This window comes from Falco peregrinus, chromosome Z (assembly GCF_023634155.1).
Source record: "Falco peregrinus isolate bFalPer1 chromosome Z, bFalPer1.pri, whole genome shotgun sequence".
Classification (NCBI taxonomy): Eukaryota; Metazoa; Chordata; class Aves; order Falconiformes; family Falconidae; genus Falco; species Falco peregrinus.
The window spans coordinates 74591959-74858631 of NC_073739.1; the positions used below are offsets into that span (position 1 = coordinate 74591959).

The window sequence follows — 266673 nt, forward strand, 5'->3', positions numbered from 1 at the left end:
GACAGACCTGTTTGGCTCTGGGAAACCCATGTGCATCTGAGACACAAAGCAGCAGTGAAGTGTGGTGGCTAAAGTATAGGATCAATGACCTGCATCCAGCTGTGTAGCCTGTAATTGTTCCTTTTCTCCATGGTGCCTAAGTCCCTCCATGGTCCCATGGGGGTCCCAATGCTGCTGTCCTCTGCAAGGTGTTGGGAGACAGCTGATGGGAAAGAGGCAACACTGGAGCTACGAGGGTCATGTGAGGTTTTGGAGAAAGTAAGCAGCCCAGCCCGACCCTACCACCAGTGCTTGTTAAAGACGTATGAGATCCATCTTTCCTTAGTAGTGCTCTCACCTCCCCCTTTCCCATCAGGGGTCTGAATCCCAGCAGATGCCCCCAGTTCGGCACGAGGCATCAGTGGGCAGCCAGGGCTCAGTCGGGATGCTGCAGTGACTTTCAGCTCCATTGTGACCCTGAGCCCTGCTCAGAGCCATGCAGGGAGGGACTCCTGCAGTGCCGGGAGGGAATGCCACCCCTACCCCCATAAGGCAAAGGACTCCTCCAGCAGGAAATTCTCCAAGCGTGATTCACATCTCCAGTTTTACAGCTGTTTCAGCCAAACAGGTAAACCAAGCACCTTGTGGAAACAGGTTCCAGTGGGGGAAAGGTTCTGCAGCACCAACTCACGTTACCTGAGGAACGTCCCATGGCTCCAGCGCAGCACCATGGGGCACTGGTGTGCATCGCCTCCTTGTGACAGCCGCAGGGAAAGAGAGGCAGGATTTGGCTACTCTCTCCTCTGGTGGCTAAACACGGGGAGGATGAGAAGCGTCAAAACCCCTGGAGGCAGTGCTGCAGGAGCCAAGGTCTCTCCACAGCATGTGGAGGGGTGTGGCTGCAAGAGATAAAAAAGCCAAAGCCTCTCTGTGGCAGCCTGACCAAGAGATGCTTGTGCGGCCCACCATTAAGAGGGGAATTGACACCCAACGCTTCTCTCACACACCTTCCCCTTGGGCTTTGTGCATCTCCTCTGCCAGCTGGGATGAGGCCATGAGTCACCATGGGGTGCCCAGTCTAGCCCTGCCACTGCTCTGCACCCCGCTGCCTGGCATGGCTTGCCAGGGGCCCCCAAGAAAAGTGACAGCTGATTCCCACCAGCTTCCTCCAAAGGCCTTTTAAAATTCCCCGCAATCTCTCCCTGGCAGTTCTCCAGGTCTTTCCGGGCTCGTTTCTGCACACGGGTCCTTTTATTGCTCTACCTACATGGACTTGGATCTGGTGTGCATGGTGTGGGCCAGCCTGCCAGCGTGGGCAGCATGCAGGTAGTGCAGGGGTGCATCACCCCTACAGAGGCGCATCTTGCCCCATCAGCTCTGGGAGATGATGGGTGTATTTTTTGAAGGCGCTTTTGCTATTGCAAAACCTGCTCACGCCAAGAAAATGAGCGTGTGTGTGTGAACGTCACCCTTCCATGATGAAAACGATTAAATTAAAACGGCAGCAGGAGCCTTGCTGGTGTCAGCTCAGCCTGCTGAAGCTCAGCACACAACAGCCTCTCTAGCAGGAGCAGCCAGCCTGGCAAACAGGCTGAGCAGCCCCAGCCCACAGCCGGCCGGTTGGGCAGCTCCGGGAGGGAGCTAACCCAGCGATGAACTCACCGGTACCCAGTCACCTCACCAGTGCACCCTTCAAAGGGAAGCCCCGCAGGCAGCAGAACTCATCACGGAAGGACGTCATTCCACCACGCACTGCCTGGGACACCTCATCTTCCTGGGGAAACACCCTCCCCCCAGATCCCCTGGCAGTCGAGCCTCTGGAAGGTGGCCAGCCATGGTGCAGAACCCTGCCTAACATATTTAAACCTCCCTGCTTGCCTTCACCAACACTTGCGAAGTCCTCTGCAGGTCCCCCAGGGTTTGCAGGGAGTGGATGAAGCTCACTCCTGGCAAGCCCTGGGTGGGCTGTCCCTCTGCAAGGCAGCAGTATGGCTCGTGCGGTAACTTTACCCCCATCCCCATCCCCTCCGAGCCTCTGGAGCTTTTCCAGATGCTCTCTGAAACACTGCTGTCTTCTGCCTGCATTACCAATCCCCATCAAATGGCCACAGCTGAGGTTCTGCCCCATGCCTGGGAGAAGCAGGAGCACCCTCACCCCACCCAGACTGCTAAAAGGAGCTTTTACATCCTGCTCCTTAATCCTGCTTCTGGAACAAGGATATGTTTTAAAAATCAGGGGAGGTTGCTAAGGGACAGTGTGCTCAGCAGGGACATTGCTCACAGACCCTCAGCACTCACAAGCAGGAGGTAAATAACTTGGGGTATTATTAATCCTTCGCTGCCCACACAATAAACAGAAATGTTATTATTCTTGTCAAGGACAAAGGAGCCCATATTCCCTGCAGCCGAGGAGCTGAACCAGCAAATCTTTTGGATTCAGCTCCACAGCGGGTTCAGCTGTGACTGAAGTTGTTCCAGTTCAGTTCCCGTTCAGGCCAATAATGGTTCATTAACCATTTGTTAACCCTGAACTCAATTCAGCCAGTTCAAGCTGGAAAACTCAGCCTGTGGAAGTGGCTGTGGGATGGGGACTGAGCCATTTCCAGCCCACCTCTGGTTTCCATGGCCTCTGCTCCCATCCCAGTTGGACACCAGAGCTTCTCACCAGCTTGGCAGAGCTGACACACAGGACCAAAGGGCAGAAAAGCTAAATATTTCCCTGGGAGCATGTAGGAAACCCCTGTGATAAGGGATGAGCAGGGGTGTGGGGGAACTGAGCTTCCTGGGCTCTTCCTCCCTGAAACCAGCACCTGCACACATGCTGTCCAAGGCAGTGGCTCCTAAACCACCAGGAGCACCCAAGGATCACATGTTGCTGTCATCACACTCAGAAATTAAAATGCTCTGTACTTTCAATACCCTCTAATGGCCCACTACCCAAATCTGGGAACAGTCAGGGGAGACTTGGCAAGAAATCTCCTACAACCACAGGCTGAGGCTGCGGCCTCAGGAGGCGATGAGGTCCCGTGTTGGCAGCTGCTCCATGGCCACATAGCACTGCATTGCACTGCCATTTATCCCTGCAGAAAAGCACTTGTAGGGCAGCAGCATGAAAGGACTGGCCATCCCGCTGTCCCCCAGCATGGCTATTCGCAGAGAGCACCCGGCGTGGCTTTGTCCATGACGGCACCTCCAAAAATAATGCCCTGGCACTGGCAGCAAGGCGAGGGGGGTGTCGGGGCTCCAGCAGCCGGTGTGCTGCCGGTTTGCATCCAGCTTGCTGCATGCTAGCACTGACAGAAGACGAGATCTCAGTTATATTTATCATTTGACGGTACCGGTCCTCGCTATTTTTAGGGCGGTGTTGCAGCTGCAGCTTGCTGCGGAGTGAGGTGATTTGGCCAGGGGTCTGGTTTTTACTGGGCTTCACACAAAATCGCTGAAGCCAAGGTGTCTCTGCCCTGACCAGACGGCCCACAGTCACACTGGCAAGCTCCAGGCTGCTGCCCCTCGGGGCGGTGGGTCCTGCCCAGGACCCCTCCAGCGCGTAGCAGAGCCCCGGTACCCAAGTATTTACGATCAGGCATTTTGCGGGGGCAGCTGCCCCCACGGGTCCTGTCTGCCCCCCGCCCCCCCCCCCGGATCCGGCACAGCCCAGCCCAGCTGCGTGGGTGGCTGGCAGGCTTGGCACGGGGGGGTCCCGGCATCACCCGGGGGGTGGAGGACACCTGGCTCGTTCCACTCAGGACATGTCCGTGGGGCCAGGGACACAGCGGGAGTCTCACCTGGGGAGGCCTTGCCCGTGGGGGGCAGGGGGCTGTGTGTGTCCCTGGGCGTGGGGCCGGGGGGAGGTGGTCTGTGGGGCTGGGTGGGTGGCAGGGGGTGCCCATGGGTCCGAGGTGTGCCGTGTCCACGGGGTGGGGAGGGCTGCGGCTGTGGGGGGGCACCCCGTGCCCGTGGGGCGGGACACGTCGCACCCGCGGGGCCGTGTATGGGCCCAGCGCCCCCCAGGGCGGGCCGGGGTCAGGTCAGAGATTAAAGGTCGGCCTGGCTGCGGGTCAGAAGCGGAGGGTCAGGGCGACGGCAGCCCCCACCCCAGCGCTGAGTCAGGCCCCGCCCCCTCCGCCGGCGGCCAATGAGGGGCCGCTTCGCTTGGGGCCGCCCCTTCCCCGCTGTCATCACACACCCGCACGTGGAGCGGGCGGAGCCAGGGCGGGATCTCGGCGCCGCGTGTCACCACCTCTTCTCCCGCCCATTGGCCGCGCCGCCACGCCGCGCGCCTCGCCCCGCGCCGTGCCCCGCCCAGCGCACCAATCAGCGCGAGGAAGGCGGGCGCGGGGGGCGTGTCCCCGCCGACACCCGGAAGGAGCTGAGGGAGCCGCGCAGCAGTCGGGGCCGAGGCGGCAGCAGTGGCGGAGGGGGCGCTGGTGGGTCTGGCGGGGCCGCGGCGGGCAGGGCCGAGGGGCACACGGAGCGGGACCGGGCACCGGCGGGAGACGGGCCGCCTGTCCGGCGTGGGAGGGGTTAATACGCCCCGTCCCCGCCGCCCCCTCCGGTTCCAGAAGGTTCGGGAGGGGGGGCGATGGGACTGGGGGCTCTGGCCGAGTAGGGCGAGCGGGAGCTGGGGGGGGGGGGTCCGCGGCGGGGAGGGACCGTGACCAGGTAGTACGTGAGGGGCTGCGACCAAGATGGGGGCTGTGAGCTGGTGGGGGGGCCGTGGCCGGGGCGGGGGGACCGTAGCCGGTTGTTCTGGGACGGGCGCGGGGGCTGTGCCCGGCGGCAGCCGTGGCAGGCGGTGCTGAGGTGGGGTAGCTCCCCGCCAGGGTCGCCGGTGCCCGGCGGGGGAGGGCTGCGCCATCGCGGGGGCTGAGCGCGAGTCTGGCAGGGGAGGGTCTGGCAGAGGCAGCTCTCGGGGGAGCGGGGCGGGGGGACACACGCAGCGGGGCTGTGAGCAGTCGCTGCCCGGGAGGGGCGCGCTGCGGCTGGTGCGGCGGGGCTCTGCCCCCACCCCCGCTCCTGGCCTGCCACCGCAGCCCCGCAGCCAGGAAGCCTGCGCTGCCCCCGGTCTCCCCCGCCGAGGCCACGTCCTCCCCGCCGTGACACGGGCAGGGACAGACTGCCCACGGCCCTGCCGACAGGACGGGGCCTCCACCTCCCCGCGGGCATCGGCTCAAACCCGGCCCCGGCTGGGACCGGCCACCAGCCCCGGCCCCCCGGGACGGCCCGTGCCCGAGGCACCATGGTGCTGGGGCCGCGTCGGAGGCCCGGGGCCGCCGCGCCGTCGCCCGGCCCGCAGCCCGCCCGGGCGGCCAGCGGCGGCTCGGCCCGTGCCTCCTGGGCCGGCACCTGCCCCGTGGGTACCCGGCGGCCGCCAGCGTGGGGCTGCGGGCGCCGCGCCGGGCGGATGTGGCCTGGTGGCCGGCCTGCTGCCCTCTGGTGACCGCCGCCGCCGGCGGAAGGGCCCGGCGGGGGGACATCTGCCCACCCCAGACCCGCCGCCACCGACCTCCCGGGGTTTTCAAGCGGTTCGCTGTGGCCATGGCGCCCGGTTCCAACAGGAATCACGCCGGCGGTGCTTGGCAGTGCCAGACGTGCTGTTTAGACGGCTGCTGTGTGTCAGGGAAGACAGAGGAGATGGCTGCATGACGGCAGCTGGGGTGGTGGGCTTGCCTGCAGCCCACCTGTAAATGTGATCCTTCGGGTGATGTGTACAAGGGGCATAGACTTAGCTCCCGGGTTTCCAGACTCCTTTTATCCTTTAAGGAAGGAGTGTGGAGTTTGCAGATGCTGTGGAAAGTGTGCGGGAGAGGAATGCCATGCTGTGTCTTGGGGTGTTTTGAAAGTTGCTTTCACTCAGTGCCTTTTAAAAAAGCATTGCACAAGCGAGAATCTGCTTACAGACCTGTCCTCTGCCCGGATTGTGTCGGTCAGTCCTAGCAAAGAGGGGAAGCTGAGACCTTGTGCAGAGTGTAGCAGGACTGAACCCTGACGCAAAGGAGTCTCAGCAAACCGGGTAACACATGTAGAAGGTGAACAAGGTCTGGCAGGTGAAACGTGAGTAACCTCCCAGTGTGATAATACTAGGCTTTTGGCTGGGCTTTAGGAAGGGGTTGAGGACCAGGAGAATTAAGTCATCCTTTAAAGTGTCGCCACTGCCTTGTTCCACAGCATCGATTCACATTGTGTGGGTCTCCGCGTGAGCGAGCGGTGGGGACCCTGGTAGGGACTACATGTCCCAGCATGCAGCTCCCTCCACGCAGCCCAGCCGCCCCTCTGGGCATCGCGGCAGGCTGGGATCTGCAGCCTCCTGTCAGCCCTGCCTGTGCTGAGGGCAGGGCAGTGGTGGGAGGAGGGTGGGCAGGGGGATTTATACAGGGTTTGAATCGCGGTGGGACGCTGCTGCCACGGTGCCTCTTGCAGAGGAGGCAGCACCTGCTTTTGCCTCATCTGCAGCAGCTGCTCCCGTAATGTTTTGCCAGGTTCCTGCTGACTCCCGTGGGACGTGCATGCCTCCCTTCCCATGGACCCTGGAGCGACCAGGATGTGTGAGGACAGCAGAGCCCTCCTGTCATCCCAGCTGTAGAGCTGTGGTCCTGGGCAAGCTGGGCATGTGGAACCACAGTCTAGCCAGCAAGCAGGGCAGGGCTGGGGCCGTTTCAGCTCTGCTACTCACCTGCCTTTTTTCTGTTCCCTGTGTGGAAGGTTTCCTACCTGCTGCCAGGAGGAAAGCTGCTGGGGTCACTGCACTGACTTTGGCAACCCTGTTATTTGGGACACAGCTCACTGAGGGTCTCACCTGCCTTTACAGCAAGCTGGGCAAAGCAGCTCTCGATGCTCTGTTCTCCAGAAACAGACATTAGGGAACAACAGATCATTTTAATTTTATGGGTAGGGATGCTGTTTAACTTCTGGTGGCTTCCTCCAAGGCAGGTGAAGCCCCTAGTCTGTACATCTCCCTCCACTATAGTACTGAGCTTTCCCATCCCCTGTGCCGTCAACAGTTCCAAGTCTTCTGAGCATGCGGAGAAGGAGGAAAGGAAGTTCCCTCCCTGAGGTGAAGGGACCTCTGAGGGCAGAGAATCTGCATTGCTGGTCTTCCTCCTCACTACTACCACTTCTTGCCTTGGTACATTTCTGCACAGCCGTGCTAAGTGGCAGACGCCAGAGACCACAGCATGGTCAGGGTTGGAGGGGACCTCTGGAGGTCGTCTAGTCCAGCCCCCTGCTAAAGCAAGCCACACAGAGTTGCGTCCAGGCAGGTTTTGAATGTCTCGGAGAAGGAGATGCCACAACCTCTCTGGGCAGCCTGTTCCAGGGCTCTGTCACCCTCAAGGTGAAGAAGTTCTTCCCCAGATTCAGATGGAGCTTCCTGTGCTGCAGTTTGTGCCCAGTGCCCCTTGTCCTGTCGCTGGGCACCACTGAGAAGAGCCTGGCCCCGTCCTCTGGACATTTGTCCTTAAGATACTTGTAGACATTGGTAAGATCCCCTCTCAGCCTTCCCAGGCTAAAGAGGCGCAGCTCCCTCAGCCTTTCCTCACCAGGCAGATGCTCCAGTCCCCTGATGGTCTTTGCAGCCCCCACCGGACCCTCCCCAGCAGTTCCCAGTCCCCCCTGAACTGGGGAGCCCAGCACTGGGCACAGCACTGCAGGTGGGACCTCACCAGGGCAGAGCAGAGGGGGAGGATCCCCCCTCGACCTGCTGGCCCCGCTCCTCCTCATGCCCCCCAGGGTCCCACTGGCCTGCTTGGCCACCGGGGCACACAGCTGGCCCACGGGCAACTGGCTGCCCACCGGGGCACACAGCTGGCCCACGGGCAACTGGCTGCCCAGCAGCACTCCCAGGTCCTTCTCCGCAGAGCTGCCCCCCAGCAGGTCACCCCAGCCTGTGCTGGTGCCTGGGGCTGTCCCTCCCCAGGGGCAGGACCTTCCTCACTGCTTCTGAGTCTCAGAGTGGTTCAAGGGGATAGTTATTGATTGGACTCTTCAAAATCAAAGACTCTTTACTCTTCCTGAGTCTTTTACCTGCCCTTACTGCTCCGGGCCTGCCCACACTTTCACCCTGCTAGATTTGGTAGGCACCGTGGTGTGCTGTTTGGAAATGCGCAGTGCCTGGGGGCCGGGATGCTGCCTGGATGCAGAACAAGAAAATGTGTTGTTCATAGATACATGACCACAGATGTGAAAGGAAAAAGTGAAGCTGTACTGGTTAGAGAAGTTGTGTCCTCAGCACACTGTCAATAGAACTGTAATCAAATTATCAGAGGCTCCATGGCTGGAGGAATTAATGAGTCAGGTTTGAAGCAGGACAGGTGTGAAGGGCAATACAGGAGAACACTCAAAGGGAGGCATTTGTACTTTTAACAGATGGCTTGTGGAGGGTGTTGTTGCAGGTTACTTGGCAGTGACAGTCTTCTGTGGGGAGGTTTTGTCTGGTGCCTCTCCACCTCTCATCACTCCCAGGAACTCCCTTCTTCCAGTGGGTTGTGTGGGTCCCTGTATCCCAGTAACACCACTGGGTGTTCCGCTCCTTCCTTCCATCTGCAGTGCCTGGCAACTGCTCTTTGGAGCCTGTTTTCTGACCAGCCCTCTTCCTTTGCTTTTCCAGTTTGCTTTTGCTTATGAGCAGGTGAGCCAGGTGATTATAACCTCTAGAAAACTTGCTCTCACAAAGGTTGAGGTTCGTTTTAAAAACCATTTTCTTTGACTGGGAAACGTCTCTGCAAATCCTTATTCTCTCTTGGCTTTGCCCCTCTCTTTCACAACCTCCCTTCCTCGGCCTCGTGAATGCCCAGCTGCCAATTAATATGTTTTCCCCCTGTTTCTGTCATTATCTTCAGCTGGTTGTGAATCCTGAATGAAGAGCAGCTGAGCTCACATACTCTGCATTTCAGAGAGCTTTTTCAGGACTGGCCAGTGGTTTGCAGTCATACTTGCCTGTGTTGTGGCCTGGAGAACCCCCCCAGCTAAGCAGCATGATGGTAGAACAATACTTGAATGGGAGGCCCTTAAAGGAGTCCTGTGTGTTGCAAAATGTGCAGTTAGTGATTCAGCTGGAAGTGCTTTTTAGTAACAAATCTGTGTCCCAGGCCAGGGCTGGTGTCAACCCTGTGATTCTTCTTGTTGGAAGTGAATAAAGATGCAAAGCCCTTTATGCAAGAGCTGAGGTGATAATCCAGATCTCCTGGCCTCAGTCCATTTGGGGTAATTGCATTCTTCCTGGGGAGTGTTTTCAACCCATCCCAGTCAGATACGTTGCCATTGCTTCCTGTGCTGCAGCGGTATGTGGGCGGCAGTAACTCAGCTGTGTCCAAAGCAATTCTTGTCACTGTTCAGGCTGAGAGCCTTTTGAACCTTCTGTGAAGGGTAGTGTAGTAGAGCAGGGAATTGGTGGACGGTTATAAGTGTATATATATTTACATATACACATGCTACACTTAACTGGGGCCTTTTCTGCTTATAAATTCCCCCAAAACTTAGCCCTAGTGACTAGCTGGTACAGCTCCCAGGTGGGACCTCTCCTGGGACACTGGTGCAGGCTGACCTCCTAACTGTGTAGATGCAGGTGACATTTAAGCACAAACACTCTGGGTGCCTTTGACGTGCGGAATTAGACTCTATAACCCGAAAGTTATAAAGTAGGTATGTTTATTGGGCGCAGATGCACGGGGGATCGCTCCTCCACAAGCGGGCATGCCCGAAGTGACGAACCATCTCACATTTATACAATAAAACAAATGAATATTCAATTAACACTTATACATATTTGTTACCTAAACCCGCTTACTCTCGCTTTGTATGTTAATTAGCTTATCAGTCCTTTGCCTGGAATGTGGTGGTCTTGCAGGTTTGTAGGTGTTTCATGTCTTTGTGACCATCTGAACTTCTCCAGCAAGAAGACTTAGCACTCCCTTCCTCTAGATAACATTGAAATGTCTTTCATCCTTTTCTCATCCTTTTTATAAATAGCCCCTCTGTTAGAGGAAGCAGGGTAGGTGTCTCCTCAAAGCTGTGTGGCTATGTGACCAGACACCACACTCATGACCGGTCACCATACCCACATTCCTTGAGCAGAGATACACAATCACAATCGATGTCCATTGTCCCTATTTCAAACTATTTCTCCATATCACCTTCATGACTGTTTTAAGGGCTGGTGCACCAATAAGCTAGTGTGATGGTGCTTCCCCAGATCATGATGTAAAGGCTGTGCTTCTGGGGGACCAGCAGTGTGGCTGCCCACAGTGCTGTGCTCACTGGTGCTGTGGTTGTGGTTGGAGCTGGGTTGTGCCGCCGGTGGTACCACAGGGTGGTTACCCATGCAGGAGGGTAGGCTGGGGATTGGGGACTGCCCCCAAGCAGCTTTTGCTCATCATGCTTTTGGGCAGCGCAAAACCTGGGTCTGGGGAGGCTGATACTGTCCTGGTTTTCAAGATCTGCTGGACACGAGGATCTAGCCCCCACACAGTGTGATCACCAGAAGTCTATAATTACAGCACTGGGAGGGGTCTTGAACAACCTCTTTGTGATGGTGTTGGCAGGCCCCTCAGATTTCTATTGAGCAGTTGTCGTTTTCCCCCTTTCGCTGTAGCCTGGGAAACACTGCAGCATTGGATTTGGCTTGGCCTGGAGTTGTTGGGAGCAGTATCTCTCCAGCAGTGGAGTTCAGCCCTCCCTGCCCTGGCTTCATGTCACTGCAGGGTGGTTTAGTGGGTGGCCCATGGGGACCGCAGCCAGAGTCTGTTCTTGCAGATAAACCATATGCCAGCACACGCACTTGAGTACTGGCAAAGCCTGTGTGGTGGAGCAATGCACAGCTGCGCAGGTGCAGAAGAACAAAGTCAAGGGCACAGAAAGGACTTTACTTCCCACTGAAATCTAGGGAAGGGGGACGGTGGCCACATCCTTAGCAGCCCTCTCTGGGGAACCACCCATGCACTCACGTGGAGTCCTGCAGGGAACTGGGGTGGTAACTGGAACCCCAGGAGGGAGTCAGGGCTGCAGCTGAAGGGGTATGGTGGGGTCTTTGAGGCGCTGGGGTGCTTGGGATCTCTCATTTCATGCATAGGCCACTAATGTGCTTGGCTTGGATGAGCAGTTACTGCCTGGCTAGTGTTTGGAAGGTTGTCTTGCATGGGCAAGGTGTTTTGAAGCTGAGCTGAATGTTTATTTGTCCATGTGTCTTTCCAGGTTACCCAAGACAGCCTGAACGAGCAACTCCAAGACTATGCTGCGGATGCGGAGACTGGCGTTTCCCATCTTCTTCAGCCCTACACCATAGTTAGTACCTGCACAATCGTCGTTGGTCTCTCTTCCTTCACCAGGGCTGCGTGAAGAAGCAGGGGAACCCCGTGCTCTCCTCTTGGCCCATAGGGACAGCTCTGTAGAGTAGGTGTCACCCAGGTGAGGCTCCCACAGCCCAGGCTTGTTGGGTGCTCCTGGCTCCCACCTGGTTGGCAGTGTGGCAAAGGCAGCCTGGTTGTGTGTGACCAATGCTGTTAAGACCACTGAGCCCTGCACACAATTTTCGGGAGCTCAAGTGCAGTGTGTTTTAAGCCCTCGAGAACCTGTAGTCTGTGCTACTTGCTGCACTTGTCCTTCTGCCTGCCAGCAATATGGAATGGGAACATTTCCCAGCTGCTGGTCTCTGCAGCTTGCTGTCCTTCACCTGAACAAATAGAGCTCACACAGAGCTCGTGGCAGATGTGATCCTGCTTTCTATCTGAACCAGTTGAGCTCTTCCTGCATTTTCCCAGGATTTTGTAGCTTGAGGAGGCCCTTGGCTGTGCTATATGAGGCTTAGAGTGACAGCAAAGTGTTTCAGGAGGACTGGTAGTCTTTGTATTGCCACTGTCAAGAAATGTGAAGAAGGTCAGGCCCTTGCTGCTCTGAGGTAAGCTGTCTGGAGCAGGCTGAGGCAGCTTTGGGCTTCCTGCCCCAGCCCTGTGCCTGAATGCTGGTGTGCATGCCTGGGCCCCAGCAGTGCCCGCCCCACCTGCACGGTGTGCTCTCACTGGGAAGGGAGCCCTCATCAACACTGTGCCTCCGAGGGAGACCTGTCAATCCAGAGCTCAGGTACGATTTAGCTCTTTGGAGAGGTTATATGAGGAAGCTGCTGTTTAGGATGCATGGTCACCCAGGGTCTGTGGCTCTTCCCTCCCCATGGAAGTTTGGGGCTAGTCCAGAGGCAGCTGGAGACAGGGACTCAGGCCATCTCATCCTTCAGCCCGATGCTGAAGTGGTAGCCACAACGAGTGAGGCAGGGGTAGATTTACCTGGGAAGTTAAAGGTAAGAAGTAGTCCTTTGCTGGTGTTGGTGTGTGCTGAGGACTCCAACCACCCAACATGGTTGCAGCAGAGCAGCGCCTTTATCCAGCTGAGTTGTGGCAATCACTAGTACCTGCTCCATGCTGGGATCTTATGTGTATCTTAGTGATGGAAAAGAGACATATTATGTGGCTAAGACCAGAGAAAAGGTTTGCCCTTGGTTCTGCTGGAGCTGCTTGCAGATTCCAGTCCACCAAGCTCACAGTATCCTCTCAAGGCTCCCCTGCCTTTTGACAAGAGGCATTTTAACACACGGTTTACTGTGTTAGATCCACTGTTCTTCCCCTCCCCTTGCTGACCAAATAGCTTAATATCTCCAGGGACAGTAAATCTCGCAAATATGTGTAATGCAGCAGCTTCTCCCATTACTTGATCATAGCATGAACCTCCTCTCTGGTTTGGATATCATCAAAGCCAGGTGGCATTGGTAAACTTATATTTGGGCTAAATTAATGATGTTAATTCAGTTTAGTGCAGTTGGCTGTAATCTGGAAGCTGGTACAGCTTGCAGGCCCTTGGAGAGACTTGCAGTGCCTCTGTTGAGAACAGGATGAAATGCTTTGCTGGCGAACTTGAAGACTGGGCAAAGTGGAGGTTATGTCTTAGACAAAAAGTGGTCAGCCTAATGTCCTTCAGTCCACTCTTTAGCGTGAGTGGGCTGCCATTGCTTCAGTCTGACCAGCTGATCTAGGAGTAGGTCTTTCCACTGGAAACCCCAAGAAAATGCTGCCCGCCGCTTTCTCCCTTCAAGAGATGGAGCTCTGGGTTCCTTGTGAGTATTGGCACTGGAGTTATGCGAGGAATCCCCTCTTTGCCCTACCATCTCTGCTGCGAGTCGGTCGGGCATTCAAAGATCCTGCTCATGGGAGTGTTGGGACAGCTGGATCCTTGTTCGGTCCTCACTGCTCCCAGGAATGGAGCAGAGGATCATCTGCTGAGGCTAATTTTAGGTCTCTGAACATTGCGGGTTGTCCCTCTGAGCTCCTATTTGTGTGTGATCCTGTGGCTCCCTGCTAAGAGCTATGTGAGAGTCCTGTATCCTCATGTGCAAAGGTTTTGCTGGGGCATAGCATCCCAGGGATTAGGAAGAACTTCGAATTACTCACTTACCTAAAACGTCTGAGCCATATCAGATGCATGTGTGACCCCTTTTTTTAGCCCTAGCTCCAAGCACCCTTCGGACTTTGCTTTGTGGGTGCCCATGCATTGCATGGTGGGAAACAGGCCACAGCCTTCCAGCCTTTTCCTGCCAAAAATGCAGCATCCTTCCTGTTCGTAGCAGTCAGTTCCTGTTGTTTCAGATGGGTGCCTGTGGTATAGAAAATGGTCTTCCACGAAACCTCTGGGTGTGGAAATACTCCAAAGTCCACAGCCAAGTGAGATGGGAGCCCAGCTCTGGGCCTGTCTGTATGGGTGAATGGCTGCTTGTTGTCTGCCACCACCATCCTACAGCACAGCACAGGGTGAGACCTTCTGGCCTCTCCTTTGTCTGTACGCCCAAGACTTGTGGCCTCTCTGCACTTGTTGGTTTCCACCTGCTCAGGTGATTTTTCAGCAGCACTGAACTTAGCACTGAGCTTAGCTAAGTTTCGTGTTGAGGCAAGATGTGGCTCTGCAGTTTTGGCACATCTTTATTTTTAGCCTGTGTAAGGCACGGTTGATGGTATCAGAAGGAAGTTGCGTGATCTCCTGAGCTCTGTGACTCATCCTGGATCAGGACCGAGGCTTTGCTAGCTTCTGCTGTAACCTTCAAGTGATGTAACTGGTTGTGGTGGGCCCTACTAGATCTGGGGAAGGGCAGAATGGGGAGGGAAGCAGAGCTTTTTAGAAGTTCTTTATCTATTCTGTTAAGTCGTTAAATTCATTAATTGAAAGATATTGGCAGGTATCCCACCTGAGTGTGGTTCAGCAGGGTCCTTTGTCTTCCCCTTGTATCTTGTGCCCCTGTGGGAGAGGTGAAGGGGAGAGGAGCTCTGCTTACATGACAGGTTGGGTAACTGCTTAGCAGCACAGTGATGGTAGACAGCAGTTTTTAGGACAGGAAGCAAAGCAGGATCTGCCTCTGGTTCAAGCCACAGTGAGGTTTGGTGCAGAGGAACAGACCTGCTTGAAGTGGAAGTGGCTGGGACTAGAAAGCAGAGACTTAAGAGGTGCCTGCCAGGCTGCAGCAAGTCAAATCTGGGACCCTCATTTCCATCAAACCTGGTACTGCCACAAGGTAGAAAGAGTTCATGGGGCTTTCTGACCTGCCGGCAGCCGTGTTGGGCTGGGCTGGGCTGGACAGGGGCTATGTGTCACCACCACGGAGCGGGCAGCACAGGGCAGGCGTCGATGTTGAAGCATCCCTGCCTGCCACATCATGACGTGGGATGCACCTAGAGGGGCCTCTATACCCCACATCTGGCTGCCTGGCTCTCCCGTGTTGTGCCTTGGCACTGGGCACGGTGGGGTATGGTGCACCAGGTCCAGAGTAGCCTGTGAAGCAGGTGAGGGTGATGGCTTGTGGGAGTGGACATCCACCTCTGTCCCCTTTCCTTCTTCGGGGTAATGAACAGCCCTTCAGGAGCATGTTGAGGCTTCTGGATGTTGTTCAACTGGTTTTGTGTGTGGGGCAGCAGGGAGGGAGCAGTGAGGCTTGGGGGAGCAGAGACAAAGGAGGGAGGTAGCGGGGCATGCTTGGGGGAATTGCTATGGCAACTCGCTGCTGGCTGCATGCTGCACTGTGCTTTCTGCAGTGCATGGTGGAGGAGCAGCCCTCGATGCAGCACCATCCTAGCCATGCCATGGGCTTGGCACTGCTGGGCTCCTACATGACAATCTGGCACCTGAAGCCATTTTCCTTGGGCAGCAGCTTCAGGGTAGGTGGCCGGGGATGTTTTGTCCATCTTCTCCCCTCTTTTGCCTCCCGCTGGGGAATGAGCAGTCAGCTTCTCTTTGCAGACCTGTTCTGTTTGAAGCCTCAAGTTGCAGAGCAGGCTCAGCCAGAAAGAAACCAGTCTCCTGAGCCCTCTCACTGTACGACAGAAGAAAGCAAGTCATTCTGCTGCCCTTGCTTATCCTCAGTTAATCGATGTGAGTGGCTCCAGCCGTGCCTGCATCTTCCCAGGATGCTTAGCCCTGTACTGTGCTTTCTACCTTGCACAGCCAGTTTGCCTTGCTCTGGGATATCTGTACTCTGATGGAGAGCAGATGCTTTAGTAAGCCCTCTGGTATGGTCTGAGACCACCCTCTGGAGCACACAAAAGAGTGGTTAAACATTTCTGAAGCTGTCTTTGGGCAGACCTCTTGCCAGGTGCTATCAGAGAGCTGGCCTCTGTTGCTGAAGGAAGTGGGGAACACCGTGCTCCTTGCTGCGCAGAGAGAATGGGTCAGGAAGCTGGCTGCAGCCATAATGTGAGCGTGACTGAGACCTGACCTGTCATCCATGATGTGCCTAAAGTCCTGGATGTGAGCCAGGGGGAAGGGACTGGCTGGCAGCAAGCACAGCTTGCCCATCTCAATGTGGATGGCTGTGTGAGCTGTAAACTTCTCTCATTACACCTCTCAAAGGTCAGTGCTCTGCTCGCAACAAGCTACAATGCCCTGCCCACATCTCTGCACCCAGCCCAGAATGAGAGGGGAAGGAGCCTGCCCCACCTTCAGAGGATGCTCTGAGGTCAGATGTGTGGGCTTGCCAGGGGGTGGCACGCACTGCTGTAGCACCTGTGACTGGATTTCATCTGGCACTAGGATGTTCAAGCAAAACTGGAGCAGCAAGGATGCATGTCTGTGAGCTGCCCAAATGGGTCTGCACTCATAAAAGTCATGATTCTTGCCTGACCTGTGACCCCTTCATCCAGCTCTGAACCAGGGTAAAAAGCCTCAGAAATTCCCCTGAAAATCGTTTCACTATTTCTGATCTGTCATAGTGTCCATTTCCTATTTAGGGTGATTATAAGATCAGTATAGACTGCCCAACACTGTCCAGCTACAGTTCCAGTCATCTTAAAATCCCAAGTAGGCTAGACTTGTTTGCAAAAAGTCCCCTGGACTCCAGACTCTAATGTTCCCAAGGGAGAGCAAGCCAGGAGGTGGAAGCTGGAATGTGGAGCCTTTGGGAAAGCCGCCTGCAGTAGACAGTTTCCCCTCTCCTGCTTCTGACAGGTTCCTTCCCTTTCCAGAGGCGAACAGCTTGCTCTGCACTGGCAGCTGAAGCTTCTTTCCCATGAAGGAAGCTGGGACACTGGTAACTGACACTGAAGGCAACTTCAGATCAGCAGCTCGAGCACTGCTCTTCATGTATGTGTCCTTCAGCACTGTGGTGTGAGAACTGGTGTTACAATATATTACAGGTGTGGGTGATGGCAGACCTTGGTCAGAATCCATTGAGCCAAACTGTAATTCCCTCTGACCCCCCTTTCACAGCCTGTTATTTCTGATTTTTTCCACTGGACTGAGGCCCCAGGATGTGCTATGGAATATCATGGAGTGGATGCAGAGCCCAGCAGGTAAGGCTCTGGGTTACGTATGGGTGTGTTGGGATGTGAGTTGCCAGGTTCTAGGGCAGAGGGTATTTTCACTTCTGCCATTTGTACAGCACCTTACATGCTGAGATCCTTGCCTAAGACTCAAGCTCCTGGGCGCTGTGACCTGATGAGTTATAACTGTGTCATCTTTGAAGTGCTGCTCCCTCTTTTTCTGTCTTGCCTCTTCATACTACACATTTTTAAGCACAGTGCAAAGGATCAGAAAAGCCCAAAGGCAGTGGGGTCACATATTCTACTCCCAGTTTGGGGAGGAGTTAAGACAGGCAGTGCTGGAATAAGCATTTAGGGAGAGGCAGCCAAGAGAGATTTCCTCCTGGCTGAGCTGTGGTGTTCGAGTTTGGAAAGTACTGTGTGGGTTACGTGCTGCTGGCTTCGCTGCTGCCATTGCCTTAGGCAAGTCTGGGACAAATGCATGCCTGCAAGTCAGATGGGCACACCATCCTGAGCAGTGTCACTGAAAAAAAGGCCAGTCTCCTTTCTGGACATCAGGAGCAATCTTAAAGCTGCTGCTGCTGTGGGAGGAGTGCTGGGGATTTCAGCAGAGAGATGATGGATCATTGGGACCAAGAGGAAACTTTGACTCGGTGGGTGTTTCTACCTGCATTCCCTAAATTGTGAGAAGATAGTGAAGCCCAGAAGTGCTGTACAGATTGCCCAGTGGAAGATGCATAAAGAATAGCCTGCAAGAGCCAACTTTTTGCTTCAACTCAGACCTGGAGAAAATGCCTGGACTCTGTGCACTGGGGTTTTCTTACTGCCAGTCAGCAGTCTGTGGCTGTGCAGAGAGAGCATAGCCTAGACGCGTTAGCACAGTCACTCAAGTCCTTTCTATACCAGTGTTTGCATTACTGATGAGGTTAGCATAGCTGGGCCGGGGTGGACAAAGAGGGTAATTCTCAAGGTGCTCTCTGCTGTGGCTGACAGCAAAAGAAAACAGTTATGGCATGAAGTAGCAGGTCAGAGCTTTGCTTTCAATTTATCTTCTAGGAGCGGCAACAGCTAAAGATAAGAGCTTTTTTTGAAGAACTAGAATATTGTCAGGCTTTTTTATCTGGGTTTGGTCTGCCGACCTCTCCCCTGGGCTGGCAGTCTGGGATCTTAAGGTGTTTGCAATGACTTGTCCTAGCCACATGATAAATCTGGCTAGAGAGAATGCAAAAACTGGTGGCATCAGTCTGCCACCATTCTTGCTGCTGTGCCTGTTTTCTGTAACCAAAGGGCTGTTATGTGGCTTAGATTTGTGAGGAAACAGACTTACATCTCCTCTCTTTCTTCTGTGCAGCTATCTCCCTGGCAGCACAGTTGGAATGATTTATTATAGATTACAGCTCTGTTTAATTCTGTTTCCCTACAAATATCATACTGTTAGAGTAACGGAGCAAAATGCAGTGGTGTTTCCGGAGGAAGGCTGCTATCAGAGGCCACCCCTGGAAGCAAGGAGGAACAGTTTATCAGGAAATGCCTGTGTTCATGTGCTGGTCGCTTTTGGGAAGGAAAAGGCATCTCACCCTTGAAAGCTTCCTCACTACATGACTCCAGACGTTGTTGATGGAGCTGCACCAGTGTGAGCAGTAGTGAGAATGCTGCCCTCCAGAGCCTAGGAAAGGTCTGACCGAAGTGGTGGCCTGGGAAGAAAAGTCAATTTCTGTCTATAAGTGAACGTCCAAATGTGTTTTTCAGAGTGTTTTGGTTTAGTTTGGGGGTTTTTTTTTTGGTGGTGGTGGTGGTTTAACTTGGGGTTTTTTTGCTACTGAAAATAAAAGGTGTGGCTTGTGCAAATCCTTGTAAGGAAAGAGCAGGGAATTTACTCTGGATTGAGCCTGCCTGAAACTCACTGTGTCTCAGATGTGTGTTAACAGAGAAATGAAAAGATTGTGCCATAAAGTGATAGGGGATAATGAATTTAATCCACTATTATGTTGTCCTGGGAGATAAAGCTAGGGCAAGGGTATTGGCAATAACATTATGCTTTGCATGACAACAACAGCAAATACCACCTGAACGTGCTTCCCCGGGGAGAGGTGGAAGGGTCTGTTTTCAGAGAATCATCAGGAAAGTGGAGTGAGGCAACCAAGAGACACAAGCCTGAGGAAAGATGCCAGGATATTTGCAGAGAAGAACAGCATAATGGCTGTGCATTTTCTGCAGCTTGAGGTCTGCTTTCCCATTCAGTGGCCCAGCTGAACTGGACAACGCTGAGCTCTTAACCTTGTTGTGATCTTGAGAAATGCACTAAAGAAACTGTAACTTCAATAACATTAGTGAGATGTCTGACCCAGAGCCTGAATGAACAAATCTTTATCTTTAGCTTCTCTGCCTACAAGGTAGTTAGTTGGATGGTGATTTGCTACTGCTTCAGACATAGGAATTTTAAAGGACGCTGGTGTCTCCACACTGCTGTGGACCTGGTCCTGGGAAGCTTCACTGGTAAGCAGGCTCAACACTCAAAAGGGTTTTTGGGGGAGTGTGATGAAAACAGAGAGGCAGAGGTCAATACCTGGAAACTTAATCAGCTCCTAGAGCTGAACCAGAGAATCCAAGTCTTTACTCAAACACATGAATCTTTTAAGGTGAAGGATGCAATGACCTGCTCTGAAGGAAGTGTCCGGTCCCCCACCAGCTGTTTGGGAGCCAGGGCACCCTTCTGGTTCGTAACGCTCAGTCTGGGCTCTGGGTCTGTAATGTTTTTTTCTTGTTTTGTTTCATTTCATTCCTACGTGGTATTACCTTTATTTTCTGGGCCATGCTGAGCTATGTGCATCTGATGCAGGGCCCTGCATGTCCCTGTCCCCTCTGGTGCCAGAGAGCACTTGGGTCAGTCCGTAGGGCCAGATGTAGCCCAGCAGAATGCGTGCAGTCCATATGGCCAGCAGCAGAGTGGGGCCAACTCCTGCTTCAAGGAAGGTGGAAAGAGAGGAGGCTGGTAATCCGGATAGCTGCTTGGCATAAGCCACGTGGGTATCTCTATCTTGCTCCATCGCTGGGGTTTTCAGAGGTGTCAGTACTGCTTTTGCCCTACTCCCCACACTGTGCCTGGTGCTGGGGGCTGCCCACCTGCTCTCCATCCTTGGGGCAGGGATGGCACGCTGTGACTCAGTTTCCCTGTGGCCTGGGGAGCAGGGAGGGGTGGAGTGGGAGCGGAAAGGGGCAGAGGGGAAGTTACAGCAGCTGGTAGGAAATCGCATTTTGGGGTGCTGCAAGGTGGCCCTACCCCATCCTGTCTGCAGAAGTGGTGTTTTGGTGTGCCAGTGGTACAAGCCTGCTATGTCATGGAGACATTTTGTGGTGCTGCCAGGAAGCTCTGTTCCCATCCCAGCTGCAAAGCTGGCATTTTTGAATGCCACAAAGCAGTCCTTGCTCCATGCTGCCTTCTGCTGTGCTGGGGATCATGCTAGGGCAGGGAGAGCTGGCAGCATCTTCCATCCTCTCTGCATTCCTGTGTGCAGGGTGTACAATTATGGACAGTCCCGTGGCTCTGCTTCCTCCAATGGGTGATTTATGGGCTGCTGCTTAGGATGTGGGTCTGATCTTACCTCAGACAAGGCAAGAATCAGGAGTGCTGTTAGCTGTGCACTCACCTAAATGCAGGCTGTGGAGGTAATGGCGTGGCATCCCTCGCTGTGTCTGCACCTGGGCATGGAGCAATGACTGCCTGGGGGCAGGAGCAGAGGAGTCCTTGTGGGAGTGACAAGGGAGTGCCTGGTCCCACCTGCTTCCTTCTTCACCCCTATTCCTTCCTCGCAGCTCCAAATCTGCCTGCATGGAGCACGTTTTGTAACAAACCTGCTGAACTGAGGGGAGGCAGAGCAAAACCAGGAGGCTAAACAGCTGCAAGCCCAACCCATTGCCTATGTTGCTGTAGCAGCGTGGGGCACAGGGTTCCCACATGCACGTCTTGGCAGTAGTTTGTATTGATGATGAGGGCAGTCAGAGACATCTCCCCCCACCCTGTCCCCCCACCCCGCTGGGTGTATCTGATGCGTCCTGCAAGCTACCAGCAGACTGTCAGCACAGCTCTTTTGTAGGTGAAGGGTAGGTCCAGCTTCCCATGGATGCTGCAGCCCGCTTTGCTTCTGTGAAGCACTCTTTATTTGAGGCAGTGCCCTAAGGGTTAAGCCACAGTAGTGGGATAGGGTTTGTATCAGGAACAAAGAGGGCTTTTAAGGTCTGTGTTGGGCTAGGAGTAGAGGGAATGGATTGAGCCTTTCCCAGTGTGTTGAATTACAAAGGTCATGGAGACCCTTTTTCTGGGAGGCAATGGTGGCTGAGGTCCCTGCTGGAAGTGGGGCAGAGAGAAAAGGAATTGTGAAAGTCAGTGTGAGCAACTTCATGGGAAGCTTTAAAACCAGAATGAAAACGGGAACTGTATGCTGAGATGAATGAGTGTTGAACACAAGGCTGGGAGCCAGGAGGCCAGGACTGTAGGCTTTGTGCAGGCCTCCTGCCCGGGGAGTTTTGGGTGGTTTGGTTTTGGTTTTCCCCCTCGTATTGCATTTGCATCTGCCCCCACACATGGCACCTGAATTTGCAGCGTCACTGCTGTAGCCAGCACTTGGGCCTCTCCAGCCTTCTGCGAGCCAGTGAAGGCTGTAGAGGGTGAAAGGCAATGCCCGCAAGGGAGGGTCTCTCCAGAATGCAGAAGAGGAGACAGTCCTGAGTGCCTGCAGGCACATTTTGCCTTGACAGAAGAGGGAAGTTGACTTTTCAATGCCTGCCCAAGCTAAAACTGGATTTTTTTTCATGTGTAGTTAAGCAGGAGAGCCTGATTCTAGCTGCTTTCCTAGCCCCTCTGCTTAACGTCGTCTGCTCAGGTTGCCCTGTGGGGCACAGGACCAGAGGGTCCAGCAAAAGAAGCTAGGGAGGGGGTGGATGGCAGAGACCTGTTTCCCTTCCCACAGCAAGGCTGAAAGAGGACACAGCTAGTTTCCATCTTGAGCTTTGGATGGCATGAGCCAGCTGGCCAGCCCACCCAGGACATGTACAGAGGGCTGCAGGATGTGCTGAGTCAACAAGAGCATCCCCTTGCTGAGGGGGGGGGCTGATCAGGGCTGCCAAGACAATAGGGGTTTCCAGCTTGCAGGAAGGGTGAGCGCCAGCTGCGAACCACACAGTGGGCTTTCCAATTTTAGCAAACATGGATTTGTGTTACCAACCAGAAAAGGCGGTTTAGTCCTTAAAACTTTCAGGCTGGGTTACGAGGCACTTGGCCATTCAGCTCCTTTCCCTGGCACAGGCATGCTCCCCCATTAAGCTTTCATTTAAAGAAATCCCACATCTGGTCTTTATGTTGGATCAGATGACCTTGGATGTGATTTTGGAGCAAAGGGCTGATGCTTCATTCGGCTCCATCTAGGAGATGAAAGCTGGTCCCAGTAAATATGACCGTGAAGGTCAGTGCAGCCACCACCTAAGTTAGAAGCCTGGTGGCTACTCTGCTTTTTCAAGCACCATGAAGGGAGAACTGTAGGGAGCGCAGAGCTGCTGTGAGAAGGAGAACACAGAAACGGAAGGCTTGGTTTGGGGCTCTTGGAAACCATAATGCCTTCTGTTCACAGGTAGATGGCCTGTTCTCAGAGTTGCTCTCTGCGCCTGTCCTTGTGAACCAGGAACTGTTTCAGTTGAAGTGTCAGCGTTGTTTACTTCTTGCTGCTTAACACTGACATTGAGAAAGCCTGAACCTCTCCATCTGTTGTTGTCCAGAATCTTATCTTCTCATCCTGTCCTCTGGCATCACCTGTGCTGCAGAAGCATGCCACTGACACAAAGGTGGGTGAATAAACTGCCTTCTCTCTGCTGACAGTTCCCGACTTGCTGACCTGAAATGTGCTATTTGGAGGCAGCAAGGTCTTGTCGCTGTACTTTGGAGGGATGCTCTGCCACTCTCCTTAGCCACCTGAGCTGCAGGAGGGGAACACAAGGCTGTTGCAAGGGATCCTCTTGGTGTGCAAGAGATGGCAGAAGCAAGGGCACCTTTGTTGTCTCTTCTTTGCTTTTCCCCCGAACCTGGATGGAGGCAGGTGTCGTAGGTGGGGTGTTACCCCTCTGTTAGTCACAAACAGGGAGCTGGCAGGAAATAGTCACAGTCTGGCTCAAATTGGAGCAGTGTCTGTCTGCCCTAACTGGGTGTAGGGCACATCTCTCAGCTTCTCCATTGCCTGGGGGTGATGGCAGGGAGCCGGCCTTGTGTAAGAGCTCACATAGGTTATTGTTGCTCTCTCAGGGTCTCCCAGAGCTTGTAGCGATGCCCGTCTTTTCAGTGATGACATGCTGATTTAAGGATGTGCATTTAAATTGCTGGGTCTGTCCTGCTGGTAGCTGCTGAGTTTCGTTAGGTGCTTGCCCACTACTGTGACCTTGGTGACACCATGACTGTAGTGTTGGTCAAGTGTTGGCCTTGCCAATGACACATGGTGAGAACTCTGGATCTCCCCCTCTGCCTCCCTAGGAGGGACCCCAGGGACTGGAGCATCCTGATGAGAGGAGGGGTGGTGTGCAGGGGAAGCTGCTGGAGCCCATGGGACCCTTGGTTTTCTTTGCCCTGAGAAGGGGAAAAAGGCTCTGTGTGTACATGGTGAGTATCAGGAATGTTAAAATACAGGGAGAACCATCAGTTCTGATATGCAGTCTTGTGCTTTGGCAGAAAATTGTTCTTTGTCTCTATTAATACATGACATCTGAGCCCAAAACATTGTCCCTCCCTCCCTCCCTGGCCAAAGGATGGTTTAGTCTGGCCTTAATTCCTGGGTGCCAGGGCCCCCTGACCCTGCTGGGGCTGCGTGACCCTGCTGGAGACTTGATGCTCAACTGACTTGCCCTATTGCAGCACCAGCAAGGGTTGTCCGAAGTACTCTGTGTGTGCCTGTGGGCAAAATGCTGCGGCTGGCCAAGCATTCCTGGGTGGAAGGGACGAGAGCCCCTTGTCAGAGTGGCTGTGACAAGTGGAAGGTGGAGAGGAAGGGGTGAGAGAAGGGCCTGTGACTGATACTCTTAATTTGCTCCTGTAGTCAATGGGAAATAGATGCTCCAGCTGCAACAGTCAGAGGTGCAGATCCATGACCGGGTGTGCTGCACAGACTGGTGTTTCATGTGCGCCGGCGCTCTCGTGTGCTCCTTGACACAGATGGATGTGCTTTGGTACACAGAGCCGCTTGCCGGCTGGGAGGTGTGTGCCGCAGCTCTCGCTGGGCTCAGCGCAGCTGCGGTGTGCGGTCTTCCACTTACCGCCTCCGTCTGCTCTGGTCCCTTTCAAGAAGGGGGCTGAGGTTAGCTGGAGAGCCTTCAGGATGAGTGATGCTGGGGGAAAGATGAAGGGAAGGGATTTGGGGCAAAGCTCATTTGAGCTTCAGCCCTGCCAGGGCATTAGGGGAATTGCTAGTTGGAGAAGCAGCCTGCAGAGAACATGTATATATAGCATAATGTGCGTGACTCGTACTGTCCAGATTCAGGAACTGACCAAGCCTGTGGGCCTTGCATGGGCAGTGGCACTAGCTGATGCCAAGTGACTGTAGCTGTGCTTAGAAGAAATCCCTTTCTGGATCCCAGGAGTCTCTCCACCCTGGACAGCCAAACTGGGAAGAGGCACAGGCTGGGAGGGGGCACATTTGGCTGTACCCAGACCCAGGTTTAGTTGGCAGATGGCTTGCCTGGGGGTCTGAGCTGCGGCAGTGCTGGGTAACCCTCCCACAGCCAGTGCTGGGAGTCAGGCTGCTGCAGGGCTGATAAAGCGAGTGTTTGCCTGGAAGGCAGCTTTGGAGCATGGAGGCAGCCCTCGCCCAGCATCACTCCTTATCTTGGCAGTGCTGGCACTTGTCATGGCAGCACTCCTGGCCTGCCTTTCTGCCCCATCTCCCTGCCACGGACTTGAGCCGGCGGCATCATCTCTGCCCCTTCTGCCGCTGGTTGCTGCGGGAGGTGAGGGCTTTGGCACAGCCTGCCCAGGCTCCCTGCCCAGTTCACTGCTGTGCGGAGTTTGTGGCATTGCCCTGACAGATGCGGCCAGGTTGCACACTCACACGTGTGTGTGTGTGTGTGTGTGTGCACACAGCTGTGGCAGAAATGGGTGAGTCAGGCAGGAGGAGAGGGTGAATCACAAGGGACGAGAGCCAGTGGGAAGCAGGAGGCAGGTGCTTGCCCAGGGCTGGGCTTTAAGGGAGCCCAAGGGCATGGCAGCCCATGCTGGGTCCCTGGGCGATGTGGTGAGGGTGCTGGAGGAAAGTTGGGAAAGCCACAAGGCTTAGCAGGTGGAGGCAGTGCCTGTGGCTTGGGAATGGGCCAGGATCCAGCTCAGCCACGTGTCAAACCCATTCTCTGCCTACGTCTCCTCCAGCCTTGGGTATGTTGCTGCCCTGGAGTGTCCTGGGGCATCCTCTGTACTGAGGTTTCCCAGGAGGGACCCAAGACAGGCACTGCAAGGGAGCAGTGTGGTGACCAGGTATGGGGTGGATCTTTGTCCTCACACAGACAGTGAGGTGTCCAGCCAGCTCTGGGCAGGCTGAGCAGGTCTCTTGTGGTCAAATCTTGCCCAGTAACCTTCCCATCTGCTCTGAAAGAGTGGTGAGAGGATGGAAAAATGAATGATCCCTGATGGGGCAGAGCGTGATAAACAGATAGCTCTGAATTAAGTGAATGCAGCCCAGGGAAAGAGCTGGGAGGGATGATGCACTGCAGATCTGGGGCCATGGTTGGTCATTCGCCCTGAAATCCCTTGTGTGGTGTGGATGCTGCTGCAGATCCTCTGTGTGTGTGTGAGTGCGTCACAATGGCTGCTTGCCTCATCCAGGGACCTGCCCTGGGCTGTTTGAGTTTCCATCTAGCCCAGCTGGTCGGTGCTGAGTCTGAGTCCTAATGGTCCTGCTCATCGCTCCTGAGGGCTGGTCCCTTGTGGGTGTGGTGGAGGTAGGCTTGGTGTCAGTGCCACAATGGTGAAGCCAAAGCTTTCTCTATTTAGGGCCAAACTTCTCAGAGCAGGTACTCGGGACTTGTAGCTCGGGGTAACCTAGGTGTGTTGCAGCAGGCACTGGTATTGCCACCAGCCACAGCAAGGAACAAATACTTGAACAAAACCAGCCCCACTGGTCTCAGTGTTGAGGTAAGTCTCTTTTTTTCAATATCCCCGAGGTGTGTAGGTGTCTGCTACTCAGTGCTGGCAGTAGGTACCTCCTGTCCTCCCTGTTGGCACCCTTGGCTGGGCAGGATGGAGACTAGCAGGCTCCAGCAGCCTCCACAGATGTGCTGGAGCTCTGGCCCTGCCGTGGGGCTTCTGGTGTGCTGCAGCAGAGAGAGGCTGGGGGCAGCGGGTTTGTGTAGCCTGGGAAAGGGAAGGCAGCGAAGGGAGTTCTCACTGCTGCTGGCAGCTGTGGGTTTGGAGAGGAGCCGGAGCTGGGCTCCCCTGGGAAGTGCCCAGGGACAGGATAAGAGGCAATGGCACACAAGGGAAATTCCAATTAGATATTAGGAAAAATATTTCCCCACAAGGGTGGTTAGACTCTGGAGCAGGGCCCAGAGAAGGGAGGCAGTTTCTGTGTTTGGAGACTTTCAGCCTTTGTCAGGGGCAAACCCTAAGCAACCTGCTCAGGCTTGGCCCTGCTGTTAGCAGAATTGGACTGACCACCACCCCCCCCCCCCCCCCCCCCCCCCGAGGTCCCTTCCCACTGTTGTTCCCCAGTTCTGCAGTTCTCAGGGCACTTGGCAATGGAGCATCTTACAGCCTGTTGGACTGACCAGCTTGGAGGCCAGCGGAGGGCTTAGGGGCGTTGTTCAGTCCCTCACCTTTTCCTGGCTTGGTCGTTTCATCTGTACAGTATTAGCGGTGCCAGGAGATGGAGGCGCTGCCTTAGAAGCATTTCCCATCTCATTGATTCACCCCAACCTATCTTAGCTGGACAGCGCATCTCTCCAGAGGTCTGTATTATTCCCTCCCTGCGCAAGCACAAAAAGCCTGTTGGCAGGGAAGCACGGGGTGTAAACCATCCGCCCTGCTCTGCTGGCAGTGCAGAGCCATGGTCTGTAGGGGGGTGCTGGCATTGTCGGGACGTTGGGGAGGATGCTGGCCCCCAGCCCTCCGGCTGGAAGGGCTCCAGGCTTATCTTCCCTGTGGTGCCTGTCCCAGAGACAGTGGCGACTGCAGGGGAAGTCACCAGTAGCCTTTTTAAAGGCTCCAGCTGCCTGACCATCCCAAGCAGATGGAGGCTGAGATGAGCCCAAAGGACTGTCTGGAAAGAATTACTTGCTCCCAGTATTTTCTGTTTCTTTGCCAGCCTTTTATTCTCATGGCTGCTCTTTTTCCTGATCCTGTCCTTCTGCAAGGCTGGCTGCTGGCAGCCTTATCAGCCTTGTCTTCAGAAACAACTTTACTCTGTTATTTATTGTATCTCTGAGCTCCGACCCTGGTGCCTGATGCTGCAGAAGCCCGTGTCCAGTGTGTAAATATTCAAAGGGTGTTCAGTGTTTGCCCCATCCCATCTGCAAGAGTAATGAACCAGAGCAAACAGGGCTGCGTGTAGCCATGATGCATGGGCAGAGCTGACCTGCAGTAGTAGCTACATCTGCCTCCTCGTCTGGCAGAGGCTGGGAGGATGTCCAGCTCCCAGGTGCTTTTTATGTGGGTTTTCAAGGTCTAGGACATTCCCATGAGCCTGTGTTAGTCCCCAGATCACTGCGCAAGTTGCTTCTTTCAGCCTCTCCCTTGGGCTTATTGATGCTGGGCTGCCATCTCGCTCAGAGCCCTGTGCGCTCTCCCTTGGCCATCTGCTCATGACTCAACACCGCTCTGGGCACTCTTGCATTACTTGGATGTCCCTATTACAACACCCGTGCGCACTGAGAGCGGCAGGGTCCAGTGGTCTGAGCCAAGAGGCCCCTGGGGTCCATTCCCAGCTGCATGGGTAAATCACTGCATGGCCGGGAATGAGCTTGTTCCTGGCAGTCCATGGAGAGCCCGTGGGTCCCTCATAGGCTCCATCTCCTTAGGAGGGTCAGGTCTTGCGGGACATCTGTGTCCCCGGTGGCACAGCTGCCACCCGGGCTGAAGGTCTTTTGGACCCAGCTGCCATAGTGAAGCTGGTTTCTGAGGTCTCTGAGCTTTGTGCGCTCCTGCAGAATCAGCGCAGCAATGTATGTGGCAGCAAGCAGAGTGTGCGTGGGGGCCTTCATGTCTTGCAAGGACTGACGTGGGGGCTCATGTCCTGTGCACAAGCGTTGTCTGGGGATGCAGCTGCGTCTCAAGCCAATCCTTGTTCACTGTCGCCTCTGTGAAAAGGGAAGATGCTGATGTGCCAGTGCCCCAGTGCCATGTAGTCCCTGCAGGCTGCACCTGCCAGATGCCCCTGAGGGCACGTCCTCTCTGGCCTCTTCCTGACCTGAAGCACCAGCCGAGCCTTGGTTTCCTCTGCCTCCGTGCAACATCTAGGTGCCAGGTGGATTCCCCCTTCCATCCCAAGGGCATTCCCCAGCCACGTGTGCTGCTGGGAGCCCTGCCAGCCCTGCAGGAGCCTGGTCCTTGTGAAGGGGGTGGCAGGTGCACCAGGCAGAGGGCCCTGCTGTTGGAGGGACCCTGCAGGTGACTCAGAGTGTGTGGACACGGAGGCTTGCCAGTTTCAGGGGATGAAATAGGAGCTAGGCTGTGTCTCCCACTGCCCTCTGTATGGATATACTTGCAGTCAGACATCCTGGTCCCTCGTGTCCCCTCATTTCAAAGGGAGTCGTGCGTGCGTGTGTTTGCCGCCATTACAGGCAACAGCGTGAGAGTTCAGGTGACAGCTGTGACACCCTTTTCCTGATGCCAGCAGGATGTTTCTCTCATCTTCAGTCCCATGAGAAGAGAGACTTTTCCGTGACAAGGCACAGGACATTGAATTCATGGTGGAAATCCCCTTTCCCTGAGTAGCCCTGGCTGTGTCCAGCTCTTGACAATCAAAGGTGGACAAAGACTCACCCTTATGGCCTGAATCCCTGCCCAGCCTGTGTTGCCGCTCTGGCCTGTGCTAGACTTGAGACTTTCTTAAATCGCTGCTGGAAGAGGGTGAGTTGGGTGGGTGTGCATGGCCATGTGTGTGTGTGTGTGTGTGGTATCTCCTCCCTCTGTGCCACACAGATGTCTAGCACAGGGAGTGGAAAAGCTGCTGAATGTCTGCACAGCTGCAGCAGCTTTATCTGCAGGCTGCAGCTTGGTAATGCTGAGCTGGAGGCAAGAGTGCCTGTGCCCGAGCACCTCCCTTGGAGGGCTCTTGCGGTAAGAGGAAGTGTATTGCAAGAGTTGCGGTGGAGACGGGCAGTTCCCATGGAGTAAGTGCAGCGTGCACAATCCTTGCTGCCCTCCCCAGCGCAGGCACTTCACCTGCTCCCTCTTCCCATGCGTAGCTTTGATGCCTGTGGTAGGGAAAGGTGACATTGCTGTGGCCCTCCCCAGATGGCTGTCAGGGACTCATCAGTGGAGTATGTGCGAGGAGGCTTGGGCTGACAGGGTTGTACGTGTGTGGCAGTCAGGGATGAGGGGAGACTGGGGTGAGTTATGGTATGAGCTGCAGCAATCGGGAGGCAACATAGCCCAGGTAAAGAGCTGGGGACACTGAGGACATGCAAGGCAGGATCTGGTGGTGGTGGTGGAGGATGGGGTTGGGGTGGGAGCCAACAGGAGCACACTTGTGGGGATGCAGAGGCCAGCTGCCATGTGAAGGTTGTGGGGAAGGTGAAGTATTGTGCATCTGCGATCAGGCGGTGTGGATGGCTACAAGGCATCAGGGTGCAGAAGGAACTGGCTTGGTAAGGAGGGAAGGTGGGGCTGTGGATGACTGTGGTTGTATGTGATGGTGACTGGAGGGAGAAGAGAGGAGACAACAGAGCAAAAGGGCTCCCGTCACCTCTTGGTTGCTGTGCTGTCTTCTCCGGGCTTGGAAAGCATCACCCCACTGCCAGAGCTCCCTGTCAGAGGCTCATGTTTCCATACCTGGCTCATAGTGATGGAGAGTGGGCTGGGCTGTTCACGCCGCATGGTTAGATCACACTTCCCATAGCACATAGCCTGGGACATGGAGCTGATGGAATGGGAGTTACCAGTAAGCTACTGCCTTTCCATTGGGGTTGAGTTAAATGGGTCAAGATAGGGTTTGCAGGGCTTCTGATGCAGACGCCAACCCCAGGGCATCATTCCTCTTCTTGGGACATCAGGTAAAAAGGACTGTTAATGCTAACATTGGTGCATCGCTTAGTACAGTAAGGGTCTAGTCCTGCTTGGACCTGGGGTATGCCTCCCTTGAATAAACGTCCTTCCTGAGCTTGAAACTTGGCACTGTGTTGGTGCCCTGGTCATGGCTGGAGACCCCAGGCGTCATGCAAGCACAGAGCAGAAGTGATCCCTGCCCCTCTGCCAGGACCCATTTGCCTTCTCGCGGCCACCCTGTGACTGGCTGCACAGGCACGTGACTTTGTAATCTTCAACGGTGGAAAATTTTCCATCAGTTGCAGTTGGCACCAAGGTCTGGAGTGAAGCAGCCGGTCTGCATGGTCGTCTGGTGGCTGAGGTCTCTGTCCCTCAGGCCACAGCCCCTGGAGAGGGTCAGGACTGAAAGGGAGCTGGCCAACATGTCCCTGTGCCTGGGTGGCCAGGGGCTTGCTTTCACTGCAGGCACTATCTTTGTCACCCCGGGGTGACTGCCCAGGCTGCCGTGCCGCTGCAAGGCCAGCACCAGTGGGCTCTGCGGATGGCCCTGGCAGTGGGGCTTGCGGGCGCCGAGCCGGCTGTGCCTTCCCCCCGGGAGCAGTGGTGCGCAGCAGCTACCCCGAGGTGAAGAGACACAGCTTTTTATGAAGTGGAGCCAGCCCGGAGGAATTTTCCACTTGCGGCCAGCTGTTGTCCTGGGCCTGGCTTGCGTCCTCCAGCACTTCTCACCCGGTGCTGCCTCGGGGAGGGAGGGCAGTGGGGCTGGCCCACCTTCCGAGTCCCTGTGCCGGGCAAGAGGGTGCCACCGGGGCTTGTGGGGCTGCATAGCTGCGGTGGAGCCCAGCAGCATCCTGATGCCTCTGCAGGGATCCTCTTGGGCAGCGGAGAGTTTTCCCCACCCCCAGCTCTGCCGCTGCCTCTTTGTTTTCTGGCAGAAGCCTCTGTGCCTTTTCATTGCCGTTGAGGCGCCGAGCAGGAGCCTACATGTGCCGTGTGTGCGTCTCACTGGGAATGTGATGTGGGCTGGCAAGCCTGCCGGGCCGGGCATCTCCCTCGCAAGGCTGCGGAGGCCAGCTAGCAGCTTCAGGGGTCTCCTTTCCGTGGGCTGTTCCTCCGGCTGAGCAAGGCTTGGAGGCCGCTGGTTTCCTCTGCAAAACCCTCTTTTGCACTGACAGCGTTTCTGCACCTTGCCACAAGTGGAGTAAGTTGGATGGGAAGGGGCCAGTCCTCAGCTCGGCTCCACTGGGGGCTTGGGCTCTCTGCCGTGGTCCTCCCTCGCCCTTGCTCCCGCTGAGAAGGCACCTGAGATTAGAGCAGCACCAGGGGCTGCAGAGCCGGATACGGCGGTGGCTGAGGATTGCTTGTGCTGCGCCTGCCTCTCCTTGTATTTGATCTCTCGACTTCCAGCGGGGATTGAATTCCTGTGCTGGATTCTGGGCTCGGCTCTTGTGAAAGGATCCAATTATTTCAGAGCTTTGAGCATCTCCATTTGCTGCCCATATTTGCGGCGCCCGGGTCTGTGCTGGCTGGAATTCCAAGTGATTAACGTGGCTGTGACATCCCTCCTAGGGGTGTTATCTTTGCTCGCTGTCCCCCACCGCCCCCCTTTTCTTCCTCCGGCAGCGAGCAAGCGAGACAGGCAGGCAGAGACAAAGGTCTGTCCTCAACCTGGGCTGTCCTCCCCGTGAGCGGCTGCTGCATGGGATTTCCCTGCCCTGCCTGCTGCAGGTTTCCTGGGCTCCCGGTCGAATGCTGGAGCTGGGCGGCCGTGGGCTGTGTCGCTGAGGTTTGAGCCTGCTGGTGCTGGGTGGGCAGGGGGTGCTGCTGGCTTTGGAGAGCTGCCTGATTGTCCTGCCGGATTTTAAGCTGCTTGTCATTCTTTGACTGCGCTTTCCTGGGGAGAGGGGCAGCCGTGCATGGAGGGGAGGCTGGTGGGGTGGGGGGGTGGGACTGGACGTGGGGGAAAGCTGTACACAGGTGGCCATTGCATAGCAGAATCTGCCTGCAGACCCTGAAAGCCCCCCTTCCCAGCTGCAGGCTATTGTCAGCGTCGCTGCCTGCACACAAGGCACCCGGACAAGGTGTGTGTGGAGGTGATCCACGCCAGGACACGGGGCGTCAGAAGAAGCAGGGGTAAGCCCCTGGGCTGGGAGCTCTGCTCTGGCTCCCTGAGCTCGTGGGAGAGGTTTCATTGTGTTATCCTGGCTTGGCTGAGCAGAAGGGCTCAGTCCCTGTGGCACCTGTGTGTGGGTCTGGGGAGGCACCACATGCTGCTGGGCAGACCATAGCTCCTCAGGCACCTGCTGCAGCCTGGAGCCCCGGCAGGGTGCTCTGCGGAGAGGGCTGGTCTGTCCCCAGGGGCTTCTGCATCCCATCAGTGCCCCCTCCCACGGGATGGGACAAGTGCAGCAGCGGCAGCAGTACCTCATGCACATGGGTTCTGGGGGCAGAGGGGGGTGTCGGGTCTGTCTCTGTCGAAGCTGTCTCTGGTGTTTCCTAGGAGCTTGTGCTCCTAACGTGGGCACTGCCTCTTGCCCCATCCTTCCCCTCTGGGCTGGGGCTTCCTCCTTGTTATCAGCACAGGGGCCGTCACATAGCAAGGCTCTGCGGCTGCATAAATCTGGCACAGTAGGAGGCCTCCTGAGCCCCGAGAGCAGCAATTGCCCTTGCAGTGGGGCAAGGATGTTTCCTCCCTCTGCACCCCGCGCCTCCCTCCCTCTCCCTTGTTTCCACCATGTGTAAGCTCCTTTCCCCCCAAGCCTAAATTGTAGGGGAGTACCAGAGCCACATCCACGCTGGTTGTCTTTCCCTGCAGGCAAAATTTTCTCCTCTAGCATCTCTTTAACCAGCTTCTCTCCAGGATTCCCACTTCTCCAGTGGATGGTGCTGGAGGAGATCCCCAGCCTCTCTCTCCTAGTGGTAATATGCCCTGTGGAGAAACCCTTGTCTGATGGCAGCATTGCTGCTAATGTTGCTGTCCTTCAGGGCTGTGATGGAAACTTACTGCCTGCTGGTGTTTCTCAAGCTCTGCTCTTAACCCAGAAGCTCCTTGGCACAGGCTTGCACTTGCACTGGTTAGATTTCCTTCCTTCTCCTTGGGTTCATATAGGACCAGTGGAACTGTGATTTATCCTCCAGGCAGTCTGTTTCCAGCAGTTTATGTTGCTGCTTCTCTTGCCTTGTGCTCTGGTCCTACCAAGGATGATTATTTGCCCTCTTGTAATGACGCCCCTTCTTCTTCCTAGCTATGTGGCTCCTGCTTCATCCCCAGTGAGGCTGTGAAGGTCTCTTTAGTACTTCCCAGGAGAGGGAGCAGGAGGGAAGAAGGCAGGCAGCAAAAGCCTCTTTGGGGTTGGATTGGGTTTTTTTTGTGGTTTAAAGGGTGCAAGGATGCATCTTGGCCCTGCCAGGCCCCAAGCATGGCATTGTGCCCTAGGCAGCGATGCCCAGACCAAAGCCTCTCGTGCACTGGCTGTGTGTCCCCTTGACCCAGTGGCAGTGCTGCTCTGCGGAGCCGCATGGATCCCCAGTGGGTAAGCATGGCCCCTTCAGGCACAGCTCTTGCTCTCTCCCTTGCACCAGCGCTGCACTGCCAGCCCTGCCAGACTCCCTTTTCCAAAGGCTCTGCTGATCCTGCCCTGCAACAGATGCCCCCGCCACCCCAGCTGGCAGAGCTGTCCCCCCACCTATCCCACTTTCTTTCTGACTACTACAGTGCAGTTAAAGCAGCAACAGTTCCTTCTGCAGGCTGCAGCCCGGCGTGCGGTGCAGCTGCTGCATTGCCCAGCCAGGCACCCTTCCTCACCCGCCACCCTGCTCTGTTGCCACTAGACTGAGATCATGGTTTGTTAATCCTGGGTTGCCCCTGGATGTGCTAATAGGAATGAAACCAGCAGGTAAGCCAAGTCCCCGACCTGCTACAGGCCTGGCTGTGTCATCCTGTATCAGGGTCTGGTGGCTCAGTGTCCCTGGGGAGTGCGGTGTCTTTGCCCCAGTGCTTGGGACACGGTCCCTCCCAGCAGGTCCTTTGGAGTTGGGTGTTCTTGGCTGTTGAAGCCAGACCATGATGGGCAGGGTGAAGAGAGGAAAGCTGTGCCTGGCATAGCTCTGCACTCAGGTGCTGGGAGATGCTGGCAAAAGCACAGCCCCCCCCCGTCCTCTGAGCATTGAGGGGGGAGGCTGGGAGCTTGGCAGGAGCAGGACAGAGAGCAGGAGGAGTTCTGGCTGGGCTTCCTCCAACCGGCAAGGCCCTTCGAGTCCTGTCTTAGGAGTCAGAGCAACAGCACAAGTGGAAACACTGGCAAAATCACCATCACTTGGGCTTAGGAGGGGCCAAACCCTCGGTCTGGGCACATGGAGCCCCCAACCCACTCCATGTGCTGCATCCAGGGGATGGTACCTCTGCTGCCCAGCTGAGCTGGTGAGGACCTGGACCCATCCAGGTGGCCAGAAGTAGGGCTCTGGGGATGCCTGGCTCAAGGGCAGGTGAAGGGAGAGGTGACCCCCTGCTGTTTCCCCATCCCTGCTTAGAGTGCAGGAGTCCCTTGTCCCTGTGTTGGTCTCTTGCTGCACAGGGTGGCAGTGGGCTCCCGCTGGGAGCTGTGAGAGGCTGAGCTCTCACAGGGAGGAACTGCCCTGGGAGGCAGAGCCAAACAGCCAAGAGATGCGTTTACAATGGGCTGTGGAATCCTGGCATTTCCTAGCACAATGCTTCAACTGACAGTGTTCGGTCTGGCAAAACGTGGTGCAGCCCCTTGTACTTAGGCGTGTGCAGTACTGGCTAGTGCTGGCATCACCTGGTGACTGGTGTTGAGGTCTCAGCTGGGATGGATTTGTAGCGTCAGCCTCTTGTGATGGACCCATTCCCCTGAAAGGCAGCTTCTGCTGGGGAGCAAAGGGCTGTGACTGCAGAGGGATGTGGAAAACAGAAAGAAAGGATGCAGGTGAGACTGCCTATTTGCCCTGGCATGGACACGCACAGGAGGGATGTGGCTTTCTCTCACCACACCACGCTGACTTTTGCTGCTGGTTGCTGACGTTGCTTCCTGGTGGTTGACTGTGCCACACAAGTTGTGGTACAAATCTCCTCCAGGGATGGAGGAGGGAAGCAGCAACCTTCCAGGCAGGGAGAGTGCAGTGTGTTACTACCTCAGCATCTGCCCACAGCTGTGGACATTCATTTGCTTTTCTACCTGCCTTGGTACAGGCCCCATGTGGGGTACCAGGCGGAGCTGATCTTTACAAAGAGCTTTTTTGAGGTTTTGGACCAGAGGTTTGTTATGCTGTGATATTGATTTGTCCTGCTGGAAGTGCTCCTTGGGTGTTGGTGTATTGTGTCTCTGTTCTGGCTGGTGGCTGGTCACTGGCAGTGGCCTTTCCCAGCACTGCTGGTGGTGGCTTCTGGGCTGGCTGAGTCTTGGTGACTGGCTGTGACTGCCTGTTTATTACAAGTCTTACTGGAAATGTGATGAAAGCACAACCTGTTTCCTGGGGCAGGCAAGGTCAGGCAGCAAGCACAGTGAGTGACCTGCTGAAGCTGGCTTCCCACCTGAAACACAATGGGATGCAGAACTTGCTGAACCAGGGTGCCAGAAAGGGGGTGCACTTGGGTGTTCAGTGCTTCTGCGCATCCCTGCAGGGATTTTGTTCATCTGCCTGGCCCTGTTGTTCCCAGCCTTCAGGGAAGTGCTTGCTGCTGGGTGGGGATGCCCAGCGGGACAGATGGTGGTTTCCTTCCAGACAGCTGCTGTAGTGAGCCCTTGGCTGAGGGCTGCACGGGGAGGTCATGGTCCCTAGTGATGGGTAGTGTTTCCTCCTTCACCTGGAGGTTCCTGGGCCAGTAAAGCTCATGGGCTGCCCCTGCCACAGGGGGGCTGAGGGTGTAGGCGCCCAAGGGCTCCTGCCCACTGTGAAGGTGTCGCACCACCAGCTGCTGCCTGAGCTGATGCCCCTCCTTGCCCTCTTCCAGACTTCGAGGCTGTGGTGCTGGTAGATTGTGACCACAGAAGAGCTGTGTTGCATCTGTAAATCTCTATTGTGCATCAAGGACATATCTGAGCAGGTGAGTGCTGTGCACACAAAAGGACTGCTGTCTTTGGGCTGGGGGAAGCTGGTAGGGGGGCCATTATGGCTCAGGGCTGTCAGGCTCCTGGTTTCTGTCTTCCCTGCCAGGCATCTCTTACTGGAAGAAAACAATTGCAAGCTCTTCTCCTTGGCATAGGGCTGGAAAGTGTCTTGTGCTGTGGGTGAAAGGGACAGGAGGTGGACATGAGACCAGCAGCTAACTGGAGGCTGCTGGTGATCTGCAGTGTCATGGAAAGCAAGGCATGAAATGGTCACCAGAAAGAAATGGGGTTCTGTTCATATGCAAGGGTTTCATACAGGAAGGCATGCAAAAAGGTTATAAAATACAAGCCAGGTATGAAAGTTCACAGCATAGCTTAAAGTGTTTGTGGTTTAAATGGAAATCAAGGTGATAGCATTGCCTGAGGTGGCCTTTGGGTTTGGGAGGTTGGGCGAGGTGGAGCCTCAATGCTGTCTGCTCTGCCTGTGTGACCCCACACAGGCAGTACCCTCCTGTCCTTCTTCTAGAAAGCATCTGAATCACTCCAGCCCTGCCTCTACTACTTTCCTTCCCCTCAGAGCCACTGAGGAAACCGAAGAGCTGTAGAGGACGGTGCAGAGGTTCGGGGGCACACCGTGATGGTTGGAGCCATTCCACGGCAGCCACGTCGCTTCTGGGGGGTGCCTGGCTGGCAGGTGTCTTCAGCTAGTTGTGCCAACGACCGCCTGCTGAGGGACAGGGAAGTTAATCCGGAGCAAAGTGGAGTTCTGCTGCAGAGGGGTGAGTGCAGAGGGCAGCCAGGACAGGCTGCGTTGTGGTAGATTATGCAGAGAGGTTGAGGTTGGAGGTCATCTGCGTCCAACCCCCTGCTCAAGCAGGGCCACCCAGAGCCATTGCCCAGGACCATGTCCAGACAGCTTTTGAATATCCCCAAGGATAAAGACAACCTCTTTAGGTAACCTGTTCCAGTGCTCAGTCACTCTCACGGTAAAAAAAAAAAGTTTCCTGATGTTCAGACAGAACCTCCTGTTTGTGCCCATTGCCTCTTGTCCTGTCACTAGACACCACTGGAAAGAGCCTGGCTCCATCTTCTTGGCACCCTCCTTTCTGGTATTTATGTACATTGATAAGATCCCCCTGAGCCTTCTTTTCTCCATACTGAACAGTTCCAGCTTTCCAGCCTTTTCTCTAGGAGAGATGCTCTGGTCCCTTAATTACCTTCGTGGCCCTCAGGTGTGGCCTCACCAGTGCTGAGCAGAGAGGAAGGATCACCTCCCTCAACCTGCTGCCAATACGGTGCCTAATGCAGCCCAGGACACTGTCATCCTTTGTGGCAAGGGCACATTTGCTGGCTTATGGTCAACTTGGTTTCCACCAGGACCTCCAGGGCCTTTTCTGAAAAGCTGATTTCCAGCTAACTGGTGCCCAGCATGTCCTGGTGCATGGTTAATACCTTTCATTGCTTCTTTTAAACAAAATCCCTGGGCTCAACCACCCAGTCCACCACTTTCCTGTCCTCATCATAGTGACGTCAAAATACCACATGCAGCCTCTCTGTCCGGATAGCCTTGACCCACTTGGAGAACCAATTCCCCTATTGCTCATCTGCCCCTAAGCCTTTTCTGTGCAAGAGCATGCAGAGCTGCAGGTACAGGCAAAGGGCAGAGCTGCCAAGCATGGGCACATTTGTCAGGCTCTGGAGCTTCTTGGTCTCTGGTGACTTCTCCTGCATCTTCTGAGCTCTTGCAGCCATTTCAGTATTTGTCATGCCAGAAAAATTCATGGTCAGGATTCCCACAGCTCTCAAACTGGGCTGAAAAATCCTAAGTGAGGTGCCGTGCAGCATGGACGTGATCAGGCCCTCAGGGCAGATGGTACAGGAGCCCATGGTGGGCTCTGCAGCCTCTGGTACCACCCAGGTGCTAACTGAGGTGGTGGAGGTCCATGGTCCAAGCTGGCAGAGATAGCTGTGGTGGTGGGTCAGGGTCCTGTCCCGGCCATGAGGCTGGCAGCACAGGGCACCAGCCCTGCCTTGTTCAGTGCATGTGGCTGGGACAGATCTTCTTGGCAACTGCTGGGAGATCTTGTTGCTGTTGCCTAAAGGGGTGATTACAGTCCTGAGCCCCTGTGACTGGTCTGACTTGCCTGACTCCTGTGCTCCAGAACAGCACAAGCACATCACGTCCCTGGCAGAGGGCAGGTCTCCTTTTCTGCACTTGTCCAGACTTGTCCCCAGTAGTCTCTGGCCCAGCTGGAGACTCCTCTCCGTGCCCAGGCTGGGAGGGAAGTGCTGATCCTGCATGTGGGTGTCACCACAGGGTTCCCCCGAGAGCCACACCAGCCTGGTTCCTCTTCCCGTGAGGGAGGTCTGAGTGGCACTGTACAGGCAGCTGCCTGCATCCTGGCAGGCCCCTTGCAGCCAAAAGCCTGGACAATTACGAGGATCCAGGGCTAATCTCCGTTCTCCTGCTTTTTCTTTCCAGATGCTGTGCTGCATTGCACCCTGTAGTGGAGAGCTCACCCAGACATCCTGAGTGAGGCCGGGTCCCACTCCCACCCCCTGTCCTCACACCCTGACCTGTGGCACTTTACAGTTTCCCTTGTCCACTGTTGCATGGGCTGTTCTGACTCAGGCTCTGCTTGGAGTCCAGGCAAGTAAGGCTCCATGAGGCACATCCACGCAGAGACATCCCTGCCCCCGGAGCGCAGCACGGACTCCAGCCTGTCCCAGCCCAGTGGAGAGGCACCCTTGGAGCCTTCCTCACAGCACTGCGCCCACCACAGCATCCTCATGGGCTACAAGACAGAGATCAAGCGCCAGAAGGTTTACCAGGTCTCCATCTTCTCCCATCTCTCCAGCTCCTCTGAAAGCATGGAGCAGCGGGCAGGCAGCCGGGCGGCAAAGAGGAGTTACCCTGAGCAGCGAACTCTGGAGAGGGGGAGAGATCCCAAACGAACTCACTGGGGTGGCAGGGGAGTGGATAGCAAGTGTGATGGAGGTCCTGGGCAGGCTTCCCTGGATGATGATGATACCTTCGAGGATGGTCTGCTGGTGGAGGAGCTATCCCTGTATGGCTCTGCCCAGCACTTCTCCCACAGTGGGCTGAGAGTGGTGGAGCACCGGTGTGAGGGCAGCCCTAGCCACAGCCCCAAAGCTAGCAGAGAAGACAAGTTGCAGGATGTCTCCTCCTCCTCCTGGCCTCAGCACATTGCTTGCAGTACTTTGCACATGAGAGACAGTTGCCCTGTCTCATTGGGGGATCAGCACCCAGACTATGGAGAAAATGGGGAGCAGGCAAGTGGCCGCAACTTACTTCATCTTGATTTGCACAGTATTGCACAAACAGCCCGGTTGGGCTCTGATGGGAAGGAGAAGCCGGGGAGCAGCCCAGCTCACAACAGCAGGGCTAGTGGAGAAGAGGAGCAGCCACTAGTGTCCAATGGGTGCAGGGAGCCTCCAGCTTCGCAGACAGCACTCAGCCCCAAGCCCGGCAACCTCAGCTCCCTGGAGAAGATGCCCTGTGGGAGCAGCCAGCTCAGCAGCAGCAGCAGCTGCAAGGCCAAAAGGAAGCTGCTGCCTGCTGGTGATGTTGTGACTGACTCTGAGGACGAGAGCCTGTCCCCATGGGCAAGAAAGAAGAGGGTTCTGCCATGCCACATGGCAGCCACGGCCTGCCGCAGCACTGATGCCAAGGGGGCCCCCTTCTGGAATCACCTGCTTCCCAAGGCCCAGGTGAGTGTTGCTTGCAGGTGGAGGCTGGGAATGGCCTGGGGACACCCAGAGGTTAGGGCTGTCCTCGTGGGCAATGTGGTCTGTCATGGCAGCATGCCCTGTCCGGTCTCTGTGCCACAGCACTGATGTGAACAGGGCAGCAGCTGACAGCCAGCCCTGGGACACATGGTCCGTAGGTTGTCACCAGCTCTTGACACCTTGTAGTCACTGGACCCTCTGCTTGCAACCGGCTCTTTAGCCTGGAGAGCCTTGCTCGGACAGGACACGACCTCCGCATGACAGCGAGAGCTGGACACATGGTGAGGGGCCACGCTCGGTGTCGTAACAGCTGCATGCTAAGTCAGACTTACCAGCAGGCTTGGGAAGAGCAGATGGCCTCTGCCTGCCTGGTGGGGAGGAAGGCAGAGGTGTGGAACGCTTGGGTCCCTGGCCGTGATATCCATCAGGGCAAGGGCTTGGTGGCAGGAAGCAGAACTGGCCATGCTCTGGCCAAGTAGTGGGAGCCCCAGTGCTCTGTGCAGAGATGTCACTGGCTTTTCTGCAGTTCTGAGGTGCCTGTGGCGTGACCCCAGGGTGCCACAGGCTCCCAGAAATGGGGTAGACTCTTGAGGTTTGCAACCACCCTGGCAGTTCAGGAGCTGCCTGTGATTCCTCCCTGCTTACTTGCCTCTCCTGACCAGCTCCCTGCCTTCACCATGCCTTGCCTGCTGAGGCTGCAGCAGGCTCATGCCAGAGCTGGCACACTCCTCTCTTTCCCTGGGGCATCCCATGGTGCAGGGACCAATGGCAGAGCTACCCTGGCTTCTTGCTGCTTGGAGCTGGGACACACCGGCCATGGAGCACAGCTCCATCCCTGCCTGTGTGCCCTTTTTGGTGACTGTCCCCCAGCCTGGCTACCCTAGCACTGCCCTTGCACAATGAAGCCTCCAGCAGCTTCCCTGGGTTTTCCCGCCCGGTCATGCCAGCCAGCTCCATCATCCCTTTGTGTTTTGCTGCCCTTTGTGTGGCTTCCAGAAGGGAAAACCCCTGAAAAGGGGACATCTTTTAAAGGAGGCTGCAGTGTGGCTCTGGCTTTACCCTCCCATTCAACAGCTGTAGGAGCCTGGCTGTGAGCAGGGGTGAGCAGCACACCCCTCTGCCTGGCAGCACTACCGAGGATCTTGCATGAATCACCAGGGGACGGGATTTTTCCTGGGCTGGTCAGGGAGCTCCATTGTATGTGTTACCACTCCCTGGGACGTGCAAGAGGATGTTGGTACATGGCCCTTTTAGGGGGTGTCTTGTCACTAGGGCTGGTCCCAAGACCTGCTTTGCAAGGTGGGAGGTTGATGCTGCACCCTCAGCTTGGATACCAACACCTTCATCTCCAGCAGAGACACTCTGGGGTTTGGGCAGCTCCATGTCCCCACCAGAGATCCCAGCCCTCATGCTGGCCGCCCCTGCAGAGGCTACTGATGCCTTTCCATGGGTGGGAGCCTGTCCAATCTGCTGGGACCTTCGTGGGTCTGTGGGGTAGAGCAAGGGGTGATGGTACTTTCCAGGGGTGCTCAGTCCCTAGTTGCTGCCCTAATATGGTTCTTGATTTCGTGTCCCCTCCAGAGCTTTGCGGATTGCAGTGCAGTTGAGAGGAGGCTGAAGAGTGGGCTGCATCTCAAATCGTGAGTGTCCTGGCAGCCCTGTGGGATGGGCATGGTGGCTCAGGGTGCCCAGCCAACACAGCACCCTGCAGCCCCACAGGAGGTTGGGTCTAATCCTTTTCACTGCCCTGCCCCAGCCGTCTCCCCTCCACCAAGACACCAGGCTGTGGGGCAGTGAGGGGGAAGTGTCTTCTGCACCTGGGGGTTAGTTAAGTGGGTTCAACCTCCACCAAATAAAGGGATGGGGGACCTGGAGAGGGATCCACCTCCCCAGGGATATGGGCAGCCCAGGGCTGTGTGCTGTCCAGTCTGACACCCAACATTCTCTCCTCTGTCAAAGGCGACATCTCCGGAGCAGGCTCTGGCGGGGCACCAGGTCCTCTGCAGCACCTTGGACCACTACCACTGTCAGCCATGCTCTGCTGGGCAACTTTGAGGTAATGGTGCCCACCTGCCAGGGCGGGAGGTGGGTTCTGGGGGCTGCAGGCTGGGCTAGTGATAGTCACGAGAAGCTGAACCTGACAGGAGCCCTGATGTGGGGCTGAGCTGATTGTCCCCAAGGGCCTGGCATGCAGTGGCTGTGTCACATAGCCACCATCCACCAGCAGGATGGCTCAGCCAGCAGATCCTTGGGTGATGCGCTGGGACCCTGGACCTTGCTGAGATGGCTGCTGTGGGGCTGAGCCAAGCCGCTCTCGCAGCTTCTCTGTGTTAGACGGCTGGTTTTAGCCCACCACTTCAGGATGGGTCTGTCTCAGAGTGAGCAGCCAGGGCCTGTCATGGGTGGTCTCTGGACATGTGAGGGCAAGCAGACGTGTGGTTGCAGTGGAGGTGGGAGTGATCTCACCTGCAGCTTCGAGGCAAGGGGTAGGACTGGTGGTTGAAGGTCCCTAACATTTTGCTCCTCTCTCAGGAGTCCATCTTGAAAGGGTGCTTTGCACCATCGGGGAGGATTGAGGGATTCACAGCAGAGATTGGTGCCAGTGGCTCCTACTGCCCCCAGCACGTCACCCTGCCTGTTGATGTCACCTACTTCGACATCTCCGAACACAGCATGCCCTCGCCTTTCCTGGTATGCAGACAAGGGAGGGCTGGGACCATGAGGGAGGCAAGTGAGGGCTGTACCCAGGCACCACGCATCCTGGGGGTCTTCTCCTCTCTGGAGAGTGTGGTTCAAGCACACCTACCTGAGGAGACCACTAGCTGTGCCAGGAACAGTATTTAACACAAAAGCGAAGAGGGAAAGAAGAGGAAACCCTTGCAGGCATATAAACGGGTGGTCTGCTGCTCAGCTAATTCATGGCTGTTGCTTTGCTTCACCTCTGTGTTGCTGCTTGTTCATCCCCTGCTCTGGAGATGGACTGAGCTGGGTGTCTTCCTGCCACCTTGTGCCAGGCGTTCTTAGCGAGGGGGGCTCTCAGCCCCGTGTTTGGTCCCAGCTGGGCTCTCCATGGGCTTTCTCCCTCTCTCACATGCTGTTTGTTTTGCCCCAGGGAGTGATTGACTTGGAGGCCTTGGGAAAGAAGGGTTACAGTGTCCCCAAAGCTGGAACCATCCAAGTGGTAAGTTGTTCCCTGGCATCCAGTAGTTCCATGGGGAGGGGGGCCAGGTGGGCTCCATTTACCCCTGTCATGGTTTAACCCCTGCCAGCAGCTAAGCCCCACGCAGCTATTTGCTCACTCCCCCCTCCCCAGTGGGAGCGGGGAGAGAATTGGAAGGGTAAAAGTGAGAAAACTCGTGGGCTGAGGTAAAGACAGTTTAATAGGTAAAGCAAGAGACGCGCATGCAAGCAAAGCAAACCAAGGAATTCATTCACCGCTTCCCATGGGCAGGCAGGTGTTCATCCATCTCCAGGGAAGCCGGGCTCCATCATGTGTAACAGTTACTTGGGAAGACAGATGCCGCAATTCTGAATGTTGTCCCCACCTTCTTCTTCCCCTGGCTTTAAATACTGAACATGATGTTCTATGGTATGGAATATCTGTTTGACTAGTTTGGATCTGCTGTCCTGGCTCTGCTCCCTCCCATCCTCTTGTGCACCTGTTCACTGGCAGAGCATGAGAAACTTGAAAAGCCCCTGATTTAGAGTAAGCGCCACTTAGCCACAACTAAAACATCAGTGTGTTACCAACATTGTCACACTAAATCCAAAACACAGCACTGTACCAGCTACTAAGAAAAAAATTAACTGTATCCCAATTGAAACCAGGACAACCCCCTGGGGTAGAAATGGTCCTATGTTGTTTGTCAGGGCAGCAGCCAGAAAGCTTGTGCAGAGACGGTACGTGGCCACCAAGGCAGCACAGTGGAGGGGAGCAGGGGGTCCCCAGTGTGCTGGCAGGGAGACAAGGTGATGGGAGATGCAAGGAATGGAGAGGTGGATGAGAAGGGATGGGGTCTCAGCAGGAGAATGAGGATGGGATACCATGGAGTGGGAGCACAGGAGTGGAGGTGGGTGGAAAGGAGTGACCTGTGGGCCTCAGGCTAAGCCCTTTGGGGTTGGTATGGGGCTTTCTGGGTCCTTGGGCCTGCTGCTGCTGCCCCCAGGTGCCCCAGACCTGCCCTATGGATCTGTTCCTGTGCCCTTCCCATTCTCACCTCCTAACCCTCTGCTCCCTAGACCTTATTTAACCCCAACAAGACTGTGGTGAAGATGTTCTTGGTGACGTATGACTTTGAGGACATGCCAGCCAACCACATAACCTTCCTACGCCATCGCATTTTCCTGGTGCCTGTTGGGGAGGAGGAACAGGCCGTCGTGGCCACCCACAACCCACCAGGTGCTGGCCCACCCCGCAAGGTCCTCTGCTATCTTATGCACCTAAGGTAAGGTGTGCGAGGAGGGATGGACACCTGCGCCAGCGTCACCCCTGGGCTCCTTTCCTGTGTGCCCCTGCCTTCCCCCAAGCCCAGAGGCCCGGGCGGGGGGATGTCAGCCTGACCCCCTCACCCTGGGGAGGAGCAGGGACCAGCTGCTCCTTCAGGGAGGTTGGAGCTGCCACCCTGCACAAGGGCAGTGGCTTCTGTCCCTCCGAAGGCAACTGGAGCAGAGCATGGCCACCTTGACCAGGGGCACACTAGGCAAGGGGATTATGCCACCTGCCGAGGCTGTCCTGCCCTTGTCTGGGAGCCTGACGTCCCTCCACCCTGCTCTTGTCTCCACTCAGGTTTCACAGCTCCAAGTCGGGGAAGATCTACCTTCACAATGACATCCGGATGCTTTTCTCCCGCAAGTCGATCGAGGTCGACTCGGGGATCCCGTATGAACTGAAATCCTTCACGGAGATGCCGAGGAACCCCTGCTACTCACCCCGGGCCTGACCTTCTCGCAGCCCCAGGTCCACCAGGGAGCCTCCAGCCCAGCACTTTGGAGAGAGTAAAAGGGCCAAAAACAAGCACTGCCTTGAAGTATCACCCTCTCCACATGCCCCGCTCCTCCTGAGCAGCACAGACACCGTGCCCGTGCCCTGCAGCAGGGCTGGGATCACTGAGGGGGCTTCACCTGGAGGGGCAGGGGCTGAGGAGCAGCCCTGGCACTCCAGGACATGCCCAAAGCTTCTGCCACTGCTGCTCCCAGCTGCACCAGCTTCTCTGCTGTAGCTGTGGGTGGGTGGCAGTGAAGAGTTGGGCCAGAGGCTCCAGGTGAGGCTACCCACACTGGTCCCAGGGCTGGGAGCAGGAAGTGCAGAAAAGTTTGTATTTATTAGTATTTATTGTTGCTAGGAGCACAGAGGAGGCTTGTGCAGAGGTTTGGAGGTGCTGTTCTGTTATTTTCAGTGCTGGATGAGGCCCCTGGTGGCGCTCGGATTGCCTGGGTTGGGGCAGGGCTATGGCTACTGTGAGAGACTGGAGTTATGGGGATATTTTGGCCCATGGAGGAGAGGGTAGGGCCAGGGTGCAGCTTGGCCAGGGCATAGCTCCCAGGCTGGGGCTGTGTTTAAAGCCCCAGGACAGGCTGAGGCTTGCTGCTTAGCAGCTCTGTGAGGCCAGCCCTCCTGCTTCAGGCAGGCTGGGGGAAGCCTGGACTTGTCCTGCAGCCCCAGGAAGCCTGTGGCTGGCAGGGAAGGGTCTCTCAGCCCCATGATCCACGGCAATAGTCATGGCTGGGGACCATGGTCATGGGGGGACTGAGGCTTTCTACAGCAGTATAGGGACAGCCCTCCTGGCAGGAACCTCTGGAGCCCACATGGACATTTCAAAAAATACAGGGCCTTTTTCTGTCTCCAGGAGCTGGTTTTGGGCAGGAGCCTGGCACAGTGACCAGGTGCCAGAGGATGGGCAGGAGCCTGAGCCCTAGCTTAGTCACGGGGAAGGGAGAAAGCAATGGAGGACATCAAGCGGGAGCTGTGTTAGGCCTTCGGGAGGAGGTTTGGGGATAAGCTGGAACAGGGCCTGTCCCTGCTGCTGCCTGGAGAGCTGCGGGCCGAGCTGTGGGCTGGCCAGAGAGGGGAGAAGGGCTGGGGGAACCAGGCCCATACGCGGCCTGCATCGCCCCCAACCCGTGCTCGCCGCTGGGCTGCGGGGACCCCAGCCCCTCTGCAACGGGGAGGAAGAGCGGGGCACTTCCTACACCTCCGTGTGCCAGCCTGTGTGGGGCTGGGACCCCCGCGGTGGGCAGCACCCCCAGGACTGGGGGCTCCCAGGGCTGTCCACCGTTGTAGGGGGATCGTACCGCGTATCCGCGGCCCTCCCCTCCGCACCCACGGCTGGGGGCCGGCCGGAGGCGAACTGCACCCCCTACCCCCAACACCCCGGGGCCTTCGGGGGGCTCCGGCCCCGCCGACACACACAGGACACCGGCTCCCGGGGTCTCCCTCGCCCCCCATCACCGGGGTCCTGCCCCGGGTCCTCCTCGCCGCGGCCCAGCGTGGGCAGACAGGTTGTACCGGTACTTTTCGTGCTTGTTTTTAATTTAATGACTTTAATAAAACCCGTTTACAAACGGAGGCCGGCCCCTGCCGTTGCGGGGGGCGGGCGGAACAAAGGGCAGCGGCCGCCGGGGCGGGACGGGCGGCTCTGAGCGGCGCCCCGGAAGGGGCGGGGGCCTCCCGCCACGTCTTCCGGGTCGGCGGGGCAGGAGTAGTAGCGGCGGCGGCACCGGCACCGGTCGGAGCGGGTGGCGGAGCGATGCTGGCGCGGGCGGGGCTCCGAGCCGGGCCCGGCCTCAGCCTCCTGCAGGTGGGGTCGGGGGAGGCTTTGGGGGGTGCCCGGTGCAGGCGGTGCTGCAAGAGGCTGGGGGGACCCGGGGGGATCCCGGGCTGAGGGGAGCGGGGCGGAGGTGGTGGGGCCGTGGGGGAGCTGGCTGAGGGGAGACGGGCGCCGGTGAGGGTAGGGGGGCGCGGGGAGGGCGCAGAGGAGGCCCGGGGATAAATGGGTGTCTGGGGGTGTTGGGGGACCGGGAGGAGCCGGGAGCGGTGGGGTGAGCTGATGGGGCGCGGGGGGAGGGTTGTTGGAGAGGTGGACGTGGAGGGCTGAGCAGTGGGTTGCGGTGTGCGGGGGGAGGTTAGGGAGGAGCTGGGGAGAGCTGGGCAGGGGGCGTGTTGAGGAGAGCTGTGGGACTGAAGGGCTGTGGGGAGGAGAGTGAGGGGGGTGCGGGAGGGAAACAGGTCCTTGGAGGGGGCCAGGAGGCGGCCAGAGCTGGGAAGGGACGGACTGTCGAAGTGGGGTGGTGTGAGGGGGAAGGGACGGGAAGAAGGTGTCTCACCGTGTTACGGGGGGCTGAGTGGGGCAGAAGGACCATGTGCAAACCTTCCTTTCCTTTATGGTGTCCAGGAGGCTATATTTCTACCTGCCCTAGTAGGGATGTGGGAGAAGGGGAGACATGGAGAAACCTTCAGCACAAGGACAGGCTCCCCTGCATCTGCAGGGAAGGCTCTGACACTCACACTGGTCCTGCCGTCCAGGTCACATCCCTGTGGGAATGGCCCATGTCCCTGCACAGCATGGGTTTTTTGGGGGCATCAGAGCTGGTTTGTGCCCAGGTTTATTGAGGCTGCAAGCAGTGATCCCAGGTGGGAGAGCAGAGATGGTGCCAGCAGCTGGGCTCACTCATGCTCCTTTTCCTTTCTCTAGCGCTCCCAGCAGCTGAAGCATTCAGCATGGCTGGCCTTGGCACCACGGCGCTTGAATTCTGGCCTACCTGTGAATATCGGGGTGCTCTTTGTGCCGCAGCAGGAGGCTTGGGTGGTGGAGAGGATGGGCAAGTTCCACCGAATCCTTGAGCCTGTAAGAAGCCACTTTTCTCCCCCTCTGGATTCAGCAGGTTCCTCAAGCTATAGCGAGGCGTGTCCTTTCCATGAGGATTTGGGGGTTCGCGTGCTTACTCTTCCAGACTGCAATCCTTTTGAATGCCTGTAGACTTCTTTCCTCAGTGGAGTGTTAAAAGCACAGGGAAACCTAAATTCCCCCAACGTGTAAAGCATGTTTGCTCTACCTGTGGCATTTGTAGCATGTAGCATACTTGGGCTTTGTTTAGACAGGTCCCTCTAGTCCGACTGAGGTCTCTGGGAGGAAAACCCTAGATCAGAGGGCTCAGGCATCTAATCCTGCCCTTTTCCCAGGGTTTGAACTTCCTCATCCCTCTCCTGGATCGTATTCGTTATGTGCAGAGTCTCAAAGAAATCGTCATTAATGTCCCAGAGCAGTCAGCTGTCACCCTCGGTAAGGAACAGCTTCTGCGTTCTGTCTCCCTTTCGTTCTGCTGTGGCTGGGATAAGCAATGGACAGCGTGAGGGTGAGTGGAAATGTCCCAGACCACTCAGCCCTGTCCATGGGGACCTGGGCTTTGCTGTGAGCAGGAGATCCCATTTCTCCTCTCAGGGCTGCGGCTGCCTCTTCTTGCTGGGACGAATGCACCTGGGCATGAGTCAATTTTTCAGATGTTTTCCTGTGTTGGGCCACAAAAAAACCTCTGTTCTGTAAAAAAGGTTTCAGATCAGGTTAATGGACAGCTCTGTTACAATTCTAGCACTAAGCTTTTGTTCTGCCACCCCCCACCCCCCCGGTCTCAATTTAGGAAGATAACTACAGTATGAAATGTTTTGGTCTAGAAATCTGAGACTTGCATATTAAAACACCAAAACACAGTGTTTTCTAGGGAATGTCAAGGTTGTGCTAACAAAGTCTTTTAGATGAGGAGATCCATTTCAGCCAATCCTTTTTCTGTACTACGCTGCTGCCAGTGGAAGGAAAGGGTCATGCCCTACTCTGTTGTGGGAGGGGAAGTTGCCATGTTTTGTCTTTGGTGCTTCAGTAACGACATGTTCTCTCCCTGCAGATAATGTTACCCTGCAGATTGATGGCGTGCTTTATCTGCGGGTTATGGACGCCTACAAGGTACTGTCCCTGCTGCGCTGACACTTGGCCCAAATTTGCAGCCTTCATGGCTGCACCCAGCATGGTCTGTGTGTGCTGCACTGCTCAGCTGGCAGCCTTCTGCTGACTCCCTTTGCCCGATGATACGTGATTCAGCCTCTGCCCAGCTTGCTATGCCCTGTGAGGTGGGTGGGCTGAGCACCCCAGCCCCTCACAAGGCTCTGGACTCTGCTGTTCTTCGGCAGGGGTATCTGTGGCAGGTTTCTCATCTTAGCACTATGTTTGCCCATCCTGCCTTGTTCAGGGTTCCTCCTGGCACTGCCACTGACTCTGTTTTTTATTTCTGCTCTCTAGGCCAGCTATGGGGTGGAAGATCCTGAGTATGCAGTGACCCAGCTGGCCCAGACCACCATGAGATCTGAACTTGGCAAACTCTCCCTCGACAGAGTGTTCCGGGTGAGCTGGGGAGGTGTATCACAGAGCTGCCAGTGTCTCTTGAAACCTTGGGGCAATCTGCACGGCCAGGCTGATACACTTAATACTAAAATGCCCTTTGGTTAGAGGGCTTCTGGCTTCTGTTACAGTTGACCTATTGGTGAATCCTTGGAGACTCTGCTGGTCCAGCTGTGTTTCTCTGGAGTTGGTGACTCTGCTCAGGCGCAGTGATGAATGTCCTGGCTGTCGCAGTTCGTGGGGGGCTGTAGCCCTCATGCTGTGTTTGCTGGGAGAAACAAGCAGTTGGCATTCCTGGACAATGTTTGTATCCAGATGTACACCAGATGTTTATATCCCAGCAATTTCAGTTTGGGGCACTGCTCCCTCTAGGAGACAGTAACCCCCTGAAGAGATGTGGAAAGCACTTGATCCTGCCTTAGTTCCTCTGGAGATGGGTTTTTCTGACTGGCCTTGGCCTGTGATTGGATGTGTCTGTTTCTCTCCTGACCTCTTTCTCACACTAAGCTATTCTTCTTTGCTTTTTGCCATTCCTTTTGTGCCTCCCAGGAGCGGGAGTCCCTCAATGCCAACATTGTGGATGCCATCAACCAGGCTTCAGACTGCTGGGGCATCCGATGCCTGCGCTATGAGATCAAGGACATCCATGTACCCCCACGTGTGAAGGAATCCATGCAGATGCAGGTTTGGTTCTCTGGGATGACAATCTGGAACAAGAGGGAAGTTGTCAACTGTCCAGAGCTGGCAGTGCTGACCCCTCCTGTGGTGAGGGAAGCCCACTGACACTTTGGCTGCAAACCTACAGCTATTGAATAAATAATTCCCATCCTTATTTCAGTGGTGGTGGCCACTGCCTGGTACACATGGGCCCTGCCAGCTCCCTTTAAAATTCACACTGGGCTCTGTAGGAAGCGAGACCCAGAGCTGAAGATCTCCCACTGAGAAAAGCCAGGTGCCAGATCTCAGGACTGGAAGGGGAGGAGGGGGAAGTGGCTGTCCTGTTAGGTGTGGACCAGGCTATGGAGGACTGTGCAGTGTGGGGAGCAGAACCAGCCCTCACTGGGGATCATGCTGTGTTCTCATACTTTGCTAAGCCATGCTTGCCAGAGCAGGATGTAGGAGCCTGTCCTTGCTGCGCTTTGCCCAACGGGTGGGATTTCCCCAGCACGGCTGTAGTAGACTGGTGTCTGACCTGTGTTGGCAGGTGGAGGCAGAGCGACGGAAGCGGGCGACAGTGCTGGAGTCAGAGGGAACACGGGAATCGGCTATCAATGTAGCTGAGGGGCAGAAGCAGGCCCAGATCCTGGCATCAGAAGCTGAGAAGGCCGAACAAATCAACAAAGCTGCTGGTAGTGCCCTGGGCTACAACATGTGGGGCCTGGGGAAATCCGTAGCTCTACATTGAGGGGTGATGCCCCCAGGGAGAGACCGCGTCGCTGTGGTCCAGGCTTCCTCAACTACACTGACCCTTCCTTGCTGGGGCCCTCGCGCTGAGCTCCAGCTCGCGTTGCTGCCCCACAGCCTGGTGCAGCAGGAGGTGTGTGGCAGGAGTATTGCCATGCAGGTGTTGAAGGAAAAGGAGGCTTTGCATGCATGAATTTGTCTTGATTTTCTCCTTGAAATTGTCTTGATTCGCTCCTTTTGAGTGCTTTGTCGAGGTTCTGATGTGCATTTTGCTGTGGTTCGTTGCAGGAGAAGCCAATGCGATGCTGGTCAGGGCCAGAGCCAAGGCGGAGGCTATTCAGCTCCTGGCAGCTGCTCTGGCACAGCAGGTGAGCGACATCCTGGGACACCACAGCTTCAGCGCTGGCACTGGGGGAGGTGAAACCATGGCTGGGGTGGCACCTGGCTTTCTCTTGGATGCTCCCTGGCATCTTCAGCAGTAGCAAGTGAAGAGTTTTGCTGTCCTGGGGGCCATGACCAGCCGGGGTGGTGTGGGGCTAGGGGCACGGGTGAGTTCTTGGGGGTGTCTGACTTGCTGCTGAACCTCGTCCCTCTCCCCCCAGCATGGCAGCGCTGCCGCCTCTCTCTCTGTGGCTGAGCAGTATGTGAGCGCCTTCTCCAAGCTTGCCAAAGACTCCAACACTGTCCTGCTGCCCGCCAACACCGGCGATGTCACCAACATGGTCGCGCAGGTTAGTGTGCTCACAGGGACCCTGTCTCTTGCCTGGGGGAGGTGAAGGTGGCAGCCCGGAGGGGCCTGGCCCTCTCCTCTCCTCCCGCATGCCTCTTGTTCCCTTCAGGCCCTGGGAATCTACACCACACTGACCAAGCCGCAAGCTGTGAAGACTCAGGATGAGATGCCCCCAGCCTGTGAGGACCCCCAGCCTCCCACCACGGACGTGCTTAAGAGAGAACAGGCCAGCCCCAGCTAATGGGGCCAGAAGGATCCTGCGCCCTTGACTGCTAGCAGCCCGGCAGGCCCTGGGCCTGTCCTGCCGCCCTCCCTGGTCAGACGCTCTTGTTCTGGTTCTTCTTCCCTCGGTCCTTATTTTTTATTTGGATTGTAACCGTAATAAAATGGTACAGGTGCAGCTGCAGCATGTCTGCTGGCACTTGGGAGCCTGACCCGTGACCCCACTGTACCCTCTAAACGGGCTCTTGCGGCTCCCAATGGCCTGCGGGAGGAACCGGGACCCCCGTCTCCTTGTGGGGACACCCCCCTCTCCAGGGGTGTGAGCTCCTGTCATCATCCCCTTGCCCTCCCAGTAGCTGCCGCCGTGGTGTGTGACGGCGGGGTCTCTATAGCGAGCGCCTCGTAGCTTACGCCGCACGGAGGAGAAACGCCTCTGGCGGTTAATTAATTAATTAAAGCAAAGCATGTGTCGAGGTGGGGGTCCTCCTAGAGAAGCGGGGGCGTGGTGCGACTCCCGGCCGCCAGGGGGCGCTACCCCCACCGGCCGCTGTCTGCGCCGCTGCGCGGCCACGCGCGGCACTTCCGGGGGGGCGGGGGCGGCCTGCGCTGGAGCTCGGCGGCCGCAGGTAGGCAGGGGAGGGGGCGGCACGGGGGGCCGAGGGGGCCCTGAGGGGTGGGGGGCCGGGGGTGCGGCACGGGGGTGCTAGGGGGGCCGAGAGACCTGTGGGGGCGGTGGGGGGGTGAGGGGCTGCGAGGGCAGCCGGGGGGGGAGGGGGGGCACGAGGGCGAGCCCGGGTGTGAGGTGGAGGCCGGGGGGGGGGGGGGGGGGGGGGAAGGGAGGGGGGGTCCGGCCGGGGGAGGGGTGCGGGCCGCGGCGGGGTGCGGAGTCGGGCCCAGCCCAGCGGCGGCGCGGCGGCCGAGCCTGCTGTCCCCCCGCCAGGATGCAGCGGTGGCCGGTGCTGCTGTTCCTGGCCTGGGTGTGCCTGCTGTTCTTCGCCGGCATCGGGCTCTTCATGAGCGGGTTCCTGCTCACCCGGATCGAGCTCGCCAGCAGCAGTTCCTGCTCGGACCCGCTGGTGCCACCGCCTTGGGAGAGGCAGAGCCTCCCGCTGGGCTCCTGTTGGGCACCCCAGCGCTTTTCCAAGGCCGTGCTTGTCATCATCGATGCCCTCAGTTTCGAGTTTGCACGTTTTAATCCAGCCAAGGCCAGCCCGCTGCCCTATGAGAACAAGCTGAGTTTTCTGCACCACCTTGCAACCTCCCAGCCGCGCCATGCCCGCCTGTACCGCTTCCGAGCCGACCCCCCCACTGCCACCATGCAGCGCATCAAGGGCCTCACCACGGGTTCGCTGCCCACTTTCATCGATGTGGGCAGCAACTTTGCCACCTACGCAATCCAGGAGGACAACCTGCTGGCGCAGCTGGTGCAGAACGGTAGGCGGGCAGGGGCAGTGTCCCACGGGGCCAAGCATGTGCAAGCTACTGATCAGTGCTCACATGGCACTCTCATTCCTCTTTCACTGGGAAGGGAACTGCTTACAACACATCCACCCTGTCAGACAATTCTTTTGCCCTACTCAGATGAAAATTACCTCAGGCAGAGCTGTCAGACAGGTAGGGTTTCTTCATCTCATACTGGGAGTAAGAAGTAGCTGGGACCATGGCTTCATCTTCAGTGTCTTCAAAGATGACGAGGAAGCAGATGAAAGTGATTGCACTGACGGTGATGTCACAAGGTCACCACCAGGAATGGCTTCCTGAAGCCAAGGGCAGTCAGTTGTGTCCATGTTTGCGCTCAGGTGAGACACATGACGAGGGAGGAGCTGGTGCCAGGTGTACTGCGGGGCTGTCACTCAGGCAGCAAGCCTGCCTGGCCAGCTGCCTGCAACTGTTTGGCAGAGACCTCGTCACATTTCCTCTGTGGTTTGGTGCTGCTGGGGTGTGCTTAGTGCTGCAGTAAAGGGCTTCTTTGGCTGGGACGAGGACAATGGAGTGAAGAGAAGGGGACAGGATGCAGTCTTGTGTTACCCAGAGGTGTTTCGTTCCAGGGCTTAGAGTGGCACACATACCAGTGCCTGGGATGAGTTAGTGTGATGGGGTTGTCTGCTCCACTGAGTGTGACAGGGTGGGCAAATGTGCTAAATCAACTGAGGTGCAAAACACTGGTACACCCTATGCCAGAGCAGCAGCCTCGGAAGAAACAGTTCCTGCTTGCAGGCTGGAGAGGCTTTGTGGAAACATGGAGAGCTGCCTGCCAGCAGGCAGGACAAGCAGAGTGAGGGTGGTGGGAAGTGTCAGTGCTTTTGCCTTCTCCTTTCTGCTTGTGAAGACCCACCATCGTGTTAAAAAAACAGAACCCAGGACTCACAGATTCTCCTCAGCTCCTGTCAGCAGCCAGTCTGCTGCCTTGTGTTTTACAGTGGGGTTGCAGGCCTTGGGTAAAGGTTCGTCTGCTTTGTGCTGCATCTTCCTAAGTGCTGTAGTGAAGTGGGTACCTGCCTGGTTCCTCGCCTGTTCAACTCACTGGTCTTTCTGCTGGGGTGACATGTCAGAGGTCAAAGATAAGTCGTGATGTTGTGCAGGTGGGTTCGGAGGGGGACAGGACCTGTGGGCTTAGAAACAGGGCTGGTCTTTCCCTGTATTCAAACTCATTTACAGCCACATGGTCATTTTAATTTTAGGTTGCTCTTGAGTGTGGGTTGGAAAGGAGCCAGAGTTCTAGACCCTGACCTGGACCTGCCCAGGCTCTTTGCTGTAGTGAGAGTAACAGCATGACTCATGTGGGCTCCCTGCTGTCATTAATTCCTTTCTTGCTGAATTAGGAAGAAGAGTGGTCTTCATGGGTGATGACACTTGGGAAGGACTCTTCCCCAAGAAGTTCTTCCGCTCGTATTTCTTCCCATCTTTTAATGTGAAGGATCTTCACACTGTGGATGATGGGATCCTGCAACATCTCTATCCAACTGGTAAGCAGCTCTTTCCCCAGGGCCTGAATAGCCCATATGTTTTGTGGGGGTCCTACTGCAAGTTTGGGGTAGGACCAAAGAGTTCTTTCTGTTATGAAGTTGCTCTGGGCAGTCACACACTGCTGCACAGGGATTACAGTGCTCTAGCTGCATTTCCACAGATAAGCCAGCTTTTGGAGCCTGTGAACTGTTTCTGTAAATGCCTTTCCTCTGTTTAGGAGAGAGTGCAACTTGATGGGACGAGGTTAGACTTCAATATCTGTCCTAGAAATACGCTGCCAGGATGGAGCCAGAGGAGCAGCTTAACTTTGACACGTGTCTGTGCAGGGGCACACAGTGCTCTGGGAAATACACAACAGCGCAGCTACCCGCTTGGGAGGCTGGGGCACAATGTTGCTCTCAGCAGAGCGTCATTGGCTCCCAGCTGTCAGAAGAAGGTGAATTGTGAGATTGGTTTCTGAGTTCTAGGTGATTTCAGATTGTTCTGCGGTCCTGGGACCAAGGGGAGTGCTCTTTGTTTTATCTGTGTGAATCAAAGTGAATCAAGAGCGCAGTGGCCCTTCAGGGGGAAGTCCCTATGCCCTGTGGGAGAGCTGCAGTTCATCGTTTTAACTCCAGATATGTCGATTTTTAGGTGTTGAGGCCCTGAAGCAGAGGGGAGAGGCCCAGGTAACTCCCTAGCTAGGGACAGCGTTGGTGTGCCAGGCACATGGCCTAGGTTGGATGCAGAGGGGCACATTGATGAGTCTGACATGGAATATCTCTAGAGGACTGTAGTTCTGGGTTCTCCTTTTCCTGAGCGTCCCCTTGGTTTAGCTCAGTGTCCTGATTTTGGCTAGGGTGGAGTTAACTTTCTTCTCAGTAGCTCATACAGTGCTGTGTTTTGGCTGATGTGAGAACAATGTTGATGGCACACTGATGTTTTTAGTTATTGCTGGGTGTATACTGAGTCAAGGACTTTTCAGTTTCTCGGGCCCTGCCAGCGAGAGGGCTGGAGGGGCACAGGGAACTGGGAGGGGACACAGCCAGGACAGCTGAGCTGAACCAGCCAAAGGGGTGTTCCATACCATGGGGCATCATGCTGGGTATATAAACCTGGGGGGTTGGCTGGGGCAATAATAGCATTATATACTTTATAAGTTTATATACTTATACACACTCAGTTTGTGGCAGTTTGAGTTAAGGGTATTTCAAAGTGACTTGGGTGACATTGAGCCATTCCCCTCCTGAGGAGTGGTGGACAAAAAACATGGATACTGGGGCACTTAGGGGCATTGAGCTTCCCATGGCATTGTACCCAGGCACCAGCAATCCAGGAGTGTGCTTCTTTTAAAACCTGCACTGTCCACTTGAGAGTTAGGAGCGACAATGGCAGGAGGGGGAGAAACAGCAGTTTCCAGAGGCAACCAGAAAGCTCTGGCAAGACGATCCAGATGTAGAGCCCATGCCTGAATCCCGGGTTAGTGTGTGTGTGATAAGGCTGCTCTTGTTCTGCAGTGGACAGTGGTGAATGGGACATGCTGATTGCTCACTTCCTCGGCGTGGACCACTGTGGGCACAAACATGGACCTGACCATCCTGAAATGGCTAAGAAGCTCACCCAGATGAATGAGATGCTCAGGTGATTAGTGCGGCAGTTGCGGGGTTGCCAGCTGGCCTCTTCCTTGACCCAGGCTGGTGGGGTCTTCCCAGGGAGTTTACAGATGCAGAGAGCAACGGGACTTTTACTGTGCCTGTTAAAATGGAGAATGGCTTTGGTCAGCAGCAGCTGAAGCCTCAGCTATGGGGTGGTCTCGGTTGAATAGACCCATGTTCACAAGAGGTTTGGTTTCAGAGGTAAGGCTGTCTTCAGGTCTTGGGGCCTTGTTTCTCAGCCAAACCATCAGGTGATGGTGCAGCTGGAGTACTGAGCCTCACTCTTTTCATCTTTAAAAGGGAGATTTTCACACTGAGGTCTGTTTGAGAAGCACTTGGAGGACCCTGGCTAGGGAATGATGCATTTACTGCACAGGCCCATGAGTTGCACCTTTGTGTCAGAGGGCAGAATGGGATCCAGAAATCCACACAGCTGTGCCTCAGCCCAAAATGCTGTGGCTTTTGACTCCTAATTAGGACTGCTTTAATTCTTGCTGCTAGAAGGAGTGGGTAACTTGCCCCTGCTGCACCTGAGAGTGCATGTTGTGTCATACCTAATGTGTTCTTCAGGGACAAGTCCCCTCTTTTTTTCCATAAAAGCCGGAGACAGCTCACACAACATGATGCAGTATACAAGACCCAAATAGTTGCAGCCTAAAATGCATTCCTGTTGGGAACTGTTCTTCTGAATTGCATTTTGTCAAGCTCCCTGGAGGCATAGAGGAACCAGCCACCATTCACTGGGGACCTAAGCAAGAGCAGTCCACTCTGTCTCAAGGCTTAGAATTTTCATTTTGGTTGTAAAGCATCCATTGCCTTAGTACCTGGCTCAGTTGTTACAGCTCTGTGTCAGCACTTGGTTTTGCTCAGATCCTTTTGTGGGCTTCACCTCTGTGGTGCAGGCAGGCTTGGTGGGGACATGCCCTCTCCCACCTGGGCTGTTTGGGCCTCTGCCCAGGTAGGAGTTGACCTTCCTTATCTCGGGTGACAGATCCTTGGTAGATCACCTGGGGAATGACACCCTTCTTCTGGTGGCTGGGGATCATGGTATGACAGACACTGGAGACCACGGCGGTGACAGCGAGAAGGAAGTGAACGCAGCGCTGTTTGTGTACAGCAGAACGCCCCTGTTTGGCACGGGCCCTCCAGAGGTGAGAAGGAGCTGATCCTTAGCTGTCACTGCTTGAGGTGGCATTCAGGGTGGAAAATGCATCCTGGGGTTAGAGAGTAACAGTTCCATTGGGGTCATTTAGACTGAGAGGAGGTGAGGAGTCTGTCACCTTTCTGGAGAGAACAATGGAAAAACTGACATGGGGTGCTGGTAACCAAAGTGTTTGGGACCCATGTTCAGGCCCCTCCAGCTGTGAAGGGTGTTTGAGTAGGGCCCGGTGAGCTGTTAAGCAGCCAGGGGCATACCTAAGGACCTGCAGCTCCCAGCAAGCATCCTCCCCTCCACAGGGCGCTTAGGGAGGGCAGAGCTGTGCCGCTGCCTTCCCCTGCATTTTCCCACTCCTGGCTCACCCATATTCTCCTCTGAAGAGGAAAGTCTTCCCCATCATCCTCTAGTCCCAGTGAAAAGCCATGTTGCTGTGTTCTTTCCAAATTTCCAATTTTTCCCTCTCCAGGAGCCCGAGGCTGTTGCCCAGGTGAACCTGGTGCCCACTGTGGCCCTGCTCCTGGGTGTGCCCATCCCCTACAGTAACATCGGGGAGGTGATGGCTGAGCTGTTCTCCGGGGATGGCGATGCTGTGTCTGCAGCCTTGCAGCAGCTCTCGGTCTATCACATCAACGCCAAGCAGGTAGGCCTCCCCATTGAACTGGAGAGGAGAAGGAATGGCATTTTAAGCACAAGCCTCTTCTGTTTGGTGGAGGTGACGTGGTGGCAAGGTGTTGTCTTCGTGGGGAACTTATTTTGAAGAGTTACCTCCTTTGCAGTGTTTACTCCAGTAAAAGGTTGCATCATTTTCTCAAAAGAGAAATGAGAGTTACCTGTTTAGTGCTAGATGTTGAGTGCTGCAGTGTGTAAAATACTGGCTGGGAAGGTGGTATTCACTTCAGGGTGAGGGTTGGTCCCAGACAGGTGGATTTGGTGACTGGAGAGTCTGGCAGGGAGGCTGGTTCCTCAAGGCTGAAGACGGCTAGGGGCAAGTCTTGTTAATGGAGATTCAGGAGTACAAATGGATGTTTCGATGCTGCTTCAGTTTTGAAAGAGAAAGCGTTAGCTAAAGAACTATTCTAGTTCTAGATCAGTGGCAGAAGGAAAACAGTAATGAATGACTGAGTAAAAGAATCACCATTTAACAGGTGCCAGTGAAGTGGAGTAGAGAAGGAACAGTTTATACCAAGTGCAACAAAATACAGAACCCTAATTTCTGAAGGACAAATCTTGAATGAGAGTGACTATACCAGGTATAAAAGAAGCCCAGGCAATGGAGCAGGCCATCTACCAGGGCGAGCCAGAGCCTCCATGGAGGGCATGAGGGCCATCTGTTATGGCTCGGTGGATCTCATGATCCAGAACCAGATTTGCCACATGCATTGCAACATGTGTCTCAGCTAAGTGCTGGTCTGCCTTTGAGGGACCCTTGGATTGCTAGGAGCACAACAATAACTCCTGCAGCCCCCAGCCAGTTCTTTGGTGACAGTTGGACACCACTGGTGCAAGGCAGTGAGGAGCTGGAGTGGATATGATCGCTGATGGGAGGGCGGAAGTGTTCAGCATCTCTGCTGTGTATTTATAGAGCAGCAGAGTGCTTTGTCATTTAAAGATGATAGTGTAGTGTACGTTACTGTCTTGTTAGTCACCAAGAATATCGATCATCTTCTGTTAGGAATTAGTGTTATCCAATCCTGCCTGTTTAAATATTTGCACTCATTTGTCTGAGGAGTTTTCTGGCTCGATCGTGTTGGTGGTGAAGAAGCTTTTGCACACCAGGAAAATTGTGCAGGCCTGTGGGAGAGCTGGTGCCTATGTTTGCCATTCATGGGTAGGGGCAGACTGATTCTGTCTGTGCTCTGAGGCAGCTGGAAAGTATGTGAAGGTGTTGGGATGTTTCAGTGTTTGAGCAGACCTACACTGCTGAGCGGCTGGATGTTTGTATGGGTGCCCTGCCCTGTTAATGCCCTGGTAAGACTTTTTTTACAACTTTTGGGATCATAGCTGCCTCTGTTCCTGTTCTCTTGAAGTGGAAAGCAGAGTGAGCTGTCCTTAGCTTATGGTACAGTGGGTTAATGTGCCTGTATTGAAGAAGGGGGAGCAATTTGATCTGATCAACTATAAGCTGTCTGTCCTCAGACAAACAATGTAAAAGTCAACTGGGGTGCAGATTAATAGGTAGTAATGACTCAGACTTCTGGGGGCTTGTTTGCCTTATTGTTACCAAAAACTCTGTATAGAAGTTCTTACTGATACACAACATTACCAGGCATACACCTGCAGGTGAAGAACTGAGAGGAGTCAGTGTGGCTGTCAGGATGGATACATCACTTGAGAGGGGTTTGGCAGAGGGATTGTGTTTCCTGCAAGTCACATCCTGGATTTAAGTGACCAGCCCTGGGTTATGTGGCTGGGGACAGGTCTGTCCTGGCAGGGGTTGGCAGACTGAGGCTGTTTCCATTCTGAAGGGGCTGTGCGAGGCAATGAATCCCGTTCCCAGTGGTCCCAGTGCCGCTGTCTGACCCAGTGTCCCCTCTCCCATAGGTGGACCGCTTCCTGCACTCCTACTCGCTGGTGGCTCAGGACCTGCCAGCAGAGCAGCTCCAGCACCTGCAGGAGCTCTTCTCCAGCGCTGTGGAGGAGCACAGTCAGCTCTTGGCCCAGGTGCAGGGGTCAACACTGGTGCCTCCGGAACTGGAGTCCAGGCTGGGAAGCCTCATCAGTCGCTTCCAGCTCTACCTGCGGGAGGCACGGGCTGTGTGCACCCAGTCTTGGGCCCGCTTCCATCCCCTGCGTATGGTGGGAGGCTGCACCCTTATTGCTGCTTCCTGCTTGCTCTGCTATGTGGCCTCAGAGCTGGCTGCATCATCGGACTGTTTCTATCGCAGCTGCCTCCTGTACCCGCTGCTTTGGGGCCTCGTGGTAACTGTTCTGCTTGGGCTGGCCCATGCCTTCACCCAGGAGGGGCTGGATCTCCTCCTGATGTCATCATGGGCAGCCGCTGCTTCTCAGCTGGGTTTTTTTTGGCACTGGTGGGGCCGGCATCCCAAGCGAGCCCGTTTGGCGGGCAGTCAGCCACCCTTGGCCAGCATTGGCCTGAGGCAGAGGCTGCGAGAGTGGCTGGGGCTGGCCTTCCCCATGGGCATTCTGCTCTTCCGCTGCGGAGCTATGTTCTCTGATAGCTTTGTCGTGGCTGAGGCCAGGGTGGCCCCATTCCTGCTGGCCTCGCTGGTGATGTTGCTAGTAGGGAAGCTCCACTGGGATGGTCGCCTGACTGTGCCAGAAGGCCCCAAGCAGCAGCTCCTTGGTTTTTCTTCTTATCGGAGAGAGATCTGGTACCTGCTGTGCCTCGTGGCCATGCTTCTGGTCTGTGTGCGCCTCTCTGGTTTCTTCCACCAGTGCCGCGAAGAAATCCTTCAGTGTCGGCCTTCTCTTTTCCTCTCCCCCCTTGCCAGCCTGAGAAACACGCGAGCCAAGAATCTCTTCTACCTCCTGTGTGTTGCCTTGCTGGCTGGGCTGGTCTATGCAGTGCGGAGCTGGCTGCGGCGCTACGGCAACCTGAACAGCTCGGACCCCCTTGTGCTCTTCGTGCGCTGGGGTTTCCCACTGGTGGTCCTCTGCATTGCCTGCTACTGGGCTGTTGCCTCCAGTGCTGATGACTCTCTTGGGAAGCTGCAGGAGCTGGTGCAGGTGGCAGTTGTTGCCTTTCCATGGGCTGTCTATGGACTAGCATCCGTGGGGCTGCTGCTCCTGCTGTGCAATCCCATGACAGTGTTCGCGAAGGACACACGGGAGTCAGCAGGATCCATCGTCACTCCCTACCTGGGGGTTCCCGGCTCTGAAGTCAACTTCCTCCACGTCATCCCTCAGATCTACAAGAGGATGCAGGAGTCTCAGAAGAGCTGCCTGGAGCGGGGCAACTGCAGGGCCACCATTGCAGCCTATGGGCTGGGCAGCGTCTACTCGGCAGCCCTGGTCATAGCGCTCACCCTGCTGGGCTTCCTCTTGATGCTTCTGCACAGTGAACGGCTGAGTCTCGCCTTCCTGCTCCTCTTCCTGGAGGCTTTTGTGCTGCTGCACATCCACACGCGTGCCAGAGGCCTTGCTGGAGATGCTGGTGAGTCAGGGCTCAGTAGAGCTTCCTCTGGATATGCAGTGTGGGCGTCATCTGCAGCAAGCTTGTTTTATGTCCAGTGGGAGAGGCAGGGTCCATGTGCTGCTTTTGGGGAATGGCAATGCACTGATCCTCAGGGGATCCTCCTAGCTTTATTTTAGAGTTGCTTAAATTCTCTAGTAGGAGACAGGTGTGTGCAGCAGGGATGTAAAGTGGGAGGAGGAAGAGGAGGAGGAGGTGGTGGGGGAGTCCCTTAGGGAAGGGGGCTCTATTATACCCATCCATTCTGCCTGGGCTGCTCACAGCCACCAGACCTCACTGCAGTTGACAGAGTCCAGTAGCAGGGCAGGCAGCAGACGGAATGCCTGGCCCCTCAGTCTGTCTGTGGTGGGACCCTGACTGGTTTCTGTCTCTCAAAAGACAGAGTGTGGAAAGGGAACCTGGAAGAGAAGTCAGTAGGCTCTTTTCGATTGTGGACCTGTCTTGTTCCCTGGTGCTGATACCTGTCTCTAATTTTTTTATCTCTCAGAGCCTTTTTCAGTGCCCTGGTATGCAGTCATCTCCTGGCTCCTTGCTGCTTCCCAGTTCTTCTATTCCACAGGCCACCAGCCCATCTTCCCTGCTATCCACTGGAATGCAGCATTTGTGGGTTTTCACCTTGACCACAGCACGAAACTCCTGCCTGCTGTCCTGGTGGGCGCCAACACCTTTGCCTCCCATATCCTCTTTGCAGGTAAATCGATTTCTTCCTGGGCTGTTGAGCCTGAGCAGACAGGGCTCACTGCTTTCTTTGCCTTGTCTGGAGGCCTGCAGGCCGAGCATGAGGCGATGAGCTCCGGCACCAGCTGAACAGCAGCATCCTTGCTGTCCCTTTCTGGGGCCACAGAGCTGCCCGTGGCCTGCAGCCTCCATGCAGTTGTGCCTGACCAGCAAACTGGAGCTGGGGTATATGCTTCCTGCATGTCCAGGGCATGATGGCAGAGCCTAGACTGCTCCTCACTTCCTGGGCTCCAGTAATTTCATGTGCCTTTGTCCTTGAGGTAGTTGGCTGCCCTCTGCTCCTGCTTTGGCCCTTTGTGTGTGAGATGCCCAACTCGCAGAGGAAGAAGCCCAAGAAGGAGTCCCGGGAGGAGCTGCAGGAGGTAGAGGAGCACATGATGGAGATGAGGCTGCGGGAGTCCCCAGAGAAGTTCTCCACTGCTCTGCTGCAGCTGGGGCTGAAGTACCTCTTTGTCCTTGGGACGCAGGTACGGACAGAGGCAGGATGGCTGTGGGAAGACTGTCTAGAGGAAGTAGGGGTGCTGTGAGAGCCGTAGGGCACTTTGATGAGAGAAGGGGGTCCACCAGGGCTCAGACAGGCCCTGGGGTAATATGTCTAGTTGCAGGTGGAAGAGCAGCTGCACAGGTCCTCTTCTCAGCCATGCCATTTGCTCTGTGCTTTGGGAGAGCTCCAGCATGGAAGCTGAAGTACAGATTAGACTGCTTTTCATACCCATCGATCCAGAGTAGGAACACCTCTTCAGAAACTGCATGGTTGTAATTCTGCTCCCCCTTTTCCCAACCATGCCTTCTATTTTGCACCAGCTGTGATTTCCATCTGATCCTGTGCTGTGGTGATACAGGGAGCGAAACATCAGAAATTTAATCCCGTGGAAGAAGCTAGTAACTTTCTGGGGTTTAGCCCTTGAAATCATTCTCCTGTGTGGTCAGACCACAGAGGGTGCAAGGGACGGGGCAGGCCCCGCAGCCGGAAGGCAGGAATGCTCCGCTCAGTGAAATATTGGGTCAGGTTAGCCACAGTGTGAGCCCTCCTCTGTGCTGTCCCAGCCTGACCCCAGGAAAGCCTGCATATATCCCAAGCTGCCTGTGTGTCCTGACTTTAGGACATGATGGAAAGGAATCCTGTTTGGGATGCTTATTTCTGGTGTGTGCTGTACCAGCATCTCAGGTGTGTGCAGTTTAGTACCACCTTCAGATGTGAACCTAGTGCCCAGGAGGTCTCTCCAGAGTCACTTGTAACTTGTTTTTTCCTGATCTCCTCCACAGCTTCTGGCCTGTGTTTGTGCAGCTATGATCCTCAGGAGGCACCTCATGGTCTGGAAGGTCTTTGCCCCAAAGTAAGTCCCAGGAGTTGCTCTGATGGTGGGTTAGGGTTCATACCACTGACATTTTGACTAGAGTTCATAGACAGTAATGTTGGAAGAGACACTGTGGTCGATCTTCAGACTTCTTATGTAGTAGAGGCTGTAGGAGTGTCGTTAACTAATTCCTGCTTCAAGTTCAGAAGCTGGACTTGAGCTAGAACCTGGAAGTTTCTCCTTATCTTGATTTCTAAGTACGTACAGAGCTCACCTGGAAGCTAGGAATGTTCAGGGCAGAGAGCCAAAGGTAGGGATACCAGACCAGAAACGATAAACGCAGAAATGCTAAACTAGCAAACGTCTGAGCTAGTAGGTGTGTAGGGTGGCCTCAGCCTCTGAGGGACTCAAAATCCTACCTGGATGTTGTCCTGAACAACCTCTGAAGCAGAGGTGTGCTTGGCTTCTACGTTGCAGGCAGCAGCTGCTGGCGAGTGACTGTAATTCAAGTTTTAGGATCTGGGATGCTACCAGCCTCTCACTGTCAGGAAGATCTGTCTGCTGGGTGTGAGGGTAGCAGCTTGCCTTCGCCAGGCCAGGGCATGCTGGCTGTGATATCCTTACTGCATCTGTTGTGCCTGCAGGTTCCTCTTTGAGTCGCTGGGCTTCATGGTGAGCAGCATCTGTCTCCTGCTGGGGATCTCTCTGGTGATGCGTGTGGACTGTGCTGTCAGCACCTGGTTCAGCCAGCTTCAGCTCAGGTAGCATTGGAGACATGGGGAACCTGACCTGCTTGTTGGCCAAGGCTGTGGTTGTTTCCTGGCTTCCCTCAGGCTGGGAGGGATACATCAGCCACCAGCAACGAGTGCCTGCCGACAGCAGTCAGGGATTATCCCCAGCTCCCTGCCTCAGCGCTGCACAAAAGGACTGGAGCCAACCGTTCCCCGCTTATTGCGGTGGTGTTTCTCAGAAGTGGAGGTCAGAGCTCTCACTGGGCGTTTGTGGCAGCAGGAGGACTCTGCTGCAGGAGCCCAAGAAGCGGGAGTCCTGAAGTGCTCCTCTGGAGAAACACCAAGCAGATGTCTTGCTGCTGCTTTCCTGACAACTGTCCCCACTGTGCAGTTGGTTGGCTTCAGTGGCTGGCAGGGCATCACCTTGCCTGTGCAGAGACAGTGACTGATGGGAAGGGGCCTGCTGAGGAGTGGAGATGAGGATGGGAGAAGAGCGAAGGTCCTGCAGCCACCACTTCTCTCCACGTGCTCAGTTTTCATGCTGGAATCAAAGTACACATGGTTATGCATGCAGATGGTTCCTGGGGTCTTGGTAGCAGCTGCTCCTCTGTAAAGTCAACTGGTTGCTCTGTAGTGAGGCCCCTCCTGCCTCACTCACGTTTTCCTGGTCTTCCTCAGCCCTGTGAAGGGCAGTAGGGAGCACTCTGGGCTGCCTTGTACAGCCTGAAGCAGGCGTATTTGTTGAGGGGGTGGTAGCAGGGAGAGCTGTGTCTATGGGCAAGAAATTCTCCACTCATGATCTCAGCCTGTCTGTCCCCGTGGACTGGGCTGTAGCAGCTGGGGCTCCCCATGTCTTTGTGTGCTGCTGGATTCTGGCTGTTGATTGTGAACAGCTGAGATGCAGCAGGATATAGTGACAGAACATCAGGTCATCCCCATTTTGAGTCTGGTCAGGACAAAAGGGGAGGCTGGAGCAGCTGTCCCAACTGCAGGAGTGGTGTGAGCTGCGGTGCCTGGGAGCTGCTGCTGGAAAGCCCTGAGTGGGCAACAACTCTTCTGGGAGGTGGCTTAGTTCACTGGTATCTGTGCACGTGCTGGGGGTTATGTCAGCTTGAAGGGACGTCAGGCACTGCAGCTGATGGCATTTGTGATCCCGTATATGGTGCTTGTCTCCCTTTTCACCTTGGTGTTCTGTGTGGGACTTCAAGCTGCAAGTGAGCTACGCCAAACCCACCCTTGGATGCTGACGGTCAGGAGACATCGTATTTCTTTCTTTAGGGGCAGGGGTAGAGGACATGACCATGGTGCCTGGCCATATCCCATCAAAGTTCCCTCTGCAGTTTTGATGGGATCTGGCATTCCTTACTGCCCTGAACCACTGTGTGGCATTACTTGGTGCTATGAAACCTTCTGTCTCTTTCCCCTCTGGAAAGAGCTGAGGACTGCTTGTCTATGATTCCTGCGTTGATTTTTGTTCTGATCCCATTTGTTTTTTAAGTTATGCACCATGATAGCTCCTGTTTGAGTTCCTCACTGCAGACTGCTGGCGTAACTCAAGCCTTTTCATCTCATCTGCCCTGGAGAGTCATGGGGAAAGTGTCTCGTCATCTCTCTCATCGCTTTCAGTTCTTGCTGTTACGCCCAATGCCCAGTCACTGTGGAAAACGGCCCTTGAAGGCAGGTTTAGTTTGGCATTTTACCCCTGCAAAATGCTTGCTCAGGTGATGGGGTGCAATTCCAGGGAGTCTTAAACTGCTCTAATTTTGCATTTCCTTTGTGGGACCTCCCCTGGCCTGCTGGCTGTGGTCTCCCACCTCAGCCTTTCATCTCCCCTGCCCTGGGGGCTTGTCCTGCTTAACTTCACCTGACACAACCACGGACTGGTTTGTAGATGGTATGACTCCCAGGGCTGCGTTGCCACGTAGATGCATGCACACCAGTGCTAGTGCAAGGCAAGGAGTAGCAGCATGCAGTGGGGGAAACTGAGGCGGAAGGAATGCATCAATCCAGAATTAGATGGGCTTAGGCAGTCCCACCCTTTAAAATGGGTTATTTGCTGACTCCTTGTGGCCATATGGTTCTCGGTGCTGAGGGGGCCGTGCTGATGGATGAGGGGTGCATTGGTGCAGAGAGGAGGAAGGGGATGGAGTTAGCTACCCACTGAATTTTCATTTAATGTGATGATAGTCTATATAGCACACATTGCTAAACCCCAAGGCCGGAGCCCAAGTAGGTCTTGTAACTTCAGAATCTGGTCAGGAGCTTGCTGCCTGAATATAGTTGTGCTGGCAGAAATCCTTATGGTCACTAAGGCTGTAGAGCTGGCCCCTGATGTCCTTGCAGCAGCCACCCAGGCCCTTGGGCTTCCTCCTCTCCCATCTCTGGGAGCAGTTGTTATTTCAGCAGCCACCATAATGCTGCTGAGCCTTCCCCTGCCTATTGTTCATGGTTGGACTGCTCAGCCAGCACTTGGGCATCCTCTCCTCATCCCTCCATATCACTCCTCTGCCTTCCTGCTAGGGCTGTAGGTTCACAGCCCTGAGAGGCCAGGGTGGAGCAGAGGGGACAGCAGAGCTGCAGCGCCATGAAAATATGCATGCTGTCCTTGCTGGAGGCTAAACAAAACCTGCAGTAACAAAGCTGCAGGTACATTCTTGTCACTGCAGAGATGCCAAGGAATGCTAGCTGCTCAGCCAAGGCAGACTGGCTACTACACCAAAGAATTTAAGTTCAAGATGAGTTTTCCAAGGACTGGAGATGCTCTTGCTTGCTTTCTTTGACTTTTTTAATCTTTGACAGTCTTCCCCAGCTGCCCTCAAGCTGATTGTTTGGCTCCTGTTCTCCCGCGTGTGCTGGGTGTGACAGTTAACGTTGGCCCAAGGCTTGGCAACCCTGGAAGCAGGATGTGCGGCTGATGCTAGAGCAGACATGGCTGTGGTTGCTGCTTTAAAGCCCCAGAGAGTGTCCAGAGGTGTCGCGACGGAGGGAAGACACAGTCACTCAATATGAGTGATCAGCAGACTTCGTTTATTGTCCCTTACAGTCACCTTTTATGCCTTGTTATAATTAGCTCATACATATTACAAAAGTTAAGCTCATTATTGGTTAGTTGCCCAAATACCAAGCCCGCCCCTAGTTTCTCTTCTGTAGTTATCTGTTCCCACCTGCAACATTCTTTTCCCACCGCGATCTTCCTGATACTGTGTAACAAGGACAGCCAAAGACAGTGTATTTTTGCTTTACTTCAGATAAGCTGAGAGCGATGTGCATTTTTGTCCAGCCAGCTGGACTATGTGACCCTTTTCAGCTAGCCAGTTATCCACACAGAGGAAGGTGCCTGCTGGTCCAAACCAAGGCTCTTTGGGAAACCTGGCATGCTGGTGAGCAGGCTCTGCCCTACATTCCCCTACTGAGGTTGTCACTGGAGCCTACTTGTCTCTCCTGGGGCAGTTATTCCAAGCAGTTTGTTTCTGGTCCCAGTGACCTTTGGCTGAGTGTGACAGGGGATGTGTCATGCTCAGCAGGGTGGTGTCCATGCTGCACTCCACAAACCTGCTGCACTTGGGCTTTTGCAAGCACGGTGTGTGTGCTCCTTGGCAGGGCTTCTGCCCAGTGCCCTGTCCCTCTGGCCAGGGGAGAGCTCTGCTGGGAAACACCTAGCTCAGACCAGTGGTGGGGCAATGTGTGCCGTGGCCTTGGCATGGGGCAGGGGTGGAATTGTCTTGTTTGTGCCACCTGGAAAACAGCGACTGAAAGCCACCACCACTGCGAAAGGTTGTGGCTGTTCCAGAGCATCTCCCTGCTCTGATCCATGTGGCTGGCATTGCCCGCACAGCCATCCTGAGGGATGGCATTGCTTCAGGGAGAGCACGGCTTGGTCTGTCTCCATTCCCACACCCAGTTCTCTGTCCTGTCTCTGTTCTTCCCTCAATGCTTCAGGCCGGTTATTTATGGCACAGCACAGTCACATTCTCAGTGCACACGTCTCGTCTTCCCCTTGGGAAGCAGCAGTGCCGAGGTGCAGGAGCTGGGCTGTGGAGCACTGCTGTCGTCTCTGAGCTCTAACTTGGCTCGCCACTTGGCTGGGAGCGAGATTGTTTTATTTTTTGTTATAAACCTCTCTGTGCCTCAATACCCTGTTTGGGAAAAAAAACAAATATTGGGGATGGACCCAGTTTGGGAAAGCAATTTGGGAGCTCTGCATTGCAGTCTGGTGCTACACTTCCCTGGGTGTCTCTACATCTCTGCCTGTTAACGCTTTTGTTCCCATTCAACAGCTATACCTGGAAGGTGGGAGTGATGCTGGAGTCTCTGCTAGGAAGTAGAGCCTTTTTTCCTTACAACCCCCAAACAGGGAAGTTGGCAGCACTCATTCACCCAACAGCTACGTTCCTGGGCTGCCACGGTGGCCCTTGGCACCTCCGCTTGCAGGGCTGGGCTGTGGCTGACCTGGCGCGACGGGGGCTGCGCCGTGCCCGGTGCGTCGGAGGCAGCCTGGGAGGGGTCACTTCGTTATGAAATTACTAATTAATGAATCCCGGGACAGGGTATATTTGCTGTCAGGGTAGCGCGGGGCTCCGGGTGGCTGCAAAAGAAATATCTGCAAATAAAACAGTGAGATCCAAAGTGGACGGTGGTCGTTTCCTCCTTCGCACCCTCGGTGCGGGCCGCGGGCAGGCGAGACACCCGCCCAGACGCGGCCCGGGTTACCCCCCACGGCAGCCGGCGGCTTCGCCTATCGCCGAAGTTTGGCCCTGCTCGGCCGCCACCTTTTTGGCGGGACAGCGGCTGGCCACGCCCTCTCCACGCTTGGCTGTTGCCTTGGCGACCGCCGTATCCGCTCCGTCCTGCTGGCCAATCGCGGCGGTGGGCGCCGGCCAATCGGCGGGCAGGCGGGAGGGACGGCGGGGCGGGCGGCGGGCGCCATGAAGCGGCGGCGCGGGCTGTCCCCGGAGCCGGGCTGCCTGCGGGCCTGGGCCGCCGAGAACCGGGCCCGGGCCGAGCGCTGGCGGGTGCGGCCCATCTCCCCTCCCTCGGCCCCGGGGCTGCCTCTGCGGGGCCGCGCCGCCTCCGCTGGCGGTAGCCGCGGGAACGCTGCCGCCTGGCGTTAGGCCGCGGCCTGCCCGTCGGCCGCGGCGCGGGGTGGGGGAGCGGTGTCGGGGCCCGGTGGTCAGGCCGGCGGGTGAATGTCTCCTTTGTAGGCGGCGTGGAGCGCGGGGCACGGCGAAACGGCGGCGCAGGAGGTGCGGCAGCAGCGGGCTGGCTTCGGGCAGCTGCTCCGGAGGATGCGGGGTGAGTGGCGGCGCCGTCGCCAGAGGCCGCCCTGCCCCGGGCCTTGCTGTCGTCTCTAAAATACCGGTCCGTTCCCAGTGTGCCGACAAGCCAGTCTTACATGCTGGGACGGGTGTGAGTTGTTCTTACAGAGTTGCGCAAGTCTGGGTGCTAGCAAACAGCGTAGGGCAATCAAAGTTACAAATATCGCTGCGAAATCCAATCGCGCTTTCCCTGCCCGGAGGGTGGGTCCAGAATGATGATTTGCTACACACTTACATAGCCATTACCTAACTTGCCTTACTACTACACATGCTCCCTGAGAAAGGGTCTCTTGGTGGGCCTAGATCTTTCCCTTAGAGCAGGGGTCCTCAAACTACGGCCCGCGGGCCGGATACGGACCCCCCAGGGTCCTCAATCCGCCCCCCCCCCCCCCCCCCCCCCCGCTGGGGCTTTGGGGGGGAAACCAAGCAGCCGCAGATGACTGCCTGCCACTTCATCCACGTGCCAGCCCCCTGTTTAAACAGTTTGAGGACCCCTGCCTTAGAGGGTGTGACTTTTAGTATCACTGTAAGGCTAGTTGATTTCTAGGGCAAGGCTAAAAACCGTAACAGCTGACTAATCAGAATGTAACACAAACTTAGTCTAAGCATGTGTGATTTGCGTCATGAAGATAGGATGTTCTTTGTTTTGTCTCTCCCAAAGCTGACTCCCTTGATTAGAAGTCCCTTTATTCGTCATTCTTGACGACTCTACAAGGTCAGCTTGACCTAAACTCTGTGCACATATGATTAAGCACTAAATCACAGTTCAAGAATTTGGGAGTTTTTAGTCAACTTTGCTATCACCCTCTGTCCCACTGCTGTCTTGGACCCAAAGCAGGTGGGCACAGAAGCACCATTTCCTGAGCACTGGTGTTTACCTGGCTGCAGCTCTGGTAGCACAGTGCTGGAAGCAAACTTTGGAACGGAGGAGGGTGAAATGTTCCCCGCTGCCCTAAACTGAACTGGGCTTCCAAAGGGATTATGACCCAGCCCCAACCTCTAGCTAATCTTGCTGGGCTATATGGGCAGAGCTGTGGGGTTTCTGGAAAAAGAGAGACAACCTTTGTCCTAGGAAACTGGAGAAGGGGCTCTCTGCCACAATTGTGGTATAAAGGAAGCCTGATGCAAGGGAGAGGAAGAGAGATGCAGTGTGGGACTTCTGTGCAAAAGGATGGATGTGTGTTGGAAGAGGGTAGGCTATTGATGCTCTTTTGGGAGAGCTGAAAAATCTCAGTCCTGGAGGACTGCAGCACCTGCATAGCTGGGGAATGGATGTCCAAAGCACCTGGAGAGGTGACACCTGCTGTCTCTCTTCATACTGCAGTCCCCAGGCTATTAAACCTCACCACAACAACAAAAGAAATTACTTGCCAGGGCACTTCTCTTGTCACAGAGGTGGGTCATGACACCTTAGCATGGATAGTTGCTGGTTTTTTCCTAGCCAGCTCAATTTCTTGTTTGGTTGGTTGTGATCACAGGGCTGCCGGCTGCCCTCCCCACCCTGCCTCTGGAGCTTACCGTCCTCTGCAACTCCCTGCTTTTTACTGTGGGAGCTTCTGAGTCTGCCATCAAAGGAGAAGCAGAAGGAATACGCCAGGGGCTCCTCAGGGGTAAGGAGGTCATTCTCTGTACAAGGCTCCTTGGGTCGATGGTAGCATTCTCTCCTCTTGGGAGGTGTGCTGGGGGTGGGGGTGTCTGTGAGCAGGGAAGCCTGGCTTTGTGGGAAGCGCAGGACATGGGGTAGCTTGTGGCCAGGGACAATGTGCAGCTGCCTGGCTGCCTACCTGCTGCTCCTTGCAGGGATGGGCCAGAGGTTTTAAGGAAAATGAGAGTTTTTGAGGCGTGAGGTGCCAAGTCTCTAGTAAAGTTTCAATGACAGTAGAAAACTGGTGTTTTCTGTAATTATGGTGTGCTGGCTTCAAAGAAAACACACCAAAACAGGCTGCAGGTCAGAGAGGGATCTGCAGTGTTGGCACATGCTTGCCCAGGGGCAGATGGCCTCAGGAGGACTGGCAGAGCTGGAGTAGTAGCTCTGAACTGCATGTTGTCTCCTGAGCGTGCTGCTGTTAACTCCACTGTCTGAGAGCTTGGTTTCCAGGCTACTGAGGCTGGGACAGCACTGTAACCCCCTTCCATCCCTTATTACAAGGAGCTCGTGCTTGCCTGAGACTTTCAATCTCCCTCTTGGGAGGGCGTCTGTTAGAGGGCACCAACTTGTTGTCTCATGGTTTTTTTGTTTTGTTTTTTCAGTTCTGGAGGCTTGTGGGGCCTGTGGCCAGGACCTTAGCACTGAGGAGCTGTGGCAGAAAGTGCTGCAGGAGGTAACCGTGAAGGAGCTGCAGGCACCTCTGCAACATCTGAGGGCCCTGCAAGCAGCATGGTGGCTGGCAGCCAGCCGCCTGGGAAGCGTTGCTGGCCTCTTCAGGCTCCTGAGCAACACTGAGGTAACTGGGCACAGGCGGATGCTGCAGAGCTCACAGATACCTGCACCGGAGTATGTGCAGATATAAATACCTACAGGTTTGGTAAAGGAGGCAGAACTGACATAAATACTGTGTTTGTCATAAACCCTACTCTTTAAAACATTGCTGTGACATTTGGAAACCTGAACCCATCAGTGCTGCCCAGACAGTGTAAGTAACCCTCTCTCTGGCATCCCAGCATAGCCTTGTGGCCCTGAGTGTGTTAATGAGTCCCAGGATATCTCCTGCCTGTCCAGGCCCTGGACCTCAAGGTGGGAGACAGGAGATTTGGGCAGGCTGGAAGGGGGCTGCAGGTAGACTTGCAGCCTCTGCAAGCAGTGCGATGCAGAGGAACCTTCTGTGCTGGTTGTGAGGCTGGTGAGGCATCACAGTTTTTCAAATGCCCTCCAACAGCACTTGGATCTGTCTTGCCAGGAGCCCCTCGAGGTGCATCTGGCTCTGAGGTGGGGAGGTGCTGCCCTGGGCTAGGCAGGAATCACTGTGGTGAGGGGATTGTAGTTGAAGTGAGGGGGTGGTAGGACATTGCTCCCCAGCATAGAGAGCACTGTCAAAGTGTTTGGTGGGAGCTCCGTTTCCTTATGCCCTGGGGTCAGTGTTTCCTGTTTCCTTTCAGCATTCCCTGCTCTCTCTGCTCTCTGTGTTTACAGGACCCAGGAAGAGCTCACTGCAGCAAGGACGAGAACAAACTCCTCTCTCTGCTTAAGGCATGGCAAGCACCTACTGAGAGGGCCTCCCTGCCCCTTGTACAGAGCACCAGGCACTTGAAAGAGATCCTCTGCACCGCAGTGGCCTTCTTGCAAGGTTTGTGTAGAGGAGGTGCTCATGCCAGGACAGCCTCCCACTGCGCTCCTGTCCTAGGACCCGCTCTCCCTGCGCTTAACCTGGTTTCTCTCCCCAAGCAAGCCATCCCTTGGGCTTTTCTGGGTTGTTCCTTTGGAAGAGAGTCTGGGCTGAGCTTCTGGGTGTCAGCTTTGCTGTTTAGTATTCAAAGAGCTTCTCTGCTTTTTCCTCAGCTAAGCCTTTCTTCACTGTCACAGGGTTCCTCTGCCTGCCTGTGGCTTTAGGTGGGTGTCTGGGCTCTGCAGTGATTTTGTATGAAGTGGAAGGCTGGCAGGGGACTTATGAGGATTTTCCTTTCTTCTTTCTGTCTTCTGGCACCTGCCTTGTTGCAAGCACATTGTTCCTGTCAAATGACAGAGCTGCAAGAGCCACCAAAGCTGTTACGCAGCTTTGTAACAGGTGATTGATCTTATCCAGCTCGTGCTTTTCCCTTGGTGACTGTCCTAACAACCCCAGCAGTGCTGGGTGAAGCCAGCACTGCCTCACTGTGCTCAGGCTGACACGGGGGCCTTCCTGCAAGGAGGGAGGGTGGGAGCTCCTGCCCACAGACCTTTCAAAAACCTTTAGGGTGGCAATAGTACTTCCAGCAGGGAGGTGGCAGATGTGAATGTGAAGTAGGCATGTGAGAGCAGCCTCAAACAGAAGCCTAAAAAAGCAAATACCATTCATAATAAATATTCGTGTATTAATATCCTAAAGCGTCCTGCTGGGAAATAGCCTAAAGGTGACGGAAAAAGTCTTTCTGAGAGTCTGTGTGTGTTTCCCCATCTGCACCATCACCACTGTAGATGAATGTGCAGGTGGACCTTCCCAGCACCTACCTCTGTCCTTGTTCTGGGCCAAGGCAGGCATTTTGGTATCTGGGTTTGGAAATTGCTGTTATTTCTGGTGGACGTTTCCATAGCGTGACTTGTTCTCTTGCAACACCATCAAACCAAAGATGGCAGCTTGGCACCGTCCTGCTCTGCATTGCTGGGTGTGAAAGGGATTGGATGGGTACCTATGACATTGGGAAGAAAAGGGCATGTATGCTTGCTTGGGGAAGGGTGGGAAGGGGAGCCACAGAGCTGAGATTTTGGGTCTGTCCTAGGGCTGCAGGAGCTGGAGGCTGGGAACTTCACCACTGCCCTCTCCCTCCTTCAGGAGGCTGCAGGAGGATTCTGCTCCAAGAGAGTCCTGGCCCAGATCTATACCTGTCTCGGCTGCTGTGCTCAACGAATGGTAACGGCTGTCAGCGGGGAGGGGGGAAACACAGCCTAGAGCAGGGTGGGGAGGCTCAGGCTGATGTCTACACTGCCTCTGTGTGGTCCTAGGGTGCTGCAGAAAGGTAAAGTCTTGAGAAGAAGTTGCCCTTGTGGCCCCAGCCTCCTTGGACAGCTGCAAAATCCAGGGAGGGATTTTGGCTGAGTGCAAATGGTTGCTGCAGAGAAGCTCTAAAGCAGCCTGAGGAGCGCTGCCTTTGGCTAAAGCGCTGCCCTTGCTTAGTGGGGATCACTGGGGAAGCAGAGCAGGGATCTGGATCCCACCAAACAGTAAAGAAGTCAGCAAGATGCCCTTGCAACATATACCTTTTCCCATCTAACTAGGGCAAGCCTCAAACAGCCCTTCAGCACCTGAAACGGGCCCTCCAGGTAGACTTCCAGTGCCTTCCCGCCCTGTCCCACGCGGCAGAGGTGTACCATGAGCTGGGGGAGACCGACGTGGAGCTGCAGGCCCTGGCTCTGCTCTATGAGGTTTGTCTGCTTCCTGTACTGGGTTATTTTTGCCCATAAGAGCCTGCACAAAGCTTTAAGCAGGCTCCTGCCTTCTGAGGGGCTGTTTGACCCTGGAGGGCTCCCCAGAATAGACCATAGCAATCCAGCCATGGTGGTGCCTTCAAGCAGTGGGCAGGAAGGAGCCCATAAAGATCTAGAATTCCTGCTCAGCACCTGGCAGTTGGATGTGGCAAGACCTTTGGGTCTGAGTTCATGTTTTTGGTGGCTTGGGAGAAGAGGTTATGCTCTCAGGTCAGAAGCTATCAGTCTTTCAATAAAGTATCTAACAGTAAAGAGGCCTTTAAAGGGCAGATTGTGGCTGTGAGGGGGTGTGCATTAGCCATAGCAACCTTAGTCTGCCTGGGATGAGCAGGTCACAGTGGTAGACACCAGGTTAGCTTGTCAGCTGTTTGAAATCTGTAAGACAAACTCAGCTGTGGAGAGGGGTCTGTAGTTACAAATGGCCTGAAATCTGGTCTAACTAGGTCTGTGGCTGCAATTGGAGATGGCACTCCAGGCAGCTCGGAGAACACTGAAATAAAAACCTCAAGTGATCTGGGTGATCTTGCAAATCTCCTGATGGTGGGTGGAGATCAAAAGTCTGCCTGTCCCTGTGTGGTCCCGGTTGCTTTTCCTGGAAGTGGCTGTGCTGTAGCAAGTGAGAACAGCATAGCTGTGCTTATGAAGTGCAGTGCCTTGTCTTGGCGCATCTCCAGGTGCCGGAAATGGCCAGTGGTTGCAGCTGCTTGGGACTTGGCCTGCGTTGTGTTGACCATATTTTCTGTTCCTGTTTCACAGGCTCTGGAAAAAAACCCTCCAGCAGCTGCTTCCTGTAGTCCGTATTTCCTAATCAGAATAGAGCTTCTGGTCCACACACCAATACTAGCTTCTCTCCTTTGCCATCGCCATCCCTCTGAAGTGAAGTACCTGCTGGCACAGCGGTGTCTCCAGGAAGGGAGGTAACAGTGCCTCTGGTCTGCTTGCAACATGCTGCTTGTTTGGGCTTTGCCATTTTCTCTGTGCTCCTGGAAATCGTGCAGTTCAGCTGCTGTTGTAGGTCTGCTCAAAGCAAGGGTATCATGATCAGAGCGAGTGTGTTGCAGGCAGAGTCTATAGGCTGGTGATCCAGGTTCTGCCTGGCTGCTGGAACTTCTTGGGGTCCCTCTGCTCCTTCCACCACATGTCCTGTCCCTGTTGCAGGGTGGCTGATGCAGTGGAACATTACCTGGATTTTTTGGCTCTGCTTCAGGAGGGGCTGCAGCAGCAGGTAGGTGTCCTGGTGGAGAGCTCCCTTGGTGACTTGGTAGACGAGGTTTGGATCCCCGTGCAAAGGCCTGGGCCCAGGTGTCACCCCTGGACTCTTAAGTTTCAGTGTCTAGTTTGAGATGTGAAGGACAGGAGGTGGGGGCTAGCACCTCTGACCTGTGGCATGGGTGCCCTTGGATTCACACCAGAGACCAAGTGGTGGAGAAACAGCTTCCCCTTCCCTGTGGGGAGCAGCTGTCGGCCTGGCTTTGGATGTCCTTCACTTCAAGAATAGGGATCTGCTGCCTTGATTATACTTCAGTGTCTGCCTCCTCTGACAGGCTCCAGTGTCTGTGGGAGTGGGTATGAGCTTTGCTGGGCAGCAGCTCCGGGTTCCCAGTAAGTGTGGAGTCATTCTGCTTGGCTGGGTGCTCTGCAGTTCTGTATCTGAGCACTGATATCACTTTTGTTCACCAGGTGCCCTTAAATAGTAGCTCAGCTCTGCCCAGGATCCCCGTGGTGTTCCTGGAAGCAGCATCTGCCTTGGAGCAGGCTGGGAGGCATGAGGACGCCATAACTGTGTGTGAGGAGGTCATCAGCCGGACAACTCGCCTCATCCTACGGGTGTTTCAAGTGGAGGAACCAGAGTGCCCATCGCCAGGGGCAGGGCTGACAGGTGGCCTCCTGTCCCAGAAGAAGGAGAGTCTCTGCTGCCTTGCCTGGAGAGCAGCTGGATACCTGCACCAGGGCTGGGCGTGGGCCAAAATGGGCAAGAGCAAGGAGGCAATAACGCAATTCAGCAGGTGACAGCGTCACTGGGAGAAGAGGCCTCCCCAGCAGGCAGCAACAGCTGGCAGGGTGCAGGCGCTGGCCTGACAACTTGCAGCTGGCTTCTCAGCCCAGTAGTGGTACCATGAAGCTCCTTTGTCCTCCCACCCACAGGTGCCTTGGCGATCTCTGTCGAGTCCAGCTTTGTGGGTTTGGTGTGGAACCAGCAGGTAGGACGCTGCACAGCTGGGAGCTGTGTGGGGCTTGGCTGGGTTGGGATCCATGAGCTTGGCAGGAGCAAGGTGCCAGGCCCAGTGTCACCTGTGGCAGGAGGCACTTGTCCCATGTGTGCTGAGCTCAGTGGCACACTGGAGCCTCTGAAGAGACTGGGTTGATTGGAGCAGGGTTTGACCTCGGCTCTGCCTCCTTCCCAGCCTTCTAGGTTACAGTTAAATGGGCTGTGAACTGGGAAGCTTCTCCAATCCAGATTTCAGAGAAGGGATCTGTACCAGCTGTGTAGGTGGGCAGCCAAAGGCCAGGCTGCTGCCCAGGTCACTGTTCACCACAGCTATGTAATGTACCAATGTAAGGGTCGTCTTCACGTGCCCCCAGCCACCTCCTGGCCTCTTCTGGCCTGGCGGAGAGGCTGAGCTCTGCCACTGGTGGTTTGTGGAGCTGGAAGATGAGCAGCCCAAGTAAATTGCCTGTCCTGACTGCTAACCTGGCTCAGCCTGCTGGAACAAGGGAGGGAATGTCTGGAGAATGCTGTCTCCAGGTGTGTGTGTCTTTCTGTGCCAGAGGATCCCCTGCCAGAAGTGGAGGTGCTCCAGAAGATCAGGTTTCTCTCTCTCACTGGGCGAGGTATGCAGTTCCTGGAGCTGGGGAGGCACAAGGAAGCCTTGTTGGATTTCCAGCACGGCTTGCAGATCTCACCAGGTAAGAGGGTCATTCTGGTGAGGAACAGAAGCGATTTTCCAGTAATTTGTCCTAGGCTGCTTTGCTGCCTTCAGCAGAAAGGCCTTATGCTTTAGACCACACTTACCTGTATGTCAGGGACTACAGTAAGGCTACTAGTGATATTACATACTTGAGATGCTTCTCTGGGGCCTGGTCAGCTCACTGCCCTGGAGAAGCAGACCAAAACTGTTGTCAGAGGAGTGTATCATAACCCTGCCCTGCTTGGAAATCTCTCTTCTTCCTGCCCAAACCCTAGCTTGGCACAGCCAGCTTTCTCCCAGACAGGGTCTGCTTTCCCAAAACAGAGGAGCTGGAGTCTGGCTTTATCCTAGGAAGCAGCACATCCATGCCTAGCAGTCTACAGGCCAAGTGCAGAGGCCTGTTGGGGAGAGGGGAGCAGAATGGGGAGCTGTACATGTTCTAAGCACAGCTGAGGCATGGTTAGTGCTGCTCCCAGGGGTGACCTGCCCTGTTTAGTGTTCCAGCTGTGCTGACATGCTGCAGGGCTGTGAGCTTCACCAGGATCTACCAAACCTGCCGGTCCCAGCCCTGACTGAGGCTCCACACCTTTCAGGGTGCAGACCTGCCTGCAAGGAAAACCCTAACCTGTGTCCAAACAGAGGTGTGGCTGGCTGTGCTGCAGGGCTAATGCCATCTGCCTTGGCTGCCAGCCCCAGAGTTAATTAGAGCCAGTGATGCAACCAGGATGGTCTCCTCCCCATTATGACACCTCTCCTCATGCTCACATCCCTCCTCTGGCTTCTAAGCTTCTTTTGCAACACCCTGCAAACCACAGCAGTGCTCAGGACCTGCTCCTCCTCTGCTAAGGGCTGAAATTCCCCTTTGTGTCTTGCAGGTGACCCAACTGCTGCCTCTTACCTGGTGCAGACCTTGTGGAAACTGAACCGAAAGCAGGAGGCGGCTGCTCGCTGGCAGAAGTCGTCCCACAGCCCCCCTGGGGAGGATGGGCAGCAGGAAGGGCAGAGAAGGTGTGTAGGAGGAAGGGGGGGGATCTCAACTGGCCACGTGAGAGCTCCAGCAGCACAGCCTGTTTAAAACTGCGTGGATGGTTTAGCGCAGCTCCTGCTAGCCTGCACCCACCACAGCTCAGATGCAGGGGGAAGTTTCTCAGACACATTGCTGTGGGAGAAACCATGGGCTGTGGCTCTGCGGGGACTCCCCAGAGCACAAAAGAGCTGACATGTGCCAAATGGGAGCGCAGAGGCTAGGGGCAGAGCTGGGGGGCTCTGCACAGCGCACAGGGAGCGAACTTCCTCGTCAGAGCATGGCAAGGGAATGCTGCAGTCCTTGCTGCAGCAACGCTGCCTTCTCTTTCAGACCCTTCCCTTTGTACCTGGTTTCGTGTCTGAAGCAGACGATGTTCCCACACAGTGAATCTCTTGCTAGAAGCATACAGGATTACCTGGAGACTACGAGCCAGGACCCCCTGAGCTAACCCAATCTCACGATCTTCACCTGCTGAAGTCTCCCTGCACAAGCTGGCCTGAAGCCTTTAAGGACTGCTCTAAGACTCACAATCACTCTTGAATAAAGCTTGATTTCCAAAGTACTGAAATGTAATATATCTTCTTTTCTAATAAAAGCCTCGGCTCTGTGCCCTTTTTTCAGGAGCAGACCTTTGAAGTCATGGCCTTGATGCTGCCTGGTGCTGCTGCGAGCCTGTGGGCTATGCTGTGGGAGATCACAGGCAGAGGCAGCCTCATCACCTGTGCAGCTGTGCGCAGTGGGGCTGGCTGTGCTCCGGGCTCCAGGGAGGTGGTGGCAGAGCAGACAGCCTCATGAAGGAAAGGGCTGTCAGATCATCTGTCCTACTTGTGCTCTGTATACTGGCTTCATACTCGGCATACTTTGGAGCCCAGAGACGTGGTTTGCGCTGAAGCGCGCAGCGCTGAGGACTGAATTCCAGTGTGCTGCATGAGCCAGGAATGGTGGCAGGGTCCAGGCTTGTGCCTGCCTGTCCTCGGCATCCCTGGGGGTCTGTGCCCACCGCACTGCATGGCTCTGGGTCCCTCTGTGACATGAGCAGGGGTGAAGGGGCACCTTCCTGCCCAACTTTTGCTGGAGCTAATTTTGGGTGCGGAAGGTCCCACGACTGCCTAAGATCAGCCTTGGGCGAGCCTTGCCTCGCAGGAGGGGGCAGGAACGGCTGGGAGCAGCATGGCAAGGGGCGAGCTGGGAGCGAGGGGAGCTGGCGGCAGGAGCTGCCCCGGCCGCCCGGCGCCGGCACGTGGGGAGCGGGGCCGGGGCTGCGTGTGCCGCTGGGCTCCGGCCGCGCTCAGGCTCCAGGCAAACGCCACCCAGGCGGGGGCGTGGGGACCGCGGCTCGGAGGGCAGCGGGCTGTGCGGCCGGGCCTGCCGGAAAAAAATCCACCAGTAAGAAAAGCCGCCAGGAATATAAACAAATAAATGGGGGAGCAGGGACGCGGCCGCCACACGCCACACAGCACGCGCCGCGACTCCGTGCCCGGGCAAGCCCGCCCCGCGCCTCAGCACCCGCTCTTCCGCCCGAGCACCCGCCCCCTGCCCCTCCCGATTGGCTGCAGCCCTGCTGCCCTCTCCCCCTTCCTCGAGCGCTAGCCAATCCGAGGGGAGACTAACCCAGGAGGGGCGGGACCTCCTGTTCGGATTTTCCTATTGGCGGATTTTTGCCATTTGCTGCCCGGCCCCTGTTGCCCGGTAGAACAGAGACGGTGGGGACGGCGCTGCGATTGGCTGACGGGTGCTGCGCTTAGCTCGTGACGATTGGCAAGGTAAAAAGAGAGGGGAGGGGCGGAGGAAGGAGCGCCCCCGGTCTTTTCCCCACACCCCACCCCCCGTTCCCCCCACTTCCGCCCTTCTCATTGGCTGAGACGCCGCCCGGGAGGAATTTCCGATTGGTCAGCGCACGCTGTTGCTAGGCAGGCCAGGCGGTGGGCGGCGGAGCTCCCCTTTCTGATGAGTCGGCTCTGAGGTTCACTCAGCACGAAGTGCCCGGATCCGCCGTCGTCCCCGCCAGCCTGCTCAGGACCCGCAGCCCGCCGCCGCCGCCCGCCCTGAGGAGTCGCCGCCTCCCGCTTCCCCTCGCCCCTTCCCCCCCAGCGCCATGGCCTCAGGATCAGAGTAAGCGCGGGGCGCCGGTCGGGAGGCTGCGGCCTAGGCCCCGCCGCAGCGGCGCTGGGCCCGGCCCGGCCTAGCCCGGCGAGGCGCGGCGAGGCGCGGCGCGGCCCGTCGGCGGGCCCGATCCGTCCCGCGTTCCTGCTGTGTCATGCAGGCCCAGAGGAGGCGGGGGTACTGCCGGGAGGGGGATGGGCACCTCCCTGCGTGCTGCTCCCCACGCCCCCCTGTCCCCCGGTCGGGCCTCCCCGGGAAGTGTCGAGTCATGGGGTGGGGGTGGGGGGGCGGAGGCGAGGCCTGGCCGAGCCTCCCGCTGGGCCCTGGGGCCGCTTGCCTGCCATGCCCCGGCGCGGCCCGGGCCGTCCCGCCAGGGCTAGGCCGTTAGCCGGAGCGGGCTTTGTCTTCCAGGCCTCGGAGTGGCTGGTGGGGCAGCGAGGGGCACGTCCCAGCCTCCTCCTCGCAGCGGCCCTCGGGCCGGGTCTGGCAAGTGACTTGGCATTAGCAGAGGCAGACATGTTGTGCCAGGTTGCCCTCTGTGCCAGCTGAGGCAATAGGCTATATTTTCATCTCTGGTGTCTTGCCTCGCTCGGTTTTCTGTTCCAGGCCGAGGATCGTCTTTCGTGCTCCTCAAAAATGAATTGAGTAATAGTGGTCTCTTGGCTCCTAGCCCATGTGTGTAAGCTACTTCATTGCACGTTGAGAGGAGTAAAAATAGCACCTAAAGAGAAACTGCCCAAATTCAGGACTACTTGAAGTGACATTTTGGGCTTGCCAGAGGTGCTTTTGGTCCTTCAGTGTCCTTCGTTGATGTTCTTCTTTTCTTTTGCAACTCCTGAAACTTAGATCTGCTTGGTCCTGTTGAGTGAGTTCCAGCAAGCTGTGCCAAGAATTTGGTGTCCATGGTAGAGCTTGTGGTGGAAGTGACAGTCTCAGAGGTGTGTCTTGCAGCTGAGTGGGGTGAACAGTGACTTCAAAAAGAAATTTCTACTTTAGCAAAGTTCTTCTCACCACATAGGAGTCAACAAAAGTTACTCTGCAACTGGAAAAGAGTTACTTCTTAGTTGCCTTTTTTGGGTCAGTGCTTCTGGCAGCCATCTTACGGAATTGAGCCTTACCACAGCGAGTAGCATTGCAAGAGCTAAGGCAGTGTGGTTTCTGAAGGGATTCTTGTTTTCATGTGCCTACCTGTCTGAAACAGTGTTTGAGAACTTGGCATCTTAAGCGTGAGTGTGAACTCACTGCTTGGTTGTCATGTGCTGTTCCAGTGAGTGGCTGCAGTCATCAGATACCTCACTCATTTACTTCAATGGATAAAATATTTAATGTGTTTGGAGCTTTTTTTGGTGGTGGTTTTTTGTTTTTTTTTTTAATACATACTTGGGGAAAGCAGTTCAGTCTGTAATGTGGATATTCAGGGTGGTAAGAAACCACTAACAGGTTTTATCTTGGAAGCAAGTTCCTGAGCATATAGCTAAAAAGGCACACCAGCATTCAGAGGGTGTGACCGTTTTCACTTTCGTTACTGCAGCAGGAATCATTTTGAGTCAGTGAATTTTTGCTATAGTTTTAGCACAGTCTTACAGGAAGAACTTGCTTCCTCAGTTTAAGTGGAGCCTTGGAGCTTGGTAGTCTTTCTCAGAAGAACTGCTAATTGGTAATTACTTTCTGGTCTTGTTCTTCATGCCATCCACCACAATGCATAACTTCTGGGCCTTATCACATGCTGAACAAGGAGAGCTGTGGCATAGAGAAAAATGACAAAGGATGTAAGTTGTAGCAAATTCGTCGTCCCCATGTTCTGTCCCCCCTACCATTCATTCCCTGTGTCAAATGGGGCTGTTGGACTGCTTTACTGAAAGAGAAGAGGGGGTTCAGGGTGGGAACGGGGAACCTGTTACTGTTGGTCTTTAGGGCTAGTATGTATCTGCTTCAATATTATTGATGTTTTGCACTTCATATACAAATTCGGCCATTAGTTGTGCCTAGGGGTTATGTCCTCGCTTCTGACCTTTCTCTAGGGGCAGGCTTGATGCAGGCTTTGAATTTCCTTTTAGTTCCAAAACAGCTCTAAAGCTATGTTGTGTTCAGTTTATCTCCTTGTTGAGTCAGTGAAAGAAAGGAGTGAGGGAGCTCACAAAAGGGGTGAGTAGAGATGATCTAGAGGATTTGCACCAGGCTTTCTCTGATGGGAAACTCATGGTGGAGCTTTAAAAATTACGTAGCTTAGCTGTCTGTCCTACCCTTCACTGAAGTCTTGCCAACACATATAGGAGAGTTGGCAGAAGAGAGCCCCAACCCATGCCTTAAGCTTTTCTGCTTAGTGTTTTCAGTTCACGCTCTCCTTCCCTGGTACCCAGATGTCAGGGATTGTCTGAGCGTGGTTGAGGTGCACAGATATATTTTGCTCTGTCATTTCAGTTACAGCACAAGGAACCCCCAGGAAAGATGCAAGGAGGGCAAATAGTGATGATAATAATATTCTGAATTGCTACTGGAAGATGCTTGTCTCTCAGAGTCCTTACCATTGTCTGTAGGAGAAATAACATCACTTTCCTGTGTAGCTGACATATAATTTCATAACACCTTTGTTTCTTTGCAGAAATGTCCAGTCAGATAACTGAAGCTGACCCTGCACATTGAGATGGCTGCATGCTGTTTCTGGGAGACCTTCATTCCATTTTTAATACCTCCAAGCTTTTTGATTGCTTTAAGTGCAGTAATGTACTAGCAACATTGATCCAGCCCTTGCTTCTTACTTAGGAAACTGTAGGTTCAGTTCTTCAGTACTAAAACTTTTTTTTTCCATTCAGCAGAACTAAGTGGACCTCTTGCTGTGCTCTTCAGCACTGCTGTGTGTCAGAGGTATCTAAACTTTTTTGCAGTTTTATACAGCTCTTGGTTTGTGGACAGTTCCAAAAGCTTCCACTTGCTGCCCAGTTCCTTTTCCATTTATTTTTATCTTGTGTCCCAAACTGATTTTTAGACTACACGGCAGTCTCTGCATCCCAAGGGATAGCCACTCAGTTTCAGTAATGGCTTTTGTAGTCAAAGTCTGGCAGCAGTTTCTTATCAAAAGGCCTTTGGATCCACATCTCATGTGTGGAGGAGTATGAGTTACATTCATACTTTGAACAGGCTAAATAGGAGTATTGTTTCTTTCTGGTGTCACTTAGCTCAAGTTTTAAACTCTTATCTGCTAAATTAATTTCCAGTGGCCAGGAGCTGATGCTGAGGCAGGGTCCTTACAAATAGGTTGTTGAGGTTTTTTTCTGTTTTAACCACATGATCCTGTCTGGCCTGACAGTGTATTTGTTTGGTTTTCTTACTGCTCTCTCAGTTTTCCTAGAAATACCACCCTTTTCAGGACTTCACCAAGACCACATTTTAGATTGCGGATGGAATTCATGAGCTTCTTCCAGGATGTGCCCAGCAGCCTTTCTTGTGTCTTTTTGGGTTTGGAGAATGGATCTGTAACATCTTACAGTGAAATGGATGGATGGCAATGTCTTACCACTTGCACTCTTTAATGAAGAGGGGAAAAAGGCGACTTTCCCAGTACCAGCAGTCCAGGAAAGACATATTTTACAGCAGCTCCTTTTGTTCACTTAAAATAATGTCTGTCATTTGCAACATGTTTCCTATGCTTCCAGGGCTTCTTTAAAACCTCTTGGAAACAAGCTGGCTGCCCTCAGAGGCTTGCGTGGTATTGTTCCCCCTTTTATGTGTCAGAGAAGGGAGCCAATACAGCATAGCCTGTCTTGGAGAAACCCTTATCTTGAGAGGTGGGCGGCCATTGGGTAGCATCACACTGTAGGTATGTCACCCCTCTCCTATGGACGTTGAAAAATGCAGTGAGTGTGCCACGTGACACACTGCTGCCACGGTCTGCCTTCATGCTGTGTAGCTGCTTGCTGTGCCACTTCCATTCAAGGTGTGATTTCTTCTGGTTATTTTGTCCCTAAAAGAGCGAAATGGAGCCAAAGTGTGCGGCCATCACCATTGTCCACAAAGTTTCCTACCCTTGCTGCTTGCTTAGGACAAATGTCTTATTTGTCAGAATTAAATGAACTGTTCTGACCTTAGCATTCCAGCACATCTGGAATACCTGGAGAAAGAGTCAGGTGCCTGTCAAGGAAAGTTACAGCAGTCAGCCACTGTTGTGGCTGGCAAATATACAACTTCCAAGAGCTCCTTGGGAATCAAAAGATTTGAATTCATATTTCTTTAATGGAGCGTATTAGATTTGAAGGAAAACATTTAATCTGCCTTTCTTCCATTTCCTTGCTGTTTGATTTGCTTCATTTTGTCAAGGCAAACAAATTATCCGTCATATTTCTTGTGGCATAGTGGGCTAGAGCTGCAGTGACTCCTGTGAAAGTATTACGGAAAGGTGCTTATATCCTAAAAAAAACCCAACCAACCAACCAAAAAACCCCAAATAAACACCCCCCCCCCCCCCCCCCCCCCCCCCCCATTTTTCATGAGCACTTGAATATTTCTACTGGCTTGCTGGGTTTAACTAATAGGCCTTGACAGGCTAAACTCTTACAACTCTTCCTGTCAGGGGGTCTGCAGCATTGTCCTTTAATTCCTCTATTTATTTGGGATTTGACACGAAATAGACTTGACCTTTTGTTGTGGTGGCAGTGGTTACATGTGATTTCAGATGAGTCTGACTAATTCTTTTAGGCAAAACATCTTAGAGTCAGCAACATCTCACTGACCACTTCTTTTCAAAGGTGGCTTCATAGCTATTTCCATTTGAGGCTAGTAAAGTAGTTATATTTACTGACAGAAAGCATTGTGCTTTGAACTCCTGCAGCTGGTGTCAGGCAAAAATGTTCTTTATTTTACAAACAAGCATATTTTTTAAAAGATAACAAAGAAAGTTGTAGAATGTGGAGATGAAAACAGGGTGGCTGGAAAGTGAGGAGCAGTATTGCTCAGACTCATAACTTCTGTTTTCTTTTCCAGTTCTAAAGTGGATGATTTATCGACTGCTATTCTGAAGCAGAAGAACAGGCCCAATCGGTTAATTGTTGATGAGGCCATCAACGAAGACAACAGTGTTGTGTCACTGTCCCAGGTGTGTCATCTATAAAATCAAAGCAGTTAATCTGGTAATTTGCAAGTTGTTACTGTGTATTAACTTGAAGTGTAACTTTGTAACATGAGCCTAAGTATTTGTGTCAGAAGCTGCTGCTGGTTGTTTGGTTTCCTAACACTCTTCCATGATAAAATGTATCTCCAATGATTCTCCATTTGTAGGGTTCAGTTGAGTTTGTGCCCTCAGTTTGGCTTCAGTATCAGCTCTTGAGCGGCGTAGTGGGAGCCTCTTGTCCTTGTGAATTTAGTGTTATCACTTCCAAGATGTAATTCTCCAAAGTCAAGTAACTCTCCTTCAAGTGCTTGAATTCTTGTTCGGTCAAAAGGTTTTTCTAATGCTGTTACTGTTCACAGGCAAAAATGGACGAGTTGCAGCTGTTCAGAGGGGACACTGTCCTGCTAAAAGGAAAGAAGAGGAGAGAAGCAGTCTGTATTGTTCTGTCAGATGACACCTGCTCAGATGAGAAGATCCGCATGAATAGGGTTGTTCGAAACAACCTGAGAGTGCGCCTGGGTGATGTAATCAGGTGAGGACTCATTTGCGAACTGTTGCATAGCCCTGGGTTACCTAAATAATTTGTGTGCTGCCCCTGAATTGATTGAGTCAGCAGCAGAAGCAGGGTCTGCAAGGAAATATTCTTACATCTTCCAGAGGAGATCACAGAAGCATTTTCAGGATCAGGGATCTCAATTTATTTTTGCTTGTGTTTCTGGCTATATGCATATTCAAATTAATACTAAAAATCTGTGCTAAAGATTCTCAAATCTCTTCAGCACCTTCAGGAGCCCATGTCCTGCTATTAAATTGAGTAGTTCATTCATCCCACTGTTGTCACAGTCATCTTCTCAAATTTATATTGTCATTTGTCTTGTCTAAATTTTTAAATGTCCACAGTGTAAACTGTGGAAGGTATTAAAGCAACATTGTAATCGATCTCGTAGTAGCTGAGCTTCCCTATGGCAAAAAGAAGTTAAAACTTGCTTGGAAATGAGTGACAGAAACATAAAGCAGTCACATAACAAGTTTACAACATCCCCAAAGGATGTTTATATTCCAGTCCTTGATATAAAAATGATTTTAAATTTAGAAATGCTTTAAAAAGCATTGCAGGAATTTTATTGCACAATACCTGCAGAAAGTAGTGAAGTATGTATTTCAGCTTATGGGACGCAGGTTCTGTTCTGTGGTGGGAGGGGTGGGGGAAAGCAGGTCAGCATTTCTTAAACATACAGATGCTGGTTTGCAGGCTTAAATATGGGAGTGCTAATAGCTACTCCTCCTGAGCATTGTCCTAATCTGGAATGTCCTGCATGTTCTGGGAGAATTGGTTTCTGACACTAAACTTTCTGAGGTGGTACTTGGAATGATCTCCAAAGTGCAAAATGTGTTTCATACAAACTTTGTAGAGGAGAGAAATGAGACTGTTCCACCCATACCCCTATGACTAGAAAATGCAAGTTCTAAACACCGCAGCAGTCAGAACAGAACAATGCTTTGTGTTGGTCTGTGGATCCATACTGGACTGGCTTGCGTATATGTGGTTAATAGAAGGTCAGTCTCTTATTTAACTTTAGACAAAATACGCAAGTATCTATAATGAAAAACAAGAAAGATTTTTGAAAAACAGGGGATGTTATAAACGGTCATGGTCATACGAGAAGGAATAGATGCCATAAAGTAAGTCAAGCTGAGACATAACAAGGTAGGCTTAAGGAGATAATGAGACCAAACATAAAATTACTTGAACTATGTGTGTATCCTAATTAGCATACTAAAAGATCCAGCCTGGAGCAAAGAAAGCCCCCTGCTGACAAAGCCCCCTCTGCACAGAACATGGGGTGAAAAAAAATAATGCTATGCCTTTAAAGGGAGACAAGTCTTATAAGAACCAGTGAGAATTGTGATTAAACCCAATTGTAAACAATTGTTCACGGTGTATCAAGTGTTTTATTGTGTATTACGAGGCTTGTGAGCTTTGTGGATTTACCATCTAACTGGAGTTTTCTTCTGTTGTAGCATCCAGCCTTGCCCTGATGTGAAATACGGTAAACGTATCCATGTGCTTCCAATTGATGACACGGTAGAAGGGATCACGGGGAATCTGTTTGAGGTCTATCTCAAGCCGTACTTCCTGGAAGCGTACAGGCCCATCAGGAAAGGTAATAGTGCCTGTTATTGAAGTCCTGATGGCAGCGAGTGCGAGCTAGTCCTGAGACTGTTCTGAATAAAGAGAATTTCTAGAAGCTTGCAAAGATCTCTGCGAAGCATTAGACTGACATCTGTAGAGTGAGATTTTGCTGTTGCTGATTTTTTTCCAGATCTTCAGAAGAAAGTATGATTGCTGCTGCTGGCTGGCAGAGCAGCTTGATTTTTTTTTTTTTTTTAATTATTTCTTTTTTTTTGCTACATGAGATGGGAGAGCATCAGAAAAGGCTCAGGGTAGAACTCAGGAGAAAATCTCATTAAACTAAGTTGCTACCACTTGATGGAATTGGGGAGTTGCCTGCATATTGAGCAATTGCTTGGGTATATCAGCTTGCTCTGATAAATTCACCTCTTCAAAATAACTGGGAGAATGTGTAGAAAAGTAAGTGCACTTTAGAAGTTGTGCTAGTAGCATTTCTGCTGGAACAAATAGGTCCTAATATACTACGCTGTGGCCTGGTTTAGCCAGGAGTCATAGTGCAGTATTATTCTGCTTCTGGAGACAACCCGTTATAACTAGTACCAACTAGTTATAATAACTTCAAAATAGATTTTCATTAAGCTAGTTCTTTTTGCCTGTTTCAGGAACGTTAAATTGAAACTGAATGGAAAAGAAATGTGATTCCTTGTCTTTGTGTTTTGTGTTTAGGCAGAGTATTCTTTTCTATTGTTTGCTGGTTTGGTTTGCTGCTTGTTACTGGATGAAATTTGAGAACTTTTTAACTGCTGCAAATCTAAATGGTGCCCGGGTAGTCACAGTACATGCAGCTCTGGAGTTTAAAATGCAGAGCAGTTTCAAATGACAGCAGTGTATGCCTGCATAGCCCACTTCCTCGTCCTCTGGGGCTGCTGGTAGTACAAGGGTCAACATTTTGCAGCTGTCAGTTGCAGCAGGCTACTGCAGTGTGGGGTTTTACAGGTGACATCTTCCTGGTGCGTGGAGGGATGCGTGCAGTGGAGTTCAAAGTGGTGGAGACAGATCCAAGTCCATACTGCATAGTGGCTCCGGACACAGTGATCCATTGTGAAGGAGAGCCGATCAAACGAGAGGTGAGCAGAATCCTGCTACATGGTTCTCCTGAATCTACTCTGTCCAAAGTCTGTTTCTGTCACAGGGGATGAGAGCAGCAGTGTTTGTGGTTCCTGTTTTTGGCATTTTGTGTATTGAATGTAATGGTTACAAACTCCAGTTTCAGGACATGAGCTGCTGCTGGAGGTCGTCAGAGAAATGTACTTCCAGTGTCCTTCCTCATATGCTGAGATAGCAACCAGTGCGTAGGTTTGCTGATGAGATGACATACTTTGGCAGCAGCTGGTTTTGCATCTGCTTCCAGATATCTCATGCTGGACTTGGGTGCGTCTTTTAATTCCAAAGTTGCCTTGTTCCATAGGAGGAAGAGCTTACAATGTCACTAAATTTCATGCCACGTGAAAAGAAAGCAATTAGTGCTTTTTCAGTGAGAAATCTGAAATCCAAAAATGGTTGACTTCTAAAAATAAAATAAATAAATAAATGAATCCCCAGTCCCATAAGGTGTCTAGCCTTGAATGTCCCAGGTTTGAGGCAGCCCAAGTGGCTTCTCTGTCAGATTTTGACCACCCTACTGTTACAGAGTAGGGAATCTCAGAGAAATGAGCTAAGGTGGTTGCATACTTCATGAAGTAAAAGCCTTTTTACTGCCTGCAGATCAGGGTGAGTGCTAGTTTGTAGTTAGCTGCCTTCTGAAAAATTCACCTCTGTGTGACACTTGTGAGACTGCATCTGGGCACCCCATGACTCCACTTTGGGCTCTTCAGGACACAGCAGAGACGGAAAGGAGAAGGTTCAGCCAAGGCCACCGAAATGATGAGGAGCTGGAGGTCAGAAGGTAGAGTGGGATGATGCAGTCTGGAGAGTCCTGGAAGGCAAAAGGGCAGGTGTACTCGCAATTGCCTGATGGGAATGGGGAGATGACCAAGCTCTTTCTCAGAGCTGTGCCCAGGGAGTGGGCCAGGGGCAGTGCCATAAGGTGGATCAAGGGAAATTCCCAGTAGATACTAGGAAAAATGTTCCCCCCAAACTTGCAGCAGGACCCAGAGAGGGTAGGAATCTCCAGATGTGGAGTCCTTCATTGCTTGGTAGGTCCAGACTGTGAGTGACCTGCTTGAGGTAGTAGTTCCTGTTTGTGGGGTTTGACTGAGCCCCTCTGAGATTCCAGGCTGTGTTATTTTACTGTTTTATTGTGGCCTACTGTTACAGATAACTAAGGCCAAGTAGAAATTTGGACAACCACATGAGTGGATGCTGTAGAGCTATACTGGAAGAGTTGGTTGCAGTTGATCTTATCCACATATCTTGATCTTAATATTCTTTGTTAATTTGGGTCAATCCTAAAAGACAGCAGTACATCTCAGAACTGTATGATAGCTAGAGTATGTCAAGTAGAGATACTGCTTAATAGTTTAAGGAATAAAGTGTATTTTATACTGAGCTTCATTGTCTATTACTATCTTTGTTAGCCATGTCAGAGTGTCCCAGAGCTTGTTTTGTGCTTGAGTCTGTAGGGAGCCTGGCAGCAGAGGCTGTCATTCAAGAGTCTGAGCTTTAGTAAGGTCTAGGTATGTGCAGGCAATTCCCTTTGTATGTCTGGGAAGACAGAGCTAAGAAACAATTGTAGAAGACACCAGGAAGACTTTAAAGTGAGAATATCAAGACAGCAAAGAAGTGGCTGGGAGCAAAAACCTGGATTCCTGGCTTCTGTAGACTAGGAGGGGTTATTGAACTGTTGTTTTCACTCAAATGTTTGATGCATTTCCTTCTGGATAGGATGAAGAGGAGTCACTGAATGAAGTGGGGTATGATGATATTGGTGGTTGCCGGAAGCAGCTGGCTCAAATCAAAGAGATGGTGGAACTTCCCCTCCGACACCCTGCCCTCTTCAAAGCCATAGGAGTGAAGGTAGGTCTCAGTGTGCACCAGGTGGATGAGTGAGCTTGCCCTTGCAGATGACTCTTGATGTCAGAGGTTTATGAGGCATTGGCAGGGCAAATAAGTGATTTGTGGTTGGTTGTTTTTTTTTTAATGATGGTGTTAGGAAAGTACTTGCTTACATGTTCTGGACACGTATTAAAGTACTGGCAACTTGTAAAGCAGAACGATGCCTTGAATCAGTGCTGTCAGTTGCTGGCAAGGTTTTTGTTCATGTGACATGCAAAGTAGTGAGGGTGTTGATAGCAATGCTGGGATGACAGCTGTTGCATGAGTTTGCATCAATTTCAATTTCAGACAAGCTTTATGAAGTGTGTACAATTTCACTGTGAAGCTACTTGGGCATTCAGATACTAGCTCACCAAAGTCCCTTGTCTTTGTCTTCAGCCTCCACGTGGGATCCTACTGTATGGTCCTCCTGGCACTGGTAAAACACTGATTGCCCGAGCAGTAGCCAATGAAACAGGGGCTTTCTTCTTCCTGATAAATGGTAAGGTTTGTGGTTGCTTTGGCCCCAGATCTGCTATGTGCTTATTCATCCATCTTATGGTAATGAACGGTGTTAATAGGGCTTGTAGAGCCACAGTGTCTGCCTGACATCCTGCCTTACCTCTTTCAAGCATGCCTCTGGGGACATTTGGAGGCCACTTGTGTGGAAGCATCTGTAGTGGCACTTCAGCTTGATTGTGTTGTAGTAGGGTGCTTGGAAGACAGCTTTGCGACACAGGGACTTGAAGTCTGTCTGTCTGTTCATTTATGTTGCTGAGGGCAGAGCTGGGAGCGAAGTGCTGAGATTATTCTAAGTATATGGGTGCAGGACACTTGCTTTTATTGCTGCACCATGTTCCATTTAGAAAAGAAGGTGGTCTGCTGTGGATTTCTCTTTCCTTTCAAGTAAAGCACAAGACCAGTTTTGTTTCACGTAACATCCATTGGGAGGAATTTTCCTGAAAGCTGTGAGTACCTTGGGACTTAGCTACAGGTGAGAGAACCTCCTATTGAGAACTCTCATATGTTGCAGTTGAGATTGTTACTGGTTTATGTCCGGTAAGGACCACATTCTGAATTTTCTGTCCCATTTTACAGTCAGTGCTGGAATAACTGAACATTTTTACTTAAGGAGTGCTGGCTTTCTTTTCTGTTTTCAATCACATAGACCCATGAAGGCAATAGTGAAGAACTGCATAGCACAGCATAGCAGTGACCAGCAGTAGGGATGTGACTTGCTTTGTGTCTCAAGATATCAGATGTAAATGGGCTCAGTTTAACCATATGTCACCCTTGTCATATACTTCCTAAAGTGTGTGGAAGCTGTCACTGAATGCTAATGAGCCAGCCGTTTCTTTATAGACACTTGTACTTCTGTTGCATAATAAAAATAACATTGTCAGGGTTAGTGATGCATTCGTCCCAAGCCTGGATCTGCAGGCAGTGTTGTAAGCAGAGCTGGCATGAACTGGTGAATTACTTGTATTGAAGCAGTCTTACTACCTGCCTGCACCAGTGGCTCTGCAGCTAGGGTGCTTCAGTCAGCCAGCAGCTTTGCACTCCTGAGGATCAGGTTTCTTTTTCTTGGATCTTTTAGAAGCATACTTTCTGTTCATTACCACTCCCATCAGCATGATGGAAAAATCTTTAAAAACAGAAAAAAATCTGTAAGCCTGCACTAGTTCTCAGCAATTGTAGGAGATCTCAGAGGAGTGCTGTCCTTTCTCTTGGGACTCATTTGCTTACACTTTTTTAATGTTTTTTAATGTGTCGTTTGAGAGGAGATGGAGTTTGGATTTTTGGTTTTGTTTTCTTGTTTTTTTTAAAAAAAAACCTCATTTGTAGGAATTTAGAGAGGTAAATGTATACCTGGTAATGTAAGCTAAAGGCAGCTTCAGTATCTTAGAGCTTTTTCCTTAATTACCCTGATAATTCATCACCATATAATTTGTTTGCTCTTCTTACAAGTTACAATTGCCATTAACAGTGTGTGGTAGCACATTACAGAGCAGCTTACCAAGTGTGAAATAAGGTAAGGAAAGAGGCAGCTAAAGGTAGCTTATTGACTAGTGCTGCATTTGCATCTGTTAGAGTAAACTGAAAACGCCAGAATAATGATACAAAGTAATTCTGCATGCCCTTCTTGCCTGTTCAGCTGCAAATTTAGTGAACTCTGTTGATAGTATTTCCTTTGGTTTAAAATACAAATTGTCCCGCAAGAGCATTGACCTAAAAGAATTCAGATTCAGCTGCATGTCTTGGGGCTAGTTGCCTCTCTGAGTGCCACAGTGCTGCTGCTTTTCAGGTCCTGAGATCATGAGCAAGCTGGCTGGTGAGTCTGAGAGCAATCTGAGGAAAGCCTTTGAAGAAGCAGAGAAGAATGCTCCTGCCATTATCTTCATTGATGAACTGGATGCCATTGCTCCTAAGAGAGAGAAGGTAAAGAAAGCATATAGAAGGTGAAGAAGTACAATCTTTTTGGTAGCAGCAGGCATGAATCTCTGCATTTGACTATAGGGTAAAGCAGTATTTAATGCTCGATTTCATTTGGACATGAGAAGAATTAGATGTAGTTCACAATGTTTCTTGACAGCTTTTGGCTGTTGAATCTGTCCACTCTGGTGCAGTACTAGCCCCTGTGCTGTGTTGTAGAGCTTTTGGTCTAACCACTGATATCTCTCTCCATAGACACATGGGGAGGTGGAACGTCGCATAGTGTCTCAGCTGTTGACTCTTATGGACGGACTGAAACAGAGAGCGCATGTGATCGTTATGGCAGCTACCAACAGACCTAATAGCATTGACCCAGCACTCAGGCGATTTGGTAACCATGATTGCAGTTTTTTCTTGTGTATCACATACTTTGTTACAGGCTATGCTTCAGGAGCCTTGGAAGAATTGAGCAGAAATTAATATTAAACATCTTCTGTGTGTTACATAAACTATCAACTTGTCTCCAGCTGCTTGTTTGAAATTCATCTCTAGGCTTCCACACTTTGGTATCATTTTCCATGCTGTGTTAGGTTAGAACTTGCAGAAATAAACAAAATAATTCAGAGTGGAAAAGTGTGCTAGCTTCTATTAAGTGAAGCTGGTTGAGGACACACTGAAGGAGTAAGTGCTTAAGGAGATGTTCATGCCTTAGGTTGCAGAAGGCTCTGAACTGTCTGATTTCTCTTCTATTGGTGAGAAGTCTGGTAGTTTCTGAGATCCAGGTTTTCTAAACTTTTCATTGTGAATGAATGTCTGGTGTGTGTCCAGTTGATGAAGTCTGTAATAGCAAACCAGTCACATGTGCAGGGGAAAACAGCCTCTTAAATGTGTAGCGAGCCATTTGAATGCCCGTCTATAGCCAGAGGAAAATTACAAGTGCATGTACCTTGGTTGATATTGCAGTAATACCTCTCTTCAGATGCTGGGGCAGTTTATATTTTTCACCACTTCAGTACTGCTGTGAAAGTTCTGAAAAATGAAGTCTGTCAGTATTTGCGGACTCTTGTGATGAGGACACAAAGGTAGAAATAAACAAAAATATCTCATGGTGTGTTGGTTCAGGGGAGCATATTTTCATAACAATGAGGCTTGGAAAGTTACTAAACCAACAATCCAGTGTGTCACATAATTTTGAACTCTAGTTAATGCAGTAGTCTCACTTTCCCTAAATGGCTAAAGCCTTTCCTCCTTTTCTGATCTGACTCTGCTGCTGTGCTGACAGATGCTGCAGAGAAACCCAAAGCTCTGGCATTTTCTGAAATTGTATGTGTTTGTGGCTTGTCATCATGTTCAGTCAGAGGAAGGCAGCAACCGCAGCTCTGCTAGTTTGCAGCATCAGCAGCTCAACGTATGTTTTGTGCTCCCCAGGTCGTTTTGACAGAGAGGTAGATATCGGTATCCCAGATGCCACCGGGCGCCTGGAGATCCTGCAGATCCACACAAAAAATATGAAACTGGCTGATGATGTGGATCTGGAACAGGTGAGTAGCGTGCTATTAGGAAAGCTTGTCTTTGCACACAGACATTCCCAGTGCTCTGTTTTGTAGTGGAAGAGTTGTTAAGCCTTGATCGCATAAATGCAGTTGCTCATTTAGGACAGCATGGAACTGTGAATGTGTGATCTCTGGGCTTCCTTCTAACTAGTTTACCAGTGAACAAAAATCCTTACTCACTAGTTAAGAATGCCATGGCTAAGAGAAACAAATGTGTATCATCAGTCCAGTCTGGAAATGCCTTGCCCCTGTTCTTCTGGGTTTGTTTGCTGGGCATTCTCTTTAACAGTAAAGCAAGCCTGAAACAGCTCTCTGAGAGCTGGGTGAGCATTGTGGTGATACTGGACATCCTGTGTAAACTGGATGGTTCCTGTAATCTCTGTCCTGAATGAAGAACTGCAGTCCTCAGGGTTATCTTTCTGTATACCATCTGAATTCCAGTTGCAGCTTGGATCTCAAGTAGGAGGTGGAACAGTGGTGTCTTTGCCTGTTACATATGTGGTAATGCTTGGCTTGAGTCTGCAGGAAAGCACTGATACTGCTGTCCTCCAGAGCTTTGTTGCCCTTCCCAGTGAGTGACCAGAGCATGCGCTGCCCTTGCAGAGCATTTGCGTGTATCCCTGTGAGTCATAGTCAGTGCTCTGCTTTCAGGTGGCAAACGAGACCCATGGCCATGTTGGTGCTGACTTGGCTGCTCTTTGCTCAGAAGCTGCCCTTCAGGCTATCCGAAAGAAGATGGATCTCATAGACCTAGAAGATGAAACCATCGATGCAGAAGTGATGAACTCACTGGCTGTGACAATGGATGACTTCAGGGTAATGCAGGAGTGCCCCTCTTTTTTGTTGCAATGTCTAATTTCTTATCTGAAGCAAGTGGAACATAATATGTTAGAATTCATATAATGCCGTTTCTTATAATGGTAGTGGGCTCTGAGCCAGAGCAACCCGTCTGCTCTTCGGGAGACTGTGGTGGAGGTGCCACAAGTTACCTGGGAAGATATTGGTGGTCTAGAGGACGTAAAGAGAGAACTCCAGGAGCTTGTACAAGTAAGGATTTTTCAACACATTTTTTTGCTTAGTCAGCTTGAAAAATGAATTATAATAATAAAATCCAGAACTTCTTCAGATTCCTGTTTGGGCTGTGAACTGGCTAAATGCAGAGGTTTTTATGGTATTTGCTTGTAATGGACTAAAAATACCATGCTGTTCCATCTTAGTGAACTTGGAAAGTGCTGGGATGCAGCATCAGGCTTTCCATAGCTGAGTCTACAGTGGCATCTTAGGTGGGTGTTGTGCTACGTGCTGAAACAGCAGCATTCTGGTTCTCTTAAGTGGAGACCAGCAGTGGGACCACTGTGAGAGTCGTGTTATGTGGTGGCTTTATATGCCAGAAAGTGGTTGAAGATTCTCACACAGAGAGCCTCTGAAGGGCTTCCTGTCAGCATTAGTACAGGGACAGGTGAGAAGTAACTGTGAAGGCTTCTGTGAGGGAAAGACTGGGACAAAAAGTCAAGAATGCTCTGTGGAAACTCCTGTTGACTGCATTGGGATGGTTAGGGTTTGATACGTTCCTGCTTTCAGCTGGCACTGTAGAAAAATCCTGTCTGTGAATAAAAGAATCTAATTTTCAGTCTTAATTTTCTGATGTTAAAATCATCACCTATCTCTGACCTCGTTGCTGAGGATAAATGCTCACATCACACATCTTGCCTGATTCTGGAGAGCAGAGGGAATAGGTTAGATAATGAGCTGTTCGTTTTTGCTTCTGCAGGGCAGAGTGAAGTTGGGGTTAAGTGTGCTGGAAAACTACCTGAACTGGTACTTAGATCTTAGAGGTAAATAGGTTGTTTAAGGCAGCTTTCCAATTTAGCCACTCTTTGAACCAGTGTCCATTTAAAAACTCCAGTGGCACTGAGCAGGCAGGATCTTTTGTGTTTAACCCATCAGAAATCGCACGTAGTGTTTCTGGTAGGAGGAGAAATAAAACTGATCTACAGAAAGATGTCCTTGCCCATGGCAGAAGGATTGCACTAGGTGATCTTTGAAGATCCCTTCCCACCCAAACCATTCTGTGATTCTAAGGTACAGGCTTGTCCTGGCTCATCACAGGAGATTTTTGTTTATTTGTTTTGTTCTCCCTTAGTATCCTGTGGAGCACCCAGACAAGTTCCTTAAATTTGGTATGACCCCATCAAAAGGGGTTCTGTTCTATGGGCCACCTGGTTGTGGTAAGACGCTGCTGGCCAAAGCCATTGCCAACGAATGCCAGGCAAACTTCATTTCCATCAAGGGGCCAGAATTGCTCACCATGTGGTTTGGCGAGTCTGAAGCCAACGTGCGTGAGATCTTTGACAAGGTAAGCATTTCTTCTGCTCCCTGTGCTGTGTCTGTGCTGAGGTACCCCCAGAACTTTGTCTCCACAGCATCTGCCTTACTGGCCTTGTTCTTGTCTGTGTCCTTTGTGTTTTGTCCACTTGCACTGAGAGCGGGAGCTGCCTTCCTGATGTTGGGGAATTAACCCTCTTCAGCAACGTAGCTATTTAAACCCTTTTCTCTGGCTACAGTTTACATCTGTTGTTACAGGGTGATAGATGCCCCAGTGCCTTAGCAGTGAGGCTAGCATTAGAATGGCGTAGATGTCATCCACGTCCCTGAAGACTTAACACCTCATTAGCCATCACCATCTACAGATTTTCAGAATATCTTGTCCTGCATAATATCTTGTCAAAAATCTGCAAAATATCTTCCCAGGTTCTTGTCCTGCAATTTACATGGCTTAGAAAGGAGCTCACTCCTCCTGCCCAGTTGCTCCATAGGTAGTGTTGCCTGCTGTTCCAGAACATATCTGTGTGGATTATCCTGGCAATCCTCACTTTTGTGGTCAGGGAAGGTGCTGATAAAAAAAAATTGGAAGGAGAGTGAGAGAGAAGAGCCTAGGTTGGGAGAGAACCTCAGAGGCCATCTAGCCCAGCTGTTTGTCCAGAGCAGGGAGATAACTTGGAAGTTTGATTAGGTTGCTCAGTGCCTCATGTTCTTAACACATGCTATGGGTGGAGAGTTCCTGACCTCTCTGGGCATGTGTGTTAGTATTTGAGCACTCTCACTGTGAAGAATTTATTTTTTCCTTATTTCTAACTGGAGTTTTCTTTGCAGCTGTTTGTGCCTGTGGTCTTTCCTCCTTTCACTGCACACCTCAAGGAAGGATCTGGCTCCTTTTGGATCCTTTCCAAAGAAGGATCTGTGACTACCCATTAGGTAGCTGAAGACAGCTATTGGATTTCCCCTTTCCATTGGATATATCTTGCCTACTGATACTTGAGGCCCTAAATAACCAGTTAATGTCCCCTGGCCTTGCAAGGAAAATTGCAAGGCAAACTGACTCCAGCTTTCCCTTTAGGCACTGGAGTTTCCACGCTTCTGCCTACTCCGGCAAGGCTCTTGAAATTCAGCTTGTTGTTCAGGAGGAGTTAATTGAAGGTTTGTGTGGCAGGAGACTGTTCTGGAGCAGCTCCTTCAAGCTCTTCTTGCAGCAGCAGTGCTTTGGTACTCCTCTGAGCTGCTGTAATAGTAGGGTAGGCTGAGTGTGAAGTCAGCATGCTCCTCACTGGGTGGTATTAACATGGACTAATTGTTCCCGTTTCCTTTTTGTAGGCCCGCCAAGCAGCCCCTTGTGTGCTCTTCTTTGATGAGCTGGACTCCATCGCAAAGGCTCGAGGTGGGAATATTGGTGATGGTGGTGGTGCTGCAGACCGTGTCATCAACCAGATCCTGACTGAGATGGATGGCATGTCCACCAAAAAGAATGTCTTCATCATTGGAGCCACCAACAGGCCAGACATCATTGACCCAGCCATCCTGCGCCCCGGCCGCCTGGATCAGCTCATCTACATCCCCCTGCCTGATGAGAAGTCTCGGGTTGCTATTCTTAAGGCCAACCTGAGGAAATCACCAGTTGCCAAGGTAGGATCTGTGACCTGAGCGTGCCTGACTTGGGTTTGCTGTGTGCTGCACGTGTTCCTCACAAGCAGTGGACAGAACAGAGGGCTTGTGGATGCTGGGGGCAGAGCTGGGAAACCTTCAGTCCCTGAAGGATGGAAATGAAGAGGTAGGGGGGAGTCTTTATCTTTGAGGTAGGTGTTAACAAAGCTAGGCGTCCGTCTGTAAGCACAGCAGGTCTTTGTCACATGGTGGAGTTCTGCCCGCAGCACGGGAACAGGGAAGCCTGCTATGGCAAGATGGAAAAGATCCTTGTACTCTGAAAGAAAAGTTAATGTAGGACACAGGGGTGGGAAGGGGAAAGAGGAACCATTGCAGTTAATTGTTGCTTAACTCTTATCGTACGCAAGAGCTATGTTCTTTGCCTGGGGAGTAGGCAATCATTCTACTGATAGTTAATCAGAGAAAAGCAGATGTCAAGTGAGAGCTCAAGCTTTTTTTATGCCAAGCTTACCTTTTAAAGTTCTGTTGGGAAGGAAAGCTTCAGAGGAGGTTGTGGTACTACCCCCTCAGCTGAGGGGAAGGAGAACTGTCAGTTGTTTTGGTCTGCCTGTGCCCCATTTCCAGTGTGACAGTGCTTTGTTTGACTCTTAATGCTGAGACCTGAGCAAATCATATCCTAAATCCACAAGTGCAGAGGCATTTAGAGCCACCTCGTGGATTCTTGGTGGGTGTGTGGGGAGTGTGGCCTGCCTTTGTGTGGTTAACTTCCAAAGACAGGAACCTTAAAAGCTGATCTTTCCAAAAGTGGCCAGAGTTAAGGCAGCACCTTGATACCATGGGATCTGAAAACACTTCTCTGTCACCTGAGGATGTAAGGTGTTAAGGAGAAGTTCTTGCTTGCCTTTTTTTTTTTTTTTTTTTTTTTTTTTTTTTTTTTTTTTTAAACTTGTCTTTTCCCACTAGGATGTTGACCTGGATTTCCTAGCTAAGATGACCAATGGCTTTTCGGGGGCTGACTTGACAGAAATTTGCCAGCGTGCCTGCAAACTGGCCATTCGTGAGTCCATTGAGAGTGAGATCAGGCGAGAACGCGAGAGGCAAACCAACCCTTCTGCCATGGTGAGTGGGGCACTGTGAGCTTTCCCTGCTCAGGTGTGTGAGTTGTCAAGTGTTCCTCCCTCTGATTGTCATATGGGGACAAGTGGACTTTTACACAGAGTGTGGAGCTGGAGCGCTCTGCTCTCATCTCGTGGGAGGTTGAGGCCCTCCTGGGGTGGCTCATGGTCAGTATTGCTCAGAAGGCCCCTGCTGCAGCCCTGACTCACACTCTGCTGCAGCATCTTTCTCCAGCCCCCTCGCTGGTGGGTGTTGGAGCATCCTGGCCTGGAGGGAGGCTGTGGGTGGCTGTTGGGCCGTGGAGCTCAGGCACACAGCTCACCTGGCCCCTCTGTCCTGCTGCAGGAAGTGGAGGAGGATGACCCGGTTCCTGAGATACGCAGGGATCACTTTGAGGAGGCCATGCGCTTTGCTCGCCGCTCTGTCAGTGACAACGACATCAGGAAATACGAGATGTTTGCACAGACTCTACAGCAGAGCCGTGGCTTTGGCAGCTTCAGGTAACCATGGGGAGGTGCAGGGAGGGCAGCATGGCTCAGCTGGCCCCAAAGCAGGGCACCAAGGCAGATTTCTGCTGGATTCTGGATAACAAACCCCTTTTCCACTATGCTTTCTGATTCTCCCCAGTGTGTACAACGGCCAGTACACATTGCAGGTGTAGGCTGTGCTGCAGGTGTTTTGTAGCTGCTCTGTTCGTGCTCCTGAGCTCCATCAACCCTTTTTCCTCTTAACACAAGCGGCAGCCCAGTGAGCTTTTTGTGTGACCTGTCCTAAGGCTTCATCCCATTTCTTCTGCCTGTCCTACTTGGCACCAGCGTGTTGGTGTGGAGGGAGGGGATGGTGCTGAGCTGTGCGGAGGCTTTTGAACAGCATCTCTTCTTCTGCGCTGCTGCACACAGGTTCCCGTCGGGCAGCCAGGGCGGTGCTGGTCCGAGCCAAGGCACAGGAGGTGGCAGCGGGGGCAACGTGTACAGTGAAGACAACGATGATGATCTCTACGGTTAACTTGCTGTCCTTGGTCGACCAACCTCCAAACTAGGCCACGTTGTACAGGGAAAAATCCAATGTTCAATGGACTCTTGGCTTCTTCATTCCTCAGTCAGAACAGTGTAGCTGCACGTCAGACTTTGTACAGGGAATGTTTTCTGCAGGCACAAATCCAGACCGTTGTTCAGTTGGGAGGCAGACAGTGAATTAACAAGGAGGGGAACTGACTTAATTTCTGAGAAATTTCTGTTCTAGTTTATGTGGCAGAAATCAGCTTTTAGCAAAGGGTACAACGCTAGCCTATATTAAAAAAAAAAAACAACAAACAAACAACAAAACCCCATAAAAATAATAAAAATCCCACAAAACTCTAGCCAGGCCCTGGCAGTTCCTTTGTGTGGTGCTGGTGCTGTCTGTAAACCGGTGTCTGGGATGCCGTGGGATGCTCCTCTGGTGGGGTCCATCTGTATGTGCACGTCCCTGCTGTGTACGGGATTGCGCTTCTTAACACTTCTTAGCTTGCGTTAACTGAAGAAGCGGGTTTGGCTGTGCCTCCCCACTGCCCTGGCTTGGCAAGAAAGCCTGGCAGCAGGTGTCTGGTGTTGCTGCTGCGATGCTTGCCGTGAGCTGTCAGCTCTCCTGCTGCTTTGGCTCCTCTGCAGCAAAGGACTTCTCCAATGAATCGTGTCTCATCTGTCCTGTCTGGTGGCACTTGGGCTGTCTCTGGGGCTGGGGTGACACCGCTGTGGTTGGGCAAGAGGGGAGCTTCAGCACAGTGCTTCGTGCATCCCCTTGGCTTTCTGATGACAGTCTTGGATCTCTGGTTGTGCCCTGAACACTAGTTGGATTCTGACCATGGTTCTCCTTCCCTTCCACTTCCGTCTTGCTGCCTTGCTCCTTGGTTTATTTTCCCTCTCTGAATTGAGGAAATTGCTGCTGTGTTACTTCTTGGTGGTTTATGTGAGAAGCCCTGGGTCTGGTCCCATCATGTACACAGGAGCAGGGTGGGAGGCTGGATTCGGAACCTCTTGGAGGCAGGAGCCGTAGGATACGTGTGCCGTCGGCCTTTGGGGGGTGCAGGAGCTGAGGGTTCCACAAAGAGTGTTAAATGCAGATGGTGCGGCAGAAGGTTGCCCTGGGCCCTTCTGACTTCCCTGCCTCCCCTCCCCTGCTGCAGGAGTTGTGTGGGGCCCATGTGGGGCCCCAAAGCCTGGCAGATCTTGGAGGGCTCCATCAAACCAGCTGGATTGAAGGGGAGAGGGGAGTGTCAAGATGGCAGAAGAAGGACGGGGCTGTCTGTGAGAGGGGGCTTGTGCATGGCAGCGGGGAGAAATGCGCTGGAGTCGGGAATGCTGCCTTTAAATAGGACAAGCTCCTGCTGGGGTAGGAGGCCACGCAGGTCCCTGGGGAGGGTGGGTGGCTCAGGTGCTCTGTCCTACTTCAGAGATGTCTACCCTGTCCTCATGCCACCTCTATTAGAGAAAACACTGCTGCTTGCTCCTGCCATTGCCAGCTCCGATGGCAGCAGGGCCTGGCGCTTCCCTGCCCCCCACCAGCTCTGGTTTTGGGTTAGGTGGCACCTGGAAACACTGACCCCAGGGCCACTTCCCTGCCTGCCCTTCTCCCCATGGTTCCCGCGGGACAGATGCTGGCTTTGCTTTCGTGTCCTACTGCTTCCCCACTGCGACCCCCGAGAGAGGCAGCTCCATCTGGGGTGGGGGCACCAGGAACCAGCTGCTTTCAGCCACCCGGGAAGGGGGAAGGGGCTGCTCTGCACCCTCCCAGGAGCTCTCCAGGACTCTTCCCAAAGCCTTCCTTGGTTCTGACAGGGGCTGGGTTTCTTCTTCCCTCTGTCTGAGCACATTACCACCCAGCAAGTGCTGGGCAGAGATCCCACCTGGCATCTCAGCCTGCTGGGGAGGCTGGGACAACCAGGCCATGGGACGGTGGTGAGCATGTCCCAGCTCCCAGCAGCCCGTCTTCCCTGCTGCCTCTCTTAACTCAGGATGCTATTTAAATCCAGCAGGAGTGCTGGAAAACCTTATCTTTCTTTCTTGCCACCTATGGTACATGGCTCTTTGTGGGGAGAGTGCCCGTGGGGGCTCTGAGGGCACCTGCCCATGCCTTGGAGTAGTGTATAGACCTGCTAGGGGGCTGAAGCTGTCCCCCACACCAGTACTTGCAGCAGCAAGGGACCTTGGCTGGCTTCCCCCCCCTCCCCAACCCCCCAGCAGTCCCAGGAGAGCAGCTGGCACTGGGGACTGGGTCGGCGCCAGCCCATGCCCCTTTCCAGGGGCCACGACCCCAGCAGAGACCCCTGGTAGCTGCAGCGGCAAGAGCCTTCCCATGGCACCCTCCTCCCCTGCACAGCACCCAAAGGTGCTGGGGGGGGAAGGTTCTGGTAGCTGGGGCTTGTTGTGGATGGCGTGAGACTAGTCAAGGTGGCAGCTGAGGGCAGCCCTTCCGTTGCCACTGTGGCTGGCATCTCCCTGCGCCACCCGGGGCTCCCCGTGCGGCTGCAGAGCCACATCCCACCCCACAGCTGGGCCACACAAGGACCATGGGAACCCATAGGAGCCGCAGCCCAGCCACGGTGGGTGCAGGATGGGAGACCCCCTCGCTGGACAAGGTGTTGCGGTTAGAGGTGGGTCCCTGACCCAAGGGCTGGGGCCTCCTGCAGCGCCCCGGAAGGCTCCGGGCCCTGCGCGTGCAGCTGCCAGCAGAGGGCAGCACCGGCCGCACGGCGGCGCCTGTCACTGCGGCCCGGGCGCAGATGCACCCTGCCCCCCCCTGCAGTGCGCCCCCTGCAGTGCCACCCCTGCAGTGCCCACCCTGCAGTGCCCACCCTGCAGTGCCCCCCCTGCAGTGCCCCCCCGATGCAGTGCCCCCTTGATGCAGTGCCTCCCCTGCTGCAGTGCCCCCCCCGATGCAGTGCCCCCCGATGCAGTGCCCCCTTGATGCAGTGCCTCTCCTGCTGCAGTGCCCCCCCCTGCAGTGCCCCCCCGATGCAGTGCCCCCTTTATGCAGTGCCTCCCCTGCTGCAGTGCCCCCCCGATGCAGTGCCCCCCTGATGCAGTGCCCCCCTGCTGCAGTGCCCACCCGATGCAGTGCCCCCCTGCTGCAGTGCCCCCCTGCTGCAGTGCCCACCCTGATGCAGTGCCCCCCCTGATGCAGTGCCCCCCTGATGCAGTACCCACCTTGCTGCAGTGCCCCCCCCGCTGCAGTGCCCCCCTGCTGCAGTGCCCCCCTGCTGCAGTGCCCCCCCTGCTGCAGTGCCCACCCTGCTGCAGTGCCCCCCCCGATGCAGTACCCACCTTGCTGCAGTGCCCCCCCGCTGCAGTGCCCCCCTGCTGCAGTGCCCACCCTGCTGCAGTGCCCCCCCGATGCAGTACCCACCTTGCTGCAGTGCCCACCCTGATGCATTGCCCACCCCTGATGCAGTGCCCACCCCACTGCAGTGCCCACCCTGCTGCAATGCCCACCGCTGGGCCCAAGGGTACCCCTCCACAGGGGCAGCCCTGGCTCTGTGAATCATGTCCCCATGGCTGCCCCTGCCCCAAGGGCATCCCCCTGCCACAGGCATTCCTCCTCCACAAGTAGCCCCTGCCCAATGGATGTTCCTTACTGACAGACATCTGTGGATAACTGGCTAGCTGAAAAGGGTCACACAGACATAGTCCAGCTGGCTGGACAAAAATGCACATCGCTCTCAGCTTATCTGAAGTAAAGCAAAATACACTGTCTTTGGCTGTTCTTGTTACACAATATCAGGAAGATCGCGGTGGGAAAAGAACGTTGCAGGTGGGAACAGATAACTACAGAAGAGAAACTAGGGGCGGGCTTGGTATTTGGGCAACTAACCAATAATGAGCTTAACTTTTGTAATATGTATGAGCTAATTATAACAAGGCATAAAAGGTGACTGTAAGGGACAATAAACGAAGTCTGCTGATCACTCATATTGAGTGACTGTGTCTTCCCTCCGTTGCGACAGACACCCAAGAAAACCCACAGACCACCCCAAGATTGGCGAGGGAGGGAGCTGCAGGCCAGCCAGGGACCCCCCTCCCCTCGCCTGCCTGCACCCTGGGCAGCCACAAGACCAGCAAGGAGGGAATTGAGGAAAAAGAAAGAATCTCCTGCTCCGGCCACAAAGTGTCCTGAACTGGTTCTCCCAGCGTTGCCCATTGCCCAGCCGAGCTCCAGAGAGTGGGGCTAAGGGCACCTTCGGGAAGCAGCCTCACCTCTCTGTTTCTGGCTGCAGGTGTGGGGTGAGGTCCCCACCAGGGCAGTCCCCAGTGCCCGGGCTCGGGGGCTGAGCCCCTTCCTTAGGGCAGCCCCAGGGAGGCCGCTAGGGCACTGGGACCCGCTCTGGAGTCCAGTCAGGTGCAGTCCAACACAGCACGCCGCAGCTCCTGGTGCTGCTGCTGCTCAGCACCTCACCTCTCATGCTGGCCCACCCCGAGCATCGTTCTTGCCCCAAAGCCCCTGTGCCCTGCAGCAGCGGCACTGCCAGTGCCTGCAGCTCTCGGGGGCCACAGAGAGTTCTGCTGGCAAGAGGGAGGCAAGCGCAAGAAAAGATGCAGCCCAGAACGCCAGCTGCAGGGCTGACCCAAAGTTTAAGCTTCACACCGAGCCCTGTCCCCGCTGGAGGGGACGCTGGTGGTGTTGGTGACGAAGGCCTTGCAGCCCTTGCTGTGGTGTGTGCGCGCCCCCTGCCCTGCCGCCCCCATGTCTGTCCCTGTCCCGGGGCTGCTCTGGCTCCAGTCCCCCCCTGCCACCCCTGTGCCGGCTGCCCGTGCCCTGTGCTTCCTGGGTGGCCACAGCAAGGGGCTCTTGCACTGTCTCTTGGGCTGCTGCTCTGGCATGGCAGGCTGGGGTGGTGGCAGCTCCATGCCCACATCCCCCCAACAGCTGTTGGGGCTCCATCCAGCTGATGTCGAATTCATCTGAGCTCAGGATGGTGTCAGAGATGTTGGGGACGCTGCAGTCACCATTGAGGAGCTCCTCGGGCAGCACAAGCAAGTCACAGTCCCAGTAGGGGATGGCTGGGCGGGGGTCCCCAGGGTCCTTGGGCATGGGGATGCTGCTGGGAGCCTCCTGGCTGCCCCCCAACGCCTCCAGGGCACTATCAAAGAACCTCAGTCCCTCTTCAAGAGACACCTTCCTGGGCAGATGGAGATCCCCTGGTGGGTCGCTGAGGGCTTCCTTGTGGGGGACAGCACAGGAGCTGGGGGGCATGTGGCTGTGACTGTCCTGGTTACCCCACACCGTGTCTGGGAAGCAAGGAAAGAGCCTTCCAATCTCTTCAAGAAAAGCCTCCTCAGAGGTGGTGAGAACTGGGGAGGCTGGGGCTCTTTCCTCTCTGCAGGTACCACCAGCATCCCCAGGCATGGAGATGCTGCTGGCACTGTTTGGACTGGATGTGTCCAGGGAGCAATGGAAGAAATCAAGGAAAAGGTCCTCATACACATCAAGGTCTGGGGCCAGGGCCACCGCTGTCCCCTCTCTCTCAGTGCCAGCAGGGTCCCCAGGCATGAGGACACTGCTGGCACTGTCACAGCTGACCCCCTCTGTGTCCAGGAAACAACCGAAGAGCCCTAGGGCCTCTTTGAGCAGGACCTCCTGAGATGCATCGTGGTCACCTTCTGCATCCCCAGTGCCTTGGTTGCGGGGGGCAGCACAGGGGCTGGGGGCGACATCACTGCCTGGGGGCATGTTGCTGCCCGGGGGTGCCCCCGCAGGGGTGGCCGTGCGGCAAATGTTGGTCCCTGCAGGCTGCCCCTGGATGTGCTGGTGGCTGTGGGTGGACGTTGGGGCAGCAGCGGGGTGCTGGGGCCAGGGCTCTCCACTGCTTTTTGGAGGGTGCGAGGTGTTGCAGTTGGCCCTGGGGGACCCCACAGCCACCATGGCCCCACAGGGCAGCACCCGGCAGAAAAGCCTTGCTGTGGTTGAGCGTGGCAGTGGCCGGCAGAGGCCGGGTGGTGGTGGCCCACTGGAGCTGGAAGATGTGGGGGTCGCAGCAGCAGCCTCCTGGAGCCCTCTGCAGCCCTGCGTGGGTGCGTGGGAGCCATGCTGAGCTGGGGGAGCCTCCAGGGGCACGCGCCGAGCCGGCCCCCATCACCAACTTGCCCCAGCTCTGCGCCAGGCACGTGGGGGGTGCCCCCACGGGCTGAGCTGCTGTGCCAGCGGGAGGGGGCTGCACCGTGGGGAGGAGCCTTGGGAAAATCTCTGGGAAGGGGCTTTTCTGGGCACGTGTCAGGCAGGTGAGGGCAGGGATGCTGGTCCGGCCTTGCTGCACCCCCCTCCCCCCTGTGAAGAGTGCTGGGGGAGCGGGTGTGATGGGGGCGCCGGGAGCGCTGAGGGGCCACCGGTGCTGTATGGGACACCGGGGTGCCAGAGCAGCCAGGGGTGCCATACCTGCCGGTGTGCCTGGGCGGTGTGGGGTGCCCAGGCTGCAGGGAACGGCGGCTCCTCCTGCCCGGCCAGTTGGCACAGGTTGGCTGAGGCTGAAAGAGAGACAGGAGCCATGGCCGGCGGTCACCTCTGCACTTGCCTCCCAGCGTGTCCCCAGGGCTGCAGGGGTCGGGTTGGTCCCTACCTTGGGGCAGAAGGTTTTGGGGATCAGAACTGGAAAGCAGCCAGGGCGATGGGGTGGCCAGCCGCAGTGGTGGCAGTCCTGCCCATTGGCTGCTAATGACTCTCTGGTGTCTCCCAGGATGGAATGTTGGGGCTGCCAGTGTTCCGCCCCGCCCCCCCCCCCCCCCCCAAGAACCTCCCCAGCTCCTCCTGGGAGGCAGAGGGCTCAGGGGGTCTGGGGTGTCCCGGAGTGCCTACAGGGCAACTCTCGGGGGCTGTGGGTGCAGGTGCCTCTGGCTGGAAGCCTTGGTCCATTGGCAGAGCTGGGACATCCTTGGGATGAGCAGCAACATCCTTGGTGGAACAGGTCCCCGCCTGCAGTGCTGGGCTGGAGAGTAGAGGCTGTTGTGGAGGGGTGGGCAGGGCAGGCGAGCTGGGGGTGTTGCACCTGCTGTAAGGCAGAGGTTTGAGGGTACAGCCCTTACGGTCACCCGTGCTGTGGCTGAGAGCCTCTGGGTGAGGATGAGGGCGATGGGAAACAAATCAGATGGGGCGGCAGTCGGTGCCTGCTCCCCGGGGCCCAGCGCCATGCCAGAGCAGAGGAGTTATTGCGAAGGCAACGAGGGGAAATCCCTGGATGGGTATCCCTTGTCCTTCTGGCAGCTTTCTACTTGCCAGGTACTGGCTGGCAATAGCCTGCTGCTGCTGTGCTGGGCAGGTCTGGAAAATTCCAGAAGTTTGTGGGAAGTGAGAACTTCTTGCCACAAGTCTTGGGGAGCCGCCTAAGAAAGGTTGCCCTCCCAGGCTTGCTCGTTGTGAATGGAGGAGGACTCATGGGAGGTGGGATGGTCTTGGCCACAGTGACCATGAGATGGTGGAGTTTAAAATGGTCAGTGCAATGAGCCAAAAGGGAGAGCAGAGCTGCTGCCCTGGGTTTGGAGAGAGCAAAAAAAGTGTCGCTGCTCAGGGAGGCACTTGGCAGTGTCCTGGGAATGTTGTGCTGAGGGCTCAGGATCTGGTAAGTGCTGCTGTGTTTCAGAGGAGCGCCTTGGAGAAGCTCAGGAGCGGGCAATTCCCGTGTCAGACATCAGGCGAGCAGGGCAGGCGGCTGGCCGGGCTGCATGGGGAGCTCCTGGCACAGCTCCAGAGGGAAAAGGAATTGGATGGTCTCTGGAAGCCCGGTGAGGCTTTGCCAGAAGATGACAGAGCCGTGGCTCGCATCGGCAGGGAGAAGACACGAAAGCTCACCAGGAGCTGAAACTGGCCAGGGATGTGTGTGACAGCAAGAAGGGCTTTTGAAGAATGTTCATCGCAAAAGGAAGTCTCTATGCAAACACCGGAGGGCTACTTCTTGGCAATGGACACGTGACATTAAGGATGAAGAAAAAGCAAGGGACTCAATGCTTTCTTGGACCTGTTTTTTAACGATATGGGTGGCAGGCTGTCCGGTGCCCTGAGCCAGAGGAGCATGGGCGCAGGAACGTGACTTTCTATTTGTGTGGACACAGAAATTGTCAGGGACCAGCTGCATCAGCTGCAGGTTCCCAAGTCCATGGGACCTGCTGGGATTCATCGCAGAGGAGTGACAGAGCTGGCAGATGTTACAGCAGGACCCCTCCCCACTGTGTACTGTTGGGTCTTGGGAGTCTGGGGCCACCGCTGTCATCCCTCCGTTGGTGCTACGTCTTGTTTTGACATCCCCACTTTGCCTTCCTTCCTCGTGGGTGCTCGTGTTTGCGAGGCCTCCCCTGCCCACGGCCGTTCCCTGCTCAGCGCCACCCAGCAGCACCTCCAGCCCCCGTGCCCAGGGCGGAGGGGTTGTGCTGGCTCTCCCACAGCCTGCCCAGGCTGTTACCTGCCCCCAGACCTGTCTGCTGCGTGGACTTGACAGTTAGGTCTTTGTGGGATGATTTCATGGCCCTGAGGTGTTGGCTAGGAGGGTTAGCGAGCCATGGCCCCCGTTCAGGATTTCATAGCCTCCGCACTGTCCCCTCCCAAGGCATAATGCCCATGGGTTTCGCTCTCACTGCCCATCCTGGTGTGCTGATCCTGCTCGGAGCTTAGGGGAAGCATCCTGGGGATTCAGAAGGTCTTACCCTGGGTGCCACTGGTGCCACTGTCTCTCGCCCTGCCCTAGGGCCCCTCTGAAGAAGAGCCAGGCACTGGCGTCTCTCCAGCCCCATCCCCAGCAGCCAGCAAGCAGTTGGCTTTACCAACCCGTCCCCAGTGGCAGCACCCCACCACCTGTGTCAGCCGTGCCCTGGGAACCCCAAGGGGACACAGAGCTCCTGACTGGTTCCCCCTGCTCTGGGTCCCTGGCAATGTAGTTAGCACAATTAAGCCATCTTCTGTGGCCGAGCAGGTCAGGTATTCCTTCCCTTCATTATCAGCCCCTGAAGGTCCTGTGCACCACGCAGACAAACAGAACTCTTCTTCCCCTCCCTACCAGCCTCAAGCTCCCTGGGCACCAGGCTGGCTAACTCCCTTCCTCACCGGCCTTAAAGGTCCCAGGCACCCTGCTAAGCCCACCGGTGGGGGTGACCCCAGCATACAGCCCCATCCCTGCTGCCTGCGTGAACACAGCCCAGCATCTCCCATCACTATAGATCCTGAAGAAGTATATTTTTAAAATACTTTATTTCTCTCAATACTGACATTACAAAAAAAAAAAAAAAAAAGAAAAAGAAAAAAAAAAAAGAATAAAATTACAAAAAGCCCTACTATAAAACATTCAGGTCTCATTGAAACCGAGAAAAACAAAGCAGCTTGCATCTGCGCGCTAGCCTGTCTTCTCGCTTGCGGTGTCCACCGGGTTTCTCTACGTTGAACTCCACAGGGATCAGTGGAGGGAACTGGCAGTGTTCCCTTACCAGCCAAACCAGGCGATGAATTAAGCAGCACCTAATGGGTCTCCTCGCCCTGTATGATACACTGTACAGCTATACACCCAGCCCCTATGGACACCATGCACTCAGCCCCCCACCCCAAAGGATCCCCATTTCAAGTCAGTGACTTTTCTTTAAAAAAACTAATTCCTCGGGGTGGTGGTGGAATATTTTGGCATGGTTTCTCTTGGCAGTACTGTGGTGGAAGAGGAGCCGTACACAACCAGGTCAAACGCCTCCTGCTCCGTAGGAGCCCCTTCCCAGGGAAAAAAATTGACACGGCGCAGAGTGGGCTGAGAAAGCTAAGAAATATAAAAATTCTCCTGATGGAAATCCAAGTTTTAAAAAAATACAGCATTTGAAAATAAAGCCACCAAGCAGATTGCCTCATGCGCCTCCCGTCTCTACTCTGAAACCCAGAAAAACTCTTGAATGAATCGTCCCTGTAGAAAAATATATACATGAGCCTTTCTCTTAATAAAATGCCTAAGGTTGACCTCAAACGCTACTGAAAACCACAGCTCTGCTCACACTTGGCTCTGCTTTTTCACCCAGACTACACCACCCCTCCCGGCGGTCTGAAGTTCATACTGCTGAACCACCCCCTCCCACAAAGTCAGAGCGCACCACATCAGGAACCCCAAAACAGGCAGAGAAAAACCCTTATGGAGTTTATCTAATGAGCTCTATATATATGTACTTAAAAAAAAAGCAGCAATGCAAACTCAACACATCTGAACAAGAAAGCTCTACCCCGGGCTTTCCCCCCCTCCTCCTGCTAGCCGGGGCTCTGTGGGCAGCGGGTACAGGCATGTGCTGCCCACAGGCACCAGGGGCAGCCCCAGGCAGGGGCAGGAGGCTGGACAGGATCATCCCCATGTGCTCCATAATTTGGCACAGCCGAGGCTCGGTTGTAGGCTTGGCACAGGAGAGCAGACCACGGTCGGACTCAGTGCCATGGTCTTAGGTGAGAAACAGTCCAGCTACAGGGGGGGCGGTCACCGCAGGCAGGAGCAATTGGCACCGCGGTGCAGCCGGGACCCCCGAACAGCAGCAAGTATCAAAGAGGGGAAGAGAAAAAACTAACAGTGGGGACGCCAGATCCTGCAGAGTCCTATTTACACTGCGCCAGACCCTGACAAGTCCGGCCTCTCGTGGGAAAAGTGGCCTGAAAAGCAGGTGACGTAAAAAAACCACAACGTGACATACCTCCCTGGGCAAAGGGCCCATGCCACTCGCTTGTGGGAGGTTGGAAAGCTGGACCTCTGGGGAAAAAAGAAAAAGTCTGGCAGCTAGGAGAACCATGACAGACAGGAGCCTCCCTGCTGCTGGAGTAGAAAACAGGCCAAAAGGGATGGATGGGGAGGGATGGATGGGGGTTGGGTGGGTTTTTGGGGGAAGGGAAGCATTGTGAGGGTGTGTTGTTTTGTTTTGTTGTTTTTTTTTTTTTTTTTTGCATTTGAAAGTGCTGTGGCACCTCTGTCCTGTGTGGGCTAGGTGCTACAGCACGTGCGTTTGGAGTATTGCTGCTTGGAGGAGAGTCCCTGGGCTCTAAGAGCACGGGAGGTGCTGCTTGAGGATCTGTCTCGTCTGGGGAGCTATTCTGTCTGGGAAGCGGATTTTGAACTCCACAATCAAGTCTCCTCGCTGGCTGGGGGCCTTGGGGAAGGGCAGCCCCTCCCCGCGCAGTCTCTTCACTGTCCCCGGCTTGATGATGTCGTTGCAGGGAAGCGGGATCACCCTCCCATCGATGGTGGGAATGTTCACGGTGCAGCCGCACAAAGCCTGGGGGGAGAAGAGGGGACACAGCCTCAGACAGAGCTACTCTGAATCACCCCAACAGCCACATCCCATCCCACCACTGGCTGCTCCTCCTATCAAACCGCCCAGCTCCATCTGGATGAAGCCCAGCCCTCGTCTGGTACCAGCCCAGTCTAACCACCAAGAACTGGGGCTGCTTGCGCAGTGCAGGAGAGGGGTACCCCAGCCGCATGGGAGGAAGGACCCCCCCTCCCCACCTCCTGGCCCCCAGGAGGCACCACCAGCAAGTGCCCAGCCACTCACAGCAACAGGACAGACTAAATTTAGGCCCTTCTCATCCTCACCGCCTAGCCTTGGGCAGCCGAAAACCAAGCTGAGATCATTGGATGCCACCACAATTCATCAGCTGTTCCCCTCTGGAGCCCAGCAGCTCTGCCCAGCGCTGGGGGTTATCTATAGCACAGCCTGCATCCTGTCCCCCCCAACAGCCCCCAAAAGGTTATGCTGGTGTGGGACTGCAGCATGGCCTCAGCACAGCATCAAGTTTTCCTAGAAGCTGGGGTCCCAGAGGGGCTAGTCGCTGTTGCCAGCCCCCGCTGCAAAGCCAAGAGCCAGTTTTGTGGGTGCCTTGTTGTACCCCAGCCCCCAGGAGCAGCCAGGGTGGTGGGTGCCGCGGCAGCCACAAGCCAGCCTGCATTAGTGAGCCATGTGACGTGGGAATGCAGCAAGAAAATCCTTGTGTCCTTAAATAACTCAGACAGTTCTGGTGTACATGTGGGCAGGATTGTCTCCAGGCTTTCGGCAAGGGCTGAGGGAGAGGACTGTGGAGCAATGCTTCTGGAAGAGGTGGGGGGGATTGCTGGGGGCACAGCCTTGAGCTTCCAGGTGGGAGGCTGGAGCAAGCTCACCCCTCCAAGCTCCGATCGGGTTGAGGGGGTCCCAGCAGTCCCAAAACACCCTGCAAAGGGAGGGGAGGAGGATGCAATTGCTGCTTCTGGGGTAGGTGGGGGGATGATCTGCATCCAGTGGCAGAGCAGCAACGGGCCCCAGGAGAAACATCTCTTCTTGTGTTGGCCACTGGCCCAGGGCCACTGGCTGCGGCTTCTGCGGCTGAGCCAGGGCTTTGCACCAGGGCGATTGCAGAGGGATGGACCTGTGCCAGAGCCAGCCAGAGGGGTCTCTGGTGAGTGGAGAACAGGAGAGATGGGGCCATCTCCTTGTGTAACTCATCTGCATGGAGTGTCCTGGAAAGGGTGCCCTCCAGGGATGAGGTTTCCTGGCTGCAGGACAATGTCCATTGCCAGCTCCGTGTAAGCAGCAGGTGCTTGGCTGAATCTCCAGCAGGTTGCAGGGGGAATCAAAGGACCATCTCCCCCACCAATGCCTTTCTGTCCCACGCTCACCCAAGGAGACCAGAGCACTCCTGCTCACTGGTGTCCATTGCCAGGCACTGTGGAGGGCTGCACAGGTCCATGTGTGCCACGGAAAGGACATCTACAGCCACAAAATGGGAAGGAGAACACGAACTCCCTGTGGGAACATGTGAACGGGACAAGCGGAGCGATGCGAGCAGGAGCGGGTGGTAACAGCAAAGGCAGATGGGATCTTAATGTTTCCTTCCTAGAGCCAAGATCTAAGAATTCAAAGCGATCACTCCTCCACCGTATGTCCCTGTTTTTCATTCTTCTTGATCAATTTCACTGGCATTTGGGAAACTGGTGCTGAAGAAACACCAGTAACCACGGGAGCTGCCCTGCATCCTAGAAAGAGGCTTGGTTTATCCCTAGGGATGAAATCACCCTGCGTTTGAGAGCTGAGCACCTGTGCTGCGAGAGCAGAGCTTTATCTAGGTCAGCATCAGGTCCTCCTCTGCTTGCAGCAAAGCTGCTGGGAGGGACATCGCCACCAGTCACACCTCAGCCAGGCACTGACACAAATGCTTGGAGGAAGGTGACACCAGGTAAAGGATGCAAAGCAGGTGACAGGCGGTAGGCAGGCAGCCAGGCAGGCACAAGCCCTTGTCGGCAGTGCTGCCTCAAGATCTGCCTCCCAGGAGAGGCAGCTGCCTGCAGAGTGGTGTCGCTCCTCCCTGCTTCAGCCTCCCACTGCCACATGTGCCTGTAGTTTTAGGAAGGGACACTTCCCCGCAGCCCACGAGTCCCTGGTGAAGCCTACATACGCCTCTGGCTTCTGCAGCAGCCAAGAGGCAACCAACCCGCACGGCTCCAGCGTGGGGTATGTGGCACCCAGCAGGGCTGGGAATTGAGGGCTGGGAGGGCATTGTCTCCCTGCGTTGCTCTCCAGAGGGCTCTGTGGGAAGGAGGAGGAGGAGGATGCTCTCCTGAGTGCCCCCAGCCTGAGCAACAGGAGGTTTGCTCCTCACGGCAGGCTGCTGGTGAGGGGTCTCCAACGTGGCCATAAGTGGGGTCACAGCACTGCCTGCCTGCCAGCTCTGCCTGCTGGCACTGTGCTGTGCTGCTGCCACGGCAGTGGAAGAGACTAAAGATCAGGCTCAAAAAGGCAGACTTACAAGGAGGAAGGATGCAAGAAGAGTGCCCGAGGCTATGGCCATAATCTCAAGTGATGAAGAGGCTGTACTCCACCCCATACTGCGGTGGTGGCACATGGAACTGGGGAGCTCCCAGCATCTGTTCATGCTCCGGAGTGCTTAAGGTACTTCTCATGGAAGTTAAAAGCAGCGGAGTATCACCCTGCCCTAGCAAGCAGCAGACTGGGGACGGCAGCCAGGCCAGCAGCTCCCTGAGGATGCCCAGCACACTGGGTTTGCAGTGGGGAAGGACAGAGCCCAGAAATTCCAGCTCAAAGAGACAAGGAGTTTGCTCAGACTAGCAATTTTCCACTTTGTGACTGCATCGCGCAAACCAAACACCAGCATGCACACATTGGTCATGGAGATCACAGATGCCCAGCACCAGCACCAGCACCACCGGTGCAACAGCACGTGGAATGGGAGCAGGTTCCTGCATTTGCTACTCAAAAGGCAATTCCAAGCAAGAGTCCCTGCAGCCTCAGCAGTGCATGAACCTGGGCTAACATGGTCTGGACATCAGTACAACCAGCTTGGGGTTAATTTTACAGATAGGGGAATGCACAGAAGGAAACATCTGAGATATGGCATGCATGGCTCCATAAATAAGGCAGTCTCTCCCAAGTATTTCTGGAGATGCCGGGGGAGCTAGCCACCGAAGGAATAAACCTCTGCACTGCACTTTGCACTACAAAGGGAATTCGAGTCCTGACTCTGCAGGTTAACTGGAGCAGAGTTTGCTCCAGGAGCACCCAGACCCATCAGACCCACATGGCTGCTTCTTGCCCCCAGTACACCTGGACACAGCCCCGGCTGGGATGCAGAGCCATCGTAAAGTTCTCCCAACTTGCTGGCACACTGTTGAGCTCACGTTTCCCTACCTCAGGTCTGGCCCATTGATCTTATTTCTATTATATGCATCTGGGAACATAAATCCATCTTCAGGAAGAAAAAAAAATACCAACAGCTCATTAAGAAGACAGACAGCATCTACAGTCTGAAAGGAACAGTAAATGGCAGCTGCCAAAAAAGTCAATGTTAAATGCAGTTGCCAGCTGGGATTTATTAAAAGGTAGTTATCTAGCAGCAGCAGTGAATGGCAGATCTTGTACTAGGTTAATCTGCCCTTCCTCTCCCACCTCAATGCAGCTTGCTAGCTCTGAGGCACCCAGACCCACTGAGACCCCCATGACTGGCAGCCTGGATGCGCTGGGTTTTGCTCACTACCTGAGTATTTCATTTATTTGGTTCTTCATCTAGGAAAGGCTGAACTGGGGAAAAGAGCTAAAGCATTGCTCAGGGAGGGCAAAGTACCACCTTCCTCTGTGTGACCCTTCCCTCTGTCCATGGGGAGAGGCACTCAGTGCTATCACGGACAGCAACTAAGCCACAGCGGGCTCAGCTACAAGAACAATCAGGGACCAGACTTATGCCAGCCAGCTTGGGTTTTCCTTTGTTCTTACAGAGGATCTGGGCTCTCCTCCACGTGTGAATACCCTATGCTGAAATAGAAGGACAAGACATATGGGGAAAGGGGAAAAGCAATAGATACCACCTGTATTGGCTCAAGAAGCAAGGTGCATTCAGCAGGGACCGCAGCACCTGTGTCCTACACCCAGCATAGAGGTTGAGCCCCTCCAAAACCAAGCATGAGTTGGCCTCTACAGCTCCTCTCTGCAGAATTCTTTGCTCGTGTCTCTCACAACCTACCTGGTCCTTCCTCATTGACACAGGAGAAGACTGACTCCCATCTTGGCCCCATGTGCCACGACCCAGCGCCACCTCTCACCCTGTGGGACTTCCCAGCCATACCCACCTCTTTAAGACTGATGTTTGCTGCATAGACCACGTTTGTTCCATCCCTCTTGAAATGTGCGTGAGGCTTGTCCTTGAGGATGAAGACGATGTCAGCAGGGATGTTATCTGGGGTGGCATCTCCTTCTTTGGGGAATGTGATTTTAGTTCCCTCCTTCCAACCCCGTTTGATGACAATATTTAGGATCTTGTCCTCAGTCCGCATGGTCCGGCCATCAGCGTTGAGCCTTCTGCGTGTGATCTTCATCCTCTTGGTGGAGCCATGGTAGATCTCTTCCAGGGACACCTTGAGCTCGTGGATGACAGGTGGGTCTTGGACCTTCCTCCGCGTGTGCAGGGACTCTTGGTGCCGCCGGTGAACCCCGTTAATGCCGTTGAAGCCAAAACGGCTGAAGGCACTGAAAGGGTCATCATCATCATCGATATCCATGTCTTCCTGGTCAAAGCCATTGAACATCCGAGAGCGGCTGCTAGCAAAGAAGACGTCAAAAGGGTTGGAGCCCCCGAAGAAGGATGCGAAGGTGGCATGGGGGTCTCCATGGTAGGTGTAGTGGAAAGTGTTCCCTGAGCCACCTGAAGAGCCACCTCCAGTTTTGAGACCTGTAACAGAAGGGGGAAGATGAGACATGAATGTTCCCTGCCAGCAGATGCCGTGCTAGGATTGCGTTTCTCAGGTGGGAGTGTGGTCTCTGCTGGCTCCAGGCAGCACTTCCAGCATCTCCTAGGGGTGCAGGTCATTCCCTCCAGCCCAGTCACCTGCGAAAAGCTTGGGCCAGGAAGGCATCACCTCAAGCCACGACATACAGTTCTGCCCCTACACCCAGCAAGCTAAAGATCCTGTCGGGTTTTGTCCCTGCTATCCCTACTGAAGTGCTTCCTTGGTTCTCTCCACCCAATTCATGGCCTTTTAATTTAAAACGCTTCCTGACCAGCCCATCTCTATTTTCGCTCGTGGGCAGGCTCCCTTCTGCCAAAATAGCCATCTCTTGGGCTGTACCGACGGCTGTAGTCCAGGAGCATCCTGTCCTGCAGGTGAGAACAGGCTTTGAGCTCAGCGACTGACGGTGGCTTTGGGTGGCAGAGCAGGTGGAATTCAGCAGAACTCCAGGTCAGCACACAGCTCCCTGCATACAGACTGTATGAAATGCCAGGTAAGCTCAAGGTTTGGATCTTTTGGCAACCATTCCCCTGGGAAGCTCCCCTGCCAGGTCCCAGGCTGAGCCTTACATCACTGCAACTCCCCCAAAGTCCCAAGCAGCCAAGGCACATGACAAGTGCCCCCCCAGAGAGGTCACACATGCTCTGCAAGGCTATTTCTGACCAGGAGGGGCAGAAAGGGTTAAGTGCAGCCTAGCTCAAGGGCTATTTTCAGGGCATGTGGTGACAGTGGAGGGCTATTTCTGACACTTTACTCCTGCCAGCCCCACCCCCACCCCGCCCACCCCACCCCCAGCAGCAGGGCAAGTTTGGGGGTCTTTTCTGATTAAGTGAATATTCTGGGTGGGCTGGGGGCAGCTTGCCCACTGCAGCACGTGGGACCCAGAAGCTCCTCAAAATGCTGATCCCCAAGTCACGTTGCTCCAAAAAATGGCATCAGAAGGGAAACGAAAGGTGTGCGGGGCCATGGACCATGACTGCTCTGAAGTCGATGAAGCAAGGAGAAGGATGCTCTTCCCTCCCTCCTCAATTTGCTCGTACTTCAGATGCTTTCATGCTGCCCTGTAAGCAGTATGCGGGTCCCTAGCCGGTGTGCAGCATCAACTCACACAACAGGCTGAGCTGTTTCTCTCTTTTTACTCTAGTTTGTGCAAAGTGGGGAGCTAGGTGGAAATCCACAAGAACTAGCTCTCCTCTTAATGCATAGTAAAACACTTTATACACTTTGAACAATTGTTTACAATTAGGTTTAGTCACACTCAAGGGTTCTTATGAGCCTTGTCTCCACTTAAAGGTACAGTGTTCTTTTTTCCTCCCTGCATGTTCTGTGAGGAGCAGGCTTTGGCAGTAAGGGCTTTCTGTGCTCGAGGGTGGATCTTTTAGCTCCTTACTCAGGAAAGTCCACACATAGTTCAAGTAATTTTCTGTGTGGTCTCGTTAACCGTTTGGTTCTCTTACATCTTATCTTGTTATGTCCCGGCTAGACATATTTTGGCATCTATGCCTTCTCCTAGTTGTGACGTCCTCTCTTTTCCACATTCTTTCTTGGTTTTCATTCTCGATATTTACATATTTTATTTACATTTCAAGTTAAATAACAAACTGGCCTTCTATTAATCACATATCTGCAAGCCAGTTGACTACACTCAGGCGATGGGGACTTTGCCAGATCCCTGGAGAGCCCCCATCACTAACAGGCTGTACAGCCAGGAGGTTTCACCTTTAATCCCATAGCGCCAGCCAAGCGGGTCCGATTTCGGCACTGCCTTGGAGAAAGGCTGGTTTCCCACTTGAGGCAGTCTCTTCTCATTTTACAGGGTGGCAAATCACTGTGGCCGGTGTATCCATCACAGCCCTGACATAACTAGTGGGTCATGAATTAACCCACCCACCGCTGGTTAATGCTGCTGGTGGCTCGTTAGGGGATGCACCTGCCTGCTGGCCCCGTGAGAGGGGCTGCCTCTGCCACCCTGCTCCTGCCAGACCTCCTGCTCTTTTAAGCACCCAGGTCCTGGGCTGATTAATGCAGATGCTATTCGGTGCTCTCCTCAAATGGGGTTGCGCTCTTCCATCTTCGACTAATAAGGCTGCCTGCGGTGCAGAGCTCTCCTCCTCCTCCGTGCCAACCACCAGACAACAGCAGCCGCTTGGTTTCAAAACAAAGACCTATTACTTAAATTGGGAAAAGCTTTGAATCCTGCAGGTCAGCCTGTACTGGGGAGGACAGTGGGACCAGTGCCCAAATGCAGGGGGAATGTGGGCAAAAGCAGTACTACTCTGCTGGGATGTTTAGGTCAATTAAATTAATTACCCCAGCTACGACCCGGGAGGTGAGCTCCTTCTATTTCCATCATCTCAGCTGGCTTGCTGGGGTTTTGGGGCAGAGGGCACAGAGAGCCCAGCCATCCCAGGAAGCAGGGTGGCAGGTTAGAAAAGTGGAACAGCCTGGGGTAAAGCAGGATGAGAGGTGATTTCTGGCACCTGCGGAGACTTCGCTCTCCCCAATTCTGTGGCCACCAGCCCTGTTTTAGGGGCAGTCATGAACCACAGGGACATCGCTGTGTGAAAACGCTCCCTCGCCTACAAAACCTGATCTGGACCCGGCACCCCTGCCTCTGAGTGGGCAGTGCACATGCCCTTACCTTCCTCCCCATACTGGTCATAAACAGCTCGTTTCTTGGGGTCGCTCAGGATGTCGTAAGCCTCTGCGATCTCCTTGAACTTCTCCTCGGCGTTGGGGTCTTTATTCTTATCAGGGTGATATTTCAGGGCCATTTTCCGATAGGCTTTCTTGATTTCATCCTCGTTGGCACCGGTCTGGATACCCAGAATCTTGTAATAGTCCTTTCCCATGACGGCGATGCTGCCGGGAGCCGAGTACTTATTCCTGAAAGCAGAAAGACAGCTCTTCGTAAGGTGAATACTGTACTGGGGCAGCTGGGGACAGGACCAGCACACACTTATCACGGAGCTGCTGCTCCCTGTGTCCCACAGGCCAGCAGCACCAGAGATGGCTCAAGTCCACACTTCCCACCGGAGGTCAGAGCCCCGGTGCCAGGATGTGGCCTGGCTCCCGTTTTACCCCGCCGAGCCCCACAGCGGGGACGGGGAGATGCATCTCTGAGCCTGACGGCGAGAGCGAAAGCCTGAGCCAGGGCACAGCGTTATTATAGGGGCCACGCCACTGCTAACGTCAGGCCAGGACCGTGTCCCCGTTCCATCCCCCCGGCTGCTGAGCCAGGAGGGCTGAGCTATGTCTAAATGTAGCCACCGGCATCTCTGTGTGTGTGTGTGTCCCTGTGCTCTCCCAGCTGGGAACCTGGGACCCCAGTCGGGGGCCGTGACAGCAGGTTTTTGGAGGCTGAAAGCGGCAGCAGGGACCTTGCTGCTGCCTTCACCTTAAAGGAACTTCAAACGTTTTGTTCCTAAAAGCAATTGGCATTCAGCTGGAGATAAGCGCCTCCGGCTGTCAGAGCCATAATTTGTATTTAGCGAAGAGAGAACGAAGCCGTTAGACAGAAACATCTTGTGATGGTGGGAGGGCTTTTTTATTTTTTTGTTTTAAAAAAAACCCCACCGCTTTCTAGCCTGACTTGCACTCCCCGAGAGCCTTCAGCTGCAGCGTGCAGTAAGCCAGCAGCCCAGGGCTCACGCCCTCCATGGCGCAGGGGCCAAGGCCAGGGCCATGCCTATACTAAGGCATGGAAAACCCGGCAGCTGCAGATCATCCCCCCTCCCGACATGCCGCTGGAGTCACAGAGACCCAGGGAGCTGCACAGGACGGCAGTTCCTCCAGGCAGAGGCTGAGCAAGTCCCACACTTCCAGGAATGCTTCCCGCTGCTTCCCAACCTTTTGTTATCCTACAGCAAAGCCCCCACCCCCCCAGCCTGGCCTGCCGTCCCCCCGCCTCACACAGTGCAGCTCTGTGCTTGCTGCTCTCCCTGCCCTCCTCCTGGCATTGCCCCAGCAGACCCACTGCTGCCTGGTAAGTGCTCCTGCTCACGTCCTGCTCCCTGCTAGGGTCCATCTTTCACCCCATCCTTGCTCCACACACCCCTAGGCAGCCCCAGCCCATCGTGCAGCTCCAGCAAACAGATTTCTGCCCAGGGTGTGAGCCTTGGCCCTTGCCTTCACCATCATACAAGTTACCAGATGTCCTCCCCCACCCTCACTCTATCCATAAGCTCCCAGTGGAGATCCCAGAACCACCACCCAGCCACAGCAGCTCAGATGAGGGTGGCTGCTCTGCCCTGAGGTACATGCCCGCGGCACTGCGCTGAGCCCCCCGAATCCACCCCAAGCATCCAAGGCTTGTCTTGGGTCATGCCTGGGGCGATAACCCCTCTATAGCTGTGTAGCTGCTACAGGGGCTTGGAAATTGGCCCCATACTTGGCCACCTCGATCCAGACCACCACCTTCTGCTCTTTTTTGCCCCAGCCATGGAGCAGGTACTCTGCTGTAGGTGGGGAGCAGGGCTAAGGCACCGGGGTACAGGCCTCCAAAGGACACAGCAAGGGGAGACAGAGGCACTTGCGGATGCATGTGGCAGCCTGGGGTGGCACAAAAGAGATGGGAGAAGGTCTCTGGGGGCATAAAGAGCATCCGACAGCATTTCCCACGGCAGCTCCTGGATGCCAGCATTGTTTCCGTGCCAGCTCCAGCACCCGCACGCTGAGCCACTGGCAGCACCCAGCCCACGCAAGGCGCTGGGGGATGCTCTGACCCCTGCCCACTTCTGCCTCCCCATCTGCCCTCCCTGTGGGGCTCGAGAGCTGCAGGAGACCCTGGGGTGAGCAACAGGTGTGGGGGAGTGAGAGGTAACCTGCCAACTGCCCCTGCTGTCACCCCAACGCCTCCCCTCCCCACAGCAGCCTCTGATGCTGGGCAGGGGCTCCCTGTGACCAGCATCAGGACCTGGACCAGGATTTGGCCCCTGTCTGGAAAATGTCAACCCTCCTGCAGCGAGGGCAAGCCAGGCAGCACTCAAGAAAACCCCACCACACCCAGGCTCGAAAGATGTGGAGGTGGTAAACCTTCAGTCATCACCCCCTAAAGACCCCAGCCCCCGGCTCCAACCCTGCACAGCCCAATCTGACAGCACCACTGGACCCCCCTGCCAAGCTGAAACCCCACAGTGCTTCCCACAAAAACACATCCTGTACCCAGCAAAACACTGTTGCCCCCCACAAGATATCTGGCCGTGCCCACCGAGGGGTCTTTGGCTGGGGTGAGGATGCCCACTGGGGATGCTCTCCCGGCAGGGGATCCCTTTGCCCAGCTGAGCTCAAGGAGGGGGGAAGAGCTGCACCGAAACGCATCCCTGCACCGCAGTTTACCGTGCAGGTGAGGACCAGCTGCTGGCGGGTGACCTGGTGGGTTAAGGCACGCTCCGGAGGCGACACTCACATGTGCGATGATGGTAAAACACGACTCTGTCCCCGCAAAGCCTCCCTTCTTCCCTCCCACCTCCCGGGGATCAGCTGTGCCTTGCCACCGCTCTCCCCCTTCTGCTCAGTCATCCTCTCCTGCCTTCCTATTTAACCCCCTCGGGAGTCGATGGGGGGGGGAAGGCACCGCAGGTTGGGTTTCAGGCAGGCAAAGCCATTCCTGTATCACCCTCCCAAATCAGATGCCTTTGGACAAGCCACGGCCACCTGGCCTTGGAGAAAACCACAAGCATCCCGTGGCACCGCCAAGCCAGCCCAGCCTCCATCCTGTTCTCGCAACCACATCAAAAAAAAAAATAAAAAATAATTAAATCTTTGTTCTAGCCCCGCACATGACATCAGCCCGTGCAACCGCTGGATGAGAGCACCAGCTGAATAGCAATCATTTGACATAATCCCTCTGCTCGGCAGTCATCTAAGGGAACAAACCGACCCCAGAAGCGGCACCGAGATTTTTTTTCCATCTCAGGGTTCAAGGTCACCGCAGGACACTGGGGATGGGCAGTGACGGTTTAATGAGGACACGAGGTCGAGAGGCGGAAACCCACTTACCGAAACTTTACGAACACATTCAGAGTCCATGCCGTCATTTTTAAAGGCTCTAGTTTTACTTTAAACATCACGGTTGTCCTCAGGCGCTGGCAGGTGCCCTGTGCTCGGCTGGGAGTCACTGGAGGGTGGCGGGAGGACGGCAGAGAGGAAGGTGCCGGCTCGTGCCGGGGATGCTGCCTCCGCCAAGGGATGCTTCGGTGGCAAGCCTTCCCCTCCAGCTCCTCCACTGCACCGAAAAGGGAGCTCCTCGCCAGCCTGATGCCCACGGTTGGCTCTGACCCCTGCTCCCAGGACGGCTCCAAAACGGTGTCAGTGACAGGTGAGGAGGTGTCCACGCGGCACTGGCAGGGAGCTGCCGGGGAGCTGCCGTCCTTTGTGCGCTTCCCAGCCGCGCACAGGGGGACCCTTCAATGGAGTTGCTCGCCACGCCGTAATTTTCCTTTTAATTGGTTTCTTGACGCTTTCTCACTAAGCCGCCCGATTAAGACACTCCTGCCGTCAGCTCCGGCATCCTCCCTCCCCGCTGCCGCAAGGCGCCCAGCCGCCCCGCTACCGTCACGTCCCCCGCGCAGCCCCCACCGAGGAGCAGGGAGCGCAGCCAGGAGCCCCCGGTGTCCCCAGAAACGACTCTGCTGACGCCCAGGGCTGTGCACCCGCCAGGCGAATCGGGGAGGGAGAAAAGTAGGGCAGCGGTGATGTGGAGCAAAAAAGTCACATTTAACCAATTTGCACCTCCCCAGCAAATTCCCTTCAGATGCATGGGGGTCCCTGTATCCCACCACCGGGCACGGGTCCCGGTCCCCCTAGCGGAAAGGGTCCGACGGCCACGGTCCCACCCAGCGACTGGAAGTCCCCCTGTCGCAGCGGGGCACTGGGATGGGTGCCTTCTCCGAGCCCGTCGGCACAAAACCTACTTCTGAGAAGTCACCTTCAGGTGCACCAAGCAAATCCAATGCCACCACGTCCCCCCGGTCCGTCACCGTCACTCACGGGCCACAGCGAGCATCCCCTCTGGATGCTGCACACCGAAATTAGTCAGCCGTACCGGGACATCACCCGGCAGCTCCTGCATCCCACCCTTGGCGAGCGAAATGCCGGGCAGGCGACAGCCCGCAGCATCCCCAGGGGCTGGGGGTCCCGTGGCTTTGCCAGGCACCAAGCGCAGTGAGCCGGGGATGCCAGGGTGGGTGCGTACCTCTCGGCGCGGCTCCAGAAGAGCAGGATGGCCGGCATGGCAGCGTGTCCCGGGTTTGCTCAGGGAGCCGGAGGGGATCTCAGTACGACGGGGCAGGCAGAGCCACCCGTGCTCGTGCTGGCTGGCAGCCGCAGGCAACCAGGCAGCAATGTCATGACTACCCGCAATGAATCATCCCCTCCCTGAGCCCCCACACGCACCGCCCGCCTCCCCCTCCCCACCGACAGCCCCACTGGGGTGCCGGCACCTGCGTGGGGACAGGGTTAACCCTCCCCTTGCTGCCTCTGCCAGCACAGCCCCCACTGCCAGCACCGGTGGCTGCTGCCTCCTGCGTGGGGACAGGTCAAGAACCCCTCAATGTCTCCCCATATCGGGTCCCCCGTTTCTGTGCCCACGCTGGGCTGCCTCCTGCATGGGGACGGGGTCAAGCCCCACTGTCATCCCCCCAGACAGGGTCCCCCGTTTCCAGCCCCATCAGGTGCTGGCCCCGGGGTGCAGACAGGGTCAAGCCCCCCTCGCTGCCTCCCCGTGTAGGGTCCCCTCTTTCCAGCCCCACTAGGGCACTCACAGCGGTGTGGGGACAGGGTCAAGACCCCCTTGCTGCCTGCCCATATAGGGGTCCCCTAGGTAAAACACCCTCACTGCAACCCCTCTGTGCTCCCTGCCCAGCCCCGACGGGGGGCTAGGACCTGTGTGGGGACAGAGTTAAGACCCCCGCAGGCAGTGCCCCATTTAGGGGTGCCCCATTTAGTGGCTCTGTGTGGAGCTGTCACCTCCATGTGAAGGGGTTCATCCCTCCAGTGCAGGGACCCGGGGAGATGCTGGCCTCTGCTGCAGCCTCACTGGGTCCCACTGTCTGCCCCAAGCGGGTTAACCCTTTCCTCCCCACCTCCAGCTCTCCTGAGGGACACTGTCACCTCGACAGGGAACACGGGTTAACCCCTTCTTTGCTGGCCCCTCCGACCCCTTTCCTGTAACCTGGAGGGGGGAGGTTACCCACTTCCTCAGCAGCCCCACTGGGATATACAGGTGCCCCCAACCGGGGTGGGGTGGGGGGGTGTTAATCCCTTCCCGGCCACGCCACACAGCTCCAGTGGGGCACATTATTCCCTCCAATGCCAGAGGGGAGAGAGGGGTTAACCCTCACCTTACCACCCTCTGCAGCCCCACAGGGCTGCACAGCAGCCCTGTGGGGGGCGTGTGTGTGCGCTCATGGGTTTAACCCCTTCCTCCCACCCCCTTCAGACCCACCGTGACAGCTGTTACTAGGGAAGGCAGAGCAGTTAACCCTGACCCACATTCCCACCAGGAAACCTTGTCACCCCGTGGGGGCAGAGGCGCCAACCCCTTCCTCCCCTGCCTTCAGCCCCAGAGACACCCTGCCACCCCCTGGGGGCAATGGGGCTACAGGCCAGCCTCTGCTCCCCACCCATGAAGGGGGAGAGGGGCTGAGGCCCCCTTCCCAGCCCCACAGGGGCACCCTGTCACCCCACAGCCAGAGGGGCTGATCCTGCCAGCCCCAAAGGGGCGCCCTGTCACCCCATGGGGCGGGGCCACTGACACCCCCCGCAACACCCTGTCACCCCACGGGATGGGGGCATTGACACTCCCAGCCCCACAGGGCCACCCTGTCACCTCATGGGGCAGGGGGACTGACCCCTCCCCAGCAACACCCTGTCAGCCCACGGGACGGGGGGACTGACCCCCCCCAGCCCCACCCTGTCACCCCACGGGGCGGGGGCACTGACCCACCCCAGCGACACCCTGTACCCCCACGGGGCGGGGGGACTCACACCCCTAGCCCCGTCGGGACTCGCTGTCACCGCAGGGGGCGGAGAAGCCGCGTCCCCGGCCCCACCGGGACGCCGGTGCCGGCACCGCGGGGGTCTGTGGGGCGGCGCGGTGGGGCGGCTCGGTGGGGCAGGGCCGCCACCGCCCCCGGCACTCACCGCTCGCGCTGTCCCGGGACGCCGCGCGCTCGCTGAGCCGCCCCCGCCCCCCGGCCGCCACGTCAGGGGAGTCCCGCCCGCGCGCGCCCCGCCCCGTTGGGCCGGGAGGTTGTCCGTCGCCGCGCTGCACCGAGCTCATTGGCTGTTCTTGAGGGAGAGGCGGGGCGAGGCCGGTGAGCCGTGGCGAAGCCTCGCCACCACCCGCCCGCCTCGCCCCTCCTCCATGCAACCGCCTCCCATTGGTCAGTTCAAGTCGGCACCGCCCCCTCGAGGCGCTCTCATTGGTCAGGCGCGCGTTTGTAGTGGCGGGATCCCTAGGGGAATCTTCTAGAAGGCTCTGATGTCACCGGCGCGCCCCGCGTCAAACCGTTCGCCCTCGGCCGCGGGGCCTCAGGGGGGCGGCGGCCGTGCGAGGGCCGGAGGCCTCTACAGCCGGGGTGCGCTGGCCCCGGGGCCCGCAGGGCGAGGCCTGCGCAGGCCTGGGCTGCTTCCTGGCGTAGCGCTGGCCAGCCCGGGGCTGGACTTGTGTGGCAGGAGGCCCCGGGGCCGGGGCTGCCTGGTCGGTGGCGGGAGGAGGAGGAGGTTGCTGGAAGCAGCTGCGCAGGGGGGTGAAGCTCTGCCGGGGAGGGAGGCACTGGGCTTGTCCCCAGCCGTGGTGCAGGGTGAGCTCCTGCAGCTGGGCAGTGCTCAGGGGGCTGCTGGACAGTGGAGGCCTCCTCAGAGCCTTGTTGGTGCTGTGGTGGCGGCCTGCTTTGCCTGGGGCTGGCTGGGGCAGGAGGGAGAGCGAGTCCCTGATGTTGCTTTGTGGGGTGGCCTGCGGGTGTCTGGTGGGGGTGATGGGTGAGCATCAGCACCCAAGGGACAGTGCTGGTCCCCTATCAGATGCCCAACATAGTGGGACCTGTGGCCCTTCTGCAGCAGCGGCTTCCCTGTCTGAGGGTTGGCCGAGGTGCTTTTAGCCTGGGGGGATGTGAAGTCTTGTGTTTTTTCATCAGGAACAAGCCATCCAACACCAGAGCCCAGGCCCTGCATAAAGCTTAGGGGCTGTGTTTAAAAAAGCTCCTGATTTGCCTGGCTCTGTGCATCCCAACTCTGTGGCAGCTCTGGCCAGCCAGCAGGGTAGCGGGGTAGCTGAGCTAAACATACTCCCAGCATTGTCCCCATGCAAAGCCCTGACACGCGTCCCCTTATGAGGGGTGTGTATGTGTTCTGGCTTTAGCAGTTGAGTCTCCCCTTTGATCTTTCGAGCATCCCAGCTAGGGTTAGACCTGGAGTGAGGTGGCTTCTGGTTGGTGGAGCTGTGTTGACCCAGCATCCTGGATATTGTCCTAGGAAACATGCCTGTCTTGAGAAATTAGCCTCTCACCCACACTGAGGTACCATGCTGACGCAGAGCGATGATCCATCTTTTGATGGTGTCCTACCTTCAGACCTGTCGTGAGACAGGCAGGGAAAGCAACTGGTCCTGCAGGTGCTGCAGCTCATGGGTGAAGCCAAGCAGTGATGTGAACAGTTGAGGCCGTTACTGTCATGTTTGTAATGATTAGAGGGTGCTCTTATAACCTCTGTATGCTTCCTGTTATAGAGGAGGTGTTCGAATGGGATGTTTTCGAGTAATTCCTGGGTTCACAGCTTGTCCGTCTCCTGGGTTTTGGTCACAACATTGGTTTCCCTGTCTTTTCGTGGGGTCTCTGACTTGAGTCCCCAGGCAGGGTGCAGGGAGCCACCTGGGCTCCTTCTTTACCCGCCACAAACTGAATGTGGAGCCCTTCTGAGCTGGGAGAGTCTGAGTTCTCACTGTACTCCCCGCACAGTGGCTGAGTCATCGTGATATTAAACCAGCACTTACTGTTACCCTTCTATTTTGCTGTCTATTTGTTCAGCCAGCCATGTACCCTCAGTGAGGTGGGCTCACGCTGCTTGTCCTGCACCATGCCAATGCCCTGGCCTTGCAAATGCTTTGTGTTTTGGTCTTTCATCACCAGCGGCACTGGAGGCCCCAGAGTGGGGGAGCTGGTGCTGGCTGTCCCTGTGCTCACAAATGATCTGCTTGTTGTGCAGCCTGCCTGGGGACAAACAAAGTGCTTTGGTCCAAGCGCTGGGTGCGGCCCCTGTGCTGCTGAAAGCTGGGCAGGAGCAGGGTCGGGGCAGACCACAACCTCCCTCCCTGGGTGCAGCAGGTGTCTTAACCAAAACTGCTCCTCCTTCACAGCCTGTCTGCCTGCCAGCACATCCGCACCCTTCTAAAGACACGCCGGGAAAGTGCAGGGAGGGGTGGCAGGAATAATTAAAGGTACGAAACTGTTTCCATAGAAGGAACAATTACATAAACTGGCTCTCTTCCGTCTGGGGGAAGAGATGACTGAGGGAGGCATGATGGGGAATAATAAAATCCTGTGAAGCACGGGAAAGGTGAGCAGGAAAGGGCTGCTCAGGCTCCCTCCCTGTAACAGGGCATCTTGCGCAGGAAGCAGTGGTGGCCTCTCAGGGCATAGATGTGTGTTGTGTAGCAGTTTGGGATTAGTCTGTGGACATGGTGGCCTTAGGTGGAGGGAGGATGTGAGAAACTTGTCTGAGGTCAAAAGGCAATTAAACAAATTCCTGAAAAGAGAAATCCAGGTCTGGCTGAGTCCAGTGATGGTGCTTCTGGAGTGGGAAATCCCCAGGCTGCAGGGTTGAGCAGCACAGTGTGTACCCCTGGAGCTTCAGCTCCTTCTAAGGGTTTGGCTGTGGGTCTCTGTCCGAGAGAAGACGGGCAGCTGGGGAACCACGGCCTATTTTTTTCTGTTCATCTGTCATTACTTGGTGTCTGAAAGTCAGAGCAGTGGATGAGGCCGCCAAGCTCTGTAGCCTCCTACCCAAGTGCCAGCTATGAACCATGTTCCTGGCAGGTGCTGTACGACTGCAAGGGAGACCTTTCCCCTCTCACTGCCACCTCCTCTGAGTTGGATCTGTATCTCCCCGTGGCCTAGCTGGTGGAGCAGGAGTGAGGGCATGACGCCCCATGCAGGAGAGCGCTGGCTCCTTGCTGTGCTGCTCCCTGTGACCCACTCAGACTCCCCTGCTCAGTGTGGCTTGGGGGAGTCTTCAGCAACTGTGGCTGGGGAGATGCATCTGAGGACACTGGGCTTGGCAGCAGTGGGGTTTGTACTCTGTTCTCCACGGCGAGAGCAGTGCCCACGCATTCGGTGCTGTCTCTCCTTCCTGCCTGTTCCCATCCTTGGAGATGCTGCCCGCCTTTTCTAGCACCCTGAGCTGCAGGATGAGGAAAGGGCTGCAAGGAAAAATCCATACCCAGGGTTTTTTGGTTTGGGTTTGGTTGGTTTTTTTGTTGGTTTTTGGGTTTGTTTTTTTTTATTAATGTCCTGTTCCCTGTCTGCGGCTGTCCTGGCTGTGGTCTGAGCTTGATGCATCTCCTAGGAGATGCTGGTGGGTCACCTTCCAGGTCAGGCCTGGGTCTTAGTTCCTGCTGAAACTGCTGTGTGTGCTTGCAAGCTCTGTCCTGAGGACATGGGGACCTTCTTCCTTGGGGCCCTTTCCAGCCTCTGGCGTGTCCCCCAAGGAAACCATCAAACTCAGGTGGCTGGCTCTCACCAGCTCCCAGTCGTGTTGACTCATGTCGGTAGCCCCAGCATGTGGTGGATTTGTGCCTGCCCACCTCTGAGCATGGGATAGTCCCAACGGGAGTGGTCCTCAGGCAGTCTCATGCTCCGAGCAGGGTCAGCCCCAAGATCAGGGACTGACCTTGAAAACACCCAAGGATGGTCATAGCACTTGCAAGAGCTTATTCCAGCAGCATCTCCGTGTCCTTGTGGGGCTGTGTTTCATCAGAGCCTGCCTGACTTCTGAGGGCATGTGGGTTGGAGAGGGTGGAAGCCACTCTTGGCTATAATGATGGTGTTCGGTTTGTCCTCCCCAGCTGGGGCTGAGGATGCCGATTGCTGCCTCCCCCCTGCCAGCACACTGCCGGTGGCAGCCGAGCCGGCCGCACCTGCGGGGGTGGCATAATGAGCCGTGTCCTTGTCTCAACCTGCCGCTTCCTCTCCCGGCAGTGTCTGTGCTGCCAGCTGGGTTATTTTTTCTTTCCCCCTTTTATTTTTTCTTCTTCCCTTCCTGCCTCTATTCTCAAGTGGTTCCCAGCCGGTGCTGGCACGTGGCCCTTGCTGGAGACCTCCTCCCAGGCTGACCTTTGCAAACCCCCTCGGATGAGCACACTGGGGCTCTCCTGCCACTCGTCGTGGGTGTGGAGGGGAGATTGCAAGCGGCTCTGCATGGCAGTGGGCTGCAGTGCGTGGGAGAACTCGGTCCTTTCCATTCCCCTGCTGCCTCCACCTGTTCTCAGGCTCTGCTGGAGTGGCCAAAACCTGAGGGCAGGAGTGAGTGGGAGAAAAGGGCAGTGTGGGGGATGCTGCAGTGCTTTTCTGGGTCAGAGACTGGGGAAAAGCAAGGCTGCACCAGACAGATCCTGACTCCGGACACCTTGGTTTGGCCTGACCTGCCCCGCTGACTCCTGCTCTGAAACACCAATGCACAGGTCTGAACTGGGCACGCAGAGTGCGTGGGCTGGGAAAGCCTCTCGTGGGAGCTGTGTCTGCAGACCCCCTGACCAAGCAGGTGAAAGAGGAAAGGCAGTGTCCCCACCGTGATTTGCGGATGCTGGAACATGGTGAGTTGTCCCTGGTTGTGGTGGGAATCAGCAGCACGCATAGGTCTCAAATCTGGGGCATCTGGACTCTGATTGAGAGAGATCTCCAGCAAGGCAGGGTGATGGTAGCTGAGGGCTGGCAACAGCCCTGCAGCCCCTGGAGGCCTCCTTGCTACCCACCTGTGACCTCACATGTCCTCTTGGAAGGGAGCCAGCTGTACTGGGGAGCCTGAATAGCACTGGTCACCCCTGGGGACCCATCTGCACGTGGAGGACACGTGCTGGAGGGCACGCACTGAAGTTTGGCTTTGCTCCATTTCAGCTTCCAGCCTTTGCTCTGCTTTCCTCAGCAAAGGCATTCTAGCACTCCATAGTTTCTCTTGGGAATGGCGCTCTCCAAGTTACATTTTAACCAAGTTATTTCTAGCCTGCATTTGGGTGCCAAGCACACTGAGCTTTTCTAGCCTCTCCAGACACCCCATCATTTGGGGAATTTTGGCCTTGAAATACATCCTGAGTCCCTGCTTTCCAGGGCAGGGACATCCATGGATGTTCCCAGCAGTGATGCTGGCCCTCTGAAGGTCACAGCTGGAGGTGGGTAGTGTCTGGGCTGGAGACAAACCCTGCTGCATCTATTAGGAGGGTGTCCATATGCTTTTCCTTTTGCAGATCTGCCTAGCATCTAATCCTTAATTTTCCAAATGAGCTGAAGGTGGCAAGTTGCAATGGCTTCATCAGGACAAAAAGTGGTACCCAGCTGACTGCTGTAGGAAGCTTGATAGCTCCATGGTGCTACCAAATCTGTGACTTCTAAAAAAATAATAATAATAAAAAAAACCCTGGGGTTTTTTTGCAAGTTTTCTGAAAGAGCAGACTAGCTTATATTTATTCTGCTCTTGCTTTTCTCTGTTGCCTTCCAAACCTCTTTCCCTGTGACTGCCCTGGTCTGATGGCAGGTGGTCCTCAGAGGGGTGCAGGTGATGTTATGCTGGGGGCATAAGACTCCAGTGGTGCCGTAGCAGTGCTGGGTTGCTCCCCTCCTTACCCGTAGCCCCTAACTACTAACCCTTCTGATTTTGCTGCTTCCTGAGCATCCCATCTCCTTGGTCCGCTGGGATTGTGGATGGTGGGTGCATAAAGCCATAGAGATCCCTGTACAGAAGGAGAAGAAGTAGGAGGAAGATTTCCAAGCACACTCTCTGAAGTGCTGGAGGATGCTGAGGTGCCCCTGTCTCGTCTTTGCGAGCAAATGGGGACACATGGGGCTACCTGGCCCTGGGCATTTTAGCTCGGGCTCATGCCTGCCCTTGGCCCTGCCATATGTCACTGAGCCAGTCCTGTGGTGGTTTTGTGGATCTCCAAGTCACTCACCTGCTGCTGGCAGGGAACAACTTTGCCTGGAGTTTTTCGTCAGGAACCTGAAACACTAACTATTCCACCAGGTTGAAGGATGGTGGAACGGTGGAAGGGGACGTGGTAGTGAGCTGGGGATGCTGGCAGGGACTGGTTGAACATCTGGTGCCCTGGGTGGAGGCTGGAGCAAGGATACTTTTTCTCTCTGACTGTTTCTTGCTCAGAGGCAGAGTACGGGGAGATGGGGCAGGGTTTGGTGGTGTATGAAGTGGCTTGACAGTGTATTATGGATCACCATCTGCAAAACAAGCAGCTTTTTCATGTGTCTCTGTCCCAGAGGGCAGACCTTGCAGATTTCTGTTTAATGTGGTCTCCCTGGGTGCCTGTCACTGTGGTATTTGGGCACACTCGTACTACCCTGCCTGGCAGAGGATATCTGCAGCGGCTGCTCTGTGCATGGGTTTTTTTTCTGGATCCATTGCCCTACTCCTTGGGGATAGGAGAATGGTCTTGCCAAGGCAACCTTGAAGACGTTTGCTGATCTGCTGTCCGGCTCCTCCCATGCTTGCTCAGGATGAAATGGGGCTCCTACTCACCACCTGCATCGCTTGGGTCTGGTGGCAGTGCTTGGGCTGGGGGCCATGCTTGCAACATTCCCCTCTGTAACACTGGCTTGAGAGGACAGCCCAAGAGCAGAGCGAGCCTCATGCTTTCCTCTCAACTCAGACCAATAGACAGGGCAGGAGGTTTGGCTGTTCCCCAGCACCCACCAATGCTTTCCAGCAGCCCCGTGAGCCACCAGGGCTCCAAAGAGGCCAGATCCCTGGGGATGTGGAAGTGTCTGGAAGCACTGCACAGCTGGCCAGCTGCGGGGCCACTTCTGGACCATTGGGACTCTAATTCCCAAAGCCATGTCGCATTGCTTGCAGTAGGGCTTGCAGAGAGGATTCACTTGGCACGCAGTGCGTAGAGTTGCTGCAGGGCACCAAGATAAAGCTGGTTGCCGTTGTCTCTGGCAGGACCATTGCAAAGCAAATACATCTGAGCCTGGTAAGGGGTGGTGGTGGGTTAAGGTGAAAGCAATGCTTTACAACCCCCACCCTCCAATGTGCTGTAAGAGAGCAAGTGAAGAGGGACAACTTACAGCGCTGCGTAATCAGGGAGCAAATAAGGAAAGCAGCAGTGTCTCCACATGAGAAGGGACTGGAAGAATTGACACTGAAGAAAATACAGCCCCCATCTAATTGCATGCTTTACTTCAGCCTTCAGTAAGGGCAGAAGCAGTGAATGTACAACCCAAAGGAGGGTGAGGAGTGGGAGGGAGGCGGGGAGGAGAAATTGCTGCTGCTGGAGGAACAGAAACAGAGCATTCAGCATGCCAGGCTTGGGGAGAGGGGCTGGGCAGCACTGTGGGCCCCTGGATTGACCCAGGGTAGGTGACACACACTGTGGTGGTGGCAGGGCTCCTCTTTGGCAGCCCACTGTCTTTACAAAGTGTTGTTCAGGCTGGAGCAGTCTTGAATGACCTGTGTTTGTGAAGGAACAATCTGGGCAGGTACAAGCCCTTGTGTCTGGTCTCAAATTCTAGATAAGATTGAGGAAAAATAAGAATATTCAAAGTCAAATGGGAAGAGCAGCCATTGAGGGGATGGGTAGGGACACGGCACAGACTCTAGGCTGCAGGTGCTGATGCTTTTGCTTCCTCAAGGCATGTGCTCTGGAGCCTGCATCCCTGGGTCATGCCAATGTGGGCAGCAGTCCTCACTGCAAGAAACCCTTGCTGTCCAACACTGATGTTGGCACATGTCTGCAGCAGCAATTAGAGAGGGGAGCTGAGCTTGGCACGCATCCTGCAGGTCCTGGGGTATGTGTGGATGCATCAGTATGGCCCTTCTGTACAAGAGGAGGGAGAATAGTACTGATATCATGACAGCTGACCATCCTGGATGCCAGGACCTGTTATCTGCCCAGCAGGTCAAGAAAGGGTCCCTGGCCAGGGCATGATGCTGCACTTGTGGGTGCTGCACACATGGTGCCGGGTGCTGCCGCTGCACTGAAGCTTGGTGCTGCTGGGAGGCTGGCGGGTGAGGGGGTGGGGGGTGGAGATGGGATGTTTTCTCGGGCACCTCGTGGGCTTAAAAAAAGAAGTTATTCCAGGAAAAGAAATGAGCTGAAACCACTCCATATCCCTGCTTGGTGTGGTGGCTTGTCCCACACTTGGCTGGAGTTACATAAGGACGCGCCGGCACAGCGGGGTCACGCCGGGGCGCAGGCTGCAGCCATCGCTCTGCCCCACTGCTGCCTGGCTCTACTTGTGTGCACCCTGTGTGCGCTGAGCCCCCAAACGGGGTCTGCAGAGCTGTGTGTTGTGGAGTGTGCCGGGTGTGTGCACACATGTGCAGACACATGTTGCATCTGCCTGTGGTTGCATGCAGGTGTGTGCCGTGAGCCTGTGTATCCCGGGACACTATTTTCCAGGTGTCAATGCCACGCCAGACCTTCTGGCTTAGAAGTGGAGGTTTCTGTCTGTACACCCCACCTGTATGTGTCGCTGGGCATTCACACATTGCATGCCATGCACATACATGTCCTGCATGCCATGCATGTGCTGTGCCCTGTGAGCTCCTTCTCAAGCTTTTGGGGATAGAGTGACCTGCCTGGCCATGGTGAGGGGGTTTTGCTGCAGCAGCATCCCTTGCAGAAGGTGGGGCAAATGCAGCTGGGAGTGCTTATGTGTGTGCTAAGGGGGCATCTCCTACATGAGAGTCTCTAGATTTGGAACCAAAAAGTGGCAAGGGGGGCTCTCCACCCCCCTATGAATGTGGGTCCCTACCTGTAGGGAACCAGGGTTCCCTACTTGCAGAGCTGGGGGTCATGTGGAGGGACACACACAGGGTGCGGACTGTGCTTGCATTTTGGAGCAGGTGGTGAAGAAGGTGGCTGGGGGTGGGGGGGGATTCCTGGAGGGTGCAGGGGTCGGCGAAAGTCTGCCGCACGTGCCTCCCCGCGTGTGTGTTTGCATGTACGGGCAGAGCTTCCGGAGAGGGTGAATGAATGAGGCAATTCACTATTTCAGCACTGGCTCTGCTAAGGCTTTTCCTTTAGAGGCAGGCGTGCGCCGGTGTGTGGGCTCCTGCCTGCGTATGCGTGTGGGCTCCTGCCTGCGTGTGCAGGTGGGCGTCAAGGGGGCTTTGGGAGATGTTTGCCACGTCAGGGAATTCACTCCGGGGGCTGGTGCGCGCCCCCGCTGCACTCGCTGCCTTGTCTGCTTGGCGCAGCGTTGTGTAACTTCCGATGCCCCCACCGGATCTCCTTCTCCAGCAAAGCGGGATGCTCGGGCTGCCCTCCCTGCTCGCTGCCGGGGAGACATCCTCCCAGCCAAACAGGGTGAGGAGGGCAGCCCCAATGTCCCCCCTTTCCAGGGAAGCCAGTGCCTTTCCTCCCCGCTGCAGGGAGGGCTGGCCCTGAGCGGCAGACCTGCTCCAGCAGGCAGAGGGACTGGCTGCAGCAAAGAGCCCTTGGCAGCCAAAACTCAGAGAAACCATTTTCCTGGGTCTTACGAATTCATGCCTCTGAAACCAGGGGTTTGCACTGGGAGAGGTAAAGGAGGGGCGTGGTTCTCCCACCGCAGGGGACCCACGAGGGACATCAGCATGCTGCCATGGCTCCCTGGATGCCAGGACCTACGAGAGACCTGGGCTGAGACCCAGCAACTCATCTCATGCAGTGCCAGGCAATGGGGAGAGGAGGTGGTGAGGCTCATGGGGCCCATTGTGCCTAGTGCCCCACAGCCCGTTGGAGGTACCCAGAGGAGATGGGGCAGCTTTGCTGCTCTGGGAAGCAGAGGGACAGCCAGAGCAAGGGGGGATCTGCCTGACATTTTTGTCTCTCCACCAGCAACTGCGTTGCCATGCTGGTACTGCGTTTCCATGCCAGTACAGCTGTTTCCATGCTGGTACTGCCGTTGCCAGGCTACGCCGAGGGTGTTGGGAGAGGATGTCAGGTTGCTTTAAGGATGAGAAGATGGGAGATGAAGCTGGGGTGATGCTGTGGCCTCTGAATGCCACCTCACTGCCAGCCCAGGGACTTGCTAGACACGGGCCAGCTCTGAGGGGGCTAGGTGACGATGAAGGTGTCACTGACCATGGGAGCCGGTGTGATGGGTAGAGCTCCCCAGAGCTGGGTCCTGGCAGGTCACTGGCCTTGCAGTACTCCCCTGACATTGCCTGGTGCTCCCCCAGCATTGCTTGGTGCTCAGGGTGCTGGAGGGATGACCTGAAAGCAGCCTGGTATGTGCATGGTGGTGTTTTAGCAAATGGATTTATAAGGTCATCAAATAAAGAAGGCAGGGTTATTTGACAAGCACTGTTGAGTGTATGGGCATGAAATGATGCTGGGTTATAGCCCCTTCCTTGATTTCATTTCCTGTACCATCCTGGACTGTGATCCTGCTCTTGTAGCTAATAGCAGTTCAGCTGGTGAGGCTCATCCCAGCCTCATCCCCAATCCCTGACTGTAACACACAATTCTGCACTGTTAAGTGAGCCAGAGACCCTTGAGGCCCTCCTGGCTACAAGTTTCAGGGCCTTTCTGAGTTAGAAATGATGCTTCCCTTGCAAACACCCTCCTGGGCTAGAAGGTCTGGAGGGCATGCAGGTTCCTTGGCTCCACTCCCCATGCATGGAGCAGCCTGCAGGCTCCCACAAATCTACATGCCAGCTGGGTTGGGATGTTTGTGCCCCAGTTACACTGCAAGAATCTTTGCAGAGTGGGGAGAAGAGTTGCAGCATGCAGGTCAATGAAGCAGGGTGGCCCAACTGAGGTATCAGCAGGAGCTGCCGCTCCACTGCTTGAATTGCTCTTCTTCATCCTGCTGCCAGCTCCTAAAGCACAGGGTAACGCCAGATGTTAAGTTTGGTGGGAATGGCTTATGTTTTGGTTTTCCTTCCTTCAAGGGGGAAGGAATTGGTCCCAGAGGATGCTGAGCCCCTGGGTCTTGGCATCCCCTCCTCCTGCCTTTGATTTTTGTTGTGTGCTGGGTGCGTATGTGAGAGCACAGCTGTGCCAGGCTGGGGCTCAGGAGAGATGCCACATAGTGGGGTCATTTTTCTACCTCCTTCTTCCTGCCATTGAAAGTTCACTTTCTGGTCACCAAGGCAAATTTTTGCAAGGCCTGTGCCTGTCTGTCCCCCAGCAGCCAGCGCGGGGTAGTGAGGTGCAGGCTGTCCACAGGCATGGGGTGGCCCCAGTGTGGGAGCGGCATGGCGCTGAGACTAGCAGAAATAACACTTGGACGTAGCCCGCTGGCTGTCGGCATATCTCGGGAGGGCAGGGACGGGGCTGTGCATGCCCCTGCCCTGCGCAGGCAGCTGCTGGGTGTTTTCCTGTGCATGGGAGATGCTGGCTGTCCTGCAGTGCTAATGGCATGTCTCCCAGCCAGTGCCTGGCTGTGGGGCTGGGGCCAGGGCAGCACACCACCTTGGCTGAAAGTATTTTCTCCCCAAAAGTGAGATGGCAGCTCACAGTGCCCCTGCCCTTGTGCTGTTTCTCCCCATCCCGGTACCCAGTGTCCCTTCGGTGAGGAGGGGAAGTGCTGCCAGAGCATCCCACCCAGCCTCCACCTTCCCTCTGCCCAGCCCCCCCTCCCTCCACCCCCACGCTCCAGCCTAAATAATTCTTCTTCTGCCTGGCTGTGTGCAGACTGCTCTCTGTCCTTCCCTTAGTCATCGCTCAGCCGAGCGAGACAGATATAGTTGTGTGCGGCTCCCCACGGATCAGTCACTCCAGCCCCCGGATTGTTTCGCTGCCGGGATGCCCCGTGCCGACCACGAGGTGCCTCCCCCTTTATCACCCTCATTGCTGCTGCCAGAGTCCCTTATCCCCTGCCTGGCCTGCCGGTGGCCCAGTTGATGCTGCATGGGTTGGCTCCACGTCCCCTCCAGTGGCTGCAGGCTGGGTACCTTGGCCTGTGCCGAGCATGGTGCTGGCTTTCTGGGGTGGCTCAGATCCAAATCCCTGCTTTCCAGGTACCCTGGCTGCCTGCCTTCTTCCCTGGCCAGCCAGGGTATGCTTTGGCCCCACGGGTCTCCCAGATGAGTCCTGGATGGATGCCTTGTTACCGGTGTCCCCATTGCATGCCTTGACATGGGGCTGGGGGGCACAGAGGGGACTGCCTGTGCTGGCTTTCAGGTACAGGGGCGCATCCCAGACGGAGAGGGGATGTTGGGGTGCACAAGCATAATGCATGGTGTGAGAAGGGTTGCTGGGGCATGCAGGGACATGCATGGCACTGCACAGCTGCCCACTGTGGTACCAGAGGGACTGTCAGCACCTGCTCCGATGCTAGCCACGGGGCTTGGATCTGTGCAGCCAAAATGGGAAGGCAGGTCAGGCCCTTTGCCATACGTCAAACCGTTTCCCTCCCTGACTCACTCAGCAGCTGATGCCCCTGCCCCCTGCAAGCCCTGATGCTCTGCAGCAGCTGCTTAGGGGCCAGTGGGGTGCAGGCTGCTGTGGAGAGGGGAACAGTGGGACATGGGAGCCTAGGGCTGGGCCACCGACCCCAGTGCCACCTCCCAGTCCCACTGCAAGGCCAAGGGCAATAGGTGCAGGGAGGAATGGAGGACTTGTGATGTTCATGTGTTGCTCCTGCATGGCCTTGCACTGAGGCAGGAGAGGACTTGGACACCCTGCCCGGGTGCTGTGTGGGTTGCCAGGATGAGTCACAACAAAGCTGCTGCCTGGAGCAAGATCCTCACTGTGCCCAGCACATACTCCCCCTCCCCCCACCCTGGGGATGCCTCTGCACCGCTTTCACCATGCAGGCACCCCAGGTCCCTGCGCATAGCCGTGCTGCGGGGAGACAAGCTGGGGCAAGCATGCTGTGAACAGGAGGCAGCGTCTGGCAGCCCTGCGCCCTGTCAGGGCCACTGAGCCAGCGGTGTGGGGGTGGTGGGAGCTGGCAGCACGGCGTGCTGGTGGGAACCTGTGCACAGCCCCCTGCGTGGGCTCCCGTGGGTGGCTCAGGCCATGTGCATCCTCCTAGGAGAGGTACACATCATCTCCATGCTTAAGTGCCCACAGGGTTGTGTCCTGTTAAGGCAGCTTGTTCTGCTGCTCCTGGCAGTGTGCTAGGGGAGGTGCTGGGGAGGGCACCCCATTTCCCTGCTCAGGTCCCATATAACTCTTTTCAGGCTGCCCTGTGGACCCAAACAGCATGTGGCTGGTCCCAGCAGGTGCTGGTGGGCATCACAGTTGCTACCCCTGTCACCACACCCAGTACCTGGCTGCATTTCCATTGCTTGAGCATCCTTCCCAGCCCTGTGGCAGTGCTGGGTATGGATGGACCCTGTGGCTCTTATGGGATGCAGTGGCTCTGTGCAGAGGAGGGGGTTCCCAGGGTACCTGCCAGGGGACATGGAGAGGAGGGGGCTCTGGCTCCCTGTGTGTCTCGTGGGGAAGGAGTGCTAGAGCTAAGGAAGCCCCGGGCCAGTCCTTCTTCTCAAAGGCCCAGTGTCTCCCAGCTCCTGGGTGCTGCAGAGGATGGAGCCCACCCCAGACTGCAGGAGCCTGGGGCTGCCTGGGCTGAGTCCCAGCTCCTTATGCAGGGTCTGTGGCCCACCACTCACCTGTCTTGGGCACATGACCATGGAGGAGGAGGGTGCTATGGGGCAGAGATTGGAGTCAGAGCTGGGTTTGGGGCTGGAGGAGAAGGGGGTCACAAACCACCCTACAAAATTATTTCTGGGGACTGAAATCGGTCCCTGCATCCCTCCCCACCGCGTGCTGTGACGGCTGTAGGACCAGGAGCTGGGCGTGTGGATGAAGGCACGGCCAGTGCGGTGTTGCTAGCCCCTCCACTCCACCGGGATGGTCTGGCAGCATGCTCTTGTCCTCCACTGGCTGTGCTGTGCCGTGTCCCCGTCCCGGTGCAGCAGCGCGGTACGGCTGTGCAGTGTGCCGGTCCCAGCGCGGCGCTGCCCGCTCCTGGCGCGGTGCAGGGCGACACCCCGTGGCCGCCTCTGCTGGGGAGGGGAGGGGGAACACACACACGCTTCTTACAGCCCCGCCCCCACACCCCCCGGTCCACCCGGAGGTTTCCCCAAAGGGGTCTGGTCCCTCTAGAGACCCTGGCTCCGGTGGGGATGTCACTTCGGGCTGGTCCAGCCTCCTCATCCCAGCTCTGTGCGCCAGGATCCCCTCAGCTTCCCTGCTCCCTTACCCTGCTCGCATCTGGGTTGCTGCTCAGTGGGGACACATCTCTTCGTGGTCACTCCTGCCCTGGCCTAGGAGGGGAAGGATGGTTGGGGCCACCAGGGTGGCACTGCCTCCAGGGGTTCTGGCTGCCGATGTAACTGTCACATGCTGTCCAGAGAACCCCCTTTTCCTGCCAGTGGTCCCTGCTGGTCCTGTGGCGGCGATGGGATGTGGCTCTGACATCCTGCCCCAGCGATGGCTAGCTGCCATGGCTTATGGTGACAGTGTCTCAGCCCATCGGGTCACCCCTATCCCCTCTGTGTCAGCAAAGCCCCCTGCACGCATCCCTGAGGGTAGGCTGGCTCTGATGTTGGGCACGCTGTGGTCACTTTCCCTTTGGGATGCACCAGACCTGATGGCAGTTGGCCAAGCCCAGTGGAACCCAGGGGACATGCAGAAGTGCCCAGGCTTGGAGGAGGGTGCTATCCTGCACCTTGGGGTGCAAAGCCAAGCCGTTTTGGGGGTGAGTGGCAGCCCTGTGCAATGGCCACGCATCCCAGCAGAGGGTGCAACCTCCCCGGCAGAGTGGGGCACTGCTGGTCCCATGGGACAGGGGGACACCCTGGGCCGGGCAGGACAGGCAGCACAAGGTGCTCCAGTCCTCTTGCAGGTGGCAGGGCCACCTGGGTCAAGGGTGGCTGACGCTCTGACCACTGCCTGCTGCAAACCGAGCTGCCCCCCAGGACTCCATGACGCTACCCCTGGCCCCAGGCTGGGTAATGCTGGGCTGTAGCCCTGGGGCTGGGGACACCCACTGGGGAACAGACCCACAGGGACCACAGCACGCACTGTGTGGCACCCAGGGGTGGGTGATGGACCGGGGACAACAGATGTGTGGGTTACACAAACACCTCCTACATCAGCATCCTGACCTTTTGGTCTGGGGCCTCTGGGACTTTTGGTGGGGAGATTTGCACCTCTGTTCAGGGAAAGGTTTGCACCAGCATGCAGTGGTAGGTTTGCATTGGGATTCAGGGAGACGTTTGCACCAGCATTTAGTGAAAAGATTGCACAAGGATTCGGGGGGAGATCTGCACCAGCATTCAGGTGGTGAGGAGGTTTGCTCATATGTGCAGGGGAAAGTTTGCACCAGCATCCAGGGAGGTTTGCACCAGCATTTGGCAGGGCAGTTGGCAGGCCATGGAGGCTTTCTGGGGACAGTATCTCTGAGGTCATCAGTCTTGAAGGAGCAGGTGGCAGCTAAGAGATGCCATGGCACCACCTTGCCCATTCACGACCAGCCTCCTGCTTCTTCCCAGACATTGAGGCTGCTGTGTGGAGACACAGCTGGCTGGGGCACGCTCTGCCCCATGGCGGGCACTCACCAAGACCTTGCAGCTGTGGCAGCAGCGCCTGCGTGCTGGGCATCTGGTGCCACGGTTGTGACAGCACAGCCCTGCAGGATGCAGGCCAGTCTGGCCACCTGCAGCCCTTGTTAGCCTTGGGGACACTAGCCAAACGCATGCCCTGGCAGGGCTGCCAGGCTGCTTCAGGGGGTGGCAGGGTAGCTGGGTCTGGGAAAGCTGTCTGTGCCTTGTCTTCAGGGGATGGGCTGGATGCAGAGTGGGGCTGGATCAGGGTCTGGAAGGGTTCTGCCTTCCCAGCTTGGATCCTGTGGAGTACTCAGAGTGTGGGTTTGGGGTGCTGGCAGCAGGTGCTTCACCTCCAGGGTCCCCAGGATCTGTGCTCTGCCCCATCTTGCTCTTAAGCTCCAGCAGCTGGAGCAATAATGCAGCAATTATCACTGCCTCCCCAGGCAATGGCTTCCCTGGGGCTTCCCTCCATAGGCCGAGCCCAATGACATTGCCTACCGGTGGCGTCCCAGCTTCAGGCACACAAACCACAGCCATCTCCATCTTCCTCTGCATGCCCATCCTCTTCCTTAAGGCGACAGGTGCCTCTCCTGGGAGCTTTTACAGCTAATCTGTCTTCCAGGGCCTGAAACACTCACTGGATTTTCTTGGGGCGCTGACTGGATGCCACCACTGTGGTCTGGATGCGATGGCAGCCCACTGCAACCATAGGAATGGGCTGAAATATCGAAGTCCAACTTTCAGCAACAAGCTCTGTGTCACTGGTGGTCCTACGGATGCTGCTGGGGCAGCATTGCCCTCCTAATTCTCCCCTGGGTCCACTTCTCAGGTCTTGTTCCCCTCCCAGCTGCAGCACAGGCACTGTGCAAGGGAAGCCCCCTCCGGGCAGGTGAGCCCCCTTTGCTGGCAGCCTGGTTCCCACAGACCATATGCCACCAACAACAGCTGCAGCTTTCCCTGGGAGCTCCGTGGACGTGGCTAGAACTGCAGGAGGCTCCAGCCATGGGGATCACTCTCTAGACACTGCCTTCTAGGGACCCTTGGTGTCTCTGTGGGGTTATTTTGCATTTCCCAGCACTGCTGCAAACAGCCGGTTCCCCAGCATCCAGCTGCCCCCCGTGCCCAGTGTTCTTTTTGCAGCCTCCAGTGCCTCTGCAGGCAAGGAGCACACTCGTCCCAGTGGATGGGCATCCCTCCTGCTGCGGGGGCTGGGTAAGTTGTGGGGCCAGCTGGGCACAATTCCCACTGTCTGCTCTCCTGGCAAGACATGTGGCATCCCAAATTTGCAGGGTCCTGGGTGCAACCCCTGGCTTCCCCCCATTGCTGCTGTGGGACACCTTTGGGATATGAGGCCAAGCCCATCTTGTGGGACAGGAACCTGTGGCTGGGGCAGGGTGTTAAACACAACAGGAAGCTGTGGGTCCCCAGAAGTCCCCAAGGAGAAGCCAGAGGTCCCGTAAGTACACTGGCTGGAGGCTAGTTGGACACAGCTTTTTAATGGATGCTTCTCAGTACAGTACAAAGTGGTGGGTGTTGTGACCCACACACCCACGGCCACCTCCTTGCCATGGCCATGGCTGTGGCCCCATCTCAGACCTAGCATCCAAAATATCCCCATTGGTCTGGAATGACGGAATGATAGAGGAAGATGTCATGTCACCGGCGTGGTGACATGTGGGGAGAGTCCCTAGAAAGGTGACCTGTGCCCTGGCTGGGGAAGGGGGGACGAGCAGGACAGTGCCCCATCGCATCAGGGGTGGAGGTGAGGGAGTGACCAGGCTGTTGCAGGTGCACCCCTGGTCTGTGCATACCCCGGGGCACCCCGGCTGAGCCAGGGCACACCAGGTGGGGAGAGGCTGAGGGCACTGTGGGGAAGTGGCTGAAGGGGCATGGGGCAGCTGCCGGGGCTGCCATGGGACCTGGGCATCCTGACCCCTGGCATGTGCAGGGCAAGGTTTCCAGGGGTCTCTGCTCCTTTGCCTGCATGCTGAGCACATCCATCCACCACAGGGCCCTTGGGCATCAACCCCACCCAGCGAAGTACCTCATCCCTGCAGCATCCCATGGGACCAGGGGGACAGGAGGGGGTGAGGGACACAGGGGAGTGCTCCTCTGCACCCAGCCTTGCCCTCCCATGCCCCTGGTGTTTTCTGTTCCCAATGTTCCTTCCTACACCGTTGCTGTTGGCATTAAACAGTTGGTCCCCGGCAGGGCAGGGTTGAGCCATACCGGGAAGCACTCTCTCCGACACAGCCACGAGCTGTGGGTGCAAGGATGGACCCACAGGACTCCAGCTCCTGTTGGAGCCTGGCAGGGCTGTGAAAGAGGCCAAGCGGTGGTCAGCCACGTCCTCCCCCTCAGGACTCCCCATGCCAATGAGCTGAGCTGGTGCTTGCTGCAGACCCCCGGGTGCTGCTGCCGGCAGCGTGCAGGGGCCCACGCTGCCCGGCCGTGCTGCCCTGTGGTGGCTGGGCCGCATGGCTGCTCTGGGCTCTGCTGTCACCCTGTGACTACCCAGACCTGGCTCCGGGACCACAGCAAGTCCCACTGCTCCTCCGGGACCAGCCCCGCTCTGCCTGCGGGTCCCTGGGGGCAGGTGCTGGGTGGCGGCCGGCACTGGCGGGCAGGGGGCGCCGTGGGGGGGGCACTGTGGGGGCAACAGGCCGTGCTGCCCCCTCCCCGCATCCTTCCCACCAATCAGAGACACCCCTTCCCTCAGCCAATCAGAGCTTGGCACCCATGCTCTTCACAACCAACCCACAGTGGAGGCAGGGGGAGGGAGCAGCACGGCCACTTCCCCACCAGCCAATCGGTGGCCGGCTCCGCCCACAGGGGAGGGCGGGGCAGGTCTCCGTGGCGGGAGAGGCCTCGCTGCCCAAGATGGCGCTGCCGGGGGCTAGGCCGGGGGCTGCAGGTGGAGGGCGGAGCTGTTGGGGCGGGCGGCCAGGATGTAGGCGACGTTCTCCTGCAGGAAGCTGGGCCAGTCGACGCGCCTGCAGGCAGAGACGGGCTCACCATCTGCCATGACATCGCTGCTCCCCCAGTGTCTCCTCCAAAATGGCGGTGTCCCCCACCCCCCTAGACCTCCCCTGCCTCACCTGCCTTCCTCCTGCTCCGTGGCTGGCGGGGTCTTCTGGCTCTTGCTGCTGCCGCTGCTGGCAGGGCTGCTCTCCGACATGGGCCCTACATGGCTGATGCTGTTGGGGGGAGGAGGGAACCCTTTGCTCCTTGCACCCGGTGGTGGTGGCTGGGGGGAAGAGGGTGTGCAGGCCCAGGGCAGGGCTGCGGGCCCATGGAGGGGGACGTGGCAGGAAGGGCCGGGGGGGGGGGGGGCACCCATTTGTGTGCAGAGCCCCTTAGGTGGGTGGTGGGACTGCAGCTGGAGCCCCAGCAGGGATGTCACCCCCACCGGAGGGCGGGAGTCCCCATACCTGACATTGCAGGATGGTGTCTCCTTTTGATGCTTTCGGAACCAGGTGTGCCGGGCCCGGCGGCACTCTCCTTCCCTGATGAAGCCATCGCTGTCCTGGTCCAGGGCCAAGAAGGCTGCTCGTGCCCTCTCCCGCTCCTTGACTGTCAGCAGCCGCAGCAGGGCATTCTGGGGGGGCAGAGAGGGTAAGGGGGAGTGCTTGCCCCATGGGAACCCCCACCTCGCCCAATGCTGTGGGGTCTCCTGCCCTGGTGCCACAGCCATGGGGTGCTGGCCATGGGAGCCAGCTGCAGGTGTCAAAGCCGTGGGTGCTAGGAGCCAGCCCGGTGCGCTGCAGCCATGGGTGCTGGTCACAGGAGCTGGCTCTGGGTGCCATGGTTGTGGGTGCTGGCTGTCGGAGCCAGCCCGGGGTGCCATGGCCATGGGTGCTGGCCATGGCAGTGGGACCTAGGTGCCACAGCCATGGGTGCTAGCTGTAGGAGCCAGCCCTGGGTGCCGCAGTCGTACCTGTGGCCGTAGTTTCTGCAGCAACTGGATGGACTCATGGGAGAGGAAGTCGTGCCACTCGATGTGCCCCTTCTTGTCAGGGTCCAGGGCAGAGAACTGCAGGGCCGCCTGCTCCTCCTGTGCCTCGGCCATGGGCTGCTCAAACTGCTGCTTGTGCACGAGGTGTTTGTAGTGCAGAAAGTCGTCCAGGGTCAGGCAGGTCTCTGTGGGGGGTAGATCGGCGGTAGGGCACCTGGGGAGAGGGGACCTGCCACCCCAACAACTTCCCCTAACCATCTGGACCTGCTGTGGGGAGGTTACACACCTGGAATGATCTTGCAGTGCTGCAGGGTCTCCATGAGGCTGTACATCTCTTCCTCTGTCAGCAGGAGATTGAGGTTGTCCTGGTGTGGGGGGAAGAGAAGAGCCATGGGGCAAAAGCTGCGGGGTGGGGGGAACAGCTGGCCATGCCAGAACACCAGGGCCCCTTGAAGGTATGTGGGTGTGGGCACACAAAGAGGGACAGTGCACTGTGTCACCCAGGGGTGCGGCAGTGGGATGGCTCCATGCCCTTGCACTTTGGCCATTCCAGCTCTGCCATAGCCCCTCCTGTACCCAGCAGCACATCCTGTGGTCTCACGTCCCCCGCCAGGGTGAGGTGCTGGGGGACTGGCTGCAGGGGTGGGGGGGTGGCAAAGGGCCGCTGTCCCCTCTTGTCTGGTGGCTCCTCATGAGGCCAAGGTGGGCGGCAGGAGCTGGAGAGCAGCAGGTCTCCCATCGCCCTGGACCAGGCTGTGAGGTGGGACTCGCTCATGTCCACGCAGGGGCATGGCTCCCCAGGGAGCACCCGCCACCCAGCAGAAGCCTGGTGTCCCCCATCCCAGGCACTCACGCAGTAGTAGCAGCTCCATCCTGTCTCGGTGTGTGCCGTCTCCGTCATTTCCACAGCACTGTCGTTCTGCAGGTAGCCCATGCGGCGCAGGCAGCCGTCGTGGTACACCCGGCTGCAGATGCGGCAGGGGAAGAGGCTCTCAGCCGTCCACACCTCACAGATCTCACACATCTCGTCATTGAGGACCTGGGGAGAGATGGGCAGATGCTTAGACAGGCAACCGTGGGCAGGGGGCTGGCTTCTCAGGGTGGGTGTCAGGGTGATGCATTGCAGGTGGGGATGCATTTTGGGGGGCAGAAGGGACAGGAGGGTGGGATTGCATGGGGCTGGCATAGGTTATAGGTGGTGGGGATGTAGAGGACCTGGCTGATCCAGCTAGAGGAGGGTGGATGGGTTTGTGGGGATAAATAGAGGGTGGATAGGTCCAGCTGTGGGGTTGGTGGGGCTGTGGCATCGTAGGTTCTCCGGGTTGCAGTGTGGTAGGTGTGGATGGCCAGGCTGTGGGTTTGGCTGGTCTTTAGGGTTGCAGTGTGGACAGGTGGAAGTGCTGATCTGTGGGTTGGCTGGTTGTAGGTGTGGACTGCTAAGCTTTAAAGCTGTAGGTGGGCTGGGGTGTAGGCTTGTTGGGGTTGGTGGATGGTTGGGTAGGGTCATGGATGTGAATGGGTGGGCTGCAGTATTGTGATGGGTGGGTAAGCTGTTGGGTTGTAGGTGGGCTGGGTTGTAAGGGTTGCGGATACAGATGGATGGCTTGAATTACAGGCTGGCTGGCTGTAGGCTGAAAAAAACCATAGATTGAACTGTCCTTCTCTCTTCCCCAAAGCTGGAGCTGTCTGTGTCCAGCACTGACCTCTCCTCTCCAAGACATCACCAGGTCCCTCCAAGGCACATCCAACCAGTCACACCCTCCTCCTCGTCCAGCTGCCCAGCCGTCAGCCCCCGCTCCACTGAGCCACCTCCATGGTGTTTTGCCATGCCTGGGGAGGCTGTCACTGCCTGGTGGGCACTGGGGATGCTTGCATATCCCTGGGCTCTCCCCTGCGCATCTCCAGCCCTGTGGTCATCCCTCCCTCCACACCCCTGTGCTCTGTCTGCTCACCTGCTCCCTTTGCTCCAGGCTGATGTGTGGGAGCTCATCATCGTGCAGCTCCCGCTTGGGCCGGATGAAGGCGGGTGGCGTGAACCTGTTGGCCCGGTCAAACTCCTCTGGCTCCACGCCCCGACCATCCCGCAGCCGTTCCCAGGCCGCCTTGCTGGTGCTGCTCTCCTCCAGCTGGGAAGGTCCTGCCAGTGCCTCCTCCTCTCCCTCCTGCACTGCTTGCTCCAGTGTCCCTCGGCTTGTGGCCCCTGCCTCTGTCCGCTGCCGTGTTGATGGCTGCTCCCGCAGCCCGTCTTTAAAGGCTGACACGGCCAAGCTGACCTTCTGCACCTTCTCCACCGTCTGCCGCCTGGACATCAGCACCCCCATGGCTCTGTGGGGGGAAGGGAGGTGCTCAGTACTAAGGCCTCAGGGTGCAATGCTGGTCCAACCCCTGCACCATGTCCCTGGTCCCAAAATGGTGTCCCAGTGGCTTTTCCCTGGCTATGTGGGGAGCAGCTCAGGGCTGGGAGAAATGGGGGTTCCTTGGCAAGCTGGCACTGGGATCATCCATGGTGGCCATGGGGAGGTGGACCTGAAGCCATGTGGAAATCTGGCCATGGAGGGTTTGTGTTGGTGGGGGAGCAGGACAGCAAGCAGGGAGCTGGTTTGGGTTCACCCTGCTCCCTCATCCTTGCTCTGTAGACTCCAGCTTAACAAGAAACACATCCAAGCCCTTCCCACACCAGACCGGTAAATCCCAGAGGGACTGGAACCAGCTGTAACCTAGCCCCTTGTGTGCATCTCCTTTCTGCCTCGGAGAAAGCCTCTTTGGCCATCCAAGTGTGAGAAGTGTCCTCCCAGCAGCTCTGCCCAGGGCTAGGGCATATCAGAGCTGGTGCTGGGTCTTTGACTTTCGCAAAATTCGTCTTCACCCCCCAGCCTCTCCTGGGCTCACATGCTTGTGTGCATGTGTGTGTTTGCTGCTGCCTGACCGCTAGGCATTCTGCATCCTGGAGGGAGCCGTGAGGTGAGGCTGGGCCAACCGTAGGAGGGTTGTGAGGAAGCAGGAGGGAAGGGGAGCAGTTCATGGATATAGGGCACATGGGTCCTGAGAAGGGGGTTTGGCTGCAGAATTAAGGGAAGATCATCTTAGGGTAAAACAAGGAGGGTAACAGCACCAGCATAGCAGGTCAGGCCCTGTCTCAGTTGGGGGTGGGCTGAAGCTGGGGAGAAGGAGGATTTGGTCTCCAGTGACGTGGGGCACAGTATCACCCTGTGTGGGTCCCAGCAGTGTGCCTGTGCCCTGCTGGGGTTGCATTATGAATATGCTGCAGCAAAGAGGTGTTCCCAGATCATGCTCAGGGACCAGGAGGGAGCACTCACTGCCTTTGCAAGCAGGGAGACATCGGAGCAGCCATCTCCTGCTCCATCAGCCTCAGCAGGGAAGTCCCCAGGTAGCGGGATAATTAGCAGCACGTGAGCACACACTGGGACCTCACAGCTGTGGGAGGACACAGCACTGTGGGCGCTGCTGTGGCAGGGATCCTGGGCAGGGTAGTTACAGCTGTATCACATCAGCAGTGCTGAGCAGTGCATGCTGGCAGGCAGCACCCAAACACCACCACGCACACACGCATGTGATTTCCCAGCCTCCCCACCAACACCATGGGACCATCTGCGTGCAGATTCCCACGCACAGAGCTGGGTGTGCAACACATGTGAGCCCTGTCCCCTGTGTGTGGGTCCCATCAGTGTGCACATGTGTGGGTATTTACAGCTGTTGGTCCCCGTGCCTGGTTTGGGGCTGGTGCCTGGCATGCTGCAGCTCCTGGGGGTTTGCAAAGGTGGGAGTGGGGAAAAGCTGGAGGCAAGTGCCCAAGCCACAGCAACAGCATCCCTGCAGCTGTGCCAGTGGGAGGGAAGACACCTGAGGGTCTCTGCCTCCTTGCTGTGCTGCTACACCCTGCCCGCACGTCTCAGGATCACACCAGCCATGGGCAGGATCAGTTCTGCTGCTGGGCAGCATTGCGGCTGTGCCTGCAAGCCAGAGAGCTGGGGGCACCGCAGGGAAATTCCCTCCAGGGGCTGCCTTTGCAGGTTCCTGCATCACCAACCATTGGCCAGATCCTGGCCTCATCCTGTGCAAGGATGAGAGGGTGCAGAGAGGCTGGGCTCAAAGAGAAGAGTGAAAAAGAGGGGTGTGGGCTCCAGCTCTCAACACACTAGTGCTCCCAGTAGCTGCTCTGGTCCTCCTGATCCCCAGTGTGCTGGCAGCATCTCCTGCAGTGCTGTTGGGGCTCTGGGTGGCCCTGGGTGGCCCATCCCCAGCCATCCTGCAGTGTGGCCCGGCAGCCTGGGCAGCAGTGGGGTGACTGGTGTATGGGGCTGCTGTAATCCCCCAGAAATGAGGTTGCCCTGTGTGTTCATGGTGTGGTCATCCCCCTGTCCTGTGCTGCTGCTGGGAGATTCTAGCCCATCTCTGTGTTTCCTGTCCTCTCCCAAGGCCACCCCACTGTCTCCTGCCACAGTCAGTGCCACTGGCTGCTGCATGCCTGGAGTCTGGAGGGCATCACTCCTGTCACAACTTGTGTCTGTTCTCAGCCCTGTTGGCCTCCCTGTCCCAGCTAAGGCTGCACAGCTGGACCTGCCTGCATGTCCAGGGGCTGAATGGCTTCACCCCAAGCCCCATCTCTAGACCCTGCTGCCTTTCCACAGGCCTCAGTGCTCCCCAGACACCCCAGACCGGCTCTGCAATCTCTTTCCGCCATGCCCTGCCTGACCCATTGGCTGTGTGGGGTGGGACATCACCTCCACACAGCCTTGCCTGGATCAGGGTCCTGCCAGGTTTGGTCCTGCCTGGATTTGGGGAGGGGGGACCACAGACACCCTCACCCCATAGCAGTCCAGCTACCTGAGCAGCCGCTGCTTCCTCCATATGTCTCTGAGGGAAGGTGTCTTTGCTGGTATTTGTGCCCAGCCCTTGAGGCACCTGGAGCTGGGGATCTTGTGCCACCGACCAGCTCACTTTGCTGGCGGGGTCTATTTTTAGGTCACCCCCATAGAGGAGATAAATCTGGGCATGGGCTGGAGCTGCCTGCAAACACCCGGCTCCACTGAGCCCTGCTGGCACCAGGGGCTGTTGCTGCAGGTGCTGGGCATGTTCCCACCCCCTTCACTTCCCTTGCTCCCAGCTCCCTGCACCCCTGCCCTGTCCCTGTGGCTCTTCTGGTGGGGATTTATGCCTTGCTACTTCATCCCTGCAGCAAAATGCTGAGCCAGAAAGCACTTCATCTCCTAGCACCCATCTTTCCCAGCCCCACACAGCTCTGTGTGTGGGGAAACTGAGGCACAGAGGCAAGGCTGGTTCAGCTGGAGTGAGGATCAGCCCATTTTAGCTGAGGACAGGGCACTGGTGAGACAGGGCTGACGGCCAGCACAGAGGCACTCCGGGAGAAGGAAGCAGGTCAGAGCATCCTGATGCAAACAGACCCAGTGGTCCTTTCATGTCTCCAAACTCTCCTCCCTCCCATGGCAGCAGGAGCAGGGAGCACCCATTACTTGTGCTGGGGTTATGGGGTGCCAGGTTTAGCTATGAGGGCAGTGGTGGGTGTGGGGTGGCAGGTGATGTGTGGGTGGGTGCATCACAGCACAGTGGGGGCATTGTGGTGGCTGGGAGCACAGGATGGATGCAGCAGGGAGCAGTGCGGGGTGGGTGTGTTATGGGGTGGATGTGCTATGGTATGGCTGGCAGCGTGGGGCAGGAGTTATGGCCTCGTGGGGAGTGTGCAGGTTGGGGGTGTTGCAGCAGCTGTGGGCACAGCGTGGGTGGTGGCTTTGGGTGCAGGGATGTTGCAGCAGCTGTGAGAGTGGGTGATGTCTGTGGCAGCTGGGCATTTGGGATGGGTGTGTTTCAGTGGCCATGGCTGCAGGGTGGCCTGTTGCAGTACCTAGTGGTGGCATGAGGAGCTGGGTCTGTGGAGCCACAGGGTCCATAAGGCTGGCCATTGCCTCTCTGCCTGCCTCGTGCTCAGCCCCCCTGCCCCATGGTGCATCCCCAGTGCAAAGCTCTGCCAGCAAACCAAGGGCCAGCGGGCGCTTGGGCTTGTGTGTGCCATGAGCAGTGTCCGTGGCACCCCTTGCACACACCTTCAAGGGGATGCAGCAGGGGTGTGCCAGGGGCAGGACCCCCTCCCAAGCTCCCCACTGATGGGGAAGGACATGCCTGGTCCCCACAGGCTCCTCGTGGGCCAGGACTCCTCCCTGCCCTTGCCAGGCTCCTCGTGTTTTTACCCACCAGTGCTGTGCCTTCCTGGGAGCAGCATTATGGACCTGAGGGCAGAGAGATGGGGTATCGATGGGGAGAACACCCTGGGGCCCCTGGCAACCTGGGCCCATGGCTTGGTCTGAAGGGCACTGAGCAGGGCTGGGAGGAGCTGCCATGGCTCTGGCACAGCCCTGCACACACTGCCAGCTGCTGCCTGCCTGGGGTGAGGGGGACCGGGCAGCGCAGGCAGCAGGCTGTGCTTGGGGGATGCCACATCCCACCTCTTTGAGCTGGCCGAGGGTATCCAGAGGGGTCTGGCAGTACCACCTTGTCCCCTTTCCCTGGCAAATGTCACATGCTGGGACTGTGGCACTGCTAGGGCTGCTGCTGTGAGGTGACCCGGTTGCCATGGGGCAAGGGGATCTGCAGATGATGGTACCCTCCCCACGCTCTGCAGGGCTGCAAGAGCGTGGTGGGGAGGTCTGCAGGGGTGGCTGGAACCCCAGCTCTGCTGTGTTCCCCTCCTGGGGATGCCAAATTGGTGGCTGCATTCCGTGCTGGATCAGGCTGCCAGTCCTGTCATGCCATGGCAGATTTTATAGGTGTGTCGCACGTTTCAGTCTCCCAAAGGGGGATGAAAATGCTGTGACAGCAGAGTCCCTACCCCTGCAGCAGACACGGCTCCTGCCCAGCTTCCCACTTGTCCTCCTCGTCTCTGTCCCCAGCCCCTCTCCCCAGCACCCACATAAGGATCCTGACACCTGGCCAGGATCCTCCCACCCCATCCACACCCCCACTTCCCAGGCACCCCATCCCAGGAGCCCTGGTCACCTTCTCTGGCACCAGGACCTCGGGGGCAGCAGAGGGACACACCCATGGGGTGTCTCGACATGTGTCCAGCCCGTGCCATGCTCTGGGCAAAGAGCCAACGGCGGCAAAAAAGCCACTTACCAGGGTCAGGGTCCGTCCGGGGCGCACGAGCCCTAGAGAGCAGTCCACACGATGTCCATTGCCACCGCCTCTGGCCGCGACCCCCCCTCTCCAGCTGTGGGTGCTCACCGCATCCCGTGCCCTGCGTGCAAATCCCGGCCAGGGGACGGAGCGGTGAGGCTGGCACCCGGGGAGCCAGAGCCCCTGCACTTGCTACCGAAGGATGCAGGAGACAGCGAGATGCTGGGAGCGGATGCCTGTGCGCGCGCACACACACAGACACACACAGACACACAGACACACAGACACACACACACACACACACACACACAGACACACACAGACAGACAGGCGCACGCGCACGCGCGCACACGGGAGGCGCAGGGAGCTTCTGACAGGGGCTGAGCAGATGCAGCCCGGTTTGCTGTCCCTGTACCAATTGCTGCCTGGGCTGTGTTCAACAGCTCTCTGAGACACGAAGCATTTTTTTTTAACCACGCTGACGTTGGCCGGGAGATACCAACAACAGCTTTTCCCTGCGTCTCCCCTGGTCCCTGGGGCTGAACTGCCTTTCTTTGAGACAACCTGAAGGACTAGGAGACGAGTGAAGGTGTTCCCTGCCCTGCCGCGGGGTCTTCCCTGGACCCGGCGCCCCCACCACAGGCTACCTGCAACTGCTTTAACCTCATACATGCCGGTCAGTGTTGCAGGCAGGCTGTCCTTCCCGCACCGCGGTTCGACTCCCCGGTGCAATGCAGCACCAGGGGTTTCGGTTCCCCCGGTCCCCAGGACTGGACATCACCTGGGTGCACACCACAGCTCTGCAGTGGAGCCAGCGGTTCACAGAGGGTGCAAGGGAATTGGTGCTGGGCTGGAGAGGTGGGTGCAGCCCTGATGCAGTGCTTCTGAAGGTGGCATATCTTCTCCATGTGCATCCACAGCTGCCTCACATTGGCCTAGTGGAGATGGTCAATCAGCCCCCTGACACCCGCCTAGGATGGGGTACAGCTGGCTGAGGGCATTGTGCTTTCCCGTTCAAGAGCTGCCAGCCGTACCTGGGAATGATTTAGGGTGCAAGAGGCTCTGAGACCTCCTAGGACCAGCTTCCAGCCAGGCCTGGGATTAGTGCTGAAGGTCACAGCAAAGGGGCCTGGGCAGTGGGGATGGCTGCCAGGATGCCTTGCCCCTTGGCCAGGCTGGATACAGCAAGCCCTCTTCTAGCTAGGAGACAGGGATGCTCTGCTCAAAGCCCCACTGCACTGCTGTCCTCAGGATGCTGCTGAGGTGGGAATCCCACATCCCAGCCTGACATCCTGGCCCTCCGTGGAGCAGGGCCTGGCTGGCTCCATGCAGACCTGCCAGCCCCATGGAGGAGTGGACATGTTTGCATGTGTGCAATGATGCATGTGTCTGCAGAGGCGATCAGGATGCCTTGGTAGATCAGTGAGCGGCAACCGTGCGGGGATCTCACCTTTCCCATGCAGAGAGTGGGATCGGGACCGTGGGGTGGAAGCCATGGGATGAAGGACTGTTGGATGGCTGAAGCTTGTTGGCACCTGGGAGCTCAGAAGCACCATCTCTGAGGTCTTCTCCACCTCTGAAAAAGCCTGTGCTGGACCCTGCATCCAATGCCTCTGCAATGCCCTGCCCTCCAAGGAGCAAGCAGCTGGGGCAGGGCAGTCTCAGAGCGCTGCTACCAGTGCTGTATTTGGGGCAGTTTTTCTCCAGCTGGTGCCACACACTGGTACCAGGCTGGTCCCTGAGCTCTGACTGCTGCTCCTTGCCTTGTGCCAGCCCTCCCTAGACCTGCAGGCACTGACACTGGTCCCACAGTACTTCCATTACCCTTCCTACTCCCACACATTTTTAGCCAGGAGTGAGCTGAGACTGTTGGCAGCTCATGTCACCTGCAAGCAAAGCCAGGGGCTGGGAAAGGCAGCATCTGGGTGCAGCGCTGGGACATGAGCTGGTCCGTGGTTCCCTTCCGCGCCAGCTGGAGATGTGCAAAGCCAGGCTGCAGACAGGATTTATCTGCTTTCTGCTTGTGGCTGTCAGGTCCTGTCTTACTTCACTCCATTGGCTTCAGGAGCCTTGCATGGAGCCTCCAGTCACCCTGCCCTAGCCTGGGCTGCCTCTCTGTGCTTTGTCTTCCCCCCAGGGGTGCTTCCTTTTAGGATGAATTACATTTTGCATTATTTGTCCAGGGAGCATGGTCAAAAGGTGCTTGGATGCATATGGGGTGGAGAAAGAGGAGGCCAGCTGTAAATAATGACAGAGGAAAACATCTCTACAGACAAACCCTGGCCCCAGAGGACTGGGGAAAGGGGGAAGCGGTGAAGAAGGAGTGTGCTAGCAATCCGTGAAAGCTTTAAGTGCCTCTGTGGGGAGAGCCCTGCCCCAATGGGCCAGTGGCAGAATGCAGCATCTCCTGGAAAAGTAAAGGCGAGGAGAAGGCCTAGCTCTTCTCCTGCTCAAGCTGTGGAGGGGCCTGGGGCTCCTGCTGCTGTCTGCCCCTGTGGTCTGTAGTTCCTTCTGTATCACGGCCAGGCTGTACCCCTGCAGCAAGGCTCAGTGGACAGGGCTGGCTGAGCCTGGGGAATGGCATCTCCTTGTCAGCCCTTGGATGCACCAGGGCACAGCCGGTGGGTGCAGTGTCCCACCAATGGAGAGCTACAGTCCAGATTCACTTCTGCAAGGGGCATCCAGCAAGCCTCCCCGCCATGCAAGATGTAGGATTCTCTCACACCTCCTGGGGAGAAGGAAGATTTGGTCTCTTGCCCTCTCTAAAAAGCCATAGCGTGGCTTGGGTGCCTGTTGGTGTGGCCAGACAGCAATGGGCTGAGAAAGCTCTTGGCAGAGCCAGCAGCACTGGGCTGCTGGAGGAGGGCTGCAGGGGCGGAGGTGAGAGCTGAGCTGCAGCAGGAATGAACATTTTCGTCAGCTCCCCCCACCCCCCCTCCCCGACTTCAAAATCTCGCATGACGCCCGCGTGTAGGTAACTGGCTGCTGCAACGACACGGCGTGTGGGCTCACCATCTGGAGCCTGCCGCCTGGGAACACCACCTTGTGCCGCCCCGGCTCATCCCCGCTCCTGCCTGGCCCCCAGTCCTGAAGCTGCCAGCACCCGGGGGGGGGGGGGGGCACAGGGTGGAGGGTTTGCTCTTTGATTGGGGTGACCCAAACTTTTGGCTCCTGCCAAGAAGTAGGAGCAGCAGCAGCAGGGCGCCTGCATAAGCCAGCATTCGTGCCAGCCAGCGGGGGGTGATGGAGAAGAGAACTTGTCAAAATAGCGAGGTATCTTTTTTCAGTAGATTACAAGTTTGGCTGATGGAGATAATAGTGTTGATGCGCTGTGGGGAGGGTTCAGAGAGGCATCAGCACACCTCGCGGCAGCTGGTTCAGGAGGGGAGGGTGATGTCAAAATCAGCATGAAATGGGATAAAAACTGGCTGCCTGATGGGCTGCCATGTAAGACTGCAGGCAGGGAATGGCACAGCATCTCCTGTCATAGGGAACAAGTAGTGCAAGAACAAGCCTGTGAATGAGGGGAACGATGCCTTGTTCCTTCCAGCTGTCCCAGGCCATGCCCTCCACCTGTGTGCGCTCTACATAAGGGAAGGGGCTCAGGATCTCACCCACAGACCTGATCCAAGCTGCAGACATGATCCTGTCTCCACTGGCATCCAAGCGGGACATATCCTGATGCTGAGTGCAGACAGCACCTCCCAAGGCCACCTGCTGATGGCTGTCCTTCATGTCCACCGACAGCTGTCCATCATGCCCACCGATGGCTCTCCATCACTGCCCCTGGGCATTTACACTGGCTCATCAGTGGCTGTCCATCACACCCCTGGTCATCAACACAGATACTGTGCATGATGCTGATGGCTGTCTGTCACGGTCCCACTACTGAGGTCAGATCACTGACACCGCCTGTCACACCCCTGGCCATCGATGCAGCTGTCCTCTGGTGATGCCGCACCCCAGCAGCTCAGCCATCGGTCCCCATAGCTGCTGGCTCCCTGCAGCCAGAGCCTGCTGGTGGAGTGGGGCTGCAACCCTGTGCCCCCCATCCCAAAGGGTTCAACTAGCTGCCTTTGGTGGGGCTGTTTTCCTGGAGCAGCCCCTCACCCTAGGCTGCTCTGACACTTTCCCACTCCCATTCGTGTCCCCCACCAATGGTCCCCTGCCAGGTGGGAGCAGGGGGCTGCAGTGCCAATGCCATTGCAAACTGCTGAAGGGGTGGTGGCTGCTCTGTGGCTCCTGCTTCTCACATTCACCCTGCCATGATATCTTGGCAACTGTGATAGTGACAGGGATGGGAATGGCAGGTCCTGGCTTTCCCCCTGCCCTCAGTGGCCAGGGTGCCCTGAGTAGGAGCTGCCAGATGGTGCCCAGCATGGATGCAGCCCCTCCTTTGGGCCCCATCAGCAGCCACGTGGTAACAAAACTGAAGTAGGTTAAGATGCTGTGGATGCTGGCTGTGTGCCTTGCGGCTGTGGCACTCTGCTTGCTTTGAGTGTTTCCCTCCCATCCCAGGGCCTGAGTACAGAGCTCTTGCAGGGCATAATTACTGAGCAGCTTTGTGTGCACCATCAGGTTGCAACGGCTGGCTTTGCTCTCCCTAGCAGCTTTTGTGGCACCCAAAAATCCCCCAGTACAAGAGCCTGGAGCAGGATTTACCTAATGAATTTAACTTCAGCTCTGCTGCTCCACAGGACCTGGGAGTCTGAAGTCGAGGTGTGTCTGGATGCACTTGGTAGACAAAATCCCAGCTGGGGCAGGGCCAGGCACTGGTCTGTGTGGGTAGGAGGCACCTCTCCTTTGCCCAGCTGCAAATACAGACTGACCTCCCACTCCAGCCTGACCAGGCATCCCCTCCTGGGGCATGAGCACATTCTGCTGCTCAGGGTGGTTTTAGCTCCATCCAGGGCCCTGGCCTGGTGCAGAGCTCAGGGCTGCTTCCTCCTCATCCTCATCTGTGTCTGACGCAGCCCTGCCTCACTGCCATGTCCCAGCATCTGCTAGGCTGAGCCATAGCAGCCCCAGGTATGTTGGACATACAGTCCTGAGTGAACAATACACCCCACCAGCTTTTCCAGCTGCTGGAAAGAGGAGATCCAGTCTGCACCCAGCCCATCTGTCCTCTTGCTTGTCCACTTCCAGATGAGCCCCTGTCTGTGTGCTGCTGTCTGCTCCCTGCTACTGTCCTGTAGTCACAGTTTGGCTGTTCCCTTTTCCCTCTACAAGACTGGACTCTGGGGAGCCTCGGAGAGAACATGAGGTGCTCAGCATCGTGCTGCCTCATGCATCTATTTACCCACATTGCTTCTCCATGAGCCACCTTCATCCCCATGGTTAAGGGGGAAAAGCTGGTGGGGATCAATGTTAGGACCTGGGGAGGCGATACACAGAAAGAATGTGGTCTGATGGTGTGGATGGATGCCAAAATACCCCAGGATGAGCTGGGGGGAAGATGCAGGGGTGAGGGAAGCAGGTGGGAGATGAAGCAGACAGGAGGAAGCCAACAACCTGTCCTGCCCCAGGGGGCATGACCTGGGGTCTTGGGTCTGCTGGAAGGTGTTCCCCAAGGGTGGCTGCCTGGGCTTACCCTGGGCTGCCCTTCCTGGGTGTGGCATGTCCCTTTGGAGCAGCCGAGGCATGGCACCAAGCCACCAGTCTCTTGACCCTGTCCCTGCAGCTGGCGGCTTGCCAAGCCTGGCCCTGATGAGAAGAGGATGCTCCCTCTGGACAGATAATAGCTGAGCACTTTAGAGCTCTCTAATCTAGGAGCACTCTTGCAGGCATTAGCTAAATTACCCTCTTCACAGGGCCACTCCAAGCAAGTGACCAGCAAGAAGCTGTCGCCCCCCCTGAGACCATCCTCTCCCCTCCACCTGGAAGTCCTCGGAAAGGGTCAAGGCCAGACCCCATGGCTCTCCAGGGACTGGTACCCCCTTGCCCTAAGTGGGGACACAGGTGTACCCAAATAGCAGGGACTTGTCCCCCAGCACATGCAGGGCTCTGGAGAGCAGGAGAGAGAGGAGGAGGGTCAAGGCTGGGATGAGAAGGGGAGTGCCAGGGCTGGGCTGTGGATAGGTGCAGGGTCTGGGTTTGCAGCTGCAGGGTCCCAGTGCCAGCCCCACAGCACCTTGCAAGGGACGCATTTGTCCCCATAGGAAGGCAGAGGCAGGAATGCCAGCCCTCCCTGCTGCCCACCCTGGTCGCCTGGCTGCTCCCCTGCAGTGTCACCCAGCTCCACATCTGTCCTTGGCGGTGCCATTTCTGCCGCAGCCCGGTCGAGCATCCTCACAGAGGAGCTTTTCAAGTGGAACGGAAACGCCTAATGAAGGCCAACTTCATTAACTGAGGTTGTCACGGGTATGATTGCTGCCTTCCTGAGCTGCTTTATAAGCAATAAAGCTGTGGGAGAGGGAAGGAGGGGAGAGGAGTGGAGAGGAGAGGAGAGGAGAGGAGAGGAGAGGAGAGGAGAGGCTGTCCAAATACCTCTGCCCTGCCAGCAAGGACACTACCATGGCCTGTTTTGGGTGGTGGGGGCAAGCAGGCAGCCCTTGGGGCTGGAGGAAGATGCAAAGCCCTGCTGGGTCTAGGGCAGCATGGCTCAGCAGAGCTGAGAGCTGGGAGTGCTGCATTTGACCATCGAATCCCCTGGGGCGCAGCTGGGTCCTGTCCCACCATGGAGGTGGGATGTGGTATGACTTGTACCAAGCTGGGGGCTACACAGGGGTCCTGCGTGCTGCTATTTGAACAGGGATATAGTGCTTGCAAGCAGGTCCAGCAGCCTCCACATTGCTTTTACTGTCTCCTTCAGCTCCATTCCCATGTCACAGCATGCTTTGTGCAAAGGCTTGTCCTCAGCCTCTCCAAACCTGGAAACCTGGTCCTTTACACACATGAGGGGCTGTGCATGCTCCCTGGGATGCACCTCAGCCCCTGATGCCTCTCATCGCTCCTGGAGACCCCTGAGTACCTCTAGTGGGTACAGTGAGTGGGGACAGCTCCACGGAGCAGCTGAGCCCCAGCACGCTGCCACTTAGCCTCTTAATGTGGGTGGGGACAGCCCCATGGAGTACCAGAGCCCCAGCACGCTGCCGCCTCGCCTTTTAATCAGCTAATTGTGTGTTTGGGGTTTCAGGCGAGGGCCCCAGCCTGGTGTTGCCATACCAACCACATCAGCATCACTTTCAAACGTTTACCAAGCAGGCTTGTAATGCAGGGAGAGGGGAGAATTAAAAAAGGAGAGGAGGCCAAACAGGGTTGATGGGAGGGAAGAATAAAAGGGCTGTCTGCACCTCTTTCATTACACTGCGATGAGTCCTGCAGGGCAGAAAGCTCTGATTAAAACAGCTCTTGCTGGGATTCAGAGGCTTTTTGGGGAAAAAGAAAATGCCCCTGCTTGTTGGCATCTGTCTGAGGCACTTTTGGTGGTAGAGCCATCTCAGTTTCTTCAGCAGCATGAAGGAAGGGCTGTGAGACAAAGGTGTCAAGGTCCCTGGGCAGGCAGTGTGGGGATGGGTGGTGGGTGCTGTCCTCGGGGATCCACCATCTCCAAAGCTGGCTGGGCTGGTGGTGCAGCCACCTGGTGCAGTGGCTCAGTGGAGGAGGGAGTGGCTGGGGGGTAATGGGGGGCAGATCTTACAGCTCAGATAGTCTGGCCCCTGTTTGTCCTCGACTTGGTGTCATCCCAGGGTATGGGGCAGAACCCCTGCCCCCAGCAGCACTGGCCCCACTGGTGTGTGCCTGCCCTGTTTTCTGCAGCTGTGTTGCATGTCTCCCCTGCACCCTGGCTGTGCTCCGGTCCCTTCTCTGTCCCACTTCCAAACCCACCTCTGCCACCCTTGGCCTTTCTGTGAGCTGGATCAGGCCCCTCAAGCATCTCCTGCCCAGTTAGGCAGGCTCTGGGCTACCTCTCCTTGCCATCACTGGCATGGCACGAGCCCTCCCTTGCCTCTCAGCCCCCCTCCATCCTCTCTGGCAGTGACCAGTGTGGTGCAGGCAAGGGAGCTGCTGGGGCGGGTGGGGGCATGGAGGCGGGTGTGTTTTCCCCCTCCTGTTAACCCAGCTTCCTCTGCAAACCCATTTAACAGATCAAAATTTTATATCTTGAGCCATGCTAGAGCCCAGAGCACAACACGGTTTTGCAGATTTTAGTTAAAGGAGGGCCACATCACAGGCAGGAGGCACTGGCTGCTGCAGGGACACAGGGGAGACAGGGAGAGGGGAGGGCAGGTCAGGGAAAAGATGGCATGCAAAGAAGCCCAGTTATTGAGGGTGACATGGCTTTTTCGGCATTTTGTCTCATGGGATGGCCCTTGCTGTGGCATCTGAGTGCCTCCACCCAGGTCCTCTCCATCCCAGCATCCACTGGCTGGGCTCTGACACCCACCTGAGCAGCGTGTGAGCACAGGGCCATCACCCTAGCTTTGTAGGGGAAGCAGCCTTCTGCCTGCTCATTGCTGAGGTTTCAAAATGTTTGGCTGCTTCCTTTCGAACCCCTGCTCCTCCTCCTCTGCATTGAACAAATTGCTTCATCCCTTGCACACTGGCCATGTGGCTCAGCCATGAATCACCATGGGCAACACTGCTCCTCAGCCTTTTCTTGGTCTCTGGAGAAGACAGCATGCACCACAATCTCTCCTGGCCATGCACCTCCTCCCTGGCTGTGCTCTGCTCCTCAGGTCCCCAGCTGTCCAGAGACAAGGCCTTGCCAAGGGAAAGGGCTGGAGGGAGGCAGAGGGCTGTTTCTCTTGCACGAGGACTCTACCTCCCCTCCCAGGTGTCTAAATCAGCTCCACATGCCCCGATTTCCCATCACGGCCAATGAGCATTAACCAGCACCACAAAAGAGGCTGTCTGCTTACCCTCATCAGGGGGGGTTGCAGAGGGACACATGCCATGCACCTGGGGGATCATGCCCACCCACAGCTCCTTCCAGCAGCATGTGGGTCCCCTGGTAGTTCCCTGTCCCACCTGTTATTTCTACAGTGCTGAGACCTGCTGGAAGTGACAGTGGACAGTGGGGTGGCTGCTCCGAGCTTCAGGCTTGGAGCAGAAGCAGAGGTCAGTGGCAAGGGTGTAGCTCAGGCTTTGCTGGGGAAGCATCAGGCTCACCTGCTCAGCCTGGGGCTTTGCAAGCAGCCGTGAGACAGCTCGGCGGGTGCAGTTAGTGTGGTGCCAGGCCTTGGCTTATCAGCCTGGCTGAGTATCTCTGAGTGGTCCAGGTGGCTTTCTGCTGGCAAAGCACGGTCCTGACAGCTCACATCAGCTGCAGACAGGGTGCAGACAGACCCCTTGCCTGCTCCTGTGCATGCCAGGGGCTGGTGCATTCTGTGTCCGGTACTGGGACTCACCCACAGTTTGCCATGGTGCAGATCAGGGCATCAACAGGGCAGAAAGGCAAATCCTCTCCCCCCAGGCTGTGTGCACGCTTCTAGCTGCTTCCAGCCTTGCTCTGATGTAGCAATTTGGCAAGTCTTAGTGGGATGTCCTGTGCCATAGGGTGTGCTTGCTAGGAGCACCCTGGAGTATCCCTCCTGGATCCTACAGCCTCCCTGTAGCTTCCCAGTTATGGACCAGGAGCTGGGACATGTAAGGGCATCCCCTGTCATAGCCACCAGGACAGGCTGTGTCCTCCTGGCTGCTGCCTGCTTTGCCTTGCTCTGCCATGAACTTCACGGTTTGTTCTCCATCCTAATGCTTTTGACAGGGAGAAACCTTCAAGCTGTTACCCCTGGGCTCTTTCTTCCCTGCAGCTTCAGGAGATGAGCAGTGTGACCTCCTTGCAGGTGGCTGCAAGAGGAGAATTTTTTTTCCAGGACCCTGCATCCCACCCCAGGAGGGCTCAAATTCCTGTGCAGGACTGTCCAGGGCCTCTGACAGCTGGGTGTGAAGCTCCTTTCCAGGCAGCTCTGTCCATGAGTTTTACAGCTGCCTGGAACATCTCCAAAGGGTTGATTTACTGTAATTCCTCTGGAAAGCAACTTTTGTGATTGCTAGTCTGGAGATCTCAAGCTGGACTTAAACAACAGGATCCTAAAGAGGCCATGAATAATTGAGCCTAATAAATATTAATCACTCGCCTGCATGGTGGCAGGGCATGTAATTGCAAGGAGAGTTCTGGAAACACAGCTCTGCAGGCAAGTGTTTGCTCCTGGCAGGGCTGGGGCAGAGCCCAGTTAACACTAATGCTGCCGGGCCATGCAGAGCAGTGCATGGCCACCAGCCCCTGCACCACTGTCCCCTGGGGCTAGTGGTGGCAGGGACAGGGGTTGCTGGCCACCATGTGAGTATTTAGCTGTCCTCAGGGGGCCTTTCTGCCATGAGCTGGTCTCCTGTTGAAACTGAGTAGACCTGCAGCATTCATTGCATCTTTTGGCAGGGGTGTTCTCTGTTTCTAAGACATCTTCATTCCTCAGGTACCCTGGAGGACCTGGGACATCCACTTCAGAAAGTCCTGCCTGTTCTTATGTACCAACCAGATGGAAGTATGTCCCAAATTGGATTCAGTCTATGGATGCTGCCTGCTCCTTGTTTCCAAGGACCAGGTTGCCTGTCTGTGGCCAGACTTCATGCAGGACTGTCCCATGCATCACAAAAACTGATGCATGGCAAAATCCAGCTCCCAGGGCCAAGTGATACAAGAAGGCACAGTCTAAGCTTTGTGCAACCTAACAGGTCCACCAAAGTTTGGGTGCAGGTGGGTTTGGATAAGTGGAGACATGAATGGGGTATATGCATGGATTTTCTATTTGTGACAAGACAGTATAGGGAGTGCATATAGCCATCTCTCTTGGCTGAGGGATGTCCTGCAGGGAAAGGCTGGACCTGTCACATGAACCCTTGCTGAGCAGCACTGAGCTGTTGATCAGACCTTGTGCAGGTGTAGGATCCTGCCCAGAGTACCTGAGCTTTTTCTGGATTAAATATAACCATAAAGCTCAAGACAAAAATCCAGCCATCCTCCTGGGGTGCTCTAGTTCCTCCCTGAATCATATGCCTGAAGTAGCGGTCACACTCGTGGCTTTGCCAATGCCTGATCAAACCCAGCATTTTCCAGACCTCTGCTTTTCAAGGTGGGTGAGGAAGAGGAGTCTAGAAGGGATCGTAAGTGCTTGCACGGAAGGGCACATACTGCAAAATCTCAGCACAGCTGTGAGCAGAGTAGAAACATGTATGTGGAAGCTTTGCCAGAGCTTTCTGGATGTTGCAGTTCAGGGTGGGGAGCTTGAAGACATGCTTTGCAAGCCACTGTTGGCTTTGCCACCTGATGCTGATGGTGTGACAAAGGATTCTGCATGACATACAGAGGAATGGGACAGAAAACCCCTGAGTTTATGGCAAGGACTAGGGGGATTCAGGTAGGATGTTGCCGTCAAGTTTCTGCTTGAAAACTATAGTCTTTGGGCAGCTGAGAAGACCCGTGAATGTCTGGCTGGGGTATTGCGAGGCTGTATCCCCTGCAGGAGCTTCTCCCATACTCAGCAAGTGTTTCTTTTCCCTGAACTGCCTGCCTGTTGAGATTGCATCTTGCAAACGCAGTTTCAGACAACAGCTTGCAATTATGCAGTTCTTTCAAAACCAAGATATCCTGAATTTCGTTAGTGTCTTTGTGTAAAAGTAGCTGAGGCTGCTGCTGGGATGCAAAGCTGCAGCCTGTGCGGAAATGTCTCAGCTGGGATCACCCAAAACTTTCCTTTGTGCTGGTGATGGTTCATCCTGAAGGAGATTTTAGGGCATTGTTGGCTGGTTGGGACGCAGTGCCTGGGCTGGCAAGCCAGAGCAAAGGGGGCAAAGACACATCTCATGGTCTCTGACCCCTGCTTTCTATGTTTTCTATTGCTGTGCTTGCAGAAGGAGGACTGACTGGTGGTGGGGATTATCCATCCAGGAGTCAAAAGGCTCCACGCTTTCTGTGGGAAGGGGAGACGTGACTTGGAGAGGATCAATAAAGGGAGCAGTAATTGCTGTATGATCCATTATGGAGCACAGTGTCTCAAAGCCATTTCTGAGCATGTAAAGGGCAAGCAGGGATTTCCCAAGGGAAAACTCTGCTGGACTCCGAGGGAGGCCACCAACAGCCCAACAGCTGGCGGGTGGCCAGTAATGACTGAAGCACCTGGGGGCTTACACAGGGCTTGCCATCAGCAACAGGGGCCCTGACATAGGATGAACCTTCAGCAAAACCTCAAGTGTCACTAGACAAGGGTAGCTGAACACCTAACACAGCCTTAGTCAGGGTGGAATTCAATAAATGTGAGCATTGATACCCTGGAATTCAGCAAAAGGAGATGCAGAGTGCAGCACCAAGATGCAATGAGCCCAGTCTGGGAGCTGAGCACCAAGTGGCAGCACTGATGGGAAGAACTCAGGTGTCATTGTGGGCACTGGGCTGAATACAAGCCAAGAGAGCACTCTCATCACGAAAAAGGCAAACCGCATCCTGGGCTACATTAGGAGGATCGTGGCTGGCAGACAGGGAGGTTATTATCCCTTCCCCTTAGCACTGGTGAGGATGCACAGATCACTGAAGCCATTCTCAAATAGTTCCTAATAGCAGCTCTCCCCCACCTTCCTCTGTTGATAAATAGATGTGAAAATACAGATGACGATGCAGGGTTTGCTGCAGAAGAAATAAGGGAACTGTAGTGTTATCCCAAGGCACTTGGAACAATTGCTTGGGAAATAGATGGTCTTTCTTGAGAGTCCCATATAGTTCAAATAAGACATTTGGGGAAGCAAGGACCTTTACACTTAGATATTAGGTTCTCTGTTGACTGAAAAAATAATGAAAGGCTTGGCTGAAGAGAACCTGTTTTTTTCTGTTATGACAGATACCCCAAATATGAGAATATCAAAATGCTTCCAGTCACTCTGTGCTGCTGTGCAGTCGCTCCTCAACTGAAAGGCAGTAATACTTCATCTGCTGGGCTGTTTGCAGACTAACCAGTCTGCTCCAGCAGTAGCTGAATGTGTGAAAAAGCAAGTGGTCAGTAGCTTGGCCAACCATTGCTGTGTGCAAGGGAGCAGACAGCAGAAATGAGTATTTGCCCAGGGCTGACTGCCCAGCCTCTGTGTTGCACAGAGCCTGCTCACGCTGGTGTTTTTTCAGGCCTTTTTCCTTTCCAGCTATGGCCAATTCAGAATTTCAGATGAGACCCACCTGTCATGGATGGGTAGAAGCACTGCAGCACATTTTCCTTCCTGGATTAACTTCATAGCCTGTGATTGAGAGGAACTCAAATCATTTGGGGGGCTCTTACAGCTATGCGTGAGATAAGTTTTCACCTATCACTGGGTGAAAGCCACTGACTTGTATTTTGAGAGGTCTCTGCTGGTGACACCTGGGTGCTGTCTCATGGCTGGGTGAAGTGATTGCCATGCCATCAACATTTCAGAGGGATCCAGCATCACACGGTGAGGCTGGCAAGGAGGCACACACTGGAGAGCTGGTGGCATGGCCAGACTGGTGACAACCATCTGGGGAGAGCATCTTTGAGCAGGGAAACTGGGGTAGGATTTTGCTCCCAGCTCCTGGCTTCATGGGTGATTGCAGAGCATGGATCCCTAAATCCTTTCCACTTCTCAAAGATTTTAGGCTCCCTGTGCTTTACTATGCTTAAAGACAGTGGCAGGAAAGAATAGTTTCCCTTTGTAAACAGATACAGCGACCTGCTTAGTATCAATCCTTTGAGGCTGGTCTTCAAATTCAATTTGTTTTCATCATACCTGTGAAGATTTTGGTAAATTGATTTCTAAGAACAAAAATGTATTGAAAGTGTTTGCAGCTGATAAATATAATTTTAAATAATAAGTTGAGGCTTATGATCATTGAATTGTTCACCTGAGGGGTGCAAAAATGTACAGTAAAGAAAACAGCATATTTCTAAGACATCATTTAGAGCACTGACCTTGATTTTTCATGAGATGACTCAAATTTTCATCTCTTTGTCAGGGAAGTAAGCCCTGGGAAAGTCATGGAGTGCAGCTGATGATCCCTAAACCTGCAATTTATGCAGCTGTTGTAATCTCCGCACAACTGTAGCTGATGAATATGCATCATATCATTTCTATGCATGGCAGAAAGTAACCTAGTTCTGGCCCCCAGCAAGCTGTGTTAGGTCTGGCTGCATCTTCCTGCAGCTCACTGCTGTGGTGGGGCTGTGGGATTTTGGGCAAGGTGGTGACACTGAGGGAAAACCCTGAGTCCAGACCTGGTCTGGGGATTAGGACCAGATCCACGTGTCCATCCATCCATCTGTCTGTCCATCTGTCCACCCATCCATCCATCCATCCATCCCATGGGTGCCGTGTTGCTCTGTGTCTGCCTCCTCTGAAGACCCATTTCATGCAGGATTTGGGGACAGCGAGGTGGAAGCCTTCTGGCTGGTGTGGGAGAGGATGACAGCCATGCCAGAGGCAGTCCTGAATTAACATCTTGAAGCAAAAGTGGCAGAGATGTGATAGATGAAGAAGAATGTCCAAGTGACACTCTAATGAGTGTTAATGGGAGGCAGGAATTAAATCCTGCCGGCTCATTAGCATGGGAAGAGATGCCATCTGCCATGGCTGGCAGGTTCCCTGCCACCATTTAGGGGAGGCTGCTTCTGCAGGGATGTAGGGAGACAAGGCTTGTGCCCAGAAGGGTCCATGCTTCTTTGCCTGTGGCAGCCAGGATCCAGTCCTGGGGAGCATCATGTGCAAAAGCCTCCTTTGCCGAGATGGGGGGCTGTCTTGGAGGGAGGAGGATTCCCTGTGCACTCTCATTTTGTCCATAGATCCCCCCAGCCATTTCTAGCCTGGCCAACAAGGCAGCAGGACGTAGCAGAACTGGCAGGAGGACGACGTTATCCTGCCAAAGGAAGATGATGGCCTTTCTGTAAGTGACCACTACCTGGACTGCTCCCTCCCAACCTGGTGACAGCAGCACAGGGATACCCATTGGGGTCCCCAGGCACAGCCAGAGCCTGCAGGTCCTGATTGTCCCTGAGCCTCCCAGGACTGAGAGGCTTAGGGCTGCAAGATAGAAGTGGAGCTGAAGAGCTGTCCACTGGGGTCTGCTCCCCCATCCACCCACCATCACTGGGGAACATCATGTGCAAGATACTCCATCTCCTAGACTGAAGAGGAGTTCTTATAGTCTCCTGGTTTGTCCATGGTCCCTCCAGCCCTTCCCAATGCAGCCTGCAAGGCAGCAGGACCTGCAGCAGGACCAGCCTTGATCCTGCCAAAGAAAGATGATGGCCATTGGACCAACTTTGCCACCCCATGCTTGTGCATGGTTGAGGTGAGGGCCAGCCTCAAGCTGCAGTGCCTGTTGTGGTCTCAAGCCTCAAGCTGAGGCAGGAGACATGCAGCAGATTGGTTGCACACAGCGAGAAAACAGCTGGAGATAAAGCTGTGAAGTTTCCCCCAGGCAGTGCAGTGTTCCATGGAAAGGCTATATTAGCCACTGCCCAAATTCCTGCAGGTGGTGGCTGACCCATGGTGGCCAGACTGGGCCTGTATCACCTTGCTGAAGCCAACATGCCTCATTAAGCAAGAGCAGGTCACACATCAGCAGCCTGGGGCATTCCTGTGGGGCCAACACCTACCCTGCCCTGTGCTGCATCCCTTGCCCAGCCAGTGCCCAATGACCACCATCACAGCACTTCCTCCAGCTGCAGCAGGGCTGCATCCTCAGTCCAGGAGAACAGGCACTTCTGCACCTACTGCTCCATACTTGCTCCCCCTCCAACCCTCAGCCTGGCCACCTCTGTGGGGTAGAACTGAACCTCAGTCCCGCTGAGAGCCTGAGCAACATGGACCTGACCCAGAGGAAGAAGCCTCTGCAGAGTTGGGGTCTGCCTGCTCCCTTGGACCTCTGCATAGCTGCAAAGCCCCTTGAGCCCTGGCAATGTACATGGCACAGAGGGACTGGAAATGTGGCTAGGGGCCATGCCTGTGCTGGTGCAGGGTCCTGGCAGCAAGTGGTGCTGTGGCAAGGCTGCCCCATGTTGCCAAAGCTCATCCATCAGGGAAGACCCAGCCCTACGCATGGTACAGGCTGTGCCCCTTGTTGCATCCACCATGGCCTCCCTGGTCCTCATCTGTGCGATCCTTGCTGTGAATCCAAGGCTGGGGCCATGGCGAGGAGTGGATGTGATGGGCGCCCCATGGATGCTTTGGAGAACCAACCTCAGGAGCACCCCTAGGAACAGAGACTTGCAAGGGAGACAGGCAGGTGGTGGCCTCCCACAGGGAATGCCACACCAGGCAGCTGTGCCACTCCCCAGCTTAACATCCTCCAGCCCAGAAGAGACCCTCAGCCAGTAGAGCTCACCTTTGTAGAATCAATGCAAGCAAACCATAAGAGCAAACAGGAGCAGTGCCCCTGCTACCAGTGTGCTCATGCTACCTGTGCCAAGCTAACAGTGTCCAGGGTACTGCGGTGGTGCTGGCCAGCCATAATCCCTGCTTGGTCTGAGAAAAGCAATGGATAAAGGGTGGGGAGGATGGTTGCATCCAAAGAGTTACAGTCAGTGTCTCAGTGTCCAAGTGGAAACCAGTAATGAGTGGTGTCCCTCAAGGGTCTGTACTGGGACCAGTACTATTTAATATCTACATCAATGACATAGATAGTAGAATTGAGTGTACCCTGGGCAAATTTTGCAGCAAGCAAAGTGGTGGGGGCTGGGAAGAAAAAAAAACCACTGAAAAGGCATGTCCTTTAGAAGGCATTATTAGAGGTTGAAGCCCAGACTGTGCGGCGAGGAAGGGGATTTCATGGGTAGGCTCAGCAGAGAAGAGGGAGCAGCTGTCTGAAATGAGCTGGGTGGGCACCAGCAGATGCAAGCAGGAAGCTGGGGAACGTATAAAACTGTGAAGGCTCCTGGGAGACATGCATGGCTGACCACAGTGATGAGGAGGAGCAAGACAGTTTTCGCTACTAAAACACATCTTCAACTTTTAAATCTTTCCAAAAAAGAATTAAAATGCTGTTACACAAGAAGCAGAAAGGAAGGCAGTATCTGTATTCAGGGTTTGAGAAGAAGGAAGGCTGTGAAATACTTTCCACTTTGTTGGGTGCTAGAGGAGATGCTAGAAGACATACACCGAGGGCAAATATTTCAAAAATGGCTGCCCAGATGAATTGCACCCAAAAGCCCCAAAAGAATGGGCTGAGGGATCTTAGTTGCAACAGTATTTTTTTTCTTATACAGCCGGAATTTCCCTGGTTCTCCCAGGAGAAGCAGGGGCAGGCAGGCATCTGCTGGATATCTTCCTGCTCAGGCATCCACGTTCCTTGGAGCAGAGAGCATCCTTCATGTGAGTCAGGCGCACAGGGGACAGCGTGGCTGTTACTACAAGTAACTTGAAAGAATGACTGTGTACTCTTTCTGGGAAAAGCCCAAGCCGAGTCAAGCAAAAGCCAATGCAATTCCCACATGAGGTTTTAAAGGGGAATGGGAGCACACTTCCAAGGGAAGGAGGCCCTTTTGCCCAGCTCTCCACCTCTACTTCCTCCATCCCTGGGAAGGTGAGTAAATGTGAGCAGCTTGTGGAGAGAGGTCACTTCCCCCTAGACACAGAGGGACCCTGCAAGCTTGGTGCTGGAAGAGAGCAGCTCTGTGCTGTGTGCACGGACTTGGTATTAATTGTTCTCTTCTTGCCTGCAGCCCTTCAGGGGTTCAATCACGAGTGTGCTGAACTGCCCTTGATAAAGAAAACACTCTAACATCACTTAGTCACTGCTTCCTGCCAACCTATCTCACAAAACAAACTCTCCGGAATAGCTTCCAACTTACTTTGTCCATTCTGCAGCTTTTTGCAGATTCTGTGATGTTTGCACAGTTTAAGCTTGGAGATCTTGTGTAACCTTGTTTGTAAGCTGTGCGGCCATTTCTTGTCATTCCCTGTACTGTGAAGGATGCTACCTGTACCCTAGTGAAGGTGGGAGCCCCTGTGACAGTTTGGGGACTCCAGGTTGCCCTGAGCTGAGGACGGGCCAGAGGTGATTCAGGACAGCATGTGTGACTTGGCACCGTTAGCCATCTGCAGGGAAGTGGCACCTTCTGCCTGACTCCTCCAGGACCTATTCTGGACCTGAAGACATTCAACACGATGGGAAATGAATATTAAACGCTTGTAGATGAAATCTGCAAGCGCGAGGAGACAAGCAAGGAACTAAAACATTGCAAGGATGGGGCAGCTATGCAGCCACCACCAAGGCTCCGGGCTGTGTGAAGTTGATCTGATGGCTCCCTCTGGCCGTAGGCTTTGGGAGTCCGTGGGAAACGCATCCTGCAGCTGCTCCTTTCCGACAGACATCCAAAGAGCTGGGGAACCTGTTTCTTTTCCAGATCTGTTGTCTGCAAAAGACCTCCTCTACTGCCTTGCCCTGTGAGATTTTAGGCGATGCAGAAACTTGGGGCTGGTGCTAAGCTGGGCATCGCCCACAGGTTCTTCGGGAATGTGAACCTTCATCATTTCAAGGCAGCCAGAGCAATAGTTTTGGCAATGCCCTTGAGTTGCTAAAAGGCAGAAGGGCTCAGCCCTTTTCTGCTGACCTCGAGAAGTAATTATCCTCCTCTGCTGAGCACTCATTACACCACGTCTGGGTACTGCGTCCAGGTTTTGCTACCCTCAATACAATTTGCTGAACTCAGTGCTCTGAGTTCAGCAGGGGCTGGAGGCTGGCTGGAGCTCGTGCCCTGCAGGGAGAGGCTGGAGGAGAAGGGAAGGCTTTGGGGAGACCTAAGAGCAGTCCCCCAACATATACAGGGAGATTGAGGAGCTAGAGCCAGGCTTTTAATGGAGGTGCATAACAGGAGCATAAGAGAGAGTGATCGAGCTTTTGGCATGGGGAAATTATCTCCATGGGGATAGCCATGTGTTTGAAGAGGGGTCTGGAGAGGTGGTAGGATCTCCAGCCTTGGAGGTTTTCAAGATGCAGATAGGCAAAGTCCTGTGCAATCTGGTCCAACCTAAATGGTTCTATGATTCTATGATCCTACTGCTGTCCCTATTTTGGATGGGAGGTTGGACTTCAGACCTAGTTTTGTTTCTGAGTCCATGAGATGGATTTGTGAATTGGTGAAGGCAGTGGAAGGAGAGTGGGGAGATCAGTAGCTGAAAATGGTCTTGGGCAGAGGGAGCCTGAAGGAGGGATGGGAGAAGGACTACCTGATGCTTGGTAGGAGGAAAGCCTGCTCTACCCTGGGCAGTCCCTGGTGCCTGGTCTGAGCCTGGTGAGGAGCTGGCCTTGACAAGGACCTGCTTGGAGCACAAGGCTTTTGGAGCTGGTGGAGAAGAGCGGGACCAAATAGCCTGAGGAGTCAGACAAACTTGGACAAGAAATGAAGCCAATTTCTAACATTTCCTTCTGGATTCACACTCACCCCAGCGTACTCTTCTGCCAGCTCTAAAGGAGGTGGGAGAGGGGAAATTAATGGGGCTGCTTGGAAAGTGTTTGTAAACGCATTGGCCTCACACAGAGGGCTGCGGGGCAAGGGGCCAAGAGCGGCATGGATCAGGGGGTCCTATGCAGGGCATGTCCTGGAACTGAGGGATGAGCTACTTGGGTGACAGTGGGCCAGAGCTGCCTTCTGGGAGAAAAGGAATGGGCCGCTGACGCCTGCATCAGGAATGGAGCAGGGCATGAGGTTACGCCTACATTTCAAAGGCGCGAGTGTGTAAATCAGGGAATGTGTGGGGTGCACAGGGGAAGGAAGCTGGCTGGGCTGTCTCAGCCTCTGGTGGGACCCGTGCCTGTTGGTGATTAATGAGGGAACTGCTGGGTCTAGATGAGCTGATTAAGTGTGCGCGGGAAGGCCACCAGGCACCTCAGCCAGCTGGCAGGGAGCAGCCTGGGGCCAAACTCTCTCATCCCTGGACAGAGCGGCTGCATCCCCCATCCTTTGAGGATGGTCCCTGACCCTGCTCACCCCCATACACTTAGCTTGGCGCTAGCTGGCCTGGCTCAAAAGCACGCAAGGGAGTGTGCACACAATTTATCAGCACATGTGGTGATGTTCCAGCAGTGTCACTGCAGCCCAAGTATTGCTTCAAAGGGATGTGGTCTCTCCAGGACTGCTGCAGTAATAAATCAGGAGGTACCAATGAAAACAGACTTTTCTGAAGATATAGACAATCCCTGGTTTCACAGTGGAGGTGCTGAAAGACTGGTGACTGCAGCTATGGAGAAACCATCAGGGAAATAGATGAACTGTAGGGACAATGCAGTTGGTGGCCATCTCTTCCCAAGAGCTGCTGCCACTATGTCATGAAGTTGAGAAATCAGGCATGTATGCTCTCCTCTTGCTCCTTTTAGAGCCTTCTTCACCCCTCATCCATGGACAGGTAGTCACCCCAAAAGCTCCTCTGTGTGGTCATGCCCTTGTGATTTCTGGGATGCTTTTGTCCTCCTGACTAATGAGAAACAGTTGCCTCTCTCACCACAGTTCACAGCAAGGACATTTGTCAGTGCTGCGAGTTCCCAGGGAACCCTGGTCAGTGTGGGGTCCCCAGTGCTCCTCTGGCAGCTCCCCTAGCTGGAAAACCCATGCACCTCCCCCATATGTCTTTCAGGAACATGCTTATTTAAAAGAAAAAAAAGAGAGAGGAGAATCAAAAGTACTTTTCCCGTTTCTTCCTCCAGTTATGCTCCTCATTTAAATTAATTAAACTGTTTGTCTCAAAATCTCCCCACCATAAATCTGAGCAAAGTTTCTGGTTTAAATGACCAGGTTTTGGGTCCAAGTTGTCCTGTTTGTATTATCAGCAAAAACTTTGGGCTGTCACGCCTGGAAGACAGCACACTGGGAACGGCCAGCCATGCTATGACGAAAAAGGGATGTGATGTTCTCTAGCCAGGACGCTGCAGATGGAACACCAGTTGGGGTCCCTGCACAGGTCATGCAGATCCCTGTTCACCTTCTGACCTGCCAAAATCCATCCATGCTTAGCCTGAGCATTGTCCTTTGCAGCCGTGCAAGCACTGCCTGTTGCCTGCCTTCAAAACTACTCGCTGGCAGGCAGAGTACATCCTGATGTGGCTGCAAGTACGGCCAAATGTCTGCAGCCATTTGAGCCTGAGCTGTAACTCCCTCCAACCTCGTGTTGTGCCAGCCCTGGGGAGGATGAGTGGGCTGGTGTCAGGGAGGGGAAGGAGAGGAGGACAGGCCTCCCTATTCAACATGCCTGGAGCTGGACAGGTTTGCTTGGATCCCTGTATTACCAGGGACATGAGCTATGTGCTCTGCTCCTGCCAACGGTGTTGGCACATCAGCCACCGTGTGTCCACAAAGCACATGGGCGTCAGGGCAATGCATTTTAGCCCACTGTCATGCTCTTGAAGGCAAAATGGCCAGGGAAATATCTCCTTCACCTCCAAAGCAGCAATACTGGGGGATCTTCTCCACCATGCTGGGAGAAAAGAGCATGTTTCAACCACAAGCCACTTTTATGGGAGTATCTAGTTTCTTTCTTTTCCCCAGCTCACCCTTACACCCATCCCTTGGGACTCAGTGCTGAACGGCTTGGTAGGGTCATGTTTTCCAACAATCCATCATATACTGCAGCCCACCAGGACCCCCAGATGGCTGCATCCCATTCTTCACATGCAGTCACAGTGAGGCCATCTGCAAGCTGCTTGCTTCATACAGTGGCAAACATGGGGCTACAGATGGGCTGGGAGTTCAAAGTGATCCCTTGAGCTTGTTAGTAGAGGGGAGACAACCTGTTTACTTTGACAGGGACAGCAGCTTGCTTGGTGGGTGGCTGCAGAAACCTCAGTTCACAGCTGGACAGATACAGGATGGCTCTGTCATGTTGGCTTGGAGTCTCCTGGCCACAAGAGTTTGAAGGCTGAAAAATTGAGTCAGTTTAGTAATGAACAGCTCCGTTCATCAGCTACGGCCTGCAGCCATGGGGCAGCACAAGGACAGGAGACCGGCTGGGAGGACTGGGATGGAGGTTCCCCTCTGCCCTGGCCTGGCTGCTTAGCTCCTTGGCACCCTGCTGGGACCGGTGGGCTCTCCCCTCCCCGAGGGGGGGAGTCTGTTAGTGTGCTCAGGGGGATGGAGGTGGCAGCCTGCTTCTGGGGGCGACAGGGAACACTGGAACTCAGGCTCTGTGGTGAGATGGCCAGGAGTCCTTCCTGACAGCTCTTAGGCACCTTTTCTCCAGCCTTGCTGCCTCTCTTAGCTTCCCCTTTGAAGGACTTGTGCCTGGTGTCCCCATGGTTTGTAATGTCCCTAAGCTGGTGGCTGGCTTCTAGCTGGACTGAGTTAGCACTGAGCCGTTCTTGGGAATTCTCTGCACAGATGCCACGGGGTTTATTAGCCTGCGTGCTTTTGTGCAGGAGCGCAACTGCAAAAACTGTTTGCAGAAACAGGCAGGAGCTGTTTGCAAACCTTCCATGCTGGGTCTTTGCCTTAATCTCTGTGATTATCTCAAACGGAAAGGAACAGCTGGGCAGCTGGGGAGCCTGGGAAGGGGGACAAACACGTGTGCGACAGAGCTTCCCAGAAATTACACTGTGTTGATTTTAGTGCCAAGGGACTGGAAGGACAGCTTTCTATAGGGGCATCCTCAGAGTGAGAGAAGGGAGCAGGCAGCGTGTGGTGCACTGGTGGCATTAGCCAGCATGTGGTCTGGCAGCCAGGGATAGGCAGGAGAGCCCTGGGAGTGCAGTGAGGACAGAGGAATATGTGGGTGCCGCATCCCCCTTTGTTTCTTACTCCTCTGGGCTTCTGCTTACATGGTTTGGTGTATAAAGCTGGAAGACACCACTTGGGTTGCCCAGTCTTAGCGTTGCGCAGTGCAGACCACAGACAACCACGAGATTGCTCTGGGGCAAGGAGGCATTGCTGCTTGCATGGAGACCCATGAGGGATGCTGTCACTGCCCCGGTGCATTTGGTGGGGTGCCCACGCTGCAGGTCCCCCAGCTGTAGCTTTCTGCATTCAGCTCTTCCTGGGTAGCTTGGGGCCAGCATGCTGAGGTCTTTCACAGTCAAGGGACTGCAGCGGAGGTGGACGGATCCAGCATGTTGTTTCAGGGAGGTCCTCAAAGGGAGGTTTGATAGTACAACGTAAGATGGGCTGCGCCCACCCCAGAAGAGCTCTTCTAACATTCTGCGTCATTCACTTTATCATATATAAAATGTCTATTCCAGCAAAGCATGCTGAGCACAGGCACTGGCCAAGTCTTGGGACAGTGGGGATTTCCAGAAGATTTAGAAGAAAATGTTGTGCCAGTATTTGACAAGGGTACAGGGGTGACCAGAAAGATGGTGCACATGTCTGGAGAGACACTTAGGCCCTAGCACATACCCAAGCTGAAGGATGTTTCTGGCAATCAAAAGTTTTTAAATAAGACAGGACTTTTTCCTGAAGTCTGTGTGTGACAGAGGAGATCCCAAGGCAGATAACATCAAGTGGGAAGGGAGAGCAGCTTGACCTCCAAGAGCTGCTTGCTTGGATGTTTGGAGTGTTATCATTATCTTTGCAGCCTTGTAGCCAAATTGTCTGTGTGCGATCTCGGCTGGACACTCGGCTCAGGCTCAGCAGCCCGGGGAGACACTTCATCTCTTAATTCCCTGTGATACATGAGCAATTGCAGATTTCAGCAGGTTCCAGGAAGATTTGTTGTGCTGGGCAGAGAAACTAATACCACGGAGGATGGGAGATGAAAAGGCACTCAATGAGAGGCTGGAAGGAGACAGGGTTAGCGTGATGGGCCTGATGATGGGCAATGGGGGAACCCTGAGCGGAGGATACTTGCATGAGAAGCTGGATCCTGGCAGAGGTGCAAGGTCAGCCATCCACCCTGGCTATTCCAGCCTCCAGTTTTGGAGAGCAGAGTGTTTTGTGTGCTTTCAGTTGTAAACCTGCCACCCGACCTTTGTGTTTATGCTCCAAAGCCTCTCCCCAAACATGCTTACATCAATCTGTATGTGTCAATCATGTGGCTGGCACAGGGTGAGCCAGCCAGAAGGGGACACACAACCTTCCCGGAGCAGCAGGGCCTTTGCAGATGGAAGCAGAAGAAGACGGGGGTCCTGCACTCCGGGGGGTGTGGTGTGTGTGTGCGGTTCAGAGCATCCTGCCAGGCTGTGGTGGGGCTGTGCTGAGGCTTATGCCCTCATTCCCTGCTCCTGACTGCCATCACCCCTCTGGTGGGGGGAGCTGTGGGGCTGGCAGTGTCTTACTATTTGGAAGACAAAACAGAGATGGTGCTTCAAAGGAGATCCTGCTTTGTCAAAAAAGCACATGGTGCCCCCTTCCATGATACCAGAGGCACCAGACAAATAGAGGGTCATGTCAAATAGAGGAGGTGTCTGTGTGGGATCTGAAGCCGCTTATCTGCAGCTCTAAATCTCGCAGCACTGCCAGCATTACAGGTAACCATGCCCTCTGTCCGTGTACACCTGGGAAGCAGCAGGAGACGCTCTGAATTCTGCTTGCTCCTCACCTCTCCTGCTCTGGATTTTACCTCCAACATTGAGTTTCCATCTCTGGCCATGAAACTTTTGGCTGTTGGACCATAAAGGAATGCTATGGTGTGTGGTGACGAGGGGAGATACTTTAGCCTTTGGTTTTCTGGGCTTAGTGCAAAACCTTTAAACAGTTGGCACACAGCTCATGGGGGCAGCTGGGCTTTGGGCTTGGAGACCCCTGGTGGTCCTGCTCCCAGAGGTGGGAGCACAAGGTGAATACAAAGAGAGCAGGAACATTCCCAGAGCTTTCAGCATTGAAATGGCACACAGTCCTCTGCTGCTGCTTTGTACATCTTCCCGCTCTCTTCCAGCGAGGCTGTTGTTTTGCAATGCTGGCAGCTCACAGAGACCTTCAGTACTGGAGCAGAGCCCTGCACAGATGGGAATTAAGGCCATGGCCCTTGTGGTCTTCCTGGGGGTGCAAAATCCCCTTCCTGACTGCAATCACAGCCAATTACTGTTGGGACGCATGGGGCATGATCTGATCTGAATCTCATCTTGGCAGCCTTGAGCTTCAAACCTCAGGAACATTTAGGGTCTGCTCTGCTGCCAAGGTGTCAGGATGGGATGGGGACTTCTGGTCCTAAAATGGGGAGTTGGACTTTCAGAGCACACACAGTGCAGGACCCCGCGGGTGTGTGCAGAGCCACCCAACAGCTGGGACACCAGAGGTGTATCTGCTTTGGGTGCACAGGGATGTCCCTCTGTCCAGTGTCTACATGCCACAACAGCCCTGACTGTTAAGTCCGTCTTGCTGTCTCCATTGCCCTCTGCAAAGGGGAAGGGGCCTTGTGTCATACTGAACTGGTCTCTAACAGGAGGTAGAAGAGAAGAGGCACCCACCAGAGCCCAGGGAAAATGGCGTTTGGAGCCGAGACTGCTGGAGATGCCGCAGCCGGCCGGTGAACAGCTGAGCTCTTTGGTTCGGCGGGTGGCTGTGGGCGGTGTGCGATGGGCTGGGAGAAGCGTGAGGGGCTGGAAATTCCCTCTGGGGATGGGGATCAGGCAAGACAGCTGTTTACAGCAAGGGAAGAGCTGCAGGGCCAGAAGCCGGGAGACCTCCTGGCAGCATCCTCCTGCCAAGGCTATGGAGACACACCACAAGGATGGAGACAGGACACACCATGCCACAGAGACAGAGTATCTCTGGGCTGTGGGAAGTACCAGATGGGCCAAGGCAGGTTGTTCATTCATCTCCACAGGTCAGAGAGGAAGGGTTTGGGGTCTTCTCCAGAAAAGACACCAGCTTCCTCATTGTTTTCCAGCCATGATCCTTTTTCCAGGGCAACTCAGTCTTGTGGAGTAAGAAGCAGCCCATATTTGCGAGTGCAGGTGGACCATGGACATTTGGTTCAGGTTCATCCTGCACTCTGACCCGATGCATCCCCAGAGCAGCCTGGGACTCTCTGCGGCTTTGGAAATGCTCCACAGTCTCCAGAAGTGCCACCAGCTCTTCATCCCTGCGAAGGCCCAGGGTCCCTCCTGCCCATTGTAAGATTTCCTTGTGATATATTGGGTGGAGGGTATATTTGACGTTTCTTGTCTTGTGGAGCGTTCCTCATGGAAACTGGATGTTGCAGCCATGGAAAGCTCATCATCACAGTTACTGTGGGGAACAAACTGTTGGCCATGACCAAACAGAGTGACAGAGAACTGCTTACTGCTCTCTGGTCTGGCCCTGCAGCTTTGAGTCAGTAAATGTGCCCAATGAATATTATTGTGGGGCAAATCTGGTGGCACACTATGTGTTTGGGTGCCTGTGAAGGCTGCACACCAGTTTCCTGCCCCATTAGAGACAGCTATTAAAAATTCCCCAGTGCCATAAAGGGAGGTTCTGGCCTGGGTATGAGCCATATCCCTCCTCATCCTTTTTTCAAAGCCTTATCCTTTTTTTTTTTCTGAAAAGCTGACTCCATAACTGAATGGTGTCAGCAGCAGTCTGCTGATGTTCGCGTGCACAAGGGTACATTAACTTCAATTCCCTGTTTGTGATGCCCTGGCTGCAGTTGGGTGGGATGAACATAACCATTGATTATGTCTTTCATGTCTATCAAAATACAGCTCCTTGACTATTATAACTTTGGCCTCAGTGGCAGAAGGAGGTTGGCTCTTGTAGTCTGTGCTTGCAGTGGCCCTACCTGGGGCTTCCACAGCATCATGGACAGACATGTTGCAGCAGGTACACATTGAAGCATTTGTGGCCATGGATAAGGCCGTGCTGGAACACCACAGAGCATCTGTGGCCATGGATAAGTCCACACCACAGCAGGAATACCCCTGAAGAGGCTGTGGCCCATGGATAAAGCCACAATGAAGCAAGAACACGGCTAACAGATAAGGCCATGCCAGAGCAGGTTCTGCCCTGAAGGGACTGTAGCTCATGGATAAGTCTACAGTGGAGAAGGGGCAAGGGGAGGAGTTCACTGCCATGTTAAACCCTGTGGTCTGGTCCATAGGAACTAGGGGTGGAGGTTGTAATGGATATATATTTAAATTGTTTTAAACCTTGATTTGAATTGCATCTTATAGGTATTACTATAGTAGGAACCACCTGAACCAGTGGAGGACAAGCCTTGCAAGAAGCAGTGCAAGTGCAACACTGACTTGACCCATGCTGGCTTTGATGCCAAATAACTCCATGCGACACACCACCTCTCCTGTCCTGTGTGACCACCATAACAGATGGACCCCAAAGTCATGGACTAAATGAACTCAATGGCGTCCACAGTTTTGTGGACATTTTACAGGGGTGGGCAGTAGACTGACAGATATACATTTATAAATTAAAGGGTGGGAAGGGGCCAGGGAAATAGTTAATGAGGATATATTGGATGGTGTGGGATCTGAGCATGACAGAAATGTTATCAAATAAGGGGTAGAGATTGTACTGATTTTGTCTGCGATAGGGTTAATTTTCTTCATAGTAGCTCATATGGTGCTTGGGATTTGTGATCAAAACAGTGTTGATAACATAGGGATGACTTGGTTATTGCTGAACAGTGTTTGCACCATCTCAAGACCTTTTCTGTAAGCTGAGGGTGCAGAAGAAGTTAGGAGTGGGCACATGTCGGACAGCTGACCCCAATGGATCAAAGGGACATTCTATACCATAGGGTGTTGTGCTCAGCAATAAAAGCTGGGGGAAAGGAGGAAGAAGGGGAGACATTTGGAGTTATGGCATTTGTCTTCCCAAGTAACAACTACACGTGATTAAAGTATTGACTTCATCAGCATGATGAAGGCTTTCCTGGAAGTGGTAAATGCTTGCTGATGGGAAGTAGTGAATTAATTCCTTATTTTGCTTTGCTCATGCATGCATCTTTTGCTTTACCTATTAAATGGTCTTTCATCTCAAGCCATGAGTTTTCTCACTTTTTTCCGATTATCTCCCCTATCCCACTTGCAGGGAGAGCGAGTGAGCTGTAGGTTTAGATGCTTACTGAGGTTAACCCACAACGGCAGATCAGCCTATTTTTAAGTTAAAGCTGTGCTACCCCTGGGCTGTGATGGGAAGGTGGAGCCACTGCTGTGAGTTGTTGAGACACATGCTGCCCAATTCAGCATTGATCCTGAGTCTAATAAGACTCTGGAAAGAGTGAGAAGAGATGGGAATAGGCAGAGAATGATTTGTATCTGGAAACCCATGAGAAGATTTGGATCTGGCTTTGTCTCCTTGCTGAGTGGAGAAAGCAACCCAAGGTACATGAGATAGACCACATCTGCCAGAGCTGTGTCCTGAACGGCTTCAGGGACTGTGGTATTTGTCTAAGTGGTCTGCTGTCCAGTGGGAGGTAGCTGTAGGCCATGGAGACAGCAGCACACTCTGGGGATGCTCTCCCAGCCCAGTAAGTAATGTCAACCATATTAAATGGTCTTGCAAACCTCTTCTTTCCCTCTGTAACCTTGCCTTGGTGCAGCCATGGAGGAAGTAGGAAAAGATGGAAACGGGCAGAGAGTTATTTGTATCTGGAAACCCATGGGAAGATTTGGATCTGGCAATGCTGGTAACTGTCACAGGGACCTTCAGGCTTGGAGCACAGCCCTGCACAGAGGGAAATTGGGGCTGCAGCCCTCATGGTATTCTTGTGGGGGGAAATTCCCCTTCACAGCTGCAACCAGTCAGTCACTTCTGGGGGAGACAGCGCAGGGCCTGGGCTCAGGCTCATCTTGGCAGCCCTGAGCTCCTCCAGATCTCTGTAACATGCATGGTTTGCTCTGCTGCTGAAGCATTGGGATGGGACCCACTGGTGGGTATGATGCTGCATGTCTCCCCTTCCTCCTGATGCCTGAACTAAGCACCCTTCAGGAGTCTCTTGCAGACTGTCAACATTGCTTTCCCAGAGCTGCTATGGCAGGGTCTGTGGGGCTTTGCCAGGCAGGAGGATGCTGCCAGGAGGTCTCCCGGCTTCTGGCCCTGCAGCAATTCCCTTGCTGTAAACAGCTGTCTTGCCTGATCCCCATCCCCAGAGGGAATTTCCAGCCCCTCACGCTGCTCCTACCCCATCGCACACCGCCCACAGCCACCCGCCGAACCAAAGAGCTCAGCTGTTCACCGGCCGGCTGCGGCATCTCCAGCAGAGTCTCGGCTCCAAACACGGTTTTCCCCACGTTCAGGTGTGTGCCCCTTGCCTCCTCTTGGAGTCACCAATTTGATGGCCAGGTCAAATGGCCAGTCTTGACTCCCCAAGTCTTTGGTGCGCCCGGGTTAGTCCCTGCTGTGTGTGTGTCTGGGAGAAGGCTGCTTTTCACAGCACAGGTCTCCTTGTGGTGCAGGGTGTCCCCTTTGCATGACTCCTGTTTGCCTGGGTGCCAAAATGAGCCTCAGGTCACTCCTCATATCTTCAGATGCTGGCCCCATGGTGGAGTCAGCTAGTGCCAGGTTTTGACAGCTCCAGTGCTCTGCCTTCCTGCTCTGAATTACTGTTAACGACCAGTTATATTTAGGTATGGAGTATATAACTTTTTCCTACCTTTTAATTATATTTGAGCAGGATGTGTCCTGCCCATTGCAGAGCTGTGCTCCCAGAGCCCCCTAGCCATTTCCATCCATTCCAGAAGCTGTTTCTTTTCCATGCAGTCTGCCAGGAAGGGTTTGGCCAGATGTGATTTGGGTGCCCTCCTGGCACTGGTGCTCCCTCTGATACCAAGTCCAGGTCCTTGCAGCCCATGATGCTTGCAGGCAACACAGCGGGTCTCTGCCTGGTGTTGGTGCCTGGCAGCTCATGGCCCTGCGAGGCTTTATCTCCTTCCTCTTTGTTTTCTTTATGGCTTTTGCATTTTCTACCACTACTTGGGCATTGGGAGGCTGTTTCCCTGTTGAGGTGGCTGGTTGAGCCTTCACCAGGAGCAGAGAGCTTCTCTGGTGCTTTCCAGTCGTGGCTGAAGTATGTCCCGTTCCTAGTTTACATGTTGCTCTGATGTCTTCCGCAAACTCTCCAGAGTGTTCTTTATGTTTTGCTCCATTTCCCCTTGGCTGTCTTTAATTTGCCCTTCTCTGTTTGCCCCCTTCTGATGAAATTGCCACATGTGCCAGTTGCTGCTTGCTCTAGAGGCTGGTCTGGCTCTCCAGCCTGTGGAACTGAGCTCATGTCAGAAGCGCAGGGCAGAGTGGGCTGCTGGATGGATGCCGGGTGTCTGCAGCACAGATCTGCCTGGTGTTAAGTACAAAGTCCAATGTCCCGAGAGGGAGAAGAAGCAGTTTCCTCTCCAACAACACAGACAGCTTTTTTGCCAGCAGCTTCTCGGGTCTCTCTGAATTCACACGCCAGGACGATGCCTTTGCACAAAACATACGTGTGTGCGCATCCCCGCCCAAATGTTGCCTGGCCAACCCACCCTTCTCAAACGGTGAAGGGCTCCTGGCTTGGCTAGCATGCACACTGTGCCTTGCTCTGGGGGCTGCTGCTTGCTTTGCCATGAGAGGATTTATGACTTGTTACATGTCTGCTTTCAATGAAGGCTGCATTGGTGCCAGCAGCTTCCACCGAGTTTTATGCTCCAGAAGAGGACCTATGGGATTTCTGGATGGAGAATTGATGTGCTTCTCACAGGCTGTGCCTGTGGTTGGTGGAAAAGCTAAGAACTGGCTGAGTGGGGCACAGCTTTTGGAGGGTCAGGCAAACACCAGCTGAACCCCTCTTCCCTGCAGCATCTCCCACTCTCTGGATGAGCATCTCTACCAAAAGCAGGAACATCTCGTTATGTCCTCTTTTCACCATGAACCTTGGCCACCCCATGGAAGTCTCTGCTGTGTCACGGAGGGACAAGCTCTGAGCCATCACAGCCATCACCTCTCTCAGCACTGAATATATTGCCTGGTGACATGGTGACAAATGTGCATACTCACAACAGTCAGAGCCCAAAGGATCCGATGTGTTGGGTAATGCCTGCATCAGGAGGGTTGAGAGTTGAGCAGCCCTGACTGATCCTGCCCAGTCCCTTGATTTTGGATCTGGGAAGCACTATGGGCATCACTGCATACCATGCAGAGGACACTGTAGGAAGAAGGTATCTTTCCATGGCACAGGACCCATTTGGGTCCCTCTCAGCCTGCTCACTACGCCCCTGCACATTTTCCAGCAGCAAGCCTGTCCTGCCCCAAAGCACCTGAGTCCCTCTGCAGGCACATTAGCAACCAAAGAGTTAACTCCTTGCACCCACACCTAGCTGGGAAGCCAAATTTCTACCTGACCTGGGGTGGAGGCAAACTTCTGGCAGAAGACCCTGTCTAAGCTCAGCCGGGTCCAGCATCCATGTGCAGGGAGTCCCAGGGCTTCCCTGCCCTTCCCAGCATGTTGTGCTCATCCTGTTCTTCCCATCAGCCTTGCTGAATGTCAGGGAATGGTGAGGCAGCCAGCAGGGAGCCTGCCTGGCTCGTGTGCTGCCAGCTTCCAGCAATTCTTTCCTGCTTCCCGAGCATCGTTTCACTATATGGCATTTCTATACGGTGTGCCTGGCAGGCAGCCCACTCCCCTTCCCAGCCACGGGGGTTTTCCATGCTGGGCTTTGCAAACTACCTCTGCGCTGTGTCCTGGGAATCGAGGCCTCTGCAGGAAGGAATTTGCTGGTCAGCGCGGAGCTGAGCTGTGCGACCCTGTTCCTGTTAGCAGTGAGTTTAACTTGGAGGCAGCATCCAAAAGGATTTGGAAATTCCCAGTCCCCCTTTTTGGCTCCCCTTGATGCCTTTGGTCCATGCATGTACCTGAGAAGCCTCTTCTCCCAGGCCTGAGCCACCTGGGGAGCAGACCCTGCTGCCTGGTTAAGCAGGATGGAACTGGGGGGATTTTGCAGGGCTGAAGGGCAGCTCATGGCTGGGTGAGCAGAGGACTGAGCAGTCAGGAAAGAGGATCTCCTGGCATTACATGGGGTGAGGTGCCAGGATGCTGTGATGCTGGAAGCCAGGGAACTAATTCGCAGGTGAACTCCACGTTCTGGTGCTGAGGTGCAGGGTGCAAACATGGGATGGAGGCTTGAATGAGTCCTGACAAACTGGCACGGTGCTTTCACTGCCTGGGAAAGGCTTACAAGCAAGGCAGTTTGGTGACCTTTGCTGTGTCCCCACTGTTTTCTCAAACTCAGTGTGTGTGGACACCATAGTTTCTGCCTAGAACACCCTGTCCTCTTCCGGCAGTCTGGAGGTCCCTCCCCCACAGGGATGCACGAAGGGCTGCCCGAGCATGGAGGCACCATTTCATGAAGCCCTGTTGCAAAGGCTCTGTACGGTGCCTGACACAGATCTTGAGGCCAGAAAGGCATTCCCTGTAGCTGAGACACTGCAAAGGGGCATCCTGCCTGGTTATGTCCCCTTCCCAGTGTCTGCCTCGATCCTGCACCTCTGAGTTCTGGGAAAAAGCTGATGCCTGCAGGAGCCCAAGCTGGGTTTATGTGAGTGTGTGCAAGAAATTGTGCCTGACCAGAGCAGCCTCTGGAGGCAGCTGGTGTTGGAGCACCCTACAAAACCTTGCCTCTACCCACCACCTCCAGCAGCTCCTCTGTATCCCAGAAGTTCAGTTGCTTTGTGACCCCCCTGCAAAGAGGGATGCTTAACCCTCTCTCGCTGCCAGAAGCTCCCTGCTTTCTCCTTGAGCTGGGGGGACAGGTGATAGAGCAAGGCACTTGGAGAGGAAGGAGTAAACAGGGGGTGTGAGACAGAAGGGAGGCAGGAGGTGAGGTGGGGCACAGACCCTCAGGCCTGTTTCCATGGGGCCCTGCTACTCAGACATGCAGGTGTGTCTGCATTGCTCAGCCAGGGCAATGGCTGAGTACTCCTGCTCTAAGTTTGTTCCCCCCTGCATGTTCTTCAAACCACCTTTCCTAGAAGGACTGGATTGAGGTTCTGCTCAGCCAGCTGTTTTCTTCGGGGTGCAAATCACAGCAACTAGAGAATTGCCAAAGACTGATGGCTGTGAAAGAAATGTGTGTCCTGAATGTACTCAGCAGCTCAGACCATGTTTGGGGCTGGCCTCTGGCCAGAGGATGCTGTTGCGGTGTCTTGAAAACACACAGAGAGCCAGGGACTTTCCAGGATCCTGATGCCATGGCCGGGGCTGGGACTGGGCAAGGAAAGGATCTGAGCTCTGTGCTGGGACCACAGAGCTCTTCAGGAGCTCACGGAGTCCTGGACTGGACTGTTCTGTGCTGAGGGTAGCCTGTGACATGTCTCTCCTCCCTCCACATCACTTGTCCTCGTACCACATAGGCTCTGCAGAGACCTGACCAGGGTGGATGACTGTAGAATCAGTGCTCCCTCAGCTTCTCCAGCACAGGGACAGTGTTCAGCCCATGCCAAGAGTGGGAGTTCATCCAGGTGCTCAGCACCCAGGCACTGCTACCTGGAGGGGTTGCACAGGTAAGGGCTGGAAAGGCAGTAAGTGCCAGCATGGATTTCCTTTTCCTGCCCTGTCCTGATGCCACTGGTGCTTTGGGGTTGGAGGGATGGGTGACAGCACATAGGATGCCTTCAGGGATCAGTTCCCCAGGTTGCCAGGCACCCTGGGGAGTAGCATCCCACTGGCAACCCGCTGCGGCCCATGGCCTGTGCCTGCCACATGCCCCAGGAGCTGCTGTCTGAGGCCACACTGACCTTGGTGCTGCACGGCTGTGTGGGGAGCTGCGGTATCCCCATCCAAGCACGGGGTACATGGGCACCTTCAGCATGGGAGCTCCCTTTCTCTTCTGCATGGGTGAAGGAGGAAGCCCCAGGAGTGCAGCCCTGGATCCCACACTGCCCCAGGCACCCAGCTTTCCCCCGAGGAAGGCAGCAAGCTGCTGCAGCTTGCTGGTCTCCTGGCCCAAGAGAGGGCTGCAGGGCAGTTGTTGGTAAGCCCCCCGACCATGACTCCAGTGTCTCCCCCTCCCTGATGAGGGGGGAAAGCGTGTGGGCATCTTATCGCAGCTCTGCTTTCTACAGCAGCCAGGACTTTGGTCTCCCCCTAGGTTACTCATTGCTTTTAATAACTGTTTATGTGGGTCCTTATCAGGGACTGGTGAAAAGTCCCGGGGCTGCACTCCAGGTCACTGGCAGGGGCCTGGTAGGAGGCTTGGACCCCACTGGCATCGAATAGACCCCATCTAGGCTCTGCATCCCACTTGGGTTCCCAGGACACGGCTGACATGGGCAGTGAGACTGGGGCTGGCCGAGGAGCTGAAAGCCAGGATGGGTGAAGGGGGGCTGTTAGCAGTGGAGTGGTGAAGCTGGGGGTGGCATGGCAAAGGAGGTTCCTTGTTAGTGGGGGCTGTGCAGGGGAGCTGGAGACATGCTGGGGCCTGGCTCTTCTCAGAGGGTAGGGTGAGAGGTAGTGGCACCGGATGCATCAAGGGAAATTCCAATTAAATAGTGGGGAAAACATTTTCAACATGAGAACATTCCAAGCACTGGAACAGGTTGCCCAAAGTGGTTGTGGAACCTCCATCCTTGGTCTGTTCTAGACCATGTTGTGGTGACTGCATGAAAATGTGGAGGTGTCTGGCCATCCCCTCCTCAGAGCAGGACCAATGTTACAGCGGGCTGCTCAAGGTTTGGTCCAGCTACATGGCCACCTCTTTGGGTGGCCATTGCCACCACAGGGGTGCCCTGAGAGCTCCTGTCCAGCTCCTGCAGTCCACTTCTGCACAGCCCCCATCTTACCAGGCATGCCCAACCTTTCCCACTGCACAAGGTCACACCGTTGTGACCATGGGACTTTGTATCTTGCCTGTGTTAAACCTCAGGAGGTTTCTACCAGCCCATTCCTCCAGCTGGTGGAGGTTCCCACTCATCCTCAGCTTCCCACAATTTGGCACCAGCACCAATGTATGGTGGGCTGTGCTATCTCCCCCAGTGCCATTCACAGTCTAGCCCTTGTGCCTCCCAGCCCTACAGATGTGTTCAGCTGTTCAGGGAGGTCCCCAAGGCAGCCAGACAGGGATGGAGGTCTGGGGGCTGGGATCTGGGGTCACCCTGAGCCCCTTCTCTCACCTGTGTGGGTGTGTGGCTTGGCCTGGGGGCAAAGCACAAGGTGGGAAAGCAGAACATATCAACTCCTTGGTTTCCCTAATGGCTTGGCCACCTGCCAGAGTCCCTGCCCTGGGAACAAACAGGCAAGCAGCAACATCCGACCCTCTGAGAGCAGGTAGTGGCAGGTTGTGAGACTGAGTAGGAAACAGGAGCCCACAAACTCATTTATCCGTGATGGGGGCCATGTCTCCGCCATGCCCCCCACCTGGCACCCTGTGCCATGATGGGCAGCTGGGAACAAGACAGGACGTGTCTGTAAAGGGGGGCTTGCAGCTTACAGGAATCCCCCACCCTCCTGCTTCTGCATCACCCAGCCCTTGGCTGACTGGTGGGCTGCCTGCCAGGCTGGCCGAAAATGAAAGCAAAGCGTCCAGGGATAAATAGGAGCAGCCTCAGCACAAGGCAGCAGTGCATGTCCTGCTCCCCAGCCTTGCCCAGCTTGTCACCCCTGGCACCCACCATGGCGCTGCGCCTCCTGCTGCTGCTGCTCCTGCTGGCTGCTATCCTCGCCATTACCGAGGCTCAAGGTGAGGGGTGAGACGCCCTCCTGCCCACCTGTGGGGTGGGATGGGGCAAGGGATATGGGTGTTTGACAGGGTCTGCACAGGGTGCTGGGTGGTGCGGTCGCAGTGTGTGGTGGGTGTTTGTGGGGTGTTTGGGTGTGCGGATGGCTGCGGGTGTGGGGTTTGCAGTGCAGTTGTGTGTTGGTGTGTGTGTTTGTGCACCTGATAGGTGTGTGGCCTTGGCTTGCAGGGCTTGCTTGGCTTGGGAGCGTGTCTGTGTGCATGTGGCTGGTGGGGCAGCAGCACCCCGAGCTGAAACACGCAGGCAGGAGAACGAGGTTCAGTCTCTTTGCAAGGAGCTTGTCTCTGCCTGTTTCCCCTCTGTTGGCGGTGAAATTGGAGCCACATATCCCTGGGGAAGGGTCTGACCGGCAGCTGGGCACTGACACTGAGAGCTCCTACACTCACGTGCTGCTCCAGCATCTCTCCCACAAATGACACCAAACGAGCCCTGTGCCATCGGCCAGCTGTGCTGTGCTGCCCTGGGGCTGGGAAGGTGCCCTGGCTCTGTGAGGGTCTGAAATCCCACATCCTGCCCTTTCCCCCAGGCATTGGCAGCTCACCCTCTGACTGCTGCCTGAAGTACAGCCGGAAAGCCATCCCCAGCAGCTGGGTGAAGTCCTACAGCCTCCAGGGACCTGAGTCGGGATGTCTGCTGCGTGCTGTTGTGTAAGTACCTTGCTATGGTTGAGACCACTGCGATCGGTTTGGCTCCAGCCGAACACTCCTTCTCCATGTCCTCCTCCTGCCCAGCCCTAGGGAAACTTTCTGCCTGCACCCCCAGGTTTACCACCAAGAGGAACAAGAAGATCTGTGCCTCTCCCACTGACTCTGCTGTCCAGAAGCTGATGGAGAACCTGGACAAGAAGGTCAAAAATAAGAAGAAGAAGGGACAGCCCCCACGTCCCAGGGGCAAACCCAAGCAGCAGAAGCAGCAGCGGGTCTAAGTCAGGCCTGAAGAGGTAGGCAAGGGGGAGGGGGGAGCAGCAGGGTGATGGGGTGAGGGTGCTGCCCCCCTTCCGAGATCCATCTTCATAAGATGCCAGGCATCCAGCTCGTGGAGCTGAGCCTAGTAGGGCTGCCAGAGCCTTGACTGAAGCACAGAAGCATTTAGGGCATGGCTCCCTCCTGGTCTGTGCTTGCCTTAAAATCAGATTTGTTTCTGGAGCTGCTGGGACAAGGCAATGCTTTGGGGACACGCAAGATGTGCCATGCAAGGCAATGGTATCCCAGCTGGGGTGGGTGATCTCACTGAGACCCTCTCCACCTCACTGCCCCCTCCTTGCCCTCCTTAGGACGGACGCCTTCCCCACTGACGACCGACCCACTGCCTGGCAATGGACATCCACAGACCACCCGCACACCCACTGGCCCCAGGGCGAGGACAGGGCTGGCGGAGAGGCTGCCCTTGGCTCTGAGCCGCCTCAGCGCTGCTGTGCCTGCCGCAGAGATTCACCCAGCCGGGACCCCTGCACCGGCTGGGTGCTCTCGGCAGTCAGGGGCACCTAGGTCCTCACTCGCCGCACAGCCGTGCCAGCGGGGACCTGGACCCACATGGGAGCTGGGCTGTGGCCTCGAGCGGGATGTGGGCAGCCTTCCCACCAGAGGGGATTTCTGTAGCCTGGCAGGATGGCAGCTTTTCCTATGACTTTTTTTTGGGTTTTTTATACATTTGTATTTATATTTAAAGACTATGCTTTCATTCAATCTTCCTGGAAGGCTTTACTTCTGGCTCCTTGTGCTTCACAGAGTACCCTTTATGCTTACAGGCTGGCTTTTCTGGAAGATTGCTCTTATTTTTCTACCAAATAAACGACGGCTGTGTTTCATTTCTCTCTCACCTGTTTCCTCCTTTTTGGCTTGCAGGGCTGTGGGGTGCCAGGCCGGTCCCACATTCCCGTGGCCCTGCCCAGGCTGCTTGCTGGGCGCTTCCTTGCAGAGCAATTAATAGCAGCTGGGATGGAGAGTTTGAGGACAGCAGAGGTGACAGTGTGGCTATGTGTCTGGGCTGTTCTAGGCTTTCTCTTTGGCTTTTATAACATGCTTTTGCAGTGTAGTGTGGAAGAAGATAGTCAGGATTTATCCTTTTCATTTATTTTTTTTTTTAGATATAAAATTGCAATGAAATCAGAACAAATTGTTAATTTTAGTGGAATTTTACCCTTTTATCTCCCTTGGTTTTGCTGTGATTTGCAGTGATCCAGACATTATTAGGCCAAGTATTCTGTTTTCTGGGAGGAAAAAAAAGAAAGGAAAAAAAAAAAAAGGAAAAAAAAAAGAAAGAAGCTAAAGAAAGTCTTATATACTTTCTTCCCAAATCTGAAAAGCCCACTTGGTGAAAACTGCGTGTGCGGCTGTGCACATAGGGGAATAGAAGACTTCGAAAAATTCATCGCAGACACGCTGCAGCTGTTTGAGAGCAGCTCTATCCCAAACCTTCAGTAAAATAAGAACTCACTAACCTGAGGACACCAAAAGGTGAGACTGCAAGTAGAGGGGGGACAGATGCCCAGGACAGGGCTGGTGGGGAAGTAGATTCTCCCTGTGCTTGCAAACCCCCTCCAGCATGCTGAGAAGAGGCAAGTCGAGCAGCTACACTGCAGCTGCAAGTGCTATCTGCTCGCAGAGACTTCAGGCACGGACTTTGGTCAGTAAAGGTCTATTAAGTCATATAATTGCAATAATAGGATTTGCAGAGCTTGATAGTATCAGCAAAGGCTGTGTGTTGGCTGGAGTAAAGCTTGTAGCTGAATGTTTCTATCAAGCACGTTTATCTGGCTTGATTGCTTTATTAGGCAGGCATTTAGGTCTATTATTTTAAGGCTGTGTAAAGAAACTGTGAAGTCCAAGATACCGCTGTGAGTATGGGACGGGTGCTGAGCTGGCTCTGTGCTGCCCTCACCTCCACGTGGGAGTATGCAGCCATCTGCCAGACCAGCTTTTGGACAGGATGTGAGGCAATAAAATATATCCTTTACAACCAAACGCACTCATTCTGGCTGTTGTGACGGGCTTTGATGGGGTGGGAAGGGCTGTGCGAGGGGCTGCTCTCCTGCCCTGTACACATCATCCCATGGGTCCTGGCTTTTGTAGCACTGCCGGGTGCTGCATCCCTGGAATGCAGGGGCTGGCAGCTGCTGGTATGGGGAAACAGGACCACATAAATTCCCTCCCGCGCAGCTGTGTTGCCCAGCAAGATGAAGTTGCCTTGTTTGCTCAGCCGTCCCCACCAAGGGGTCCTGAGGTGCCAGCAAACATAAGGGCACAAAATGGTTTTGTACGTGATGTCCTTTGTTCACGGCTGAGCCCGTCCCTCCAACTCTGACGCCCCCAGACAATCAGCGCTTGCTCAAAGCAGGGGCTGTGTGCTTCCAGCCACTTTGGGAAAACACCACTAAAACAAGTTATTAACGAGGCTGTGCTCTGGCCTGGGCTTTGCTGGGAGCCTGGGAACTGACACCCACGCACGGAGTCAGCTGAGGCTACCATGGGAGGGCTGGAGGCGGCCCTGTGTTTGCTGGGGATGCGCTGCATCCAGCCCTGTGAGACTGACCCTTCCTTCTGTAAGACTCCTTGTTGTGCTGGTGGTGGTGTCAGGGGATTGTGAAACGATTGCAAAAAAACCCTGGAAATGAGGCCCAGCTGAATATGTCTGCAACCACGATCAGCAAAGCACAAGCAGATGGCAGGAGTGAGCCAGCATGTGACATGTGTCCTGGTGGCTCTGTGATTGCATATGTAAACACCACAGGGGTGTTTTTTTTTCTCTTCAGATGATAGGTGGGCATTGGGCTAAAACAGGTTATAAAGATGTGCCCATGGGGGTGCTCTAATTTACCCTAAAATTTACCCTGAAAGCAGGGCTTGTGGAAGAGCACTGGCATTTGTCCCATGCTCAGGCACAGATAGCTACTCAGGAAGGCACACATGAGCATGGACACAGATGACAAATGCAGTCCCAAGTGTGCCTGTGCCTGCACACACACGGACATTTGCACACCACTTCCAGCTTTACTGCAGAATGCTGCTTTTAAGGAAAATAATGTGTCAGTGTTAGTGAGAGCTATTTGCTGGTGAGGCAGGTGGCCACAGTGCTGCCATGGTGAGATGGCACCACCAAAACACCTCTGAGGAGGTTCCCTGCGAGAGGCTGAGGGGAGCGGCAATGGGGTAGGATCTTCAGTGTGCAGCAGAGGCCAAAACCCTTTCCGCACAGAGAAGCTGAATCCACAGGCCCCAGCGGATACAACCGATGTAAAGAAGATGCTCTAAGATGATGCCGCAGTGAAGCAGCAGGGGAGGATTCACACAGTCATACCCCTGCGCAGGGCAAACCTGCTGCTTTGCCTCACGTGCAAAGACAAGGCAGCATCAATGCGGTGTGTGCCGGGGCAGCAGGCGTGCAAGGGCTGTACGAGCCTGCCTAGGCGTTCGGCAGGGAAAGCGAGAAAGTTACAACCATGTCAAGCAGAGCAAAAAGTTAGGAGAGCTTGGCCACCCTGGAGCAGAAAGGTTTCAATGACAGCAGAAAGTAGCCAGGCAAGACAGAAACCACGGAGTGTAGCCAAGAAAAGTGAGGACTTGAACACAGGCCAAATGATTAGCTCAATTTTTTAGTTGGCGCAGACAGTGCTCTGGGCTTGTGCCCAGAGTGTGCCGGACTGTGACGCCAGGCTGAGCTCCAGCACGGCTCACCTGGAGACACACACACTGGCTCCATCCCCCTGCCCCACGCCATTCCCAAGAAGCAGGATCTGGCTATGCTGCAGCGGCCCGACAGGTGCCAAAGGCTGTTTCTGGGGCTGCATGGGTGCTAGAGGGGCTATGGTTTCTAGCTGAGCCTTCAAGGTCTGTTTTGGTGCTCTCTCCACCAACACTGCCTTCTGGGGTCTGCCATGGTCTTGATTGCAAAGAGGAGGTGGGAAAGTGGCTGGTGGGCAATAGGGACTCCTAGCCTCCCTGCCTCAAGGTATTTCCTAGTCCTGGCCGTCTCTTGGCACCCATCTTGTCCTAGAGGTCCCCAGCCCAGAGCATCCTCTCAACCCTTTCTTTGCCTACATGTAGCTCCCAACCACTCTCCCTCCCCCTGTCCTCTGTTTTTCTGGCTGGAGACCCTTGGTTGTGGGGTGTCCTCATGCTGCCGGTCCTCCTTCTACTCCCCCAGACCTCCAGGTCCTTCTGCTTCCCTCCCATCCTGCTGGAGATTGCAGACCTGCTCCTGGGCTGCAGCTCTCCAAGGCATGGTGGTAGAGCATCTGCTATCCTCTGAGGATGTCCTGTGGTGGGGCCAATGTGAACTGTGTCACAGAGCTGCATCAGACCAAAAACCTTACAGCCTCCTCTGTCCAGTGTCAGTCTAAAAGCCAACAGAACAGTGAAAGGGAGCAGCCCCCAAGGGTTTGGTCCATCCCATGTGCTTTTAGATCTGTCCACAGGTGAGTTTGTTGTGCAGCCTCACCAGGAATCCTTCCTGTCAAGCCACATGGGAGATGGCAAGGAAATTGCTGATGGGCTGCTTTTCGCACAGGTCTCCAAGCTGTTCCCCAGCCACCTTCTTGTGAAAACCCAGGAGAGGCTGCAAAGAGGTGAGGACAAGGCAGCATGATGGCAGGGAGCCAGGGCTGGGGGCATCCCACTTAGCTGCTGACATCTTGGTGATGTCATAGCACATCTAACGACATTTGCAGGAAGCACCTGGCTGGGAAACTACGCAGCCCAAGGATGATGCTGAGGGACACGTGTGTTGCAGGGACCCTGGGAGATGGGTGCTCACCCAGGGGATGTTGAGCCGGACCCAGGTGAAAGGTCTTGGCTCTGCTGCCCATCACCTGTGGTGACCTCAGCATCAACGACGCTGAAGCCAATGAGTGTTAGGGATAGACGGATTCTAACAGAGCAGGAATTGGCACCTTCTGCATCACACTTAGCCAGATCCTTAGGACCATCTCTGATCCCTCTGGACAAAGGCGTGACTTGCTCTTTTTTGACCCTTAACTCCATTTAAATTGGTTTGACTGGGTTCTCTCAGCTAGAGGAGATCCAGTGGGGCTCCAAGCCCCATGGGCTGGCAGTGGTCCCAGTCCTCATGCTGCACTAGAACCGGGACTGCAATGGGAGCTATGCGGGAGGCTCCCTTGTGCTGGGAGTTGCAAGGGAAATTGAAACAGCTGCAACGCCTGCCCAGTATTTCCCAATGAGGTGAATGCAGCCAGGCCAGATCCTGCCCTAGGGACTGACTATGCCTGGAATTTGCTGAAATTCCCCCTTTGCCTTTCCAGCTCTGTAGCTCAGAGGTGCAAAGCAGAGCACCACAAGGTACCCCAGGAACATGCCAGAATCCACACACTGGTGGGGAGCAGCTGCCCTGGGGGGTCCCACAGCCAGCAGATCTCTGAGAGGGTGGCGGCATGGCTGCTGCTCCCCAAGGAAAGCCAGGGGATGGAGGGGATGCTCACATGGCCCATTTACATTTTGATGGGTTGGATTCCCATGGGGATCCCCTCATATGCGTGGTTTCCACTTTAATTAACAACTGTGTTATCAAGGCTTCTGCAGGGGTGAACACTCAGGGATGCTTTGTACTGCCTGTGGTGTCCTCGGGGATGGAGCTCCAGCACTCCCAAATTGCTCTGGATGAGGCTTAAATGGGTCAGCACACACAATGCTCTCCCCTCTTCCCAAATTCCCCTGACCCTTCCCTGCCTGCATGTGCCTCTGAAGTGCCTGGACCCCGAAACATCCTCTCTTCTCCATCTGCACCATCTCTTCAGCTCTGTGAGGGGGATGGGGTGACCTCCCTGCATGCCACAGGGATGCACTTCAGAGATGACCATTCTCTTCTTAGAAATCCCACTGACCCCACTGAAGGTGGGGGGAAACCCATCACATCCCCCTTTCGCAATGTAAGTGGAAAGCCCCCTTCTTTACCCTCCGGTGTCCCTCATGGGGAGCAGAGGTGACTGGAGCAGCCATGCTTTCACCCACTTGGCACCCAGACAGCTGCCAGGAGGAGGCAGAGGCTCTCTTTCCTGCCCATGGGTCAGCAGGCACTGTAAGCAGCTGAAAGGCAGGGACTCCCCTGCAGCCAGAGGCCGTTAAGGGGTTCACCCCGAGAAGGACTGTATTCCCAACACTGAACACGCTTCTTCTGGTGTGTGGCCAGCTGGGAGCCAGCAGCAGACGGTAGTCACAGGGAAGTGGCTGGGGACACCTCCCACTTGCCAAGGGGACCGGGACCCCAGCAGTGCCTGGAGGGGTGTCCCACAGGATGGGAACCCCAGCACCCCTTGGCAGCCCTTGGGCATGCTCCAGTAGTTGCCAAACCCACCGAACAGGCAAGGAGGTGAGGGCATGCTGTCAGGCAGCACCCCTAGCACCCCTTGTCAGTGGGTCGGGGCTCTGCTCTTGGGACCCCCTTTTTGCAGGGGGCTCTGAGTTTGCAGAGGGAGGAGCCAGCTCTGGGTTAGAAGCAGTTGCTCATGTAGGTCTGACCACCAGCACCCAGGAACTGTCACCTTCCCTGCTGTGGCATCTCTTTGGTGCACCCTGGGGAAATCAAGCGGAGACCAGGTCCCAGAGCCAGCCTGAACCCCCAAACCCACAGGCAGGCTGGGGCTGATGACTGACACTAACCCTCCACCACCTAAATTCCCCTTCTGCCAGCCAAGATTTCTCTCCAATAGTTTGTGAGTGCTAGAAGAAGGCAGGTGCTGACTGAAGTTAAGCTGGCACATCCTGTTTGTGCCACTCATCCAGCCTACCAGCCCCTGCGTACCCCTTTGGCACAGTGCCAGCTTGCTGGAGCACAGGAGCACAGGAACGGCTGGAGGCCATGCTCTCCTGACAGGGGACACCACCTCATGCAGGAGGCTTGTGCCAGTGCCAGTGCAGGGATGGAGAGCCTTGGCTGGTGGTATGGCTGGAATCTCCTCTTGCTTCTTACCATGGAGCAGGCAAGGAGCAGAGCTCACTATCTCCTACTGCTGAGAGGAGCAGAGGGACCCACTGAGGTCCCTGGGTCCCATCTGTGTGTCTTGTCCTCTGGTAGATATTTGTCCCTGTGGAAGGGCTGTGCACTGCTCTCTGTCAAGGTGCTAGGGCAGGCTGGAGCTGGAGCAAGGGAGAGGGGGTAAGGACAGAGATTCTGCTCCAGGATTTGTTCACCCTGTGCGGAAATATTTTTCCTACCATCAACAGGAATTTCCCTGGGTGCAGCTGGTGCATTGCCTTTCATCCTGCCCTGGGCCCCTCCAAGAAAAGCCTGACTCTGGCATCTCTCCAAATCCCTACAAGGCAGCTGCTGGCGGCAGTGAGACCCCCTTCACCATTCCCTCCCTGGGCTGCACAGCCCTACTGCTCTCAGAATCCTGCATGCTATGTATCAGGGGTGAAGCAGGGTGGTGAGGGCACATCACTGCAGGTGGCACTGACACTGTGGTGAGTCACCATCCCAAGGAGAAACAGCTCCCATCCCTGCTCTCCTGTGAGGGTTTTGAGCTGGAGTGCTGGTCTTCACTCCCTGCAGTGCCCACGCAGCTGGTGAGCTGCTGGCACCCAGCGCCATGCACACAACTTCTGTGGGGGATTTCTTCTCTTGTGCTGAGAAAGCCTGTTTCCAGGAAGATCTGTAGCTGCCTTTGGCTATCAGCCCACTGAGACACCTGGAAACCAGGTTGTTTTTTGGTACATGAGATTGCAGACCTGGAGCAGAGCATGCTGGTTGAGATCTCCTCCATCCACTAGCTTTGGATGTGCCTGCCAGGCAGGCACTGGGGAGGGCAGGGGGAGCAAGCCAGTCTCCCCTGACCAGATGGGGAAGATCAGGGGGAGCCAGGCATTACCCCAGCACCAATACGTACACAAAAAGTGGGGCTGCGGCAAGTTGTCCCCCCAGCATCAGTGTGTTGAGCCTATGCAATATCTAATGAGAATGTTCCAGAGATGTCCTGAAGAAGTGACTGGGAAATGTATGGGGTGAGACCACCTATGTGCTTGCCCAGGGCCCTGGGGCACTTTTGCAGGGTAAAGGGACCCTGGAGCTGCTCTGGCCCTGACCAGCAACCCCTGTGGCTCAGGTGCTGGCAGTGGAGGACAGAAGCTGTTTGGCTCTGACCAGCTGGTTGCAGGGAAAGCAGTCAGGATATTCGGGAACTGCTCAAAGATTAAAATCAGCCTGTGGCAAGACTTGTTGCAACTTCCCACCCCTCTTCCCCAAAAGAAAGTGAAAGCCACAAACTGGAAGGATAAATAGGCAGCAGGAAGCACCAGCAGCAGAGCGCAGGGAAGCTGTGCGGAACTCATCTCTCCTGCCTGGAGCACCATCACCTTCCAGCCCACTCTCTGCCAGCCTCAGCAGCAAAATGCAGCGGTTGTATCTTCTCTGCTTCTGTCTCCTGGTGCTGGGACGTATCCTGGATGGTAAGAGGGAACCTCTCAGGCTGACTTTCTTGTGGAAGGGAGAGGATCCAGTTTCTTGCTCTCTTTTGTATTTCCAGCAGACTTTTAGAGGGACCCATGGCTGGGGGTCTCTTGCAGTCCTCCTCCATCTTCTGCTTGTAACCTGTCCCAGAGGGACTCCGTCCTACCCAAAGTCCAGGCAGGAGCCTGCAGAGCACTGGCGCTGGAAAGCTGCACTTGGGAAAAGCCATGGAGCAATCGTGCCTCCCAGTGCCCTAGTCCAGCTTGTGCACACTGGGCTGGGATCACCTTGGTCCCAGTCTCCCCAGCACAGTGGGGGAGCAGCCCTAGCACTCTTTGGCCAGTGGCAGGGCTGGGGTTGGGAGGGGAGGTGTGTGTTAGGGCAGAATCCATGCCTGAGGGGCTGCTGGTGTTGGACACCGGGGCTGCACACATTACAGCTGTCTGGGTATGTGACACCAGGCACTCTGCTCTGCTGCAGGCAGCTGGGGCAACCTACACCTTGTGATGTTGCACCACACCTTGCTGCCTGGGATTACAGGCATCCCTGGGCACTGCCAGCCTTGATGGGCATTAACAGTGAATACAGCATTTGCTTGGAGGATGGCTGAGGTCCCCTACCCCACAATGAAGTGCTGACAGCTGTGTCCATCAGATGTCACAGGATTAATCGGCGTGGGATGGGCTGGTGATGGAGTAGCTGCAAGATCTGTGGCTTCTTCAGCAAGTAAAGCTGAAGTCATTTCCAGCCTCTTGGGAATGGGTGTCTGTCTGTATTGCAGCATACTGAAGCTATGTGAAGACCCCTGTCCTATCTTGCTTGCTGCTGGTCTGGCCCTGGGGGTGCGGGAGGGAGCCAGGCATGCAGAAGGGTTGCCGTCTGCCAATTTGCTCTTTCTCAACTCCTTTGCTTTCTGTCAAAAGGATGCAAAGGGTTCCTGGTGCTGGGGCATGGGAGCAATAAAGTTTGTGCCTGCATGTGCAGCCAGGGCAGTGTGTGAGGGCATTGCTGGTAGGCACTGTTCTGCCCCACTCCGCTGGGGTGGTCCTGCAGTCCCTTCACTCTCTGGGAAGGCTGGGTGAAGAAGCAGCCAAACCAGGGAGAGCAACCTCAGCATCCACTGTGTGTTTCTCCTCCAGTCCACGGTGGGAACAATGTCCTTGACTGTTGCCTGCGGACAAGCGAGAAGCCCATCCCACGCCGGATAGTGCAGGATTACCGTCTCCAGCTGGTGCAGGATGGCTGCAACATCCCAGCTGCTGTGTAAGAACCCCAGGGTGTTGATGGTTGAGACACAAGAACCCCAGACTGGTGATGGCCAAGAGATGGACCCTGTGGGGAGGCAGGAAGGGAGGCAGAGCAGGGTGGAGGAGGGATTTCAAGCTGGGTTTGGGGGAGAGGGATAAGGAGTGTTGTGGAAAAGACCCTGGAGATCAGAAGTTCAATCAGAGCAGGACTTTCTGGGAGGGTAAAACCTGGGACAAAAATCAGGGAAGAGTCATCTCAAGGTAGAGATGGAGGAGGGCAGTAAGGGAGGCAGTGGATAAGAGCTTGAGATGTGCTTGAGCATCCCTGGGGTCTCTGCTCAGCTCATCTTGGGTTTTATTCCCCATGGGCCTGGCAGGTTCATCACCACAAAGGGCAAGCGCCTCTGTGCTCCCCTTGAAGCCCTGTGGGTGGTTCGCCTCCAAGAGAAGCTGGATGCCAGCTCTGCCAGGAAGGTAAGAGCCGTCCCTATTCTCAGATGGGACTGGGGGAAGACTGGGGGTGGGTTTACCCAAATAAATGCAGCCCTGGGGCTGTTGCCCACCCAGTGCCACCCTGGGATGAGCCCAGTGGGTGCCACAGGAAAAGGCACTGGGAGCAAACCCCTCCCCAGTTCTGCCCTGCAAGCTTGGACTTCGTAATTTGTGCACTTTCACAGGGAGGGCTTGTAATGAGTTCTGTGGGTGCTTTGCAAGGCCTGCCAGGTCCCCACTTCACTACTATGGCATGGCTGGGGGAGGTCACCCCTTGTTGACCACCCTGACTGCAAGGAAGGGACTCTGAGAAGGCTCCTACACTGAGGATCACAGCCATAACAGCTGGTTTTTTCACTTCCCCAGGCCAAACCCAAGGGCAAGTAGCCTCCGAAGAAGCCTGTGGCTGTCCCCAGCACCTGGAGTGGGGCTGTCTCCCAGCTGTGAATCTGAAGCTAACGGAGCCAACCTGCTTCCACCTCCAGCCACAGGGCCAACCCTCCTCGGGATTCGTGTCAGTGCACTGGGCTGGGCAGAACCCTGCCTGCTCTCTCTTTTTCCCTCTGTCTCCACTGTGACCCAGTAACCTGTGTCAGGCTGAGCTGGAGGCTGCTGGACCAGACACTCTGCCACCTTTGCAGCCTGGAAGATGGTTGATGGACTATTCTGCAAGATAGGTTTGGGGGGATCTCAGCCTTCCCTTCAGTGCATCAGCTGTGACCTCCAGGGCTAGTTCTGATCCCTTTAGTTTCTATTGCCAGCTCCATGCCCAAGTCCTTCTGCATCCCTGGGAAGGGCTGACAGGACAGGACAGTGTGGGCATGGATAGGAGGGATGGAAATGTTCATCACTGGCCATGCACTGTGCTGATCCCTTGCTGAGCACAACCTAAATGCCCTTGGGCAGATCGTGGCCCATGTGGTTACCCTCTCACACCCTGACTTTCCCTCCACCATTTCCCCTCCTGCCCTTCCTTGCATGGGTAAGGTAGAGCCAGTAATGCAGTGGTGACAGAGTGGGCAGTGATGTTGCCCTCAGTCCCTGCTGTCCTCAGGGAGTTGGCACCCTGCTTGGTCCCCCAGCCTGCCATCATGTTCAAACCCTGCCCCACACCCCTGCCTTGGCAGGGATGCATGAGCAGCGTTCAGACTGCTCTCAGGTATTTGCTGCTAGATCTGTTTGATGTGACAATTACGGGTGTAAATTGCTTCTTTTCTCTCTTCTTTATTGTGCTGTGAATTTGTTAAATAAAAAGAAAAGCCAGTGTGTGGTCAGCTTGCCTCATGTTTGAGCCTGAAGGGCAGCATGGAGTGTGCAACATGCAGCCAGCACTGCCGGTGGTGCCTCAGTGGCAAAGGGGCTGCTTGGGTGCGAGGTGGGGGAAAGGGGCTTTCATAAGGGTAAAGGATGCTTTCTACAGCAGCTGGGCTGCAAGTCTCTCCTGGGAGTCTCTCAGCACCACGGTGAGGTGAGCACCCTGCTCTGCATTGCTTGGCCAGGCCGTGGGAGCAAGGCCCCCGCTGGTTGTATTGCAGAGATGGGGTGGGAGGGAGCATGGCAGTATTGCACCATCCAGCCCAAACCACTTCAGTCCCACCAGCGCTGCAGCTGGGCTGCAGCTTCCCAGCTCCCACGGGAGCATGGGACACAGATGAAGAGCTGCAGGAACAGGAGCTTTGTCCTTGCAGTGAAAGGAAACTGAGGCACAGCATGGCCGATCAGTTTGGTGCTTGCTAGCAGGTGAGGTGCAGGCAAGGAGAAGGAGTTTTTGGGGAAAGGGAGGCAGGTGAAGACACCTGCTTCTGGGCACATCAATAGATAAGTCATGGAGGGCAGCAAACCAGGTCCTGCCCTGCATCAGTGATAAGCCAGGAGTCCCTGGTCATTTTCCCCCCCGAGCCTTGGGTCTCCTGTGGCTGTGCACTGGGACTACGGTCTTGCTGACCCAAAGTGGTCTTACGTCCCCTTGGAAACTACCCTTTTGCCTGGGCCATGCAATGTCTAACAAAGCTGCTCCATTCAATTGAAGCATGGGCCGAACATGCACGAGTGGGATTTGCATGGCCAGCAGCCAGGCACCGTGCTCTCCTTCCAAAGACCACAATGTCAAACATGACTGGCCACAGTGTTAAATTATTTACACTGTCCCTGGCCCAGTTTTGGTGCCAGCCAGCAAGCCTGGGCAAAGGCTGGGAGTGAGACAGCCCAGGGTCTGTTCCTGAAGGCAGGGTTTCGTGGCCACCAGACCCTCCAGGGTATGGCATCCACAGTGGCACAGCAGCTGGGCTGTCCAAGCCAGGGAATGTCCAAGCACCTGATGGCTTTTGCTGAGACCTGTTGAGCACAAGCTTAGCCCTGGCCCTTTTCCTCCCCTGCTTGGCTGGCTCCCTTGGTTGGTGACTGGGTTTCTTTTTCAGGTGTTTCTCTTGCTGCAGTCTTCTGCCCTGGTATCTGTGCACACACAATGCCCGGGGCTCAGCTGTCTCTTGGTGTGACTTTCCCAGAGCACCAGTTCTGTCCCAGCTCATTAACTACAGTGACAGCCCCAGCAATACAATCCTGAGGGGGTGGAGGAGGAGGAGGAAGGATAGTATGGGAAGAGAGGCCAAGACAAACAGTGTGAGTGGGAAAGGAGGATAACTGGTGCTTGCTTGGGCAGGAACCTTCCTGCTGCTCGCCCAGTGACCCCTGAGGGGGGTGGCTGGGGGCAGGGGGAGCGTGCTGGTATGGATCTGCACTGGGGCTGAGCCGCTGCAGCTGATGTGGGTCCCTGTGCAGGGCAGGGGCTGAAGGAGGGCTTAGCCTGGGGCAGATCAGGTTCATCCTTGGCTGGAGGCTACCCTGACAAGGAGCACAGTGTCCTGGCCCAGTTCCTTGGGAAGCTGAGGGAGAAGGGACTTGCATCAATCTCAGTGATGCTGGAAGCAGGTTTATCTATTTCCATCAGTCTGAGGGATGGCTTGGCCAACCTGCCTGTAAGAGCATGGCTGCAAAGCCCGTGGCTCCCATCTCTTCTGGAAGCAGTAAACATGCCCTCTTCAGAGCAATGCAGTCATTCATCACAGATGCCTGTCAGGTCCTTGTCTGCTGTGGCTCCCAAGCGGACGGTGAACCAGGTCCCAGCTCTGGCAGCAGGCTGCCCTTACTCCCCAGAGAAGGACAGGAGGAGATGCTGTCCTGGGCCAGGCACATGGTCCTGCCTATCTGTCCCTCCTCCAGCCATGCAGCAGCTCTCCCTACCACAGAGCGCAGCTCTTGGAAATCTGTCAAAAAAACAGCAGGGCTCAGTACTTTGTAGACTATGGAGTGAGTTTTTCAGATACAAAATGTCAACAATGTCTTTAGAGGGAAGTACACTTTCCTTTCCATGGCAGCTAGTGACTACCATGTCAAAAACCTCAAGCTTCAGCCAAGAGCAAATTTCAGTAAAAAATATTCCAAGTCCTCCTGTATCTCTCTCCCCAGCCACGTTTTTCCTGCTCTTTGCCTACCTTCACTGCATCCTCAGGGGTTGTTGGGGCAGGATCAGGATCCACTGCAGTATGAAGCAGACATGCCCTCAGTAGGTCTGGGGCTTAGTGCAAGGATCACTTTGATGCGAGGGGTTCTGGAACATCAGCTGAATCACCTGCAGTTTTTATCCATGCCTGTGACCAGTATTTCACATGTTGTGGAATGATAGGACTCATATATACATATATATATACATATATATATATATATAACTCAAAAGCTTTCCTAGGGAACTGACAAAACAGCTGCTGTCTTGGTGGCTGCACACAAGGCCAGGAAAGAAAGACAAGGCTGCATCTGTGCAAGCAAATTAAGCACACTTTGGGTTCTTCTCTGGGTGCCTGGTCTCATAGCTGGGATCATAAGAGCATTTCTGTCCATCCCAGGCATGGTTAAAACCATCTCAGGTGCTTCCCAGGCTGAATTCAAGGGGAACAAGACACAGAAGGCACAATCTTCTGTGGTCTCAGGGTCTGGCCTGGCATGGGCATTGCCAGACAGGAGGTAGGATTGCATGTCCACAGCAGAAGCAAGAGTGGCACTAAAGGGAAATGCTACGCTGGTCTCACTTTCTGCCATAATATCCCTTTCAGTGGCTTTACTGGAACTGGTTTTGTCCCTTGCCTCCAAAGAGATGGTGTACGTGGGCTTTTTCTGTCACTAGCATCCCCCATGTGTCACATATGTTGTTTCTGGAGGTAAGGACCTGGCTGCACCTTCCCCACGTGTACCCTCAGGCAAGGTGAGCAGCACCACAGGGGCCAAAAGCTGTTCCCCCTCCCGCAGCCCTCCCGGTGGTGCAGAGAAGTCCACGGGAGCTGTGAACATGCCCTGGGCATGTTTGCTAGTACAAGGGCTGGTTGTCCTTTGTGCTGGTGGTCTCCTCTGCTTGGTGCCTAGGCAAGGGGCTTCTCTCCAGGGGCATGGCTCGCTTGGCACTAGTGCCAGACCCGGCTGGCAGGGATTCAGGGACCTGGCTGGGTTTCTGTGAGGAGATGGGACATGTGGATCGTTGGGAAGGGTGAGAAGCCTGGTGAAGAAAAGCCCCTTTAGTCTCGTCCCACTGCACTGTTTGTTCTTGCCTCAAGAATAATGCATGTGGGTGATGGAAATGCTGCTTGTCCAGACACTTTCTGCTGAGATTTGTCCTGTGGGAAGCTGCCAGCACCCTTGGCCAGGCTGTGGGGCTCCAAGAGGGAGCTGGTGTCATCCCCACTCGCCCTCTTCCTGCAGCCGAACTCTCCCTGGTGGTATGGCCCAACCTACACCTCCGTGGTCTGGCTTCTTGGATCTGATCCCCAGGGCTGGAGCATGCGACCAGGGTGCTTTTCCTGGCCTGGGGTCCTGGGGTCAAACAGAGCCCAGAAGTTGTCTGATGTTGGGACCCTTGTGCTCACGCAGGACTCGGCTCTGTGAGAGGTAATACAGCTCATTGTAGTGTATAGGCTCAGCCATGAGCCAGGTGCACCTTTGCCCAGGATCTAGGGCTCAGAGCACCCTTTTGAAAGGGAGGGGGGACCATCCTCTCTGCTCTTAGATGCACCCATCCTCTCTTGGTGCACAGTAGCTGTAAAAACTGGAGATTAAAGAGAAAATCAGGAGGACAAACAAATAGACCTGTCCTACTGCCAGAAGTCTCTGGAAAGTACCTTCCCCATCACCCATCCCTCCCAATGAACTGGTAGGCAGTAATGGGAGGCTTAGTGCCATTTCTGCGGCACTCCCCACCTCTCCCTCCTGTTTTCCTGCTTAGCTGTGCCTCAGGGTAAGGTCTTCTCTGCTCCAGTCGTGTGCCCCCTGGCCAGGAGGCTGGGGGTGAGCCTGCCCTCCCTCCTTTTCTCAGTTGCTCTGCCACCAGAGCAAAATGGCATGGCTGCATGGCAAGACAGAGCTGGGGCTGTAGGAGACTGAGGTGCGGTGGCACCACCTGGCTCACACTGCAGGGATGGGGCTTGGAGGGGGACTAGTGAAGATCTGGGAGCTCACTTAGCTCTGCTTGGGAGCAGATGGGAGGGACAACCACAGGGCAAGAGCCAGGCAAGGACAGCAGCAAAGAAGAGAAGGTTTTGGAGCTTCTCATGTATTTGTGAAATTGATGTGCAGCCCAAGCCTGGCTGGGGTGCATTAAACCCATAAGTGCGAGAAGCCTTTCCTTGTCTGGGGTGGAAAGGGAGAGCCAGAAGCTTGTTAGCAGTAAGGCAGACTCAGAAGCTCTTCTTGTGATCCTTGTTGAGCTCCATCAAGTGCAAACCTCTAACCCTCGGGTCTCCTTTTCCCTCTGTCTGCTTGGCCCTGTGCTGCCCCATTCCTGCCCAGTTTCCTTGGACCCCTCTGACCAGGCTTTACCTGAGCGATTACTCTTCTGTACCTGTCCAGAGGGCTTTGGCAGCTGTGTTGTGTCACTGCACACAGATGTGCCAAGTGTCGTATGGCTACTTTGCTTGGGAGGTTCAACCTCTGCAACCTTCATTCTGCCTCCTCCACAAACAAATCTCACTCTTCTCCACTTTCCCACAGAAAGTAAGATTTTCTTTCTTGCAGATGTTTTGGCTGGAAAAGCCCCTCCTCTGCTGGTCTGTACACTGATTGTCCCCACACTGCAAGAACACAACTGTGTTTACATGCACATTCCTTAATCTTGTTTAAATATCAAGCCATGAATTTCTACTGACTCTGGGGGGACGATGCTCCAGAAAAGCAGCATTTATGTCAGGAGTCTTGTGAGCTGCTGAGGTAGCCTTTGGAGAAGAAAAGTGCTTTTCTTGAAAGACCCTGCAACTTGTAGTTTCCCACCTTTGTTTAGTTGACATGGCTTTTGGAAAAGCACCAGTCAGCACTTACAGTGATGGATGACAGCAACTATATTGCAAAGAACAAAAGCAGAAGTGTCCCGGATATGCTACAGCTACAGATTTGCCGCCTTCCCACAGTGCTTGGTTTCATTTCCCAGCTACTGCGCAATGCTCCAGCATCCTCCTTTGTTCCTGCCAAGATCAGATACTCCAGGGAATTCCCAGTGTCAGAGCATGCAGGGCTATGGGTTTCATTGCCTGCCTGGGGTGAAAACAGGGCTAAAGTCCGCTGGGTCGATCTCTGCTGTTTCCAAAGTCTGTGTCCATGCTGTGCAATGGCTTTGCTGAGCCTGTGGGGTTTGGTTGGCCTGGGCAGGGAAGCAGGTCCTGGAGATGCTGGCACTCAGCTCTGCACTTCTCACTGAGGGTAGGGAGGCTTTGCCCTGTTTGTGTTGCATCGCCCCATATCTCAGCACAGACACTAGGAGCAGATCTTTTGCAGCATGACAGGGGATGGTAGGAGGGAAGCTCTCTCTACCTTGGCCTGCTTTCAAGCTAAGCTGCTCACCAGCCCTGCTGCTAGCAAATCCAGCGCAGGTGGCTGGTTGCAAAAATTAGCATCTCCTGGCATGCTCATGTGCTGTGGAAGTGGCGTTTAAAACTGTTACTGCAGACTAAAGCAAAAACTCACCACAAAGAGCCATTTTTGAGACAGCCTTATACCAAGAGATGCTCCAATCTTCAGTCCAATTTGGCAGGCACTGGAGCTGTCCTGGTTTCAGCTGAGATGGAGTTAACTTTCTCCTCAGTAGCTCGTACAGCACTGTGTTTTGGCTGAGGTAAGAACAATGCTGATGGCACACCTATACTTTTAGTTGTTGCTGGATAATGTTTCTACTAAGTCAAGGACTTTTCAGTTTCTCGGGCCCTGCCAGCGAGAGGGCTGGAGGGGCACAGGGAACTGGGAGGGGACACAGCCAGGACAGCTGAGCTGAACCAGCCAAAGGGGTGTTCCATACCATGGGGCGTCATGCTGGGTATATAAACCTGGGGGGTTGGCTGGGGCCTGGGGATCGTTGCTCGGGCACTGGCCGGGCATCAGTCAGTGGGTGCTGAGCAGCTGTACTGTGCATCACTTGTTCTCCTTTCTCCCTTTTCCTCTGGATTTTATCCTTTCCCCCACCTTTCCAGTAAAACTGTTACTATTATCATTATTGTTATTATTGTTATTGTTGTTGTTCTTACCTTTTTATACTGCTTAAATTACTAAATTGTTCTTATCTCAGCCCTTGAGTTTTACATTCCTTCCCGATTCTTCTCCCCAGCTCTGCGGGTGTGGGGAGCGGCTGCGTGATGCTTGGTTGCCGGCTGGGGTTAAATCACAACAGCAGTGGTAATGGCAGAAGTGCACGCTGCGTTCAGTTGTTGGGGTGAGGACAAGGGGGTACACATCCTGCAACCTGCTACCACTGCATCCAGGCACTATTCCCTTCCCCCCCTGGCAGGGACAACTGTTGTAACCTATCTCTGAGCTTTTGTTTTGAGCAAGGATTTTGGGCATCACTCATGAGTGATCCTGTAGTGCATGAGTTATTTAAGTCAGCCTTGGTGGGAAAGGTGGTCCCAGGTGGGACAACTGGGCTCTGGAAAGCTGTGCACCCACTTGGGAGGGTTGTGGAGGACAGCAGTGAGCTTGGTCAGAGGGCTGGATGACTTGGCCTCCAAGCACAGGCTGAAGGAGCCTGGGTTTACCCTGCTTCCAGGAATTGCTAAAATGGTCTTCAAGTGCACAGAGGGATGCTGCGAAAAGAAAGTGAAAAAAGTACTCTCTGAGTTTACTTCTGACAGGTCAAGAAACCACAGGGGTCCCTGGGGTCAGACTTTAGGGGGAAATTCCATTTAGCAGGAAGAAGCACTGAAGAAATGCTACAGCTCCACTTCTGAAAACTTTCACAGTCCTACCAGTGCCTGTCAGAAAGCTGTAAGTAGTGCTGGCCCTGGCTCAGCACAAGATGGATTAGATGACCTGGGGCAGTCCTTCTGAATCCTTTTTTTCCCCTGTTATTCTAGCCTACCACGTTCCCAGTGGGTGAGGTGGGCTTCCTCTGCCTTGTGCTATTCCTCTGAGAGCTGCATGAAGTCACAGGGCCCCTGGGACTTCTCTAGAAGGTGGAGGTGGGAGGATGGAGTCACACTCTGAAGTCCCCACTCATTTGCTGGGTGCTTGATGTGAGGCTGCCCGTGACCACAAGAAACACATGTCCCAGGGTGCAAATCCAGGAACTGACCTAGTGCCCATGTGATGAAGATGCCTTGGGAGCATGGGGAGAGCTTGGAAAGCTGGGCCGAAGGAAGCAGGTCATGTGCCATCCATGAGGCCCCTCTGAAGTGGAGCAGGCTGTGCAGACACTAACAGTAGAGTATGAACCATCAGTCGTCAAAACCAACCTCCTTGCTGTTACTACCTGGGCCACATGCTAGTGTGCTCCTGACTAGGGCCTTGGCAAGCTTGTCTCTGCTTTGTCAGCATAATTTGAGTGTGGGTTTAAGAAGAAAAGAAAGCAACCAAAAGAGAGAAAAGAAGAGTTCTTCAGGGCAAATGTGAAGCTGAAGAGTTTAGCATCAAATGCCTATTGAAAGCAGCTGTGAAGCCTTGCTCCAAGATAAATGAAGGCTGGTTTGAAGCTCGAGAGCTAGCTGGCAGGACATACTGTTCCAATCTTGTCAAATGCTTCCTGGACCACCTGTTCTTGCAGAGCTGGGTTCACCACAGAGCTGCCAAGGTGCTGTGTGCTCCAGTGGAGTGGCTGGGTGTATCATCAGGACCATGATGCTCAGCCCAGGCTTGGAGCAAGGGCAGGGCTCAGGGTGTCCTTTCTCCCTCTGCAGAGTTCAGAGAGCTAGAGACGTTTCCACCTGGTGGTTTATCCACATCTTTTCGAGATTTTGAGGTTTTTTGAGTGGAGGCAGTCATGAAAGTTTGGCTGGCAGGAGATGTGCACTGCCTGGCCCCCTGGGTAGTACCAAATGGAGGCTGTAGTTTTGGGTTGGTGCAAGGTCTGAAGCACATGAGTCAAGGGATTTTTAACCAAAACGGGTCCAAGAGTGTCTATGCTCAGTGCTTTAACAGAATGAGGAAGGGCTTGAGCAGCTAACATCTGGAATAAGATCAGAAGCCAGACACGCTCCTAACCAAAGGAGATACATGGCCTTGGAGGAGAAAACAGACATGTAAATGGAGATGGAGGGGGCCAACAGCAGGTTGGATTTCTCTGGACTTGTTTTCCATGTACTGCAACTGTCTAAAATAAATGCTGGGGGGCTATGGTGTGCCAGAACATGCTGAGGCCATTCATCACAGGCTGTGCTGGCAGCTGGGACAAGTCCATGACAAGCCGAAGCTTCCTGCTATCCAGAGGGGCTCTGCCTCATTTGCATCATCAGTCTTGAGGCTGCAGCCTTTCCCGTACTGCATGCAGGCAAATGCAGGGAAAGACCAACTTCTTTCAGCAGGGCATTAACCCCTGCAAATGTGACCCTGCGGTGCTTTTCTACAAGGGCTCTGGCTGGGCTTCAGGGGGGTCATTGCTCTCTCTGCTCCCAGAACCCCTCCAGCGCTGTCCGGGAAGTAATTTCTCCTGGATCTTGCCCCTTGTAGGGTATTTCTGGTTGCACTCACAGAGTAGTTCTGGGTCAGCACTTTCCAGCTAAATAGTCCCAATCTGTTCAGCATTGCTTCTTCCAGAAGCTGCTTTCCTGTTCCAGACAGCATGTGTGAAGATGGAGGGCAGGTAGTTCTGCAATGATTTGGTATGGCTCTGCTATGAAGGGCTTTTTCGGAAAGCCAGGAGATTGAGTCTGGCTATAGTGCTGGCATGAAGACAGTCTGCAGCTCCGTGCCATACTTGTGTGGGCCATCGGGGACAGTACAGGCACAGTTGAACACAGACATTCCCAAGTGAGCCTTTTTCTTAGGTGCTTGCAAAGGGATCTTGGAGGAGGCCACCGTGGCTGGGTCTCTGGGGGCCTCCCCCTGGAGCAGAGGTCTCTATACTGCTCCAGAGGCAGCATCTTCCTTCCCAGCCTTCCTGTGGGATACTTCTGTCCAAGGATTTCCAGGCAGAGGATGGCCAGGGCCAGGAAAAAGCCATCAAGATAGTAAAGCTGGAGTTTGTAGGGGCAGAGCTGCCAAGGCTGCAAAGGCAGCGCCGGGCAGGGGAGCCGGGGAAGTCTCTGAAGCAAATAAGATGTACCAGTCTGGTATTCCTACCAGGGCACAGCAGCAAAGAGTGGAAAGTCCCTGGCTGGCTCTTCTGTGTCTGATAAGGCAGGATGGTTTGCCAAGGAAGGACTTGCTTGTGGATCCTTTCTTACAGGAAACAGAGAGGAGAGTCATCAGGACAGCAGTTAGAAGGCTCGGAAAAGAAAAGTCAGCCAGATCCTTACTTCAGGCAGCTCCAAGCACAGCCGTGGTGTTAGCTGGGCCCCTACACTGCACGGAGAAGCTGTTGGGAGGTCCTGGGCAGCAGGTCCAGGACTTCCCATCTGCAGGCTGGGAGTGTAACACTGAAGCCTGCTAAGCTCCTGAGCTCTCCTCCCCTCTCCTAATGCTACACGCTCCCCTTAGAAGTGCACTGCTCCCCGCAGAAACCCTGAAGGTCTTTTAAAGCTTCCTTCTGCTTCAGGGAGGCTGACCCTCCTTCAGTTTTGGTTGGAAACATCCTCCTTGCAGCCCACTGCAGCCCTGCCAGGCCAGCCCAGCCGCTCCTGTGCTAATGTTGTCCCCAGGCCTGGCACAACCTGTGTCCATCCCTAAAATGATCAGGTTGCAAGTTTAAAGCAAATGTGAGTGTCTTTTTCACACCCTCTGTAGATAAGTCATGGAAACCTGCAGTGCAGAGCACTGGGGAGGCACAGTCAGGGACTGGACAAACCCATCACAGGTGGGTCCCATGCAAACTCCACCTGGGGAAACTCCTATGCTAATGACTCCTAGGTGCTGGGAGAGGGTGGCAGGGGGGGATGGCTCTGGTTTGCTCTGCTTCGTGTGCTTTTTCTTATGCATCTAGCAGTGGTCTCAGCTGGAGAGAGAGACAGAGTGATACACCCTCTGTCCTGACCCAGCACTGCCATTCTTGGGACTGTTTCCTCTGCCCGTTGCACTGCTGAATTTCACCCAGTATCTATTACACCTACTTATTCTTGTAAAATACATTGCCATGCCCCTGAATCATCAGAGAACATCATTAACCTGTTCCCACCTTTTGTGCTGGTGTCCCATGACCAGCCCCACAGGGTCCTGCGACAGCTCGCAGATGGACCGAGCCCCATAGCTGCTGCCCTTTCCCAACACCCTGCTTGCTGTAGCCACTCCTCACCCCTCAGCAAGGCTGGGATGTGGGGCACCAGCAGAGGCTCTTCCCTGCCCTTCATCCCTAGATCTTCACCTACCCAGCATTTCACACATCCTGAGGAAGCAACTGCAGATGGAGGAGCCGTGGGTGCTGTCTGGAAGGGAGTGTGCTGGTCCTTTGACCTCCTGTCCTGCAGGAACAAGAGGACTCCTGGCTCCTTGCCCTGATCTAGCAACATTTAATCAAATGTGCCTGCATCCCTGAAAAATCCCGGCCAGCAGAGAAAGGCAGCCACCCGGCAGGAAGGAGAAGGAAGCCACCACGGAGCCTTTTCTTGTCTTTGTTCAGGCAGGCAAAGTCCAAGGCTAGCTGTCACATGGAGCCTATCCCGGCTATGGTTGTGTGCCAGCACATCCCGGAGACCTACAGGAATTGGCAGCAGAGAAAAACAATCTGGAAAGCACTTTGACTGAGGATATCCAGGGGGACCCAGGGCTCAGGACACAATCCATGAGGTTGGGCAGTCTTTTTGCGTGCTCCTGTGCCATTCTCTGCTCACCGTGATGGGCCTCTCTAGCTCCTGATAGGAGAGAAGCAGTTCAGTCCTGGCTGCCCAGGGAGGTTGGTGAGGGACAGGTCTGGTAGGCATTTGTGAGCATCCCAGACCATATCTGGTGCTGACATGTAGAGTGAAAAACTGCTGGTGGGTCACTCCAGCACATTTTAAGTATTTTGTGGTTTGGGTGTTGTTTGTGGTTTTGTTTTTTAAATTTAGAAAGAGAGTGATTTCTGGGGACAGGGATGTTCAGGGCAAACGTGGCAAGCCTCAGAGATGGGCACAAAGTAAGGGGCTGCCCTGAGAGATGCCTGCCCTCCATCTAAATCTCTTGTGGCCACTGTTGCTTCATCCCAAATGCCATTTCTGGAGGGGCAAGAGGGTTTGTGGTCATCTTGTGGGAACACCCCTCACCACCAGCTCATCATGCTGGAAGAACAGCCCCAGCAGAGCAGATTGCCACCTGCCTGTGTCAGAGAGTTTATCAGGTAGATGTGGTTGCAGCTCTGAGCCCCAGGAGAAACTGGCTTGTGGGGGAATGACCCTGCAGAGCTCTGCTCCACAGTGACAGTGGCCTCATCATTCTGCTGTGGCCCTGCTATGATCTGTGTGCACCACTCATTGTCCCTCTCCCCCTTCCCTGGGTAATGGAGTGGCAGATCAGCTCTTCCACTCATTGCCTGCCTGGTCTATTTAGATGAGATTGTAAAGTCTTCAGGGTCCAGTGTAGATCTGATCTCTGGACAGCACCCATAAGAGTCATGGTTCCTGTGTGGCTTGGACAGGTGCACATGGCTGGCACATCCCTGTAGTCTGAGTGCTGATGCTCCTTGCAGTGTCCAGGAAACCCAAGCCACGTGTGCTGACTGCTGGCACTGGCCACAGCAAATGCTTCAGCGCTCTCCTTCCCTCTCTACTGTCCCAAAATCCCAGGAGAAGACTGCCATACTTCTCCAGGCCAGGGGAGCCCTGCTTGTGCTTGCTGGAGACACTGTCTCAAGGACACTGTGATGTGCTGGGATGGGTCCACAAGCCTTGCTCCCCTCAGCTCCTTTCTCAGACAAAGAGAGAGCAAGGAGAAAGGATCTCCCAAACCTCCATTAGCACCAGCAGTGCTTGCAGGGAGGTAGAGAGACCTGAGCATAGAAGAAGTCTACTTGTGCCCTGCTGATGGTGGTAAATGAGCTTGTACAGCACACAGCATACATCAGAGGAAGCCAAAATCTCCATCCTGGTGGGTCTGCTACTTTTTTTTAACCTCCTATGCTGGTACATGTAGGCTTGTATCAGTTCAGAGCTGACATCACATCAGTGCTCCAGACACATTCCCTAGTGCTGTTCCCTGGGCTTGTCTTTGGTGACACTGTAAAAATCCACCTCACTCTGCTAGCATGCCTGGCTGGTTGTCACTAGCTTGTGCATAGCCATTGTACCTGTGCGAGGACACTGAAAGCCACTTGGTTTACAGCCAGGGATGGGACAAGGCTAGCCTGCCCAGCCTGCAGCAAGTGCGTGCCAGGAATACTTCCCAGGTCATGAAGGGTGTTTCCCAGTGAGCTCCCAGCCCTGCACAGCTACTGTCTTACACCAGTGCTGTTTAGTGCCATTTACCTCCACAGGGAAATCAGCTGTTGATTATGCAGCAGTAGGTTAAAGGGCTTTTAATATCTTTATTGGTTACAAGATACACAAACTTAGCCTGGTAACAGACATCAAGGAAAAAAAAAGTGAAGGTAAATCTAAATGATCACAGGACAACTCAGCGCTTTATCCCCTTTTTAAACAATGTGCTCAGGTTTGCAGATTATGCAGCCCTGGGTGCATTCGCGTAAATATTCACAGTGATACGATGTAGGTTCATATCCTTGAAGGGACACCTGCAAGCCCCATGTCTTGGACTTCCCCTCTCCTTGCATTGCTGATGCTAATTTGTCCTGCTGATGGATTGTGCGGCTGGAGAGCACTTTGTCACTCTGTCCTGCCTCCCAGCACGAGCAGTGAGCAGATAGGCAATAGGGGTTGCATCATCTCCTTGCTGCCCTCAGCAAAGCTGAGGAACACAGGAGAAATGTGTGATATTTAACGTCCAGATCCTAGAGACACTGAGAAGCTGGACTTCCCTTGGTGTGACAGAAGTGAAACCCAACAGCCATCTGGGCAGCACCCCTTCCTTAATACTTCATGGAGGTTCTGCTATTGCGCATCATCCCAATACCCAGCCTCCTTGTATGCAATTGTCTTTTTTGTCTTTTCTTACTTTCTGGATCCCAGCTGTGTTTTTAGGAAGGATATGGAGATTATTATACTGGAGGAATCACAGCAGCAGGTGCTGTGGGCTTTGCTGGAGCCTGTGCAAAGGGAACTTGCACTTCTCTTTGCAGTCAGTGCCCCAGGAAAGGCAGCAGATACTTTCTGGGTATTTTCGTTCAAAGTGGCTGCCTTCAGGAGGAAATGAAAGCATGGCCCTTCAACCACAAGTACCTTTCCTCTGGGCTGCAGACCCTGGTTAGCTCTTACATGTTTTATGAGTTTCCAGTCTTGCAGAGCAGGGAGCACTACAGAGGTGAAGCAGGTTTGTAGAGCACCTGTCAGGTCTTCACCATGGATCCTCAGGGCACAACTTAGGAACCGCTGTATTTTAAGGGTTGTCATGCAAAGGGGTAGAGAAAGAGGTTATCAACTGCAGAATTTGGCCCTGGAGCAAAGCCGGTGTGTTTATGCAACAGGAATAAGCAAACAGCTAAAATCTGCAGGAAGCAGAGCCCAATAATCCACTGCAGGATCTAAGCCACCAACAAAGCACGGCTCCTTCACCTTTCCTCCACTCTGAGGCTTCAGTCTCTGCTGGGTTCCCCTCCTGTTAGGCTGCAGCATGGCCAGCATGGCCATGGTGGCACACAAATGGTACTGCATTTTTTTCCATTTATCCTCCCAATGGGCCCCTTAACTCAGCAGTTCTCTTTAGCCATGCTACAGGCAGGAGTCCAAAGTACCCAACTGCCCCAGTGCCCCCTGAAGACACAGCAGTGCCCATTACAGGGCATCAGGGCTCTGTGGGTGACAGTAACTGAAGCAAATGTCCCCTTGTGCTGGAACATATTCAACGTTGCTCCTGGCAGGTTTTGGCCCAGGTCAACTAGCCTAGGCAGCTGACCCCAAAGGTGGGCATCATTCCAAACAGGCAGTTTGGGTGAAGCCAAGGAGGGTGAAGAGAGTTCAGTAGGGTGGAGGTTGGCTGTCACATGCCTGTTGGCCCAGGGACAGAAAGTGGTCCCCAGCAAAGCTGGTTTCCTAGTGCAGATGTAGCTGGAGAGTCCCTGCCCTTCTTTGTGCAGTCCTGGGTGTTGGCTTCTGCATGACACTTCTGCTGGGGCTGTCAGTGTGTCATGGGGGGTTATCGCCTTTACCCCTCTGGAAAGCAAGGTCAGCTGGGTCTCAAAAGGCTCATCCCTCAGCTCTGCACATAGCAAAAACATTTCCCCAGCCCCCTCAGCTACCTTGCTTGCTAATGCCTCTCATTCACCACCTGCCACGCAAGGTGCTTAGATGGTCTTGCCTGGCAGCACCAGGTGAGGGATGTGGATGGTGTCACCCTGCTGCAGGCAGGAGAGGACATGGCTCCCAGTTTGCTCCAGAGCCTCTGGCTTGGTGGTCAGCTTGGGACCACTTGGCACCAAGATGGAAGCAGGCTCCAGCCTCTAGGGACCCAAGACAGGGGGAAAAGCAAGGCCAGGGGGTGAGAAGGTGCCTGCTGCCCATGACATCCTGCCACCATTTAGAGATGCCGTGCAGAGGCAGGAAGTGTTTTCTTGGTGAAAAACACCCAGGATGAAACCCTGATAACTTTCAGCCTACAGGGAAGGGCCAGAAACACTCCCAGGACCTGGAATGGAAAGCTGAAATCACTCATGCTTCAAGGTAAAGATGTGACATCCTCAGGCAAAGGGTCTTGTCCATCCCTCAGGTCAGGAGTGATGGTCAAACCCTCCTGGATCTGTAAATCCCACCTTCAAGAGTGATGCAACTACATCTGTGTTGCTCTGCTGCCTTTGGAGGCTGAGTCTGGCAAAGGGATGGGGAATCCTCAAGACACAGGGATGCATCAGCCTATGCCACCTCTGTTGTCACTCCTTCTGCCCTGATCCCATGTCCCCAGGCATCAGCACATGACAACACAGAGGCTGGCAGGGAGCCCAACTATGCTGCAGAGGGCCAGAAGGGCTTTCTACCTGCTCTGTTTGTGGTTCAGTGGTGCTCACAAAGGGTCAGTGTCTTGCTGCCTTGAGCCACATGAGTCCCTTGGTTTCTGTTCCCCAGTCACTCTCTTCCTTTCATTTTTCACATTTTTCTCTTTGACTGTAAATGGCCACGAAAGGGATTTCCCAGCCCTCACGGAGGAAGAGGCAACAATCCCTTCCTGAAGGAAGTGGCCAGGATGCCTGAAGGACCCTTCTCACCCAAGGGTAAATGATACTGATGTCCCCAGGCAGGAAAAGTTGGAGGCAGCAAGGGCAGAGGATGCTGCCATGGGTAGGTCTCTGTAGCACTTTGTGGAGGAAATACTGCTGCTGCCATTACCTCGTTAATGCTGGGGTGGGGGGGGCTGCCATTGGGAACCCAGCTGCTGGGGTCACCTGGTGCTCTAGTCCAAGCACCGCTGAGCTCTGGAGCCCCAGGTTTGCCACAAAAGCATGCTGTTGAATAGCCGAGTCCCGCTGGGGAACTCCAAGGAGTGCTTTGAGCAGGATGATTTACTTCTCATTCTGCAGCTCTACACCAGAGACAGCTGTCATCCCATTTATCCACCTGGAAGTCTGTCTTTCAGAAACAAAATCTTCCTCTTCAGCGACTGTCTTCTTCCCCCATGTGGAGCTACCTACATGGTGATCTTGGGGTCTGCACGAAGATCTGCATTCAGGGTCTTTACCCTTGAGTGCTGCTGGGAGCTGCTGATGCTGTAGCAGCTGGTGTTGTACTCTTTCCACAGACCTTCTCCTCCACACAGGATGGCCACAGCTGAGATGACACACTTCTCTCTCAAGACTGTCTAATTGGCTTGATTTGTCCGTATTAAACATTTACCATCTACAGTTAGCTCCTTCATTAGCAATGACACATCATGTTTAACCACACAGCAATACTACAGCAGTACCAAAGCCAGCAGCAACCATTCAGCAAACTTCTGCACAAGGTTTAACACAAAGACCACGAGAAAATCTGGGGCTGAATTCAAACAAATGTACACAAGCCTGGAAATACATCTGAGCTGGCAGAAGATCTTAGACCAATATGCACATCCACCTGCACAGCCTTCACCCTTGCCTTCTTTATTTATACCCAGCATTATGGCTTGCCTGTGGACCTGGTGGTTTGCAAGGAGGAATGAACACACTTTTGGCTTGCAAACCACAGTGTAATTAATTCCCAACAAAGCTGGGTTTGACTTTGTGGCTGTGGAAAGTGCTACCCAGGCTTAACCAGATGTCTCTCCTGCATGCCTGAGGCGTTCATGCCAGGGGTCCCTGTTGCCCCAGCCCCACTCCCTCACAGCATCAGACCCCTAGCCCCCAGGGATTTGCCCCAAGGAAGGATTTTCACAGCCTCCTCTCCCAGGGAAGACATGTAATTCCTCGAAAGGCTGTTTTGAAAGCAGTGTTTGCCATCTAGTGGGAAAATCGGGTCTGGGCATTCCTCTTGCCTGCAGAAGGATGGGGCTTGGGGTTGTTTCACCAGGAGCACTGTTGGGGGCCACACTCCCCCTTGCCTATAAGTGGGCAGCAGCTCCCAGCTCCAGTGGGGAGCTCCGGGGAAGAAAGAAACTGAGAGAAGTGATGCTGGCTTAGCTTCCTGCAGGCAGCTCAACAGGCTCTTTCCAGCTAGTCATGGATGGCTGTCTGAGTGTGGATCCTCAGCCCAAGCCCTTGCAGTGGTCCCTGGCTGAGCTGGTGCCCAGCATAAGTGGGGAGCTGAAAGAAATGCTCTGGAGTAGGGGAGAAAGCACCATGTCCTGGATAAATGGTGCCTTCCAGGTCAGCATTCCCCTGGGGATCAGTGCCTTCCAGGTTGGCATCCCCAGCATTCTTCTGGCAATCAGCACGCTTCCAGGTCAGCATCACCACTGGCATCAGTGCCTTCCAGGTGAGTATTTTCCTGAGTATTGATGTCTTCCACACCAGCATCCTCCTGGTCATTGGTACTTTCCAGGTCAGCATTTCCCTGGGGATCAGATCAGTGCCTTTCAGGTCAGCAAATCCTCTTGGGGATCATTCAGCATCCTCCTGGATATCCCAGGAGTAGATATTGACCTGGCACTTTTAGCACCTTACCACCTCCGTATCCATCAGCACAGAGGTGACTAGGCTAGTGCCCAGCAGGTATGCGGCACTCAGCTGTTGCTGTGTCTGGTGGATCTCCCAATGTGGAGCAAAGGCTGGGAGTTACCTGTATGCTGGGAGGGCCCCACATGTAACCCTACAAAGCCACATGCAATTCCCAGAGTCACATTTAACTCTGGCCCATCATTTTCGGGATGCAGAGAAAGGCCCTGCTGTACAGGGCTGGCTGTCTGCCCAGTGCCTGCTCTGTGCAATCCTGCAAACTCATGGAGCACTGGAGTCCCCAGCTGGTGGAAGAGCTCCTGTGTCAGGCTGGGCCATGCTGCCCATAACCTCTCTTTTCTTGGTCTGCCCCTGCAGATGAAGCAGCTGACGTGGCAATGGATGCAGAGGACCATAAGGTGCAGCTGGTGGGAGAAGAGCAGGCAGGGAAGCTCTCTCTCCCTCCATGGGGAAGCTCCCAAAGTGTGTCCTGCTCTGTTTTAGTCCCTGCAGCTCTGAAGACAGCTGGAGGAGAAGATGAAGTTTCTGTCATAGTGAAGGGAGATCATCTCCTCTGAGCAAGTGACACAGCAGCATTGAGAAGATACAGTTCTCATGCTGCACAGCAAAGGAGATGTATGCATGGGGAATACGCCATGGACACTGCTGTGAAAACCAGTACGACTGGATGTGTCCCCTAGTGCCACCACACCTCATGGCAAACACACAAAACTTTGGGAACTCTTGCTTGGACAACAGGACTGTTTTCAGTGCAAAAAAAAGGCTGGCAGGAAAGACCTGGGCTGGGAGAGCTCATCCAAAGGGTTGCTGCTGCTTTGACATGGGAGCAGCCACTCCCTGGGAGCATCCTGAGCAGCAGTGCCTGGGGACAGCTAAGCTGCTGGCTTCAGCCTCCCAGCACCTCTGTGGCCATGTGCCTTGCATTTCCTGGCTGTGAAAGACCAAAAGCATCCTGGAGGCAGGGAAGGGTCCAGCCCCAGCAAGCAAAGAAAGAAACAACCTACTCCTGCAGGGAGAAGCCTACCATGGGGCAGCAAGAACAGGTGTCTCAGGCCTCTACCCTCTCCACATCTGTTTGGGTGCCAGCACATCTGGCCTGGCAGGCGATCTCCCCTTCTCTTGGGAAAGAGCAGATGATGGACAAGGACTTTGCAGGCCTGTGGCAGCTAGAAAGGAAGGCAGATGAAGAAGAGGGAATATGGGTGATCTCAGGGGTCTCTAGCGGGCTGGGTGCTTGGACTCTCTGTAGAAAGACCCCAGGCAGAGTATCCCACATACAGGCGAGATGAAAGCTATGGCCAGGGTGCATGCTCAGCACTGGCTTTTTAAAGCATTTGTGTTTGGATCCACTGTGTCTCCAGGGCATGTTCCCACTGCTGCTCCACTCCCCGTGGCTCCTGAGGAGGATACAATCCTTCTGGAGATGCTCCACTCTCTCCCTTGACACTCTCAGGACTTGCACCGGTAACAATTCAGGCTCTGTCTCCTCATGTCAGCCATGATGCCACTTCCATGGAGACCAGGTGTACGGGCCACACCTGCAACTTGTTCCCACTGTCCTTGCTCTGCCCAAGGGTGCCCCTTTGCCAGCCTTACACATTCGGCCTCCCAGCCATCTCCACAAGTCAGCCCCTGCATAATGAGGATCTTTGATGCTTAGATGATATTTGGATGTCCAAACCGCCTATTCATCCACCTATCCATCCATCTATGCATCCTATGCCAACTGATCCATGCATCCATCTACACACCTGCACAGCTTCTTCCCTCAATTCATGCATCCTTCCCTCCCTGCGAACCACTGACTGTATATGTACCCTTTCTTCCTCACCTCATAACATAAGAATGTTTCATGACCCTATGGCTTCCACAACCTGCCAGAGCTGCTTTTTTCTTTCCTTGGCTCAGGATGTGGTGGAGAAGGAAGCAGGAGCAGCCATGAGAGGTAAGTTGAGACTGTTTTGCTTCACAGTCCTGTGCAACCCGCTTCCTCCCCTGCAAAATGTGGGCTGATCCTGGCAGTGAGGCAGGGAGAGGAGGAAGCTAGGCTTGAGGGCTAGCCCAGATATTTGGCAGGGTTGGTGGCAGTCAAGCAGCCCAGGCACTGCTGCACAACTGCCCACAACCACTGCCCTGCTGCAAAGGTTTTGCCGGGGCTATTGCTTTCCCAGAGGAGACCTACACACAGCTGGGTGCCTGCTGCAGCCCAGCCCCTGCCCGAGAGATGCTCTGGGTGTGACCACCCTGCACTGAATGGAGACACAGACCTTTCTGCACCTCAGTGCTGGGGACCTTGTCGCTAGCCTAGCTGGAAACTAGGGACCTAGCACTGCCTGCTGGAAATTTTGTACCCCCAGCAGGTCCCAGGCCATGTTCTCCTGCTCTTTTCTTCTGCTGGGCTTGGGCTGGTCCCTGTCCCATGCCAGGGAGCTGGGCCCATCCCCACTCCTTGGGGATGCAGCCCACAGGCTGCTTCGAGCTGGCACAGCCCCAACATCCCCAGGCCTGGCTTGTACCAGCTCCCCCAGCAATCTTGGCAGAGCATCCACACTGGGAAGGCTGGAATACAGCAGGAAGGCAAGTTTGGAAGTGCCTCTGCCTTCTCTGGGCAGGGTGAGCCCAGGCAAGGCTCCAGCCTGCAGCTGGAAGCCTCCTGCTCAGTCAGTGGCTGTGTGAGCCACTGAAGAGCCTGAGCCTTGGAGAAAGTGCCCTGGCCCCATGGTGGGACAGGGAGGTGCCGGCACTGGGACTGCTGTCATGGTCCCTTCCTGTTTTTCTTCTCCATGCTTGAAGACAAAGTTGACTTTGGCATGTAGAGCCCTCTCCTTTATCCCAGATTTCTTCCACCCCAGCCCTCCCCTTGCATCTTCACTGGTCCAGCGAAAAGCTCTGTTTACCCAGCACCAGGGCATCCTCTCCCTGGGCAGCTGTGAGTGCAGCCCCCAGCACCAAGTATCTTCAGCCCCCAAGCACTGAACTTGCTCCTTGGGGTCCCTGATGCCTTTGATGTGTCACATTTACAGGCTACTGGGGCAGGGATCTGAGCCTTGGGGCATCCCAGCAGGCAGATGCAGTGCAGGCAGGCAGGACTTCATGGTGGCATGCACTCTCACCCGCTCTTGGTATCTCCAGCTGCCAAATGGGTGGCAGGTCTCATCTCTAAAGCTTCCATTGAAGAGGAAAGGTATCATCCTCCAGGCCCAAGGGCAGCAGGATGTGGTGAAGAGGACCAGATGTGCATCTCCTGCCCTCAAGCTGCTCTGGTCACCAGAACTGGGTGTCCCCCGTGCCTGGCCAGGCAAGCCTCAGCTAATGAAGGGGACACAGGGCTTGGCACATGGAAACAGCATAGCTATGGAGTCCCTGTGCCTGTCACTTCTTATCTACCCACTAAGCTTGCCTGCACAATGCAGGCACACATTCCTTTGTGGATGTGTGAGGCTCTGGCATTCTCTTCTCACCCCGGCCAGCAACAACCTCCTTCTATATGGAGCACACCTGGACCTTCTGGAGTTGATCAGCAGGCAGGATACAGGGGTCAGAGACGCCATCTCACACTCTCCCATTTTCTGGCCATTGTGCTCCTGCACCTAAAGCCAGCACCAGGTGCCAGGAAACCACTGAGCTCAATTTGCAAATGCTGAAGCCACTAGCTATGGAATGGACATCACCCATGTTCAACAGCATCATATGGACAACCACAGCCCTGATTCCCTCCATAGTGGCAGAGGAGTGGGAGCTGGTGGTGATAAGAGCAGGTTTCCAAGTGGAAAGGGCTGCCCACGCCATGCTGGGGACTGAGGGGAAATGGGTGACCATGACACATCAGAAGGGGTGCTGTCTGGTTTGGATGCCAGGGATCGGAGCCCGGCAGATGATGGCAGTGTGACACAGCTGGAGCTGACAAGTTCTGAGATGCACCAGGGAGAAGGGATGTCGCTATTGGGCCCAGAAGCCCAAGTAGGATCTGCCCCCTTATACCTCCCCAGCTTGGTGACCTGCCTTGCTTGCTCCATGGACAGCCCTGCTCCTGTCCAAAGATGATACCACACCAGCAGCACACCGTAGATGGAGGGCTGACCCCCATCTCCCCCATCCACTGTCAGTGTGCTCACTGGAGGCAGTGAGGGCAAAGCCAAGCACCAGCATGGGCAGCCCCTATGCCCCTGCACATGGGGTGGGAGCACAGGGGCACCCAGTGAGGGCAGAGGGGTCTGTGGGCACATGAGCCATTGCAAAAGGCACAGCCCTACCCCTGTCCCCTCCAACCCAGTCCCCACAAGGACCCTCTGGGAAGTCACACCCCTCCAGGCTCCCTCTGCATCCCGGGTTCAAGGGCAGCTCTGGGGCTCAGCTAGTAGTGACACATCACCCCGGTGGGGTGGGTGCACTGCAGGGTCCCTGAACCCCCACCCCATGCTGACTCTCCTCTCCATACTCCCCACACTACTGCTGCCTGAATTTCCACCCAGTCCCATCTGGATCTCATTGAGCTGCTGGCGCTGAGCACCAGGGTCAGGAGATGCCAACACATGGAAGTCATCAGAGGGGCCGGGTCGAGACGCAGGGAGGGGGCCACATGCTGAGAGTGGGGGACTGTGCGGAGGGTCCTGTCCCTGCTGCCGGGCTGGTGAGGGCAGGGGAGATGTCCCAGGCAGCTGCCTGCATCCTCTTCTGGCACTCAGCGGGGGCTGGCCCAGGCAAGGGTCTCTCTCAGCCCCTTGAGGCACCCGGGGAGGAGCTGACCTGTTTGGGGACCAGCCCTGCCACCTGTGCACCTCCTGCAAGGACTGTCCCCAAGCTGGCATCTTACTCAGTGCCACTCACCTCTCCCCTGGCCCAGCACCACCTGCAAGGGGGTATTGCTTGGGCAGTGCCAATGCTACCCCCTTTATTGGTATCACTGCTCCATGCAGCCATGGCATGGGGCAGAGAGTCGGGGGAGTCCCTTCTGCCTGCTGGCAGCTGGTGGGGGGTGATGGGCAGGGCTCAGCACTCCCTGCTCACTGATGCCCGGCACCCCTGGGAGCCTACACCCATGGTCCCCCCCCTTGACACTAGGCAGGGAAGTGGGGCTGGCTCAGCGTTTCATCCCCATGTGTTTAGCAGCGCCCAGCAGTAGGGCTGGCCAGAGACGCTGAGTCCAAGGTGCCTCCAGCTGGCTTCTGGAAGGCACAGGCAGCCCAAAGCTCCCAGGAGCAGTGTCTCTCTCCTTAGGGTCCATCCTGCAGCCCCAGGGTGCTGGGAGCTCCGGCAATGTCCACGACCATGGGGCAACCCAGAAGGCGTGGGGTCCTTAGGGGCCAGCAGTGGCATCAAGTCCCACGTGTGAGCGAGCGGGTGCAGGGAGTGGGGATCGGCCAGGGCTCACTACAGGATCTGGGCCTCTGCCGAGAGAGAGGGCAGGGGGTCAGGGGGGCACTGATGGGCCCCCCACGCTCCTTCCCCCGCATTCCCCCCGTTACCTCCCCTGCATCCCAACTCACTCGGTAGTGCCTTCAAGTGGGTGGCAGCAACCAAGAAGTTGTGGGGTTTGGTCTTGTCCTTGCCTTGTTTCCTCACCCGGAGCCTGGGGACAAAGCAGCAGTGGCTAAGGACCCCAAGCAGCACCCCTGGGCACCAGGACCTACCCACATCCCTGTTGATCCCATTCTGCATCTCCAGCCTCAGCCACTCCAGTGGGTCAGCTCCAGGGCTACAGAAGGAGCTCGTCACAACACAGAGCAGGACTGGAATCGGGACAGGGACCAACCGCAGAGCCATGCTGTGTCAGGGAGAACACAGCCATGGCAGGATGAGAGGGGACCTGGGGAAGGACCAGCCGGCAGTGCCCAGTGGCAGGACTCCCAGGGGATGAAGGCATATGGAGGTGTCTCTGGGATGACTCTGGAGCATGAGAGTCCCCAGAAAGGCAGAAGCCTTTGCGGTGATGTTAGTAGCCGCAACATCTTTGGGGGATACTCAGAAAGGTCCCATGGATGTGGGCTTATCAGAAAGATCCCAGGCAGGCTGGGAAGTACTATAGCCCATGGGGTGTGCTGGGAAGATGCAGTGATGTTTCAGGGGGCAAGGGGAGCATAAAGCAGCTTATGGGGCTGGCATCAAGTCTGTATGGGCAGAGACCTCAGAGCAGGGCTGGCGGGGGACATGGGGCACCCCATCCTGAGGGTTCGGGGGCCAGAGTGGGATGGGTTAGCAATCATGCAGACTCCTCCGTCTCAAAACCCAACCTACCAGACGAGGATGGTGATGATGAGAACAGCAGCCAGGACAAAGAAGGCGAAGATCCCGAGGGACACCAGGACAGCCATCTTCTCCACGGGGTCACTGTGGTCTGGGACAGAGAGACTGCCATGGTCAAGGGATGCCACAGTCCCCAGCACCCGGGGGATCCTATTGCAAGCTCCTGGACAATCCAGCACCCCAGCCACACATGGGCATGGGGCAAGGGACCCTTGGCACTCCTGCCTGCCACCCCCAGGCTCTACTCACTGATAGGCTCAGGGTTGGAAGCCTGGGAGGGCTCCTTGGCCAGGATCTCCAGGCTGGTGTCTGTAGTGGTTTCTTCACTTGCTGTGGTCACCAGGTCTGGAAGGACAGAGGGGATGGGAAATACTCACCAAAAAGCATGGGCAGCATCCCAGAGACCAACAGAGAGGAGTGAAGAAGTGTGCCCTTGTGCCCTGGGGTCGAATGAGCCCAAGGATGCCCCCAGGGTGCCAGTAGTGCTCTGGGAGTCCCACTCTGCCCCGAAGCTGTGGGGGGCAATCCCCAAACGGCAGCAGCATGGCTGCACCCTGCCATGGGGCTGGGACATGCTTTGCCCCCTTGATGCAGCCTCCCACCATGGGGCCAGTTCTTAGACAGTGCACAGGACCAGCTTTCTGGGTCAACTTTAAGGGACCTCAGGAGCTGGGACTTGCTCTGGGTAATATTTGGAGGATGGGTGCTCTAGGGAAGGGGTTGGAGAGGAGAAGCCCGGGTGCTGGAGGAGTTTTGGGGAGGGATGGTGCAACCTGGTAGGGCTGGTGGGCTTTGCAGCCTGTCCCCCTCGCACCTCTGACTGGTGTCGCCCGGGCCTCAGCACTCCATTCGCTCCAGTTCCCTGCATCCAGGAAATCCTTGGCGCTGACTTGGACCACGTGTTCTAACCCAGCAAAGGCATCTGTGATCACCTCGGACAGGTTCACCGTCTCCACCTGTGCCGTGCAGAGGGGAGCTGTGAGGCAGGCACGGGCACCCCTCACTGCCCTTGTGCCAACCCTCCTCCCCGGCCAGCTTTGCCTTTTCTTGCCCACCGCTTACCACAGACCAGGAGCGATGGATAACGGGCCGGTACTGGAGCCGAAACCTGAGCTGGAAGTGGGGTTCCTTGGGCCAGGAGGAGGGATACTTCCAGCTCACGTGGAGCCGCCGTGGGGCGAGGGGGATGGGCTCCACCACCAAGCCCTCTGGAGGGTCTGGCTTAACTGTGCAGGAATGGACAGGGAACCTTCATCACACCAGAATGCCATGCAGAGGGGTGTTGGGCTCCCTTCTGCCGCCCAGAGCTGGATGCCCAAGGGATGGACAGACACTGGGATGGATAGATGGATGGATGGGGACTCACTGATGGCCTGCATGGTGACATCAAGGAGGCGAAAGCTGGAGCCCAAGGGGTTCACCTCAGTGATGTTCAAGCGGTAGGAGCTCCAGAACTCTGACCCATGGACAGTACAGGTGCCGGGGTGGGATGGATCCTGCAGGCATGGCCCCACATGCCCGTTCTTGTTCCTGCAGACAGGGAGGCAGGGTGGTGACATGTCCGTCTGTGTCCCCCCCCGTCCCGCTCACCACACAAAGTTTCACAGTTCTGCCAAGGAGGTGCTATGCAGGGAGACCCCCATGCCAAGACCCTGGTGGAGGATGTAGCCCCTGTTGCAGCTCCGCTGCCCGCACCCCTCCAGAGCCCAGCACATCCCTCTGAGCATGACCAAAGGGACCTTCATCCCAGCCCCACAGCCCCTCCTGGGAAGGTTCCTCCTGGGGGCAAACGCTTCTCCCAGGCACCCAGGCTTAGGCAGCTGGCTCCCCTATGGGGACCTTCAGTCCTCACTTTGGGGACCCCACTGAGGACAGTGGTAGAGCCTTCTGTCACTGGACGGGGGTCAGTCCCCAGGGAGCAGGACTGCAGTGAGAGTCAGTCCTACCTCCGCTTCTCTTCACCCGTCAGCGATTTCTTCCTGTCATAGAGAGAGATGAAAAAGCACACGGTGAGGATGAAGACACAGCACGAAGCCAACACAGCCGTGACCCAGAGGAGGGACAGCGGTCTCCGCACCACAGAGCAGCCCCCCACTTCCACAGTGGTGCACACAGATGACGTGGCATGGCAGATGGAGTCAAAACTGTGCCCAGCCCTGCCAGTGAGCAGCCTGGCAGCAGGAGCTGGCAATCCCAGAGGAACGAGATGGCAGGGTGCCCAAGAGGGTCTTTCCCCAGAGGACCCCCCTCCCCTGCCCAGGATTTCATCATGCAGCATCAGCAAAGGTGCAGGAATACAAATAAAAGCAGCTCCTCGGTGGCTGGCTTTGCCCTCCCACTACAGACCCTAAAAGCCCCCTGCTTCCTCCCACCCCCTCCCTTCCAAGCCCCTGACGCTCCACACAGCCCCCTCCCCACCAAGCCCCCAGCCCGCGGCTCCTGCAGCTTTCATCAGGGCTGTGCTTTATGAGCTCCAGTTGACTTCAAAGCAGCCCGCTAATTTGGCCTGCCGGGATAATTAGAAGCAGCGATGCTGTCAGGGCTCCTTTCATCCCAAAGCATGCTGAAGCGCTCAGCGGCTTCCAGATGACCTGTTTCTCTTTTATAGCCCCTCTGGTGCTGGCAGAGCTGTCAGCAGGGAGGGATTCTGCCTGTGCTGGCCTCCCAACAGTGCTGGGGGGCTCCCCTTGGAGCAAGCAAATGCTGAGTGCTCTGCTCACCCCAAAACATGACCTGCTCTGGGGTGCAGCATGGTGAACTCAGTGCATGGGTTGGATGGCCAACAGAATTTGGTTGTTATCTGTGGCCGGGCCCCAGGGCTCACCCTGTATAAACGCCACAGCCCATGCCCTGTGGGGGACACATCACCTGTAGGTGGTCATGTATCTGGTGGGGAGGAAGGTCTCCACGCTGGAGGTCCAGGAGCAGGAGAAATTCTCATAGTCTGACGCTCTGCAGGACACAAAGGGGACTCCTGGAAGGTCTGGGGTGCAGGGGGAAAAGAAAGTCAGTGAGAGGTCCCCTGTCCTGCAGCCCAGCCAGCATGCAGCCACCCCTGTGTCACCACAATATCCCCTCTTGGCAAGCCCCTGCCAGGTGTGCAGGCACTGCTGGCCCATCCTGGTGGGGCTGCACACACTCCACACCCCAGCCTGCAGACACGCTACTCACGCCCCAGCCGCAGGGACACGGTGTGCAGGAGGCTACCGTCCTCGCTGTAGCAGCTGTAGGTTCCTGCAGTGGCCAAGCTGGCGTGTGGCAGTACCAGGGTTCCCTGCTGGATGGCTGAGCCCTCTGGCAGTGCCACAGCACCCGCCCGTCTCCATTGCACTGGTGAGCTGGTGAGGAGAGAGCGGGCAGGTGGCATTAAAGGACAGGGATGGCAGGTCACCCCAGGCCCACCCTGTAAACCTTCACATCAGATAAATCCCCTGGTGTGCACAGAAAAGACCTACCTGGCATGGGCACCGGCGCACAGCAGGGTCACATCTGTCCCCACCTGTCCATACTGCACACCTGGAGGGACACACACAACCCCAGATGAATGTTAGCACCCTGTGCCACCCCGTGCCAGGGCTGGGGGGGTCAAGGTGGGGAGCCTGGGGTTGTACCCCCCTGGGGAGCCAAGCACTAGCTGTCGGGTCTTGCCTCATGCAGGTACCACCACAGGGGACTGGGAAGGACTGCTCCCACCTGGGGCTGGGCAACAGGCAGCTGCAGCAGGGTACTGGCCAGAGGACACCCATCACCGTGGGGCTGTGTTTCATGTACAACCTGGCTCTGGTAGGTCTGTGCCTGCCTGGGGGGGAATGGGCTTCCCCCGGGGTCCCTATGCCTGGGACATGGGGGGCTGTGTGGGGACTTGGCGGGGGCTCACCTTCCTCTCCCCAGCCCTCAGGGACGGCGAGGGAGGCTGACACCAGGGCTGCCGCAAGGAACACCATCACCCTGCCCAGGCCTGGGATGGGACTGCGCATCTGGAGGAGGCAGAGTCGGGAGGGAGAGGGTGTTATCCCCTGCAGTGGGGTGGCCAGCAGGGTCCACAGCCTAGAGCACCCCTGCAGGACCATGGACCCCACGTATCCCTCTTGTCTCACCCCATCGTGCAGGGGACAGCACGGGGACCATACTGCTGGGACACCAGCTGGGACAGTTGGCAGGGTCTGTGCCGCTGTCACAGCTGGTCCCTGCCTGCAGAGAAGTCCCCATGCCTGGAGGGGGAAAACAAAGGGCAAACACTGACCAGGAGCTCAGGACTGTGTGGGTTGGCGGGATTAAGGGCTCTTTGCCATTGCAGTCCTGTGCCGGGAGCCCTGGCTGGCTCCCAGCCCCAGGGTGGTCCAGAGACCTACGCCAGTGCAGCTGTAGTGGGAAGGAACTTAAGAGAAATTCTGGCCTGTATTTACACGGCAGGAGACAGCAGTTAGATCTGAACAGGCTCACACAGCCACAGAGAGCAGGTCTGTGAGAGCTCAGGCTGTACCAAGACTGGCACTGGCTGGGGTCCTGCATCACTGCCCACCCTTGCACCCGCTGCAGGGCTGGTCCATGCAGGTCAGCGCCCTTCCAGGCCATTTGGGGTCTCTGGACCCATGGAGAATGGCCCTGAAATCTCTTCCTTCCACTCAGAGATCACCATTGGATCTGGGGTGAGAAGTGTGGGGCATGCTGAGTCAGGGATGTGCACCCAGCTCTCCATGGGTCAATCCCAGCCACACACTGGGGTCTCCCCACCATAGCACAGCTAGCATCACCCTGTCTCTGCATCAGCATCACCCTGTCCATCCCAGCCAGCACTGCTCAGAGCTGTCCATCCCAGGCAACACTGCTCTGCCCATACCAGCCCGCATCACCCTGGCCAGCCTGGCCAGTCACCCTCTCCACCCCAGCCAGCATCACCCTGTGTGTGCCAGCCAGCATCACCCTAAGGCATCTGTTCCAGCCTGCATAGTCCTGCATGTATCATGATGCCAGTGTCACCCTGTCCATCCCAGCCAGCACCCTGTCTGTGACAGCCAGCATCACTTCGGGACATCCACCCTGGCCAGCATCACACCATCCATACCAGCAGGGTCACACTGTCCCTATCAGTCAGCCCTGCCTGCCCTCAGCATGCACAGGCAGCTGAACCATTTCTCCCTGGAAGAGCCCCCTGCCCACTCCTCATGAATGGGCAGGCTTTTGTTTATTTCACTCGTATTGCTGGGTTCTGGTCCTGGATAAAGGTGGGCAGGGGCCGAGGGCACCAGAGACAGTGAGCTCCCTGGCAGCCACAAGTGCATACTGCAACTCATGGGCATAAATCCGTGTCCCCTTAAGTCATTTGGGTTCAACAGCTGAGGGGCTCCAGGGAAGGATGCTGCAGCCCAGCAAAAGCACCCCAGAGCAGCTGCCAATTCCTGTCCTGCGGGCAGGTGCCCATGGCTGCATGGCAATCCATGTGGCGAAGGAAATGAGAGCTACAAGGCAATGCACTGCAACCCAGCCAGTGCAGGGTGGAAGGTGTGTGGCACCCCACATCAACCCTGTTCTGAACACACCAGGCAGCCTCAAATGCAACCCCCAAATGTAAATAATCTCATGAGACTGTCATAAGCTTTTCCTACCAAACCACCAGTAGAAACACTCCCAAGAAACATCAGTTAAAAGGTCTCTGCCAAAACTATGTTGGTAATGAACTGGGAACATTCAGCCTGAAAGTAAAATATTTTGGTGATGGGGAAGAAAAGAGACTTAAAATACACTTACAAGCAGCAATGAAAAATAACTCCAAACACCATGTGGGCCACAGTTAAGGGGACGGCGCTGGGGGGTGGTCAGGGAGAAGGGAGCATGTGTTAGCGTGGAGAGAAAGAAATAGTTTTAAAATAAAATCATTTATTCTCCTGACTGCTCTGGGGTTTTGTGCAAGCGCTGCAGAGGGTGAAGGCAGAGCTGCTGCATCCATCGACCACCATGCTGCTCTGTAGCAGGGTGACATGCTCTGGGTGCTGGCTCACTGCTGACATGAGTTTGCTACACCTCAGGGCTGCTGACTGGTTCAAGGCAAGTCTGAAAAAATGACCTTGCAGCTGCAATGCTGAAAGGCATCCCTCCCTGCATGGACAAGGGAACTGCTGGGGGCATGGCACACTTTGCAGCCAGCCCTCTGCTACCATCACTGCGGAATGGTATAAGCCCTGCCCAGCTAGCCTGGCTGTGGATGGTATTGCCAATAGACCCAGAGGCACACCAAACCTTTACATGGTGGCAGAGGACATCTCTGCAGACCCCACTCCAGCTGCATCCCAACCCCTGATCTCCACAGTGACCCCCCAGTGGTACCTCACCACTCATTGTGAGGGTGATCCTGCATCCTCCAACACTTAGGCACCCTCTGTCCCAGGGTGACCCCAGTGCTCCCCATCCTCACTTCAGCATCCATGAGCTCCCCTGCCTCAGATGGTCTCTTTTGGGCAGCTGCCCACTCCTGCCAGTGCAGCAACTGGGGAAGGCAGCACCGAGCCCCCCCAAGACACACACTGGCTTAGTAAATGACCTGCCTGAGCACTGCCAAAACCTAGCCATGACCAAGCATCACCACAGACAGAAGAAACAGGGCAAGCCCTTCCTCGGCTGCCCAAAGGCCACAAACAAAAGGGGAAGGAGCCGCAGAGCCGGGGAAGACCCAGAGCCCTCACCCGCCCCGGGTGCAGTGGTGTGGCAGGGGGCCAGGCACTCCAGGCCAGGCAGTGCTGCAAACCAGCCTGCCCATAAAGGATCCCCTTACTTTCTGCAACCAAACTCCCTCACTGAGGGGAAAACAGGCGTGCAACTGAACACACACAAACATGCATTGCCAGGCCACCTTCCTTAGCAGATCTGCAACCCCCGGACAGGCACATGGGTGGAGAAAGCATCCCTCTACACTTGCATCGGCGGTGACACATCCCAGGGACAGGGAGTCCTGGCACAGTGGTCCTGGAGCCAAGTCAGGACAGAGGGAACAATCAGAGCTTTTCTTCCTCCCCACATGCAAACCCAGGCCAGAGAGGCATCTGCTGCCCGCCAGGGCTGGGTGACCTCCCATGGCCATGGCCTGGGCAGAGGGACCCAGCCCAGCCTGGGCCTGTGGCTTGGCACTGGCAGGGAGGGCAGCAGTGCCAGACTCTGCTCCCTTGGCATGGGACACCCTGGTCACCAGCACAGTCAGGGTGACCCAACTGTGGCACCCATGAATGTGAGCCAGAAACAAAAGGTGCTGCTCTCCATCCTGCACCAACCCTGCTGTCCCACTGGGCATCATTTGAGCTCTTCCAAAAGTTTTTTGGGGAGCTGCAGGGAGAAATCCTGCCATGAGCCCCTTCCTGCATCCAAACTGACATACTGCGAGACAAAACATCCCCCAAAATCACAGCCATGTGCACCAGCACTGATGCCCACATGGGGTGTGACAGCCCCTCCAGCACAGCCGCTCTGTGCCATGCTCCGCCGTGGCCTGGCAAAGCCCAGTGCAGATTCCTGGGGGAGGCCAACTTTCCATTGTGCTTGACGCTTTGAAAGACAGTGGGTTTTGGTTTTTTTGTGTTTGTTTTTGCTTTGCTTCATTTGAAGTCTCTCTTCAAAGAGAATGGGCTGCACGCAGAGCCGAGGGTGGCAGGGAGGGGGACACAGGCAAACGATGCTGTGCTGCAGGGGCTGAAGATGGCGGCAGGGATATACAGGATGCTTCCTACCAAACACAGAAAGCTGTGCCTCCTAAACTCTCCCCAGGGTGGTCTGGGGCAGCATCGCTGCAATAGAGATGTGGCTAGTAAAACAACCCAAGAGCACTTGGCAGCTCTGCCTGCTGTGTGCTGGGTCCTGTCAGCCTCCAACCTGCACAAAGCTGCTCTGCAATGAGTGACACCTGACGCTAGCCAGCTATAACACCCTAGAAATGGCATCATACTGTATTCCTGCCCCTGAGCTGGGGGAGCATCCCTGGCCCTGCAGCCCAGACCCTTTTCTCTGCCAGTGCCTGCTGTGGGAAACATGTCCTGTGGCTAAGAGCGGCAGCGTTTTGAAGCAGCAGGAATCTGCCTCTTCTTGCTTTCCTGCAGGGTTGGGAGCACAGTGCCCCACTAACCCCCTCTCCTCCTAGCAGCCCTGCAGAAGCACCATGCCCTGCTCTGAGGAGCTGTGGTGTGGCCCGAGTCCTCATGGCCACTGATATGCCCAGAAACCAAGCAGCATCTCACCCCTGCAGCACCAGTGACCTCCATCATCACTGCATCAACATGCACCTTTGGGGCTGGGGGAGCATGGACGTCACGGCTAGGACAGTCCCCTGCAACCTGCCACTCCTGTCCCCTTAACACCTCTGGCACGCTGCCAGCTGCTGGGTGCCCAAGAAAGCCCAGAAATGGGTGCAGGCAGGGAGGGAAGCATGTCCCCCACCACTTCCAGGGCCACTGGAGCCATGCACAGTCCCCAGGACCCCTGGCAGCACCCAGGGGTAACTCCTTGCCCACCTTGGGCACTGCCAGGGGGGTGCTCCCTGAGGCCAAGGGGGGAGCCCTGCTCACTGTTCCCAGCCCCTCTGGTGCCTTCGGGACCTCATGCCTGCTGGGCGGGGGGGGGGGACACCATGCCAAGCTGAGCTAAGCCAGCACACACACAGGCATTACTACAGCCAGTGCAACTCCAGCACACTGAAACTACCCCAGTTAAACCAGCAAAACCAGTTGCAGCCTTTCCCTGTGAGGCCAGTGCAGTCCAATAAACCCCAGCACAACTTGAGCCTGGGGCAAGACCCAGTACAGTCCCAGTATGGGGCTTAACCCCTAGGAGCCCGAACATGGGATTATACCACAAGAAGACCAGGACCAGGATTAAATCCCTTTTAGCCCAGGAGTGGGATTAAATACAGTGTAGTCCGAATGTGTGGTTAAATCCAGCTCAGCCCAGGTGTGGGGCTAAACCCAGCTCAGCAACAATGTGGGATTAGACCCAGCACAGCCCAAACATGGGGTTATGCAGTCCAAATGTGGGGTTAAACTCAGCACAGCTCAGGAGTGGGGTTAAACCCAGCTCAGCCCAAACACAGGGTTAACCCCAGCACTGCCCAAGGAACCGGTTCATCTCCCCAGCCAGGTACGATGCACATCGCCACACAACTCAGACCGACTCCCCACAGTATCCTCTGGCAATGACTGGATGATGGCAGGCCCACTGGTATCCTCACCAGACCCACCTCCTCCTTGTCCCAAGGCTCATCTCCCTCCTCTGTGGGGCCAGCAGCTGCGGTGGGACACAGTGCTGGGCCCTGGGAAGCCACCACACACCGTAGCATGCCAACAGCTTCATGGAGGTCAGGCTCTGCTCTTACCCCAGCTGGGAAACACTCACCCCAATGCCCCAATTTCCACCCTCCCCTGCTCCATCTCGTGGGAAGAGGTCTCTGGCTCCCAATTGTAACTGGAGGCATCAGCAAGCGCCAAAACAGCGAGGGCTCTGTTAGCAGCCAGCAGCCCTGACGCCACGCCGGCTGGCAGCGTTGCGTTTGGAGGGGGAGAGAGGGCCCCTCCGCCCCTGTCCCCATCCCCACACTCCCCCCGAAGCCACGTGCCAGAGAAATTCCTAAAAATAATCTCCTGTCTGTAAAGAAACCCACTGGCACTACAGCTACAGCAAGAGACTATTTTTAGGATGGATGGATGGAGTCATGGGGGGGGCTGCGTCCCCACTGTCCTCTTCACACAGTCACTGGACAGGGACGGGCACAGTGCTGGATGCAGGGACGCGGGTGGGACCCACTGGCAGGGAGCTGGGCCACCCTGTGATTATAACAGGGTGGGAAAGGCTTTTCCTGTCCCAGGAACGCTTTAGGGTTTGGGACATTTTTCCGCTGCTGGGCTCAGCCTATCCTGGCAGAGGTTTTGATGAATCCATAGCTCCTGGCACAACAGGGCAGCTGGGCACCAGCCCGCTCCCCATCATTTCACCTCCCCAGCAGCATCTACATCCCCCAGCATAAGCTCCCCCCATAAGCTGGCTCTGAAGGAGATACAAAAGCATATGCATCCATATATGTGGGGAACTAATCTATGTCTGTACATACATGTGAATGCCCCATGCAAGCTCAAATCCTCCTGATGGTCCTGATGAAGTCCAGCATCGAGCTGGGAACCCTGAGCAGGAGAGGGGCCCCACAGCATCCCCCTGCCTGGTGCTCCCCCCACCTCTCCCAGCACTCCGAAGGTGGCTGGTGCCTGGGAGCCGCTGGGCTCCACTCTATCCTGGAGGCATGGAGGCACCCGGGTCAGCCAAATAGCTGTGGGGCCAGCAGGGCCAAAATAAACAGCTCACCGTACACAAAGGCTCCCCCAGCTAGCAATTTGCTGTCACTCCTTTTGCAAAACAAAATCCCTTTTGGGCTGGAGAGGGATTTCAGGTGTCATTAAGGGCCACCTGGGAGGCCAAATAAAGCCACCACCAAAGGGTGGCCCATTAACCCTTTGCACTCCACCGGCAGCATCCTTGTGTGTGGGGAGGATGGCAGTTGCAGAACCCCTGCAATGTGTGGTGTGGGGATGCTGGAGCAAGGTTCTGGCACCTGGTGGGGTAACAATGTCCTGTCTCCATCACACTTGGAGACAACCCTTCCTGCTTACCTGAAGGGAGGCAGGCCAGGGGATATAGCAGGGTGTGAGGCATGTGGCAGGGATGGAGACTGAGGAACTGTCTCACTGCGGCAGTATCTGTGCCCCTCACCTCATGCCAGGTCAATCAGATGGCAGCCCCCAAGCCAAAAGGAGGAGTGACAAGAAGTGGGGAAAAGCTGGAGCAGAAGCCCACCGCTGAGGCTAGGGGCTGCAGTGCCGGGCCAGGGGATGGGGCCTGAGCCATGCCTAAGTTGAGAAGGTTGGAAAAACACCATCGGCTCATTTTCTGCTGGGGAAAAAAAACTCCAGCCAAGTTCTTCTGAAAGATTAAGTGCGATCGTAACCAAGCAGGGAGCGGGGGGAAAGCAGGGCAACGCGGTGAGAGTGCTGACACATCTCCTTCCCCAATGCTGGAGAGATGCCCCAGCCCCACTCGGGGCCAGCTCTGTTTACAGGCTCCTATTGTGTCTTTTTTTCCTTTTGGGTTCCCCCCACCCCTCCTCTTCAATATTATAGTTCAGAGTAAACAAAAGCAAGCAGCCTCTCACTCCAAACATTTCAGCCATCCCAAACTTTCTCTGGAGGGGGGCTGCCCGTGGAATTTTCCTCATCCAGAAGAATTTCGAAATGTTCCCGTTGCAGCCTGCTTTGATTGGAGGCCAAGGCAGCTCCAAAATCCTTGGCAAAATGGTCGAGCTGCCCTCTGCACAGCCCTGGCTCTGGGCAGAGGCAGCAAGGACCAGCAGCTGCTGTGCCCCAAAGCACCCCCATGCACAGGGAACCCTCCAGCCTGGCACACTTGCCAGATGGGGACAAACGCATGTTCCAGCACGTACATCCCCCCCAGCTCAGCCCATCACCTAAAGGGAGCCAACAGGTCCTGGTGAGGCCAGATCCTACTGGGTTTTTAAGTATTTTAAACTGCCGCTACAGTTATTAGTGCCCTGAGATGGTGACGCTGGTGCAAAGTGCTTGGCTGCACTGTGTGTGTGCATCCCAAAGCACGCAGTATTTCCCTTTGCAGGTGGCATCTCCACAGGACCAGCCGGAGGGGACAGGGTGAAGCAGCTGCCAGAGCTCCTTGGAGGAGTGGTCTGTGGCACCCCATGCACCAGGAGGGCAGTTTGCAGCAGTGATGCCGGCTCAGTGCTGCCTGCTCAGTGCCTGGGCAGATGGAGGAGGGGATGGTCTGCTGCATCCATCCCCGAGGATGTGGAGTCGGGGCACAACACTCTCCCCTGCAGATCCCTGGGAGACTGCATGTGGAAGGGAGGAGGAAATGTCCTCCAGGATAAGCCATAGTTGGGTGCCACCCAAGGGTGCTGCTCCTCTCTGGCCCACATTGCACTGACAGGGCCTGCACCCCAGGCCCAGAAGAGGTGGGACCCCAATGTGGGCAAGCAGAGACCCCCAAGAGGTCTCTTGGCTCTGGCTAGGCACAGATGTGGTGTGAAACACATGGGACCCTGGCATGGGGGTGCGAGCACCGCTCAGCCCACTGGCAATGGGGGCATCAGGAGTGGCCCCTAAAACAAGTGGCAGGAGAAAAGCCCCACCAAAAAGCCCCACAGGAAAGCCAGCACCCGCAGGAAGAAGCGCCCAAAGCTCAACCCAGCATTGATTTGGTTGTCAATCCAAGCCATTGGGGTGGCCTGGCATGCTCACTGGCATGTTCCCTGCTCACTTTCTTAAATGGTCCCCTGATGGGCACCACTGCGTAGATGGTCCTGCAGCCCAACAAACACCCGGACACGCTGAGGAGCCCCCATGTCCTCCCTCCCCAGTCACATGCAGATCTCGGTGGCTGTGACCCCTTGATGCACACATGCTGTCATGCCAGGAAGGCGAAACCTTGCTGGTACCCACGGCATCCCAACCCTCCCCAGCATCCTGCCCCAGTGGGCACAGAGCCCCATGCCACTGCAACAGCAGTAGCAGGGGTGGGGGAGATACCTCAGCTCCACGCCGGACAGGGGTCTTGCCGTGGGACGGGGCTCCGCCGGGTGCCCCCGCTGCCTCTGCACCATCTCCCTGCACCGCCTTGCTGGGATCTCCTCCTCCGCAGAGGCTGCTCAGTGGCTTGGTGTAGGAGCGGTCCTACCCCCCCCCCCCCCCCAGCAGCCCCCTCCCCTATAAAGGGGCCAGGCAGCGGCTGTGCGGGAAGTAGAGCCCCCGATGCAGCAGATGGGGTCTGTAAGGCAAGGCTCCCCCAGGTGTGTTTGCCTTGGCTGGGGCTCAAGCCCGTCTAATTAGAGCTACAGAAAACATATATTAAAAAAAACGAGGGGGGAAAAATAATCCTCTCCCCTGTGCTGGGGCCCAGGGTTTGGCCGGGGTTTCTCGGCAGGCCAAGTGCAGGCGATACAGGCTCTGCTGGCAGCAGCCTGGGGAGGGAGGGATGTTTGTGGATACTAAAATGCAGTCATAAAGGAGAATAAAAGGGTAGCCTTGTTTCAGAACGAGTCTCCGAGGCTTTCCCTACTCCCGGCATGCTCGGCACCTGGCCGGCAGCTCAACCAGCTCCCCCTTCCCGCAGCCCCCCCAGCCAACCCAGGCTCGCTCAAGGACTGAGGTGCTGGTGGCGAGACCCCCACCCTCACAGGGTGAAGCCCAGCACCTTTGGGTGGGTGAAGATTTGGGAAGCCCCTGTTTTAAAGTCACCCCCACGGGGCTAAAATTACAGCTGGTGCTTCTGGAAAACTCACCCCTGCACATCACCTCCTCCTCGCCCCCGCAGCTCCCTGCCTTCCTCTGCCCACTGCCCTGCCTGCGCCAGCTGCTTAGCAGCAGCCACATGGCAGCACTGCCAGTATTCCACTGCCTGGCCTCTCCCTGCCTCCCCGCTGGAGGCAGAACAAGCCTGACGGTGTTTTGGTCAAGGTTTAAAATTAGTCCCAGGCCCCCGACACCCCCAGCACCCACACAGACCAAGGGGCCATGGCAGGGTCCCATGTGGCTCCCTGGCATCTTGGGGTCTCAGCCCATCCCCAGGGTCAAGCAAACCACCCCTGAAGCCCTCTCCTTGGGACGTCTCCCCAGATCCACTCCTGAAGTGCGATGCTGCCTCCCTGCAGCATCTCTTCCGCCTCCATGCTGCCATGTCCAGCTCCGAAGTGCCACACCAAAAGGCTGGGGAGCTGCTGCAGGCATCAGCCAGGCAGAGGTGGTCCTGTCCCGGACCTACCTGCTCAGCCAGAGATACGTGGCACACACCTGGCTTCACCGCTGCCCTCTGCCCCCTCCCCAGGGCAGAAAGGAGGGGACAGTGGTCCAGAAGCCCCCCCTTCCACCCCTGCTCCCATCCCTCACCCTTTTCCCTGGCAGCATCCTGAAAGTGCAGGTTCACCAAGCTCCCCCGTCCCCCCAGCTCATGGGGACCCTGGGCACACCCCATCCCCAGCCACGGCCCAGATGACTAACACCCCGGCAAGCGAGCTGGGTGCCGTCAGGGCGAGCAGGGCCTGTCCCTTGGCCAAGCTCCCTCCCCGCGGCGGTGAAATCACGTCTGGAGAAAGCATGGAGAGGGAGCTGCTGCCCCCCCCACCCCGCTGCTTCCCAGCGAGGATGCTCGCTCCCTGCCTTCTGGCCGGCTGCCCCACACTGCAAACCCCGCATCCCAGCAGAGGGATGTTCCAGGCACACAGCCTGCAACAGGACCGCACATCTCATCTCCTCCTCCTCACTCCGGATCCCATAGCAGCATCCCAGCTACGACAACAGTGCGGGATGCAGAAACGTGGCAGCAAGCCCCAAGGCACTTGTAAAAGTGCTCCCAGGGAGCAGGCAGGAATCTCTAACCTCCCTCTAACCTCTCTCATACCAATACAACCCTGCCAGAGCCTGGAGGCTGACTGCGGGTAGAGGGGGGACCACTGACACCCCCCACAGCAGAGCAAACTGGCTCACAGAAGGAGCTGGTGGCTCTGGCAGGCTGGAAACACCCCTGGGCAGCACCAGAGGGGACGGTGAGGGACTGGCCACCACCACTCGCCTCCGACCTGGCACAAGGCACGCGCCGGCTGCTATGGGGGTGACTAATGCAGCTCTTTAAACGCCTCCGCCGGCACAGGAGCGTGGCTCTGGGTTAGGGTTTAATTATCTGCCTTCCTCTGCAGCCTGTGCTCTCCTCTTTTTGAACTGCCACGGGGACCCCAGGGATGTTGTCCATCCCCCCCCAGCCTGGATTGCTGGCACCAAGTGAGTGGGGCCGCAGCAGGGAGCTGGCCGGGAGCACGCCAAGGCTGCAGCTGGGGGCTATAAAAAGCACGGCTGTGGTATGCAGCGAGGCACTGAGAGGGGAATAAAATAAAATCAGGTGGTGGATGAGTCGGACGCTTGCTTCTGCACCAGGGCTGGCCCCAGCTCTGCTCCCCATCATCCCTCCCCTGATCCCTGCCTGTTTGACAGCGCAGTGAGGCTGGGGCAGAGTGGAGAGCTGAGATTCAGCTAAGGATGGAGGATGCAGGACTGGATCAGCAGGCAACGGAGGGGGTCAAGGCTGGGGGAACAATTGCTGGCTCTGGCATGTGGGCTCCTGCCCAGGATAGAGGCATTGCAGCCACCCCTCACCCAGCCTGGAGACGCCGGATCTGGGCACCCAGCCTCCTGGCAGCTTGCACTGGAGGATTAACCGTACGCTGATTTACGTCCAGAGGTGCCTTTGCTGGGATGCAGCTGGCGCACCAACAGTGAGAGCAGGCACCCCACCATTGCCCAGCACCTGGGTCCCAGCAGGGACCTCACCCAGGGGTGACAGTGACAGCACAGCTCAGGGACAGACAGGGCTCCCCTTGGCTTGGCAGGAGCTCCCCGCTCAGGGACATGCCGTGTTTGCACAAGTCTGAGCAGGAGAAGGTCAGATTAATTTTAAACCTGAATAAACAAGGAGAGAAGTCAATGCCAGAGCTCGCCCTTCCTGGCAGGGACGCACAAGCAGCGGTGCACAGCACCCGTGCCATGGCCATGCCCAGCCCAGGTACCAGCAGGGCTCAGCCATGGGGCTCATATCGCCCTAGGAGAGCCGGGACAGACTCAAATCCCAAATCCCATGCCTGGGGGCCTCCCTTTTCCACAAGGTGCTCCCAGCTGAGTCACTGCTGGCAGCGGGGAGAGTGGCTGCCGGTTGCCTTTGTAAAATCCCTCCAGCCTCCACAGGGAAGCACCCGCCGCGGGACCCCTGTCCCACCAGGAACAGCGCTGGGGCTCACCTGTCCCCTGGCCACGGTGTACAATGCGGTCTTGAGAAGCAATCAGGAGGAACAAAAAACACATAATAAAATTGTTTGTGGGTCAAGAGGAAAATAGAAAAAACAAAACCAAAAAGTGTTTGTGCTTTTTGTGCCAAAAGGAAAATGAAAACCAAAACATTTTGTTCTAAATGATAGGCCTTGTTTAGTTTTCAGTGGTTTTACTTTTTTAAAATGGTTTGAGTTAAATCAAGCTACATTTGGCTTCCAAACATTACCTTGGGGTGGGGAATAAAATAAAATTAAAAAAAAAAATCAAAACATCTTATTTGGAAAATGTCAGAGCAAAATGCCACGGCTTTTCCAGCCCTGGGAGAGCCGCAGCCAGGCGCTGAACCCAGCCTCAGCTCACAACTTGTGATGGCCTCCCCAAAGCAGCCTTTTTTTCCAGAAAATAAATCAGCTTCTGTGCTGACTGACAGCCAAGAGGGCCCATGCCCTTGGTGCCCGGCTCCCAGCGCGGATGTCCCCTCCACCTGTGCTGGTCCCTGCGACCTGCCAGGGCATGGAGAGACCCCACTGCAGCTGGCAGCCAAGCACGCAAGCCGAATCCCAGCCGAGCGACTCTTCAAAACTCCTCTTTAAATGTCTTTTCTATTAGGTCAGCATTCCTGCGTCGCCCAGGGAAGGTGGTTACGGCCAGCAGCCCGGCACACAGGCTCCTCGGTGCTGACTGCTGGCTCTCTGTCAGCAAGCAGCCTGCCCACACTATTAAATTACTGAGAAAAATGGATCGTTTCACCAAAAATTAGGTGCAGGAACCTCTTGCGTGGTGGCAAGGCGAGCTGGTAATTGGGAATTCATAGCGCTGGCCACAAATGCTGCCTCCGGCTCCATTCCACCCGCCTCTGGTTGCGGTGAGGGATGGTGGAGAGGCATTCGCTGCCATCCCTGAAATGCCGCTCCTGATGGAGACGCAGTGGCCACGTCGCCAGCAGCACTGCTGAGGTCCCCTGCATGCCCCAGGAGGGTTAAACGTTGCTACAGGGTCCCTCTGCCCTCGGCAGACGGGCAAAAAAAGTGAAAAAAAGCCTCAGGGACCTTTCCAGAGAAAACTCTTCCTGCTCACCATTAACCACCCTCCTGGGGACACGTCTGACAGGGACATTGTCTGAAGACGTGAAGGATATGCTGTCCCAGTACCCCTCTCACTCTTCCAGCTGCTCCCCAGGGGTGAAAACCAAGATAACCTTCCCCGTGGACCTTGCCTCGCTTACATCCTTCACTCATCCCAGGCACAGCATGAGCACTGCTGCTGCTCCATTTGAGCCCAGGTATCTCAGCATCCTCCTCCCAGGCCACTCCAAGTCCAAACCTCAGCACCTCACTGGCTGAGCAGAGCCCTCCAAGGCATCTCTGGGGCAAACGACCTGGCTGTTGGAGCTGCTAGAGAGCCCAGCACGTATCTGCAACCTCCGGCTGGGAAGGAGGGATGGGGATGTGCAGCAGACCAAGGGCTGTGTCAGCAGCATGCTCTGAGAGATTGGCCCCTCCGGAGTTCACACTGGCAGCTCCCTGTATGGTCACAGGCACTGGGGGGGTCGGGTCGTGCTCTGGCGCATACCGCCTGCCCTGGTGCTGCAGCTAAGGAGCCCGAGGCACCAGGATGTTTTTGAGTGCTGGGATGCAAGGGCTGTGGGCACAGTCCCAGATGGAGAGGGGAAAAGGAGCTGGGTGCAGGATCGGGGAGGCCAGGGAAAAGGGACGCATCCCCGGGTGCAGCCATGCTCCACCCATAAAGCTGCAAAACTCAAAGCTGGGATGGGGTCAAGCAGCCTTGGGGGAGCTATGAAACAGCCCCCCAGGAGCCTCAGGAGCTAAAAAAAATCAAAAGCAGCCAAAGCACTGAGGAACCCCCCAGGGTTGCGTGTTGGCCCTTGCAAGACAAGGATGGAGCAATAGCTAGTCAGGTCCACCAGCTCATCCTAAGCCCCGAGGCCTCAGGCAAAACTCATGGAAAGCAAAGGAAAGGCTCCTGCAGACCTCCCCAGGGGCCTGGGGCTGGCCCTGGCCCTGCAAGGAAGTCTGGGGAGATGCCAGCTGGCCTGGGCACCCTGCGTGACAGTGGCTTTTGCAAAGCCAGGCTGGGCCACTGTTACCAAGCCATCCCTGGGGACCTTTGTGGGGCTGTTGCAGCACAGCTGTCGGGAGCTCTGTCGCAAGACCAGCACGGCGCTGGGCCCACTCATGATGGAGAATCCACATGATGCCTCTTTTTGGGTTTTCCTAGCTACTTGTGCAGGAAGGTGAGTGCTGAAACATGACTTTCATGCTGTTACTGAATTTAAGAGGCATTGATGCCCATGCTGATCTTCATCAAAAATAAAGGGTCTGGTGAGGTCCCTGCCTACAGCTGTGGCTCTCAGTCCGGCCAGGATGAAGTGTGTGGGGTTTTTGTTCCCAAAGGAAGGGGCTGGTGAAAGCACAGGAAGTCAAAGGAAACAGCTGGACGGGAATCACTGCACCACCCTGTGGGGATGCTCCAAGGATGCCGTGCCAGCCTCACTGCCTCACGTGCTCTTCTGTGGAGACATACACACCCCTTAGGGCTGCCAGCAGTGTGGTAGGCAGCAGCCCTGAGCCCTGTTTGGGGCTCCCCAAGGTGGGACGGGAATCAGGGGCAGTCCCTTTTTGCCAGTATCAGAAAACTTTCCCCAAGCTGCTGCAGAGATAGTGCTTACCCAAAGCTTTTTGCATCTCCTCTTCCCCTCAGGGTGTCTCCAGCATCAGCTTTTCAGCAAGGCTTGGCATCCCTTATTTTCACTTTAGGAGGTGTGGTAAACCAGAAGATGCCCAAACAAACTTCTTTCCACCATCAGGATTTCATTAGATGAAGGAGCCCTAAACTTTTCCACATCTCCCTATAAGGCAATCTCTGTGGGTCCATAACCATTTTTATTAGGCTGTTTCTATTTCAGCCATCTCTGTATTGAGAGGAGGGGACCAGAGGCGAGCAGCTTCTGGGAGCCCCAGGCTGATTTCCAAAACACCTTCAGCACCCTCCCCTCTCCTGGTCGATGCATGGTCTTACCTGTGGTCCCCTGGCCATCACCACCTGCATGGGCCAGACCCACATCTGACCATGCTAGGTCTCTCCTGAGGTCCCTCCAGTCTGCTTGTCCTCTCCAAAAGCATCTTCAGGAAACGTGTACAAGCAGGGCACAAGTGGATGTGACCTTCCCCTGGCCAGACCCTTCTGAAACCTCTCAGAAGGTTTTTCAGCAAGGGCCAATCCCTGCTAGAGCAAGCCCAAGCTTCACTGGTCAGATGTGACACAGCGCAGTCCTGGTAGGATGGGGGTGAATCAGCTCTTAACAGACTTCTTGTCCCTCTTCTCCTGGACCCACCCCACTCCAAACACCAGAGGAGGAGGGGATGTTTGCCAGGTTGGTCTTTTTCCTATGTCCCAGACTCATACCACTGGAGAGGAGGAAGAATCGCACCTTTCAGCCCAGCCCTCTGCCTGTACTGGAGAGCCAGGCACATGCTCCGGGGCTGTGAGTGCTGTGACTGTCCAAAAGCGCCCGAAGCTCACCCCGTCCCACTCCGCTGCCAGGGTGACTCACAGACCTGGGAAGCAGCCAGACTCGAGAGATAATTCCTATTAACATGCTGATCCCTGACACCGCAAACCTGCTTCTAATTTTCAGAGGAATTTTCCTTTTTCCATGGAAATGGTCCATGGGAATCTGGCTGTTGGAGAAGACAACTGAACCACAACTGCAAGGCATCTGCACCTCTCCCCACCTTCACAGCCTGGATCAGAGGACAGAACCATCACTGGGAGGTATAGAGAGATTTGCTGGTAGGAACTCAGGTCATAAGGCCACTGCATCCCCAGCCAGAGAGATTTGGTGATTTTTCACACATGTGATGCTGTTGTAACCACAGAAGCACTTAGAAAAACCAAAAGCTCTCTAAACATCCCAGCGAGTCACCCAGACATCCCAGGGCTAATTCCTGATGCTGGCTTTGTATCAGCATCCCAAATGCTGGTGAGGCCCCGGCACATCACCCGTAGCAAAAAGCTGCCATACCATCCAAGCTCTCTTCTTGGCTGCATCTTCAACGGGGGCAGAGCCACCCTCTCCCATGCCTGAACAAGAGGGGGAACAAACTGGGAGAGATGCTGAAATTTTCCGAAGGGAGAAAAGCAGAACCACAAGCTGGCACCTGCCCCCTCCTGCAAGAAGGACTGTGTGAGGGGTTTTCCTCCAGTGCCAAACCCGTGGGAGAAGAGAAGGCAAGAATCCTTTGGCTTGTTTAACCTAACAAGGAAGCTATAAATACAGCAGGGTAAACACCAGAGAGGGAGAAGAGGTCTTGAACTAAAAGCACAATGTTGGCACAAACCCACAGGGGAATAAGCTCTCCAGGAACACATTCGGCAGGAAACCAGAGGGAGGCTGAGCCCTGCACGAGCAGGAAGAGTCTGGAGTCGCCTTTGAACAAGAGCAGAGTGGGAAGAAAGGGTTTGAACTGAGTGCTCAGCTAGTTCACTGCAGGTGAGGGTGCCTTGCACTGTCACCGTCTGTGGGGTTTCCCCACTCAGGATGGTCCAGGCGAGCCAGGGGAGGAGGGCAGGGGAGGTGGGGTACCTACAGGCAAAGAGATTCAAGTGTGGGCTGCCTGGGCATCCACCCAGCATGACGGCTTCTCGATAAACCCAGCAGCTGCAAAAAGGAACCGCCACTGCTGCCACGATGAAGACGGCGGGGAGACTTGCCACGCCATGAGTCATTCATTCATCCTTCACAAACAGGGCCTGCACTTGGCCAAGCATCCTCCTCCCCCCGCTGCTGGGATGGCTCTCTGGGATGGGGAAAAAGTGGCTTATCAGATATAATCAAGTCAAGTTTTCCCCTCCCCACGAGGTTCCTGTTCATGGAGCAGGAGGCAGGGCAAAACCAGAGCTGCTCTTCTCCCACCTCCCTGCAGACCGCCTCTGCCTTCAGCTGCACCCCTAGGGACCCCTCCCCACCACCATACTGCACTCCCCATCCTCTATTCACCCACTGCTGGTGACATCCAGCCCCGCACACAACCCCGCTGTCACTGCTCAGCCCCTGTCCCCTGACTCCACTCCTGCTTTGGATGCCAAGGTCAGTTTGCAGCTCTCCAAAGAGGAGATGAAACCCCTTTCCCTCCCCAAGAAAAGGCAAAAGTGATGAAGCAGAGGGTGCATGGGTGCTGAGGGGACACTGTGGCTATGTCCTGTCCCTGTCCCTCCAGGAGGGACTTCTGTGAGCTCACAGCTCCCGGTGAAGCTCCTTTGTGCCAGGCTGGGATGCCGTGCACTCTGTGCAGCCCCATGTGTAACTATGCTACTGCGACCTGCCCTCCTCTAAACAGGCTGAGTGCAAACACCCCACCTCCTCCTGCAAATACTACAGCCAGATGTGGCTGCAGCTTGCAAGCAGCAGGCACCTCCCAGCACCCAAGGCACTTGGCCAGCCCTGGGGTGGCTTGGCACCAGCTATGCCACCAAAATCAGTCGGTCCAACACCAGTTTGGGCACAGAAACATATCTGTGAGTTGCTGCAGCTCTGGGTTTCTCCCCATGGAGACCAGGCACAAGTCACCCCCAAGCCCCATCACAGTGGGGTCTCAGTTTGCTGACAGCAATGTCTGAGCCAAGCTCAGCCCCGCGGTGCCCTCTGACACCCTTCACTAGCCTGTAGCCAGAGCTCAAAGGGGACCTCGGGGGTGACACTGCCCAGCTTATGAGTGTGGCAGTGGGCACAGCGCAGGGCTGGGCACCCGCAGGGGCTGGCAGAGGACAGAGAAGTCGTGATTGAGACAGCATCCTGGGGCAATGAGGGACAAGGCAGCCAGAGAGACCTGCCAGTGCCCGCGCATGGGAAAGCGCCTTTTTCCGCGCCTCTTGTAATTGGGAGCAGCTTTTCCCTCCCTAGACCCCCCAGGAGAAGAGGGGGCCCTGCCAGAGGGGACCTTTGCTGGTGTTGGTCCAGAAAAATCCCCCTAGAGATGGGGGGAAGGGGGTGTCCCAATTTGGCGCGGGGGGAGGGGGGGGGGGGGGGATGGGGGGGACGGGACATCTGTGGAAGCTGGGGAAGGGGCTCAAAGATCCCACTCCGGGAACTCCGTCCGTCCCCCGAGCATCTCCGGGCGAGGCGGCAGACGAGGAAGGGGAGCAGCAGGGGTTACCCCCTGGCAGGCGGGGGGAAGCAGGAGGCCAAGTCGCTGCCCAGCTGCTTTGCGAGGCGACACGCACCCGCACACACACGCACCCCCAGCTCTCCCCGCAGGCAGCGCACAGCCGGAGCAGCCGGCAGCCTGGCCGCAGCAGCGCGCCCCTCACCGCGGCGTCGGGCCGTTGCCCTCGGGGTGGGGCCGGGGGCCGCTTTCCTACCTTCCTGCGTGGCGCCGCGGCTATGTGTCCATGGCGCTCGGCGGAGCGGGGCCGGGGCCGGGGCCGGGGCCGGGAGCGGGGCCGGGAGCGTGGCCGGGAGCGGGGTGCCCGCGCCGGGCTGGCTGGGCGGGTGGCGCGGGCGGTGCGAGGCCGCCCGCCCCGCCGCGCCATTGGAGCAGGGCGCTGCCAATCTGCGCCGCCGCCCCGGGACGCTTCCTGCCTGCGAGCCGCCCCCCGCCCCGGGACGGCTCCGCGCCGCTGCCCGCCACCCCCCCACCCCGCCCCCCGGGGGTGCCGGGTCCTCCCCGGGGTGCGCGGTCCCCGTCCCCCCCGCGGCTCGCCGTCCCGCCCCTGCAGGGGCGCTGGGCTCGGGATCCCCCGGGGGTCAGTGGTGCACGGAGGTCCCTGCGGGACCCTCCGACGGGCACAGCCCTCCCCTCGCGGGGCAGCACCTCCGGCGCCCGCCAGCCCTGCCTGCTGCTCTCCCCAGCATCCCGGAGGAGCCGAGGCAGGCAGGTCCTACCTGTGACTCAGTTTCCCTTGCCACTGGGAGGGGCATTTCCTTGGGGCTTGTTTTTGTAGCGGTTTATTTGGTGGGGAACGCACAAGGTGAAATCTGGCCCCGGGGCTCGTGTTCCTCACCTGAAGAAAAGCCTCGTTCCTCCTCACAGCTTTTGGTGGGTGTTTGCACACCCCTTTCGCATGACCCCTCCATCACCTTGCCTGCTTTCTCTTGGAAATGGGTTTGGCTCGCGATTTTTATCACAGTGAAACTTTTCAGGAGGAAAACAGTATGTTGAAAGCCTGCGACAGGAGACCAGCTGGTGAAGACCCATTGAGAATTTCCTCCTCGCCTGACACCCAGGACCAAGTGCGGTCTGGGGTCCCCTTGGGACACGCCGGGAACACTGCGTGATGGCATTGGGACCAGCACTGCTGGAGTCCTGGGACAGACCCAGCATTTCCCTCTCTGCTGGGCACAGCGCCTGTGCAGAGATAACGGCTGCATGCCCCAGGTGCGTGCAGCACCCATGCAGTGCCACTCTAGCAATCCTGCTCAATAGACTGCAGCCTGGCAGCAATAAACGGGGTCACAGCCCCCCTCTGCAACCCTACAATAATAAATTGATCCTTGCCTGTGTCCCGACACACCTCTGCAACCCCACGATAACACGCCCGTGAGTCACCTCACCTGCTGCGTAACCCCGCAGTAACAAACTGTGTTTTCCTTCGCCCCAGCCCTCCCATGCCGCCCAACAATAACGGATTTCGGAGAGGTGCAGGCTGTGTGAGCATGAGTGTGCCCGGCCCAGGGCTCGCACCAGCTCCCTGCGGCGCTGCAGGTGCTGTGCTTGGCTGTGCTTCAAGCTTGGTGCCCGCATCGCCTGAGGAATAGCCCAGTGCAGCATATCTGCTTGTGTCCTGGGCTGCCACCCCGCCAGCCACGTGTGGACGGATCTGTCCCTCCTGCGCTACCAGATCTGGGGCCGTGCCAGGGCTGGGGATGTCCCTCCCTGAGTCAGCTCTTGTGGCCTCTCAGGTGCTTTGCAGGAGAGGACTGGTCCCATCAGCCTGCTGCCATCTGCCCATAGCTAGTGGCTCACATGGATTTTGAGAGCCTGGGGATGTAGGAGGGGCTGGTCCTGAGCAGACAGAGGAGAGAGAGAAGTTTTCTCCATCCAGCTTCTCACTTTCCCCTTCCCGCCTCTCCACACCATTCTGCACTCTGCAGTCTGCACGAGCTGAGGGACACTGAGCATCTTGCAGGATCAGCCTCTCTGGAAGGAGCAGAGCTGGGCGGGATGCAGCAAGCGTTTGGCCCTGGGTCCCCCCCCGGGGGCAGACCCTGAGCTTTCCCCAGCACTCCATGGTGCTTTCTGGGCGCCGGGAGCCGGGCTGCTTGGCGCCAGCGCTGGCGAGAAGCCACACGCTGCTTTCTCCACCGCTGCAGCGCTGGAGAGCCGAGCCAAGCTGAGGATCTGGGGAATCCCCCAGCTCTGCAGGGCTGGGGCCACCCTTGAGGCTGGGTAGCCGAGAGCAGAGCTTGATTTGGAGGGGTCTCCGTGTTGGTGGGTTGGAGCGGACAGACATCTCACTGTAGTGCTGGGACAAGGGATGTGGTGGGGCGCTGGGTCACCAGCTCTGGGCAGAGCTAGAGAGCTGCAACATTGGGTGAAGAAGGAGCGGGTTTGGCAGGAGTGGTGTGGGTCTGCCGGGTGACCAGCATGCTCAGTGGGGCGGCATGCACCCTGGAGTCCTCGGGGAAGGACTCCTCTGCACCTCCCTGGCACAGGGAAAGCAACGCTGGCATATTCTGCAGCTCTGACATTGCAGCTCTTCCCTTGCTCCATCCTCAGGCTCAGATGAGGATCGCAACCTTGACGAGCCTCCCAACTCCTCCATTCTGCCGTTGCAAGAGAGTTTACAAAAGGACATCTCCCAAGCTGTCTGCAGCATCTTGTCCAGCCACTGGTCTCCCTCTCAGGACCCCAGAAAGATTGAATTTGGCGTAGTAGGGTCTCTCTTCCCTCTCCCTCCCCTCTGAGCAGAGAACAGGCCAGAGGGGAAGCTGCCAGCTCTTGTCCAGGCAGGTTGAGACCTGGACACATGAGCAGACGGTTGGGGATTATATTACAGTATCACAAACCCATGCAAGGACCAGCTGAACTGGGGCCACACGAGCTGTGCATTGCTCCCTCTCAGTCCACAGCTTTGCCTGACTCGCTGCCAGTATCTGCTCAAAGATGCCCTGAGCTCTTTGCTGGGAAGAAGCAGCCACATCCATGAACTGGGCTACCACGTGCTGGGCTGGGTGAAGAGATCGGGAGGTTTGGGATCAGAAGCTCAGGAGGTGGGGTGGGACCAAACTTGAAGTGAGATGCGTCATGCTGATGTGCAGGTTCCGTGCCAAGGGACAGGGATGTCAGTCCTCAACTGCACTGAATGAATTAGCACTTGCTGGATTGCTGTCTGCATGGTGCGAGTGAAGGAGATGGATGGATGAAAGAGGATTGTGGGGGCTGGAGATGGGTGCATCAGGAGGCCGTGGTGTTTCTGTGCAGAGGGCACTGCCACAGGGTGCATCTCCTCCTGTGCAGAGATGGCCAGTGGTGTGGAGCCTCTCCTTGCCCTGTGTAAGGATGGTCCATGACCATGAAGCCTTCGCTTGGATGGGGCTGGACTAATTAATTACAAGGTATACACATGCCCCAGAGGCCAGTCCCAGTGACTGTCCCTGTAATCACAGAGGAACAGGTGACTATTCCAGAGGTGCAGGTGCCTGCTGGATGTAGGGCACTGTGGGTCAGTGGAGCTGTGCTGGTCAGCACCAGCCTTTTTGCCTTGCGTGAGACCTGTCCCGTGAAGTCTCCTGCTCAGCAGCTTTGCTTGTGCTGTCTGGGCGCGTGGCCATGCTCTGGCTGACATGCCATAGGCATGGCCCTGTTTGAAGTGCAAGCTTGTTGTGTGTTTACCCTGGCCAGCCTGAGGTGTACAGGAAACCAGAGAGCTCTGCTTGCTGGCTGTCGCTTTATTTGTTATGGTCATAGCTCAGGCTGCCCACACTGCGAAAAGAAAGTAACAAAAACCCCAAGTGCTGCAGTATGGCTCCTGCCCTGATTCATACTGCTATCCTGTGGCTGAGAGCGATCCGGTCAAGGAGCAGGACGATGAGATCCATCCAATGCTCGTCTTGTCCAAGAATAGGGTGGCTTGTCCCAGACATGTCCAGCCACACCATGTCAGAAGAAATTGTTGATGAACACCCAGCCCAATGCCACACCACAGTCATTACCTGCACTAGCACCTGGATGTCCCAGCCTGGTCACATCTTTTGTCCCAGTCTCCGTAGCCACATCCCTGCTTCAGGACTTTCTCTTTATCCATCTCTGTCAGCCCTGAAAAGGATGCATGGGGTACACAGCCGAGCTGCCAATCTGATGTGCAGAGCCTGGGGCTCACCAGCTCTTTGGGCTGGTGGGACTCCAGCTGTTTGCTGCCCATGGACAGCAGCTCCACACAGCCTGCTTCAGCTCTGCTGCCATGGCAGGTCCTCATCCTGAAGAGGACACCACGGTGGTGACCATGGTTGCTTTAAAGATGGGTTTTAAGTATTGGAGGATGCTGAGGACAGAATTCTTTCCTATGGGGCTGGGGATATGTGCCCAGATGGAGGTTCAAGCCACCCTAGCTGCTCCCCACAACTGCGCACTGCAAGCACCCAGGCAGCAGCATGCAAAGCTGCATTGCTACAAGTCATGGGTAAACTTGCAGCTGAAGAAGTGAAGCAGAGAGAGGTGACATTATACACATGGCTATTTATAGGGGCTGCCCTTCTGCCAGGACTTGACTGGCAGCAGCAAGGGCTGGGCTGGTGTTTAGGGATCTCAGTCCAAAACCACCAGCCAGCAACCTGGGGACATGAGACGAAACCTCCCGGCACTCGGAGCACTTCTGGTCGCAACAGAGTCACATGGCTCTCTGGGCTGCCTTGCTATAAAAGGGAGAAAAAGGTAGTGAGCTGATAAACAGGGGGAGGTGAGCCAACTCCTGACAACCAGGGCCATTTGGCAACCCTCCCCCCAGAGCAGGCAGCTGGGTGCCAGAGCCCACTGTGTGGAACTGAACACTTGGTCAAATCATCAGCAGGGTGGTCTGAGAGAGTTAAAATTATGGAGGGTACAGAGTTGCCTGTAAGGAGGATTTTTAGAGCTCGATATTAGTCTTGTTGTATTTAGGTATCTTAAGTCTTTGTGTTTTCCAACAAAAGAAAGTCCAGGCAGGAATTCACTGAATTCACAATGTATGAGCCTGACTTTCTGAAGACATGAAATTTATAGCGTGAGATAGTGAGCAAGAAAAACCTGGAAAAGTGGAACATGAGACGTTATTTGCAAAGGAAAACTGGAATGTTTCCTTCCAGACATGGATGACTCCACCTCTCCTCCCCTCTCTTGTGGCTCTGGGCAGCATCGCCCCAGTGCCAGCTCTCTGCAGCTGGATGCTGCCCCCGGAGCCACCCCCTGGGGTGCTGCACAAGGGGACCCTGCCCATGGATGAGGTTCATCTGCTTCCCAAAGCCACTGGCTTTCATTTGTTCAGACCCATCACTCACATACCTGCTTCTTGGTCCCTTGGCAGAATAACTCTGTCTCCCTGGCTAATATCAGCAGAGCCAACGTGATGCTGCTGTTCCTGCAACATCTGCCTGCTCCAGGTCGAGATTCTTCTGCTGTGCCTGCTGGACCAGCTCCACTAATGTCTGAGACCCTGCTTCTGGCTGTTAGGCACGTTGCCTGCAGAGAGGCCTCCTTTTCCCCCCATCCCACGGCCAGGCTAGTGTAAAATCAGAGGGGAGCCATCCCTGGGACCTGCTACCACCTATGGATCAGGGCAGGATGGGATCTCTTTTTATGCGCATGCTCGTGGAGGCTGCTTCTGGATGTGGCCCATATTGGATGGGAAAGGTCTTTACACTGACGTGAAAAGCCCCACTGGTCCTGCCCCCATGAGCCCGGATCCATGCCTCTGGGCTCCAGGTGATGCTGCAGCATGGAGGGAGCAGAGCTGGGAAAATAGGGGCAAGATGGGAAGACTCAGAGCACGGCACTGAAACCCCTCCATCCTGATGGATCCTCTGCTCCATCACAGAGTGTCGTTGCTGGAGGAGGGTGTTTAGCGGGTGAGCACGGGGCTGGTGTGTGCACAGGCCCGGGGAGGGCAGCAGCCACCAGGCAGGACCAGGGGGTGCTCAGCAAGGGCTGTGAGGCTGGCGGGGGGAGCAGGAACAGTCCCCGCCTAGGCCCGGGCTGCAGGCAGCCTTCCCGGCCCCGCTGCTCGGGCTGCGGCTGCCCTCTCCCGGCTGCAGACCAGGGATGCGCTTCGCTGCCCGGGTGGCATCTGCCTCCTCCGGAGTCCCCGGCCTGGCTGCAGCCTTGTGCCTCGCACCCCTCTGTGGCCTTTCCCTGCTCCACAGCACCAGCAGGTCCCAGTAACTCCGACCCATCACACTGGAGTTTCCCTCTTTCACTGATGAGAAAGTCACAGCAGAGGTGAAGACAGCATCAGGCTTCAAATCCTCAAAAGCTGCTCCTTCCCCTGTGGTGAGAAAGAGCACTGTGATACCCAAGGCGAGGGATGTCATGGTGGCTTGTTCTACAGGAGGTAACAGGGACACCCCTCCTCTGTGCTCCAGAAATCCTGGGTTCCTGATGCTCAGAGGCTTTGCCTATTGCAGTGGGAACCTGAATCAGTCAGAGCTTTGGGGATACCTGTCTGGAGTTCTTTCCTCCAAGCAAATAAATACTCTGAAAAGCCAAGTTTTGGAAGGAAACAAGTCAGGAAAAACTATGGTGGGAAAGACAGCAGGACTGTGGCAGGTGACAGCGTGAGGCAGGACAGGGACATGCCTGGGTTTAAAGACAGGTAGGCATCAAAGAGTATGTCTCTGTGAGGCAGGGAATTCCTGAAAGGAGCCAAGCCATCCCAATCTCCATTCAAAACTCCCCTAGAGTTTTGAATTTTTCAGGCACATCCTCTGAGGATGATGCTTCAGGCAACAGCTTTCTAATCTGTAGAAAGGCAAAAGCATCCAGCTTGGCCAGTGTTTCTGAGCTGGCACTGCTCCAAGCTGCTCCAGGAAGAGTGGGGCATCTGGGAGAGAAGCAGCAGCACAATCCAAGGCATCTACCTCTATGTCACAGGGTCACAAGAAGATGGACCTTGAGCTAAGAGGCACCAGGGAAACTGAGGAACTGGCGAGTAATAGCAAGCATCCCTTGAGCAAGGGCAGGTCTGGGTGGAGAACAGCCTACCCGTATTGAAAGGGAGGGAGCGACAGCCACCCCTGCACCAGGAGGAGATGCAGTGGGCTGGACATTTGGGTGATACATTAGGGAAACCTGATGTTTCCCTGAGCATGGCTGGGTTCATTACCCGCTCTGTGAGAAACAACACCTGCAGAGCAGCAGGTGCCATTTGCAGGGGCATAAGCAGCAACGCAGAGGAGGGAAGCAATGGAGAAGATGGAGAGGTCTGTGAACAGAAAAGAAGGGTTTATGCACTGTGCCATAAACCCAGTATCTCCAGTAAGTCCCTGGCATTTGCTGTCTGGATGGGTTATAGCTCATTGCTGGAAGCTGGTCTGGGCCTCTTTCTTGGGATCAGGATGAGAGGGTGGCGTGGGAGAGGGGGAAATATCCCTCCTTAGGGGACGACTCTGTCCCTCATCAAGGGGCTGTGTGAGCTGCCCCGGTGCAGAGCACCTGCTGCAGCTCCCCGACAGTGTCACAGAGGTGGGGGTCCCTGTGAGACGTATCACCAACAGGGTGGCATGTGTTAGTACACCCATGGCTGTTTGGAGGTGTCCTGCAGGCTTGGCGACAGTCCTGCGGCACAGCCTGCATCTGTGGGTTCATGGGGTCGGTGAGGGGCTGGCTTCTGTGGAGGACGGCGGAGATGCATTTCGACCAGCACCTTCATCGGTCTGCGCCGGTGTTGCGGCCGTGCTGGGAGCTGCGGCGCTGGCTGCAGCGCAGACCCCGAACACAGCCCAGCCCCGCTGCGGGGAGGCGGCGGGGGTCGAGGCCGAGGCGGGCCGGGGGGCTGCACAGCCCAGCAGCACGCCCAGCCTGCAGCGCAGCCGTGCGAGGGCAGCACAGACCGCTGCCCGCGCTGGAGCAGCAGCAGCAGCAGCAGCAGCAGCCGCCACAGCAGCAGGAGCAGCAGGAGCAGACCACAGCCTGCACACCTGCTTGCTAAGAACCCGCTCCGCGGGTCCTTTTGGGAACCCTTGCCTGGCTCCCTGCCTCCACCAGGCCACTGCTTGCTCGGGTCAAGTGGAGCTGCTGCAATGCCTGCTGCTGCAATGCCTGCTGCTGGCTCAGGAATCTTTTTAGCTCCTTCCCCTGCAGTGGATGAGATGCAGTGACCAGCCTGGTTGGGCACACGTGGCTCCAGCTGTGTGTCTTCTTCCTCAGGCTCTGGAAAACCGGCTCATTCACTTGGAAAACCAGGTTAAAATGTGAAAAGACACGAGAAAAGTTGAAAGAAATTAAACTTTTTGGGAGCTGCATGGGGAGCCCTGCTCATCAAAAATTTGCCCTGTGCACCAACAGGTCATGTCCTTGCATGGCACTGAGGACAGGGACTAGAAATGTATCTGTGCCAGTAGTGTGCCCACTCTGGCAGCACATTGTGGGTGGTGGGAGGGGGCTTTGGCCAACCTGCTGCCCTGGCAGAGCCTCATGGGGACTGGAGGGGAGGGCGTCCTGGGTGACAGAAGCCTCTCCAGTGTGACAGGAGACCAGCATTGCTCCTACAAGGGATGGGGATAGATGGCAGGGCTGGGGAAGGTAGCAGAGCAGAAAGTGTGTGGGCTGTGAGCTGGCAGAGGGAGCAGCAGGCTTTTGGGACTGGCTGGCATTTAGGAGAGTAAGCAGGTAGGGGGTGGTTTGTGCAGGAGCCTGCAGGTAATGTGGAAAGCATCCCTCATTGCAGATGCTGCTGGTTACAGACAGGAAGGCACAGAGGAATTTCCAACATTTCCCAGCTTCAGGCAGTGTTTGGGAGACTTTCAGCCTGGGAAAAGGTTTGCAATGGACAGTGGGAGTGGGCTACCTGCATTTCTGGGAGGAGAGGTAGGACTGTGAGGAGGATACCTCTCAGGTCTATCCTCCTGCCCAGCCCAACCCACCTAGCTCCCAATGGCTTGTAATGGGATGGAATCTGCTCTCTGCGTTTGCCAAAGGACACCAAAAAGACGCAAAGACACTAAATTTGTGCATTGGTTGACTTGCTCCTTGACTAAATCACCCAGAAACATTTGAGAAAGACACATCGTCTCCACCGTAACAGCTGGCAATGGCATTGGCAGGTTGTATCCTAGAGGCATCCCTATGCTAAGAACAGAGAAGGTTGCTCCATCTTTGGAGGAGCTAGTGTACAGGGAGAGCATTTACCCAATCAGCTGCCGTTAACCTTGATACCTGCTCAGGTTATAAAGTTATGTAGAATTGTACTGTCTCCTCTCTGATTTGACCTTCCTTCCTTTATGGTTCCTGGAAACATCTTCTCTTCAGAAAAAAGTGATCTTGGGAATTTGAAGTACTCGGGAATATGGGTCTGCGTGAATCTAAACACAGCAGCAAAGCGAGTATCACCCCATTGCAGCACAGTATGCAGATGGTGAATCACTGGCCTCCCTGCTGGGATGTGCTGCAGAAATTACACAGAAGCTCTTGCCCCAGCTGTTGGGCTGAGTCCAAGTGCCTCCTGCTCATTGGAGGCATCAGGGACAGGGCATGGGGTGTCCTTGAGAGCTGTCAGCTTCAGAAAGCATCAGGGCTCCAAGAAACCCAGGTCTGATGTTGCAGACCACCCTTGGATGGTTGAGCTGGGAGAATAACTGTTAGCCTGTTTTTCCACTGGGATCTGGAAGGGGTTGCTGCTATGTCCCATGTCTTGTTCTCCTTCCCCTCCTCTGCTCCTTGACTTTTCTCAAGCCCCTGCTCCACTGAAGCATTAGGTAGTGCTCCATCCTGCACACCCCTTCCCTGAGGGAGGCCAAGGCAATGGAAGAAAAGACCTTTGCTACTGCCTCTGTTGTAAGCCACATTCTTGTCCATGCTAACAGCTCCAAGGTGATATGTGTGCAGGTTTCCATGCATGAGTAAGCAGTCGGTCATCGCAATAATCCCATCAAAGCTGGAGCCACCATGCTCCTGCTCAGGCATCTCACCACCTGGCATAGCCCAGCAACGTGGTTCATCCCTAAGGCCTGCCAGGCACCACCCAAAGAACCTCCACCTGGGAAAACAGCTCCTGATGAGCAGGGTCTCTCATAACTCTGGCATGTCAGAGGCCAGGGAATCCGTGGCCGCCCCTGGTTTCTTTTTCCAGGCAATTTGCAGATCATGACGACACCCAGGACAGTTTATTCTCAGCCATCTGATGCTTTCTCGCCTGAACGTGCTCCCATGCTGAGGGAGTGCTCAGCAAAACACACTTCTGGAGGAAAGTCCCCCAAGACTGCAAGAGTCCATGGGATTTATCTCTGCAACTTATAAAAGTTTTACTACAAATCTTCTGGCCCAAGCGAGCCAAGAGCTCGCTCCATAAATTACTACCAAGCTAGGGATTAGGAGCACTAAAACAGACGTACTTTGCAGCTAAAAATAAGGCACGGCACAAGCTTGAAGATTTGTTCTGCCTGGAAGTTTTATTGCACCCAAACTGTATGAGATAATGTGCAACAAAGAAATGCTTAGCGGATCCATCTGCTTTTGGACACATTCGCCTGCGCAATCGCTCTGGAACGAGGCAATGAAACCACGAAAGTGGAGTTAGACGGTGCTACCCAGCACAGTAAAACTTTCTCCAGACAAAGAGAACAGCGACCCCGTCCCCTCCCAGCGCTGCTCTTACCACAGTCCTGGAGATGCTGCAACCCTGGTGCTCCAAGGACCTTGAGCTTGGCCAGTGTTTGGGGCTGCTTGCAAAGGAGTGAGCCACACTAACGCTGGCGCTGGGTGTTGCTTTTGCTGGGTTCCTGCCATCCCAGGGGGACTTCATGCACGGTCCTAGGCCAGGTTTGGTATCCAAGCCCAGCCAAGGGCATGTGGACAGGTGGCCTGTCCCCTGGCTGGGGCTGGGCGCAGGAACTCTTGAGGTCCAGCCAGACATAGTTAGGTCTGGAATGGAATTGCTCCCCTCTGTCCACAGACACATCTCCACCACGCTTAGGTTGGGCTTCCTTAGCCCATGGATATGAATGGGCTTTGAGAAAGTGTTTTCATTCAGCTAAAGCCTGGCCATATCTCCAGGAGTGTCCATCTTCCTGCTTTCTAGGTGATGAGGTGTAGACTTGCCAGCCTCCAACCTGGAGACATGCAAAAAAAGTAATGCAACAATTGTAATGCATACATTTTTCTTCACAGAATCACAGAGTGGCTGAAACTTTCAGGGAACACTGGAGGTCATCTTTGCTGAAGCAGGGGCACCCAGAGCTGGTTGATCAGGACCACATCCAGACGGCTTTTAAATATCTCCAAAGACAGTGACTCCACGATCTGCTTGGGCCAGCTGCTCCTGTGGTTGGTCACCCTCACAGTAAAAGTGTTTCTTGATGTTCAGAGGGAACATTCCGTGTTCCAGTTTGTGCCCGTTGCCTCTTGTCCTGTCACTGGACACCACTGAGAAGAGTCTGGTTCCATCCTTTTTACACCTTCCCTTCAGGTATTTATAAACATCAGCAAGACCCCCCTGAGCTTCCTCTTCTCCAGGCTGAACTGTCCCAGATCTCTCAGCCTTTCCTTATAGGACAAATGCTCCAGTCCCTTCACCATCCTTGTGGCCCTTTGTTGGACTCTCCAGTAACATCTACAACTCTCTTGTACTGGGGAGCCCAGAACTGGACACAACACTCCAGGTGTGGCCTCACCAGTGCTGGTAGAGGGGAAGGATCTCCTTCCCTTGACCTGCTGGCAATACTTCTGTAGTGTAACCCAGGACACCTTCTTAGCAGCAAAGGCACATTGCTGGCTTATGTTCAGCTCAGCTCGGTGTCCACCAGGGTCTCCAGGTTCTTGTCCTCCAAACTGCTTTCCAGCTGGGTGGCCCACAGCATATATTGGTGCATAGGGTTATTCCTCCCCAGGGACAGGACTTTGCACTTCTCTGTGTTGAACTTCATTAAGTTCCTGGTGGCCCATGTCTCCAGCCTGTTGAGGTCCCTCAGGATGGCAGCACAACCCTCTAGCACATCAGCAGGAACAGAGGAGGGTGAATTCCTCCTGCACACTCTCGACCTGGCCAGGGACACTGTGTGAAGAATGGGACAGATTAGCATGGTGCAGCCATCATGCAGCATGGTTGAGACTGGTTGGACCCCATGACCATCAGCAGTGTGTGTAGGGTGTGAGTCAGCATGAGCTGTGCATCCCTCAGAGACATAGCCATGCTGGCTGACCATATATTAAAGAGCTGTATTTCTGCCAGAGGGCCTCTGGTGACATCGAAAGCTCTAAGAGTGAAGCACCTGCCGTTCATCAGCCTTGCTGGAGTCCCCGTGGCAGGGGCAGGCTCCACAGTATGTCCCTTAGGCCAGAGGACCACAGTACTCACAAGGAGGTGCAGGGAATGAAGCAACTTAGGGGCTTCCTGTCTCCGTGTTCCTGGGTCCTCTGCCACCTGTGGCTCACCCTGCACCCCTCCAACATCACCAGGGCTGAGCTGCTCCAGCTGCAGCCTCAGAGGTGGCAGCAGCACCCAGGCATGTGGCTGAGATCCCAGTCCTGCAGTGAGGGTCAGCCCAGGCTGGTTAATATTGAGGCACGATCACAGCAGCATCTGAGGAGCCCTGAACATGAACTGGCAGCAGTTACCTGTCTCAGAATGAGTTTCTCTGGGACATGAACCAGCACAAGGGGAAAGGCAGGCACTGAAGCAGTCAGCAGAGGCACAGAGTGTGGCCAGGGGATGCACAGCTTAACAGAGCTGGGAATCACAGCTGTTCTGTTACCCTGTCCCCTGTTTGAAACAGAGACAGCCCTGGCCTGCCACCCTGTTGAATGTGACAAGTGTGCTGCGGGCTGGAGAAATGTGGCACTGTCAGGCTTCAGCTGGGGTTCTGCTGCCCCTGGGTATGAAGGAGCCCAAGTACTGAGCTGTGGTGACCCCCTTGGTCACATAGTCAGGACATGAGCATGCACCTGAGGCACAATTCCATGTGCATCCACATCCCAGGTCTTAGCGCCTCATGCCAAGGCTAAGAGGAAGAGCCACCCTGCTCTGGGAACTGTCTGTGCTTATGTACATGGATGGAGAAAGGCAGGAAAGGGTTTGCTGGGAGAGATTCAGCAGCAAATAAAACCACAGCCGCAGCCCCTCAGGAAAGCTGCCAAGTCAGCTCCTGGAGGCTGTGAGCATCCTCCTGAATGAAAACCCAGTGAGCAGCAGAAGGAAGACAGGTCTCCTGCACTGAGCCATGCACTGCCAGCGTGGTGCCCAGCTCCACAGCAGCACCAAAAACACCTGCCTGGAGCACCACGATAGCTGCAGCGTTTGCTGTTGCTCCAGGGATCTGCAGCCGCAGGTGTGCCCAGGTGGTCAACAGAGCCACCATGAAAAGGCCAGCCCTGGGAACATACCCCGCACTGAGACCAAGCTGTGGCGAGCAGCAAAGCCATCTGTTTCTATCCTGCAGCTGCTGTCCTTCCCATTGCAATTTACTCTGCCTCCTATAATTTATTCATCCCAGGATGCAGCTTGTACATCTGCAGTATCATTACTGGAGACGCCATTAGCTTTAAAATTTTATAAACCTCTGTGCAGGTGATAAGTTGAAAAGTTAAAGAGGGTTATTGTGGCAAGAAAAAAAGGTATTTGCTCAGTGTTCATCTCACACCAGAGAGACAGGCTCTGGGGGGCTTTGGAGGGAGATCAGCAGACTGGTGTAAGCGAGTGAACTGCTGCCAGCTCTCAGCCAGCTCACCCAGCTGTGAATCCATCCCTGATGTATCTGTGTGCTGGCAAAGGGACCTACAGGCATTTCCATGTCTTTCTCCCCTCTTGCCTACTTGGCTGTACTATTTCCTCAGGACAATGACAAGAGGTGCTTTCTGCATGTCCAGATGTTTGTGTCTGGACATCTTGCCCATGTTTCTACCAGCATCTGTGATGGACTTGCCAGTGACTGTCCAGGGTTAGGGCAACTCTGAATCATCTGCCTGCAGCTTGTTGGTCTGGATATTGTAAGACTTTCCAGGGAGCTGGGAAAGTCCCCATCATATAGATGGCCATCACCCAGAGCATGTGTGGGGCTCCTAACCTGCAGTTCTCTCCTGCCTCTCTGCTTCCTGACGAGAGCACCCAGCTGCATGCACCCTCATTAAGGACCACAGCAATTAACTCATGCTGGGGAATTTCCCCTAAGCAGTTTCTGTGGCCTGGGATGTGGACATGCACCAAAGATTGTACTTGCAAGGTTTGGCAGGGAAGCAGGCATGGGAGCCTTCATCTGAGGCCCCGCACCCCTTGCTATGAATTAAGAGCATGCTGATCATTCCTGGCAGCTGGAGGTCTCTCTGACAGCTGAGCCAGGGGGATAAATTCCCTCTCCCCAAGGCCAAGGGAGATGCCTCTACAAGGATAATTTATGGGCTGCTTGCAGGGAGCGATGAGTTGGAAGTCTGCAGGGAGCCAGGTCAGTGCCAAGCATCTTGGGGCACGGAGGATTGAGGGGTGGTGTGAAGGAATGAGGTGTGTCTGGGAACAGGGAGGGCAATGGAGGAGACAGGACCCCAAAGGAGTCCCACAGCCTGCAGACAGCTTTCTTTGTCCATGTTATAGGTGAGAGCATGGATCTGCACCAGGCACCCCAGATTCCCCCTCCATCTCTGTCATACCTGCAGCCCTGCTCAGCCTCCTGCAGCCTGAGAGCTTAGGCACCATTGCCTATCCCCAGGGTATGGTCATGGCAAAAACAGGTGTGAGCACTGGGGAGAGGCTTCTCATGGGTCTTTCTGGTACAATATCCATCTTCTCTAAATTATTTTTCGTGCTGGTGTCTATCCACCAGCAGGCTGAGGCTGAAAAATCTGACTTCCACCTGCCCCTTCTGTACACCGAGTCAGTCCCTGATACACAGTGCCACTCTGCCTCCTGTGGGTCACCATCCTGCAAGGTGTGTTCATCACATACTGATTAACTGCATTATCCAAGCCCTGAGCCTCACATGATCTTTGCCGGCACTCGGTGGCAGTCGAAGTTCAAGCTTCAGCAGGCATTTCCCAGCCTGCACATCCCTCTCCACCCTACAGGCATCTTGTGTCTCCTTCCAGAGCCCCATTCATCGATAATGCTCTAGGACCAGTCTAGAAGGATACAGGATCTAAACGCTCAGCTGTAGGGAATTCCCAAACCCTTGAGCAACAGCAGGGGAATGAAGCATGGGGAGGTCTGCAAGATACATCAACCCAGCTGGGACTGACCAGTTTCCAGCGTATCCTGCTCTCATGACATTGCCAAGTTGTCTTTTCCTTCCCTGGGGGACATCTACACATTAACTTTGCTACTCCCCATCCTTCTTCACTGTGATTTTCTGTCTCTGGTGTATGGTAGGAGATTAGCTCGAGATGGGACCGAGAAATCTGAAATGGTCCTACATATGAGGACAAGCTCATTCTGCTGCCTGCCTCAGGAAGCTGTTGTCTGCTGGGGTGACTTTGCCCTAGGGCAGTATTCCCATGTGCTTTCTGGGGTGGCACGCCATGGACTGTGAGCATCATCTTTCCCACATTCACAGACCCAACGCTGGTGATGCCAAAACAGGTCAGCCTTCCCATCCCGTCTTGGTCTGCTGCAGCTCATAGCAGAGACCTTCTCTTCATCTTCCCCACAAAGCCCTGGCTCCTCAAGAACAGAGGAGGACCTCCTAGCAGGGCCTGGTCATTTTCTGTAGACCACAGTATTCTTGAGGACTTTACGACCCCCAGCAAGCCTTGGCAATACTGGACTTTACTCCATGTGACTTGGTGAGCTGGGACAGAAAAGACAGCCCTGTGCTGCTGTTGCTGCTACCAACTGCCAGATTTTGGGGACATACACCACAATGTGGTGCGTCTGGGGACTGCTGGCTGCCTGCCCAGCTGTCATGCAAAGGGGGACACTTTGGAAACAGATCATCATCTGTTAGGATGGGATGGAGCTGGCCATCTGAGCAGAGGTGGCTGGAGGAGCTGCCTGCTTGGGCTACAGTGAGACCTTATCCATGACAATCCCTTCTGGAGTGTGAAGACCAAGCAAGACTGCACTTGATGGTCAGTTCTGCTAGCCAAAACTAGCTCCTTCTTGCTCTTCTGCTGCACTGGCTTTTTTCTCCCCATGCTGCACAACTTCCATCCACTGATATGCCAGGAGAAGGTCTTCTTGAACTGTTCCTGACTTCAGACTTCTGTCAGGTAAACAGCATGGAAATTAGTGGAGACAAGTAAATAATTTGTAAACAATCATTTATTTATTACTTTCCTCTCCTTTCCCTGTGCAAGCAGATTGCAAAATGCCTCAGAAGCACTCACAATTTGGAGTGAGTTCTCTTGTGAGGCATTTCCCACTCCCTATGAATAACTTATGAACAGATCAGAGTGAATATTAAAGGCCTGAAAATCCAGTGACTTGGGCTGCTGAGCTCAGTAAGTACTGTTTTAGCTCCTCGAATAGATGAGCTATCTAATGAAACAGCACTAAGTGGATTCACTGTGCTGTAATTAAAGGGTGCACACATTTGTTAGTCAATGGTTTACCCATCAGGTGGGGTAGGTGGTGTGCAGCAAGAGGACAGCGTGCTGGAGGGATGCTGCAGGTCTACAAATGTGATTTGGACACCAAGTGTTAGGATTTGCTTTTGTGGGTGATCCGTGTTGTACAGTGTTCCCACTGAGCTGTTCAGGGGAGGCAAATATGACCAGGCCAGCTGGACTGGGTTGATGCTGGAGCTTCACAGAGCAGCTTTCTGGATAGACTTGCATGTCTATAAATTACCCAAAAACTGGTAGAAGGCACGCGCGGAGGGTTTGAGCCCCACACCCACTGAGAGCATGAAGATGCGCTGACTTCAGAGTCCAAAGCCAGGCTTGCACTTGGATTCATTCAGGTGCTCCGTGCTGGGCATTTATCCACTTTCAAGCTCAGCTGCCTGCTTTATGTTATTTTTTGTTTTTAAAGATATTATAATTCACTCAGAGAAAGGCTCCCAGCCACCTGCTTGGCTCCTGAGGCAAGGATTCAGATTAGCACTACATGAAATGGGGGAGATGAGCTGTATGCTGTTGCTTTTACAAAGCTCCCTGCCAGTCCTGTGCACAATGCTCCCCTTGTCCCAGCTCCAGCAGGACCCACTGCCCAGGGTGGTGCTTGCAAGATTGTGGGCAGTGCCTGGTCCTAGTTGTCTTTCCCAGGGCAGGTCTCAACCATCTCCCAGTGCTGGAAGAAGAGCAGGAGCCCCCATGGCTGGGGACGTGACCAGCATCCTGTCCTGAGGCACTTGACACAATTTCTTTTAAGCCACCTGGCTGAGATGGCAGGAGGAAGAGGGACTAGATGTTATCTTCAGATCTTGCCTGTTTCCTTCATTATAGTGGCTAGGAGGTCCTTGGCAGGACTTAAACCAGGTGTGAATGTGAGTCATACAGCTATGGATCCAGATACCCGAACACTTGTGGTACCCGGGGGATGCCATCAGTCACCTGCTGTCCCCCAGAATGCCAGGAGTCTCTGAGTCTCCTCTGGGCATCCTGCAGCACATCTCCTGGCATGGTGTAGGTCTTTCTGTGCCCCTGGGTGTTGCCACAGAAGGCTGCGTGCAGGCAGCCCTGCCAAGAGCACCTGCAAGGCAATGCAGTGGGCTCTGGAGCAGACAGAGGGGACTGTTCCCTCTGCAGGGATGGACCTGAAGCAACACACAGCTTGAGGCTAGCCCCAGCTCCCCCTTGCCTGATCCCCCATGCATCTGTAGTCCCTTCCTCTCTCCGGCAGCCCCGTGCACCTGCACTCCAAGGCGGAATGGGATTTATCCTGCCCCAGGCGCTCGGTGCAAGGGGTCAGCCCTCATAAACCTTGCCGGCACTGGAGCCCAGGCCAGCTGCCTCACTCGCACCCATGGGGACAGCCTCTGTATCCTGGGCGCGTTTTGATGTCGGTGCCTGGGGCAGTTCCCTGGACCAGCCCTCATCCTGGTAGGTCCTGGGCATGGCGTGGTGGCAGCCCAGTGGGGACAGGGCTGCATGCTCCCAGCCCCTGGCTTCCCTCCCCACACCAAGCACTTTGGGTAACCCCCGGTCTGTGGGAGGCGGCGTGAAGTCATTCTGGTCCTCCAGCAAACCCCTCCAGCTGTCTGGAGCCAGCGCAGATTGTGGGACGTGTCTGGTGACTGACGGGGCCTCAAATCCATGTTTATGTGAGATGATATCGAGAGTTTTAATTTTTTTATGAGCAAGGGGTTGCAGGGAGGAGGGGATTCCCAGGGCAGCTTGGAGGGGAGGCGGTGGTGCGTGCATGTGCGTGTGTGAGACACGTTTCGTCCCGCTGACCCCCAGCTGCAGGAGTCCTGCACAGATAAAAACAGCATCCCATCACCTCTGAGCAGTGGGGAGCAGCTGGAGAGGAGGTCAAACAATGGCTGCTGGTTGCGTGCCTGGAACAAGGATGCAGCAGCAGGGTTTGGAGTTGGCTCTCTGGACCAAACCCTCTGCTCAGCCCCTCCTGCACATCACCAAAGTCCCTTCTGGTCGCTGCCTATGGGGTTGCTCCAGGCTCAGCCCCTTCCTCAGCAGACAATCCCTGGAAAGCTCTGTTGAGCTGGTCTCCTTCTTCCCCAAAGGCAAGCCCACTCAACAGAGCAACTGAACACTTCTCCCACATCCAGACCCTGGTGAGATGTTGCGGTTGCTTTCAAACCCCACTGATACTGCTGGAGAAGTTGCTCTCCTGCCCTTCAGCCTCATGGGCAGCATTTGGTACATGCTGGTGTTTTCCACAGGGGTACCCTGTCTGCACTGGTTTAATCTCTGCAAACCTTAGCTTGTAGCCCTGCATAAAACCTTATCATGTCTTTGAGGAGCAGGTCAGAGTCACCAATGTCTTTCAGCCAGACAGAAAGTTGCCTGGTCCAGTGTCAGCCAAGACCAAGGCAGAAAGTGAGTCAAGGTGAAGCCTGGACACCTGTTCCTGAGTGCCCTGTGCTGGGTGGGATCCTCCTAGGAAAGGACCTGGAGCAGCCGTTTGACCAGGAATCTTGAAGAAGAAAGCATCTGCCAGCTGTACAACCAGGGCCCATGGCTGAGCCTGTCCCCAGGACCACTTTGGCACCAGGTGGTTTCCAAGGTAGAAGAGATGCCCATGGGGAGCTGAGAGCCATCAATGTTACGTGGCCAAGGTTGCAAGGTGGCCATCAAGGTCACACGTTGCCACCCTTGACTGCAGGATGGGGACTTCCAGGTGGTGCCTGGCTCTTTCAGAGGGAAGATCCTATCCCTGCTTCCCACAGACAATGGGGATGGAGCAACCTCTCCCTGAACTGGCCAGAGTGCCTGTGTGCCGTGACTCTCACCCGGAAAGGAGGAGGGGGGCCGAGGCCTCTTTGTAACCCAATCTTGTCTGCTTGGGCCCCTTTGTTGTTATTACATTTATTTATTGATCCCCCTTGGGAAAACCTTTGCAGTGCTGGACTTGCTGGGGCTTTATTAATGGGGATGGGGGGTGAGAGAAGGGGAGGGGGGACGAACAGAACGCTCGGACCATCTGTTCCCACCAAAGGGATGGAGCAACAATAGCCATGTTTATAAAACTCCTCTGCAACTCATTGTGTTTGCGAAAGGAGAGCTTCCACATCAAAGGCCATTTCCTCTCCCGCTGCTCAGGGGCCCCTCCATCTTCTGACATCCTGCAAGGATTGCCCCGTCTTGGTCCCCTCCTCCCCCTGCAGCCCTGGACTGATGGTGAGGCGGTAGTGGCATCACCCACGGAGGGACCACCATGGCCAGGAACACCCAGCTGAAGGGAGTGTGCATCAGCCTGCTCATGCCTGATGGTCCAGGGGAAATTTCTGAGGGGGTGTTTCTCCTGAGTGCAGTGAAACCCTACCATAAGGCACTGGACAGAGTTTTCTAGGCACTGGTGGTGGGAACATCAATATGCCTGACACTGGAGACCTGTGCCCAGACTGGTATCAGTCAGTCTACTGGAACAGCGATGTCTGCGAGGCTGCCTTGGTTTTGCTCAAATTTCAGATGGGGGGGGGGGAAAAAAGAAGAAAAACAAAATACAAGGAAGGGAGGGGGGTCTGGCTACGTCAAAGCTGGCTGGTGGGGTCCTTCATAATGAAACAACTGTG

The 266673-nt window shown here is 55.3% G+C and overlaps 10 protein-coding genes and 1 long non-coding RNA gene across 28 annotated transcripts; 8 read left to right on the forward strand and 3 right to left on the reverse strand.

Annotated features, from left to right (window-relative positions):
- Nucleotides 1-4331: 4331 nt before the first annotated feature.
- ATOSB (atos homolog B) lies at nt 4332-46335 on the forward strand. 11 transcript variants are annotated; one of them, XM_055791174.1, is made up of 12 exons: nt 4332-4406; nt 11167-11256; nt 22385-22595; nt 35954-36046; nt 36628-36829; nt 38533-39782; nt 41382-41440; nt 41760-41856; nt 42333-42491; nt 42913-42981; nt 44040-44245; nt 44587-46332. In XM_055791174.1, exons 6-12 carry the CDS (start codon nt 38715-38717, stop codon nt 44738-44740), a joined length of 1812 nt encoding a protein of 603 aa, XP_055647149.1. In that variant the 5' UTR covers nt 4332-4406; nt 11167-11256; nt 22385-22595; nt 35954-36046; nt 36628-36829; nt 38533-38714; the 3' UTR covers nt 44741-46332. The 11 variants fall into 11 exon arrangements, with proteins under 11 accessions (XP_055647149.1, XP_055647147.1, XP_055647152.1 ...); XM_055791172.1 differs by lacking the exon at nt 35954-36046; XM_055791177.1 differs by lacking the exon at nt 22385-22595.
- Nucleotides 46336-46444: 109 nt separating this feature from the next.
- STOML2 (stomatin like 2) lies at nt 46445-51726 on the forward strand. Of its 2 annotated transcripts, XM_055791182.1 has the most exons (10): nt 46445-46597; nt 47492-47644; nt 47980-48079; nt 48696-48754; nt 49088-49189; nt 49736-49870; nt 50391-50535; nt 50879-50958; nt 51193-51321; nt 51430-51726. In XM_055791182.1, exons 1-10 carry the CDS (start codon nt 46547-46549, stop codon nt 51559-51561), a joined length of 1086 nt encoding a protein of 361 aa, XP_055647157.1. In that variant the 5' UTR covers nt 46445-46546; the 3' UTR covers nt 51562-51726. The 2 variants fall into 2 exon arrangements, with proteins under 2 accessions (XP_055647157.1, XP_027638791.1); XM_027782990.2 differs by lacking the exons at nt 46445-46597; nt 47492-47644 and having other exon boundaries at nt 48021-48152.
- Nucleotides 51727-52120: 394 nt separating this feature from the next.
- PIGO (phosphatidylinositol glycan anchor biosynthesis class O) lies at nt 52121-68561 on the forward strand. Of its 3 annotated transcripts, XM_055791167.1 has the most exons (11): nt 52121-52168; nt 52483-52976; nt 54365-54508; nt 56006-56129; nt 57135-57294; nt 57769-57942; nt 59844-61416; nt 61943-62146; nt 62458-62660; nt 63460-63530; nt 64136-68561. In XM_055791167.1, the coding sequence occupies exons 2-11, from the start codon at nt 52484-52486 to the stop codon at nt 64254-64256; spliced, it is 3267 nt and encodes a 1088-aa protein (XP_055647142.1). In that variant the 5' UTR covers nt 52121-52168; nt 52483; the 3' UTR covers nt 64257-68561. The 3 variants fall into 3 exon arrangements, with proteins under 3 accessions (XP_055647142.1, XP_055647143.1, XP_027638782.2); XM_027782981.2 differs by lacking the exons at nt 52121-52168; nt 52483-52976 and adding an exon at nt 54727-54945 and having other exon boundaries at nt 54373-54508; XM_055791168.1 differs by lacking the exons at nt 63460-63530; nt 64136-68561 and having other exon boundaries at nt 62454-62630.
- A 546-nt stretch (nt 68562-69107) lies between these two features.
- On the forward strand, nt 69108-79154 carry FANCG (FA complementation group G). 2 transcript variants are annotated; one of them, XM_055791170.1, is made up of 14 exons: nt 69109-69234; nt 69424-69514; nt 71016-71147; nt 71788-71981; nt 72668-72821; nt 73951-74081; nt 74447-74593; nt 75413-75573; nt 75815-75881; nt 76337-76662; nt 76802-76857; nt 77426-77563; nt 78441-78573; nt 78923-79154. In XM_055791170.1, the coding sequence occupies exons 1-14, from the start codon at nt 69148-69150 to the stop codon at nt 79038-79040; spliced, it is 1935 nt and encodes a 644-aa protein (XP_055647145.1). In that variant the 5' UTR covers nt 69109-69147; the 3' UTR covers nt 79041-79154. The 2 variants fall into 2 exon arrangements, with proteins under 2 accessions (XP_055647146.1, XP_055647145.1); XM_055791171.1 differs by lacking the exon at nt 78923-79154 and having other exon boundaries at nt 69108-69234; nt 77428-77563; nt 78441-78578.
- Nucleotides 79155-80527: 1373 nt separating this feature from the next.
- Nucleotides 80528-101367, forward strand: VCP (valosin containing protein). Its single transcript, XM_055791169.1, has 17 exons — nt 80528-80704; nt 85673-85784; nt 86159-86331; nt 87822-87964; nt 88930-89060; nt 90817-90948; nt 91366-91468; nt 93272-93405; nt 93655-93790; nt 94828-94940; nt 95604-95768; nt 95877-95999; nt 97096-97308; nt 98604-98912; nt 99855-100010; nt 100353-100507; nt 100907-101367. Exons 1-17 carry the CDS (start codon nt 80688-80690, stop codon nt 101010-101012), a joined length of 2421 nt encoding a protein of 806 aa, XP_055647144.1. The 5' UTR covers nt 80528-80687; the 3' UTR covers nt 101013-101367.
- Nucleotides 80718-85143, forward strand: LOC129782756 (uncharacterized). The gene is made up of 2 exons (XR_008744823.1): nt 80718-82464; nt 83298-85143. It is a non-coding gene; the product is annotated as an uncharacterized LOC129782756 (long non-coding RNA).
- An 8887-nt stretch (nt 101368-110254) lies between the features above and the next one.
- On the reverse strand, nt 110255-126460 carry DNAJB5 (DnaJ heat shock protein family (Hsp40) member B5). Its single transcript, XM_055791572.1, has 4 exons — nt 126385-126460; nt 119882-120126; nt 116584-117182; nt 110255-112243 (listed from the first exon to the last, which is right to left on the reverse strand). Exons 2-4 carry the CDS (start codon nt 120090-120092, stop codon nt 112010-112012), a joined length of 1044 nt encoding a protein of 347 aa, XP_055647547.1. The 5' UTR covers nt 120093-120126; nt 126385-126460; the 3' UTR covers nt 110255-112009.
- A 16976-nt stretch (nt 126461-143436) lies between these two features.
- PHF24 (PHD finger protein 24) lies at nt 143437-153461 on the reverse strand. Its single transcript, XM_055791095.1, has 8 exons — nt 153056-153461; nt 147859-148231; nt 146760-146945; nt 146193-146271; nt 145889-146091; nt 145383-145549; nt 145050-145148; nt 143437-144944 (listed from the first exon to the last, which is right to left on the reverse strand). Exons 2-8 carry the CDS (start codon nt 148225-148227, stop codon nt 144848-144850), a joined length of 1200 nt encoding a protein of 399 aa, XP_055647070.1. The 5' UTR covers nt 148228-148231; nt 153056-153461; the 3' UTR covers nt 143437-144847.
- A 34936-nt stretch (nt 153462-188397) lies between these two features.
- Nucleotides 188398-190876, forward strand: CCL21 (C-C motif chemokine ligand 21). Its single transcript, XM_005234831.3, has 4 exons — nt 188398-188555; nt 189140-189260; nt 189376-189553; nt 189887-190876. The coding sequence occupies exons 1-3, from the start codon at nt 188441-188443 to the stop codon at nt 189536-189538; spliced, it is 399 nt and encodes a 132-aa protein (XP_005234888.2). The 5' UTR covers nt 188398-188440; the 3' UTR covers nt 189539-189553; nt 189887-190876.
- A 6975-nt stretch (nt 190877-197851) lies between these two features.
- CCL19 (C-C motif chemokine ligand 19) lies at nt 197852-201012 on the forward strand. The gene is made up of 4 exons (XM_005234830.3): nt 197852-198008; nt 199149-199272; nt 199634-199730; nt 200115-201012. Exons 1-4 carry the CDS (start codon nt 197951-197953, stop codon nt 200133-200135), a joined length of 300 nt encoding a protein of 99 aa, XP_005234887.2. The 5' UTR covers nt 197852-197950; the 3' UTR covers nt 200136-201012.
- Nucleotides 201013-213613: 12601 nt separating this feature from the next.
- IL11RA (interleukin 11 receptor subunit alpha) lies at nt 213614-246903 on the reverse strand. 4 transcript variants are annotated; one of them, XM_055791256.1, is made up of 13 exons: nt 246789-246903; nt 228422-228521; nt 228000-228060; nt 227716-227882; nt 227413-227527; nt 226491-226523; nt 225911-226074; nt 225607-225770; nt 225359-225500; nt 224794-224889; nt 224536-224635; nt 223788-223870; nt 213614-214013 (listed from the first exon to the last, which is right to left on the reverse strand). In XM_055791256.1, exons 2-13 carry the CDS (start codon nt 228519-228521, stop codon nt 213988-213990), a joined length of 1251 nt encoding a protein of 416 aa, XP_055647231.1. In that variant the 5' UTR covers nt 246789-246903; the 3' UTR covers nt 213614-213987. The 4 variants fall into 4 exon arrangements, with proteins under 4 accessions (XP_055647231.1, XP_055647229.1, XP_055647233.1 ...); XM_055791254.1 differs by having other exon boundaries at nt 213614-214594; XM_055791258.1 differs by lacking the exon at nt 213614-214013 and adding an exon at nt 218039-218179.
- Nucleotides 246904-266673: the final 19770 nt, after the last annotated feature.

Excerpts from the sequence above, each read along its gene's own strand:
- ATOSB (XM_055791174.1), top strand. The coding sequence starts at position 38,715 with ATGAGGCACATCCACGCAGAGACATCCCTGCCCCCGGAGCGCAGCACG. Across the intron at positions 41,857-42,332 it reads CTCTGCTGGGCAACTTTGAG|GAGTCCATCTTGAAAGGGTG; the intron begins GTAATGGTGCCC and ends CTCCTCTCTCAG. Across the intron at positions 42,492-42,912 it reads GCATGCCCTCGCCTTTCCTG|GGAGTGATTGACTTGGAGGC; the intron begins GTATGCAGACAA and ends GTTTTGCCCCAG.
- STOML2 (XM_055791182.1), top strand. The coding sequence starts at position 46,547 with ATGCTGGCGCGGGCGGGGCTCCGAGCCGGGCCCGGCCTCAGCCTCCTG. Across the intron at positions 50,959-51,192 it reads CAGCTGCTCTGGCACAGCAG|CATGGCAGCGCTGCCGCCTC; the intron begins GTGAGCGACATC and ends CTCTCCCCCCAG. Across the intron at positions 51,322-51,429 it reads TCACCAACATGGTCGCGCAG|GCCCTGGGAATCTACACCAC; the intron begins GTTAGTGTGCTC and ends TGTTCCCTTCAG.
- PIGO (XM_055791167.1), top strand. The coding sequence starts at position 52,484 with ATGCAGCGGTGGCCGGTGCTGCTGTTCCTGGCCTGGGTGTGCCTGCTG. Across the intron at positions 52,977-54,364 it reads GGCGCAGCTGGTGCAGAACG|GAAGAAGAGTGGTCTTCATG; the intron begins GTAGGCGGGCAG and ends TTGCTGAATTAG. Across the intron at positions 61,417-61,942 it reads AGGCCTTGCTGGAGATGCTG|AGCCTTTTTCAGTGCCCTGG; the intron begins GTGAGTCAGGGC and ends TTTATCTCTCAG.
- FANCG (XM_055791170.1), top strand. The coding sequence starts at position 69,148 with ATGAAGCGGCGGCGCGGGCTGTCCCCGGAGCCGGGCTGCCTGCGGGCC. Across the intron at positions 69,515-71,015 it reads GCTGCTCCGGAGGATGCGGG|GGCTGCCGGCTGCCCTCCCC; the intron begins GTGAGTGGCGGC and ends TTGTGATCACAG. Across the intron at positions 76,858-77,425 it reads GTTTGGTGTGGAACCAGCAG|AGGATCCCCTGCCAGAAGTG; the intron begins GTAGGACGCTGC and ends TTTCTGTGCCAG.
- VCP (XM_055791169.1), top strand. Across the intron at positions 86,332-87,821 it reads CGCCTGGGTGATGTAATCAG|CATCCAGCCTTGCCCTGATG; the intron begins GTGAGGACTCAT and ends CTTCTGTTGTAG. Across the intron at positions 98,913-99,854 it reads GGAAATCACCAGTTGCCAAG|GATGTTGACCTGGATTTCCT; the intron begins GTAGGATCTGTG and ends TTTTCCCACTAG.
- DNAJB5 (XM_055791572.1), bottom strand. The coding sequence starts at position 120,092 with ATGGGAAAGGACTATTACAAGATTCTGGGTATCCAGACCGGTGCCAAC. Across the intron at positions 117,183-119,881 it reads TGACCAGTATGGGGAGGAAG|GTCTCAAAACTGGAGGTGGC; the intron begins GTAAGGGCATGT and ends CTTCTGTTACAG. Across the intron at positions 112,244-116,583 it reads CAAACATCAGTCTTAAAGAG|GCTTTGTGCGGCTGCACCGT; the intron begins GTGGGTATGGCT and ends TTCTCCCCCCAG.
- PHF24 (XM_055791095.1), bottom strand. The coding sequence starts at position 148,227 with ATGGGGGTGCTGATGTCCAGGCGGCAGACGGTGGAGAAGGTGCAGAAG. Across the intron at positions 146,272-146,759 it reads GATGGAGCTGCTACTACTGC|GACAACCTCAATCTCCTGCT; the intron begins GTGAGTGCCTGG and ends CCCCCACACCAG. Across the intron at positions 145,149-145,382 it reads ACACCATCCTGCAATGTCAG|CATCAGCCATGTAGGGCCCA; the intron begins GTATGGGGACTC and ends TCCCCCCAACAG.
- CCL21 (XM_005234831.3), top strand. The coding sequence starts at position 188,441 with ATGTCCTGCTCCCCAGCCTTGCCCAGCTTGTCACCCCTGGCACCCACC. Across the intron at positions 188,556-189,139 it reads CGCCATTACCGAGGCTCAAG|GCATTGGCAGCTCACCCTCT; the intron begins GTGAGGGGTGAG and ends CCTTTCCCCCAG. Across the intron at positions 189,261-189,375 it reads TGTCTGCTGCGTGCTGTTGT|GTTTACCACCAAGAGGAACA; the intron begins GTAAGTACCTTG and ends CTGCACCCCCAG.
- CCL19 (XM_005234830.3), top strand. The coding sequence starts at position 197,951 with ATGCAGCGGTTGTATCTTCTCTGCTTCTGTCTCCTGGTGCTGGGACGT. Across the intron at positions 198,009-199,148 it reads GCTGGGACGTATCCTGGATG|TCCACGGTGGGAACAATGTC; the intron begins GTAAGAGGGAAC and ends TTTCTCCTCCAG. Across the intron at positions 199,273-199,633 it reads TGCAACATCCCAGCTGCTGT|GTTCATCACCACAAAGGGCA; the intron begins GTAAGAACCCCA and ends TGGGCCTGGCAG.
- IL11RA (XM_055791254.1), bottom strand. The coding sequence starts at position 228,521 with ATGCGCAGTCCCATCCCAGGCCTGGGCAGGGTGATGGTGTTCCTTGCG. Across the intron at positions 227,528-227,715 it reads CGTGTCCCTGCGGCTGGGGC|ACCTTCCAGGAGTCCCCTTT; the intron begins GTGAGTAGCGTG and ends CCTGCACCCCAG. Across the intron at positions 223,871-224,535 it reads ATCATCACCATCCTCGTCTG|GCTCCGGGTGAGGAAACAAG; the intron begins GTAGGTTGGGTT and ends CTTTGTCCCCAG.